At 37.7% G+C, this 288,358-nt stretch overlaps 1 protein-coding gene and 1 long non-coding RNA gene across 4 annotated transcripts; both read left to right on the plus strand.

The window, feature by feature from the left end:
- The first annotated feature begins 43,171 nt into the window (after positions 1-43,171).
- Positions 43,172-228,534, plus strand: pcdh11 (protocadherin 11). Of its 2 annotated transcripts, XM_026918539.3 has the most exons (6): positions 43,172-43,310; positions 51,274-51,855; positions 59,488-61,974; positions 123,224-123,283; positions 158,561-158,771; positions 224,863-228,534. In XM_026918539.3, exons 2-6 carry the CDS (start codon positions 51,316-51,318, stop codon positions 225,261-225,263), a joined length of 3,699 nt encoding a protein of 1,232 aa, XP_026774340.3. In that variant the 5' UTR covers positions 43,172-43,310; positions 51,274-51,315; the 3' UTR covers positions 225,264-228,534. The 2 variants fall into 2 exon arrangements, with proteins under 2 accessions (XP_026774340.3, XP_026774341.3); XM_026918540.3 differs by lacking the exons at positions 123,224-123,283; positions 158,561-158,771; positions 224,863-228,534 and adding an exon at positions 71,429-80,567.
- Positions 228,535-248,894: 20,360 nt separating this feature from the next.
- On the plus strand, positions 248,895-253,852 carry LOC113529263 (uncharacterized). Of its 2 annotated transcripts, none has more exons than XR_003403031.3 (3): positions 248,895-249,085; positions 249,459-249,571; positions 252,733-253,852. It is a non-coding gene; the product is annotated as an uncharacterized LOC113529263 (long non-coding RNA). The 2 variants fall into 2 exon arrangements; XR_003403032.3 differs by lacking the exon at positions 252,733-253,852 and adding an exon at positions 250,605-250,984.
- Positions 253,853-288,358: the final 34,506 nt, after the last annotated feature.

Below are 288,358 nucleotides of genomic sequence, written 5' to 3' on the forward strand. Positions count from 1 at the left end.
CTATACTTCCAAGCCTCTCTTTTTACTTGGAAGTACACCCTTCCAAAGCAATTAAGAAATAAAATAAATAACTTTCGTTATTTAAAACTCAAAACATGTCTCAAGCAGAAAATAAATACAAACATCTTATGCAATCAATTTACATAAACTATATGGCCAAAAGTATGCTGTCACCTGACGTTCACACTCATATGAAGGTCTTCCTGAAAGTGTTGCCACAAAGTTGTAAGCATGCAATTGTCTAGAATGTCTTTGTATGCTGTAGCATTAAGATTTCCCTTCACTGGAACTAAAGGGCCCAAACCTGTTTCAGCATGACAATGCTCCTGTGCACAAAGCAAGGTCCATAAAGACATGGTTTACCAAAGCTGGTGAGGAAGAACTCGAGTGGCCTGCACACAGCTCTGACCTCAACCCCACTGAACACCTTAATAATGAATTGGAAGTCTGACTGCACACCAAGGCTTCCCACCCAACATCAATGCCCAAGCTCTTGCACTCTTGTGGCTGAATGGGTAAAACCACACAGCCATGTTCCAAAATCAGGTGAAAAACCTTCCCAGGACAGTTATCCCTTACAGCAGCAAAGGGGGAACAACTCTGAATTAATACCCATGGTTTTGGAACGGGATGTTCAATACTCAGGTGTCCACATACTTTTAGCCATTTTGTGCAAGTACATTAGGAATTTAATTTAGTTTAAGAAACGCAGATATCCAAAAGCATCCTTCATCAAGGTCATTGGTAACATAGTCACAAACTTAATAAGGCTGGTTGGGAGATGCATAACACATAACACACAAAATCCCACACCATAAAACCAAATCAGATAACATTACAATATTTAGGGAACATTACAATGGAAATGTATTCTTACAAAGGAAATTATTTCAGGGCAATATGGTGGCACAGTGGGTAGCGTTGCTGCTTCACAGCTCTAGGGCTCCTGGTTTTATCCTGAGCTCAGGTTAATGTCTGTGGGTGGAGTTTCTGTGCATGTTCTCCCCGTGTCCGTGTGGATTTCCTGCAGGTCCTGCAAGTTTTCTTCCATCTCTGACAGACATACCAGTAAATGGATTGACTCTGATAAATTTTCCCTAAGTGTAAATGACTGTGTGAATGTTTGTGCATGGTGCGATGGCCCTGTGTTGGTGTCCCATCCAAGGCATATTCCCACCTCACACTCAGCGTTCCCTGTATAGCCTCTGTTTCCACGTCTCTAACCAGGACAAAGCAGCTACTGAAAGTAAATAAGAGTAAGTGAAATATTTACACATAAAATAAGATGGCAATGGTGTTTCTACAACTGTCGAGAAATAAAAAACTATGATTGCAAGTGATATATTTATTCTAAAAACATATTGAGAAAGTGTAGCACATTCATCTGTGAGGGCCATCAAAATATTTATAATGTGTTACTCCTGTATAGGATCAAATAAAGCTTGTTAAAGCTTAATGTGTGTGATCACTTTTTGCGTGGTTAGTTTAAAAGGCACCTGTAAGCAGCAGCAGCGCTGTTCAATGCACTTCAATGGGCTTTCAACTTTACAGCACGGTTTGCATTTAAACACATCGCAGTTTGTGATCGCACACACATAAAGCTTAAACAACTTAGTTTGATGTTATATAGAGGAGCTCATTACTGTAAATTAACGTAAACTTCTGGACCTTTCTAGACTATTTGTCATCCTCAATATTTACTAACTTTCTACATAAACTAAAAAAAATAAACAACAAATTTAAAGTAAAAAAAATTTGGTGACAGACTTCACTGAACACCTTAGATTTTTAAAAACTATTCTGTTTGTTTGTTTGTTTGTTTGTTTTGCTATTTTTGTTCAGGAAGATGGATTTATTTTACCTCGTTGCATCATGTGTATATTTTGTATGTTTAGAAATTATATTTTTATTTTATTTTTAAAACCGAATGTTAAAAAATTGGACTTCTGAAGATTTATTTGTTTGTATTATTATTTCAGACATTCTGTTTTTGCCTTGTTCAACTCATGGACAATCCATTTACATTTTATATTTCATACTTGATATTTGAGACAGAATCAAAATTCATATATCATGCCATTTTCAGTAAACAAAAAAAAAAAAAAAAGAATCTACATATGCGTATAAATTTCTACATGGTCAATTATGGTACAATACAGACAGTTTTGAATACTATTCAAGGTTATTCAATAAAGCACAGTATTTTGGCTCAGGGCTTCCAAACACTTCCTCAACCCTGCAGCTGTGCTGAAGTTTAGCACATCTTTAATAGAAATACAATTTGCCTTTTTTGTCTTCTATAGGTAGAAACATTGCCATCTTTTCTAGTAGTAGTGTAATGATCAAATGATTTGGATCGATGCATCAATCTAAAAGCCAAAAACTGCAGTGAATAAAGGCAACCTTCATAAATTTATTTTAAAATCAATTATCAATTATAACTGATTACTGTTGATTATAATTGATTGTAATTTTCAAAAAAGGACAACTGTAACTGTAACTCTGATACTTAAAATAGTCTTTCTCTATGTCATCAGTATTTGTGTCTTATCTCTAGACTTATACCAGATTCTGAACAAAGTTGGTCACATATCGATTGGAGGCTACGACATTGAATCACCTCATATTGCATCGTATCATAACAGATTCAGTGGTGATGTCAAATATCACGTTGTTGCCTTAAGAGTCAAAATCGTCTTCTATCATTTCGTAGCAGATTTAGTGGTTTTGTCAAATCTCGAATCATTGCCTTAAGAATTGAAAATCATATTGTACTGTATGGAAGCCTCAGGTTTCCACCCCAATTCCCTACTTGCCATCAGGAAACATTTCTGAGAAAATATTTGATTTCTTTCTTTCCTAAAGGTTAGAGTTTCACATTTCAGGTTTGAAAACATGCTCAAAACAATGCACTTACATCCAGTAGTTATTTACCTTTTACACATCAGCAACCATGAGTCGGTCTTTTTAGACCAGAAAACCCAATGGTGTGTGCTTTAATTTATTAATTTAGCACATGTTGGTGGGTGGTCAGGTGTGAAACCTATCTATCTGGATATTACACTCTGTAAGCCCATGTTTCCAGGTTGTATGGGTTCAAAGTGTTACTACTAAAACCTCTGCACTCAGAGAAGATATAAATAAAGACACCCTGCACAATTTCCTTGTATGGATAATATGCTCTAAGACCATAGCAGTAATGCAAATTAGCAATGACTAAAGAAAGCATGGTATATTTTCATATTTCATTACAAAAGGCACAAAAGAAAGGCTCATTGTGATTCATAGTGATTCACATCTTTTGTACGCATACAGTTGACTAACTGGCTTGTCACAGGGCAGTCGGATTTACATTTGAAAATCTTTGAAAATCCTTCCCTTGTGGAGTCTATATATGGATGTCCAGAGGTGAAGTTGCAGAGGTAAAATCTGTTCATGGTTGATATCTAAGCAGCTTTGCTTGTAGAAGCGACCATGGGAAATATATCCTTCTTTCCAAGTAGGATATTTATTAGGAGAGTGAGAGATGCCTCAAATCTCTTGGAGCTGGGCATTGATTTCAGCCACTTTTCAGCTCGTGTAAGAGAAGAGCAATGCTACTGAAATACTTCCGTGACTAAAATGCTAATTTGAGAAAATCAGAATAATAGAAGAAGCAGAAAACATAGAAGAAGCACTCTTTACCTTGCTTGTGGACTTATGGAAAGAAGATTCATAGAAGCGTTAAAACTGACAATAATATACGTTTTCATTATTAACTGAGGCTAAGGGTACCCACATCATTGACTTAGTTAATGAAACACTAAAATGGCTCAGGGGTTCCAAAGGTCCCAAATGAATAAGGCATGCACTAATGCCTCAAAACTTAGATATGTCGATACAATTAACAAGACCATACTGCTCTTTTTGTATTCAGAATCTAACCACAAAATACTGCCTGGTGGAACAATTTGGGATTGAAATATTATTATGCATCAAGGCTATTTGGAAACACTCAGCCCATAGCCAATTGGTTCTTATTCACAGCAGCGCCTCTCTTCTCTGTTAGTTAGATGTCGCAAGAGAATCATTATCAGTGCTGACTCTTCATTTGGCTCTGGATGGTTTCAGGGATCAGTGCTTATAAAACTGGTCATGGGACCTTTTTGCAGAAGAGAAAAGGGCTGCATGTCACAGTGCAATCAAGCAAGCAAAGGTGTGCTGACTAGCACAAGACAAAAACATGAAAATCTTATTACATCTTAATCTCTTTGCGCTTATATAAATTCAGCCTTCACTGTAGACACCATGAGTGTTAATGGTTGATCAAAAACATTTTAGGCATCAATAGCTATAACGATATTTTTTACATACATACAAATACAGTGGCAGTGAGGATAAAGAGTACTCTCACACAGACTTATTAAGTAGAGTCTTCAACTCTGCACTTCACTGATTTTGAGCTTGGTCTTCAAAAATTTTGACAACACTTAAATAAAGCCTGTCTTTAAAAGTTCAGTCCTTCTGGGTTTTTAAAAGAGGCCAAGCCTAATTAGCAACAATCTGATTATTAAATGTTATTGCATAACTTTTAACTATGTTATTAGGTTGTGCATTAAATGGAAAGCACATAGCAAAAACAAATAGCCAGCTAAGCCTCATATAGCTCCACTCTGGTAAGAAACTTCTCCCAACTCATTGCCCACTCTGGAATTACTGGCACTCTTCAAATGAATGTAGGAATGAAGGAACGACTGTATAAACCAATAATTAAAATTTTCTACACAAGTAATTTTCTTCTAGCATGAAATTAATTAATGAGGGCAGTCCATATATGGATATAAAGGATATAAAGGAATTTGAAATGTTCTGAATGGAGACATGACCCAGGATCCCGTTAGAGCTTTTCAACCTTATTGAATATTGTAGGGAACGTTTCAGTGTTGTGGTTCTCTCCAGATGAGGTTTCATCAAATATTAATTGTAAGGGTGATGATCATTTCAAAATAGTGTTTTGGAGGAAAAAGTTGCAGTATGTCAGAACTTAACTTTACTTCCCTACTTATTTTTTTTATAGTTTATGGTTGATATCTAAGTAGAAAATGTTTTACACTTAAAAAAATATATATATGTTGCAATACAATTCCTTCATTGCGCCTCACAACTTCAGTTTCCCCAGACATTGGTGTAGTGTCTGTGTAGAACTTTGAAAGTTCTTCCTGTGTTCCTCTGATTCTCTTCTACCTTGGTTTTGTAAAAAACATGCTGGTACGTGAATTGGCTATTCTAAATTGCCCACTAGGTGTGAATGAGGGTGTGTGTGTGTGTGTGTGTGTGTGTGTATGTGTGTATGATGCCTTGAGAGGGACTGACGTCCCATCCAGGGTGTACTGTATTCCTGCCTTGTGCCCAGTGTTCCCAAATCCATCACGACCCTGACAGGATAAAGTGGCAGTGAAGATGAATGAATGAATAAAGGATGAATAAAACATCACAATATTGTCACACGGTTAAGCAAAGAAAATCAATGCGTGTGGTATCGATAATGTATATATTATTACACCGTATATAATTATTGCCATTAATGCCTATAATTATGAAGGTGACATAAAATGCCACCTGTGACAGGAATGTTTGATACTATGGTCTTTGTCTTCAGAAAGAATGACATCATTCCTCTTCAAGCTTTGAATGTAAGCCAAGACATTCCGGGATTATTGTAAATCATAATAGTATAATTCTAAATCTTAGAATTTCTAAATATTCCATTGCATTTCGGTGCTCTAAAATCTGATGAAGAATAATTATTTATTGAAGAATAATTGTTTTCATTTTGTTTTTCCTAACAAGGAAAAGTCTATGGTTTTGGGCAGACCCTAGTACTCAGGAAGAAGGATGCTGGGTTCACCACCTCTGTACTTTTGCATGGAGTACTGCTGGCATACTCATGGGAGTATGCTCACCCAGGCCTGTGATTGTGTGCCTTGATATTTGTTGTGGAAGCTTCTGCATGAGTACAGTGTACAGGTTGCTTCTTCATGTAATCTGGGCTTGTCTCTACACCTGTTCATGATTTTCATGGACAGGATGTTGAGGCACAGCCAAAGTTGTCAAGATGACCAGTATGAAAGAATAACATCCCTGTTATTTGCAATTTATGTTCTCTTGGCACCATTTGAATTGGATCTCCTACATTCACCTGCAAGTCTCAGTGCTGAGTGTGGAGCAGCTGGAATGAGGGTCCGCAACTACAAGTCTGACACCATGGTTCTCTTCCCGGAAAAGTAGGATGCTCCTTTCAGTTGAAGGGAGAAATCCTGCCACTGGTAAAGGAGATTAAATACTTGTGATCTTATTGACAAAAGTGGAAAAAAGTGTGAGGTTGACAAACACATCAGGTCAGAGCCAGTTGTACTGCAGTCACGCCACTGATATGTGGTGGTAAATCAGGAACTTAGTTTTCAGTCAAAGCCCTCTATATACTGGTCAACCTACATCCCTATCCTCACCTATGTTCTTGATCTATGGGTAATGAGCAAGAAAAATAATGCAATATGAACAGGCAGCAGAAATGGCATTCCTCTGTACAGTTGCTGAGCTTACTCTTGGTGGAGGAGCTTGGAAATCCAGGAGATCCACCTCTGTATCAAGAGGAACCAGTTGAGGTGGTTCAGGTACCTAATAAGGATGCCCTCTGATCCATCCCTGCTAGAGCTGCATCAGGAACATCCCACTGACCAAGCAGACCATGAACACGCTGGAGGGAGTATATCTGGCAGTTGGCTGGGAACTGTATGAAGATCCCCCAGGAGTAGCTGGATAGGGATGCAGAAGTCTAGACTAACCTTTTCATTCTGTTGCCACCACAACACCCACCAGGATAAGTGAAAAGAAAGTCCAAAGTTTCTTTTCCACAGTAAAAAAAAAAACTTTCTTGCACTAACACCAATTCATAATCAACCCAATCTCATGCAAAATCTATAGAAAGTCTAACACAAAAGATTGGTTTTGAAGAGATTTAATAGAAATGAAGTTAAGAGAAAAGCTACAAGTGCTAAACCTCTCCCTTGCTCACATGGCTGTAATCAATCATAATGCCATGCTGGCAAAACAACTTTTATCACTGTTGTTAGTACATGCCCTCAGATTTTACATTAAATGTGTTAAATGAGGTATTTCCATCATTCTAGTATGTGGCTCCCAAACTTTTAGCTGATTTACCAAACTGAGATTTCTCATAGCAACGGGAAGATTGAGTCAACACAATAGGGAAAAGCAACTAGGGTGCATATGATAGCATTAGACTTCAGATCATACAATAGATAAAACGAGATGATATGAGAAAAAGGAAATGGCCTCTGGGCAAAATGTGTGTGTTACACAAGCAGAGCCTCTGGGTCGCTGCAGGCAACTTCTGTGGCAAATGACAGGTCTTGCTTGCTTCCCCAGCATGTCACTTTAAGCTCCAGAGATCTAACATAAGGTCACTCACCAGCACTCAGAATCCCGTCTGAGCTCTACAGCACAGGGAATCAGGAAGCTCTTCAGTTCCACTGATCATTATCGATACACCACCTTGTTTGTGCTAAATTCTGCTCAGAAGATGTTTCACCTTGAGTTGCTATCTATCTGAACCTGTCTCTGTTTAGTATGTAGTATGATATCAAATGTAAGTGGAGGAACAAAAATCAGATGTCTCACAGTTTCTATGCTAAATGGTCCATTATGAAAACAAGAGGGAGTGAGAGTGTGGGATATGAAGCCATCTGTTTTAAATCCAGTGATTTCTTTCATGATTTTAAGGACAGAAATTGATGTGCACCCTTGAGAGATTCACCATGTACAGCATTTTTGATTTCAACAGATGCTTGAAGCATCCTATGTATCTTCGGTACTTATTTTAATCATAAAATTGTCAGTTTCAACACAAATAAAATAAATGAGTAAGTAAATAAACAACCCACAAGAGACAGTGGAGCATTGATCTGCACTAGAGTTTACTTATTTAATATAAAGTTATACCAATTTATAACAGGCATTTTTAAATTTCTAGTAATATTTAACTTTGTCCCAATAATTCAGTGGTAGCAAAGGTATATTCCATGAATACATATCTGTGGTAACATCATCTATGTTTGGGGTCCTGATGATGATTCTTGTCCTCATTTAGGAATGAAAGGCAAACGGGTCTTATTTCACTGAGTGATGTTCCAAGATAGTCGCCTGGCAAAGTAGAGTTTTCCTCCAAACCCTATCTTTGATGCTGAATAGTGGATGGAAAATGAAGAGGTTGATTTTCTACACATTTGAGAAGGAATATGTTGGGCTTTGCTTTCTCTTAGTGTTATTACTGCTGGGCATTGAGATGAGACCTAGTATATGAAGATTTCAGAGTTCAAACTGAGAAACGAAACGAAAAAAGAGAAACATTTGGAAAATTAAAGAAAAGGGCTTTAAGGGTACTGCATTCTTGATGTTGAAAAATGATCTTTACTCTCATTAACAATCAAGAGATCTATGAATATGCAAGAAAATGCAAATTACAAGCACCCCTACTGGCCATCAGTTGTTATTCCGACCCCAACCCTTCCGCCCACTACCCAGGGTATACAATGTTATTATGTATGGTGTACTTTATTATGCTATTATGAAAATGGTGAGAGGCAAAGAGGAAATGTCTGAAATGTCAGAAGAGGACGAAACTCAGACATCAGGAATCTGTTGATGTGTCTGAATTCTGATGGAATTACTATTATAGACCTGCTAATATACCAGTTAGCATTTATCACAGGGAATTTTCTGAGTCTCAGTTTCCATTATTCCTCTTCTCATTGTACTTTTATGAAGATAGAAAAACAGAACCAAACCCTGTCTAAATATCTGTCACAAGGTAACACGTGTCCAAACCAGGCATTCACTTCCTGGGCACATCCTGGATTTTGATATACACTGTATACCCTGTTCACAGACACTGTCTCAGTGCGAAGTCTTGCCATTCCCTGCATTTGAATAAGTACCAAGCCTTGTTAATGCTGTGTGTATTATGTTTAGAATCTTTAAATTTTGAATTGTTTTGTATTTGTCTCTGGATTACCCTTTGGATTTGTTGTATATGACTAATTGTACTTTGACTTTGTACTGTTTTAATGTTTTAGGTGTTTGGATTGTGTTATCACTCTGTTTGCTGCAATTTGCAAATGGGTCCACACTCTGCTTCTCCACTGTTATAATATCATAACAATAACCATTTTTTAAATCAATAACATTAGCTTTGCTAAGTCTTCTACCCTGTGATAGAGTGGCATCCCTTCCAGGGTGTATTCCCACCTCACACCCTGCCCAGGATAAAGCAGGTACTGAAAGTGAGTGCTAAATCTTCTGATAAATGACTGCAGTTACCATACCGTTATCCTCCAATAATAGGAATATTTTATCTTATTGGACTATAATGGATTCAGTAGAGGGTTGAGCGTATTTTGTGAAATCACAAACTAAGCTTATAAATATAAGCTGAATCATGTTTCTACACAAGTTCTGTTTTGCAAACAAGATTTATATTGTGGTTAATTAATAAAAATCCTACTTTTAGTTGAGGATGTCTTGAATGAATTCTTCTTCTACCTTAATTGTTTCATGTGTTATCAATATCTATGGCATGTATTTATATGGATTTTAAGAAGAAACAGAAAGAACATAAGGACTTAATACAATATTGGGGCCACAGTAGAATCTCATGGACTCTCAGTGGCAGCTTACTCTAAGGCAGAGCATTTACCATTGAATTATAATGAAAATCACCTCTCTTTTGAGTAACTTGCTTCACATATATATTTGCACTTCCCCTGCCTTCCCTCAGGACATTACAGCAGAAGTGTGCAGTCTCCAGTGGAATGTGCCCGACGCATGGCAGCAGCTCTTCTACCCCTCTTTCGGCAGTAATGGCGAAGGCCTGTGGGAGTTTTGCACAGAGCAGAGACCTGAAAAAACATGAGGGAGCACATCTGGGGCCCAGCAGGTGTGGGAAGTCCCATGAGAGGTTGTTGCCAGGTAGTAAACTTCCCTGGCTAGCCTCCCCAGACACCCGCAGACATCCAGATGAATGTGATAATCAGAAGCAGACCCCAAAAAAAGACCTGTTTGCCAGAGGGGTGTGCGTGCCTGCATTTTCATACACTTCATTTGCAGTATATTATAGAACCAGCTCAACTCATATTTATTTATGCCTCGCCTTTTCTTAAAATGGCCGTGTATTTATCTAAGGTCATGTTTGTTTTTGGTCGTGCTCTTGATTACAGCGAACTTGGCAGGTTTCGTTGAACTCATGCAGCGGTAGTTCATGCAAATCAAAGGCGCATTACTTAAAATTGATTAGATGGTCATGAGAAGTATTTGAACTCTTGAATGACCAGGAAGTCATTAACTCTGCATTTGGGTCAATCAGCAGACAGGAAGAATGTGTTTATCATTTAACCAATAGCTCATGCATGAATTTTCATAGGCACTTCCTGAAAAATCTCCAACACATGCATACAAACAGCAGTCTTCCACCCCCCACACGCACACACACAAAATGTCTTTTATGTGTTTGCCAAATACTAAAAGGAATAGCCAAGAGCACCCTGAAATAATCTCCATGTATCACCACCATTATGCAGAGTCAGTCATCTAATGAACAATGATTGATTTTAGAATAATTGCTAAAGATTAGATTTTATTTAAGTTGTCATTATGTGTGCTTGAGTATTATTTGTGTCCATTTCTCCCTAAAATATCACTGAATTTCATATTAGCCATCAGGATTCAGCAGCACAATCTGAATAATATTAGAATATGTGACAAGGGGCAGAGATGAGAAAAGCCTTGGGATCAAGAAAATTAATAGTGAATTGGAAGTGTTGTGCAGTGAGTCTGCGTTCGTAATAATTGTTATTATCACTTTGTTAGAACCTAATATGATTTCTATTGTCTTTATCATGGAGAAAAAAAGGCTAATTAATTACATGTCTACTAAAGAACATACTTATAACATATGATCAGTTTCACTAAATAAACGAGAGGTATAATTTGTTCTAACTTGTGATGCTAGGCTCTTGGTCAATGTAAGAATGAAATTTATCAAGGTAATTTTAAATCATGCTAGTCACCTTCACCCTCAGTTCTTCTGAAATATTCACATCACACATGAAGGACAGCAGAATGGAGAGGTGGTAAATCAATGCACAATCACTTTTGGGGCTCTCCTGGAAATGTGGTTCGGAAAGTAAATAACCTAGCAAACTTTTTATTATTTTATTTGTAGGTATGCACAGTCCCCTCAGAAAGTATTGGAACAGCAAGGCCAATTCTTTTTTTTTTTCTTTTTGTTTTTTATTTATTTATTTATTTTTTTTCATTTTCATTTCCTGATCTTTACATCTAAATGTGTTAATCAACTTCAAACATGTCACCTTTGGTGGCAGACCACCCAATATTTAGGTGAGCAAAAATATAGGAACAGACAGCCTTAAAGTAAGTTAAATTAAATAACACTTAATATTTGGTTGCATATCCCTTAATAACTGCATCAAGCTGGTGACTCAGCGACAACCAAACTGTTGCATTTTTCTTTTCTGATGCTTTTCCAGGCTTGAACCACAGCTTGTTTCATTTGTTTTTGTTTTGGCAGGTTTCTCTCTGCAGTCTTCTCTTTAGGAGGTGAAATGCATGCTCAATTGGGTTTAGGTCTGGTGATTGACTTGGCCAGTCTGAAACCTTCCACTTTTTTCCCCCTGATGAAGTCCTTTGTTGTGTTGGCAGTGTGTTTTGGGTCATTGTCTTGCTGCATGATAAAGTTCCTCCTGTTTAGATTGGCTCATCTCTGTATTTCTTTGCAAATTCCAATCTGGTCTTCCGATTCTTACTGCTGATGAGTTGTTTGCATCTTGTGGTATGGCCTCTATACTTCTGCTCTCAAAGTCTTTGAATGATGTATTGTGATACCTTCACCCCTGCCCTGTGGAGGTTCTTGGTGATGTTACTGACTGTTGCTTTTGGATTCTTCTTCACAACTCTCGCAATGTTTCTGTCATCAACTGCTGTTGTTTTCCTTGACTGACCTGTTCATTGTCTAGTTCTTAGTACACCCATGGTTTCTTTCTTTTTCAGGACATTCCAAATTGTTGTTTTGGCTCTGCCCAGTGCTTGTGCAACGGTGCTGATCAATTTTGCTGCTTTTCTCAGCTTCAAAATGGCTGGCTTTTCTCCCATAGACAGCTCTCTGGTCTTCATGTTGGTTTACCCTTTTTCAAACAACAAATGCAGTCTTCACAGGAAAAACCCAGGGCTCAAACCAAGAGTAGACATTCAGAGCTATTAACTGTTTGAACAATCAGTCTAACAGGGTACACCTGGGCAACAAGAAACACCTGTCAGTCACATGTTCCAATATTTTTGATCACTTTAAAAATGGGTGGGGCAAGGTCATGGCTCTGTGCAGTCCACTCAAGTTTGTCCACTCCAACCTTGGCAAACCATCTCTACATAGAGCTCGCTTTGTGCACAGGGCCACTGTCATGCTGGAACAGGTTTGGGCCTCTTAGTAACAGTGAAGGGAACTTGTAATGCTACAGCATACAAATAGATAGGTAGATAGATAGATAGATAGATAGATAGATAGATAGATAGATAGATTGATAGATAGTACAAAGACATTCTACACAATTATGTGCTTCCAACTTTGTGGCAACAGTTTGGTGAAGCCCCAAATACGGGTGTGATTGTCAGGTGTCCACACTCTTTTGGCCACATAGTGTATTATGCACTCATTCTAACACATTATCCTTTCTATAGTACACAGGGATATGCAGGTGTTTATTTAGCACTTTCACAGGTAAAGCTGTTTATTTAGGTTTTCCATAGGAAAGTCTTCAGGACAGAGGGCTTTCTGGACCGGAGGACTGGTAAGGAAACAACTGTGTATAGCTGCTATAATGTAATAAAGCATTTTAAAGCACTTCAAGCATTTTATTCAGTCAGTCATTTGTTTAATCATTTTAAGGCTTGATGAAACCCAAGTCTTGATTAATGAACACTGCGTTTATATAGTAAGCTGCTGTGGCCAAATATTACATACTCCATCTGACTTGCCAAGCTGTAGTGCAGAGTATCTGTCTCTGCAGCTATTCTTCCTGACAAGGTGAGGTGAAAAGAAACAGTAAACATCTAAGCTCCTAAAGAGCTCTTTCTGAAATAAACAGGATCTCACTCTAGCATGCTTTCTGCGTGGCAGATGATCCTGTTTGGAATATCAATCTCACACAGAATTTGTAAGAATTTTAGCACATGAGAGTGATTTTGATGGATTTCATACAAATTGAGATGTAAGAAAAGCTAAAGCTGCTAATGAGGCTTTACCTACATGCATCCTTTACTTCTGCCTGGGCAGGAGTTCAATAACTTCGCAGAAAGCACTAAGCTCAGCCTCTTCACCCCCAACCTTGGCAAGGGAAAAACCCCTGTTTGTGTTTTGTGCATTTGAATCATTCCCTTCAACTTGTCAAGACTTTGATTTCTCTGACAAGATCCCCCTGCTGCATTTTTTGCTTCAGTGCTCATCACACCCTGTTGTCTCCACACTTCTCATACGTGTTTTGCATCCCTTCCTGTGTGTTGTCTGAGGAAGAATCATGCTGTTTATTGGCTACTTTCCATACATAACATTCACTGACAGCCTGGATAAGCAACACATGAGGCTTTTTAAAGATTTAATCAATTCTGGTGCAAAAATATAATTATAAAATTGTATATGTGACACATATCGCAAGTTGATTCCGGCTCTGCTTTTTTGCTGTACTAACCTGGTTCACTGGTTCTTTGGATATTTGGTAGATTGGAGTCAGAGCAGTTCTGATTCCTTGACAGTTTGGAGGATATATTTTGTTCTCTGCAAACCTGAACGTTCACTTGCCAGCTTTTCATGTCTTTACTTCAAATAAGCTTTTGAACAGGAATATGCAGTCTGTTATTTCCCTAAACAAAGCCACTCCTGCCACAGTATATTATTTGAAAAGGCTTGGCATCTAGAGAGCCAGTAAAAATAACTAATAATCCTCCACTTATTTCTCTGACACATCCAAATCTAGGGCAGTGTATTGCCTTCTGAGATTGGCCTTCCCATAGGTAGAATATCTCTATTCTTTTTGCTGTTTTGAATAACAAAAACAGAACGTAGCAACTATTCTAGTACTTTTGTGCCACTTCTGACAATATGACTGATGTAGGCATCATAAATGACACATTTTACTGCAGCTTTATATGAACATTGAATCCTTACAAAGACATTTATGGTTTCTTCCCATTTTTTTAAAACTGTGAGTAAAATAAAAGGTAACACTTATATAAGCATTTCATGACACCTGACAAACATATATAAGCATTTTAAAGACTTTCCAACAGTCATCAGTGTAACATATCACTTTTCAGTGTAACAAATCAGTGTAACAATTTACCTTTTTGTTTATATTATGTTGTGTTATGACATTGAGGGTTTCTTTTATGTTAGAACTTTATGAGAAATGACTCTGTAGCTCAATATACTTCTGGTATATCAGAGCTACATAACACTGATGATGTGACATAGCTTGCTGAGTAAGATTAACTCTCCTGTGCATTAATAAACTAAGAGTTTTTTTTTTACTGATGTTTTGTGGTGTCTCATGAAGGTAACACTTAATTACCATTAACTTAAAAATGACTGTATAACACTAATGGTTCCTAAAAGTGACAGCCATCATGTTGCAACAAGCTATGTATGTTTTCTCTGGCCTTAAAGTTCCCATGAAATGGTTTGAGAGCTGTGATTTGATTCCGTATGTTGACGTTGACTGATTTATACAACAGTGAGTAGCGTGTGAGATATGCCACACTCCCACCGAATATAACCAAACTTGACAGTAGTTTAGCAAACTAGCTAAATACGGAGAACAGCGAAGAGTTTTTTCAACTCTGGAGAATTTCTCACCGCCTCCTTCACCCACGCCTGTCAACTTTAACAAGATATTGTAGACGATAAGATGCCATCTGTTTTTGGAGTTATGCTGTACATGTTTGAGCTGAGGTCGTCTGTCGGCTGTGTCTATGCTGATGGAGAGCTGCAGGGTCATCACCAGGAGGCATCTGATGTGTCTATATGCTAGATAAAATGATATTACTTGCTCTTACAGATGGAGAAGCCCCAACGGTATATAAAGAAATAATCACATTCTCGATTAGTCTCAGGTAGCAAGACATGCTGGCATTCAATAGAAAACAAGTCCCTGTCACATAACTGCTAACTTGAACAAATTCCACCCTCCAAATGAATTCCAAATGAATAAACTCCAACCTTTTTTTTGTTGTTGTTTTAAACAAAATTGGATTTGCCTGTGTATACCATACTTTTACACCTCAAACATAAATAAAATTATTGAAAACAACAGGCAAATGTTTTTCATTAACATTCTATATTTGTCCAGGCTTCTCCACCCTTAATTTAGTCTTGGCTAATTCCCACCCACCAGTCAGCTCTCCCCTATCATATGACAACTACCAACCAGGGAGGGTGAAGGCTATCACATGCTTCCTCCTTTTTTCAAACATCTGCTGAAGCAGTGTCACGGGTAGGCATAACACACTCAGAGGAAAGCGCTATCTGCCCCTCTTCTGCATGCGTGAGCTCGCAAATGCCCATGATTGGCTCCTGTAGCTGTGATTTACAGAGAAGGGAGAGTATGCCACCCCTCACACCCAGAGAGCATGGCCAATTTTGCTGTCTTGTACTCCCGGCCACAGATGGCTGTGGCTTTTCAAATGTGTCGGGATTCAAAATCTCAGTCTCTGGATGCCATTCGGGAGGAACCAGTTTAACAAATGGGGAAGTAATAAACAGTCTGCTTAGTGATGTTTTAATTTTTTACTGTTTGCCAATATTCAGCTACAGTGTCATCCAGCAGGTTTTCTCAGGCCATCATGCATATAATAGAAAATGTCAAAATTTCATCATGTGATAGTTTTGAAATGGGTTTTTTTCCGGGCTACCACACATGTACTTGTCTCTGATCTTAGACTGTATTTCTTTTAGGTTAGCCAAGATCCAGTAAAAATCTGCCATCTTCAATTCATATACATGTAATTATCAAATGGCTTCTTATTCACTATACATACTAACTACATAGGGTGTAATATAATGACAATACAATGCCTACATACTCCACAAGATAGCCAAAGGAATTCCATTTATATGCACACAAAGTATACATAAGCTCAAGGTTTGTAAGTACCACAAGTATCATATGTACCTAAGTAATTTAATAAGTTAATCAGTGTTTACAAAAACATAAGGGAACAAGGAGATGTAGAAAGGTGATCAGCAAGAGGTCCAGATATAGATCAGATCTATCTGATAATTAATTTATGAATTCATCCACAAAATTTTATTACAGTGGAGTACTGTGGCAGATATTGCAATGGTCCATTTTCCTAGCAGCTCTTTATATACAAGAGAGCAGTAGTGCAGGGAAAATAAACTCCAGTATTCATTTATTCATTCCTTCATCCTGGTGAGTGTTGCAATGGCTCTGGAGTTATTCCCGGGAACACTGGGCACTCGGCATGAATACACTCCGAATGGGATGCCAGTCCATTGCAGGGCATCACACAAACACACTCAGCCACTCATTTACTGTGTTTACTACTGATATATGAATGTATAGTATAAACCATAAGTAATTGGATTGTGACACAATTGTTGTTTTGGCTCTGCACTCCAGAAGATTGAATATGAAATGAAACAATTGCTATGAAGATAAAGTGCAGAATGACAGCTTTAATTTTGGGAGTACTTTGGGAGTATGAAAAGAATCACAGCCCTTTCATATAGAGTCCCCCCACTTCAGGGCACCATAAGTAATTGCAGAAACTGGCATAATTTTGAAGGAAAGTCTCGTTTTTTATGCCTGGATATTAAAATTGGGTGACATCCGCCAGACACGTGTTATCAGGTTTCAAGCCTGGCAAAGTAAGTCTGCTTTGGCAGGCTTGTAATGGCACCCATTTTCAGTTCTTGCTTGTTCAGTTCAGTCTTGTCATCAGTAAATTGATTCCATGCTCTATAGTTGCTGAAGCACAATTCACAGAGTTTTTAGGCATTTGCTTGGATCTCAGCTCTTCTGTTTACTTTAGATTTCAATTTGGACAAACCATCGGATTCATTTTGTAGCCAGCGTTGGACAATGCAGTCACACATTGGCAGACACACATACACATTTCACTTAGTTTCACAGATGAGGATGTATGCATTGGATCAATTACTTAATTTTTTCTCTCCATGCGTCTCATCACCCTTTAGTATAGGCTAATGAACATCTCATCTCTCACCTTTTTGTTCCAGAACTCTGTAAATATTTTTTATATACTTTTCAGTAAACAGAAGCCCTGCCTTCCTGTTCCTCAGGCCATTGAGGACATATAGCCATGCTGTATTCTTCTCTTTATGAAAACCTGTCGACATTCCAGATACTTACTTAGATAATAGCAAACTGCACAAAAGTGGAGACCATTTTATCTTTCTGAACTAATATGCATGACATAGTTTGTCAAGAAACAAAATAAACCAAAGGTCTACAATCTGTGAAATGGACGAGTGGGACTATATATAAACAGGACTGTGATTTCTATATGATTCAGCCAACATGCATAGATGTAAATATTGTAATGCAGCCTGCTCCAGGGACATAAAGTGTACACGAAAACTTAAGCATACATTATAAAGAGGTTTGTGGCCTGGAGTGGTTTTTATTTACAAAAATTAGTGGTGAAGAGACATGCAGAAGAGGTTATGAAAGGCTTGTGGGCGGTGAGAATGGGAGGGCAGTAAGTCTTTGTACAGGGCATTTTCTTTTCTTAGTGGTAGGCTGGAGAGAGGGTCCCTGGAGGACTAGTGGTTAGGCCTCAACACGCTTACTGACGTGGCCTGAGTTTGATTCCTAGCCAGGGAACCAACCCCACCCACTGGGGTTGCACAAGACAGTGCACCATTCCTGGTCCCAAGCTCAGATAAAATTGGGGGGGGATTGCGTCAGCAAGGGCATGCCAAATCAGATATGTGAACCAATGATCCACTGTGGTGACCCCTAACGGGAACAGCCAAAAGAAGAACAACAGTGGTAGACTGGAGAGCTTTCCTCTAGTGAATCTACAGGATGCATAAGAGAGAGAGTGGTGCATGGTTTCCCATCACAGCTTTCCATCCATTGACTTTGTTTGTCTCTGCAGTGTGCAGTTCTCTTGTGTTTCCCTTCATAATCTGCTTCTGGTGCACGTGGGTTTGTTTTTGTTTGGGTTGCGTTCTGTGATGCTGGTCTCTTATCAATCCTGGCTTAGGCTGCTGCGGCAAAATCATTTCTGTTTTTTGTCAAGAAAGAGGAATCAAATCAATATTTGGGTTGAGTGTATTCACCTAAAGGTGTAAGTGAATACAAATGCATTTTTTCAGAATTAACAGAAAATGTGTTCTAAACAGATATAAATAGGATGCACACTACTTTTTTGTTGTGTTTTGTTTTGTTTTGTTTAGAAAGCTTGCCAAAAAGGTTCACATGAAATCTGGCTGAGTCTAGACAAAAAAAGTCATATGAGCAGGAGGTTTTTTTATTTTCATGTGGGAGAGCAGTCACATATGAAGCTTGTGCTAAAAAAGAAAGACCACATCCATTAATGTGAACACGAACAATGCATTTACACTGATGTATTTACAGCAATGCATTTACAGCATTCATTCATTCATTCTTAATAACCGCCTGATCAGGAATGCTGTGTTTTAAGTTAGGCTACTAGTTTGTTAAGGTCTATATATATGGAAATAGGACAAACTACATATGTTACAAAATATTATGGCCACGTGGCCCAACACCTTAATAAAACACTTTATGTTATTTTTTCTTAGACTTTATCACTTATCTGTGTATATACTACATATATTGTATATACCGTACATCTACATTTACATATACATATACATACAATACATGTGATTAAAACATGTGATTTGCTGGTACTTTTCTGGGATATTTACTGGGAGCAATACTGTAAGAAATGGTTGATCAATACTAGATTTAGATGTCTAGAAAAAAAAACAGCCTTTTGGCACTCCATGATGAGAATCAGCCCATATTCATCCTGGGTGTTTCCTTAGCATCTATCAGAGTGTTGTTGCGATTGGTTGGGTTTGCTTGCAGTAAATATTATATTTTGACACCCCAGATGAATAGAGCACAGTCTGACTAAAATGGCTTCCCACCTTTTATTCACATGTGGCATTCAGATCTACTGATGCTATGCTGGTATCTTTATTTCAAGGGAAATCTGTACAAATTGAACAGGCAAAGGCAATGTGGTTGGATTTGATTCAATTTCATATGGAGAAAAAAAAAAAAAGTGCATTCTAACCCCATGCCTTTCCTAACTGAAACCTTTATTTGCCAGTATGAGACCCGTATGAAGCTGGGAAACGCCACAGATCTGAAGACTGCGTATTTTAAAACTGAAATACTGCTAAACGTAATCCATCTAATTCACCTAAAACAAATGAAAAGCATGGATTTTTGTAATGGGCATACTGAGATTTTTATATTATATTCATGAACAATGATTGAGTTAAACTGTTTTCTGAAATGTTCAACAAAGCATTATTGCATCTCCTCACAGCCCCATTGCATCAGTGACACCATAGTGAATCTGGCAACATGTTCAGCCTCACAGCAAAATCCATGATGGTGACTTCAAAATGCATGTCTTCTTACATGTGCTTGTCAAACAAATATTTGTTAAATGATTAAAGTCCACACTTAATGCTGCATGAAGCATGATCTGAATCTTGACTTTCATCATGACAGAATAGTTATATTGAAACAGGTGAGCTTCTTTTGCCGTGCTTTCATTCATTTCCTTCCTTCCATAATTATGAATGCTTGTAAAGTCAAATCTCTTCAGTTTACTGGTACGTTGTTAACACCTATTGCACTTTCAAAATAAACAGCCATCTTACCCTCTGCAAATAAGCGGTACACAGTATATACAGATCTTATTGCAGTAAGTGCAGTAATATAGGAGTGGAATGTCACATCATGACAAGGTGTAAAATTCTCAATATTGTATTTCTAAATATGGCTTTCTATTCTACAATAATAAGGAAAATACTGCTCCAATATCAGTGGCATAGCCAGAAATTAATTTCAGGGGGTAGCTGAGTAAATATGCTTAATAAAATCACTGTGTGATCTGTACAAATAAATTGATTAGCATGGAGTGTGGAATGCTAGACAGTAATAGAAGTGGTGGTATTATTCATTTAATTATTTAAGGCATGATCTACCATCAACCAATCTTGCCATAACATTCAAGAATCCTGTGCACTTAGCTAGGAATAATGATGTATAATTGTTTTATAGGTTTTTAAAATATATTGACTTGGCTTAATGGAGGATTTTGCGATGCAATCATGGCAAATCAATACAATACAAATGCATGATGGTCGTGTCATCTTCAATATTCTAGTAAATTTCTAGTAAACAATTTGATTCAAGTTTAATATGTGGCACATATAGAACTAAATGGACATTTTCAGAGGATTTGGCCATGCCATTATTCTAATTTCCTAATGTACAAAACTATGAAATTCAAATTATTACCATCTGTCCTCTTCAAGAATCTTGTGGAGTTTGTTGAAAACAATTTAATGTGACATAAAAAAAATAACAATAACAATAAGGACATTTTGGACTTTTATGTATAATGAGCAAAATATATAAGCACTTTCTGAAGGACAGATACATTCTTTTTTGGTATGTTAGACCTCTGCATGTTTCATTAATAATGCTTTCTGTGTAATGAACAAAAATGTGTCTTAACTCTTTCTGAGGGTCAGGATGATCTTGGTAGGGTGTGTTTAATGAAACTGAAAGAACATGAGGCAGTTTTCTACAATCCCCCAAAGAGTCAACCACCGTAATGAACACATGCACCAGAATTATACACTCACTGGCCACATCAAGTTCCACACCTGTCAGGCAATAACAGGAGGCTACAGCGGGCACAGGTTCACCTAAACTGGGAAGCCGAAGATTGGAACAAGACCAGGGGATGTTTTTTCAAATCTTCAAGTGTCCAGGTTCGGTGAGCCTGTGCCCACTGTAGCCTCAGATTCCTGTTCATAGCTGTTCTTCACACAAAATAACCCAGTGTGGTTTTCTCCTGTTGTAGCCCATTGTTTGACACGGTCTTGCCTCAAGGTTTAACACGTTATGTGTTGCGAGATGCTTTTCTGCTCACCACAGTTGTAAAGTGGTTATTTGAGTTACTGTAGACTTCCTGTCGGTTTGAACTAGTCTGGCCATTCTCCTCTGACCTCTCTCATCAGCAAGCGTTTGCTCCTGCAGAACTGCCGCTTACTGGATATTGGTTGTTTGGATGCTGTTGTTTTTCACACCATTTTGTATAAACTTTAGAGACAGTTCTATGTGAAAATCCCAGGAGATCAGCAGTTTCTGAAATACTCACACTCTCCTGTCTGGCACAAACAACTTTGCCATGGTCAGAGTCACTGAGATCAAAGTTTTTCCCATTATGATGTTTGATGTAACGTTACCTACAGCTCTTGACCTGTATCTGAATTATTTAATGCATTGAGCTGTTGCCACTTGATTGGATGATTGGGTAACAGCATGAATGAGCAGGCAGTCTGCCTAGTAAAGTAGTTGGTGAGTGTAGGCTGACAAAGTGCAAACTGCAGATGGTGTTAGCGCAGTTGTTAATAGGTGTAGGAAATAAAATGACAGTTCCACAGAAAATGATAAAAAAATGCTAATTAGCTGTCGAGTAGTTTTCAAACAGAAATGGAAATTACCTGATCCTGATTGGGTAATCCTGTTTCTCAGCATAACAGCTGATAGTCAATAACAGGGAACAGGGAAGTGTCAATTTGATGTCTGGAGTGGTTAAATGTGGAATTGTAGTAATGACTTCTTGACTGTTTAAGCACATCATTACATCACAAATAAACATGTTATTTAACACATACAGTATATTATCATCTGTATCATATGTATGTTATGTTAACCACCCATGAAAAAGCATTTGGAACCATCATAAAATATTCCAGGGGGGCTCATACCCAAAATCCACCCCCTAGCTATACCTCTATCTATGTTATGCTTTATATCCCTCAGAAAGTGGTTCTTTAACTAAAAGTGAAAGAGTAGCATGAAGGTTTATAGGTTTAATCATAGTTTCAGGATCTAGTTTGTATAAAATAGCCAATATAGCTTACTTAATGGCATTTTCATGCAACCTGACTCACATAATGAGTCCATGTTAATGTTCTCTGTGTATTTTGGCATTCTGAATGACCACGGCTTAGTACTTTGATGTGAGTTTTGAAATGTAATTTGAACATTATTAGTCGACCTGGAAACACTAATGCTTCTTCATTGTACTTAATTTCTCTACCACTGAAATATGACAGAGGTTTCAGAGGAAAAAAAGAAGACAGTCTTGCAGAAACTAAGCCTCATATAGCACTATGTGAATGAGTGAAGGGTCACACAGAGCAACAGCTGGAGGATACTTCAGAGACAGTTATAAAAATTGGATCTGCCATTCCTGAAAATTGTGCCATTGGCAAGATGCACCTCAGCCCACTCTTTGGGTTTTGGGGGATGTCCATGTAGATTGATGAAGATGAATTGCAGGTACTTTACTCTGGTGAATTAAGGACGAAAGGAAAGCTGATCATGAAAAAACTTTTGCCAAAAGTGTGTTTCGACTAGCATTCTTCAATTGGCAATTTTTTTTCTCCGTGCATTGCAAATCATGTCAATGACTCTGGAGATGTGTCATGTAGATAAAACAGTAAATCTTCCAAAGCTAATCATGATCAGCTGTGTAGCGACAGAGCAGACAATGACTGCACTCAGTATGATATGGGAAAACGTTGCTCATTTCAAACCCAAATTGTTCACGTTATGACTGGCTAGAAGGGGATTTCAGCCGGTAAGGGTGTAGATTCTAAGCCTTTGTGTTGCAGAAGCTTTGCTTCAGGGCAGTCAGCATTGTGGATTTCAGCCTCGAGCTGTTCCTGACAAAACAAAACCTTGCTATCATGCAGGAAAAATAATTACTTCATATTGTTGTTCATATTGTTTTAAATACTGAAGTCGAGCTTAAAAGCCATACCATTTCTCTATAATGGTTTAAAGGAAAAAGAGAGAAAAATGGCGACCATTTGATAAACGGTAGTCAATTGTATTCTCCCTGTTTATGCAGCAAGTATAAACTGTCTCCAAAAATATGAAAAGCATGATTTGATGGGACTGCAGTGGAGAAATGTGTGACAAGCAAAAATGTGCCAGTAGGACATGTTCTAAGGACATGGCATTTCCTATGCAGGCTTTGCTCGTGTCTAGAGATGCGCTTTTCTCTTCGCCACCATTAGCATTGTGTATGCCGATTTCAGTGAGCTTACACTATTTGAATCGCAGAGGGACAACTGCTGCTCCCAAGTACTGTGCAAACAGAAGGAAAGAAGTGCCTGGGGGCACTGTTTACCAACCAAGACAGATTTCCTTCTTTCATACTGAGACAAGCCGAGGTTCACCTTCCCCCTTTCACACTGTCTCATATCCTAATTTCTCTCCAGTCACAACCCGTTCAGAACTTGCCGGACCAGGGGGATTTTATGCAAATGTTTGGACGAAAATCATGGCTATGTTATCATTCCCCTTTCGCAGAAATACACACTTCAAACAGAACACATTAATTTGACAAAAATTGAGAACAGTCACCGTTATGGCCCTGACAAGCTGGAGGGCACAACTTGTAAGGGCAATAAAAGAGGCTGTCTGTAAACAGAATGAAAATAAGCCCATTTCATGCAAAGTTTTATCACATTGGGGATCATTTATATTCTTTTAAACAAACGTTCTGGATGGTGGGGGGGAAAGACAGACCAACTCAGATCTGCAGGACCAGTTTTTTTATTATTATTTTAGACATAAAACAACATTATACCAATAATTGAGGGCAATTGTTGTTCAAAGTCTGGCTCTGTATTATTTTAAATGATCAACATGGCACTGGTCAGGTGAGGGTGAATGCTAACTGCCCAGTTATGTATGTGACCAACTAGAATTAGAGGAAAAGACTGATGTTTCCCACCAAATCAGCTGCATTAGCATGCTGATCCTATACTGGCTCTTTGCAAACATAGTTAGATGTGTCTTAAAATAATCACATAGTCACAATACACACAAACACAAACACACACATAGTGTATTTAAACTTAAATGGTGCCACTTGACCTCATTCAGTAGTACACATTTTCCCAAAGCCAGTTCTGGAGAGCCACTGTCTTGCACATTTTAGTGTTTTCTCATCTCTATAACACGCCTATTTCAACTCAGAAAGTAGTTTGAGTCCAACTTTTGCTGCCTCCACTATTTCTACATTGGAATTCTCATGAATATGACATTGAACATCTCTGGAAAATGGTGATTGAGAATTGTACTTGATAATAGTGAAACTGTCTTATAGTTATGTAATAATTGAGATCGTTGAAGTTTATCTCCTGTTAAATGCCATTGTAACTGCACTAGAAATGCCGCACCATGACATCAACGTGGCACACGACTTACAGGAATAACAAAAATACAGCACTAACCTAAAAAATTAGCAGCCCAACAGCTAACAACATCAAGTATTTTCCTTTAATTTTCCATAGATAATTACATTTGTAATGTATCTATAGAATGTATGGATGTATGTATGTATGTACAGTGAACATTCACCACCAATGGAACTCTATGCAGAAAGGGCTTTTCTATCAAAGCGTGGCCATGTGCAAATTGAATGGTAGGCCAACCCCTCTGGAATTAACTAAACCCTACAACCAGGAAGCAAAACACCCCAATGCAAATGCCGAATCATTATTTCTACATGACAGAAGTGGCTGATGATGTTTAGCTCACAGGAGTGCTGCAGGAGTGGATTTGAATCATGAATTTGGATTTGATGTATTTTCCAATAGAGCTGATGCAATTAAAAAATAAAAATTAAGCTGTTGTGCAATGTCTGAAACTACTTGAAAGTAACGAATAATGAATAAGAATCCAAAATAGTTCCAAATACAATAGACTATACTATATACAGTATATACAGTATATACAGTAAATATATATATATATATATATATATATATATATATATATATATATATATATATATATATATATATATATACAGTAAAAAAATATATATATATATATATATATATATATATACTGAACCTGACATTACACCACCAGGCCGTAATGGTTAAAATGATATACAGCCAAAATCTGCAATTGTATGTAATGTATGTAATATATATAGAACAGTATATATATATATATATATATATATATATATATATATATATATACAATGTTTGAGGTCAAATGTTTTGGTGCCTTACATCTTATATAAAGCTAAAACTAAATGGTAAAAATAATAAAAGGTTCAGTGTATCTGAAAGTGTCTTTGGAGTAAAAATAAAAAGAATATCATTTATTGCTGTTATTGTCTAGCACCTTTCAGAGCCACCATCAACTTTCTGAGATGTTTGCTGTTCTCGACATTCTCACAGTGGTGTACAGGCTCTTGTAATTTGCACAGACAGTTTGCTCAGCTTTGCACAATTATGCTCTGTAGTTTACTCAGATGCTTTTCCTGTATGGTAAAGATGCAGTGTAGTTACCTGTAATGCCCTGATTCGTTACTGGATCATGCTATACTTGTTTCCACTAACCCAGGAACCTGGGACGAGCAGATTACATATGTGGGCTGTAATCTTTACATATGTGGGCTGTTTGTTTTGTTTTGTTTTTTTCTAGTTTATTTATCTTTCTAATTTATCTAGTATTTCCTGTTATAAGATTAGTCTGATTCTATTCTATTCTTTCTAGAAATAAGTACTAAAAAATTATCTGCCAATAGAACAAGATTCAAGCTTGAAATGAGTGAAATGTCTAGAAATAGGCTTAATAATTGTATTAATCTTATTAATCAATTTTTTTATTAAGAAATACTAGCTTAATTTGACTAAATTTAAGGTATTTCATTTCCACTAAGATATAACCTTTTGTGGGAACCTAGTGTAGGTTCAGCAACCAAAGGAAAAAAATACAAGCAAAAAACAAACAAACAAAAAAAACACCCCTCCATACTGATTTTTAATATCTTATATTAAAATCTTATATCCATATATATATAGAAACAGGCTTAATAATCTTAGATTTGCTTAGAAAAAATATAATAATAAAAAAATTGTTAAATCTGCCTATATTCAGGATATTGATGGCTAAGATGACATTTTTTGCAGTGTGTGGTAAGTATAGAATGCCACCACCTGCTGCACTACACACATCGCTCGAGACGTGATCTGGCTGATGGTGGAGTGCTTTTTACTAGTTGGGTTAATTGGAGTGCATGGATGACAGTAGATCTTTTCAAAATCAGGAACATGCAGGTATGTGGACAAAAAAAATAATGCAAAGCTTGAAATTAGTAAAATAAATAAATAAATAAATAAATAAATATTTGCTTTATTGCAATCGTATAAATGAAACACTGGATAACTCTGACTACATTTTCACTCGCTAAAATGTCATTCTTTGTAGCATATAAATAACAGTCACCTCACAGTGTATAATAGAGATAATAATGTCTCTAGCAATAAATTGCTGATCTTTTGACAAAGGATCATCATTAGAAACAATAGGCATTAGAAACTCATTCCCCTTACTCTGCATTAATGCACTTAACTAGCTAGCTGGTCATATGTTATTACATTACATTATAATAGCTGCATTTAAATCAGAGCTCTAGGCAACCATTCACAGTCATTTTACTTTATTCATTTGAAGTCTGCCAACCCAAGATACAATGTCGTGTCAGAGGAAGGCAGAGTCCCGGCCTATGACTCCCAGCCGTCCTGTGCATGGCCCCGAGACATGAAATCAGTGAAGAGCATTCTGCAGCAGCAAGAGAGATACAAATAATTGCACTAAAACTGTACTTTGTTCATGCTTTTTCAGGATAACAGGATAGCTGACAGTTAGACAGCACATACAGTCTGTGATGCAGTGCATGAAGCTATGTCTATTCATCCAAATACAGAATCCCTGTTAATCCAGTTAGTCAAGTATTAATGGTCATGCTCATGCTTTTGTTTGTCACTCACTATATAAAACTGCACACGTCTGTTCTGAATTTAAATTGATGTTTATACCTTATAAATTTATTTAGTGATTGTCAGGTGTGTTTAGCTTAACTGGATTGCTCAAACCGCTAATGATACTTAAAGCCTGACGTGTAAGAAAATGATGCATTGTGCATGTTTTGCAAAACAATGAATTGCACCTAGATGTGAATTGCAAGAATGGCTGTGATGGTGATGAATTAGATATTTATTTAGGCACATCTGTTCTGTGATTCATTTACAAATACATGTGTGGCGCTTTTGAGAGGTTATCATGATGATTGTTCCTCTGAGATGTAAATTAATATGTTCATGGAAGGCAAAATATTCAAAAGAGTGGCTAAGGTGGTGTCAAAAATAAGATATATGGTCCCTGCAGACCATGATAAGTAGGTCTTCTAATTGCAAAACCAGCAGAGGAGCCAAAAAAACTATATCTACAGCTGTATTATTATACAGTAACAAGATCCTGGGGAGGTATGTGCTGTATTTCAGTGTTTTGTTAGACTTAAGCACATGATTTAAAATAAAGTGAATGTATTTATCAATGCGGTGCTTAATTATCGAATCTGATTGTTCAGAAGGTGCTGATGAACAGCAGCTTGAACAGTTGTGCTGGGTTTATATTAACATGCTCATTTTAATACGCTATCGTTTACGTAGTAACAACTTGCACAGGAACTTGTATAGTGGACAGCCGACATAAACACATGAACAACTATTGATATATTGTGAAGTTTTCTGTGAGGTTATGCATTTTCGGAAGGAGTCTCCAGTGTGAGCACATCATAACCATTGAGCTAAAGCCTTAAGAACAGGAAAGCCTTCAGGACGGAGGGGTTTTTTGCATTTTTTTTTTGTCTTATTATTTTCAAAAGAGAGAAAAAACTGAGGCTGGTGAGAGAACTACTGTTTATAGTCATTATAATGTAAATGAGAACAGGGACTAGCTTGTCTCAAGGGCAATCCAGAACATTAAACATAACTATAAATGGTTAAAAAGTATGGCAAGTTGTTAATTAATGAAATAAAAATGGTATTTTTTTGGTAAATTGCTGTCATGTAAGAGGAAAGTTGGAAAATAATCAACTTTGGGGTCATAACACTAACTCCACCACCACATTACTGATTATTTTCCTAAAACAGCACACCCCATCATATTTTGTTCCTTATTTATTTTGTATTCATGTACAGTCATATTAAAAGAGTCAGTGCTCCTAATTTAACTGATAAAATATGGTAATTTCCTGTTAAAACATCTAGTGCAACACCACTGCAAGAGGAAAGTTGTTTTTTTTTTAAATACAAGTGAATATATACATACATATATATATATATATATATATATATATATATATATATATATATATATATATATGTATATATATATATATATATATATATATATATATATATATATATATATGTGTGTGTGTGTGTGTATGTGTGTGTTTGTGTACACATCATGTGGAGAGCACAAGTCTATAGTAAATGTATGTATGTACACACACACACACACTCATACACATTTTTTATTCTTGGCAATATCATTCATTTCTCAAGTCACACTCAGTCAAGGAATACCAGATGAAATTAAATTACAATAAATAAATAAATAAATAAATAAATAAATAAATAAAACCCTTGAGTTTTAAAAGTACTTATTGATGGTGTCCTGTGAAAGGGAGTTCTGTAACTTTCTGCTATTTTCTAGTTCTTGGTACATTAGGCAGTCCATCACTATGTATTATATTCAGTCAGGCTGAGATGCACAAATGTAGCAGTAATGTTTTAGAAATAAGTAAAATAATTTTAAATGCATCAGAAAAGAAACATCTAGAACAGTGAAAACGTTTTTTGTAAACACTCTACCTGCTGGATTCTACCAGCTGTGTGTGAACTGTTGGTAGCCATGTTAAAGAGGACATTAATGTAGTTCAGAGGAAAGAAACATTCACATTCTGCAGTGAAACGTTGGATCCAACATTGGCAAGAAAGCCAATTTACTGCTATTATCAATATAGAAATCAACCTAGAATAACACGTAGGTTCAGAGATTCACACTTAATTTGAAGAAACAAATTTTCTAATTTTTTATTTATTAGTCTCTTGAAAAACAGGTTTAGTAACTGATCAAAGAAACTTAACATCTGTCATGACATACAGTATATATATATATATAGCTATGTAACTATGGAAGTTATTTCCATGGCCACAACTGATAGCTCTACGTTTAACATTTACCTCATTTGACTGACGGTTGAGACAGGATAAAGCTGAGCAGATGAATCCTGCTCTCAGGAGCGAGAAGCAGCAACAGTAGAAGCTTGGTGGTGCTGGGATTAGAACTCACGACCTTCCGATCAGCTCTAGTACCGGTCTGTTGAGCAATAACAAGAATGGACCAAGTATACATCCTCAGGGTACACCATAGAAAAAAAGGCAATAGTTCATGAGCAGATATAAAGTCTTGTTTGGTTAATACACCTCTGTATAATTATTTATTAAATAGATTTGGATCATCAATGTGATATTTGAGCTGTTACAAAGGAAATGGTAAAATAATGTGCATCAGCCAGTTTAAAGGCTAGTAAATTCTAACACCAAATTGTGTTGCTTTCCAAAAGCAAATATCTATTGCTCATTTTGAAGGAACTCTTTGATCAACTACCCCTGCAACGTGCTGCTGCAAAGGTGTCAATGATCTCAGAGATGATAAAAGAGAAGAAAAAGCATTGCACTAGTCTGGATGACTATTCATGTGTGTTTAATCAATCTGATGTCCAGTGCCAGTGTCAGGGTTATTAATGCTGTGGTGCATTACAAAGTCTTTTTGTGTTATGCCAGCAGTTCTTAGCCTTTGTTCCTGATTTCCATTTTCTTATTTGCCTTGTGTGTTTTGTATTGCCTTTGGCTAGTTTAGGATCAGTGTTTTTGTTTTTCTATGATATCTCTATCTGCCAAGGTTTTAACCAATGTTGATCAACAGTTCTAAAAATTTCCTTATGACATTTAAACCACCGTGCTGTTGAATTCTACAATCTGATTGGTCAGAAGGTCTGCATTATTTTCGTATAACAGCATGGCTGAGACAGTAGTTCCAGCTGTAACGTGAACAACAGATATATTGATGTTCTCATTCTAATACATTACTGTTATTATACTAACTAAAGTAAATAGTTTCTATAGTTTTAAAAAAACTGTGTTGTTTAACAAAGTAAAATGTATAATCATTTATGTGATGTTTTATTAGGAGACATTTTTCTAACATTTATGGGAAGAGTCTCATTGTAGGCGCTTTTTAACAGTCAAAGTTTCCCAGCGTGGGAAAGTATTCAGTACAGTTTTCTGTTTTCTTTCTGGTTTCTTGCTAAAATGATAGGCTACATTTTGAGAGAGAGAGTGAACAGATCAAGTGAGAGAGAGAGAGACAAAGAGAGCGAGAGAGAGAGAGAGGCTGATGAGGGAATGACTGTTTATCGCAGCTATAACATAAGCAAGAACAGGAAATAACTTGATGTTCCACAACGTTAAATCTAACTATAAACCATTAAAAAGCAAGATGTGTCATTGATTAATAAAGTATATATTGTAAATGTTGTCAAATCACTGTGGTATAAGCAGAATAACACACTCCTGACGTGTGTGCCGCATCACACCCCAGGCGTGCGTTATTTTCACATAACAGCACAATCTGTCATATGTTATTCCCTACGTAACAGCAGACCTGGCAGTAGTGCCAACTCAAATTCAAATCACAGGTTCATATTAATGACATTATCATTTCTATTGCAACAGCTCAGTCACAGGCACTTGTATGGAGGACGCTTCACATAATCTAAGATTAATAAAAAATAGTTAAAAAATGTGTGTTTTTTAATGTTTACTTGCTGATATGGTGACACTTTCTATACGGAAGGTGTGTCCAATTTCAGCGCTTCAGGACAGAGTTTGTACTTTCTGGTTTCTCTACAGCTTTAATTGAAAAAAAAAAAAAAAGACTGATGGTAGCTGTTATCATGCAAGTAATAACAGGAACTAACCTTTCTTGTGGATGTTCCACAACATGCAAATGTATCTATAAATGGATAAAAAGTATGACATGTTCTTTACTAAATCAAACATTGTAGTGTTTGTGAAACTGTTGTAGTGTAAGAGGAGTAAAACACTTCAAGGCATGCTATTCTTCTTCATGTTTTCCTAAAGTTCATAATTTTTTTAATCCTTAATTATTCCACTTATATGCAGTTGCTTACGCCTCTGAAGTGTTAACAGTCAGTTAAAAAAAATCTAATGAAATACTTAAATATTTTTATAACTGACTGACCTTAATATATGTAGCTCCACTCTACAGCTGTACATCCAATATGTCTATATTATGTTTTGGTTTGTATTTTTTCTCTCATGCCTCAGAGGAAACTGTTAAATTCTGTCACCACAAAATATTTTGCATCCACCTACTCACTATGAAACAAAAATAGTGCATACAATGTACACTTATTGCTGTTGGAGAGTAAATTTCCATATTATGCAGGTTGTGGGTTTCTGAAATTATATAGTCAAAAATATACCCAAAACATGTCTGAGTACAAAGAGAGAGAGAGACTGTTTTTGTGGTAGATTACATCGTTGAAATCAAAAAATCTATCCATGATGCTTTTAATAATAATCTCAACTACAAATGATTGCTAGAACACCTTTGTAATGTATTCTTTATCATTTTTGTTACTGCCTAACGTATACATGCATATCTTTAATGAGCTGTAAAAATATAGCTCATCACCATCCTCAAATTACTGTAGATTTTTTTTACCATCTTCAAATTACTGTAGATACATTTGGGGTCATATCTTTTAATGCAATATATTTGGTAAAGTGCTACATAATAATTGTTTCAACAGAATAATAATTATATAAAATTACAGGAAGTCTCTGTGGTGGGATGTTATCCAGCCTTGAAAAGGTTGACCCGATAAGAGGATTGTGCCTAATTTTGATTTCATTAAATTGTTTATTCAAAGGAACAATGGGGGAAAGTATGAAATTGAAATGTTAGAAAAGATGATGACAGTATTACGCCGAAGCACAGGGTTGAGTTAGGGTGTCATCCTATTTCTAGGTTAATTACATAGAGCCTTCATTTCAATTGTCAGAGGAGGAACATTGCTCAACCTAAATTACATAGAAAACCCTGAAGAGAAATTGTCTCATCCATGTAAACCAAAGTCTATTCCCCCGCGCCATTTCGCTGCTTGCCCATAAGCTGCACTGCAGCCACCATTCCACCTCATAACACAGTCGTTATGCACCCTCCATCTGCACACAGCTCAGCTCAAACCTAGTCTTGGTGACAGGATTTAAAAAAAAAAAGTGTCCTGCTCAAACCGCCTCAGTCAAGCTCTGTCTTTGGCATCAGGCGCCGACAGTTTACAAGGCATGCCTTCAATTTTCCTCATCAAACAATGGCTGTGTACACAGCTCATTCAAGGCTGTGAAAATGCAACAAAACGTGATTTGAACATCAAGCACTGGACCATCTGTGCAAGATTACCAGTGTGACTGGTTCTTTATTGTCCTAGTAATACTTGTTTTGTCTCACCTATAACAATACATTCCACAGGAATATATTTCTGTATTATTATTTTCATCTCACTGTCTGTCGGCGTAGCCCTGTCATCTACTCTATGCCAGAACAACACAGGAAAGGCCTCTATTAAAATTGCACACACATACGAGACACAACCTGGACTTTGCTTGATGGAGTCTTCACTTATATATGCAATTTATTTCACCTGCCTTTGTTAGCACCCGGGCCAGTTTAATCCCTGACCTTACAAGGGCTAGTCATTAAGATCGGTATCTTCAGCACATAAAAATTTATTTGAAATCAATTCTGTGACCTTCCTATGCAAAGACAGGTGATGTCAACTCCATCTAGATGAGACAGAGCATCATGGCAGACACTGCCACATCCCAACTATAACCTTAAGCCTGTCCTCTTTAAAAGAGCACCTTAAAACATGGCACTTAATCGTTATTTAAAATTTGCGTTGTTTACCAAATATTGGGCATCACATTACATATGCAAGTTTTATTATCTATCTTTAAGTTGCAAAGGGTTTCTGCTCTTATGACTCACATCATGTTGCTGTGTATGGTCCCACATAGATACCCCATACATTGTGCTTCCCAAAAACAATATATGTCCATCCTTGTCCTTGCTGAAGTGGCTAATGTCACCTGAATACTCTAGAACTGCCGCTGTAATCATAAATATTGTCTTGTGCTCATCCTCATGCTCCCTCAAATTTTTTTAATGTGAGCAAGACCTGTTTCTATTGGTCAAACCTTTCTGCCATTTGAACAGAAATAACCCCATTAGCCACACAAACTTTGGGTGCTCTGCCCCTGCCTGGTTAGCATTAGCCGGCTAGCCTTGGAAGACAACTCTTGGTAGCACTGCTATGCTAACAAACTTCAATGGCTGATTGTCAGAAGTTGAGCAATTAACATGGCTTGCTAAGGACACAGCTAAGGTAAATAGTTATGCAAGTAGTTTTGGAGTAGTGAGATTCATTGAAATGCTGGCTACAGGTGTACAAGCTGCCACTCAAGATCTTGAAATGCTCACCCTCATCCCAGCAAATAGCAGAAAGCTATTTCTTTAACAGAGGAAAATTATTCTGGCCATTTTAAAAAACACATTTCTCCAATCCTAGACAGTATTTATAGCTTTCATGTGGGTTTAACTCAATATAAGTCCATCATCTGATGATCAAAAGAAACTGGTGGTACAGTATGAGTCCCATTCCCTATGTTTTTTTTGCATGCAAATAAAACACATTTTACAATATTGATCAGCATATGAAGAAAAACCTACTGTGAAACGATATTTAGTTACACAATCAATCATCCCTCCTTTTGACGAATGGTCATACCCATGTGTCAATTTGTCAAGGAATGAAAGGTGGTTTTTGGCAAGGCTGGCCTACCATCAGTCATGACCCCTGTTTTGGGATCCAACAAACAATGGAATTTCCATGCACATACTTCTTTGGGACCATTATATAATATTCTCCCCCTATCAGTGGGAAATGAGTGAAAGCTCAAATACAGATGTATGTATGAATTATCTGTACATTTAGAGATGCTGCAGTGATTGAAAGCTGTATTTGGTGCATTCATACACTGTCTCACACATTGAAAAAGGTCCATTAACTAACTGTTTGTACACATTTTTGCATCAGTTTTCTGCATGGGAGCATCATCAGAAGTGCACAACCATGCATGCAGCCAGCATAAAGGGGAAGAGTGGCTCATCCCAGGGCTATTTTTCACAATATGAAATGCTGCACAATATTAACGTGGTCATAAACTCTTCATCTCGCTCAGTAATTACACTTGGATGAGATTTTGTTGTCACTCTCTGTCTGGCATCATGTGCTTCTTGTTGTTATGGTAATGTTGACACTAAATCCCACTTCCCACATGCTCATAACTTTGGATCGGATTACATATAGTGTGCATATAGAGGATACATATAAGCAATTGGTTTGGAATCTGCAATCAGAATTAATGCATTTGGATTGAAAATTGTTGCATGTAAATACAGCCACTGTCTCTTCTGGCTTGCTCATTAAGGATCTAAATCTACATCTGGATGTCTGTAAAGTTGCTTGTGACTGTTTAATGTTAAAAGCACCAAACAAATAAAATTGAGTTGAAATTAATTGTCCTGCCATGCAACTAAAACATCTTTTAGATGTTGGTCAGTATTGTTTGAAATATATATACAAAGTAGACATTACATAGTATTTGTAAGAAGGGTGTTTTAGTGTTTTAGTGTTTTGTAAGAAGTGTGTTTTTAGTGTGTTTTCAGATCTACAGGAGAACAATGTTATGAATTAGTTATGCATACACACAACAAATTGTTCCTGCACTGTTCTGTCTCAGAACACAGATGTTACATGCAGTGATGTACACGGGCAAGCAGCATGACTGTGACAGATTAATATTATTTCTCATTCAAATGCAATTCAAAGGACAATCATTGTTTCTTATTCATAGCAAGATGTGCAGATAACGGTAATAAGCTGTACATTTTGCACTGCCTGGCTGTATAAATCAGCTAATAAAACATTAAACATTAGGGACATTTTTTTGATATGCACGTCTGGTCTTTTTAAAAGATATTTTATATAATACTTGCCTACAGAAACTGATCCACAAGCTTTCTAAAATTATTAGTTTACTCGTTTTTAATGTTCCTCTATGATAAAATTGAAATGCTTGCAACACATATTATGCACAGTGGCTTAGTGGTTAGCACGTTTGCCTCGCACCTCTGGGGTTGGGGGTTTTATTCCTGTCTGCGCCCTGGGTGTGTGGAGTTTGCATGTTCTCCCCGTGCTTCGAGGGTTTCCTCCTCCACTCCAAAGAGATGTGTTGTAGTCTGATTGGCATTTCCAAATTGTCTGTAGTGTGTAAGAGCATTTGTGCCCTGTGATGGGTTTGGCACGCCGTCCAGGGTGTCCCCTGCCTCTGCGTGACCATGTGTAGGATGACCGGTACAGAAAATGGATGGATTAATGTATCAGAAACTTATTTACATTAAAGTACAATTGTTATATACTGTATGGCATATGTGAATATAAAGGTCAAGGTTTTATACCAGCTGTGTAGCAGTCATTTAAAAGGCCAATGTACTCAGCATCCAGAATTGTGCTCTTTGGTTTATATTTTACTTCCCAGTGTAACATCATGTAGGTGATGGCAACTAAAGTGTAGAAGACTTACAAAGCATCCAAGCATCATTCGTTCCACAATTGCTGAGGAAAGCTGATGTGAATTTGACACTGGTTAAAATGGAAGCGTATCTCTTCCATGAAACGTGCTTGATACAGCTTCGGAAATGCATTTTTGTGCAAATTGAACATGCAAGGTTGCCTTTTTTTTCTACAAATAGCCTTTAATTGCTTCCCCAGAGGAAGAAACTAAGGAACCCTCAAACCTTTTTTGAAAAAGTGCAAAATGGAAGCAATGTTTGATGGTTTTATAATAATCTTGCATCTTCAACTCTCAAATCTTACACTGCATGAAAAGTGATTCATTGTAACATAATTACAGCAAGATCACATATATTTCACACTCTCCAAAAAAATAAACATGCCAGTAGTTGGATTGGTTACATTCAATTGTTCCTAGGTGTGAATGAGTGTATAAGCACCCATTTATGGTGTGTTCCTGCCATGCACTTCTGCTGTGAGTGTTCCCAGGATAGACTCCTGATCCACCATGACCCTGAGCAGGATAAAGTGGTTACTGAAGATAAATGAAACAAAAATCACATCTGTTTGAAAAAAAGAAACATATTTGAAAAAATCACATGTGGAAAGTATGAAAAATTACACATGAAAAATTGAATCATGTGATTATTTACATGTAAAGTTGTGTGTAAGGGGAGAAATCAGGGTCCATGTGTTCTGAGCCTAACGCTGTGGGTCTCACATAAATACTCATCAATTAATCAATGCAAAACTCATTAGTACAACAAATTTATTTTTCTTTCTCCAATGAATAAGCTGCCAAATCCAGAGAAACTAATACAAAATACAATAATCCCATTTAATTTGTTGAGGACATGCAGTATTTTCAGCTAGTATTTTAGCTCAGGTCAAATGGATCGTCTCTATCGGACTGACCCTGTGACCTCATAGACATAACATAGATCCTCTGGATGTAAACCCTGACCACCTGACAAACAAACAACTATCCCTCACCTGGGCCATTACCGAGGTGACCTATCTCTGGTAATTCATTGCGGGCCCACGTTCATACAATCCTTTCTCATCTCATCTGAGTGAGACACCACATTGTGGACAGAGCGCCAACACAGTCTGACAATGCATCAAACGCTGATCCCCCCACCCCCTCAACGATCTGCTATTACCCATCACACTCCCACACTACTCACCTGATGGCAGCACTCATTGACATTTGAAAATACAGATGGGAGTACATGGAGTTCTCTCCATCTCTCTGTCATTATTTCTCTCCGACGCTTAAGTGTAGACTATATTACACACGCACATACACCTACATGTACAGCACATTGAGATAAAGCCTTAACCAGTGAAGGTGACTTAAATTGCTGCATTTTTTTATTAAAATCCAAGCATACCTTCCATAAATGCATGGCCCCGAACATATTGAATCTGACTTTTTGTTTACATTCTGCAGCTTCCTCTCAACAGACGATCATCGTGCCTGAAGGGCAGTTGCTTTTGAATGCCAGTCTGCTGCTGCACCATGAACCAAGGTCATGAATGTTGCATGTTTTGAAAGCAAAGGTCAAGATTTATAACTCCTTCGCCCCCTCAGACTCCTCCACATCTTTGTTCATCTTGTTCAATAAGTGATAGCACAAAGGCAGCACATAGACGGCAACTTTTCAATCCTCCCTAAGTTCCACTCTATATTGTTTCCATAGAGATTTATCCTGGCAAGAGATAAAAGGAGACGCAGGTCGACTGAGGTTTATTTTATCATGAAGAAAAAATAAATGTGTTACACTGGTGAATTCACCCACCTTGACTAAAGCAGATTTGCTTTTATTTGGAACTTAAATTGATGAAAAGTAGTTAAACAAACATGAATATGTGTCAGACCTGGAAGCCGCATTAGGTGTGGTTGCAGCTAAATTCTGGAAAACGGCCTAAAATTCTGAAAAAGTTTTTTCCGCCAATAACATACTTGTCACACGTCTGCTTTAAGAAAACAAATATTTTATGAACGTGACGTGGAGATGTTTTCATTTAGGCTACTTTTTAGCCTTGCCTTGGCTGTCTGCCTGCAAAGATCATGTTGAGTAAGGAGTCAGTTTAACAAATGCAGCAGTCAGTCTGCCTTGCTAGCTAAGTGTGACTTTCTCACAAAGTGAATGTCAGGCTTTGATCAAGTTGTTGGTCAGATACCAGCTGTCAAATGCCATGAGTGACTTTTCCCTCAAGTGATGAGACAGAGACTGATTTGGATGATACTGATAATCAAAGTGACAATTTTCAAAGTTTCCCAATTTCAAATTCTTTAAAATTTGACAGTAATATTTCTCCATAAATAGTTTAGATTATAAAATGGAGAGATGGGCGGGGCATATCAGTGGAATTGGAATGGTATTCCAGAATTAAATTTTCTACATTTTCACTTTGGAGGGACTTTATAATGCTAGAACTTTATTTTTTGGTTGAGATACATGCAAAACAGAAACATTTCACTTTAGGAAATCTTGTATTTTGCCAAAAAATAAATTGAACATGGGAAGGTTTTTCAACACAAATATCAAATCATTTCAAATATCAATCGTTAATTGACCTGTCCTAAAGTTTCTACTTTGGAAGTCAAGAGAAAAGTAAAAAATGCTGCAGATCCTTGGTGTAGCAGGACAGGTTTTGAGTGGCTATTGAGCACTGTAAAGAGAGAAAGAAGCTAGTCTTTTTTTGGAGACAGATGGGATAATACACAGGCATGTATTATAGCAGGCAGAGATCAATCCTCTCTGAAAGAACCTGAATGTTAATACACTGAGGCACACCTTGCAATTTACCTCTGCAGCCCTCAGCGGCGATCCCTGCCCAGCTGTGCCAGACTGATAAGGTATATTAGTGTGTTCTTTTCTTCAATGATTTTTTTTTCTTCTTGCTGTTCATAATGACTCATGGATCAGGGAGTGGTGCCAACAGCATGCAGATTAAGGCATACAGAAAAGCCCATTTGATCATATCTGTAGGGAGAGGAAAAGAAAGATTTGCACCAAGCTTACCTCATGGGTCTCATACAATGTTGATACAGAGATTTCAGAAGTGCTGATCTACTGTAAACTGCTTTTAATTATGTTAAAGAAATTATTTAAGCGCTACAAGCATTGGTTTTGGTTTTAGTGCAAGAGGTGCAATTAGCTCACCATGTATTCACCTTGACTACACATGTTGTTTCGATCTGATTGCCAATGAGAAGTCACAGTCTACTGCTTCCTATGCCAAGAGGAACCTCCATTCACTGCTGAATCTAATCTAAAGAATAGCACAGCAGGGTTTGTCTAAATGAGTTTATTGACACGGATCAATCAAGTAGGACATGGAGAGAAAGAAACAAAAGAAACGAATAAGGAGGGAAAACACATTGAACACAATTTTACTTTGTATGCTTAAAACACACACACACACACACACACACACAGAGCACACTGTACTTGCTTTATATGATACAGTGGAGAAATAACAGGGAAACCATGTCATTCTTTTAGTTCATTAGGTAACAAAGAACTAGTAAATGAAGTCTTGTTTCCTGGAAAGGACTGGAGGGATTTTAGCAAATGAACACTAGGGACATTGTCTTCCTTGTTAGATGTCAATTTATACCAACACTGTCCTTCATACAATGCTGAGAATTCTAGACATTCAACTGAGGTATTGAGTGTCACAAAACACCAGTACCTTGGCTAAGATAGCAGAGGATAGCTGTCAAAGTGCCTATTGAAAGACAATCTGTGTAGTCGAAGCACCAAGGACAACAGCACTGATAGAAAAATATCAATCACATAAATGTATAGAAACGGTCCATGTTTGCTGAAGGCCATTTTATAGCAGTTAGCATACACTCTTCCTGTCCATTTCAGCACGACCCAAAACAATGTCCAAAATGAAAGAAGCAGCCATGCCATTTAAGCTGTCTTGTGTGTGTGTGTGTGTGTGCGTGCGTGTGTGCGTGTGGATTCTGTAACCCTATCACAAATGCATAACCAGTTACTATGAAAGTTCATTTTGAGTAGCAAAATAACCCTCTGCATTATTCATGAGCTGTTTTGTGCCTTTTACATTGCTTTAAGCCTTTCAGATTTGCATTTCTTTAACATGCCTCAGAGAAGTCCTTCAGTGTCATAAAGCATGAATCTTAAAAAATACGAAGTGATCAAACCCTTTAAGCTGTGGGAATGGGAGAACCACATGACCTTAAAATGAAACAGAGCTCACTACTTTAAAATCCGCAAAAATGTCGGTTTTCCCACATAAGAAATTTAGGCATTGCCTTCACAGTGTAATTTTGTAGGAAACATTTTGTCAGTGAACATTATCATCAGCCCCCCACTGGGCCTATTGCTATAAATGGTTGATCATTTCTCCACATTAAATAGATTATGAGGTCAGTATTCAATTAATTCTCATCTTAAATTCAAAACAGTGACAGTTGGCAGTGATGGTAAATTCTCAGGGATTACAGTGATAAACTGGTTGCAGGTCATTCTCCTGATGCTGAGTCACTATAACTGTGTGTTATATCTAACCGGTTTGCCCAACATCTTCCACTGATACTGTACACATCTCTGTAGGCATACATAACCTTTATTGAGCTTTTAATTTATCATTTAAGAGCTATAATATCGCACATATTGAACAGGGCACACTATACGAACCTGCAGTATAACAGGTGAATAACAGGCAGCTAGTGTTACTGAGGTTATAGCCATTGCTTACAAAAGACGCTTGAGGCGACTTGTAATTGCTTGTGATTTGTACCATATTAGTGATGTCAAAATTTATGGTGTGATCAATGTCTACATGGCGAGGGAATGACCTTTATTGAATGTGAAACCAGAAGAGCTATGGTGCAGGGTGCATGCTGACTTTGTGCATTAAAAAATGGTTAGCTAAAACATATAAAGTGTACACTATGTAGTAGACACATTATTAGCCAGGTCTATACTTCCATTTTAGATGAATCACATATTGTGGGCACACACCAGCCCTCAGAGGTTACATAACCTCAATTTACAAATGGGTAGGATTGCTGCCTTGCAGCCCCAGGATCCTGTGTTCGATCTCGATCTCGTGTTACTGTCTGTACAGAGTTTTATATTTTCTCTCTATGTCTCTGTGGGGGTTCTCTGGTTTCCTCCCACTGTCCAAAAACATTCTGGTTGGTCGATTGTCTTCACAATATTTTTTTCCCTAGGTGTGACTGAGTCTGTGAATATGTCTGTGGACTAGTGTCCCATCCTGGGTGTATTCCTTCTTTGCACACATTGTTAGGATCCGGATGACCAGGATAAAACAGTTCCTCAAGATAAACGAAAGAATCAACGAATGAAGGAATGAATTAAGATTTATAGTGTGATCCAGTGTGTTATGGTCCAGCCTTCGATCGTGAGCTCGGGTTAATGTCTGTGTGGAGTTTTGTATGAATTAAGATTTATGTTTCCCTGTGTTTTCTCTGGGTTCTCTGGTTTCCTCCCATCTCTCAAAAATATGCCATGAACTGGTGTCGTTCAGGGTGTTCCCGTGTTCCCTTATTCCCTTGCTCCCAGTGTTCCCTTGATAATTCTTGATTCATTATGGCCCTTACCAGAATAAAGCAGTTACTCAAGATTAATTAATTCATTAATTAACGAGCATGTATGGTGTGATTAATGTTTACATGCTGAGCGAATGACCTTTATTGAATGTGAGACCATGAGAGCTATGGTGCAGGGTGCAGGTGGACCTTCTGCACATTATATAACCTCCGTTTACAAACTGGTGGCATGTCGCCACCTTCACAGCTCCGCTGTTCGATCCTGATCATGGGTTACGGTCTATGTGGAGTTTTCTATGTTTTCCCCATGTCCATGAGGCTTTCCTGTGGCTTCCTTCCACCTCCCAAAAATATGCTATGGACTGGCATTACATTCCGGGTGTATTCCTGATTTGCTCTCAGTGTTCCTTGGATAGGTTCTGGATTCACCATGAGCCTGACTAATAAAGCGGCGACTGAAAATGAATGAATTTTCAAATGTCAGTGGCTTCAATCATCAGGTGTGCGACTCTCCAAAGAAAAAAAGAGAGAGAGAGAGAGGAAAAAAACCAGAAGATGAATTCTGAATTAATATCCATACTCTTGCATGCTCATCCAAGTGGTTTTAAAGGTTGCTAATAAGAAATGATAACTTAAAAGAGTTTGGAATTTAGAAATAATTTCGACACATTCTGCTGGCAGAACCAAGTGACCATTTATTTGCCAAACCAACACTGCCCCCTCTTCCACGAAGTGAGCCACAGTCTCCATCAGCAGTGCGGCTTTTACATGATGGAGGCGGAGACTTTGAGGCGTGACCCCGCCCTGGTGCGCTGACGTCATTTGGAACCTGAAGGAGTCGGCGGCGCTAGGGGCGTGTCCACAAAAAAAGCCGACTGAGTCGCGCAACATCGCGGTGAGTGTCAGATTGTGTGTGTGAGTGAGTGTGTGAGTGAGTGAGCGAGCGAGTGAGTGAGTGATGCTGCACCAAGGCGCACTTTCATCCTCCTCCGTTGGGAAGAGCGCGCGCTGACAGCAGTCCATGTTCCCATCCACTGTGCGTTTAACTATGACTCCAAACAGTGCGCGTGACAGGCTCGCGCTTGGCGGTGTTCTCAGCGCGCTGCACTAGTGCGCACTTGTGCATCAGACACACCAAAATTCACTAAAAACAATCCCCGGAGAGACTCCCCTGTTTCTGTTTCCAATGATGACTTGTTTTCTCCCTCCTTTTTCTTGCTTCCCCAGTTTTTTTTTTTCCTCTCTTCTCCTCTTCATTCAGAAGTGCTGCATGTTGAGTAAGCGACTCGGAGCATCAGTGTGAGTGAGAGTGCAACTGAAAGCAGTCGAGTCCATCCATCCATCCATCCATCCATCTGAGGAGGAGGAGGAGGAGGAGGAATTACAGGGGAAAAGTAAAGCGCGAAGGCTCCACCGCCGTTCCTGTGGACCGTAGACTTTTCTTCTTCCTCCTTCTTCTTGTTGTTTTTAAAGGACTCGCATCGCACGCGCCGCTTTTACCCGGATACCGACTCAAGCTGCCTGCTTTTCTCCTGCGAAGAGATTGTTTTTCCTCCTTTTCTCTTTCCCTGCACTTGAGTCTCGGCTTCAGGGCACTTCATCTCCTAAAGCAGTGATGCTGCTGCGTGACGAGAATTAAGAAGAGTTGTTGTTTTTCACATATTTGTCAAAACAAGCAAAGGTAAGCAACATCTTTGATATATTTATTCGCCATGAATTATAGCTTGAATAATCAGGTTTTTTTGGCGCGCGCTTCATCCTAACTAACAGCAAACCCCAGCTCCTATCAGAGCGACCTATAGCTGGGACACATACACTGTACTTTTTTTTTTTTTTTTTTTTTTTTGTATCTTCTCTATCTACTTTGGTTAACATATCTATGTGCAATGCATGCGCATGAAGACGATCTCTCTAACCTTATCTTTGATTCCTTGCTTTGATCAAATCCTAATCTGGGATGCCCAGGATTAAAAATAAGAGCCGGCATCAGGCTATTCTGTCATGCATACCATCGTTGTTGTTTTTTCTTTCTTTCTTTCTGCTGAACTATAATCGACTAGAATGGAACAGAGAACACCCGCATATCCAGTGCTTACCATCTGTATAACACATGAACCCTATTCCAAGAAAGACACCTCGCGCGAGAGCCACCGACATCGTTACTGTGTGTTATGATGATGTGATGATGTTATGATGTTGTTGGCAGCAGAATAATCGAAATGCAAAATAAAAGAAAGTTAAAGTGGCCTTGTGCGCGTGAACGGCCAAGCAAGCGTTCGAACCCTGTGCATGTAAGATATATGCATGGAGATGGGTTTCAGTTTAGCAACTTAAAAAAAAAAAAAAAAAAAAAAACAGCTGCATGTCATCAGTTGCATATTACACAGCCTACTTTGGAGAAAGAAATAAATAAGAAAGAAAGAAAAAAGTTGCTACAGTATATGCCAAGAGTCTAGCACTAACCTGGGGCTTGTAGAGGAATTAAGGAGGAAAAAAAAACAATCAGAATTTTTATTGCTACTTGATGTAGTGTGGTTTAGGCTGGCTCTGTGTTTATCCCTAAAACCAATAATTAAGCTGTAGAGTTGAGGTAGGAAAAGTGTAGAATGAAGCTGTGGAATTGCGGTGGGAAAAGTGTACAATGACGCTGTAGAATTTTGGTAGGAAACGTGTACAATGGAAGCTGTAGAATTTTGGTAGGAAACGTGTACAATGACGCTGTAGAATTTTGGTAGGAAAAGTCTAGAATGAAGCTGTAGAACTGCGATCCGGGAGAAAGTCTGTGGTTAAACATAGACTACTCAGGTGCCGAAGATGCGTCACTCTGTAACCGGACAGCTGAGGGGATTTTCCTGAGAGGATCCGGCTCTATTCACCATGAACAACATCCCTTACAGTCTTCCAGCTTAAACATGATCTCGAAATATATTTAAAAAAAATCATAAGTGCATGGACAATTTAATATCTTTCTCATTTTATTCTAGACTACTGGACCAGTGCTGCAAGACTCCAGAGCACACTGGGATACAATACTGTTTACATACAGAATGCATATCTCCAGTCATTCAAGTTCTGTTGGTTTAGTAGAACTCTGAATCCATTGCAGTCCCTGTTAGTTGGTGTGTTGTGTCAAGTTTTACTTTTAGACATTTTGTCTTTAGACCCAGATTTATGGGGATATAGGGATGTTCATGTAAACACAAATCTCACGGACAGACGCTTTCTCACTTGTGTGTCTGTATGTCATTTCTTTCCAAGAATTAGCTGATTTGAGCTGAATGTAAAAAAAATGATCAGTATGAGCTTCTTTTCCAAATCTGGGAAGTATAACCCAAGTTTTAGCACAGGAAACCTGTTGTTGTTACCATCATCCTACTATCCTTCTGGCTACAGGAGCTGGAGATGTAGCCTCAAGGGTATGTCTTTTGTACCAGAGAAAGTGAATGTAATGCACCTTTAAAAGTCATTTAAGATACATATTTGTACCTTCAGGGAACACAACTGGAAAACCTCTGTGCTTGTGAGGCTATGCTGTTTCTAAGTCAGGGAACAAATATGTATCTGTACAATATCTTTTTTTCTGACAGCATCAATTCCCTGATGTGACTGTATAAAGGAAGCAGCCAATTATATCACATGATATATGATATTTTATCTTCCACAGTGCAAAAATTGTTGTTAAAGAAGCGCAAACTACTCTTTTTTTTGACATTTTAATTCATTTTGAAATTTCACCTAGCTAAAGACATGTTACACATCAGTACAGGGGTATATCAAAACCTTTTTAAGTGTTGCGTATAGTGTCGCTTGCAGGGTTAATTATCAGATATGATGTTTTTTTTTTAAACATCATTTTAAGACTGGAGCCGATAGCCATAGTGCTGTTCCAGTTTCCGGTGGTGGTACGATACTTTGCAATGCTTAGCATGTTTTATGATTCATCTGCTCGCTTTCATCTTCAAAGTTCTAAAATATAACTATGCTAATCCTGATCTCATCTCTACCACTTGAGTGCCCTCTACTGACTGATCAATTTTTGTCCCATTGTGGTCGTAAGTAGATAAACAGATAACAAGGGACAATACAGATGTGATGTTTTTCATTTTTTTCTAGCAAAAAATGGATTACATTTACAATTAATTAGGATCGATGTGAAATGTGATAAATCAACTAGGCATGTTATATAAGTGTGGGAAAATATATTATATTTAGGGGATTTCACAGGCCTGGAACAGCTCATTTCAGCCTACCTAGGTCTTCATGGTAAAATGAAAAAGAAAATTTTAGACTATAACACCCTGACCTTTATGATTTCTTTTGTGCATTTTCTTCCTGGCCATACAGACATAAAAAAAAGTCTGCTTGTGTCATTTTATGTCAGCTTTTATTAAAGGTGAAATAAGTCCTGTTTTAGAAATAACCCTTTTTTTGTGATAATGAACTAAAGAGAGGGTGATGGTTACGATTCTAAGGAATATTGGACTGAAAGCGAAACAGCCTTTAGCCGTCCCGTACGCTTTCGCTCTTGGGGTAATTTTAGCCTTTTTGCAGTCTCTGTCCAAATAAATTTAATCCGATAAAATGACATGTCAGCCCGCTGACACGTTCTCCTATTGAAGCTGCCTACAGTGAATTGATGAATGCTGGACTCAGACATTAAATTCAAAGTTTTATTAAGATTATTTACAGGTGAAATTAACACAGTAAAAAATCCTTACTGTGATTAATGCCTTGCCATAATGGGCAAACAAACGTCCGCTTGCTTTTCTGTTGGCAAGTTATTTTGTTAGTCCACTGCATGAAAACTTTTGCCCAAACGGCTGACATGGCTCTTCGGCTGCATAATCATTGCTGACAGCCATAAGTTGAGTGTGTTGAATTAACCACATCTGTTTATCCTTTTCGATTGACACCCTATTTAGTATGTTAATACCTCAGTATTGATCAAGCACAAGCCTTCTGATCAGTGTGGCAGACCAACTTCGTGGCTGCTCTTGACAATACTGAAACAGACTTGACCTTTAAACTTCACTCTATCTCTCTATTAGAGGTTTTCAATGCTATTTTGCATACGTCTTTATAGCTTTGATTTGAAATGTAGTGAAATATGTCAGCCGTGCTTGTAAAAGTGCAACTTTCCTTGCACAATATAGCCATCCACTTGAATGTACTAGAAATTCATAGCTGGCTCTACTATATTCATGGAGTGTTAAAGCAGAATAATGAATAAAAAGAGTCACGCATGGATGTGAAGCTTGACATCCCGAGTAGAGAGGAGGGAGAACAGGTAGGGGAGGCAGCTGGCAGGACAGAGAATGGCCTCGTGTTGCTGATGGCAGGAGGTTGAGGGTGAATTCAAATAAGACGCTGAAATGTCAGAGAAATGAGGTACATTCAAACCGATTGGGAGCACGAAGCTCGACTGATAAAATGAACAAGTTGAAGTGAGTGACACGCTTTAGGCACTTGTCCCAGATTAACTTCCATAAGCACCTTTAATAATTCTGTGCAACGCCTCCTTGGTTTAATTACAATTCTGACTTCGCTCAGAGGTTATAATCTCTGAATATCATGCAGAATTCACCACCCCAGCTGCCGAGGCAGGAGACACCATACAGACAATTATTCAAAACAGCCATCCCATTGCAATGTAAGCTGAAATGCTCTGGGGCTGCGGAGATATTTTCTTCCTTGACAGCTTGGCTCATAATAAAAACAGGCAGCTCAGTCCATCACATTGTCATGTAAAGCGATCCGGAGTTGGTGTGTTCCTCGGCTCAGGCTCCAGAGGGATGGGTGGCTTTTGCCTACCCTGTGGATTCCATGGTCCAGCGCTCAAAATAGATCATCGGAACCCATTGCAAGCAGAAAAAGCATCCTCAGTGACACATGTGATTTCTCTTGACACGAGCTCCCAATGCGCTGGCAAGCTGGAAGTTTCTCAAAGATTGAGAAAGTTGAACCTTCAAAGCTCTGCAAATCTATCTGGGGTGGAGTTTTGAGAGTTATTCCCAAGAGGAAATCTGAGAGTAAAATGGCTATACATGCTTTGGAACAAGATAAACTGTCCTAAATATGGGGAGGAATGGCATGTTTGCTCCCTTGTGGAATTGACTAATCCCAGCTCCATGTCCCCGGACTGAAAAGCTTCTTACAAAATGCTAAACAGTGCTTGCTTTTGAGCGTATGCTGTGTTATGGTGCATATTCTGTCTGCAATGTTGTGTTCTATTTTGGGTTTATATTGTCAGCAGGACTGTATATGTTATTATTTCTGGATGTTGTTGGAAATACTGTTGAGGAAACAAGCGATCTTGAATTGTATCGAATCCTATAGCCCACAACAGAAAGTGTAAAAGTGGTTTCAGTTATGTTCAGTACATTTTAAAGGCTTTTCAGTGCCACCCTTAGTGTAAGGCAGAGCAATGTTCAAGAATCTAGATCATCTTTTCATCTTTTATTCACCACACTGTAATGCGTTCCTTCACCAGCAAGTTCTCTTCATTATACATTTGTTGGGCACAGCCTCGGACTGACTGTTTCAGGCTTATCATAGTACAGTAGGTGTATAATAATTGCTCTCTCTTGCTGGCCAAAAAGGTCCGAACTTCAAAGCCAAGCAAATTATGAGCTCTGGTTTTTTTTTTTTTTTTTGCAGAGGACTGCACTGAGCTACCAATTTGTGAATCAGTGTAAAGAATAAGCTGCTCATTGATCACTGCCATGTAAATACTGTGTAGAGAGCTCTTCTGTCCAGCGAACCTTTAATGAGTCTCTCCAGAGGTCTGCTATACAGTGCATGCTCAGAGTAACACAACATGCCCTGACAGCACAGACCTGAACTCACCGCTGTTTGCAGTTCTCACACATCAAAACAGACTCTGTGACCCTATATATGTAAAGAAGTCTTCCTTTTTGCAGCAAGCTGATGGAATTCCAGTGAGAAATGTCATGCTCATTTCATCAACTTATCATGCATATTTGATGGAGGGAAGTCAATCTTCATGGCTGGACTGTCTGCTACCAAGGCCAGGAATATGTGATTCAGAGATGGACATAACAGTAATCTGGGTGCCCAGGACAAGCACGTTGCTTGTTCAGTCTATTAGTTTTTAATTCATAGAAGCCCAGCAGACATGTAGGTTTAACAACCCGGAAAAAAATCCCTTATTGATTTTTTTGCAAAACAAATATGGTACTTTATATGGTATGTAGCTATGTTTAAATATAATTCATGCATCCTATTCGCCAGTCGAAATCCCACGACGTGCTGCATTACACATATCAGCTGAGGTGTGACCTGGTGTTGGTAGTAAGGTTTTTACTAGGTGGAATAATTATGGATGACACAAATGGATGACAGATGATCTTTTCCGAATCAGGGATGTTGGAAAAAAGATGAAATCCAGAAAATGAAAGTCCAAAGCTGTCAACTCTACTGCTATAAGTAACAAAATATCTCAGATAAAATCAAGATGTGAAAGAAAGAGACAAAACCACATCCCGTAGCCGAAATGTGCACTAATGGATTTCTGACTAATCGTTCATGCACGCGTTCATTTCTCTTAGTTGGTATTAATGTACCTAAATAGCTAACTAGCTCACCCTACATTATGACGTTAGGTTAGCTATGAATACATAGGACTGGGAAGCACACCGGACCTTCAACGTGCTGAAAGGGCTTACTAATGAATTTATGATTTGTCCATCCCAGTGTTCATTAGAGCTCTTTAGATCTGCAAATAGCTAATCACATTAGTGTTATGAATCACAAAGATTTTATTTGTGTCCCTCCATTTTAAATATTCATTGAATATCCTTTAATGAAACTTTCAGAAAAGAGCGTTTTATTCTTGCTGCGTTTGTTCTACCATCACATATTAGATCCATTAATATTCGGAAGTTATATTTAATGCGGTCTTCTTTCAAAAAAGGCCGCGCAAGAATCCGTCAACTCTTGGGGCAAAGCTTTTTGGAGTCAGGCGAATTAAAGATGCATAGATTGCACTTTTTAAACTTTCATATTGTTGCCATTGCTTTGATTAGAAGAAAGAAAACTCGACTAAAATGGCTTTTCAGTGCATCTGGGGAAATTACACAAATCACATTTTCTTACAGAAATAGCACGGCATATGAAACTGTGTAAAAGTAACAATACCCAGACAGGAGTGTTAGGCATCTTCCCTACCGGTTTTCAATTACTTTTCCCACACATAGGAAAGGCCTGGACACTCTGGCAACATTTATTTATGTAACATTTATTTATATACTCACTCGATAGGATTGGTGTAGCTAATTTTCAGGAAGCACAGAAATACAAATTGAGTAATTAAGCCATGGGACTTCTGGAACATGTCTTTGTATTCTTCCAGGGGATAATTATGCTTACTTGGAGCAGGGGTCATCAATTAGATTTGATATGGTCAAATTCTCACAGAGAAAATACTGTTTGAGACTGTAATGGTCATCTAGAGACTAGAGGCTCCACTTCATGCTATCAATTGTTTCTCCTCACTGTTTTTGTGAAACTCAGCCTAACAACACATGTACACATGAGTGTATTTTTGACTCTGTGATACTGATGGTCACCTGCCCACACACACACACACACACACTCAATCACTCTCTCTCTCCCTCTCTCCATCTCTAGCATGGGAGAGTATGGGCTGTATGTAGTTGTATATTCAATACTTCAATACAGTATTCAATACTTTCCTAATGTATATCCAATACTATCTTTTTTTTTTTAATTGATCCTAAATAATTATAACTTTAAATACATACTGTATTTGTTGTAGGATGGGTTGGGACCAGGGAAAAATCGCTCGTGGAGTGGACCTGGCTCCTAGTCAAGTGATCAAATAAATGCATTATGGGTAATTGTAGCTCATTTTCTAAGCTATACCAGGAGTGGGAGATTATGTATAATAAGATAATTCTATCAAAGATAACATCAAATATCAGCAGATTTTTGACTAAACACTTTTTTGCACGTATCATGGATATCGTCAGTAGAGCTACACCAGTGTTACTCAAAGTAACATATAGTTGAATCAACACTAAGATTTCCCCTTTATTTCTTTTTTTAAATAACTTACTTTTGTAATCATATTTACTAAAAAACAACACTGGGCTTTTTTATACTTTTTTAAATATTGTTTTTATATTGTTGCTGCACTTTTGCGATTGTATTGTGTGTTCCAGGTTTAACTTGTGCAGAACTAAATATCTAATTGGTGTATTTTAGATGCCTATTTGTTAAAGGCGTTTAATTTGAAAATAGCCACAAAAAAAAAAAAGACAGCACTGGGCTATACATTTGCTTTTATTCTCAAAGTGGTTAACAACATTAATTAGGGTGGTTGTCAAAGTTAAATGAACCTACACCAGTTCCTTGTCCATACAGTCATCATTTGATGTGGAGCACCAAAGGTTAATTGTGTTGAACACCATGAAATGTTGATATGTCCAAAGAGTTGATATGCAGCCATTCTTCTCATTTGTTAAGATGTGAAAGGTCATTTACAAAAAAAAAGAGTAGTGAAAAGAACGCTAATTATAGCCAAATGTGTAATTGTGTGTTACATGGTTTCGTAATACAACAATTATCTTTTCCCCTTCTCTCGTCTTCCCTTATTACCATAGAAATTACAGACTTCCCAAGACAAATCCCCACCCACTCTGAGCATGGACTTGTTGAGTGAATCCCATGTGCTGGTGCTTTTCCTCACCTGCCTGGTGTCGCTGTGCTGGGCCCAGGAGAAGGATTACACGGTGAAGGAGGAACAGCCGGAGAACGTGCGCATCGGGAACCTGCGCAAAGACTTGGACCTAAACCTGGACCCCAGTGTTAAGCTGTCCTCAGCCCTGGAGTTCAAACCCGTCTATAAGTCGGGAGAGATTCCTTTGGTGAGGGTAGAAGCCAGCACGGGCGAGATCTTCACAACATCAAATCGCATCGACCGCGAGAAGCTGTGCTCTGGAGTCTTCAACGAGAAACGCTGCTTCTATGAGATCGAGGTGGCTGTGCTGCCCGATGAGATCTTTCGCCTGGTCAAGATTCGCTTCCTCATTGAAGACATCAATGACAACGCCCCTCTGTTCCAGTCTACCGTCATTAACATCTCCATTCCCGAGAATACAGCCATCAATAACCGCTATCCGGTACCCTCAGCCTTCGACCCTGACGTGGGGCTTAATGGCATCCAGCACTATGAGCTTGTCAAGGTGGGTGTACTGGTCTCCTGTGAGTCATATAATTGCTAATGCCATTTAATAGATCATTAAGGAATGTGAAAAATAGTAGTATTGGCTTTAGGCTTAGGGTTCAACAAGTATAAAAATATTCATTTTTCCACAGCTGACTAATATGAATCAGAAGGTTCTCAGTGTCTTAATATACTCTTCCTAACCTATATAGTAAGAATGGAATGCTTTCCATTAAAGTATACACAACACATAATATGACAAAAATTTAATTCAGTTCACAGATTTATTTTTTTCAATTCTGTGTATGCAGGGCAATTGCGATTGCAATTGGACATCTTGTTCCTCTCTGACTGTAGAAATTTATTTCATAAAGCATATTACCTATTCTTGCTCAGCTAGTCACAATATAATATATAATTTACCATGAAGTATATACAATGAATAAGCAAATATCCCAGGCAAGTGTGCACTCAAGTTTATCTTGGGGTTTGATTAAGACCATAATACACTTTGAAACAAAAAAGGCACAACTGCCATTAATATGTGAAAGAGTAATTTGTATCTTCTTGTGAGAATTAGCAAAATCCATGCCTTCCATGTCTGATTAAGTCACCAATTTGCATTTTTAAAGAGCTGTAGCTGCCAAGGCATCTCTAGTGCAACACTCCATTGCTCGAGCTTGGAAAATGACCAAAGTAATGTTACAACATAGCTGCATATAAGAATAAATATGTGCAATGTCTGCTTTTGGCTTGATAATTCAGTTTATTCTTTTTTGAACTTGAGAGCAGTCTCTTAGTTCCAAATTGGATACGCAAACGTGAATCAAAGGCAAGTTCATTCACGGTGGGCCAAAGTGAATGCCAAATACAGGCGGGAGGATGTATTTTTGTCCTCTGAGCTTGCTGCAAACATCACTTGAGTAGCATCTGACCGCGAATCCACTTCTTGGACTGTGTATGGTCCTCTGACAGATAGCAAGTGCGAGCCTGTGATCTCTCGCACAGTCCTACTTTACCCGGAGAGACGAGCTGATCTACAGCGTGGCAAAGCTTGATTAGCATCATGGTAGTTTCTGCACGTACAGCGAGTGGTTCTGCTCTGAAAGAGCTATGCCAGAGATCCCATTTTTGCTTGTTGCTTGCTCACGGCATATTCTGAAAAAGAGGAAGCCTTGACTCATGACATGGGTGTGAATTCTTGCCTAAGCCAGTTGTATACCAGTGCTGTAGAATTCTCAAATACGATTGTCAGTAGGTTCATTTATATCATTGGTTTATTATATTATGAGCTTGTTTTAATACTTTATCTTTTCTGTAGTAGCAGCTCATTCGCAGAGATTGGTATGGCAGATACCAAACATGCTTGATATGGTGAAGTTTTTTGTTTTTTTAACCTTTATGGAAGGAGTACCCAGTGTCAGTGAGAGTCTTCAGGATAGAGGACTTTGCAAGGTTTTTTTTTTTAGGAACATAAGAAGCTGCATTTTTTGTCTTATTAACTTCAAGAGACAGGAAATAAAGAGAAGCTGCTATAACATAAGTGATAACAGGAACTAATTTGACTTAGGGAAGTTTCACAACATTAAATATAACTGTAAATGAATAAAAAATATGTGTTACTCATTTATTAAATAAAAAATGTATTCATTGTCATATTTCTAGGTGCTGTTGTAGGAAAATCATCAACTTTAAGGTCTTAATGCCTCACATTACCCCATCATCGATTATTTTCATATAACAGCATGCCCCATCATGTTTCATTCCTTATTTAACTGATGTGCCATATTTATTGTTCCATCAGCATTAGTGTTGCTATGTCACCTGGAATGGTGGACAGATCAAGGTCAGTCTGGTGAAAGTAATACTATGCATTACTGGGGGGAGAGCTTTCCATTAGATGAGATTTTATCACTTAAAGAGAGCCTTTTTTTTACAAGTTCTGTCTAGAGGCGTGTGGATCAGATCAGGCTCATGGGATAAAAATATTGACTTTTCTGTTGTGGGTTCTACCCCACTCATTGTTATTTTCACTCTACCATTTAAGCACTCTAACCCCACATTAAGATACCTATCCCTCCCTTTCCACCACTTATATGGCTCATGGGGGAACTTTCACTATATAGTGGTTCTGTGCTTAAATAAAACACTACAAAAGGCTTTTCTTATTATACAAGCCAGGATCTCATTACATCTGATGCCGTGTTAACATTGGTGGTGTGTTTAGGCTTGTTCAGTTAAGCTAATTTGTATGCATATTCAGCACTTTAATTCAGCACTTACATTGTTGTAGCTGCATCAGCGGCAGCCAAGGAGGTGATGCACTCATTAAAACATTAATGATCAAGAAGTGACAAGTGAAGAAGTGACTGGCATGCCATGAGACCATTTTTTTTTAACATTTCCATACCAACCAAGCTGTAATGAGCTGTCCTGTTTTTGAACAAACTAATTATCACGAGGCTTAAAGCTGATCAATCCAGAAGTTTGTTACCTTGGGGACAAATAGGTTGTGAGAAAGAGTACTCAAGGCCTGTGGATAGTCATTAGCACAGTGTGTTTAGAGCCTTTTTGGGGCGTAAGTCTCTATGAGTAAACGTATAAAATGGATCAAGTGCAAGCTGTTCTGTTAGTGCTCTAGACAGAACATAGGAGGCGTCTGGCCATACTGTGCACTTTCATTTAGTTCCAGAAATCAGTTGTGGCTGAATTTTGGCTGGGGACTGGTGCAGTGAGACAACTCTTGTGTTTTGGTCTTTGCCAAATGGTTTAAATTGGACCAAAGTTTGTAACAAAAGGGAAGGAGGAAGCGCATGGTCAGAGGATTGGGAAAGAAAGTCTTTAAGTCTTGATAGTCTCATTGGTTGGACTGCACTTGAGGTCTAGCAATATGTTTGTACATACAATGCCCTACATACTTACATGCATGCTATATATAGATTTTTACTTTCTCTGTTAAGTCACCGATTTAACTGTCTAAACAGACTTTGTTTTGTCCCTGATGCTTTTGGTATACACTATGACTACTGCATATATCTTTTGATATATGTATTATAGCTGATACCAATTTCAGCATCTTCAGGGTGTTATCCTCCTAAGAAACAGATTCACCTAATGTATTTCTCTTAATAAGCTGCAGGTCAGTGGGTATAAATATGTAGAGAATCCCAAACAGCATGCATATTACTTTCAGATGATTGTCACTTCCCTTGGGCTGGTGATTCATGCTCTTTTGACTCTTCCTTAGCCCGCCTGAAGGTAATCACAATCCCCCAGCCTCATTCTGTATGGGCTAAACTGGAACAAAAGTGTTGCTTGATAACTCATGCAGCCCTTGGCCACAGAAAAAAAAGCTAGTTCTATTAGATCCATTGGGTATTGTCTGCAGCTGCACATGTAAACACAACCAGATATAGACTACTCAAAGTTCGACGAAAAGATATTGTCTTCACATGCCAAATAACCCATGGCAATGCCATGGAAATTGTGTGAATAAATAAAGGAATATACAATGTAGGAAAACAGCACATAATATTTGCAATATGAAATTATATGCACAATAATAATAATAATAATAATAATAATAACAATAATAATAATAATAATGATAATAATAAAACACCTTTACCTCATTATATGTACAGCCTCAGTTTCCTCTGTCTATTCCAGAATGTTCCAGTGGTTTGGACATCATTTTCACTCTTTTTGGTCCACCTTCTCCTAGAAAATCTTGATTGTTTTATGTTCAGATGATAAGTTCAGATAGTACTGCCTCTTCCTCAAAAAAAAAAAAAGCAAAAAGCTCAAAAGACTCAAACATTATTTGTTAAAATAAGTAAATAGTCCACATACCTTTGATTGGCAGTGTATCTGAACCACACTAAAATCCCATAGTAAATATTATCCATATTAATTAGTGAGCATGAGAGTAGTTTTCCCTGATGTGCATTGCCAATTATTTTTATGGTTCTGTGATTAGATTTCTCCACTCATTTTATGTTTATAGACCTGAGCCATGTATACATGGCCATGTAGCCATGTACATATTGTAAAACCACAGCCTGTGCCAAGAACCACCAAAAGTGGTTACATTTTTCACATTTTTTCACATGCCTCTTGCCATGGCTGACTACAACCAATAAATTCTAACGGGTTTACATCATACGAAATTTCTCAAGTGAAGCTTTCAAATGGAAATGTGCAAAAAAAAAAAAAGAAAGAAATGTCGCTACTAATGTACTGACTTATTATTCAGCAAAGAATTAATCTTCAGCCAAGATGACAGAAAAAAAATTGCATGGTCCACTAGATTTAAATATAAGCACAAGAAAAGGCAAAAGAATCAACAAAGGTTTACTCTGATCTCACACCAGGAGTGAAACAAATAAGAATTGTGGAAAGACTGCATAGCAACTAAAACTCCAGCAACACTGGCACAGTAGCAGCAATCACAATAACACACAGGATAATGAAAAAAGGAACACACCTCACCATGCCTAGTCACTACACTACCCTACATGCACTATGCTCTAAGCAGGGAAAATATGCTGGTGGCAACACTTTCAGCTGGGAAGTCGGCGCTACAGAAACAACAATGTGCTTTATAAAAATGTGGACACAACCAGCTGACCTCAGGCCACGACTGTTTAAAAGACGAGTGCCACACATCTCTGTTCTCACTCTTCCTCCTTTTTTCAAGGTCTCCCTTACAGACTTGATGCCTCCAGCTCTAGACTTTTCTCTGTCATGCTTGCCTCTTTCACTACATTCTTCACCTTTTCCCTAGCGTGCTTTCTGTCTTTGTAGCCTCTCTGTCCTGTACCTTAAATAGATCACAATCAAAAACCAACAACCCCCTCCTCCAATCTTAGGTTCCTTCTGATGGGCCTTTTTCACATTTCCAGAAGTAGCCTTCAGAGGGTAATGCTGCCTCAGCTGCAACAACAACAATGCCAGATGGACTCAACCACCGTTTATAAGACGTATTACAGAAAAACTGTGACCTGTCATGGAATCAAAGAAACGGCTTGAAATATCAGCACATGTACGGTTCAGGGGGCAAATAAACTGCAACCGCAGTCAACTAAGCTAAGCTGACAGACTCTCAAGCCAACCTGCAGAGTTTGCCTCAAGTTTGTGTGGCTCTTCATCCTCTTCAGTGATTAGTACCTTCTGGCTTGTTGTCGACTACATTAAGACACTAAGCAAATGAAAACACTCATCATTCTCACTATGAGTGTTATCTCAGCACTCAGTTAACTAGAAATGCAGCTAGCTAACATTAGCAAAAGAATACTATCTGTGATAAAAGTGTAAAAGTGTTTTTTAATGACTGATATCATTCTGTTGCGAACTCTTTCACCTATCTGACAATTTACTAGAACTGAAATGTGGTAAATATGAAATAATGCATACACAATATCAATTAACCACACATGTAGCGACTCATTAGTAATGCTAACTTTAGCTAATGTTACCTTTCCCTGAGCTGTGAATGAATTCTACCTTAAAGAATTTATATCAATTATACGGCAACTGGCTGTAGTAGTTACTTAGTTTTCATCTATGTACTTCTGGTTATTGTGAAAAAGGACCCATTTATCTAATAATCTCCGGGTGCTTCCGAAATCAGGTACTGTGACAGTACGTACTGCATTTGATTCAGTACCTACTGCTCGGCTGTTGATACAGTACGTACTGATCAGTATATGTGTGTAGTGTGAATACAATCCGGACATATTACACCCGCAATGATGGCATTGTCATGTGACCTACGACGTCATAATAACTGCAACAACCTAAAGAGCCCGTCGGATTAAAGCATCTGCACCGCCCTCATGGTAAAATGATTTATATGATATGGTTTTCGTTGGCATTCTGATGACGATTGGAAGTACAGCACAGCGGCAAGTACGGTTTAACCACAAGGAACAATGTTAAATACCTATAACACTTACACTTAATAAGAGCCGATGCACTGCCTTCTGCCATTTTTGATTCTGACAGCTCTTTTGCGCCAGTCCTGTTGCCTTATGGGATAACGCAATGTCCACTGGTTCCATACTGCAGAATCTCGGTGGAAGCAGTAGGTCATCTAGGTATTTCTTGCCTACTCTTTTATGAATACTGAGAAGTCAGACTACTACTACTCCTTTAGCATACAGCTTTTAGCCTACAGTATAATAGGATAGTAGGGATATTCGGACGCAGCCTCTGTCAAATAATTCTAGTTATGTCCCACAGTTAAATATTTCCCCCTCTTTTTTTTCAGCCGTTATTTCTTCCCATGTGACCCATGACAAAATATGTGCTAAACAGAATAATCTCTTCTGGCATTAAGCGTGATGTGAAGCTTATCTCAAAATGTAAATGCTTTTTCTTAGTTTAGCATGAATGTGTTTCTGACTGAAAATGCTTCAAAGAGACTTATTGTTTCTCAGATATATTAACACTCAGTACAGGCACTGAGTCCTTTTTTGCCTGTGTCATCCTCGTTTGCTTTACCTTTAGAAAGGAGGGAATGTGTTGACAGCTTTTAGCTGTACGTAGCCTGATCTGTAATCATAAATATTAGTGCTGGTTTTAAAGGCAAGGCAATTACTTTGAACACTCAAAGCTGGCTTCTCATGGGGATTACATGTGCATTTCTTTTTTTATTTTCCTTAGGCTTTAACCCTCCTTTTGAGAAAAGCTCTCTTTTTAAAAGCTCTGTCTTTTTTCACTCTGTAATTTATGGTGGTCCTGCAGCATATTTAAAATAGAAGCTTATCTATTTGGCTTCCTTCTTCAACTGTCTTTTTATGTAAAGCGGAAGAACTGTCTTCAGTATACTTCATCAGCCTCTTTGTAGAAAACTAAAAAGGTTGAAAAATTGAAAGGTAAAGCTTCATTTTAGGTGTAGCACAAGGCAGTGCACTGAGGAGGGATTCAGCCTACATTTACAGTTTCAATAATGGGCTGGACGGTTTGGCTTTGTCTTGTTTGCTTTATACTGCTACACTAATATTGTATTTGAGCATCAGCTTTGTCTCCTAAATCTGCCAAATAAGTATAACCATCATTAAGAGGAGGGAAGAAATGCAAATTATGCCAAATGATATTCAATAAAAGGATGTGTTGTAATGACTTCAAAAGCAATTTCTGCATTAGTTTCTATTTAGGCAAGCAAATATGAAATGAAAATTGAATTCTGTCTAGTTTTCCTTTTTCCATCATAACTGTCTTGGTTGCTTGCCATATTTTGGACTTGATTAACTTGGATAGAAAAAAGAGCACAACACACAACACATAAAGCGCACACTTTATATAAGCTACCAGGTTTACATAAGCCTTTATAAGTGGATCATATCCCCTGGTTGTGTGTTTTAAGTAAATATTTTTAAGACCTTGTGCACTTTCTAATAGGATTAAAGAACTTTATACTTCGGGTTTGTTGCTGCTGCTGCCTGAATAACCATCTATTTAAAGCAAAAATATATGACAGTTTTTCATATTTATGGAGGCAAGGGGTTGTGCATTATGTTTGTATAAAATTATGTAATACTAACCACATTATTTAAGAAAATAGGCTTTTAGACAGACAATTTAATATGTGTTTTCTTATGTCAATAAGCAATGTATTCACAAGCATATTGTTTTACCCCTCTTTTAGAGTGTGAGCGAGTTTGGCCTGGACATCATTGAAACTCCAGAGGGAGACAAGTGGCCCCAACTCATAGTCCAACAAAATTTGGATCGAGAAACCAAGGACACTTTTGTGATGAAAATAAAAGTGGAAGATGGTGGCACACCTCCAAAGTCCAGCACAGCCATCCTCCAGGTCACTGTCTCAGATGTAAATGACAATCGCCCAGTGTTCAAGGACAGTGAGGTGGAGGTGAACGTGCCTGAGAATGCCCCTATGGGGACATCAGTCACGCAACTCCATGCCACTGATGCTGATCTTGGCTCCAATGCTCAGATCCACTTTTCCTTTAGCAATCAAATCTCTTCGGTATCCAGACGGCACTTTGCTATCGACAGTTCTACTGGATTGATTACGATCAAGCAGCCATTGGACAGAGAATCCATCCCAGTCCACAAGCTCATAGTCCTGGCAAGTGATGGTAGCACCACACCTTCAAGGGCTACTGTCATAGTAAATGTAACAGACATTAATGACAATGTTCCGTCCATAGACACTCGGTATATAATAAACCTTGTTAATGGCACGGTATTGTTGTCTGAAAATGCCCCTCTAAACACAAAAATAGCTCTAATTACAGTGACTGACAGGGATGCTGACCTTAATGGTAAAGTGACATGTTACACGGATCATGACGTACCCTTTCGGTTGAAGCCTGTTTTTAATGACCAATTCTTGTTGGAAACTGCGGCCCCCTTAGATTATGAGACTACTCGAGAGTATGCAATTAAGATAGTAGCTTCAGATTCAGGGAAACCTCCTTTGAACACTTCTGCAATGGTCCTCATTAAAATCAAGGATGAGAATGACAACACCCCAGTTTTCCCTCAGCCAGAGATTCAGCTGTCCATCCCAGAGAACAATGACCCTGGCACACAGCTGATAAAGATCAGTGCCACGGATGCAGACAGTGGTTCTAATGCCCTTATTATTTATTCCCTTGGCCCAGACGCACCTGATGGGTTTAACATAGATCCGCGGTCTGGTATACTCTCTGTTAGCAAGAGACTGGATAGAGAAAAACAGGAAACCTATTCATTTACAGTCATTGCCAAGGATAATGGTTCTAATCCTCTGCAAAGCAATGTCACAGTGAAGCTAATTGTCCAAGACCAAAACGACAACAGTCCAGCCTTCACCCATCCTGAATATAACTTCTATGTGCCTGAGAACTTGCCTTTGTATGGCACAGTTGGACTGATTACAGTTACAGACGCAGATGCTGGTGATAATTCAGTGGTAACTCTCTCAATTATAAATGGGAAGGACAATTTTATTATTGACCCCAAAACTGGTGTAATTAAACCAAACATTACATTTGACAGGGAGCAGCAAAGTTCCTATACCTTCATAGTCAAAGCTGTGGATGGAGGATTAATTCAGACAACTTCATATGCCAAGGTCACCATAAATGTCGTTGATGTTAATGACAATCGGCCTGTGTTTGTCATCCCACCTTCCAACTACTCCTATGACCTAGTCCCTTTCACAACCAGCCCTGGCTCTGTAGTGACGCGAGTGTATGCCATTGACAATGACACTGGCATGAATGCAGAGCTGCAGTACAGCATTATTGGAGGGTCACCAAGAGGACTGTTTGCTATTGACAAAACTACAGGCAACATTACTTTGCAGGAGAAGATTGTTAATGCTGATCAAGGTCTTCACAGGTTGGTGGTAATGGTCAAAGACTTAGGACAGCCAGACCCCTTGCATGCAATTGCACTTGTCCACTTGTTTGTAAATGATACTGTCTCCAATGCCACATTCATTCAGGAGCAAGTCCGCAAAAGTATGGAGACACCCTTGGACAGAAATGTTGGGGACAATGATGTAATTCCTCAGACCAATGGCTATGTAATTGTTGTCATAGCCATAATTGCTGGGACTATGACTGTTATATTGGTGATATTTGTGACTGCTTTGGTACGATGTCGACAAACACCCAGGCACAAAGTTGTTCAGAAGGGCAAGCAAAGTGGTGAGTGGGTATCACCAAACCAGGAAGGCCGGCAGATCAAAAAGAAGAAGAAGAAGAAGAAGAGGTCCCCTAAGAGCTTGCTGTTGAACTTCGTCACTATTGAAGAATCCAAGTCTGAAGACCCTACTCATGAGCACATCAATGGCACCTTAGACCTTCCAGTTGAGCTTGAGGAGCAGACAATGGGAAAGTATAATTGGGCCACCACACCAACCACATTTAAACCTGACAGCCCTGATTTAGCCAAGCATTACAAGTCAGCTTCTCCCCAGCCTACCTTTCAGATCAAACCTGAAACCCCAGTGGCTCCCAAGAAGCACCATGTTATTCAGGAACTCCCCCTGGACAACACATTCGTAGTTGGCTGTGATTCTCTCTCCAAATGCTCCTCCAGCAGCTCCGACCCCTACAGTGTCTCAGAGTGCAGCTGTCAAGGGAGCTTCAAGGCACCTGGACAAATTCACACCCGGCAGGTAATTCACAACTTTCTTTTTAACTCACTTCACTACTCCTGCTTGTTCTTCTCATCTAACTGCCCTTCTGTTGGAAAGATTCTGGGTGGAGGTTGGCAGGGGCATGGGCAGGGATTCAACCACACAAAAGCTCAAACATGCATGAACGCCCATCAGCACTGAGTATTGAGAAAGCTGTTGGGAAAAAAGCTTACACCTAAGGAGAAGGCATCTGTTGTACTTTTGGCTGTTAGCTTTTATCAATCAAAAAAAGCATTTCAGTTATACTGAAAAATAAAAAGAAAAGATGCTGAGCTATTCATGACTAGACAGAATTAGGAAAACTGTCAAAGTTTAGGTTAAACACCAGCTGTAAGACTTTAGGAATGATACATTTGATCACATTATTCAGTGAAAGTATCAAAGTAAAATAGTATTTTTTCTTTCAGAGAAGGGTTACAATTTTAAAGAGTAATCATTAGCTGTACAGAAATGAGAGCAACCATCCTTTCAGCACTGAAACGACTGAACGTTTGATAATGATTGACATATCAAAACCAAGTGTGCTTGACAGCAAATCAAATCAAAGATTGAGATGCATTCCACAGGCACAGCTGAACAGATGCACATGGTTGAAGCAGTAGTTCTCACAATTAAAGCTGAAAGTTGTAAAGACATAGAAAGCAGTGTATTTTTTCCACCACAATTCAAAACAGTTTATTACACGTTGTCTCAGTGGAGAGGCACCAGCATTAGTGACAGACATGTTCATTTGAATACTGGTATATTCTAGCTTATGAGACCTGATATGTGCCAAATGCAAAGTGGCTTATAAATAAACGCAGACAAGGAAAATAAATGGAAATCTAGGATGGATGGAGAGGTGGCCTTGCAGCGACAGGTCTTGCTTTAGAGAAATACTGAGCTGTGCAATTGTGGGTCAGAAAGATCAAGGTGAATGCAAAGCTTTCAAACTCAGACACTTAAACAGAAGAAGCAGATTCACTAATAGGTTTCAGTGCAGTCCATTTTTCTTTTGTCAGCCACTTGTTTTTTTTTTAATGAGTCTTTGTAGTATTGACTAATTTCGAAGCATTGTCAGTTCTCTATGATTCTTATTGCAGGAACCCAGGTATGTGAAAGACAAATGTCATTGAAAATATCTGTTTTTATGTTTCTCTCACATTTCCTCAGTCTCTCAGAATAGTTTGTTATTTTTAAGGATTTTTGTCCTTCAGAACTATATTTGTCACCATGTTTGTTTTTGTCTTCCTTAATGGCTGTCCATAATGCAGAAAATCCCTCTCTGCATATTCCTTGCAAATTTACTCAGATATACAGTATTACGTGCATGATGATTTAAGGTGACACCCACACACAGCTAATAGTCCTTTCTCGCCATCAGCATTTCTTTCAGAATGTGACTAAAACCAATGCTCTGTCACGGTGCATTATATATAAGCCTACTTACATGGTCAGAATACTAAATTACACATTATTTCTCTTCATAATTCACTTTAAGTTTGCCAGGACATTGTGAAACATGTAGAAACATGCAGAGAGATTTTAACTATCGTGTCATAATTTAATGAATTAGTAAAACATCTTTTGTGATAAATAGACAGAAATATATAGATCATATTCCATTTCCTCTGTAATATAACTGCACATTCAAAGCTTCTGGTAAGCTTCCACACTGAGTTTAATGGTGTATTTCAAGAGGAACAATATGCAAGGTAGGATAGCACAATTATTCCAATACATGATATTGACTTAACTGATTAAATTCGACTTGAAATGGTACACCAAAATTCCCTTATTGTGCTAACCTGTTGCGACTCTACGTATTAGACAATGCTCTTTTCGTAAGTGTCAGTGTTCGGGAGTAGTATGGTGGAGTAATCTATAAACTTACTTCAATACTGATGCAAATGGACCTAAAGCAGAGTTTGATGGCAATTATTTTTTTACCCACATTCTTGCCATGAACTGTATCAATCCATATACATAGGCTAGGTTGTACATCTGTGTTTTTAACATCTGTCATGAGATCACATAGGATGAAAATACAGGTTTATGAAATGATCAAGCGAATGATCCAGAGAGTGAAGCAAACTCAGAGTGAAAAGCAGGTAGGCTTGTCGGTAATTGATAAACAGAGTACATTAAGCTAGCGCAAACTCATAAACTATGCAGAACCAGAAAAGCCAATCACTGGCAATCAGAAGAGCCATCGCTGGCAGAAAGCAGGAGCAAGACTTTGTGTACTTATCAGGAGAAGGTCTGGGATTTTAACGGGATTTGTGTGATTAAGGAAGATCTACAGGATTAGTGACCATGGGTTATGTAACAAATAAGTTGACACTGTCCGTAGTTTAACATCTGATTGAGGATCTTGGAAAATGGAGTTTGTGTCATTGACTGATGAGTCAAGGCTGGCAGTGGCATGGCATTCTTCTTTTGTTGTTTGCTTGTTTTTTTTTTTTCTTTTTTTTTTGAACACTTGTGTGTTCAAGCTATTTTAAAGTAGCCTACATAAAAATGATGATTTGGCCTACAAGAGACACATGAATTCCTTAGCATGGAAATTAGCATGCACGATATTTGATGTTATGGTATATTTTGATCTAGTTTACTAGCAGTTAGCTAGGAGATAGCTAGGATAGCCAGATGTGTTTATCATGGAGATCATGGAGAACAGAGAATCATTCATAAATAAATGATTTTATTTCAAGAAAAAATATTAACAGATATAGGTCAAGTGAATATTTAACCAGTTTTAAGTGTGTGATAACTAAAGAGAGCTGCTTGTCAAACTCAAAGGAACCATATGGCTCATAGTACTGTAAAAGGTCCATTTGCTAGATACAGTGCAGCATGAGCTTCACTTTCCATTACTCTCGTCCTCATACTCATCTCACTCTCATCTCTTTTATATCCTGCTCTCCTGGTTCAGAGCCGATGAGTTTGAGGCCAATACCCCTGGTGATAGAGGAGCTTCAGTCAGAACACACACTTTTGGTTGTGGAAGATCAAATAAATACCAAGCTACTTGACTGTTCTCAGACAGAGCTATGAATATGCAGTAGAATAAAATCCAATAAGATCTTTGTTTGACCTATATATTCAGACTGGGGCTGTTACAGAGGTCAGTTTATTTCCCATACTAACCTCTTGTGACTTGTCTTAGTAGAGAAAGCTTCACATATTGTATCTATTTTTGAAAACAGTGTGATTCGTGGATTTATTGCAGTTCACACAACACTGAGAATTTACTGTTTTTTTTATCAAGATGCATGGTTCATCCAGCATGCTATAAAATATAAGAGAAACAGAATTTGTGCTTTGGCCTACCTGATTATAAATAATTCAGTATTTCACTTAAATTTGGAATCTCAGTGGGATTGAGATGTGCCTTGATTTTCAAATATGCAAACTTTTTTTTTTTGTAACATCATTCAATTTTTTTTTTTACCCGAATCATCATCATTGTACAGACTGAAATTTCAGCCATCCATAATACAATAGGGTGCATCAATCTTTTGAAAAGCAAATATTTTATGCTCTTCTTTCTCTTCAGACTTGTAGTGTCATTAAATATAGCTCACATACCTTTTATGAGGAAGTTTTTCCTTTGGACTTTGACATATAAAGGGTTCGAACAGAACTGAATTAAGACTAAATGCTACAGCAGTGAGCAATATTGCACCAGGTGGCAAAGTAATATGAATTCAGAAAATGAATGGAATTTCACACTGAGGTAATGCAGTGTCACATAAGTTACTTTAAAAAAAAACCATAAAATAATCATAGCATCAAAGAACAAATTGCGAATAGACCTTAGATTTTGTATCCTTGATATTGCTCATAAACACTAGTGAATTATATATTTAAAGTCCAACTCCTTCTCTAGGTTGTAATCATTGGTGTCCAATTATTATTTATTTATTTTTGTATTTTTTTGAATATCAGCACCTTAGGTGAATGGTGGTTTGTCTATTCCATTTAATACACAAACCATTCATCTATGGTGTTGGAAATAAAAAAAAAAAAAGTACTCTGCATTTCTGTACTCTATCACTGTCGGTATCAGACAGCAACCTATCAACTATGTCATTGTAGGTTTCCACCTTAGATTCTGGACTCCATGCTCAATAGTAGAGTGTTCACCATATCCTTGGGAAATCATGAGTTCATGTACTGATGATGCCACCTGTGGATTCCAAGACAGCATAATTGGTCCTGGTCTCTCAGTGGGAGGAGGGATGACCCTCTTCTCTTCCATGTCTGTGCTCTTCATGGAAGAGAAAAGGGTCATCCCTCCTGCTGAGAGACCAGGGCATTATATATATATATACATATATATATATATATATATATATATATATATATATATATATATATATATATATATATATATATGAACGCTTGGAGGAGTTCATCCATGCTGTTTCCTATATTTGATGTCTAAATGAGGTGTAAACTTAATAGGAATCCTTTCAGATCACACACTCATACATTTTGTACACTGGACACTATACTTTAAATTATAATCTACAACAAGTATGGTACATAATAATACATTATACAAAAAAACATTCAACAGTCTGCACCACTCATGTTCCATTTATACTGGTTTGCACAAGGTCATAAAAACTACACACAAAAAAATCCTACTCCTCTACTCTTTGTGGTAACACCTACAGAGTCAGAGGCAAGGTGGACTGGATGGGAGGTCATTACCACTATGGACGTGTTCCATATGTCTTGAGAATGGTGTGTATCCTAGGTTAGTGTTGCATAATTTACTGTAGACTACAATTTTTTTGTTTTCTACCTTGCTGAGCATCAGGGTCATTGGACTGTTTCTATCTTTCACACCCGAGCGGCTTTTTCAAACTGAGAAAATGTTTCTCTGCACATTTGCCATTAATGAAAGCAGTGAACAGTTGCTGTGCAGCCTCCAGGTCCATATAACCCTTTTTCAATGAGTAACTTGTGGATTTTTATTCCTACATAGCACAGTTTCCCAAAGATGGTCATTACTGCCTTACCAACTTTGAGTTTAATGCCCCATGCTTGGCATCAGCCTTTTGTCCTCATCTGCTGAAAAACTTCGTATGGCCTTTTGAGTTCTCATTATCTGGATGTCCTTGTTGATTAAAAAAAAAAAATCACTAACGTCTTCACGTCTACTTTCACTGCTGCTTACACCTACAAAATTTTGTGAATCCTTTCCTCACTCACGAATAAAAAAGTCATGTTGCCTTGTCAGTGTTACATCTCAGGAATTTAATCTTCTGTGACTGAAATATATTTGGTATTCTGTAGTTCTGAGATAAACATTTGCTTCTTTACTTTTTCATCCATTAAGTCAACGAATTCCCAATAGACACTAGATGACAACTAAGATCTTACGCTTGACTCTTGGCCATACGTCTATGTGTGGTTTTTTAATAAGAGATCAAACTGTGCAACCTTTTCTAGCAATAAAATTGCTCTTTGAAGACCAAAAGCTCATCACCATCCTTAAATCAGAACCTCTCCTCTCTTTTTTTTTTTTTTTTAGGAAACTAGACACCTCGAGGCTTCCTCTAATATTACCCCTAAGCATCCCATGTACCCACAGCTCTAATTTATTGCAAGGAAGCAGGCATGCAGTGTCTGTGGTTCTCACTTACAGAAGCTTGTGATCTGAATAAGCTCTGGATGTCTCCAGTTAGAGAACCCAGAAAAAACTATGTTTGTGTTGACAGAAGCAGGATATCAAACCTCCCACTGACATAATGGTGATAATGAATGTCATTAGTAAATGAACGTTATTCACCTCCAGTACCACTGTCACACACAGAAACTGGGTATTTGGATACTCTTGTCACATTACTGTTAAAGGCTGCAGGACTGCTTCTTTTACCTCTTCTTCAATGGTTCTCAAGAGTCCAGGGTCAGCTGAAATGGAAATGTTCTGTATATCTAGCTCAGGCTTATCAGGAATAAGTCCTGGAATATTCTGAGAATGTTAATTACTATCATTTTCACTGTCGTCTCTGCTTCCACGGTGGCTCTTTGATTCCAGATGACCACATTCTTTCTGTTATTTCTGCTTTCTGTTTCCAATCACATTTTTCTCTGCTAGACCAGGCTCTCACTCGCACTTTGCTCATATTCGCTGCTGTGCCTGAATCAGGCGCGCCAGTTGAGCAAGCATTAATGTTAGACTTGCAGCTTCTAGTACCTGCTGCTATCAGTGGATCTCTGACAATGCATCCTTGTTCATTCCTAGTACATTTTTTGTTAGAAAAGTTGTGTGGCTCAGGTATGAAATGACACAGACATGTTCTGGAAATGCTGTAAAAGTAAATGCAACTGCAACCATGTGATGTGTGCAATTAGTTGGCACACATATAAAAACTGAATGTGTCAATAACCAAACCATATAAGCCTACATTTTTTTAATTCTTGACCTGTTCCATGCTACAGCTTAAATTTAGCTATCATTTGACGCCAGCAGTGGTTTTCAACTAAAGGACAATGTCCACTCTAAATACCAATTAGTTGCTAGATGGATTCGTTCTCCACATATTGGCTGACGTCACTGCTTTCTCACCCTACACGATATGTGAATAATCCTGCCTTGACCCCACTGAGAAATAATTGCATCTGTATCTGTCTCAGAAGATTATTCATCCAAATCTATTGGAAGTCCTCTCTATTAAGTGCCTAATTATTTATCTGATACTGGTTGCATTTAGAGAGGATTGGAGAAGGTGGTTGCTCTGTGTCTTCATCTCAGAGTATTTTTCATTTGTTCTCTTAGTGTGCTAGCCTGCCAAAACATGGCTATGCAGTGTTTGTTTTGTTGGGTTTTTCTTTGTAGTTTCTATCCAGCAAATTTCCACACAATGCCACTTTTCTTTGTGTGTTTCTGACCAATAGATGTAATTGTGTGCTTTCAGAATCTATTTGGCTTCTGTAGTGTATTTTCTTGACATGATTGTGGTTCTTGCTTGGTCAGCTAATAAGCTTTCTTTGCATTTTTGGCCATCATTATCCGATTCAGGATGGAGAGATACCACTGGGTTAACTGTCTAGCAATACAAGACAGTTAGTTTTAAATCCCAAGTTTGGAATATTTTAACACTGAATTGCTCAACTAGAAAGACCGCTTGGATTTTGGCTAATAAACCAACACTGGACTCAAAAGCTGCAAATAAACTTGTAGAAAATATGAATAATTATTAATTCCTGTTTCCTCATTAGTCAGTTATGTAGATGCACCTGATATTTAATCCACTACTGAAGCTTCATAAATTATCCACACAGTGCTGTTGGTTTTAAAAATGTCATACATTCTTCATCTTAGGTAATCACTCTATCTTGGAGAGGGTTGCAGTGGATCCAGCACATGAGGCAGGGATACATCCTGGATGGTTTGGCAGTCCATCACAGGACACCACACACACACACACTTAGCAGCACTTTAGAGCAGCCACTCTACCAACTGACATGTATATGGAAGGTGGGAGACAATTAGAGAACCCAGAAGAAGCCAACATGAACACAGGGAGAACATGTGAAACTTTGCACAGACAGTAACATGAGCTCAGGATTGACCCAGGGATCCTGGAGGTGTGAAGTTTATGTTAAAACCAGCTAATTTTTATTTAATTTTTGTAACCTTATTGAGTTTAAACATTCTACGTCTGCAATTTGCAAGTCATTTATGTTGCCTTAAATTTCCTAAGTTAAATATAACACAAAAAACTAGAACATATATATATGCAATCCTGCAGTCCTGAATGTGTTGGTCTATATTCATCTTAGGAAGCTGACTAAGGCCTGTCTTATTTTGGGATGGCCTTTCCATTCTGCTTTTTTTTTCCTAATTATTTTGGCACAACTTGGCATGCAGGTCAGTCCATCTCAAGTGACCCAATAATTGTAAAGTTTGTTGCCTGAACAATGGTCAGGCAACCTGTATTGGACCACTTGAGATGGAATGACCCATACAGGTGAATGAGGATGCATGGATAAAGAACAGTACCTTCACTAGCTACCTGCTGCTATCTGTTGTCTATGGCATTGGGCCGCTTAAGCAACTTTTTATCCAGTTTCTTGACTCCTAGAGCCCAGAATATAGCCCAAGATACTATGCTACTGGCCATTGAATGTAGCAGTTCTACACCAGAACATAGTTTTATAAGATGTGAGGCTTGCTTTTGTGGTTCGGCCCCACAATAATGATTTGTACTCGACACTCAGCTCAGAGAGATGCATTTGAGACAAAGGAAAGTCAAGGAAATCATTTGGGGTCTGTGCCCACGCATATTCCTTTTCACACTGCATGAAATCCATCTTGGGTCTGTTCTGCCTACACCATTCTGTACTGGTCTGTAGACTAAAAATCCCCTTGTCACCAGTGGGAGCGTCACAATTTCCACTAATGAGAGTAAGAGGCTGGATAGTTTGGATATGGGTCTTTGTATAGCAGTTTATGTGCTTCACCAGTCCATCTCAAGGCTGTCTTCTTTCTCAGAAGCAATTTTTCTGCTGTAAATATTGCAAGACACAGCTCAGGCAGAACCATTTTTTTCACACTGAAAGCAAATTATATGAGTGTAGCAAGCATTTTGATGGAGATCCACTTTCTGCTGAAAGAAGGAGAAAATATTCACCAAATTATTTGGAATGAGTGACATTCCCTAAGTGAACTGTTTCTTGTTCTCTCAGAAAACCATGGTTTCATATGAAACCAGGCCTGCTCTCCATTAGGGAGATCTTGCCTGAAGGGAAGAGTTGATTTTTTTGACATGAGCAGTGGAAAAAACATGACACCCTTAAACCACAATATGTGTCGTTTTGAGATTGCAATATCCTACACTTGAAGAGTTACTTCCAACCATGAACTAGCATAATGTCAAACAAAACCGGCTATCACCTCATCAGACTTAGCATGGTTAGAAATAAATTAATGAGCCAAGCTTTATGTCATAAAAGTATATATATATATATAAAAAAAAAACCTGTAGCCACATTCTAAGAACCTCATTAACTAGCCGTATGCGACTTTAGCGGTAGCTTACTTGTGGAAGGGGAAAAATAAAAACAAATTTACGGTGTTCCTGATGTCATCAAAGAATGAGTGATGCTGTAGTGTGGTGGATGTAAAAATAAATCTGGATTAATTGGATATATAATACCTGCATGCACCGATTAGTCTAGCTGATTGCACTGTGCAGCATTCTTCAAGGTAAATCTACAAAACTGACAGCAACGTGAAAAAAAGAACAGTAGTATCTTCATTACGTGCACCTTGAAGAATGCTTTCTCTCTCTTTCTGTATGCATAAGAATGTATATGTCCAGAGAGAGAGAGATTTTTATATCGTCTTACACAGTACATGCTGCAGATCAGCTACCCAGATGCTATTGTAACTACAATTCTCCCTATATCTGTCTGTCTCTCTATATTACAGGAGACGGCACTGAAACCACCACTCTATGGCACACTCTGTGGCACAGGTACAACTCGCTCCCACAGGATAAAAATCAATCTCTAGCTGCCATATCCTAAAGAGAGGGAGAGAGAGAGGGAGGGAGAGGAAGGCACTGACTGAAGAGGGGGAAAACAATCGCATAATGTACACGTTCTGCAGCCTGAAACAGGACCTAGAGAGGAGAGGAGAGGAGAGGACGGCCAGGCTATTTTCACTGAGACACATCTTGTTGCCTGCTTGAAGCTTGTCTGAATAGTGATTTTGTAGGAGATTTGAGATGCTTTGATAAATCACTTTGTGCTCACTTACTAGCCTCCCTAACGAAGGCACAAGGCTACTCTTTGGAATAGTTTTCCCAGCCTGTTCACTCAAATGGCATGTACACTTTAAAACAATGTATAACCTTTAATGGTTCTTCAATTGCCCCAAACCCCCACCTTAAAAATGTCTATGTCTCTACCCTACAGCAAAGGGTTTTCCTATCAGGATTACAAGTAGAACCCTGTTTTGCAAGCTAAGAACCCTTAATAATCAAATGAACCTTTAAACCTGTTTTCCTACAAGTGTATGTATTAACTGTGTAGGTCTGTGGTACACAATATTTTATTCTTAGTACCTAGAACTTGTCAGGAATTTCAAATTTAGCCTGTACTAAGTACCTGTCTTGGTATGTAGTACACTCTTGTGTTCTTAAAAGGTTCTTTGGATCATGAAGGCTTAATTGTCTACTTAAAAGGTTCTGGCTTCTGCAAGATATTTAGTTTTAAATACAGAGTGTGTAATATTTTACCAGTTAACATAGACATTGGCTCATGAACACACTAAACTTCATTTATGAAATCCTTTAGCTGCCAGTAAATGTATATAAAATTGCATAAAACATCACTGCTGTATTACGGTCACTTCTGTAGATACACGTTATGTTTCAATTTACCATAATCCACTACTGAAGCTTCATAGATTATTATCCAAACTGTGCAGCTGAAGGTGAAAATGAACGACATTGTTCATTGTTATTTGATCATCTTTCAAAAATGAAATTGAATTATTTTAAGTCTGTTTAATTATTATTTCATTCACGTTGTCCTATAACGGTTCTACATGGAAACCTTTCTAATAGGGACAAACTCTGTTGTAGGGTTTCAGCTTTAAGGGTTCCCCAGAGGGGCAACCGAAGAACCCTTAAGGGCTCTAAATTTTTTAAGAGTGTAAAATAGTTATGTACAGGATGTCTATTTCGATATGTGTTAATGTAATATAAATTCAGCACAGTCTTTGTTGTCTGGATATTTATTGATTTGTTTGCCACAGTTTTATAAATTAGACAGTTCAGCGACACTTTGATGTTCTGGATGCTGAGGGTTTTTTTTTTATTATTGTTTTATTTATTTATTTTTTTGTTAGGCTCCCATTCAGGGGTTTTTCTCACAAAAGCGCTGACTGATAATTTCTAACACTGCAGTCAGTCCATTTTCCACATGACCTCTATGATTATTCTGCACCACTTCACTTTACTTCACCTGCCCCAGTGTTCTTCACCTATTGACGCCATCCCAATGCAAGTCAATAGTAAATGGATGACTATCACTGCAGTATCACTGAGGTATCATTGAGGTATCACTGTGACACAGGGTTCGACAGCTGTGTCGTTCATTCCACATTTGGCACATTTTGAAAAAAAAATCACTTTTTTTATATGAGAGTAGAAGAACACAGTCAGTATTATATCTGTTGTCTGTCATAGTCAGAAATCCTATGACAGAGTCAATATAACCTGTGGTATGTATTTATTTGCTATCATATAGAAAAACCTCAGGCAGTCTATAATATGACTTGCTAGGCTTTAGGTTGAGTATGTACTCTGAAATGTGTCATGCTATTCTGAATCTGACGTGATATTTATAATGCATAAGAAACAAGACAGAAAACTGTTGTTCCTTTATGACATACAAAAAAAACATAATAATAAAATAATGAACTATTCAAGCTTTATATAAAAAAGCAATAAAGTAAAACCAGGATCATCTGTGAGCTGTGATTAGAATTACTTTTTTTGTAACACTTAAAGTCTGTACTAGATTAGTACAACTTTTTAATATGCCACAGCTAAGTTGATGTAATGGCACCTTTATGCAGTATAGTGAATCATTTCCCAGGGCCTATAGATTACCTTGATATTAAGTAGAGAAGCTTTTGGGCACAAAGTCTTGACCTTTTTCCATGGCAGAGGTGTCAGATGTCAATGATGTCTTAAAGATATTGAATATGTAGAAAACAGATGTCTTAAAGATATTCAGTATGTAGAAAACAGTATGCCTCATACATAAAACTGTAGCACTGTGTAACAAATTGGTAGATTTACCTGAATTTTTAAGGGGAAAAAAAAATATCAAGAGCTATCATTTGTGTGAGGGAGATGGACATTACTTGTCACTTGTCAAATGTAAAGTACAATATGCACCTTACATTTTTCTTTGTATTCTAATTTGCCAATGTGTAAACTGTATATAAATGTTTTGTTAATGTATGTTTGGGCTTCTGAACTTTATTAAAGTCTTTTGCATCGTACTGCTTTTGCATTTCCACTAATCATTTGTCTTTCAGCTTCTCATTCAAGTGCTATGTGATACTCAGGTGTAAATTGCCCCACTTTATTTATATTTTTATACCAGCACAGTATTGGAATAGCAACTTGATTCATATTAAATCCATCAAAATAGCTTTCCTTATTACAATTCCTGGAAATTGTTAATAATCCTTGACAGCATTTTGATCACAGAGCTAAGGTCATTTTCTCAATTTATAAATTAGCATCAATATAAGGTAAGATGTACCGTTATTGACCCCCCCAGACGAAATTCAAGAATTAAATTCTAATTGAATTAAATTCAAATTGTAATTTGCTCAGTGTTGCCACATTTATGGGGAAATTCGTCATTGTTGCAAACTGAGTGTGTTTAACTTGTGGGTGTGTTTTCTTTGTGCTTATATATTCCCTTTCCCTTGCAACTAGTTCTATATTAAAGGTCGTATTTTGAGTACAATTATAATATTATTTATATGGTCAGATTATTTTCCTATAACATCATGGCTTTGACTGCGCTTCTGGCTTTATAACAGCATAACAACAGTAATAAGAGTCTTTAGTGTTAGCACTTTGTATCAGTCAGGGCTAAAGCTGGAACTTTGTTTTCCAACAAAATGTCAATAACAGGAAATGAGAGAAAAAAAGAGAGACTGGTGAGGGATGACTGTTCATAGCTGATATAACATAAGTGATAACAGGTACTACCTTGTTTCATGGACATTCCACAACATTAAATGTAGCTCTAAATGGATAAAAGTATGATGCTGATTATGTTATTCTTTTATAAATAAAAATTGTAGCATTGGAAAATTGCTGTGGTATAAAAGGTATAAACCACTTTGGGATATGCTGTTATAGGAAAAGAATCAAGTTAGTGGTGGCAACGTATCACACCATTGATTATTTTCCTATAACAGCACACCGGTCATGTTTTATTCTTTACATATTAGTTTTGGCAACACAAATTTGTACTGTATTTTACTTTTATGCAGCATCCAATTTTTTTTTCATTCAATTTTATGCAGTTTTTTTTTTATTTCTTGCATTATTTTCCTCCACTCCTTAGAAACTGACATGCAAGATATCAGACATGTTAAACCTAACCTACTTTATTCCACGAAATGATATTTATAATATGAATTACCGCTAACATATAGAAAACTGTTCTGCAATTGTTAGCTGATACAGTGTTGAGGTTATTAGACAGTGTATAATTCAGTAATTTTAGAACCACATACTTTACCTCTGCTCTACTATTCTGCATTTCTGCTATTGTGTAGCTGAATTTGATTGATGCAGCAACTTTACAACAGTGGCTTGTAAGCTACAATTTAGTGACATCTGTGTCCTGCATTTATCAGTAATTCTCAGAACAAGTGCATTGTCCTGATATAGCTACTCTTCAATGGTCGGTGTGGGGAGCATAAGGAGCAATGGGAAACAATTTAATTGCTTATCAAAGTTACTCTATAATGCAGGACTGGAGAGCTAATCATTTCCCTTGAGGGAAATGTGTCCTTGGTGATTAGAGAAAATAGTGCACATGGTTGACGTTGTGTACGCTCATCTTTTTTTGCAAAAGGGTGTGCAAATGTCAGCTTGCTTTTAATAGCTGAACGTAAACCTGAAATTGTCTCTCTCATATCAACTTGCTCATGGCTATTTTCGTGTTATGTGAACTATAAAATAACACTTTATAAATAACTCTTTATCATACTTTATCATATGAGCTCACACTTTATCATATGAGATGATTTTTTACAAAAATAAAAAAGGCCACACTGAAATAATGCACTACTTATAATATTTATTATTATTATTATTATTATTATTATTATTATTATTATTATGTACAAGTATAAGTAACCATATAAATATGTTATAGGCCTCATTATTGATTCATATTTTGAAAATGATTAGATTTTTTAATAAAAATAAAGCTTTTAAATCCAAATTGTCCATAGTGTGTGAATGAATGTGTGAGGGTTTGTGCGATTTGTGCGATGGGTTGGCACCCCGTCCAGGGCCTTGTGCGCCGAGACTCCTGGGATAGGTTTCAGTCTCCCTGTGACCCTGTGTAGGATTAGCAGTACAGAAAATGGATGGAATAATAATAATAATAATAATAATAATAATAATAATAATAATACACTGTCTTATTCCAGATTGGATTCCATCTGGGGTTCTGGCAAATGTCTGTCTGTCTCTCTTTCTAAGTCTCTGTCTCTTCTTTTTGGAAGTTTCCTGAAGATATGTAATTTCACAATTATTCTTTGTCCTCATTTTGAATATAGTATTACAAGAGAACAGAGCAAATGATCAGAGGTTTATCTGCCGTAAGGTGACTTTCAGAGGCGATCCAACAGTGGCTTAAAGCTATGCTCCATCGCTGACTTGCCAGTGCATTATTTATAAGGTCCATGTATAAGCTTTCATCATCAGATGGTGTGCATGTAATATGCAGAGCCCAGATCTGCTGAATCTTTGTACATGCACTCATAATAAGCAAGTGCTGATAAGGAGACTGATTAATGAAGCCTATAATGTAATGGTTCAGATAATGGAGGAGGCTGCTTAGCCATGACCGCTTAGCCACACTGTGCAACCTTGAAAATGTTAATGTGTGCACTCAAATGATTGCAGCAGTAGTCAATTGAAATCCACTTTTAAGATAACTGTAGCTTTGTGCATAAAAAGATACACACTAGTTTAATGTCAGAATAAATCCCAAGACTCAACATAGAACTTAACATACCTAGTCAAATCACCCCTGGTTTTTATTTATACTTTATTGTAAAGTAGGTTTAACAATTCAGGTTAGCTTGAAATAAACATGCACCAATAAATGCAGAGAAAAATGTAAGTGTAATAATGGTGAAATCTAGCAAGGGATTGCATTAATGACATAGTGTTTATTCCAAGTGTTTAGACAGCTTCCTCTCAAGCAGGTGGGCATTGCAGTATAAATTGAGAGAGCTCATGAATTAATAAATTGGTTGGGCCTCAGAATGACAAAATGTGGGTTGAAGCAGGCCGTCCACTATCCAACTGCTGAAAAAGTGCAACAAAACACATGTCCTGCGATCATATTCATAATTCATATTGATCCGATCCTGTATCCTCTATGTTACACAACACAAATGTGGCGGAACAGGGCCAGGGGTTTTGTAGACCGGGCAAAGCTGTTCATTGTTATAAATGATCGGATGCATTGGGGAATTAGCAGAGCAGTTACTGCGGACTGAGAGTAATGGGCTCAAGCCTCAAAGCTTTGCTGATGGTTGGGGTAGCGCTATTTATGCATGCTGTGTGTAGCAGTGCAGGAAGCAGGAAGAATCTCACTCCCTTTTTTTTTCTGGCACTCAGGGCAATGCTGCAACCTACTGCTGCCAAATCTCTGCCAAACTGAATAATTCAATCATTCCTCTGCCGCTGTAGTGCACCTTTGTCTGCACAACAATCAGCAAGTGCTTCTCAAAACCGGGTTGAAATGGTGCATATTGGTTAATTAATGCAACAATATAAAAATTCATTTGCAACACAATGTGAAAACTATTTTAGGTTGCATTGATTTCCATACAATTGCTGTGTGACAGGTTATACAAATATACAAATGGTACCCAAGGATATAATAAATCAGCAGTTCTTCATAAATGTGGATATTTGTTACAGTCACTTGACATATGTGCTCTACCGTTGTGCTATTACAAGACACTGACTGTAGATATAGGAAAAAACAAACAAACAAAAAAACATTCAATAGCCAAAAACTCTGCTTTTACCTCAGGGTTGACATTAAAGAGCACAAAATCCTCCCTTTAGCTGTTGGTGAACTCCAGAGATTACAGATTGCTTTTGAACACGATTGTCACTCATGTAGATTAAGGATCAAGAGGTTGCAGATGTATTCTGTTCTCTGAAAGATAGACCTCTTTAGGATGACAAACTCTTAAATGAAACTGGGAGAGAGTGTTATTTGTGCGGAAGCCATTGAAGAAATACATTCCACTCAAACAAGGGATCAAAATTCAATTCAGAGAGCTTGTTTTGCTTTTTTCGTCAGTCTTGTTCTCTTGTATAGTTCCCAACTGGAGTGCCAGATTTCTGCCATAGATCATACAGCATTAGCAATTTAATCAAATGCTGTAAGATGATGATCTTGCGCTTGTTTATGAGAAAATGACATGTTATTGAACTCTCTGCTGTAGTATACTTTCTTTAACAGAAGTCAAAATACATCCATCATGAAGTATAGTATCCTGATGTATCTCAGTGTCACTGGTGTTGAATATTTCTTACTTTATAACACTATATCTCTACAGAGTGAGTAGAGCTGAAGTCCTTTTTAGCAGCAACAGCTCATGCCCATAGATTTCGACTGACCTTGATTTATGCTATAGGCTACTATCTAGTGAATTTTTAAAGTAACCCCACAATAGTTTAACTGAGTTTGATACAGCAGGTGCGTTTCTGTCACCATTAACCAAGGTTGCCACGTTTCAGCAAAATTTCAAACCCGACTACATCTCAAAAACCACACAAAAGACCTGAAATTAGACCAAAAGATTTTGGGCATTGGAAAGGAGAGACAGATTTTTCTTCTTTTTTCTCAGCCTTTGCGTGGGAAACAAGGTCACTGGTGCACACACATTTCTGATGAACAGACAATATCCACTCCATAATCCCCTGTCCATCTCCCAATCTTTGCAGTATATTGTAAAATAAAATAGTCCTTTGCATCATATACACACTGTATGCACTTACACTTTGCCTTGTAAATGTTATTTGCAGAAATGCATTAGATTTAATTTGGATTATTTGCTATAGATCAACATCTTGGCACCAGCAGAGTATTTTTATTCTAGCCCAATTTGGCAACCCTGTCAGCCTGTGTACTTCTCCTCCCCCGAGCATGGGGCAGTGTGATTCCTTCCCCAATGGGCCTCTATTATCTCTTGTTGGTGCTCTAATTTCTGAGCACTAGGTGCAATAATAACTCTATGAGACCTAAATTGGCAGTGAGTACACTGCTCCACAACTGTGTAACATTTAGAAAGATGAGCAAATCAGTAGAACATATATCTTATATCTATCCAATGGCAACCTTTTTTCAATTCACTCTAAAAAAGGAATTTAAAATGTATGGAATTGTGCATGAGGATTTTATGAAGATTAATATTTGTCGAATAGATGATACGGCTGGCTCATATGCCCCTATGGATGAGTCGGCACCATTTGTCATTCATGTCACATTTAGTCACTGGTATGGTATATTAACAGATAAAATATAAAACTAAGTTTAGATGCTTTGCTTTTATAAATTCAAGTGTTTTCTCTCAGCTCTCTTCCAAAGCAGGCACGCAATGTCTCTGTGCTTTTCCAGGATGTGATAGCCAGCTGGGTGTTTGAGAACATTCACACAAAAGCTTGGGCAAATGTCTGAGCATGGGCTTGGATAAAGGCAGGTTACAAGATGCAGATGAAAGCCATGTCTTTGGCCACTGTAATCTGGGTAATCCAGTGCAGTGCTCTTGATTTGCATTTGCTCAAGAAATGGGTGACAATAAGAGTGCAGGCAAATCTTAGAATAGTTGGTAATCTGGTTTGGATACAGGACTCAAGAGGGTTTATCCAGCCTTAACATTTGCCGAGGCAGATGGTAGCAAGGGGGGTCAGAGCTACTGAATTTCCTCAACTAGCTGTTGGGGGAAGGAAAACCAAAGGACAGTGAATGATAATCAGAGTTGTTTATTTTACCACTTGACTCCTTAAGTACTTACAGCCAGATTATAGGCTTTCCCGGGGATAATCGGCAGCACCGGACAATTGCCTTTTACGCATCCTGAACACATCAACCCCACAAATGTGTAAGGGTGCATACAGACTCTTAATTCCTGATTAGTCCTGATCCTAACCCTGCTAAAATTAACCGGTAGGGTGCTAATCACCACACCTCAGATATAGTCTGCCTTGCTCTGTTGGCTTCTGGATGCTACACGTGAGACCCAATTACAAGTTTGTTTTGAGCTCTGATCAGAATAATGTTTGAGCACACAAATGATGAGCGATTTGTTGGCCTCACAAACACTGCTTATGGTCCAAGCCATGTTTGAGCTGAACATTTTATTCATTCATCTTCAGTAACCACTTTATCCTGGTCAGGGTTGTGGTGAATCCAGAATCTACACTGGGATTACTGGGAGTGAAGCAGAAACACACCCTTGGTTGGATGCCAGTCCATCCCAGGGCACTATGCCTACACACACACACACACACACACATTCATACACTCTTTCACATTTAGGGGCACTACAGCATAGCCTATCCATCTACTGTCTTGGTTGTGGGAGGTGGGAGGAATCCAGAAAACCTGGAAAAACAAACTCACACAGGCAGTAACGCAATCTCAGGAACAAACCAGGGACCCTGGGGCTGTGAGGTGGCAACACTACCCACTGCACCACCTTGTTTCCCTGAACATTTTAGTGATAATATATGTAAAACACTAATCTTGGAGTTTTATGAAAGCCTTTCTTTCTGTTTTTTTGTCTCTTTTTTGGTCTATTTCACTGAAAGACTTATGTTGCATTTGATATGCATACAAGGGAAAAAATGGTTAAATCTAACATTTTAAAGTCTTCTTCAGTTTGTACCTTTGTGGGAACACTAAACAGAGGGTTTCCCATTCACAAGCAGTTCCCAGTAGAACTCCTTAAGAATTTCTAGAGCCATTAACCATCCAAAGAACCCCCAAGGAACCCCTTTTGTGTGTAACGAAACCAACCACCTATAGAGGTTTACCATTTAGAATTCAATGGTATACACGTTTAAACCTCCAGATCCCTATTTCAAACCCTTTTATCCTAACCTCTATCCTTCAGCGGTCTCATCTCTCAGGGAGCAGACATCTGCAGCAAAGGCATTTTTGCCTAATTAGCTCAATGCATTGACTAATTGGGGCTTAGAGAAGCAAAAAACGGGTCTGTGTGAAGGATGTTTGCTCGTCATATAGCCAGAAGGCCATAATGATACACATCTAGGAAGGTGAAGCTCACTATAATAAAGCTACATTGTGTGTAAAATCTAATTTAATTCAATTAGCTCATTCTTTAATAGTGGAAGGATGTGTGATTTGGGACTGAATGACCAGAGTGAATGTCTCAGTCAGTCTCAGTCAAGTAAAAGAGAGTGTATCTCTGCAAGATACTCTGAAAAAAAATCTGACTTTTGTACTAACGCCTTGAAATTCTTTATGTGTCTCACCACAGAGTATGTCTTTCTTTTTACCTCAGGGTTCATCTTAAAGAGCACAAAAAACAAGCTTTTGTAACAGATCAACTCCAGAGGTTACAAATTGTATTTGAACCACATTGTGGTGATCAGGATGATCAAGAAACACGTATTAGCCCTATGTGATTATTAAATGCTTAACTTTATGGCACTATCTGTGTATATACCTATACCAGTTTAGTGCTCCAAATATCCGTATCTGTATCTGAGTTAGGGTGTGGCCTAAACTGGAAGGGTTTTAATTCATTCATTCATTCTTTCTCGTTTTTTTTTTTTTTTTTTTTGTCTCACAAGCTTCATATCAGATTGCTTGCTCACGCCTGCATGAAAGTAAAAGCCTCCAGCTCATGCAACTTTTTTATGTGAATAAGGCACCTCCTGTTCATCTCTGTATTTATATCTGTTTGGAACACATTATCTGTTCATTCTGAAAAATACCCCCACAGTCAGTGAGCCATCAAGCAATTAATATCTAAGGACTTACAGTGGATGGAGATTTTTCAACTAACTGCACTCTTCGCTGCTTAGTTCATTAAGTTATCAAAATGTACCTGGCCTTATTAGCCATATACGTTTTCTTTGAAGATACTTGAGAGACAGATTCTTTCCAGCAGCAACTTTAATCTGCTCTCAGAACTTTCAGAACTTCAGAACTTCTTGGAAATGAACAGTATTTTTAAAAATATGTATATGTACTAATTTACTTCCTACAGCTTCAGAAGCATTTTGCTTGCACAATTGATGAAAAACTTACATCCAAATGTCCTCTTTTTTCAGGAAACGTTATGTATAAAACCAGCCTTTTTCTGGTTAAACTGCAGTTAAACTCTTAATCAGGTATAACAGTAAGTTACTCATACAGTTATACAGTTACTGTATATCTATATATGGGCATCACTGTGTTCCAATATAGCAATAGGTACAGGTGTAATGTTAAAAAAAAAAGCATCAGAGTGGTATTAGGTCTTATATTGCAAAACCAAGTGCAGAAGATGTCATTGTAGGATGGTTTTAGTAGCATTACATGTTCATAATATTAGATTTACACTAGGCATGTGGTTGTTGAAAAAGCAGGCTTGATGTTTGGGTAAGAGTGAAGAACAGCAGGCGTGGGCATACTGTTCTCCAGATTGTCAACCCCAGAGAGCTGCTCTGCAAGACCCCAAATGCCTTTGCGTGCCTTCGTCTTGCCTAGTAATCACTTTCTAAAGCTAGTATTTAAGTGGCCTGCCACCAATCTCCTTTATTCTACAGTAGTGTCTCTTGTCACACTTGATGGGTGTGAAAAATCAGATCTATTTCTAAAATCAATAGCACAAAAAGCTCTATAAACTCAATGCACAATGCTCAGTGTGGCTCTGACTCTAAAATAATGACTGTTTAGTTCCAGTGGTATGGGAGAACGCCAACCAATAATAATTTATTAAAAAGTAACTTGCCAAAATGTACTGTATACATTGTGGGCAAATGGTACAAAATGATGGAGGGAGTGCAGTATTTGAAGGTGACAGCTTGGATCACGTTACAGTAACACACAAATAACAAACATGAACAGAGGTGTGTGCTTTTAAATCATAAAAAAATGTTGTTTTTTTTCAACAGTGAATCTACCAAAACTTGTGTTTAACTTGTGATAACCCATCTCAGGCAACAATTTCATTTTTTACAAGGTTACTTTTACTTTAGTAACAGGGTTGAAAGTGATAGGGTTAAAGTTTTTTTTTTTTAAGAACATATGTATAAATTGGTTAACTAGCATCCATGTTAATGGCATGAGGACATTCATGACTTTCTGACGATTTACTTAAAGTATTTTTAATGAATAATTTTCTTTCAGTCTAGAATGTTGGTAACATGATTATATTCTCAAAGTGACCTTGTCAGTCAATATTACAATATACATGATAATAATAATAATGCTCATTCTAACATGAGTAAGAGAAGTTACCTTTCTTCTTCCCATGATCTTCAGGAAATTCAGATTCTGGTACAGATTCCTGCTGAACATGTGACTTTTGTTTGGAATATTTCAAATATTTTATAGGAGTGTATGTATCCAGGTAACAGGTTTAAGTCATCCATTGTAGGAAGGATGTTTCATGCAAGATGTTAAATGGATTTGCACTTTAATGCAAAAATATGATTTTTTAAAAATATTTTTAAGCTTAGATTTCAAGATAAAGAGTAGTTATTATGGGTCTCCAGTACTGCTTGATGTTTTTGAAATCATAAAAAGCATACAAACATCATATGATCTTTGTGCATTCTGGTGTTGTATTAATTTTATGTGTTTGTGTTGCAAGAAATACATTTCTGTGCTTTTAAGCATACTTTGCATTGCTCACTCCCCTTCTCTTTCTCTCTCTCCCCCTCTCTGTCTTTTTTGCTTTTAATCCCGCCATGTTTTTAAGAGGCTTAGATGCAAATGGGCTTTGGCTGTTCAGCAATCTGTCTGCATGGGCCCAAGCCTTTGGAGTGCCATAGGTGGTGGCTATGGTGCATCTCTGTGAGCAGATGCCAAGCACATTCACAGCTAATTTCATTTCTCCCTCCGAACAATTACTTACTGTCTTAAGACTGAGCGAGCTGAACAAGTCTGGCAATTAAATTGTTTGAGACTGTTGTGAGCGCTGTCAAACAATTGTTAGGGACGAGTCACTCACGATCATGAATGATTAATGCACAAAGGCGGTGAAATCTGTCTCGGGAGGCGCACACATTCTTCAGATCATTCTCATAGATTTTGACGTGCCACTTTTGAGGCAGTTGAAGACAGTGCTACTGCTTGGCTGCTTAGATGTTCATTATAAGGTGATATGCATTCATCTCAGGTTTCACTGTCCTGTTTGTCACTTTGCTTCAGTCGCAATTTGATGTGTGACTGTGGTGCTGTCTAGTTTTCTCTGTACAGGATTCTCGGTGTGTATTTTTCATCACTCAGCAATGAAAAGGAGGGTATACAAGAGTGGATGACAAAAATAAATGCATGCAAAAAATCTAGCTCATTGGGATGCATGTGCATTCAGTGGAAGATACATTCAATGTGGCTACATATATGGTCCTTTTGTAGCGAAGCATGCTGTGCTGATGAGTGAGTTTAGAGCCAATCTGTGCTAATTAAAAAGGATGGGCCACAGAGCTGGCGGACTGTCAGCTTTGTCTAACTTGATTTAGAGCCTGCTAATTCCAAATCAACACTCTAAGGGCCAATCAGATGTACAATGTAAGTGGTCACAAATGGGAAGCTCTACTCAAATTTAATTGTTTTGCACACAAGCACCTGGACAAAATGGAAATAAATCCCAAGAAGTTGTTGTATGGATAATCTTGGAGGGCTTATCTTGTATTAATGTTATGTGTGCGTACAAGACAGACCTGAAGGCGTAGTGATTAGCTACAATCATTTCATAGATCTTTTTTTCAAGGCCATTGGTAATCACCCACTTTAAAACAGGATGATCCCTGACATAATTAAAGCTTATTTTGTGAGCATTTTTTTGAGCTGTGCCACCAGCGTGCCTGACTGATCTCGTTTTCAATAGGGGTTTGATTCTATATTGTGCCAAAATAGTCTCCAGCAGCAACTGCCACATTTCTCTTGGCTTATTCACGCCACAGATTAGCACATTACAGGACTGAGAGAGAGAGAGAGAAAGAGCGAAAGAGAGAGAGAGCGCGCGCAAGAGAGAGCGAGAGAGGAAGAGAGAGAGATAGAGGGAGAGAGAGTGCATGCGTTCAGTCCGAGGAGACGGGCAACACTGGAGTGTGTTGTGAGAGCAAAGCTCATTTTATTGTGCGGATGATTGGGTTCTCCTGCCAGAGATAATGACTGTGCCCTCCTTTGACTTTGAGTCAGTGACCTGGAATAATGCCCCACAAGTGAAACTGGAGCCGACCTGCACCCGCAAGTGATTAAGGTCACGCCGACACTGCGCATTTGCTTGACCTCGTGCCCACATCGACCACAGACTCAATTCATCGAGGAGTCTTTTGTGGTCCTTATCACAATGCAAACACCAAACGCCAGCATTACACCATGTACTTCAGAAGCGCAGGCTTTCTTGTGCTACTTCTTTGTGATAACGGTCATGGGGGTTTTAAACATATAGGTAACGTTACTATAAGGGCCACAAATAAGTCATATATTAATACTTAACTGATGCTTTTATCATGACTCATTAATACAGGCCGTAATCTTTAGCACATCACGAAATAATGAAGCATATACATTAACAGCTTCAGAGTCATATATAAATGCCATTAATAATGGTAATTATTAAGTATCAAAACCATCAGAACCAGTAAATATCATGACCTTACCTTAGTTTTGGTGTTGATTCAGAAAAAAAAAGTGATCAACATAAGCAGTTGATAATATTCTCATGCTGTGAGAGATTGTCCGATAAAAGCCATTGATATTGTATTGTAATCTGTGACATGTTATTTAATTGAGCTACAAGTTACGAGTTAGGGGTATTAGTTAAATTAAATGCTGAGAATAAATACTTTTAAATAGATAGTTTATGTTATTTAGGATTAAAGTTAATAAAATCATAAAAATAATATTTGAGTAATTGTTGAAGCACAGACTCACTGTCCACTTTAATAGGAACACTGGTACACCTGCACATTCGTGCAATTATAGAATCAGCTAATTATGTGGCAGCAGCACGATGGATAAAATCGTGCACATACAGGTCATGAGGTTCAGTTAATGTTTACATGAAACATCAGAATGAGGACAAAATGTGATCTCAGTGACGCTGACCTTGGCATGGTTGTTGGTGCCAGATGGGCTGGTTTGCGTATTTCAGAAAGTGCTTGTGATCCAGCTTGAAAGTCATGCGTTTTCATGCATAACTGTCTCTAGAGTATGAAGAATGGTGCTACAAACATCCAGTGAGCAGCAGTTCTGCAGGTGGAAACACCTTGCTGATGAGAGAGGTATGAAGAGAATGGCCAGACTGGTTCAAGCTGACAGGAAGTCATTCATGCAATTATAGAATCAGCTAATTACAGCAACTCAAATATCCACTCTTTACAGCGGTGGTCAGCAGAAGAGCATCTCAGAACACACATCATGCCAAACCTTGAGGTGGATGAGCCACAACAACAGAAGACCACACTGGGTTCCATTCCTGTCATCCAAGAACGGAAATCTGAGACTACAGTGGGCACAGGCTCATTGAAACTGAACATTTGAAGTTTGGAAAATCGTCTTCTGGTTTGACCCAGTTATGGTCAAAGTCAGTGAACACACATTTTTTTTCCTGATGTTTGATGTGAACTTTAACTGAAGCTCTTGATCTGTATCTGCATGATTTTATGTATTGCACTGCTGCCATGTGACTGGCTGGCTGGTGTTCATAATAAAGTGTGTATGTGTATATATATATATATATATATATATATATATATATATATATATATATGATGTGTGTATGAGATTTTATATATATACGCAAAGGACAGGCACTCAGTCTTGACCACAGTACTAAAACTGGCACATAGAGTAATTAGTAAGATGGCCACTGATGAAAAAATGTATGGCGTTTGCAGCATGTGCTGAGCTTTCCCAGCTGAATACGGTGTCTAGTGGGAGATTTATGAGTCCTGAGCGCAGAGTTCACTTTCAGTGCTTGTGATCTAGCTTGAAAGTCATGCGTTTGTAACTTTCAGGTGTCCTGTCTGCATTGGTAGGCTGGAGTGGTGTAATATAACTGATGACTGTAGCACAATATCTCCGAGCTTTGCGTCCAGCGGCATTGTTCTCTCAGTGCTGACACCACAGGGCAATGTACTGCTGTCTAGATTACATGATGTAAGCCACACACCCTTGACACCTCAGCCCTTCTGACGTAACCAGAAATGTCAAGGTGGAAATGTGTTGTTTGTAATTAATGGTGATTCAGGCTTTCCTTTAATTACCTTCCTGATGATTAAGACAAAACTATGCTCTCCTATAGCACTCGCATGCAAAACTGTTTTAGAAATGCATCCCTGGCAAAGTTATTCTGTTCACTCTGTACTTCTGTTTGTAATTAATAATTTAACAGACAAGTCAAAAGAAGATTTTCCCCCCTTGCTGTCTGGAGCTCATTGGCATGCCACAGAATACTTTTATGCTTGAGGGAAACATGGATAACATGAGATCATGACCAACCCTTGAGATTGTAGCATGCAATCTTGCTCTTTCTAATCTTTAGCTCCCTTACTTTTATTTCAGCAGAGTCTTGAATGAATTGGAGAGACTGCAACTTTCTTTACAAGGGGAAATATGGTTTTATCCCAGTTTCTCCAAAAACCTAATATTTTGCTTCATTTATGTATAAGTACATGCTCTGGGGGTAAATTCAGGTGAATTTGGTATACTTGTGTTGGAGACGTCTAAAATGTCCTTCTTGCCTGCTGGTGAATTTCCAGCACCGTGGTAGGTTGCTAGATCATTTTTTACATGAAATAACAGTCATGACTGATCTGTGCTAAAGTATACCTTATCGCAAGTCGGCATGGCCAATTTTTGCCCAGCATGATACATTCGTATTGCTTTTTCCTTTTCGCCACAGTAAAGACAAACTAGGGGGAGAGTGAATGTAGATCAGAACAAAAGTTTGGAGTTACAGAAAATGTCACAGGCATATTCTTAACAAATTTAAACCCCATGGTGTATGCTTTAAAATAGGCATAACAGTGCAATGTTTTCTGAAAACAGCCCAGCACCCAATTCTATTTGTACATTTACTATTGAATTGTTTTTTCTCAAAAGTACATGTGTGTGGTATGTGTGATGTGTGCTTGTGTGTGTATGTGTGGGTGTGTTTGTAGGTGTGATATGATGTCATTTACATTGACCACCAGTGCTAGTGGTTCATCGTGAAGCCACACAGGTCTCTCCTGACCTAATAAACAGAGCGTGTGTGTGTGTGCATGTTTCTGTGTGTGTGTGTGTGTGTGTGTGTGTGTTTGTGTGTGTGTGTGCACATCTGTCAAAAAACTAACACCCAAATATTGGAGATTCAAAACCATCTGCCGTTGACCGCTTATCTTTAAAGAGTAGACATAAAAAGACCAAGCACATCAGGACGCATTGAACACCAAGGACTCCTGCCTTTTATCTATTTGATTTTGCACTCTGGTAATTTTTCTTTATTTCGCACTTCAGACATCAAGGGACAACTGTGTTTTCATGAGCTTGAGGCAACAAGACCGAAACAAAATCATTTAACCAGGCACAGTTCAGTGGCGGGAGTAAGACATGCAGTAGGAGGGTATATGGATGAGCAGTGGTTAGGAAGACACAGTTCATTCTAACCAAGTCTTTCCAGCACTTTAGATAATAACCAGGGTTAGCCAAGTCTTCATAAATAAATTAAAAAGCATAATAATTAAGCATTGTGAGGTAGAGAACAAAGAGTTTTCATAGCCAACAGTTTTGTTTGGCAAAGCAGATCGACAGCAGTTTTATCTTAAGTCAAAATTGGACATGCCAGATTGTGCAATTAATAGCCACTGCTATGAGAAATTCATTAAACTATGAATCTTATCTTGTTGCTACCAATTGGTATAATTTATAAGCTTCTTTCTACAATTTTGTGATATTAAGATATTGAGCCATGAAGTTCACCCACAACAAGGTCATTAGATACATTTTTTAATGTATTGTTATTTTCTTTAAAATACCTTTAAGCACTTTTGTCAACCTCTCACAGCTGTTTGACACGATTCAGTCACAACAACATATGATGGGTGTTCCCAGACCGCCACAATCTCAATATACAACGTTTAGAAAATATTCAAACTCCTTCAATTATTCTTTATTGTGTTACATTACTCACTCATTTTCAGTAACCACTGTATATTGGTCAGGATTGTGGTGGACCCGGAGCCTATACTGGAAACACACTGGGCGTGAGTTGGGAATACACCCTGAATGAGACGCCAGTCCATCACTGGGCACCATTCACACACGCATTCACACCTAGAGGTGATTTAACTTCACCAGTCTGCCTACCAGCATGTTTTTGGGAGGTGGAAGGAAACCTGAGAACCTGGAGGAAACCCAAACCGATCTGGTTAGAACATGAACAGAAACTTCACGCAGACAGCAACCTGAGCTCAGGATCAAACCAGGGATCCTGGAGCTGTGAGGTGTGATATACACCATAATAAAAAAAAAAAGAATAAACATGTTTTTATAAATGTATTAAAAATAAAACCCTGAAATACACAAGTACTATGACCTTTTGATATGACAATCAAAATCAGGCTCAGGTGCATCCTGTTTCCATGCTTGAGATTAAAGCTTGATTAAAGCTCACCTGTGTTAAATTGAGTTGATTGGACATGATTTGGAAAGGCACGCCTCTGTTTAAATATAAAGCCACACAGCTAACAGTGCATATCAGAAAGAAAAAGAAAAGCTATGAGGGCAAAGGGATTGTCTAAACCTCAAAAACATTCTTGTGTCATGCAAATCTAGATATGATGCAGTCTTATCCTTAGATAATGAGGATAAACAGAGATATGACCATGACACTTATCTTAGTGTGTGCTTTAGTCTTCCAGTGAAACCATTTCACCCCTGCATTTACTCACTGATAGCATTAAATACGCTAATTATTGCTCGTAAGACCCTCTTCCAAGCTCAGTGTCCTGATAATAGAATGTGTGACATAAAAAAACAAAAAACACATGTTTGCAAACAGCTGAAAAAATGCAAGAAGCTTAAGTCATTTTTCACACAAAAGTAGCAAGCTTGCCCACAGACACATTTCACGCTTCTGCCTTCGTGACGCCTCAGAGCCATTTTGTTTAGGTGAGCAATCACGTTGCCCTTGCAATGACACTCCACATAATTGCAGGCAGTTTGATTTTGCCGGCCAAAATCGGTGTTTTAAAAACAATGTCATAGAAGAGATTAGAGGTGCTACATCACCTCTCATCTTCAGTGTTCAAAGCTATGATGGCTCTCGCTCTTCATTTCTCGCAGTCGGGTATCATATAATCTGTATCTGCACTGCTGGTGGAACACTGGGCGATTTACTGCTAATGGGTTACTAAAATTGAACCTTTAGAACCCTAGTTCTGATTTTTTAATGCTAGTATTTGGGCTAAACAACATGCGTTTTAGTGCAGGACTAGTTTAGTCTGTGCAAACTAGAAAAAACAAACTTTGTCTTTTATCCCCCAAGGCTGTGATTACAGCAGTCTTTTAAGATTATTACTTGTCACACTGTATGAGATGATCCCAATAAAATCTTGGCCAAATTCGATGACAGACTACAAGATAACATGTGTTCTTCATGTCAGATTATATGATGATCCTCTAATAATAGACCTACAATTAGAGAAAATTACTACATTCTGCTTACGTCAAAATCAGCGAGATCCAGGCTTGTGCAGAAAATGGGGTCGCATAAACAGATACATTCTTCAAAGTGATCTTGAGGTAATAAGGATATTTTTCTGTCCATTAACATGTTTTGCATTTGCCTCTACCATATTTATAATTGTACTGTGAGTTTTGTGTCATCCTATGCCATCCTCATTTGCAACAAGGAAGTGTGAATAAGGTCTATTAGATGAATTAAAAGCAGATAATCATAGAAATTTCTCCTCACTAAGCTTCATGTTGCAACAACAGTGCACATCAGTGACATTTTTTGTGATATGGTTTCACCCCGTTAATCCTCTATTGCAGAGAGAAACCTGGAAATTTGCTTAACTCCGCTGGTCACAATGGCACAAAATCAGCTACTGAGGACTATGTCACCTTATGCATTGTAAGACTGCCAAACAGTTTTTTTTTTTTTTTTTTGTGCAAGTACAACTTTTGCTGTGACAAAAAAAAAATCAGGATGATAAACATACATTATAAAGCTGGCTTAACCCAGAAGTACAATAATTAAATCCACCCTCTCAGTGTTAGAAATGCACAGTATAATGCAGCCTAATTGGGTGACAAAAAAACCCACTTGCATCGTACTGAGCAATGGGATCTGAGCTGTTATACAAAACTGACTAATGCACAGCTGTTGTGTGCCAGATGAGTCAAATTCAATCAACTCCCTGATCGTTAGTTTGCCTTAAAGATTCACAGGCCTGAGTGATTCTGAGACTGAATAAAGCCAATTATTTGTCATTAAACTATGAAAATTGGTGCAGAGTGACCATTATAAATGCAAAGATTGGTGTAGAAGTCTGTAGTCAGATGTGTGCTGAGTGAAGGATAATTACAGTATATGGTGTGGAAAAGGCTTCTGAGTCATTTATCTGTGAAACATAATTTAGCTGGTGAGTTTCAAACTACAGACACCTCTCCTATTTCTGGAACAAAGTTGCCATATGTAGCTAATAACACGCAGCACAGTGCAAACTGTACAATATTGGATGGAAATGCAGCACAAACCATTTTCACTTTCCTTAAACCTAACAGACAGGAAGCCATGTAGACCATCTGAGCCAAGCCAGGCCATATAGCAGCACTCTGCATGGAGCAGAGGCACAAATATTTCTTATGAATATTGTTTATTTGATATTGCTTATCAGATTGAAAGAGGAAGCGAGGCACATGGAATGTTTTCCTGTCTCAGATTTTCATCCATCCGTGAATATCTAATATATCAGTGCTGCTTAAACAGGCACGCTGTGTTCATTGGAGGGAGAAAAAAAAACGAAAACAGAGCATTATGCGACGAGTGTAATTCTTTGCACAACTTACTCTTCACTAGCCTAGGGGAAGAATAGAACAAGGAGGTTGATTCTGCCTTTTGGCTGGCTTCACAACAGTTATCTGGCTCACCCATCCTCTTGTTTAGTACTTTTGCATTCTGCTCTTTGATATTCTTGTTAATCCTTCAAGTGAAAAGATTCAAGCCGAGATTATGCGCCATTTGTACAAATGCAGGGTGATGATTCACAAACTCTTGAGAGCATGTGCTGGGGCTCCTAAGGCAATGCCATCAGTTTGAGTTGTGCAGTCAGAAGAGGAAGTTCAGGATTTCCCATTAGTGCAGTACATGCCTATGAACCTTAACGAGCACAACAAATAAATAAGATTTCTTGGATTTTAATGAATCGCTCAGTAGTAAGGCAGCACTGTGAAGCAGTCCAAAGCTAGTTTACTGTTGCTCTGTAATTAATCTTTTATAAACCTTCCTGAAAATAGGCCAGAGTGATTGGCTGGGGATAAATACGAAGATTGATGTCCACCATCAGCACTTACTGTCTCAATGCTAGATTATCCACTTAAGAGACCAACTACCTTGTAAAGCTCTGGCACTTCCAATCCCAATCCTTCCAGTCCAGCTAAAGTCAACACGAATGCTCAATTCCAACAAATTAGCTATGCATATATGTGTATAGCCTTTATCTTATAATATTTAATTACTCTGCTGGATATTTTCCCCTCATCGCATTATATGCATGTCATGGACTTGAGTGTGCTTTTTGGCCTAAGGCTCTCTCATTCACTTCTTGAGTGTGTGTGCGTGCTGAGGTCTCTTCCCACCAGCTTCCTTCAGCATGCCCTGCAGATGAACTGCGGCAATCCTCATTGTGATTCTAAGCTCACGGTTTGTTTTTAGCACCTTCACTGAATCCGCACCTCCCTCCCCCCCAAAAAAAAAGGTGGATGAAAAGTAATTCTGAGTCTTTAACTCAGTCACAGTGGTTCTGAAAAGGACGATTAATCAATTGGCTGTTAATTGAAATCTCAAGGTGTGCAATTCACGCTTTTATTCGCCTTTTTAAGAGGAACCTGGGCAGTCTGAGAAATCACATACACACTGTTATTGCCCACAAGGCAGCTCGAGAATGTGTTTATACACACTATATGGTCATGGTGGTTGCCTAGTAACATCAGCTGTCTCCTTGTAAGGCCTTTGTAATATCTTGCGGAATTTTATATTATTTATTTTTTTTGTAAGACCAGTGAACTGAAACAATCCGAAGCAGCCACATCAAAAAGTCAGATTTTTATTTCAAGGGCTGTCATTGGTTATTATGGTTTGCTGGTTAGCAAAATACATTAGCAATTTGAAGAGCATCTCGAGATATTAGTGGCACCTAATTGCATTACCTGGAGGAGAGACGGATGGCGCCAGCTAAAATGGCTGGCTGCAGCTCAAGCTGTGCTGAAGACAAGTGCATCTTTACAGCTTTCACTCCAGGTTCCAGCTGGGATCTTTTATTGTTGACTAAGTGTTTTTCCAACAGATTTTAGGCGCTAGTTCCTATGTGTCATCTGAGCATGCCGCCAGTCTCTATCCTTTCAAGCATGTTAGCTGTCATATTGCTATAATTGATGGCTTTTAACCTGGTTTTGTTTATAGCACGGTGTGGAAAATTAAGGTTTGATTCATTCGTTCATCCATTATTTCTCACAGATTGCAAAGCAGCTCTATTTTTCTCCCATGAGGCATTGTTCCTGATGTGTAACTAACCTTATATCTGCAGCTTAGAATTCAGTGAATTTTTTTTGAATGTGTTCTGTATTCTGTGACTGCTGTTCAAAGTAGATCCAAGCAGTCTACATTGCCAGGGGTGAGGAATCAAGGTTGCAATCATTTCAATTCTTCTTGCAAAGCAGGGTTTACATGAGACTCTAAGAGAGCTTCCAGCAAACAGCAAATTACCTTTCTACATTTTATTGTAATTGGTGACCTGTCAGATGGATTTACAAAATGGCAGCACTGTTAAATGCTTCATTAGTTTTTAGTGTACATATTTTGAAAATGTCTCCGAGTTGAAGCACGTTTACATATACTACACCGGAATAAGATCTTGAGCTACTGTCTATATTTTGCATGTTATGCGTGTTTCTGTGTGGGTTTCCTTCAGGTTCACTGGTATCCTCTTACCTCCCAAAAACCTGCCAGTAGGTGGATTGGATGCACTAAATTGCCCCTAGGTGTGAATATGTATGTACATCTTTAGCGTCCAATCCAGGGTGTATTCCTGCCCCGTAGCTGCTGTTCCTGGGATATGCTCCGGATCCGCTGCAACCCTGACCAGGATAAAGCAGATACCGGAGCTGAATGAATGAATTAATGAATGTCCCAGAATATATACCATCTGAATCTGTCTTCCTCCTAAAGAGAAGCTGTTTTCCTATTATAAATAATAGGTTACTTTCACACAGAGACACCAGTCTGCTTCACTTTTCATGAAAGTTGAACGCCAAATGCAATAACAAATTGAACTCAGTAGATGTGCCTCTCCATATGACCTTCTGATAGTGTAGCTCTTTACCATGTGGGTTTACTAAGCACTGAATACATTCTTAGAGATTTGCTAGTAATAAACTGGGCACATGTTTTATGGAATGGAGGTTTATGTATAACATGAAGGCAATACACTGCATCTGAAATACAGAAAGATGTTTGTTTTTGATGCCAAATCTGCTGTTCTTTTGCTGCTGTCAGATATTTGAATATGGAAAATGAAAACTCTTTTTCCCTTCTCTTTGTTCTTTCCTTGTGAAATTCAGCCGTATTCAGAATTGGTCACTTTAGTTGACGACATAAGGCCAACAGTTACATCAATATTTATGCAGGGAAAGTTGCTCGTATTCAAACATGGACTACATACCTGCTTAAGTCGATTGTCTGGACTCTCCGTTCAGACTTTGCAAATAATCTCCATGCAGTTTACAATCTCTGAGATTGCCAGATTTTTCTTTTGCAGAAACGTCTGAGGCTAGGTTTTTCAATATAGCCCAGACCACCACCTTTAAACACATACATTTGCCTTTAAACCTGAAGAAAAAAAAATCAGGGATAGAAAATGCTGACTTTTGAAGGAAACAGCATTTTAATGAGTAATAAAGATGTAAAGATGTAATATGATGTAACATAAAAGCAAGAGATGATTTAAAAATGAAAACTAAAAAATCAGTCTAATATGATGATACTTCTTATATGAATAATAAGAAGGCAAGCATTAAAGCAAAAATCTAATAAGAGTCTGGTATATTGCCAACATACGGTAGTCTTGCTGCATGAATAGTCCTAATTGAAATCATCACATAAATCACTGCGAATTTGGTTTAATTTAACAAATTCTTGTCTTCCACCCTCATGCCTCAGCAACATATAACATAGCACTTGATCCAGTACATCCTGTAAGTTTGCATTTTATTTTTTTATATATATTGTTCACTAACAGTTACATGTGCACAAATTAATGAAGGCGTAAGATATTAAACTGAGGTCTTAAAATTGTAAAGTGTGGGATGCAAGCAATTTTTTTCCACCTTTATTCTGATATTATATTACATGCTATTTTTATTTATTGACTTAATATAATAATGCCAATTTTTTTGTTAGTTCGATGTGCTCTCTTGTAAAGACAAATGTTCATGAGTGAAAAAGAAGATTCCATGAAGGAAAAGCAATAAATAAGCTACATTGGCAGCACTTTTCAGCTGTTACCATATTTCAGACTGATATTGATTGATTGATTGATTGATTGATTGATTGATTGATTGATTCACCTATCAGGAACATTATTTTTATGCCCAGCAGCTGAAAAGCATGTCCCTTTAAAATATATAATGTATGAGGCACAATGATTGCATGCCATTGATTTGCACTTAAATAAAATGAGGTGAAATTCTATTAACCATTCAGGCATGAAGTGAGCTTAATAAAAATAAAAATAGTGCCACATTCCGAATATAACACCCTTGGCCTACTTGTGTAGTATTCAGAACTATTAGAAGTGGCCAGGTTTTGAACAACATTCACAATTACTGCATGATTAAAGGCAAAACAATGTTTCATGTGTGGAGGATTATTTTACTGAAATAACATGTTTTTTTTTCTTTCTTTTTGTGAGTTCATTAATTCAGGCCTGATTAAAGATTTCTTCTTCGTTTGGAAGTGCACAGCTGGCTGTTTTCTCTTGTTGCTGAATGAAACACATTTGTCCATCACGGTGAGGTTTCTTGGCTCCTGCTTTGTGGCGCCGGTCTCTCTTACTCATCGGTCTGTGGGTTTTTCTGCCTGTTTGACTTCCCCTGTGGCCCAACTCGCCTTCATTTCCTCATGCTTTTACATGTCCTTGCATTTTAAAGCAATTAGGGCTTCACGTCATCATGACAGTTGGTCTCCATCTCCCTAAATGTACTTGTAAAGTGTGTATGTCTTCTCAGTTCTGAGTTGACAAGGCCCTTCTGTACCAAGAATAATTAGGCCAATTAACTTGAGTGGAATAGTGATCCGACATATGCGTTTTTTTTTTCTTTGCGATTTGATCCGGCAGAGTTGTGCCACCCCATCCCACACAGGTCTAGGGCTGACCCGAATTAAGGCGTAAATGTGTCTCTTTGCTCCATTCCACCCTCTCCACAATGCAGAGAGAGGCTGCCAGCACAGAGCTCTAATAAAATGCTAATGATAATGACAATTGGTGCAGCAGCAGTATTATTTAGTTCCACTACAGAGAGAGAATAGGGTTTTTTTTTTTTTTTTTGGAGAGAGAGCTGAGTTTTGAGTCAGAGTGTGATCATCCCAGAGCTATTTACAACCTCAAAATGTCAGCTTGCACTTTTCTCTCTCTCTATATCTCTTTATTTTGTTTATTGTTTTCTCTCGCAGATGAGTGAGAATGTGTTTTTGAGTGTACAAATGCTCTAGTCATTGTAATTATCATTGGTTACTGAGAATCTGCCAGATTTGGTTGAATCATTACATTGCTAAAGTCCTAGTCGACATGGTTATGAGACTACTGAATGGAATATTATTAAGAAATTTATTCTGTGTACAATTTATTACTTCTTAAGGCAATGCTGTCACTGTTTATTTAAAATACCGATTGTTTATTTCTAGCTACTGTGTGTCCAGTACAAATCAAACCCGTGAAACTGATTTACGACGAATGTCCAAGGTCAAGTATCTTCTTGGAGGGATGCTGCCAGATTATTTTTGGCCACACAAGCAAACCTTGTCATGAGGTCTTGCTGGGGGATAGTAGTGTTTTGGTGAAAACGTAGCATTAAAGCTGTTGCTTATTATTCAGTTATTCATTCTGAAGAATATCTTTTTGTAACTCCTCTAAATTATTCAGTAACTACAGTGAAATTAATAGCAATGGCTTGTAAGCCAGTTTATGATGTACTAACTATAATAGTTAAGGCATTAAACACCCAGGACGCATTGGTAGGTTCAGAATTACATTCTTCACTCTAATAACTATGTACGCTTCCTATTATTTTCACTGCAGTTATTGAATGATTTAGTGTAGTTACTGAACAGTATTGAATATCTAGATTACAAAATGTGTGTTTAAAGGGTTAATCATAATCACTGTTGAGGTTGTCTGTCTAGAAATGTCCACCAAATGACCTTGATTTAACTATGAAGTTATTTTAATACTTCCCCATATTTACAAGTCCAGTATACATGCAATGCAAAATCATGCTTTAAGGCACCAGACTTACAATAACAGCAGTGTTAGCTAGTTCATCTATGCAAAATATTGTCATGGCAGCAGTTTTGACAGTTTGTTTTGCCTCTAACTAAATTTGCATTTACAGGTGTTAACCCACGTGAATCCATCTAGATGTGAAGATTATGACATTCTGAAATTTGGGGAGCTATTCCAATTGTTTGTTGTTTTCAAATATTTTGCACCCAGGGAGCCATTTAACTATAAAATAAATTTCACACGCTGACTTGGTTTATGAACGTGATCAATCTACTCAAATATTAAGCTCACGATTTAAATGCGTACAATAATATTTTGGATATGTATTGGAGTCAGAGAGCTTTTTATTCTTGAACTTTCCACTCACAGTACACATTTTTATTAAAATTCAATCAACCGACAGTACTTATAGGCTGATTTACTGTATATGAGAGTTATTGAATTTTTGATGAAACTCAATCAATTCAGGAGAATAGCAAAATAGGCCAATAACTAGTAAAAAAAATATAATAATTAACATAATGATAATGGTTGGTTGTGATTTTCACCACTGTGAAAAGACAAAATAAATATAATCACAGTCCCCCCTGGCTATGCTTCATGGACCCCTATTTTGAGAACCCCTGGTCTAAAGACTTCCATGCAGAGCTGCTAATACCTCCTCACCCAGCCTCAGTGTGACTATAGGTAACAAGCGAATGTGGTCTCCAGAGCATCACATCCCTTGATTCATGATCATAAATATAAGTTGCCTGTATGATTTTTTTTTTTTTTTGCAAAGCAAAAAGCATCTGTGTTTTTTTTTTTTTTTTTTTACCTCTTCACTTCATGTCACCTTTTGCCTTCTCACTGCAGGCAAAACAATACACAGTGCACTCAGCAGAACACGGTGCAGAGAGAATAGAGAGATGAAGCAGGAGTAACATTCGTGGTTTGTGCATCTTGATCTCTGTGTTTTCTGGTTGGAGAAGGAGTACTAAAAAAGATGAGGTCTCTTTTGAACCTACTTTTTTCCTAGCACGTATACAACAAGCCACAACATCAGTCTACAATGACACAGAGAAAGTGAGTTTCTCTTAAGACGTCTTCGGCTAGAAATCTACGTGGGCGACCTGAATTCAGCCTCGTTTACTGGAAGGCCTGATTAAATGAAGTGGAATGATTAACATGTATAGTAGATTATAATAATTAAGATGTATATTACAAACAGACGTTGGTCAACAAAGAAATTGTTTTCAACCTATGAGTGATATTTAAAGTGGATTTATTGGCCACATTGTAATAATAGTTCTATATATAGGTCTATGAAATATCTCCTGTTCTTTTTCTTATATTGTGTGCACCAGAAATGCATTTTACTTCAGAGCTTGGGCTGCTTTGAGATACCTTGTACAACAGAAATATGATTTGCTGTGAAGTGTAAAGCTATAAATATTATATATAATTAGTAATGCAGTAGTAAAAATAAGGTCTGCAATCCCTCTGTATCATCTCTGCTCCCAACAGCTTGGGCAGTCCTGGTCGTTCGGCTCAGGCCTGGGAAGTTCAGCCGCAAGACTGACTTTAGATGAACATAGTGCCTGGGGCAGGTGTAGGGTGTTCTCAAAGAGGACATAATGAGGACATGTTAAACAATGCTTGAGGAGGAATACATTTACATATACTTGAATATTTTCTCATCACCACTTTCAATGTTGTATTAAATGCCATGCTGAAATCCCATGCATGGAATGTTTCGAAGGCAGGCAAATCATGCACGATGGAGGCTGACACATTGATCGTTTCTATATACAGTCCACGAGCATAATATGTGCATAATAAACTCGCATTTATTATCATTCATTTATGGTTTTTTGAAAAGCAGATATCGTGTCCAGGCTTTTCATTTTTTTTTATTTGTAGTTGCCAAACAGACAAAGATAAACAACCTACTCATTTTTGACTTTTGCGAAACAAAGGTTTCCATTCGAAATGATAGTAGGACTCGCGTCCAGTCTTCTGTATTGACTTGGGACTTGTCTCGGACATTTATTAGCATTTAGACTTTTCTCTGTCTTAACTAAATAACTAAATAATAACTAAAAACTAAATATGATCTCACTAAATATGATCTTGATCTCAGTTAAGAGTTTGTGAAAAAAAAAAAAAAAAAAGTTGTCTTTTCTTTTCGTTTGACAAGAAATATTTCCTTATCCTAGAAAACAGCCTAATCATTGGTGCAGTGCATGACTGAAGCCAACTAATTTGAGTAAAGGCTTGGATTGGTTTGTTTTCATTTGGCCTCGATCTTGATTTGGCCTCAACCCCTTAAGACTCAATCTTGACTCAATCTCGGCTAGTCTTGATCTTGGACTTGGCAATGGCAGTCTTGTCTGCAGCCCTATTAGTTATATTTAAACATTAACCTGCTTCACCGTGGTGCAACAAACCTCAATGTTGTAACTATAGCGTGCACCTCGTTCTGTTTCCCACCACCTGCTGCAATAGTCACATCAACCGAGGCAATCTGGTTGATAGTGGAACAATTCTTACTAAGTGGTTTAATTAGTATACACACATGATAGACAATCTTTTCCATACTTGGAACACACTTGGATGTGGAAACACTGACAAAACTGAGCTGAAAAACTGAGCTGACAAAACTGAAAAATAAAATACATTGCAAAGTCATCATATAACTCTTTTTCTTGTGGTGTGACAAGAATAATAACTCTTTTCTTGTGGTACCACATCTCATAGCTGAAATACTGGCCAAAGACTTGCTGGCTTTTCTTCAAGGTTGTGAACACAACGTGCTTGGAATCTTTGTTAGAAGATGGTACTGTTCATGTACCTGTTCATTTATATTAGTTTTTCATGTATCAATTCACTTAACAAGCTAACTATCTCACCATACCTCATTACATTACGTTAGCTACCATTAGCGTAGTCAGATAGGATTCCGGGCAACAAAACAAGGGACTGGGCAGCACACTGGAGCCTCCACTTGCCTGGTGGGCTAGCTAATGGATTTGTTCTCCCCTGTACCATATAAACATAGTCATATTGATTTGGTGCATCATGTGAAAGTTACTTCCCCCTTTTAAATACTGCTACAGCTACTGGCGCTCTGGTTGTATCACTGAAAGCTTGTTGTCTCCTTTGGGTTTAATGCAATCTGAATGAATATGAAGAGAATTGCAGTTAATGCAGTTTGGAAGCTGTGGTAACAGTTGTGAAAGTAGCACGGAATAAATTGCCTCAAATGGCCATTAGATGTTAAAAAAGTTGTGATCAATCCGAAGTAAATGCGGGAACTTAAAAGACCCTTCAGTACAAGCTTTTCTTACTGAACTTGAAAGACTTCTTTCTCTCTCTAAAATGAAATCCTATAAGGAAACAAGCTGATGAATCGATGGTGGTGAAATTAGAACATCTTCTGACAACTTCAGGTGCTCAGATACTATTAAATAAACTTTTCCAAATGTATTTTTTCCTTATTTCAAAACAAATACTTTGTGTGGACTGCATTAAACACACATTTACATATGGTAATTCTGCATTAGGTTGATTTCATTTTAAGCTTACAGGCAGAGAGCGTATTCTGAGGTAGAGAAGCGTATCCTGCGTTTAGTGTGTGTCAGGCTGCAGCGTAGTGAGCTCTTTGTATTCCTGGTAAGAAGACAGCCGCTTGACAGTTTGTTTCAAAGAATGTTTCAGAATGTTTCAATACCTAAGGGGAGGTGTGCAAGGAAGGCAATTCAGTTATGCAAATCACATCACACGCTTTTCATTAATCCCTTCTGAGCAGTACAAACTGCCTGCACAGGACCAGTAAAGAACAAAAGCTGCTCAAAAGTTTCGCTTGCTATCACTGCGCAGTTATTGTAACATGCCAAAATGATGACAGCCTTCTAAGAAGCAGCGTTGTCATATTTTGATGAACTGTGTGATACACAGGCTTTATTCATCTGCTTAAATACAAACACAGGAAGCGTTCACTTCATATGTTGATTGATTCAAAGAAATCAGACTTTTGAATATTTTATATTTCAACTGTAATTATGTAAGACTTCTGAAGATATTTTTCCCCTGCAGTCTGTCCATTAAGGTAGTGCTGTATGATTTATTTATTCACCACTCTCTTTGAAGTGAAAATATTCTGAAAATGGTCTGACCAAAACAAATATAGGGCCTTAGAGTTGATAGGATTTAATACAGAAATTGCGCACATCGGTATTCAGTCTTCAGATGTAACTACAGACTTAAGGGATATTCAGAATTGCTCACATGGGGTAGAGTTTGTCTCAGTTACATGAGATTCTGAGCTTAGGACTTAAGGCCATTTTTCTTGCGTGATATCAGCTCAAGTAAAGAGCAGTATTCATTCTACTGCCGCTGTCTTTTTCAACAAATTTGCAGGGAGTAATATGATGATCACTACTAGGACTATACATACAGCAATAATAATACTGAATTGGCAATACACTAATAGACTCCTATTAGATATTTATTTATGTTTGCCATCTCCTCATTTATATAATCATCATATTAGGGTTTTTTGTTTTTAATTTTTAATTTTTTCTTGTTTTTGAGTTAAGTGGTATCAAGGAGAAAAATGTTCTTTATGCCATATTTTCTTTCCTCAAGTTTATTCATGTGTACAGGTGAGGTTTGTTTTTAAAGGCGGTGGTCTAGATACCACTGAAAAATCCTGCATAAATGTTGATCCAACTTTTGGACTTACGCGGCCAACGGCTCACAGAGCTGAGGAAATAACGGCATAATTGAAATCATGCATTCTGTTGTGAATGTATAGCATAACTGATATGTTCTTATAGTTCAGGATGCAGAAACGAAAGCCATGATTTACACCAGCGAGGATGGGGCGAGATGAGTTGGGGAAATGTGCTCTCGCCGCTCCACGTGGCTCTGATTAAGTTTAATCTGGCAGCCCTCCTTTCTACTATCTCCTCCGCAGGCTCTGCCTCTCTGGCTCCACTGACTCAAAGGCAGTTATAATGAGCTGCTGAGCCACACACTGGATGCCCTGGACTCCAGTCCCTACTGAGCCATAATGAGCACTCCAGCGGCCCCGACGCCGCAGCCAAGGGTGCCAATCTTCCCTCCCCGCAGACAGTGGAGTGTAGGTGGGCATCGCTTGTTCTCTGTTCCCCTCTTGGGGTGTCCCCAGGGCTAGGAGTTGCTGGGGAGGCATGGCCCAAAGCCGGCAGCTGGCAGCGAGTACCTGGCAGTCAGAGCTGTGTCTCTTTAGCCGCCAACGGCTTTCGGCCATATCCAGCAGTCGAGGCTTGGCGGGGTTCAGTGTGGCCGTGCAGTGGAATAAAAGAGCCACGATATAAAGAGACACAGGAGGGAAGAAGAAAGAAAGAGACAGTGTAATAGAGAGGAAGGTAAAGCAGCAGGCAGTAGAGAATAAGAAAGGAAAGAAAGATTAAAAAAAGAAAACAGAGAAGCTCATCACTCATGCCCACTTCTTTGTCTTTACCCTCCTGAAGCATATAGGAGAGTTGCTAAAGTCTCGGTGTGTGCAAGATGGACCTAGGAGCACTGCTTTGGCGGAGAGGAAGAAAACTTATTTACTTCTCAGATGGATCTTTAATAGACTCTGCCTCCAGATCATCGGTCAAAGGGCTGTGCAGTCCTTTTATTTTCTTTCACTCAGCGATGCCTTCTCTTGCATTGTTTTGATTATCTTCATTATTTAAATGGATTTGCATAACAATTGGCACGATTTTATTAGCTGCGTAGATGCGGATAACAATCAGCACGATGTTGTCGCAGGGCTCTTAATTACAACACTGAGTAATGTCAAGCAAATGAATCAAGCCAAGCACCTCTCACATCAGGACAGAGGGAAGCAGGGAGCACACTCATTAACGCTGAAGAGTGTGTGGGTCGCTGCACAGGGTCTGAGGTGATATTCGAGTATGCTGTAGGTTAGCACCTCTCTTCCACACATTTATAAATATAGATGCAAAATGCAGAAGTGTATTTCTGATATATGGTCTGAAATCTGCACTATTTCTCTTTCCAATTATTAGTGTTTTAGCTCATCTCTATTTATGTTGAGAAGAACCTCCACTGGCTTGCTCTATCCTTCCTGAAACAGCTCCGTCTGGGAATGAGGATTGAATAGTTATTATCTTTGGGGAGGATTAAGGATTTGTGTCCTCTACTGAGTGCCGCAGTAAAACACAAATAAATGTCTCTATGTTGTTATTACACAGGCTTTATTGTTCCTTTTGGAATAATCTTTGAAAATGAATTGTTATGTCCTATAGTAGGAGGTTGAATTTATTACAAAATGTCCTCCTTTTGTATGCAGAAATTGTTTATTAAAATGGAGGTCCATTTTAAGACATAATACATATTCGGACTTGGATAAAGTGCATGTTTTTTGTAGCTTAAATTGCAACTCGGGTAGGTTTTAGCAAATTCTGGCTGATGGAAAGGTAGCACATACGGATGACTGTCTACTGTGACAAAAGGGTTGCAATTTTCCCTGAAAGAAGAAAAAATCCATGATAAAAGTTATCACTGGGGCGCTGTTGAACAATTAAACTTCTCCTCCTTTGACACCATTTGACATTTTCAGTTGTTAACATAACTGAATATAATTGCCCCCCCCCCCCCCCCAAAAAAAAAAAAGAAAGAAAGAAAGAAAAAAAAAAAAAGTTTTGCGTGCAGTGGGTCTCAGTGCTGGAATGCCGCTGGCCACACATGACCTTTGGCAGTGTGGAAACTTGATTTGATGTGTTGCGCTGCATTGAGGCCCACAAAGCCCATCCTCATCCCTGCCAAAAGCCATTAGCTTACCGCCGTACAATAGCAGTGGGGAACAAAGGTAACCACCTAACGGGTTATTTGTGTGTGTGTGTGTGTGTGTGTATCCCCACATGTTGAAAGCCCTCTGTTTTCATCTGAACCCGAGCTGTAATGTGATTGCTCTGTTCACTTGAATGGAACGGCAACATTAAGAGAACTATGCAGTTGGAATCGGGCTAATCATCCTGAAGGACAGTGGCGTGAATTTACAAATGAGCTCTTTCTTAGCAGGAGGTGTAGTCATCTGAGGAGCCAGACACTGAGTCACTCCTCTTTTCATAGCAAACTATCGCTTGAATCTCTATACCATACACCTACTGATAGAAGGATGGTCATTAACAACAGCTGTGATTGCGTCTTGCGTTTCCAAATAAGGCACAAGATTGGAATTTTATAACACATTTAAAAGCTTTGTGTGCATCTTTTAGAAACCAATGCATGAGGATTTGCTGTATATATCGTATGTAGTAAATGATTTTGCATAAAAGAGAATGTCCTTTTCTTCTTCTCAGTAATGCTCATGGTCCAACTGCATGATAATTAAATTTCAGTTTTTTTTTTTTTTTGTGCCAGCATACACTAATCCCCCACCCCCTCCCTCTCCCTACCTTGCTTGCTCCTCCCTACCTTGCAAGTCCCTCCCCTATGCCAGTGAGCTCAACTCAAGTGGTGGGAGGGCATTTCTTCGACCTTAAGACAACTTCTCTACAAATGCATACACACACACACACACACACACACACCCACACATACCTAAGTAACCTGTCTCAGAGTCTCGGCAACAAGCAACACATAATCAATTAGTGCTTTATTCAAGCAAAATTCATTTTTTAAAATGTACATTTCTCTGTCCTTACTAAGCCTTAATGAAGATAGACAATTTATACTGGTCCAAGACACTGCAGACAAAATTGTTCATTTTGCTGACTACTCCAAATATAGATTTTTAAAAAAATCTCTTTGACAAAGTGGATGAAAGATCAGACTTGACCCCATTTATTCTATGCACATATGGAGAAGCCGTCATTTCAGAATTTGTCGTGGTTTGATGTTTCTCCAGAGAATATGCTGTTACTGAAATCAAATAAATAACATGTAAGATGATGATAAAAAATAACAAACAAATCTACAGCAACAACCTTAAACTGTCTACTCTTAGTGATAATTGAGGGTTTTTCTCTATTCTTTGTCTCATGTAAAGAAAACATCTAGCATAAAGCATCTAGAGTCACTTAACAGGTTTTGACATAAGCCTTTCACAAATCCTCTAGCAGAGTTTTCTGAAAGTTTTATGAAGTGCTTATGAATGTGTTGAGGGCTCAGTGTAGGTCTCCTTTAAATAAAATCTCCCTGAGAAAAAAAAGTGTATTGTTTAAGTGCTACAATAATACTGATGTGTCATATGAACTCTGAAGAGATATCCAGCCAGACCCTTTTCTGTACCGTTTCTGTGGAGAAACAGAACAGAATGCATATACAGTATATGTCTAACCTTTAAATGGTTCTCTTACGTCTCACCAATATTTTTGTCACAATATGGAGGTGTTAGAACCCACATGACATTGAGGTTTTTTTTAGTGTGCCATTATATAAGACGCATGATAAAGCAATGCTTCCATAATTGTATGAGTAATCTTGTGCTCATTGCTGGGTGAAGATCATATGGATAAAAAAAAAAAGAAGGATATTTGCACCCTGAACCATCCAAATCCATGACAAAGGCTTTTAAAAGTGGCAAAGAGTACTCAGCGTACACTTCTTACTGTTCTGACAAGATAAAAAGCAGCTCTCAAGACACTATTTGTTCAGATGATTTAAAACATCCTTTTAACAACACTTCATAATCTTTTACAGCATAGCTAAAGAAAGTTTGAAAAGAATGAATCATACGACTATATTTGTTATCCAATCAAGAAAGGATTCAATAATATAGTGTATAAGAAGACATTGGGCTAATGTGCACAATCCTTGCTGTATTTCAGTCCAGTCTTAATAGCTTATAAAATACTAAGGTCTAAAGGCTTTGAATTCCTGTCTTCCTTTTTAAAGATCACAATTTCACATGCATTTGCAGAGAGACTGGGTATGTAATTTAGGCAACAGGCAGCAATTTGCATATGCAGTTATTAATTTCTTTTCCCTTTCCTTTGTGTTTTGATTGATTCTTTTCACATTTCGCATTCCAATAAGGTCAGCTCGGATCTGGTCTGAGCTACTGGTCTGAACTACACAACTGAGTGGGTTATGACTGAACATGAAAAATTCAAAACCGTAAGAAGCAACAAGGAATAAAAATGAAGTGAGAGCATAAGATGTACTACACTTTTGGTTAGAGAGAAAATATGAGAATAACAGTACCGGCGAGGATGACACAATTCATAAAACCCTCTGAAATGTGTCTATTAGAACGTACGTGACATAAAAATGCCATTTATTTTCATCTAAGACCAGCCACAGGTGAAACAATGTGAAGCTCTAGCATCGTGTGAATATAACAAAACATTATGGGCTGTTTCTGTGCCAGAGCTAGCATAATTAGCTAATGTTGCTAATTTGGTTGGGTGTATGTCAGTTTCGGGGAGTCTCACTATCCCATCACGACATATTTGGGCAACTTCAGCTCACTACTAACTAAATGCAACTAAATATGATAAACTAATTTTATCTGTAACAAATGTGAATTCACTTGATGTGGCCTTACAAATGAACATCATAATCCTAACGGAAGAATCTGACAGAAATTTTGGTAGCAGTATATTTTACAGAATAGTAGGTCACTAGTAATTAATAAGTAAGTACATGGTAAGTATCTAGTATGTAATAGGTAAGTATATGGAAATTAGCTTGTATTTAATATGGAAATTTGTGGTAAATATTTGGTATTGAGTAGGTAAGTATGTGGTCATTCAAAATTCAATTACATTCTAAATAGCTTTATTGGATATTCAAGTACTTATTGATACTTCGGTAGTGCTTGGTGCCATAAGGCAATAATTGCCCAAGAAAGACAAGATAATAGTTAGTGCACTTTATTACCTCATACAAAATGTACTTAATTTTACAATCCCTTTTCCTTTGCATTATAAAAGAGCTACTAGCAAATGTACCTGTTAGTATTGTCTGATTATGTGCTTCTAATGGCAAAGACAAGCAAATAGTTACTGTTTACTTATGATGTAAAAATTCCCTTTATTTTACAGTTCTATTTCCACTGTACTACAAATGAGATATTTGTATAAGTACCTAGAAATATTGTTTATCTGTGGCTGTGCTTTAAATACCACAAAGATCATAATAGTTCAGAATTAAGTACCATACACCAAATGCACTTTATTTTACAGTCCAGTTAGCACATTGTCCTATCACCACAGAGGACTTACCAGTAACTTCTGCTTAATTATTGTCTTATTGTACCAAGTGGAACTACAAAACGTACAACTATAGATTACTATAGATACTTTACTAGTGGTACTATAGTTACTATCTACTTGAATATCCAGCAAAGTGCGATTTGGTATTTACCGGAGAATATGTGTAATTAGCACTTACTTACCTAATACATACCGGTTACTTACCATAAATTTCCCTATTAAATAACAGCTACTTACCACAGTCTTACCTATTAATTAGTAGTTAATTACCAGCCAAGAAAATAAAGTGCAACTGAAATGATTTTTTTTTTATCAAACTCTTATGATTTCATTACAGTTCACAAAAATGTTATATAGGTTTATCCATTAATACAAATTAAAAGCAAATTAAGTAATAATAATAACTGATTAAATAAAATTGAATGAATATTAATAAAACATGAGTGTACCAGTATATCAAATTACTGTTAGAAATGATAAAAATGAAACTGTTAAAATGAACAATAAGGACAAATGACCAATGGAAAAAAATAAAACAGTGAGGTTAATGATACTGCATGTTTTACTGTATTATTAAAATAATATCACAGCTGTTTAATAATAACAGTTGTTACACTAAAGGTCCTTTGATACAATATATATAAACTGCCAGGATTCCAGGTGGACTACAGTATCAATTGTATAAAATGGTTCAAAAGCAGCAGAAGAATTTCTCAAATTCTTAAAAGTACATAAGAAGTCAAAAAAAACACATTTGGCACTGTCACTATTAGTGTGTTAAATCATCACGTGCACATGTTAGGGAGACTTTAGTGAAGCATTTTCAACATAACTAACATTTAAATCCACATCAATTCTGTGGGATCCGTGACTTATTCAAAATCTTGATCCCATTTTACTTGCACATATAAGTAATATGATTAACTCAATAGATATCCCATTAAAAACATGTGCTAACACTTTGTAAATGATGATAAATAAATTAAAATCATAATATCTAACAATATTATGACTGTATAGTGTTTAGTGTACAGTAAAGACACTCCAGCCCCATTCTTTCTTATTCTGTCTAAATTTATCCTTGACCTTTATGTCGGCTTTTTTTTTTTTTTCTTTTTTTTTTTTTTTTTTATGCCTTTGGATCTATGTGTAAGCCTGATATCAATATCTTTGGCCACTTGCCTATTTGTAGATTTTTGGATTTTGGACTGTTGGCATTCAAAAATAAATGTTTGTACTTGCATCCAACCCTAAGCGATTGTCGAAAATGAACTTTAACCAATGTTTATGAAAAGTTTTGTCTTTGGGAAGCAAACGAAAGAATTTATTAACCATTTTGCAGCAGGAACATTGTCTGGGTCTTTAGTTACCTTTTACATTTTGAGATATTGTTGAGTTTGCTAGCTAGGGTTAGGTCAATACAAACCTGAGGGTATGTCCCAAATCACATACTTGCCTACTAAAAAGAATGTAAAAATAGTATGCATAGATGTTACACTATATAATGGAGTATGCCCTTAGAGAAAAAGCTCCATTTAGCACCATAAAAAGTTCTTGCCTTGTCCATCTGGAGGAAGCCTTTCACAAAAGGTTTAATTTCCACAAAACTTCTAAAAAAGATAGAACCCTTAAACATCCAAAGAACCCTTGAGGAACCTTTTTGTAAGAGTATATTATTTAGAATTGTGGTATTCAGTTTGTATCCTCCTTGTGCTATATGTTAAGTGCTTGAAATGGGGAAAAATGTGCCAGTAGACCTCTTTTTGGCATGTTAGTGCATGTGTTACGCTTTTAAAAAAATCATTAAATAATTCTGAAGCTCTGGAGTGAAAAAGACTCAAAACTGACAATGTTTGAAACATGATTTGAAACATTATCTTGTATTATTGAAATAAAGAAGACAGAATTAAAGCTACAGGATGTAAGATTTTGTAATTTTGCTGAACGTGTTATTACACATTGAGAGAGATTATACTTCCCAAACACCATAATGTGTAGTAAGTAGTACGTCCAAATACTAATGACACTAATTGTGTACTGACAAAACATTTATTTTTTATTTAAAAAAAAACACTGGTATATGCCCATGTCTCTGTTGATCCATTCATCTCTGAGGATGATCGAGCTAGCCCACAAACTCTAGCTAGCTAGCTAATCTACAGCATAGAGGCCAAAGGTATCACCTCTAGTCGCTACCAGTGTGTGTATTTTTACTACCTGTTATGTGTTCTCTATGCATTTTAGTATCTAATCTCTGCCTGTCAAATGCATTTTCCATGAGTAAGATAGCTAAAACGCAAAAAACTTCATGTAACTCCATGTAACTTCGCTAGACACTGGATGGCTATCATGAGTTCTCTAGCTCAACAACTTCTCACCTGAGTAATAATACAAATTCCACAACAAGGATACAGTGAATGAAAATAATTCACTGGCTTCACACCAAATTAGAGAACAAATAAGTGTCTTGCTTTTTCAGTAAGGAAAAACTCCATCGATCTTGAATCCTTTTTCCTCTTACGGTATTATATTGTCACTCTGACTCTGATTTGTTTTGTTTACCCTCTCACTCTGTCCTCTGCTTGGCTGCCTGCTCCTGTCTGTCACTCTGTAGTTGACCTTCTTTCGTGCTTAACGTTTGTGTCTAACCTGGTTTATGATGTATATGTACAAATTTCAAGCCAATTCCAACAAGACACTGCTGACTGTGAAGTTCTATTACAGACTTGTCAGGGTGACTCACAGCAGCTGAAGAACATCTTATTATAGAGTATTTTTGTCCCCTGATTCAATATTCATGTTTTTTTTATTATTATTATTATTATTATTCAAAATGTCCTACGCAATGTAACTTTAAGAAGGCACAAACTTTTCAATAATTCAAAAATTTTAAACTGCAAAAATATGAAAATATCCATCATTTAAAGTGCTTTCAGTGCAGGTGATCGCTCCCTGCTTTTCTGTGGGTTGTCACTGTATGTTTGAGTACTTGACTTTTACTCTGAAACAGTGTTATGTCATCTTCTAGCTCCATTTAGGCCAATTCAAACCAGACATGTTTCTGAAGCATTTTTTAGTGCCCGTGACATGCGTTTCGAACACGCCAGTAATGTTTCCATTTTGACAAGCATATCAATCCACACCAGCTGTGTCAGAGGCGTGTAAAACACGAGCTTTGCCTGTGCTGCGCTTGTTGCCATTTCTATTTTGTTTTTTTTCATTTGTGCATGTAAGTGAAGCATAAATTCCATAGAAGTCAAGCATTTTATATGTTATGAACGTCCTTGTATGTAGAGTATGTAACCAAAAAATACTCTCCTTTAATACAAATGAAAGAACAAAACAGATAAAGTGTATTAGTAAGGTGTTGGACCACCACAGTTCTCAGGAATAGTTTCAATGCACCTTGGTGAAGATTCTACAAGTCTCTGGAACTGTACTGAATGGATGTGCACAGTTCTTCCAAAAGATATTCTTTCAACTGGTGTTTCGATGATGGTGGTGGAGAGCACTGTCAATCCAAAATCTCCCTTAGGTGTATAATTGGGTTGAGATCTGGTGACTGGGAAGGTCATAGTATATGATTTACATCATTTTCACACTCGTGAAACCGCTCAGTGAGTGGGGGATCATGCTGGAAGCTACTACTCCCATCAGGATAGAGATTTTTCAACATAGGATAAAGGTGATCAATTAGAATAACTTTGTATTTGTTTGCAGTGGCTCTTCTATCTAAGGAAATAAGTGGACGCAAAACATGCCAGTGAAACCTCTGGACATGGGCTACTCACAGTAGAGTATTCAGATGCCTCTCTAGTTTATCACGGATAAAGAGACACTGCTAATGGCACTGCTAAATTGGAGAAACTGCACTAGAAACAGATTTTTTTTCTTATGGTCTAGAAATCAAAATACAGGAAAAAGCCAATTTTCACAATATTTTGAGACAACATAAAGCACTTTCAAATACAACATAAAAAGCATTGAGTAAAACATTACAAAGAACTTACTCTAAGCTGTGTGGTATATATTATCACATAACTAAATATGCAGTAAATATAGTTTCTTCATGCATCTCCTTAAAACTGTCAATTATTCAATGCATCCAAAAAGCAGTTAACATTTTCGAACTGAGGCTCAAACCACATTGGAGTCTGAGCTCCATTCAGAGGGAGCTGTATCTTGTCACACATATTCTAGTGACTGAGCTCTTTACTTGTATAGAGGAGAAGTTCTGCAAAGCCTGTTCTTCTGTTCCTCTCCCTCGGAGACAGGGATCAGCAGGCACAAGCTCTTTTGTCCCTGTGTGGTGTGTGTGAAACACTTGGCCTTGTCCCAGGGTGCCACCAGGATCAGAGCATGGCCATCATCTCAGTGCTGGCAGCACACAAAGCGGGCTTGGAATGACAAATTGGTCTGAGCCCCCGACAGGCACATGCCAGGAAAGACCCTCCGCACCAAATGGGCAATCTAAACTAAGTTTATGCAAGCTTAACACACAAGTGCCGTTCCAGTTGGCACACACATTATTATTTTAAAGGACTGATATACATAATCACGCCGAAGTCGTTTGAAGCAAAATTGAACACACTTGGAGATGAAATGTATTGTGTAGCAATGAAATTGCTGATAAAACTTGGTAGGTTTGTAGGGATGATGGGCTTCAGTAATCTCAGCTCACAAATAGAAAATCATTTTCAAAATGTAATCAAACACTGAGTGTTTTTTTTTTTTTTTTGAGACACAAAATGTGAACGTGGTAAATGTATTATTTACCAAGATTAGAGAGGGTGTTGGATAAATAAAAAAAAACTCAGCAACTTCTGTTTATGGTACTCCTGTTTTCATTGGTTCCCACCAGCACAAACAACAAACTCCAAAAACAGATATCAAGTAAAGCTCATTATTAGACCAGGTCCCAATACCAGGAAATGTAGCGGACTGAAATATTGGACTTTTCTTAGACTTTTCAATGTGGTCATATATTAAATGTAGTCAGATTTCCACTGTTAGTCTCCAGCCACTGCAAACATGTAATCCTCAATAAAACAGCTTGATACCTTTAGTTAACATTACTGTTAGGGGTATTAACTAGCTCAGGAGCTGTCAATTTTGCTGCAGCTACAATGTATTGTATTAATATTTATATTTGTACCTTCTACATCCAGGACACTTTTTTAAAACACTGTCTAGTATGGAGGATTAAATGACTGACAGGAGCACTTCATTTGAATTTCGAAGCATATTTAGCTGTAGTAAGGGATTAGGAGAGAAACAATGCTGCTGATGTTTTTAAGGTTGTGAGTATTTGTTTATTGTTCTACCCATTTTTGTTCATACCATGGTACTGACACCATAATTTTTACTTACATATGTGAATTCTGGGTCTGTCAGTTACTGTAACCTCAGCGACATTGCTCAAGACTGTACTTGGTCTCAACTGGAGGACAATTTTTTTTTTTTTTTTCAAATCCTGCTAGTGCATTTCTTTTTTTATTTGGTTGAACCTGCCTGTAATATTTTTGAACAGATTTAGTTGGTTCTATTTCCCAAAATATAAACAAAGTAGTAACCTGATTTAAACCACTGCAACCCTGACCAGGCAGTTACTAAGGATGAATGAATGAATGAATGAATGAACGCTGTATGTTCATATTAATGAAAAAAGGTCTTTGTTTTCCTACAAGCTTCATATCTGACAGCTCACTCACACTTACTTGAAAGAAATAAATATCCCGTTCTTGCATCTTTGTTCTTGCACCCTGCAGGATCCCAGCCCTAATGCACACCTTTAGTCTCAACCAGATGCCCTGTGAACCTCTCTGGCAAGCTTTAAAAGAAAAACCACAGTAAAAACCTCATATGTGTAATCTGTATTTTTCTGTATTTCTGTCAGAACACGTTTCTTTTCATTCTGAATAACTGAATAATGTATTTACGTTTGGTTAGATCTCTATATGCAAGGTGATTAAAGCATAATGAAAAAATGTAAACAGTTATATAACACTACAGCACTGTAGTGGAAACATTGCAGCATTATAATGCAAGGAGGTTAGGTTACTAATTACAGACTGCCAAATGTAACTTCACTGCTTCAAAAGATCTCCACTTGTGCACAAAAACAACAAAAGTACTGTAAGAAATGTTGGATGGAAGTGTTAATATTTTTAAATCAAGCTGTGTATCAAAAGCCACTTATGACTTTTATGTATTGTATATTGCACTGTATGTATAAATTACATACATTGTAGAGAAGTTGGAATTTGGTTCAAGATGTGAATTGGGTTGTCGCTGGCCTGAAGTTGGGATTTTCTATATCCACACACTTCAATCTTCAAGCATGGTATATTTGTAAGGCAATGGCAAGACCCAGAGAGTATATATAGAACTTACCTGCCAGGCTACATCAGGCTGAATCTATGAGCTTAGACTGAATATGACTGACAGGACCCATTTCACCATGTGACAGATGGCTGCTCTGACTCTTTTTTTCTTTTGCTATTAAAGAGATATTCAATCAACCATTGATGACTTGAGCCTGAAACCGCATCTTCAGGTGGACTGCTCAAAAATGTGATTCTTCCGCTTCTTTAAGTCACATAGGAGCTTGTTTTGATTTGTCCTGGATTTTATGTGACAGTGGAATTCATTGAAGTAATTGGAAGTGATTCTGCAGAATATGCACAAAAATGTGCCATAGTTTATTGTATTGTAAGTTAACTTTATTAGTCAAATGCCAACTGTTCTCTTTCCCCTAATCCTTTTTTTTTTTGTCTGGAAATGCTAAATGTACAGTATGGCCTCTTGATTGTATGGCCAAGACAGACGCTAAATTATACCACGCAGTCTGGGGTCCCAGAGTTGCCTAAGGCTCCGAAATTGCTAATGATCAGCTGCGGAGAAGCTCTTTGATAGCAGTGCCTGGGGACTCTGGAGCGGATCTGCTGTTGCGTGCTGAAAAGCTGAAAACCTTGTTTCTTTTCTCTTGCTAAAAATGGTGGTGGTGGAGGAGTGGAGTTGGCAAATAAACAAATGTAAAATAAATATAATAATAATAATAATAATAATAATAATAATTATTATTATTATTATTATTATAAACTTTATCACCTAGCTGCATACTTACTACATCAAACAAAGCTTACAGCTCCACTGACTTTTTTTTTAGTACTGATTAATTTTCAGTATTAATTTTTTTAACTATCATCTCTCTCATTTTCTCTCATCTCTCTTTTTCATGTCTGACACAAAATCCAAAACAGTGGGATCACATGATCATAAGGATCTTTTAATCCTTCTAATACAGCTTTAATCCCACAGAGTGAAATACTCCTGTCTTTTTCTTGCATCTTTATTTCGAAAAAAATTAAACTAGGTGACAAAATATTGAGCAAGTAGTGGGAATGAAACTAATTTTTTCTTCAGTGCTCTTGAGCGTCAGCCAGGAAGTGAAACGCACAAAGCCTCTCAGTGTGTGGTGAGAATATTACTGGGCCAGGCGGCCTTGCAGTGCCATCCTGCCAGAAAAGTGCCGCGTTCCCTCCACCCCTGACTGAATAGGCTACTTGTTTGTCAGTTGTAAAAGGGGGTCATCTAAGAGAGTGCTTAATCTGGTCCACCTGGTGTATATTGAAGAAGACAAGTTAATGTAACCGTGTTCAGACCTCCTCCCACGAACTGCTTTTAAGGCCAAAAGCTACTGTAGTGCTCATTTGTGTCAATTCTTTGCCTGAAGCTTTTGTTTCAGCTCATCTTAGCCCTCTTTTATTCCCCTGTAGCCACAGCTGGTAATAATTGAAACACAACCACATGTGTTTTCTCTTTCAAGTTTCCAAGACATGTTGTGAACATTGTCATTGGCAGCATGCTCTTTTTTTGCAAAAATAAAAAATACAGAGCATCACCGTTGCATAACAAATTGATTAGCTCATTTGTCATTTCCATAGCTGCATAGATGGTGTGTGCTGTGTGTCTTTGTCATTTTCCTCTGATTTCATAATGAATGCATATCTTATACACAGCTAGGTTGCATTAGTTGTGATAAAATATTCATGCATTAAATTTAAGCTCCTCTAAAGCAGTAATAAATGAACAGGTTTTTTCTCTCTTTTTTCATGAACAGCTTTGTTTTGTTCTGCTAAAAGAATGAAATGTGATTTTTAATGCTGTTAATCCCTTTAAAACACATAGCAAACTCATTACCGCCTGGGGATAGGCTTTTGTGTGTGTGTGTGTGTGTGTGTGTGTGTGCATGTATAGACATAAAAGCATGTTTGTGTGTTTAGTTGTAAGTATGAGCAGGGCGAGATTATCTTTGTTAACAAAGAAGTACATTATCCATTTGATCTCAAGTATGAAGTATCCAGCAGAACAGTGTACATCTGAATATCCAGTTTAAAAGGCTAAGTTTAAAATCTCCTGCACTTCCCTGAGTTGTCTTAACGCTGTCGTAAAGATTTCTTATAGGCTATTTTTTTGATAATGAGGAAGTTTAATAATGTTCGTGCATCTTAAAACTGGTAAAGCAACTTACTAAGAACATCCCCTTATTAAGAGCACACACCTGGCAGTCTGTTTTGCAGAAAAATATGTCTATTAAATTGGTGGAAATGACATGTAAAAATTTGTAACCAGACACCTAGCACAATAAACACTTTAAGAGCTCAGTGGTGGCCCATAAATTAGCACAGAACTAGTGTACAGACTTTGATTGCACAGTTTAAAGTGCTAGTCAGAGCATATAATTTTAGTTCTCTTTCTATATGTCCTTCTGAACCCCACTGCAATTCTGTTAATGAGTTAAAATTTGTGATTTGATTTTGTTTCTTCAAACTATTAAATGCATGACTCACAGCAGGGAGACTTCTGCAGGCTGTGGCCCTTTTAAAAAAAAACGAATATGCACTAATGGCAAGCAGCACAGGCAGAGAGCATCAGGTGTAATATGAAACCCCTAACTTATTCCTGCAAAGCTCCTGTAAAGATGTTTTTCTCTCTAAAATGGTTGCATTTGCAATTCAGAATTGTTACAAAGCCTTAATTGAGACTTTTCTCGGCACTGGAGCGCTGTCTCAAAGAAGGGGCTTCACACTGCTTAGGAAATGAGCACACCAGGAGCAGGGGGCTTTCGATGTTTTAATGCACTTTTGGGAAGCTGTCATTTCAAAGAGCACCCCCATTTGTAGCAGCGGCACACTGCGTATCAGCCGGCTATAACACGGCTGGCAGAGACATTATGATTTTGTTCAGTCCAGTTTTCAGACCTACTCCTGCCACTGCTGAGCCATTGTAAAGCTACAGAACACAAATGTTAATGTGTAGCTTTGCATTTCAGCTCATAATATAATAATTTTTTTTAATGTTTCTTTCTTGGAAATATTGAAGCATTAGTCTTTTTTTATTTGCAGACAACCATTTAAGCCCAACAGAGTGTTCCTAGTGTGCAGCTAGCTTGTTAAATGGTTGAGTGTAGCAAATAAATCGTTTTGCTTAATGATTTGATGAGGAAAAATGCGGAGTCAATAAGCTTTTATGTCTGGAACCATCTAGAGGGAATATATTGGTGTATATTGATGACATCAGATGACTGTGATTGGTTAAAAGGAATGTTTTTCCTAGGAACATGCCCTACTTGAGGAAATCACTTTCACTAATTGGAAAAATGTAGTTATAAGAGTGAAGAATTTAATCCTGGACCCATCAGTGTTTACCATTTTACATTTAGAATAGAATAGAATAGAATAGGATAGATTTTTATTGTCATTGTTTTGAACAACGAAAGACTGTTTAGCAGCTCACAAGGTTTTGGCATAATAGACAAATACAAATTTACAATATTTACATTTACAGAGTTAAAAAAAAACAGAGTCAAAAAACAGAGTCCAGTTAATGCTTAGAACCTGAACCTGGTCATTTTTGTGCTCTGTTCTTTGGAAGCTCTTTATTGCTTAGAACTAATTTCCATTCATGGAAACAAAAGGCTTCATCAAGGCTTCATTGTGTAATAACATTTCAGTGAGCAATCTGGTTTAGCAGTTCCGTTCTGTATTCTCAGTAGAAGGAATAAAGTTTTTGTCACAGTATTTTCATGTTTTGGGAGTGCCTGAGTAAGGGTATTGATTTTACCAGTGACACAAACCGATCAAACTATCTGAAAAAGGGGGTTGTTGATTTACTTGTACAAACGAAACTAAACAGTAGGAGCTCGTCTCATCCCGCTTTACCATTTGAGAAGCAGTGTCAAGAAATGTAAGCGCAATCTTCCCAGTAGACTCGCAAGTCAGTGCAAGTAATATTCTTCCTTTTTAGTCACATCTATTGATTTGCTTGTTGGTTTACCTCTAAAAATACTGTTACGGCTCATGAATAAGAGAGTGGATTGCCCTCCCGCCCAAAGACCACCGCTAGACCGAACCACTAAACACTTATTAATATAATCGATCAAGTTTTATTGATAATTATTTATTGATGCAAAAAATCTAACAACTAACTAAACTAAAATAAAAGAAACAGCCCCGAAACAGTAGGCACTCGTCCCTGGCCTCCTGACTCTTTAAAAAGCCGTGTCAAGAAATAGACTTTAGTCTTTGGAAAGACTTCCCACTAGACTGGTAAGTCAGTGCTGCTAAGGAATATTGGTATTTAATCACTTATTTTACACATACTGACATACTGTATGATAAAATGTTCAAATGCCGCAGCAGTCCTGAATTATAAATCTGGAATTTAACCCTCTGGGGTCTGAGGGTGTTTTGGGGCCCTGGACAAATTTTGACATGCCCTGACATTTGTGCTTTTTTCAGTTGCTTTTAAATATATTAATGGCTAAAGTCTGATAATACTGTAATCAGCACAAACTGGGCTGAGAAAACAGCGTTTATGCGTGGTTAGTGAAAAACTAAAATTTTTAAGTCACTGAAATAAGGCCATAAAACACATACAGAACATTGGTTCACAAGACTTTCGAGAACTGGATCTTGTAGCCTAGATTTTTTGCATCAAAATGATGTGATAATCATCTTGTTCACTCATTCACAGTAAACAATATACTTATTTAAATTTTCTAAGACACTTTTTGTTTTGAAAAAAAAGTAGGGTGATAAAGGCTTGGGATGACAGAAAATGCATAACCTCCAATTGGGGTCTTTTCTCAGTGGGAACCCGTGACTTGCATACCCAGGATACAACAGTTTATTATTAACCTTATTAACCACCAAATAGCTACTTCTTCAAAAATACTGCAAGAAACTAAAAGCTACCGAAACAGGTGTCATCTCCGGTTCCACTTCAGAAGGGAAGGAGAGTCTTTTACTTCTGTCCTCTCTAGTGCTTTTCTCTGACTTTTATAGGCACAGTGTCCCCATTTAACCAATGACACAGCACTCCACATACTGTTGCGAAAAAAACACACACACACACACACACACACACACAAAACCAACCATATGCTCACATGGAGCATTGCACATATGGACAATAACTTGGTATCTTGCACTACTTTTTTTTTCCACTCTTATGCTGATATTCCTGTCCTTCAATATACATCATCCTGCTGTTACTCATTGTATTTTTGCACATGGACAATCATTTGATATACTGCACCAGTACTTCTGCATTTTTACACATTCTTCATATTTATACCTACAGTATTTACTGCCCTGCACATCACACTGCATATGCACATCATACATTTTGTATACTTGTCATATTAACACTGCTACTATCATATTTCTATTTGTACTTATATATTTCTAGCTTAATATTCTATTCTTCTTATTATCCTGCTCCTTTAACATTTTAGTTTCCCCATGTGGAATTAATAAAGGTTTACCTTTATTATCTTATCTTATTACAACAGACAGTCTTAATAATACACCTAACGTTATATTCACATTCCTTATTTATTTTAAGCATTTCTGAAAATACTTTATTTGGTTATTTTATGAAAAGTGCATATCTGCAGTCACTCAACATGCAGTCAGATGATGATGATGATGATGATGATGATGATGTGCTTTATAGTGTACAAAATGTATTGTGTGTAGTGCACTAGCATTAGTCCACATGCAGAAAAGACTCACATTTCACAATCTTTCAGTTTCTGTTGATTTCATAAACAGCGTCATAAACAGATGATTGTAAATTCCCATGTCATTCAGGATATAAGATAAAAAAAATCCATCGTAAACTAATCATATATTCTTTCACAGCACTAAACCACAGAATGTAACATCATCCAAGTTCGTGTACTTCCAGATCACAGACAGTCTACTCTTAACATTTCTTAATTGGAAATCTCCTCTCAAATCACATTCTGTTATATATTCAAAAAAGTTCAAGACATGCAGTGTCAATTTTATTGAGAAAAAAAATCAAATGGTGAATCTGTGTAGCCTAAGGGGGAAAAAAAACATGTATGAATTCCTGTAGTGGTTGCAGTATTAGAAACCTAGTAATAAAGGATGTGACAAAGACTTTTCTAAGGGTTAATTCAATATTAAATTGCTAGATATTAAATGTAAGTACTATCAGCATGCTGTTGTGTTCTTGTCTCTGGTTTCCATGTTGAACTCTCGGAAGTGTTGCCAGTTTTCAGTAGTTCACAGGCACTGCATGAATAATGGAGTGAGTTGACAAGATGGAAAATATTCCCCTCACCCCTCAAAATTTGTGGCGTTCTAACACGATTCTTCCATTCTCCGTTAACAGAGTTAACAGCTCTCCAAAATAACAGCCGACCATTGAGATGTCAGCTTTGACCCACCTAGTTAGAATTTGCATCGCCCAAACTTTTCACTGCAGCGTATAATTCCACTGCATATCAGATTGAGGGCACGGCACACAACACACCGGGTCAGCGCAGGCTCGGATAATCGCATCTGCAGCTCAGTGAAGCCTCGGTGGGGAGGATGTGTGTGTGTGTGTGTGCATGTGAGTGTGTGTGTGTGTGTGTGTGTGTGAGTGTGTGTTAGCTGTGTCATATTCTAATAGGCCCATGTATTATTTAAAAATATAGAACAAGTTAATACAGTGCACATGTCATACCTGTCATGTGGAGTAATTACCCATGGGTGCTCGATATATGTGCAATGAAAAGCAAAGCATTACCATGAATTCTTTCACCACCGAGATTTCAGTGTCAGCGAGGAGAATCATAATCCTAATCAGGAACCTATTTTATTAATGAATCATAAAAAGACATGCACAGTGCATAAATATTACAGAGCAAACGTTCAATCTTGCTCACACGAATGGAATAATTGAACTAGGGATGCATCGATGCCATTTTTCAGACCGAGTATGTGTAAATGTTTTTATTTTGGTACTCATTGACACTGAAACTAATACTGAAAAGAGTAAGTAATACTTAGTATTAATCAATCATGGAGCATTTTATTTAGCTCTGTTTATGTTTTCATGTTTTCAATAGTGCCCATGAAAAGCATTGTTTTGAATTTTTTTAATTTTTAATGAATTGCATTAGCTAGCTCCATTAGTTATCTAGGATCCACTGGGTTGCAGTGGAGAGCAGGTTTTGTTTCACTTGCGCTTCTTGTGCTCACAAGTGCTTCTGTACAGCTCTGTGTGCTTTTGTTTTCATTGGGTCAGAATTGATTCAATAGCAGCTGATCATTAAGAAAAACATACTGGGTAAGAGCTGTTATTTTCATTCACCTAGCGTCATCTGAAGATATTTTTTTCTTACCGAGCCAGCACGTGCTCCTAGCAACGAACTCCTCATGCTCGAGTTTTATGCTTAAGATGTTTCATCAGGTTACGTGTATTGTAGGAAAACGCTGTAATTCCTATTCTTGATATTTCCGTACTCTGCTTTGCTTTGATTGCCGTGATTAATCAGGGAATCATGAAGTCCAAATCGCTGTCATTTCATGTCGTCTGTTCATTAATGCGACAGCGTACACCAGGCTTACATCTCACAGTAACATGTGGTATGGGATGTTGATGTCGGATCATTTTTTCAAATATGAGTAAATGAGCACAGGATCAGATAAGCGCCATATCACACACATCCCTACTTTGAGCTGGACAAGACGTCTTGGTTTGCAGTAGAGAAGCAGGTCAGTATGAACGATGCTGACAGTGGCACTCCGAAATAAACATGTCCTCTGAGCTGCCCTTGTGGCCACGAGAAGGTGTACGTCATTAGCCTCCCCTTCTCCGCTACCTATGTTGGCGCTGCTCAGGTTACAATGACACATATTGCTTGAAACACACTCATTAAAGGGGAAGCTGTTGCCACGGGTAAACATACGGAGACGTAGAGGTGCCAGGCGGTAATTGGTATTTGGTCACAGAAATTAATAAGCTCGATTATTGTTCCTGAGCTTTCTTGGAGTCGAGGAGTTGCAGGTGTGGGGCTAAAAAAAAGAAAAAAGCTCTCTGTTCTGTGTTCAAGTGAGGCTATTGAGTGCTGCTGCACGGAGCTTTTTGCTTTTATGAATCTGTGGGTGTGAAGCTAGGTTACCCCATGCTTCACGCTGACTCCACTAAGTGGTAATGAAATATAGATGTCGAATCCTGGACAGTTCAATGTTTCATCTCTCTTGGTGATACCATAAGGAAGCCATTAATAGTGTCAAGGTGCATTAGCTGTGCCACAGGAAGATAATTGGATATGAGGAAATGACTGGCGGCACCTGCTTGGAATCAACTGGGCCTCCCTGAAGTAGTTGAGGGAGAAGTTTGTGAGGCCACTGCCGCCTGTTGTGTGAGTGCCACGGTGCCTCAGGACTACTTTTTCTCTTTCTGATTTTTTTTTTCCACCTGTGAGGTCACCTGAAAGAAGGTGTTTTTTGTGTGTCGCCTTCAGTGTGTAGAGGCCTTGCATCCTGCATAATCACAAACAGCAGGACCATCTGTTGTTGCCTTGTTGGCTTAGCTAAGCGTAACCTTTTTAGTGTCGCATTTCATGTATCTGTCTGATGTAGAGGCATATTTACAAAATGGTAATTGCCTAATGAAATCCTGTTTTGGAGTTACTGCATATGTTGTATGGAAATGGTGCAATTATTAGTAGAGTCATTAATGTGGGAGGAAAAAACAGCGCCATGGATTTCTGTATTTCACCTCCAGAGATTAATGATCTTAACCTTTACTCACTTACTACCTTTTTTTCTTTTTTTCAGTATTTCTGTGCAGGCAATAGGTCAGCTTGTTTCTTCTAAATACAAGATGTTATAAGATTTTTTTTCTTATATGTTATTAGATTGAGAAATTAATGAACATGTTTTTTTTTTTTCTCCCTTTCAGAACCAGAACCAGACCCCAGACAAGACAATGACTGCAGTTCCTGCCACTTGTCCCCATAAGGTGAGTCATTATCTGTCTCTATTTGGATTCGTGATTCAGGGATCTGTTGTGTAGTAGCCAATGATCATATCATGCCTTAGTAATCAACAAGAGAGTAATTAGCATTCTTGTTTCATCGCTAGACATTCCAACTGCTTGATTGAACTTTGTACTCAGAATGTCGGTTATTACTTTTCAGCAATTCCTCACACACCTGCATATCTTACATTCTGTTTGCCATTCAAGAGTGGCATAGATTTTTTATCTATTACCTCAGATGTCTTCCTCAGCAGTGTCTTATCTAATTCTGAAAATAAGATTTGTACCACTCGATTTAAGTGACAAGATTATCATTCATGAAGGCTTGGGATTCAGCCGAACATAAATAACAATCTACAGTCTCATTACTAGGAACAGAATAATCAGGCAATCAGCTTTTTCCAATTTTTTTTTTTTTTTCTAATTTTTATGGCTTCCTTTGCTTCTTTTCACAACTACATATTGCAAAAATTTCCTTAGCACTTTGGCATGTCTGCATGAAAATGTGTTAATGTGCTATACTGCAAAAACTCACACTATTTTCAGTCCACTAACCCCAAATGTGTCAAAATGCTCATGTCCTTTTCTGGTTGACTAGTGGGGTCAGGAGTAAAGACTCTGCTGGAGTTACCGAAAACCAGCAGACATGTCTGACAGCCTGTCAGCGAGTGGTCAAACTCAACTCCATCTTAAGTGTACCGCCTTAATACACTGACCGCTATCTTTAGAGAATCTGGAGTCGCAGAGGTGAGCTGAAAATAATTTAGATCTTCTAGCATTATATGAAATGGCACCGGCACTTCATGTGAGGCAATATAGAAAAGGCAATCAGCTTTGTCCTGAGCCTGTTGACATACAGTAGATGCAGGCTTTAATTGCTGGCCTGTCCTTCACACAGACGTGCACCATTTCTGTTGAGATCACCTCTAATGGCACTTTGCCGACATCGCTATTGCTCTATGAGTCAACAGTGGGCTGTCCAGGTTCGTATACATTGTCCTTGAAATATGGGAAGTCCCGTATTGCTGTCAAATCCCCTTGAAACTACGATGCTGGACTGAGGTAATGAAGGTATGCAACAGATTTGTGATGGCTTTAACGGTTTCCTCTCATCTACCGGAACATAATCTTTGTCTCGTCTCTTTCCATTAGCGTCTGTGATCTGCGCAAACCAATATGCAAAGAAAGCAATGGAGCGATGGAGTAATTTGGTGTGTCACTCAGCCCAGAATGAAAGTATAATGGCTAAATGCTCGGATATGATTTATATAATAGGAATGTCTTATTATGTGGCACTAAGACCGTTTCTATTTTCTTCCTCAATATTGTATGCATCCTCGATGAAAGGGAGCTAATGAACAGCTTTTAAAGGCTTAGTGATTATATAAAACAGGACTAGAGGAGAGGGAGAGAGAGGCAGAGAAAGATAGAAGAGAGACAGAGAGTGAAGCTGACTGGCAAGAAAGAGACAGAATCAGCAAGAGGAACGCAGAGGAGAGGGCGGAGACAACACTAAGTATACATAATTGCTGCTTGACACATTGGCTAAATTCTGCTACGCCAGTATTGCAGTGAAGATGATTAACGGCTGTCTGTGTGGGAAGGCTACTTGGTCACCCGGGGACTTCGGTTTCCATAGCAATTCTAGTCTAAAGGCTATACATTAGGTGATGAAAAGTCCCAATGGCCTGAACATTGTTAAATTACGCAATAATATCTTACATTATGTGCTTTGTCCCCTCTTCAGTAATTCATTTCTGGTGGCTTTATTCACAGCAGGTCAGTAGTGGAAATAAAAAGACTCCCAATTACAGGCCTCCTATTCGGGCGTGAAACATTGAACACCTAAACGCTTAGTGTTGATGAAGTGGTCCTGACTTGAGGACACTGATCATTTGTCTGACATAAAAACATGCCTCTCTGGGAAATTCACCCGATGACCCTGACCTATATTCCAGCTCTGGCTTAACTCTCTGTCCGTTACAGCACAGGGTTAACGTCACCATCACCACTGAGCTTGGCAGAAACGCCTACCGCTAGCCGTCATGTTGTTGCCAAAAATCAGATAGCAGATGGAGCAGGATTTGACCCCTCCCTCCTTGGGTATGGTCATGCTGAACCTTGGCATTGGCGGCAATCCGAGCTTGGTGGGACCACCATACAATCTTTCCACCACCAACTGAAAGTGAGATAGTGTGGCGCTCTCCATTCCATAACACCAGAACCAGTTTTCTCTCCCTTTGAAATCTGCACTGCACACATGACTGTGCATTTGTGCACTCGTCTGCACTCTGACTGAGCACGCAACGATCTGGGAGAAGGCAGCAGTGAATAAGTACATCTTAATAATGATTTATACTGGATGATAAGTGGAACTCCCTCCAGCGCCTATCAACAGACTAGTCATGCAGAGATTAAGTATTGTAACATGTAAAACTCAAAGCAGCAGGTTTTAGGTTCAGCGCTCTGCATGCGTTCACCATTCAGAGCTAGTAGGCATGATTTTGGAAGACAAGCAGAGAAATGTTGCACACACACACACAAACACACACACACACACAATGGCACTGTTGGGGTGCCTGGGGAAGCTTCGGCCGACATCTTCAGACAAACATGTAACGAACCTGGAAAAAGAAAAAAACGCAATCAGAAAGGTCAGTGGTGAGCTTTGGGTGCAAGGCCTGTCACTAGTGCTCACAGCATGTCCATGTCAAACAGAGAAAAAGCACAACACACAGAAAGGCTCGGCTATACCGCAGGTTGTCTTGTGTCCGTGGACTTGTTTGAACGTGTCCAGGTAGATTCATGAATATATTTTGAATTTGTTGGCTCAATAGGTGGTTTGTTTATTCAGCTTGAACTCATACGCATACGAAACAAGCAGGTCTATTTCATACTGACTCATCTAGAAGATATGTCTTGAATTGAAATGTGTGACTTATCACAAGTATTAATGGAACAGACCACCCTAATAACATCATTACTGTCAAATAAGGTGGTTATAGGCATGTTAAATGTATCATTTGCAATGATTTTGTTAGCTAGTTGACAGCAAATAACATTTTACATCACAGGTTGCATGAACAAACTAGCTAGCCTTGTGAATCAACGGGGTTTTTTCTTTGATTTGGATGGACGCAAGCAATTCCTGGAGCAGATCTATGCCTAATTTGGGTATGCTTTACAGAGAATTAGTCTTATTTACACAAGCAGCTTGCTGAATGCCTTCCAGCCTCGGTCCATGTCACCATGGAGATATTCCTGGTATCTCAGTAATATTCTCTGGCAGCCATATTTGAAGCGCCTGCCAAAATTGCAACAGCACGATGTAAACTGCAGATGTTCTACATATTCTGTGGCAACATTAGAAAATTAAAGAAGAAAAAGCTCTTAAATTATACGTTGAAAGTGTGCCAGTGTAATGTAAACTGTGCATAGCATAAATGTTCAGCAAAGTAGACTTATCGCATAGTAGGGTCACGAATTTATGCGTATGCTAATGGTACATTTATGTCTAAGCCAGAAAACACCATATGTCTTTTTTCACCTAAACATTTGGCACTTTCCTCTTTTATACATGCTTTTTTTTAGCATGTGATTACAGACTCCCTACCACCTTTTTAGGAATGTATTTGGCTTCTCTCACCTCTATTAATTACATGTAAAGTGTTAATGTGGTGTCTGTTCCTTTCGCTTTAACACAGCACACTGAGTGCATTTATAGAGTTGCCCCGCAGAAGGTCTTGGTTCAGGTCGACCCTGCTAATGAACAGATGAAAGGAATGTTAACCTGTAGAATTACGGCTGCAAATCTGCCCCTATTGTGTGATTCATTGCATTCGAACTCGATTCATTTATCTTACTTTTTTATGTTCTGATATTAATCAGTTGGATTTAGAGCCATAAGCCTTATTTCACCTCAGTGACTGTACCGAGCTCTCTCTGAAGCCATGGCATGTTTCAGCCTCTTTTTAGTTAAACCAATCAGGGATTTCGATGTCTCCTATCCAATCAATTAAGCGCAAATAAGTGTGCGGCCCTTTGATATGGAATCATTTGTCAAAGGAGCAGCTTAGACAGAGTGCAAGTAGTCCAGAGACAGAGGCTTGCCATCCTATCCACCTGGAAATCTGTTTGTTCATTTGGGCATTCCCGCTGTCCTACATCCTGTTAATGGGGTGTCATTGTGCTCACTGGATTTGCCTCAGCTATGCTCCATAAGCTTTTTCCATGCATTAGCCTCTTGATTGCACAGCTTAACCTCTTAATTTTTTGAAAGCTGTACTCCGAGAAAGCATGGTGTTATTTCACAGAACATCGGCTATTAGAATTTAAATCCTTCACTCTGTGCCATTGCATGCTTATTGCATTTGATGCCACCTGATACCGCAAACTACCTTTAGCATAACATAAATGCATTAAGCGTAATCTCATTCCGAGCCATTATTGGGTAATTTGTGGTGGGAGGTGAGAGAATCCTGGTTTACCTTGGTAATCAGTAATTGTTGATGGTGTTGTATGAGAAAGCGGAAGCTCTGAAGGGTTATTAAGATGAATTTATGTGCTGCCTAATGATTCACTCATCTTCCTTTGTTCTCATTGCTCTCAGAAGAACTTGGGAAGGAAACTTCACGCAATTTCCTTCTGAAGTTCAGAGTTTAATTTAGAGTGGCCTAGAGTGGGGCTTTTTTTTTTTTTTTGGATTAAATAACACCCTTCAGAGGCCTGAATTCCTTTTGAGCAAAGAAATACGATTCCTTTAATTACGACACCCGTGAGCACAGCATTATTCGGATCCTTTACTATGTAGTTCTTTTTTATCGCCCTTCAATATGCATAAATGCAATGCGATGAGCTGACACCAGTGTCAACTTACTATTGTTTGTACCGAGACAAACGCCTTGATGTATCTTCTGTGCGACGCACTCTATAGATGAGGTACAATACACAAACAGAATAAAGAGTAGCTCAATAAAAAGAAACATGTACGTAGAATAGATGAAAAAAAGACATGTGGTGCACTGATTCAAAGTGTAATTGAAGTAGGAGACAACTAGATAATGCCTGAGTGATCACATTTTCCCATATTACATACCTGATCCTCTGTATTGACCAGAGACGCCGTACTGTCGTGTCTCTCTGCATTGACTTTGAGTGTTTATGTTTTCAGTTACACCAGGAAACAATAGCTGCACTAAGTCAGACATTCTTAAACAGTTTACAGTGAAGAAAAAAAAATGTGTATATATATATATATATATATATATATATATATATATATATGTGGGGGGTGTGTGTGTGTGTGTATAATTACAGGGACACCCTCAGCACAGATTTATTGGTTAGAGTTTTCATGTATTTGAAATTAATTTCCACAAAATGACATTAATCATGTATGCAGATTTATTTTAATTTTAAATATTAATGTCTATGAAATATTGTAAAAAAAAATTATGCACGTTATTTAAATGTGTGCTGTAACATTTTGGCTATTTATTGGAGTCAGAGGTTTTTATTACTTTTATTATTTTTTTTTTCTAGATTTCCCACCAAAACTGCGAATTTTTTTACTAAAATTGTCATTAGATTCCAGACATTTTGTGAGCTTAATAGCATTGATAATGGTAAGTTGTAATTTTCACCGCTGCAAGAAAATTAGAAAATCATGGACCGCCTGGCTGTGCTTCATGCACCACTGGGTGTCCCTGGTCCCCACTTTAAGAACCATGGCTCTAGCTGATACATTTTTGGCATCCTACACTTGCTTTGTCTCCATCATAAGCAGCTGATCATTATAACAATTTAGCACATGCAATTTGTGCAGCTTGATATTCTGTTATGCCTCCTGTTACTGTGTTATGACTCACGAGGTAATTTCCATGTCAGGAAACAAATGACCAAAAGGATTCATCCATGGATATGCTTTGTGTTTGCGTTTACAGTAATAAAGCATTCCCTATAACATGGTGTAATGATCCATTTTTGGAAATTATTTTTCTGCTGGTAAATTGGTAAATTGCTAATGAAACTGAGTCACTGACACCCAGAATGGCGCTTTGTCTCTTGCAGCAGGTGGTGGAGTGTACCTAGTGTGCAGGAATCTCCCATAAACTTAAAAGCAAATTAATGCCGCTCACCTTCACGCAACCTTTCATTCCCTCACCTCTTTATGCTATTATTCATGGGCCTCGCGCTGCCAGGTTTGGAAATAATTTGTGTACTATTCTTAAATATGTCCCCAACCCCTTTTTCCAAGAGGTGCTGGATGGAATAGATGAGAAACTGGTTTGCACTAATATTTAATGGCAATTTTTGGACTTGCATAATTGCTTTGGTTCAGTTTATTACGAAGAATTTATGACATTCGAAGGTCTCTCTCCATCCCTCCTAAGGGAAATTTCCTCAAGAAAGTTGAGAGGAAATTGCATCCGTATGATCATTAAGTGGATGTAAGTGTTCAATGCAAAAGCTGATAATGGCATGTCATTGGCCTGAAATATTCCGTCTGCTCTAAATATTTCAGTATGTCTCTTCCTTTTGGGGCTTGTACTAGCTGTGAGGGGATTGAAGTTTCAGCATTCAAAAACAAAAGGAATAGAACATTATAACTGCCCAGTGACCTCATTAGACTCCACGCCTCCAATCGGGAACACATATAAGGAGTAGAACACAACGGGGTGTGCTGTTATAGGAGAATAATCAGCGACAGGGTGGCGTGATGAGACCTGACACAAAGCGGGGTTACTCTTACCAACCTGAAGGTGATTATTTTCCGATAACAACACATCTCGAAGTGCTTTAATCCTTTTGTACTACAGCAGTGTGCCAAAACTAACAGGTTTCCCTTATTAAAGAACAATGTCATGCTTTTTTATTAATTTACAGTTTCATATAATGTTGTGGAATGTCTGTGAAACAAGCTGCTTTTCCTGTTAGCACTTGTGATATAGTAGCTATATACACTCGTTCTCTCACAAGTCCCTCTCTCTCTCTCTCTCTCTCTCTCTCTTTTAAATCTTAAAGTTAATAATAGAAAAAAATGTAGCTTATTGCCAAAAAAACCACAAACGCAAAGCTTAAAAGGAACAGCTTTACCTCTGACTGTTACCGCTGACACTTGAGTCTCAAAAATGCTAAATAAGAAAACTTTACCATATCAGCAATTACACACATTTTTAATCCTTTTATGTGTGTGTCTGCCGTACAAGTCCCTGTGAATTAGCTGTTACTATAGAAATGATAACATAGCACGAATGCATTAAGAGAAACCTGTTATGTACCTAACAGCCAGGACTGTGCTGTTATAGAAAATTAATCAACACCTTCTAACCAAGTGGAATCGAGAATTCAGTGGTGCAGTAATCTCTGTTTTTTTCTTTTAATCGTTAGTGCTATGGCTGTTTTCACTGCCATTTTTTCCTTTTTTTTTTTTTTTTTAGATATTTCATACAGTTATTCTTATAATTGCCCACACTTTTCATACACATGATCTTACAAACACACAGTACATGCCCAATCATTAAATACATACTATACATTAAATACATTAAATACGACTACACATTACACAATTACAACTACACACCTGCAATCATAATGAAATTTTTGTCACAAATTTTTGTCTTTTTGTCTTTCCTATACTCAGTCACTTGCTGGTTTCCTATCTCCCAAGTATTAAGTATTTGCCGCATGTAAATGTTAGCATCTTCCAATAAAGAGAAAAAAGAGAAGGTTGTGGCTGATAATAAGGAGTTAAGGAGATGTTCGCCCACAGCTCTAAGGGTCCATGTGGGATCATGCTTTACTGCTTCTTGAAGAAACAGCACTGATTATGACCACGACCGAACACAGGAACATGTTCCATTTACTGAACTCCAATGGATTTTAACACTGTGCACTGCAACAGCATATGTCGATGAGGATAGTGGCCGCCAGAAAACAGCCTGAGGTCTGGACTAGAAAGCACGGAGTAGTGCCTTTACCGCATATGTTTAAGCTATGGGCCACATTTAGCAGCACTGATGTCTTTTAATAAAGAGCTTTCATACACTTCCCTTTTTTTTTTGCCTAGTCATAATACATTGTATTATTGGCTAAGATATTTCAATCAATATATAAACATAGAATGACTTAGATAAAAAAAAAAAAATAAAAAAAAATAAATCACCTTGTCCTTAATGCACTGCAGAGCACATTAGAATACATGCACAGACATCTTTGCTTCTTTTTTTAGTCCTCATATAGTGTAATGCTCAATGCTTTTTTCTTTTCTTTTTTTTTTTAACTGGACACATTTTGTCCTCTGTAGGATGCTTGTTCCACTTGGATCATGGATATAGAAAGATATCCTGCATAGCCGTGGCTACATCACACAGCAATAGCAAAAGTGCCAAGAAAACAGAATACGACTGAATCCATTCTAGTGCATTTTCCAAATATCAGATGCCATTTCTAATATTTTAGCCCGTAAGCCCAGTGTTCTCAGGGTGCAAAATCCATATTGAAATGCCAGTTTGACTCTTTTTGAAGTGCTTTAACTGAAAACGTTAGTTTCAGGAGGGCCTTTCGACAAGCTATTTTGCTGGCAGGATTGTATTCTTCACAAAAGGCTACACGCATAGGCAGCTTGGGACAGCGCAGGGCTTGCCAAAAATCACAGGCATTTACACACTCTCTCATTTCTTACCCTTACTTGCCCTTCTTGCACAATCAAGCCGGTTGTCTTGATATTTGTTATTAGCATTTTCTGTTTTCAGCTTTATTGGTCGTAATGATTTCTTTCCTTTCTTTCTTTTATCTAAAGCTACTCTTACAAATAAATAAGGTTACAATCTGAGGAAGCCATGTCCTCATTTGTACTACTCAATCGCCTCTTGACGGCCATCCATCGTATGCCAACTGCAGTTACAACCCTGAAAAAGAGGCTGACATAATAAGAAAAAAGAAAACTTGTGTTGCCTAAGAAAGGCTTAAGAATACTTGCAGTGCTGCACATGGATGGCTGTTATTGTTTTAATTAGTCCAGGTTTATAAAGATCTTCCCTCCATGCTTTCACTCGGTGTGTAAATTACTCATGTCCGCCGTGACTAAGCATCTTTTTCCATCAGCTCAAAATCAATTTTAACAATCAATAACTCTTGCTATAAATGTTGGAGGTCTTAGAGCCTAGTCAATACCTCTAAGTGTATCAGAAGTGTAAATAAACACTTGAGAGGTTTATATCAGCCTGACATGGTCAAAACAAGCTGATCTAACGAAGCACTCTATGTCATTGTATAACCAAAGATTTACTTACATTTGGTCGAGGCTTGCTCTAAATATGTCGATTTAATATTATTTGAAAATATATTGACTATAGGCTTTTTTTTTTTGGAATTTGAATAGAAAGTTCATTAAGGGACTGTCTTGGGCATTTTTTAAGTCTCTGATGTGTAATCAGTCTTTAAGACTAATTTTATTACACATTACTTAAGTACAGTGTTTGCTTGAACGTGACTAGCCAGCCTGAAATATTGCAGCACTCGATTTGTTTGTTTCTTTGTTTCTTTGTTTGTTGCTATTGTGCCAAAATGAATGGACATGATACTATATATTTTTTTTTCATATGCAATATTTGGACACCATTTAGCACCTACTTACATCAAGGACCGACTAGTATTACAAGAACAACCAATCATAACAAAACATGATCCCCAAAGCAATACCTCATGTCAGTACACCACTACATACAGTACATCCTAATATATATAGTATATATACACATTTACACACACTCACACTCACACACAGAGACACACACTACATAAACATGTAACTATGCTGCCAAATATTGATGTTTAATACTTCTATTTTTTTTCCTCCTCATTTCTGTTCCTATCTTGGTGCTGTTAGGGATTAGCATGATTTCAGTGGTGCGGTGGTGCAGTGGGTAGCATCATGTCTCTGGTTTAATCCTGAGCTTGGATTTTGAGTTTTGCATGTCCATGTGGGTTAGCTCTGGGTTCTTCAGTTTCCTCCCACTTCCAAAAACCATGCAAGTCTAACTTCCCCCTAGATGTGAATGATTATATAAATGTGTGTGCATGGCGCGCTGTAATGGACTGGCATCCCAGCCACGGTGTATTCCCACCTCAATCCCAGAGTTCCTGTTATAGACTCCGGATTCACTGCAACCCTGAGTAAGACGAAGCAGTTAATGAAGATGAATGTATTAGTATGTTTACACATGAGAGGCAGTCTTGTGTACCTTGTCTCAGTGATCTTCCAAAGAGGGTAATGATGACAAGAAAAAAAATAAAAGCTTTTCTAGATTCAAATAATATCTATAAATAATATTTGCAACTATTACTTATAAATGGAGCATCAGTAGGTCATTGGGATAGTTATATTTTAATCTGAATTTAAAATTAATTTTAAATTAAATAAAGTCTTAACATGAAGCATCAAAACAACGTTATCTCTGCTTGGAAAAATGTTCGACTCTTTTTTTTTTTAATTTGTTCCAAACACAATGACATAACTGACCACCTTTATTAAACCTTGTCTATTTATACAAGTCCTGAGAATAAATAAATAAATAAATAAATATGACACCTAGAGATTTGCTGTTGTTGGCCACCATATTTCATCAAGCATCTGAATCCATATGGTGCCCATATGCTTAAGTATAAATCAGACAGAACCTGTGTGGTGCTCTTGCTGCGCTCACAAAGTTATCCAGCTCCATTAATCAGTGTCCCCATCAGGTGGCTTGTTTGCCAGACGAGGCCTAAGTGACAGTGATAAGTGATCCTCCTCTTGTTCCAACATGAGCCCTAATACAGTGGGCTTTTCACATTATCAAGTGAAGACAATGCCAGTGCCACTCGCAATGAACAAAACTGTCAGGTCACTCGATAGGAGGAAGATCAAACCCATTTACAATTTAAATGTCATGCGGAAGAAACAAGCGCTGAAGGTTGAGGCAGGAGTGAGCTCCTCTCCTACCTCATCATCCTTCCCTGCTTGTCAAAGCACTGTGGTTCATGACCTCTACGCTCTCTCCTTCACTATTGTGCTGAAATGACATCAACCAGGTGTTTGGTTGGATAAATCAGTGCCACATGTAAAACAAGGTCTGACTTTAGCTTTGATGAGGCGATCCAGTAGCATAGAGGGCAAGGGACGAAGAGTTCAAGTGGATCCAGCCTCTCATCTCAAGCATAGCAATAACTTTTTTTTTTTTTTTTTTTTGCCCTTAGCAACCCGATAACTTCATGAAAGCTTTACTTTGCGCTCCATCACCCCATCAGTGAGCGTTCCACTTCAAGGACTACTCAGTCTTTCTGCTGAAAATGCTGTTTGATAATGCCTTCGTCCAGTAGAGTACTAATATTTAAACATCAAAATCTGAGATGTTTTTTAGCGAGACCTCAATGTGAAAAGCTTTTTTTTTTTCCATTTAATCCTCATGTCACTGATTTCAATATGAGAGCCTGATTAAGTTAGATGCCAAATTATTATTGTTGGAGGTGTCCTTCAAGTATGCCTGCTTCCAGGGGAGTTCTTGACAAAACTCACTTTTGAATTTAGTGGAAAGCATATCTAATTGAATTTTAATACTTAATTAAATCAAGCAATAATTCCGTTCATTTCCCTCTGCAACTGACTTTTCAACACTCCTGAGCCCATCGCGATGAAATTATTATCACCAAATGGCTGGATATCCATGGAAGATGTCATAAGACCACTTGGAGGACACCAATCATGCGAGGACAGCAGTAGTGTGAGGACAAAAACACCAATAAACCATGTAGCAAATTTCACTATATGTTTATTCCCTTCCATTAGACAAAAAGCAGAGGGGGAGGTTTATCCACCGAAAACTCCCAGGGAGCACTGGACCGTTGTCTTGATGAAGAAGCAGATCAAACTGGTCTAATTTCCTAAATGAATTCTCCAGAACTATTACAGGCGAGCCCAACCTCTGCATAATGTGATGAGCAAAGGGAACATTGATGAACTTTTTTAATTATTATGCCGCCTGGGAATTTGATGCTGCCAGTACAGGGATCTACACCGTCAGGCTTTTTGCTGGATTTTTTTTTTTTATCAACTTTTTTTTTTTTAATTCACCTAATTTGTCGGTCCAAATGAAACACCACAAGGTTAGAGTGTGGAGTAATTAACAGCACCAGGCCTAATGAAATGAGAGGATGGTGTGTACCATGAGGATCAATACAGGTCTTTAAGTGTGGTCTGGCTAGGAATTGTACAGGGAAATACAAGCCACTTAATAGTAATAAGCTGATGAACCAGGTCCACGTGTGCTAAATGAGATGTCACTTCAGTGTGCTAACATATTGAGGCAAACTCGCAGACTATCTGCTCAGATGGATGTAATTAAATGAGCCTTCCAGTCAAAGTCTGTAATTCTTTAATCCAAATTTCTTACACATGTCCTAGGCTTGAATGCATTAGAAAATGAATTACCAGTAAAGTGAATTAGTCATTTTGTGATACAGAAATAAAATCAGTCACTAAATATAATAGTATGTACTGCAAAATGTGTTCAATCAGGTGTTAGTTTCAACTTCAGCTGCTTCAATGGCTGTGAGCAGAATATTGAAGATTGCAGACGAATTAGCGTTTCATACTTCCATACTACAAGCACCTTGGTGTCAGGTTTTCACATGAGGAAAAAAAATGGTTATAGTTACTGCACTGGAAAAGAAAAAAAAATCATGGCATCCCACTGTTTAAAAAAAAAAAATTAATAAAAAAAAAAAAAAAATGAAAAGGTCTGTGGTTGGTCATCAGGAATGTCAATCAAAGTAGGCGGGTCTTAGCCATTTTTTTTGACAAAATATACCAGACTTTCTAGCAGCAGGGAAATTTATCAGGTGTAAAACCATTGATAAGATTTCATTTTCCCATACATCATACAAGTAGTTTTCTTATGTCCCAATAGTATCATTAATCCTAGTACCAAAACTTTCACAGTAATGCATAATAATAATAATAATAAGAAGAAGAAGAAGAAGAAGAAAAAGAAGAAGAAGAAAAGATGATACTTATATTACAATGAATACATAGTTATATTGCATTCATTAGCACGTCATACACATTATTATATTTATTTATAAAAAAACATTTAACTTTATTAACTATCTACTCATATTATGCATTATGAATTGTTAATATGACTATTATAAGTAGTGTTCATAACACATTATATTACCAATGCCAAAGAGATCCATCTTTGCATATTGCATTATGGGACCTGTTTTTATTTTCTTTCCTTAATTAAAGAATTATTATTATATTAAATGAACTATAAGGAGATAGAGAAATCATGCTACAAATCTTTACAGCTTTACAATGTACTACAAACATTTATGATGACTTTTTTGTCTGATTTGTCATTTAACATTTATTGCAGTTTTAAAAATCTAAGCATTTATCTCTGACTAAACATAATGCACTAATCAAAGTGAGAATGAATTTCTTTGGTATTTAAGTCTAAGTGTTATAAACACTACTTTATTATGCATTCTAGAAATGCATTATAAACAAGGCTATAAACTCTAATGCCTTTACATGAATAATTGTAACAATGTGTATAATTTTTTATGAATTGTTTTTAGTTGTAATTATTCCATAATGCTAGTTTTGGTCTGACTTGGAACTTGTTATATGCAATGTTCTAATAACACTGTGAAGCAAAATATTATCATAGTGATGTTTTTAGAATACTTACTTATTGTCATAAATTCCTTCTCTCGAATGAGTGCTGTGTTTCTAGTGTATGTCATGTGCTTTCGTGTATGGCCATTTGCTTTATGCATTTGTTTTGGTTTCTGTCCTGTCTCCACCCTGTCAAGTCATTGGTGTTTTCCGATTGTTTCTCGCGAAGTCTTATCATACATGCATCATTAAGTCATTTAGTCTAAGCCTTGTTTTCTACTTTCTGTGTTACATGTTTCTGGCTTTACCTCCTCATTTCTGTTTTCATGTATTGCTTATGGATTATCCGTGTCTGAAATATTGGAATATTTATGATTATCGCATCAACATCATGCTGAGTATACACGCTTGCGTCCTGTCTCTATTTAACACACGTTACACTTAGGATACCCGAATACCTCAAACATTCAATTAATGTTCTCTGTTAGCTGCGATGGCTCTGCTATACGAAATTCATAAGAATTTGCAGAAGTCAACTCTATGTAAAGCTCTGAATGGATACTGGAAGTACAGGGTAATTAGTGTTATACCATTTTTATGACTTCATTCATATGAAACCACGCTCCCTCATTAGATTTGATGAAATTGTGTGCGAACTTGGGTAGGACTGGTGTACTGGGAAGAAGAGTGCTGCAGAGTGTGTCATATAAGTCACTCTAAACCAGAGGTGACAGACCTTGGAATAAGAACATGTTCCTTTCAGCTTATATGATTACTTAAGCTATTGTGTATTGCAGAAATACCCCTGGTGATAGGAAGTGTGAGATGCCAGTACTAAGTGAAAAGATTAAATACATGAGAAACTGCTAGATGTTCTCTCACACCTTCGTTCTCTCTCTTATTATTGCAGAGCAGAGGAAGGGTATTTCTGTACCTGCGTAGATTGAGAGAAAATATGAAGTGGCTACATGCCAAAACATACTTAGCAAAGTAGCAAAAGAGTGTTGACCTTTAAAAGTGCTTAAACACAATGTGCACGAGAAATGATACTTGAAAGAAAGTGAGAGACAAAGTAAAACACCTCATTTAGCATGGATCCAATGCAAGGTGTGTGGCAGCAGAATATTCTGCATGAACCAATTATGAAGCCTGGCCTCTCAACGTTGACCTTTACCCCTCCAGTCTACTATCAGAGAGAAACTAGCAACATATTTGGCTGAAAAGGCATAACAATTACAAAGTAATAAGATTACATGGCACTAAACCTTGTGGTGCCATGGCTCTCTATATTAGTTTTAATTTTCTAAATGACTATTTATGATATTAGAATGAGAAGAGCATGTGTGTGTGCATATGCTCCATCTCTCCGTGCCTGTGTGTGTGGGTGGTTGTGCGTGCCTCCTTGGCACAAGGTGCAGGGAGTTATTGCGCTCTGAAAGCTGTGCCCGTATTTCACATCAGGAAAATACAGGCACATAAACAAGGCTCGGTGGGTAACTGTCTGATAGCAGGCCGCATGATTCTCTCACCTCCACTTAACAGCTGAGGTGGAAGTCCAGGGCCTGCCAGGCCGTTCTGCAAGGATGAGCTGCTACGACAGCTTGCTCTCGACCGTCATTTCACTGCTTTAACACACCGAGCCCCTGCTGCTCTCGCTGCCAAAGAGCTCCCAGTCGTAAGTAGAGTTAGCTGAACCTGTGCGTGTAGCAGGGATAATAAGAGATTTTTTCTGGTTTCACTTCTGTTTGCACTAATGAACTGGAGGTAGAATTTAGGGTGAGACAAGTGAATCATATCCTGGCACAGAAAGGATTGGGGGGATGTGGATGAGGAGGTTTTTTTCTACTCAAAAAAAGAATAATTGGTTGTAAATTGATTTTGAGCTGTATTAATTGCAATTTAATTGCATTTTCTGATTCATTTGGCCACTTTCAATTTCCTTTCTACTGTTGTATTGATCTATTTTTGCCAGGTCTCTTTTATCTGACGTGATCAATATGTACGTACTAGGGCAAAGAAGAAATATTTTCTGTGAGAGTTTGGCTGTACAAACACATTGTTTAAGCTTTTTTTTTCTTTTTTTTTTTTTTTAGAAAGGTTGAACACTGAGGAACATCATTCATCAGGGAGAGGCAGTCCACCGCGACTGTTATTGAGGAAGGTTAGGCTCATTATAGGTTTTGTCCTACATTCACGACCACTCTGAGATGAATAAGAATTGCATTTGACCATAGCACTTGGCTTTATGGGTGTGTAAGCTGCAAATCACAGCTGGGATTTGGGGGTCCCTGTGGTTTGAACTTAGCCCAGCCATCAACGGTGCTGATCCAGGCTCACAGTAAGAACTAAGTAGGGTATTGGAATTGGTCCATGGATTTTTTTTAAGGTCCAGAGAGACAGCTTTGGTGGAGAGTGAGTTGAAGTTGAAGGACAACACTACAGAAGTAGTCCCGTGAGGACATAAAGTGAATGTTTCCTTTGCATGGCAGACGTCACAAGAGGGCCTTGACACCTGCAAGGACATCTTACACAACAGCATTACACAGGAATGCATAAGTACTGCAAACACCCCAACCATATGGCTACCTAACGAGCACACTGCCTATGTTTATTCATGTGTGCCGAAGAAACAGAGCAGGAAATTGTAATCTGTAATAAATGTACAGTGAGCTGACGGGAATAAACTATGGGAAAAGAGAACACCAGGTGTCTCTGGTTGTAAACATTCTCAGATGGCAAAGCATTGTGAAGGTGCTTAGACACCTCACTATGCACTATTCATCAAAATAATGCACTGAGCTATAAATGTACCTGAGGACCTGGAGATAGATTAGCATGCCTACACATTTCAGTGGTCACCTCCTCCCAGCTGAAGATCTGTGCCGAAATGCTAGAAGATCCTTGTTTTGAAGCCAGCATGTTCAGGCCAAAAGAAACTTCCATCTGCAGTGCATGATTTGCATGTGTGTAATTTTCTTTCAAACAATTTACCAAGAGACAAAGATGGTTGGTACAAAACTTTTGTGATCAATGAGAAACACTTTTATAACAGCAGCCATGTTTCTTTCTTATGCAGTAGATTACAAGCATAATACAGTACAAAAACTTTCTAAGTTTGAAGCAGCACTGAGAGATCCTGCTACATGATTAATTCATGACTGTTAATTGTTTCACGACTACAGTTTCCTACATCACTTACCATTCCTTATTTTAGCCATATGCTTAAACACTTCGCATACCTTTCAGTTGCTGTAGGCAGACTGGTGGACTGAGTGATTTGCAATCATATTAAGATGATGCAGGCTGTACAGCAGACTGTAAAGGCAGTGCATTTGATTATGGTATGTTTATTCACTTCAGAAATAGATTGAGGACTTAGTGCTTAGTGCTGGATTATGAGTTGTTATCAAATGGCTTTTGTGTAACTGAATGGTTATTAGGCTAAAAAAATCAATTAAATATCATATATCATATACACAGTATTCCTCAAATGTCCTATTGCTGGGAGACGTTGCATATTTTTTCCAAAATAGAGGGTATTACATAACTACATAAAATTCATTTCAGGAAGTCGCTGCTTCATGGAAGAAGTCAACTATAATTTGAGGCAGCAACTCACGAATCCATATAAACATTAACAACTACTATACAGCAAAACATTAAAATCAAGAGCTACTAATATTGGCTAATGTATGTATGGTTATGTGCCATATGTGTATATGTTATGTGTATGGCTGTCACACACGAGTCATAACATTAGTGTTGAGGAGAAGCTAGCTACAATTAGCACAATACTAGCTTTTCCAATAACCATCTACTGTTTCACCAAGTACCTGTGTAGAGCAACAAACATTCTCCCTTTTCACTTCAATATTATTTTTTAAAAAATGGAATCAGGAATCAAGCTCAATACTACTTAATTAGTGTAGAATGCGAGTAGCTACACACATCAGCTTGCACAGACCTGTCTGGAGAATAACAGCATCACGCTACACATCATCACGCTACACCTACAAAGAACACATTCTTCTAGTGATGAAACCACGACTATCGAACATCCATGGTCATATTTATCAGTGTTTATGAATATGAAAGTTTACCATGGCAAATCACTTTGTTATAGCATACCCTTTCCAAAGCATGTAAATATTAAGAAAATGTCACAGTTGATTTTCCTCAGTTTGACAAAGTAGCTTCTGTGTACTTCACTCCTTTTTCTTAGAAACTTGTATTGTAGCTAGCTACTTTGTAAATCTTGAATAGCTTGTAGATTGAGATGCTGAAATTTCAAAGTAGCTTCTCCAATACCTCTACAGCACCTCTAAGCATTACTATTAAAAAATGTACTCCTTTAGAAAGCCCCATGACACAAACCGCATGCCCTTTCAAAAACCGTAAAACTTTTATAGAAAAAAAAAGAAAAGAAAAATTTTACAATAACCTAGTTACATAAGTGTGCACACCCCTAAACTAATACTTTGGTGAAGCAGTTTTTGATTTTATTACACCACTCAGTCATTTTGGGTAAGAGTCTATCAGCATGACACATCTTGACTTGGCAATTTTTTCCCACTCTTTCTTGCAAAAACAGGCTTCAGGTCACAGCACAGATTTTTAGTTGGATTCAGGTCTGGGCTCTGGCTAGGCTATTCAGAAACATTGATCTTCTTTTGGTTAAGCCATTCCTGTGTAGATTTGGATGTATGCTTTGGGTCACCATCACGCTGAAAGGTGAAATTCCTTTTCATCTTCAGCTTACTAGCAGACAAATGAATGTTTTGCACTAAAATCGACTGATATTTGTAGATAAAACTGAAGAAAATCAGGCTTAAAGCATGATGCTGCCACCACCATGCTTCACTGTGGGTATGGTGTTCTTTTGGTGATGTGCCTTTTTTTTTTTTTTTTTTTGCACGCAACATACCTTTGGAAGTATGGAATTATTATACCTTTTGGAATTGGGCCCATCAGACACATAACACATTTTGCCACATGGTTTGGGGTGATTTAGTTGGACTTGGATGATTTTTGTGAGAAAGGGCTTCTGTCTACCCACCCTACCCCATAGCCCAGACATGTGAAGAATACGAGAGATTGTTGTCACATGCAGAGAGTAATCAGTACTTGTCAGATATTCCTGCAGATCCTTTAATGTTGCCGTAGGTCTCTTGGCAGCCTCCCTGGTAAGTTTTTGTCTTGTCCTTTTGTAAATTTTGTTCTTGGTACTGTCACTGTGGTGCTCAATGTTCATTAACTTGTTGATGATGGCATTCATGGTGTTACATTTAATGTTTTAGAAATTGTTGTACCCCTCTTCTGACCGATTCCTTTTGACAGTGAGACCCTGTATAGACTTTGTCAGCTCTTTGCAGACCATGGCTTCAAAATCCTACAGAAACAGCTGATCTTTATTTGGAATTAATCAGAATAATTTCATTGATGACAGCTGTATGATAATTACTTTTGAACATGAGATTGAATGTGATTGGTTCATTGTGAACACAGCCACATCCCCAATAATAAAATGGTGTGCACGCTTATGCAACCAGATTATTGTAACCTTTTTATTTTTCCTATTTTTCCCTAAAATGTTTCTGATTGCTTTTTGCTTATTTTTTTATACATTGTAATTTCACATTGAAGGTGGGAAAAGTTCTGACATGATTGAACTTGGTTTAATTTTTTCATCACAAAAGCTTGCCATTTTAACAGGGGTGTTACAGTTAAAGTAACAGTATTTAAAAATAAATACCACTATATGGTATTACTGTGGAGCTGAAGAGGTCATGACTTATATTCAACCAGTAGTGACTATTATATAAAAAAGAATGAAACCTTGGTTAATTGATTAATTCCTTTGATTTGTAGTATATGTGACACCTGTCAGCCAAGAACAGGAATCTGAAACTGGACAGTCGGAGATTACAAAAACATTGTCTGGCCTTTTTCCAGTCCTTAGCTGTCCAGTCTCATCGATCCTGTGCTCACTGTAGACTCAGACTCCTGTTCCTAGCTGACAGGAATGGACCCTGATGTGGTCTTTTGTTGTCTTAGCCCATCTGCCTCAAGATTTGTTGTGTGTTCTGAGATGCTTTTCTGTTCAGCACGACTGTAAAGAGTGGGTATTTGCCTCCCTGTCACCTCGAAACACTCTGGCCCTTTTCCTCCGACCTATCTTATCAACAAGGCATTTCTGCCTTCTGCCATCTACTGCTCATTAGACGTCTTTTTATTTAGGTATTTTGTTTTTTGCATAATTCTGGGTAAACTCTATAGACTGTTGTGCATGAAAATACAGTTTCTAACTCTTCTTTCTAGCAACAGTTTCTAAAAATAACAGTTTCTCAGACCAATCCATCTTCCACCAACTTTCATGCCACAGTCACTGGCATGAAAGATTTCCCATTCTGATGTTTGATCTGAACATTGCCTGAAGCTTTGACCTGTATTTGCATGATAAGTCAGGCATTGCACTGCTGTCACATGATTGGCTGATTGGATACTTGCATGTATGAGCAGGTATACAGGTGTTCCTAATAAAGTGTCCATGAATGAGTGAGTGAGTGAGTGAGTGTAGCGTTAACCTTCTAACCCTAGTAAACCTAGTATAGTGTAACCTACTATAGTGCTTCCTTTTCCACATTGCATTAGTGATATTTTTTGTTTGCATAAATTTTGTCCAAAGGCTATTATGGTTACTAAAGATGAATGAATGAATTTCATTTTCTAAAAGCCTTGTCTCCAACATAAATTATGTCTGCAATGATTTTTTTTGTTGTAGCAGCCTTGATGTTACTGATCATGACAGAGGCAAGTGATTGTTGATTGCTCCAAGTATGTAATCAGCACAACCTATAATAACAGTTTTTATGTGCTGTTGCGTGTGAAATGTGTGGTGTTCAATAAACATCAGAGACTCAGAATGTACTAGGAAATTGTCACAACTCTCAGCACCCAACATGCCGCTGTGTTTACTGGTGTTTTCATGTCAGTCATGTCACATGGAGCATAATGCTAGTTGAAATGCACTGAACAAAATATACAGTGCATCCAGAAAGTATTCATACCCCTTCATTTTTTTTCACATTTTGTTATGTTACAGCCTTATGCTACAATCCTTTAAATTATTTTTTTTTTCATATCATTCTACACTCCATACCCCATAATGACAAAGCTAAAACCAGATTTGTGATAACTTTGCAAATGGACACATGGAAAAAAAAACCTGAAATATCACATTGACGTAAGTATTCAGACCCCGACCTCAGTACTTATTTGAATCACGATTGGCAGGAATTACAGCCTCAAGTCATTTTGGGTATGATGCGACAAGCTTTTCACACCTGGATTTGGGGATTTTCTGCCATTCTTCTCTGCAGATCCTCTCAAGCTCCATCAGGTTGGATGGGGACCATCGGTGGTCAGCCATTTTTAGGTCTCTCCAGAGGTGTTCGATTGGGTTCAAGTCTGGGCTCTGGCTGGGCCACTCAAGGACATTCACAGAGTTGTCCCTAATCCCCTCTTGCATTGGCTTGGCTTTGTGCTTAGGGTCATTGTCCTGTTGGAAGATGAACCTTCGGCCCAGTCTAAGGTCCTGAGATCTCATTAAGGATATCTCTGTATTTTGCTGCATTCAGCTTTCCTTCTACCATGACTACTGCCCCAGTCCACCACCATGCTTCACCATTGGGATCATATTGCACAGCAGGCCCAACACTTCAATCTTCATTTCTTCAGACCTGAGAATCTTGTTTCTCATGCTTTTTTTGCAAGTTCCAAATGGGCTTTCATGTGTCTTGCACTGAGGAGAGGCTTCCTTCAGGCCATCCTGCCATAACGCCCAAAATGGTGGAGTGTTGCAGTGATGGTTCACCTTCTGCACGTTTCTCCCATCTCCACACATGATCTCTGGAGCTCAACCAGAGTGACCAGTCACCTCTCTTACCAAGGCCCTTCTCCCTCGATTGCTCAGTTTGGAAGGGGGCCAACTCTAGGTAGAGTCCATTTAAGAATTATGGACGCCATTGTGCTCTTGGGAACCTTCAATGCAGCAGAAATATTTTTTGTAGCCTTTCCCAGCCTGGATACAATCCTGTCTCTGAGCTCTGCAGGCAGTTCCTTTGACCTCATGGCTTGGTTTTTCCTCTGATATGCATTTACAGCTGTGTGCCTTTCCAAATCATGTCCAATCAATTGAATTTGCCACAAGTGGACTCCAGTCAATGTGTAGAAACATCTCAAACATGATCCAGAGAAATGGGATGCACCTGAGCTAAATTTCAAATGTCATAGCAAAGAGCCTGATTACTTATGTGAATGTGATATTTCAGTTTCTTTCTTTTTAATAAATTTGCAAAGTTATCACAAATCTGTTTTTTGCTTTGTCATTATATGGTATGGAATATAGATTGATGTGAAAAAAATGATTTAAAGCATTTTAGCAAGGCTGCAACGTAACAAAATGTGAAAAAATTAAGGGATCTGAATACTTTCCGAATGCACTGTAGTAAAATAACAGTCAAACAGAGATTATATTATATACAGTATGAAGTTTTACAGATTTTAAACCAAATCTAGCCGAGCCAGTTTAGCCTAGCCAAATAGAATAAGCAATGTAACATTAGTTCTTCATCTCTGGGCTTCGGCACAGTCGAAGTCTGTATGTGAACCATGCACAAGATGTCTTTATGTAAGTAATAAAGCACAAGCTGCCCCAGAAGAATGGGTTGTGCCCATTTTATGTCATTGTAATTCAGTGTAAAATCACATAATGTAGCTGGAATAATGTACTTCTTCTCAATGGCTCCTATTTGGTATCATATATTTGCTTTTATTTTCAAGCAATATGGCAAGAAATCTCAGGAGCATGTATTGACCCTTAGAGGCTAACCCCAACCTCCAGGAATAATAAAACGTAGCATATATTTGTATATTTGTGTGTACAAAACTTTCTCTGCATGAGACCCCTTGGTGAGGAATGACCCTGGTAGACTCTTCCTATCTGCTCTTTGTGATTACTAAAAAAGAGAGAAAAAAAATCATTATCATTTTAAAATGCAAATGAATCCATCCTCCCTCACACTTTTAATAGGCTCTAAATGCTTAAGGTTAATGTGATGTCATGCAAAACACTAATATTGTTATACAATGCACGATTACATCAACAGCACCATTCAAGATAAATCTTTATATCTTTGTATCTTTCTTCTGCATTTATTCATTTGAAGGAGAAAAAATCCTTCTCAAGGTTGAAATAAATTGGGATCTAGAGACACAACACAATAAGCCCTGCTGTTTTTAATCAATTATTCATCCGATATTTTAATGATCAGAAAGCTGGAGATGATCAAAGGTCTGGTTCGTGCCTCTGTGCTGTGGCTCACTGAGACATGCAGCGGCGCTTTGATGTGCTTCGCCAACAAATGCACTTGTCTCCACATTTCTCTTGCAGGGCTTTGACAGCTCTGGTCTGAGGAACCACTGCGGATAGGCCAGGGTCACTGACCCATTCTTTAAACATCTAATATACAACATTGAATCTGCGCAACTTGGCCCAATACAGAGAGCTCTGATTAATTTTCCGTTTTCTTCCCTCTGGCCTGATCGTCTCACAGATCTTCACACTACCTTAATCATTTTAAGGGAAAATGGTCAGAAAACGAATCTTTTTTAATCACTGACAGGCCTTACATTTTGTATGGCTTTTATTCTACAATATAACCATAACCTCTATCTATTTTTTTCCACTTCTAAGGTTATGGCAAGCCAATGGTTTGTGATTTTGAACTTTTTTCAGTTCATTCATCTTCAGTAATCGTTTTATCCTGGTCAGCACTACGGTGGAGCCAGATCCTATTGCGGGAACACTGGGCATGACGCATACAATACAACCTTGCAATCACTCACACGCTTGTGCATACCTAGGGATAATTTAACATAGCCAATTCACCTACTGAAATGTTTTTCAGAGGTGGGAGGAAACCTGAGAGCCTGGAGGAAACCCACGCAGACAAGGGAAGAATGTGCAAAACTCCAAACAAACAGTAACCTGAGCTCAGGATCGAAATGGGGGGCCCTAGCACCTCCCACAGTTACACCCGTGTAGTGAAATCTGGTCAGCATGTTAAAGTGACGTGAATCTTTCGTTAACGTGCGAAAAGACTTTCGTTCTGTGAGAACAGACTCGTGCATCGAGAGCACAGTTCCATTCATGAGTTTTGCCTAATGAGCTAATTAATTTGTTCATTTTTATTTTCTGCCTCGAGATGCTTTGTCAAGCAGAAGTGTTTGTCTCCTCGAGAAACCACATCATTCAAGAGCAATAAATCCACAAGCAGAGATGGCTTAGTGGCGGCTGATGAGCCAATCCAATCTGTGTCACGATGAAGAGGTGTCAGAGAGAGCTATTCTGCCCCACCGACAGCTTATTGATGCTCAGCATTTACAGAGGCTTACATTTTCCCTCTGGACACACAAAGCCAAGCCTCTGAACAGGTCAAATGAATTGTATAGCAAATAGGTTGTATTTTTGTTTTCAGAAGATAAATGTGTTTGGTAGAGCAGGTTGCTGAATCTCACGTAATTCTTCAACAAAAAATGGTTATTGGGAAATCTGTTCATCATCTGTTGTTTATTGGTGCTACTCTATTTTTTTCGTTCTTTAAAAAGTTCATCCTGTAGTATTTTAAAGTCTTGAGGCACATATTAAACCTTAGTGTTTCATAATTCACTGAATATGAAAGTTTTGTGGAAACATTTACCATCCACTGGGCTTTGCCAGAGGCACTACCATCACTACTCAAATGTATGTCTCTTATAAATGGCCGGACCAGAGGTCTCTGCTTAAATATTTGATCAGCCTGATGAATCTCCATTGTTTTCCATGACAGATGTAATTATGCTGGTGGAATGTGAAGGACCGCATTTTAGCCACCACTGTCGGACATGATGTGGAGCCTCGCTGTAGCCGTGCCATCTGTATCCTTGTAGACCTGACAGGCCACATCAGTCAGTGCATCCTGTGCACTTTGTTAGCGCCTTGCTCTCCTACATGCTCATGGCTGGCCTCTGAGCTCCTCGAGTGATTTGTTGATTTGTTGACATGAATATTTCGCCTCCTATGCACTCCCAGCTCAAAAGCCATAAGAGTCACGCACGTCTCCCTGCAGTAACTGCCACTCCTGCTCCATCACATTCCTTTTGGTGAGAGCTGTTAGAGAATTATATAGAGAATGCAGGCGCAAAATCAACGATTAATAATTAAACAACTCCCTCTCTCTATCTCTCTCTCTTTTAGAGTAATTATACAGTCCCTCAAGAGACAAAGCTATTTGTTCCAAATACAAATAGTCGCTCTGTGTTCCCCATTTAGAGCCATGTCACGCTTTTTCGGAGATTTTTTTTTGATCATCCACTGGATATGCACTGACGGCTTCATCAGTGTGTCAGGGGCTGCCTATCAAACCCCAATGTCGTTGTGTATTCCACTACATAATATGTCAGAGTACTAATGCTATAATCACAGCTAGGTGACACGTTATCTCGAAAATCAATACGCAATAGCACACATCATATCAAAGCCGGTGCAAACATCTTTTCATGCATCCACCTATGGTTCTCCATCAATTTCTCTTACTGTCAAGAGAGTGTATATGAGCATTGAATGCAACCTAGGTCATCTTATAGTACATGTAAAAGAATTCTTCTGTACAAGAGGTTAATTGAAGCATGACCTTCTTCCTTTTACTTAACTCACTATCCGGGTTGTCAAGAAACTAGCAATAGTGTAGCCTTAACCTCTTGCAATGGCTTTTGCTTTTACCATGTATTTTAGTTCAGCTCTCCAGGTCAATGGCCTTTCTTGTAAAAAAAAAAAATCCCGTTCTCACCTGTCACTATCAGTTTGTAATGTGAATGTGGCACTAGCCAGAGTAGCTAATGACTTCTATGCTTTAGCCCTCTGATGCTTAATGAAGTGACAGTTCTTTTCCATATCCTTTCCCCTGTAAGGCCACGAAGGCTTATCCTAGCTTTAATGAGCAATTTTCTGATTTCTGTTCCATCAAAAGGCATTTACTTTAAGCAAATGTCACTTGCAAATGCATTGTGACTCAGTGTGCTCCATCAGGGGGAAGAGGCCTTAAGCACTGTTGAGATTGTCTTTTCAGTCTCTGAAGTGCCTGTTCCAGCACAGACCGGCTCATCTTTTCATTACCACGAACCACTAACGTGGTGTCAGACGTTCATCTAAGTTATGATTAGAGTGATCTCTAATCTCAGGCATTTAGTTAATTATGTTGCTCTCAAGGTTCAGCTTGCGTTGGCTTTAAATCTGTAAAACATTGTGTATTTTAACCCTTGTGATCTGAACACACGTTCCACATTTAAAGTGATGGTTTCATCTTGTTTTGCTAAGGTTAAGATGATTAAAATGCAACCTTTGTAGCTTTGAATATGATTTTCATTCTCATTCGAGAAGCAGAGCCAGGCAAGTAGTTTCATGTTGGAAAAAAATAATAATTTTTCGTATTGTTTTGATGTTAATAAAAAATTAAAAAGCATCTTTCTGACCAAAAAAAAAAAAAAAACTTAAAGGTTACAAATGAATGGAGACCCCATCTGTAACCTGTTACTCTTGCCCTGGTATGAAACCATTTTCAGCATTCACATTTGTTCTCAACATTTGATTTCTCACTGAGCCCTGTGGCACAACAAGCAAAAAAAAACTATTTTACATTTGCAGATATGAGCCTAGTGCTTACAAGTCCTTTGCTGCCATCTGATCTTTGTTCCCGCAGGTTATTTACCTCCATGTAACACTATTTCAAGCCATATATACTGTAGGACACATATTTTTTCATATTGCCAGTGGGTCTAGAACAGTATTGAGCTTTGTTCCCCCCTGTCTGCTGAGTCAGGAGCTTGAATTCAGGCTAGGAAAGATAAACTTCAGTATCTGCAAGTGCCTAAAATAACAGCTGCTTCAAACCAACTCGGATTTGTATGTTGCCGAGGACATTTAGGTCTTGGTTGTTCAGTTTCATCAAAGGAAGGCAAGGGAAAAAAAATGAACAGGCCACATATGTTTTTTCAGCTGAGTAGCTCCACGCACGGATCTGGAGAGACGCCTGTTTGGTGTCTTGCTGGCTTTCGAAAAGCGCCAAACGAGAAAATTAACCGTAATGCTATTTCACGGTGCTCCACAGTTGGAGATCAGCCCTGCCTGCTTTCCGTGGAGGCGAAAGGCAGAGCAGTAGTCAGGGTCACTCTGCATGAGCACACTCGTATTAGTTATCCTCTTATTTCCTATTCATGGGAACAAATTAAAGTGGCACAACAAATTCAAACTGATGGTGACCTCATACTCAACGAAAAAAATGAAACAAGAAGAGTTGAGAAAGTCGACTAAATTTGGGAAGCTGAGAAATACTTCATGCGTCCTCTCGGAGCAGTGTTTATGCTGTATTAACAGTTTACTTCCACAGCTTCTTTGGACCTAAGGCTGCAGAACACTGAGTAAGTGAATTACTTTTTTTTTTTCCCCTGACACATTTAAATAGAGAAAAGCTGAGATGAGGTACAAAACCGTATCCCTGCTTCTTCTATGAGGTTAAAGGGCTTAAAAACAGTTGTAAGTTAGCTATGAATAATTCAAATATTTTAAGCTCAACCAGGTTTCAACTTAAAGCAGTTCCTTTTTTTCGAGGAAGCTTGTCAATTTTACAATGCAGAAGAATAGATGACTATGGCAAAGAATGGGAAATTACATTTTTGTATTATTGTAATACCGCAGCACAGTATTAGAATGAATAAAACATAACTTATAAACATAGGATTACAAGATCAAAACTGAGGCCGTAGTGAAGCCGTGTTTGTTATTTGGCAGAAAATAATTTCTGTCTCTAGAAACATGATGGGCAGAAATGTATAATTCCTGTTATCAGATGCACTCGCATGCAGATAACGCCGATGAGGTATTCATGATGGTATGGTAAATCTCTTCCTCTCTTTTTTTCTGCTTTCCAGTCTTATTTTAAACAATTGACTGTGAATTAGCCTTTCCAGTTAAATAGATTTTTCACAGCTCAATTCAGCCCCAAGGATGGGTCTTCAGCCAGCCAGCCAGTCTCTGGTGATCTACTCCTAAGCCGCTGCTGTTTGTCACTCAGAATGAGGCTGGACAGGCTGCGCTTGCCATCTCCTTTGGAAAATTGGTATTCTTTTTTTTTTTTTTTTTTTTGAATAACACTGACGTTCTGACTTTGCTAGGAATAGAGGACATGGCGAAGCACTGATCCGTGACTTCCCTCTGGTGCAGGTCGCTGATGTTCTTCCTCTCTCGTCTCTCTCTCTCTACATTAATATAAGGAGCACATAATCCGCTCACCGGCCAATCTGGCTCCATCTGCACAGCGCCTGGGTCGCCACTAGCAAGGAGCATTTGGCAGTAGCTGACTCAGTATAAAACTTGGCTTGCTCCTCCCCTTTATCTCTATGCACATACTTTTGATGGCAGTGTTTTATCTGGTTAGACAGGCTTTGTTTGGTCTGGATATCTCCTTGAGCAGCTTGTGTTTGCACTATGGATTTCTGGCATAAGATAATGCCCTACATATTCACCTTAACCCTGCTAATGAGATGGTATATGTTTGTTCAAACTCTAGGCCACAAGAGGATTTCGCTTAAAGATATTCAGATTTAATAAATGGTGGCAGAAAAAGTGGTGTATTGGTTCATATGGGAAGTGGACAAAGAATTTCTACAACTTTCTAGACTTCATCTTGGAAAGTATATTGACATTTAAAACTGGTGACAGATTCGTGAGATGTGATCAGAAACATCTTTGCGGATTAAGTAGCTTGGTGAATTCACACAGTTGTTACTCCTTATGAAACAGTATATTGCTCGAGTTATATAAAAACTATTTTTATATTCTTAAGATTTTGTTTTGCTGTTAATAGGAGTTACAGGTAATCAGAAATAACTCGTAGTACAAAAGCAAAAAAACAAATACACTGACAGTGCATGATTATTCTAAATGTATGAGTGTTCAAGTGTAATGATCCTCGATATCTAATGAGCAGATAGAAAATCATTTTTTCTTCCATTCATCTTCAGTAACTGCGTAATCCTGGTCAGGGTCAGGGTGGACCTGGGGTCTATCCTGGGAACACTCAACGTGACTATATATACCCTATGTGAATATACCCTGGATGTGAACCATGCACACACATTTACATACCCATTCATACCTAGGAGTAATTTACAGTAGCCAGTACACCTACAGCATGTTTTGGAGAAGTGGGAGGAAACTGGAGAACCCATAGGAACCCACACATTCACAGAGAGAACATCCACACATTCAGTAACTCAAGCTCTGGATCAAACTCTACACACTGTGCCACCGTGCAACCCATTCAAAGTTACTTTATGTAAACACATTTTCAGTAATTCAATGAAATACTCAATTGTTCATTGTTTGTGATAATACTGACACCAGCAGACCATATTTGAACCGTTCCCCGGTTCTTTGTTTATCTCTGAATATATTTCCAGTCAGACCCCTTAATAAATGACAACACATCTGGTGGAGCATAGCTGCGCAGGCTCTAAATTATAGACCGCATAATTCCACGTCAGCATCCTGTTGTTCTGTCAGCACAGATCAAAGATAAGCCAGTCAGAACATCACCGAGCTCTGAGGTCTCAGGTCACGAGAATGGCACTGTGTACTCTGACAGCACAACTTCGATCTGGTCTTTTAAGGAAAGGTTCCAGGCTACAGGGGGTAGAATTGCACATTGCTCTTTCGAATTTTAATTCCAATCTCATTACATCTTTCCCCCCCACTACCGTGGCGGTTTCTAAATGCTTAATTAGATTAGTGTTTATGATATTGTCAGAACGAGAGAGTATCATTATAGCTTGAATGAAATGAATTGAATTGATTGCGCAGAGTAGAGGCAATCTTAGCCGATAAGTCTATCTAAGATCCCTTTAAAGCATAATCCATTAGTACAGTGGGAGATTTCTCTCTCTTGGCTTCTGAATGAATTTCGGAAGTGGCGATATCAGTGTCTATAGCACACCCAATAGCACAACTCAGCATTCAGCTTGCCAATTGTAAGGATTTACTTTAGTCAATACACCGATAGTTCGTAAATGAACCGGTAAGCTGTTTGGAGATCTGTGGTTTTGGCAGCAGGCAGCCTGCTTTTATGCCAAGATGTTTTTTTGTTTTTTGTTTTTTACCCCACAAAATAATACTAACTTAAATCTGTATATCACCATGACATAAGAATAATATTTTAATAAAGCTTGATTTATCTTCTTGTTATACTCCCTTAGGTTCTTATAAGACCTATGAATAGTAATGCTTTTCTAATTCACCTGAAAAAAGAAAGAAAAAAACACCCAGCCTGTGGGTTTTTTTTTTTTTAGTTTTCTTTCAACCAATTCAATATATATATATTTTTAAGTTTTACTGTTTAACAATCTATTTATTAATGTTTTTTTTTTTTTTTTTGGAAAAAAGTACTACACAAGCAAAATACCATAATCTTCAAATACAGACCTTGTTTTCCTTCCTCGTACAGAACCGGTTCATAAGATTAAACACAAACACATTTCTCAGCATCATTGCATTTTCATCGGCACAAATTTAAGGTAGCAAATATGAGGTTGTACTTTGTCACTTTTATTCTCACCATAACAATGTTACAGGAACTCGTCCAAGAGCTGCAAATGAAAAGGGAAACAAATGGGTCTTTTCGGTTTTCAGCCTAATGCAAACGCAATGTAAAAAAAGAGAGAGAGAGAGACAGAGAGAGAAAATATCCAGTTAGTTCTGTTTCATAAAGAATCAAGCAAAGCTGTGCTTGCCTTTGGCTGTTTTCTTACTTCCAACAAATTGACTGTCTGTAAAAAGGTCATCCATTCAAACCTCTGCAGCTAAGTCCCCAGAGAGACAGGAGTGCTCCTTCTTTGAACGAGAAAATCCTTATAACGCTCCTGGACCCGTCTGGTTAAGGCCACTTGATCCACATCCTTCTCCTTCCTCTAAATTGGGCCACTGGGTCGAAAGCGGTGGAGCCTAGTGAAAAAGATTCAACATTTTGCATGGCGGTGGACAATCTCTATCAATTAAACACTCAACATCCAAGAGGGAAGGTGAAAACACAACGTTTAACTGCTTTTTCTCTGAATCCATTCTATAGAGCATGCTCATGAACAAGTATGATCTTTCTTTTAGATGTTCATACCAATCCCAGTCTTCAAACATTATGAATCACACACACATTTAAAAGCTGGGGAATTTCCCAGAATTCAGTAGTACTGATGAAGACCAAGATTATAAATCAGATCACATTGATTTTCTACTATAAGATATTTTAAAATGACCTGGATGACTGAATATCTTTAGATATAATTCTTAGTTTAGTATTGATACCAAACACTTTTCAGAACATATCCTTAACACTGGATGTCCACTACAGTGTTTGCTGATATTGCTTATTAAAGCAATAATAATAATAATATTTCAAATATGAAATATATCATTAATTTATTTCAATTATTAAAATAACCTATGGATGCATATACATTTTTGCCATCATTTTTTTTTTTCATCCAGAAAAAAATCACATGTATGTTTTACTAAAAGAGTTTTGTAGTTTTTAGTACTGCTTCTCTTCTTATTGTAATCATAAAATTTCAGACACACACACACACACACACACACACACAAAACACAAAAACATGAAAACATTCAAAAACTGATTTACTAACAGGGTCTGTGAAGGATTGCATCTTTCAATCGAAGCAAAGAGAATGTCTGATTTGCATTTTTGTCTTAATTAATGTGTAATTTGGAGATTTTCAACCTAAAATTTGTAATTATTATAATTATTTATACAACAAAAGGGCAGATGTTAAATTTGTGGAAGCCCATTTTCAACGTTTAAAGACAAAATAAAAACAACAACAACAACAACAACAATAATAATAATAATAATAATAATAATAATAATAATAATAATAATAATAATTATTATTATTATTATTATTATTATTATTATTATTATTATTATTATTGCATTTTTTTCTTGAAATTATATCTCGGTTTTGAGGCAAAATATCTAGGCATTTTTTTAGATAAAACAGATATTACCACCATACATACTACTACTGCATTATTTTTTTTGTGTGCTTACCTCAGCAATAGGTAGGGCAGGGGCAGTCGGGGCCTAATGGATAGAGAGTCGGACTTGTAACCCGAAGGTGAGCCTGAAGGTTGTGGGTTCGAGTCTCGGGTCCGGCAGGGATTGTAGGTGGGGGGAGTGAATGACCAGCGCTCTCTCCCACCCTCAATACCACGACTGAGGTGAGACCCTTGAGCAAGGCACCGAACCCCCAACTGCTCCCCGGGCACCGCAGCAAAAAAGGCTGCCCACTGCTCCGTGTGTGTGTTCACTACTGTGTGTGTGTTCACTACTGTGTGTGTGCACTTGGATGGGTTAAATGCAGAGCACAAATTCTGAGTATGGGTCACCATACTTGGCCACAAGTCACTTCACTTCACTTCAATACCCAAAGCATTCAATATAGTCACAAAAGCTACAGCTTATTGGTATAGAGTACTCAGCTTTGGTATACTGTTACTGCTTTGGTTTCATGCCTTAGCTATCAGTCTTGAGTCTTCATGAGTTGTAATGTTCTCTACGCAAAGGGCCAGATTGGACTGAGAAACTTCCCTAATAGTGGCTGCCAGGCTGATTATCCTGGCCAACAACTGCCTTGCCAGAGATTGTGTTCTACACTATGCTGGCCACTATGCTGGTCTTCACTACTACAGTGGTAACAACATTGAGCTTGGCACAGTTTGTGCTTAATCTCTGACCCTAGCAATTCTGACTTTATCAGAAGCATGCCGGAGCAACTGTAGTGCAAAAAATAGAAACATTTTTTCCCTAAAAGTTGCTTTCAGGCAGCACTAGGCTCAAGATTAAAAACTGAACCATTAAAATGAAATACAAACACATTAAAATATAATACTTTAGGGATTTCAATTGTGAGGAGAGTTAGAAGTTAGAAGAATTACACCACGTTTCTTTTTCTCTCCTGCTTCTTTAAGCATGGTCCACAAATGATTGTAGACAGTACCGTAGCTACACTATTCTACAAAATCTTCTCCTTAGTATTCAGTTGTAAAGTATGACAGTCTAATAAGACCACATGTTTATGTCATGGGAAAAGCTCTACTCCACAGTCACAGTGCAAAACAAATGTATGTTTTATTAGCATTTACAACTAACTACTGTAAAGTAAAGAATAATTTTCAGTGGAGAATGGGTTACTTATTGTTAACCAGCTAACCAGCTAACCCGTATGTCACCTACGGTAATTACCTTTTTAAAATATCACACACAGGCAGAATATCTAGATGTACCAATCTTTATACATGTACCTCTTCTTCTTTCCCAGCGGCTCTCCCTCCTTGGGGCAGGGTCCGCATGCTTGCACACCACTCGACACTTCTTTCAGTCCAGGGCATCATCAGAAGCAATGTTCACCGCTTTCATATCTTCTTTGATTCAGTCCGTTCAGCACTTTTTTGGGTCTCCGACATGGTTGGTGTCCTCCAGAGTCGAATCAGAAAGCGGTCTTGGCAATGGAGTGTTTGTCGTTACATATAACATGACCGAACCACTGCAGTCATGCTTCAAGTTTCTTCTTTTTCCTTATTGTCCTCCTTACATCTTCATTCATGACCTGATCAAGCCACGAGATTCTAAGCGACCATCGCAGCATCTTCATTTCCATGACTTGGAGCGTCTGCGAACGTTTCGTCAACGCCGGCCAGCATTCTGCTCCATACAGCGGCACGGGGCGAACGACTGTTTTGTAAACCTTGGCCTTGAGGTGGATAGGCATCTTCTTATCCTAGAGGACTCCAGTGACCTGATGCCAATTCATCCATGCGGCATTGCAATCTTTGTACATATACTGTATATGTATATTTGTACATTAGATTATGGAGCGTGGCTGTGGGGATTTGTGCTCATTCAGCCACAATGGCATTAGTGAGGTCAGGCAACGATGTCGGTTGAGAAGGCCTGGGGCACAGCCAACATTCCAGTTCTTCTCAAAGGTGTTCAGTAGTGTTGAGGTAAGGGCTCTGTGCAGGCCACTTGAGTTCTTCCACACCAACCTTGGCAAACCGTGTCTACATGGAGCTCCCTTTGTGCACAGGGGCATTATCGTGGGCCTCTTAGTTCTAGTGAAGAGAAATCTTACACAGACATTCTATACAATTGTGTGCTTCCAACTTTATGGCAACAGTTTGGGGAAGAACTACATATGGGTGTGATGGTCGGGTGTCTGCATACTTTTGGAGATATAACCCAGCATCTACAGCTGGGAAATGCATACAGTGGCTGATCATTCTTGATAATTGTATACCTACAAAGTACTAATAGTAATGTAGTTACATATATTATATTATAGTAATAATATATAGTTACATTATGTTACATATAATAGTAATATAGTTACACATAGTTACATATAGTACAGATATTTTTTAGTGGTATCGCTCAATGGATTCCTCCATTCACACTGCACATGTCCACCATTTTCACTTACGCATCCAGTACATCATGTTTTCTGGCACTGGCATCTGTACTATTCATGAATAAACAAAATAAAAAAATTTTCACAGAATGGCAGATGACACTTCCATATTCATGTGTCAGATTTGCAGTCCTGGTTTAACATTTTAAAGTTTGTTTTATGAAAATGATTATTTTTCATTACCTAGCAGAAATAAAATAAATATACACTGAATAAATGAATGAATATAATTTATGCAACAGAGTGGCACAGTGGCGCAGCAGGTAGTGTTAGTGCCATGTCCATAGGGTCCTCCATTTTTTTACCACCTTCCAAAATGCTGCTTTGTGTGTCCGTGTCCGTGTGTGCTCATACAGCCAAAACAAGCAAACAAACAAACAAACTAAATAAATAAATAAATAAATAAATAAAGCAAATTAATAGATATATAAATAAATAAACTGTTTATTTTCCTTTGCTGGCACAGTGCCCCGTTTTTCATTTGGCATTTTTGCCAAGAAATTTCATTTTAATTTATCCCTCAAAATAGAAGTAAAGCGAACCGGTTCAGATGCTTGGGGATCCTCAGCTGGTAGTTTTGTGTGCACAGGTGTTAAGGAATGTGACAGGAACCAAAGATCACCTTTTTGTTTCAGATTTGCACCACTTTAATTGCACGTTTTTACTATTAGGTCTAAGTGAGCTGAACATGATGTCTGTAATATAATTATAGAGCTGTGTTCCTTTTGAGAAATTGGGTCAAACACAAAGTTTCATGTTTTAAAATTTTTTTTTTTACCAAACATGGCTATATTTTCATCTGAATATAAGGGTTAAACAAGCTGTGTTTCGTTCAGTGTGTGCAGCTGCGGATTGTAATACTCATTATCAACATTATTCCTGTCTCCAGATATCTGCCTCAGAGCACAGAGCCATCGTTTGCTTATGCTGAACAATGTTTGTGTATGTGTTTGTGTGTTTAGCAGAGTCAGCGGCGTGTGACCTTTCACCTTCCGGATGGTTCTCAGGAGAGCTGTAATGCCACTGGGCCAGTGGAACAGGAGGTGGGCAGCAGTGCCAGTGCCACCAGCACCACTCAGTCGCTGCCACTGGGATTCCCACAGGACGAGTACTATGAGCAGACATCGCCCAACAGCCGCACCGAGGGTGATGGCAACTCTGACCCCGAGTCTAGTGAGTGCCTGCTACCATCATTTTCCACCACACACTAGGAGTTGCATAGACTAGTCTACTGAAATACGTTCAATATTCACCGCTGTGGGGATGTCGACTAGCTTTGGAGGGGGCACGGAGTGGAAAAATACAGTGTGGCAAGTAGTAAAGACATTTGAATATTATTCATGTACTTGTACTACATGTATTTTGTTAGTTTGGAAATATTTCAGACTAGATGAAGTCAATTCTACAGTCAGCTTCCTTTGGTGTAAGATTACACTATGAAAAGTCATTTTCATATTCTCTTTTGGTTTAATGGAACATTATTATATCACTATCATGTAATACCACTCTTATGGATACGTGTATAGATATATAGTGCACAGGACTGTTTTTTAAATCCACTCCCAACTGACTTTTGAAGAAATTCAAGAAACTGAAGAAACAGGTTGTACCTGGCCGTGATATTTTCAAATTAACTTACTATTTCCAAAAACGTGTGGTGGCTTGGGAAAACTCTTCACATGATGAAATTTTGATATTTTCTATCATGTGAAATTCTGATAACTGCAGGATTTACTGAACTGAAATATTTCTTTCTCTTTAGCACATATCCCAATCAGAAGTTATAAAAGTTAGAGCGTTTTAGAAACTGGTTACTCCCAAAGGTGATAAAGGAGAAAATCTCATTTAAAAATTCTGTTCCAATTTCACTAAACCAATAAATAAATGTAACATCTATCTTTTGTCTATCTTTACACAAACATCTATTCATAGACATTCCACACATCCAGCAGTCATTCCATGTTAAATAATAACACCTAATAACATTTATTTTATTTTTATTTCAAAAAAGGGTTAAATAACCTTCATAGATTATTGGAATTTATTGTCTTTACATTATAAAGTAGATTTGGAGTCCTCATTTACTCTGTTGTCATCGCTATATTATCTCAGGAATTATCTTTAAGCTGATTTAATATTATCCTGAGATGAGAGTCTATATCAAACAAACGCCCACCTACCTCTACATTCACATTTACATTTATGGCATTTGGTAGACGCCTTATCTAGAGCGACTAGTTCACTGGATCAGGGACTAAGAGTACCATCAGTGTAAAAACCCTGTTGTGAAGGTTAGTACAGTATGGAAAAACACAAGACAAGGATTTTTTTTTTTAAATAAATAACATAGTGCTAATTTAAGTGCTTGTTGAAGAGGTAGTTCTTTAGTCTTTTGTTTTGAAGACAGCCGGGTCAGACAGCCAGGGCAAGTTCTTTCCACCACCTTCGTGCCAGGATAAAGAAGAGTCTTGATGCATGTCTGAGAGATGATGGGCCCAATTGTTACGTTTGTAAGTTAATGTACACTATATGGCCAAAAGTATGTGCATGTCTGACCATTACATTTACTGTGTATGTGCTTCATAATCATCTCATTCCAGATTTAGTCCCCCATTTGCTGTTATAATAACCTCTATTATAACTTCTGGGAAGGCTTTCCATTAGATTTTGGAGCGTGGCTGTAGGGATTTTCTGCCAAGAGAGCATTAGTGAGGTCAGGTAGTGATGTCGGTTGAGAAGGCCTGCGGCACAGTCAACATGCCAGTTCATCTCAAAGGTGTTCACTGAGGTTGAGGTCAGGGCTCTGTGCAGGCCACTCGAGTTCTTCCACACCAGCCTTGGCAATCCATGTCATGGACCTCGCTTTGTGCACAGAGGCATTGTCATGCTGGAACTCCAGTGAAGGGAAATTGTAACACTACAGCATACAAAGACATTCTATACAATTGTGTGCTTCCAACTTTGTGCCAACAGTTTGGAGAAGACCAACATATGAGTGGGATGGTCAGGTATCCACATGCTTTTGGCCATATTGTGTACTTGCTGAAAAAATATTAGTGACACTTCATCATCATCCACATAAGCATCATCTGCACATCAGTCACCTGAGGTTGACCTGAGGTTGATATCAGTCATTTGACGAACAGGAGACTCATTGTGGCTGTACACTTAACTGACTAATCTCTGATTAATTCATAAATTGTTCTGTTCACAAAATTTCTCATTAATTTTTATTATATTACAGCTTTGGTTGCAACACTCTCTACAGTGTAAGTGATGGCGCATGTGCATCACTGATAATTTGACAGCTCGTTTTTATACAAACATTTCTGCCTTACTCAAACTGGCCTCTTAATTAATGTCATCTCTGTAAACAGCCAGCATAGGCAAAGTAAACAATTAAAAGGTTAACCTTAACCAAAAAAAAAATAATCTACACAGTTTTGAATAAGTAAATTTATTTTTTTTTTAAAGTATTTTTAAAGTACAGGTGTTAAAGTATGTTATAGGGCCAACTTTGGTTAAAGGCCATTTTTTGTCATTTTTGTTAGTTTACCAGAATTTAGCCACCTGCCTGAAATGTTTTCCCAGAACTACACATACAATGATTTAAACCACAGCAACCCTGACCAGGATAAATCAGTTACTAAAAATGAAAGAATATATGAATGAGTAAATGAGAGTTTACACCAGATGCGGTAAACACACCACTTCAATATGTTCACATGTTAAACGATGTGGTCTTTGTATATGACCGCGCTCTCCTGCCCGCATGTCACAAGAGAGAAAAAACACCCTTCCCTCTGACTTTTCAGTTGGGACCCACAGGATCCCAGTGCTGATACACACCTCTAGTTATTATTATTAGTTTTGCACATTTATTGTACTGAGTTATTTGTTTTCATCTTTAATAGTGTGGCCTAAAGAAGCACTGAAGCTGGAAATGAAATTTGTACCCTGTGTATGGCTGTAAATGAGAGTGCAGTTTGACGTGTTCTTTGCTGTTGTTTATTAGCATCTACGTGCGCTACTATTAAAGTCTAAAAATAGCTGTGTCCCGAATCAGTTTTGGCAGACGGCTACTTTTTAAATTACTGGTGGTCTAGTAAAAATTAATATTCATGCAAACCCTACCAGACACACACGTGCAAACACATGCACACACTTATAGACATGATGAGATTTAGAGCGCTGCCACTGGCTAGATGATGATAGGCAAGCCGTGCCTGGTGGACGCTGCATGGCTCGCCATAATAGTGCTGAACAAATAGTGCTTGATCAGGGGGAGGGTGTTTATTTGCTCAAGTCGTTATGGTTTAATGAGGCGCACAAAAACTGGTTAGCATTTGTGTGCCACTGAGATGCTGTATATATTGGACGACCATTAATGTGACTGACTGGCGAAGTCACAGTGCTAGCACGCTAGATCTCCTCCCCCTTGTAGTTATCTGGTGGGCTTTACAAAATCTGGTGTTGTAAAGCCACTGGAATCAGACGGTGGAACTGTCAAAAGCCACTGTCGGAGGCTTTGATTTCCGCCGCCGCTTCCGTGTCATAATCAGGAAGCCAGTGGGCCGACTGTGATCAGCGTAGATCTCTTCATCCCGCTCCAGCCTACGCATCAATGATATGGGTGAATTACCATAGCATTGCTCCGGTTGTCAGAAGCGACACAAGCTCTTTTTTTAAACACAGGACAGGGGAGGAATAAATTGCCTGGCATACACCTGCAGATATCCTTTCAGTCTGGGCCGTAAATGAGACAACAGCGTCTCTGGCCGTGGATGTGAGCTCGTCTTCCCCCTCTGCATTGCAGCACAGCTCTGACAGAACCTGCGGTGTCTGTGTGTGGATGAATGGATTCGTGCAGTTCCCCCTGCCTGCCTATTTCCATACCCATGATCACCAATCTATTCCCTTAGATTAGCTGTTGTCCCACCAGCCCGCATTCTATGATAATGACCTTTTGCTGCATATTGCTGGCTGCCGGCGCATAATCAGGTCTTTTAGATGCACTGTAAAAGGAAAAACAAAGTGTACAGCCTCGACACTGCTTTATATGCTGTAAATATTTCCTGGATTAATAATATTCAACAGTGGACATTTATATCAGCCTTTCAGCTGTGAAAACTAGGCTAATTATAAAAAAATTGATTTTTTTCATACAATCATATTTCCTCATTTTTTTTTCTTCAGGTAATTCAAATAATGCTAAACAGTATTAAGAAAAAACACTGTGGCAAATGCTAGCGGTAGATCTTTTGTCAGCATAACCACCCCTTTAATTCTTAATTCATACATTTAAGCAAACTGATCCTTTGTACATAAAATGTATCATTGATTCTATTGTCAAAGCAATGGTTAAGAACCCACTGTGCGTGTTAGAAACCGAAAGCCTCCCAACTGACAGAGCCATGAATAAACATGAGCAATCCAGTGCTGCTTGAAAATGAAAAACACATCATGCACTCTTTTTATCCCGCAAATTATTTGCAGTTGTGCAGTAGTTGGATAGAATTTTTTTTGTCATGTATATATAATAAGGTTTGGGGGTTAAGCACTGGGGCTTTGAAACAGAGAATCTGACAACTCAGGATGTGTGATGTTGAAGTCAACCGGCTTGTTCATCCTCCTCGTTTTCTCACTAAAAAAGTTCACCGATAAAACCTGACACTGTGGTTGAGAGTTCAAAAGGAGAGATAGATCCGCGCTCTGTTGACAGACTGGGAGACGAGTGCATCGGTGGTGTCACGAGCCCGAGACGGATTAGATATGGTTTTATCAATGAGCAGCAGGCTGCCGGAGCTGTGGCAATCGCTTATCTTGTCGTCTCAATTTGAAAAGAGTGAGAACAAGAGACCGAGGGTGATATGGATGGTAGGAGAGAGGGAGAGGAAGAAAAGAGAGAGCTGAGGAAAAAAAAAAAGGTGATGGCAAACAAAGCGTCCAACCTCCCAGGCTTTATGTCTACGTGGTGGTGTGGCAAGGTCTGGCGTGTCAACCCTCTACTGAGTAACGGCCAACGCAGAGAAGCAAGGAGATATGGCCTTCTTATGACAATGAATTTCTCCACTCCTCTTTAAAACGGCGTCTTTATTACACCAACCTGCTCTTGAAATAAAGTTCATATGACGTTTATGTTGCTGTTATTTACGAGAGAGGAGGCTGTTCAGTTTACGGCCACTTTATTTATTTATTTATTTTGCTTCCTCTCCTCCAGCATTGCTTTATCAGACAGTGAGCAGTGCTTTTTTCCTCATCTTTACCACACACACATACACCGGTCGAATGTGCCATGGCCTCTGGCCGATTGTCTAAAAGGCTCGATTTGCTGTGGCAGAATTAGCATGGGTGCTCCTTCTTCTCCACCTCCTCTCTCGTTCCCCAAACAGCTGGCGGAGGGGGAGATGCACGTCTCAAACAATTAGCACTTTTAATTCTGAACCGTCCCTCCAGGCTGTAGCCAAACCTTTGTACTTAACATCAAACAGTATAATGCATAAAATTGCATCTCGCCTATAGCTGTCGCCATGGTGACTGTGGCTGATGTGTGTTCTGTAGTCTTCCTCCTGCTCCCATGTTATTTAAACTGAATAAACAAATGAAGTAAAAGGAGAATTGGCTTGGATACTGATACCGACCATTTTAAAGAGATAAAAATTCAAATAACTGTGTATAATATAATATGATATAATATAATATAATATAATATAATATAATATAATATAATATAATATAATATAATATAATAAATATAATAAAATTGTGTGTATCTAAAGATTTAACAGATGCCGCTACTTTTACATTATTATTATTATTATTATTATTATTATTATTATTATTATCATTATTCAAAACCAGAGTAAGTTTCTTGCTTTCATAGAATTGTGTGTCAAATATACAAATATAATTTTTTCCTTCCTTTTTCAATGCTATGGGTCTGTGTAAAATTTATTACATGAAGAGCATCTTTTTATTCACCATCCACTGCGCTTTTACAGTTGTAACAGCACACAATGTTGGCTGCCTGAATAAGTCATTTGGCAGATTCAGACTCAAGAACTAAACATTTGTTAAGCAACTAAAGTCATGAATTATGAGAAATGAGACAAGAATTGTAGTGAATTGTGGGTGAATTCAAATGGCAGACTTGTTTTAAAAAGATACTATTATTAAACACATTCTTAGATTTTGATTCATACACTCTGGCATACATCACACACATGTACAAACACTCTATATACACTTTATTAGGAACAGGACACTAATACTGGGTAGGACCTCCCTTTGCTCTCAGAACAGGTTGAAGTACACTGACCTCATTTCCATGTTCATAGAACCAGTTTGAAGTGAATTTTGCTTTGTTCCATGGTGCACCATCATGCTTTAAGCAGCCATTATAAGATGGGTAAATTATGGGCATAAAAGGATACACACAGTCAGCAACAATATCCAGATCAGATTCAGTCTTGGCATTGAAACAGTGCACAATTACTATTAAGTGGTTCAATGTGTGCCGAGAAAACATTCCCCACACCATTACACCACCACCACCAGCCTGAACTGTTGACTCAAGACCATGGATTCATGCTGTTGATGTCAAATTATAACCTTATGATCTACTACATGCCACAACAGAAATTTAGATTAATCTTCAACCTGTTCTTAGATGACAGGAGTGGAACCCAACATGGTCTTCTATTGTTGTGGCCCATACACCTCACAACTGTACAATCTGAGATGCTTTTCTGCTCAGCGCTGTTGTAAGGAGTGGTTATTTGAGCTACTGTAGCCTTCCTATCAGCTCAAACCAGTCTGAGCATTTCCCTATGACCTCTCTCATCAGCAAGGCGTTTCTGCAGAACTACTGCCACGTGATTGGTTGATTAGATAATTCAATTAATGACAAGGTGTTCAGGTGTTCATAATAAAGTGGCTAGTCAGTAGATTGTACACAAATATAAGTATTAGGTACACTTTCCTAGCAGCTACACTTATTGGCACTTTAACAGGTAAACTTGTTAAAAGGCACGACCATAGGAGCACACTGAGCACATATAGTTTGGATGGTGCAACACTGACAGCACAGCAGTGATATTGATGTGATAATGGCATTTTAGCAGGTGTTGCAATGCTGTAAGTATATCAGACATGGCAGTGTTGCTGGGAGTTTGCTGGATGTCACTGCTGGGTTGAGAAACAGTCCACCAGCTATTAACATCCAGCCAACAGTGGTAAGCTGTGCACAGAAACTGATACTGATCAAGGGCTAGCAGAGAATTAACATGAATTGTGTTAATATTTGTGTGAATTGTGTTAAAAACACCAGCAGAACTGCTGAGCCTCCTACACTGGTACAAGTGCATCACACAATAGTGCCACTGCTAATGATCCAGAGATCTTAACCCTCTACTGCACACATTATGATGTGTGCAAAAATAGTGTAACACCATACAACAATGGAAATCGTGCTGTCGGATTTTTTTTTTTCTTAAATTGCTGAAACGCATTGCATTTGGATCATTTAACTCCTTGTAACTGGGATTTTTTTTTTTTTTTTGCATTTTTCTTTTATTAAATGGAATTTTGTACTATCAATCTGTTCTATGCCTACTTTCTATCAAAATGAATTCCCCCCTCTCACTGAAATATGAGAGAGTTATCATTTAATTAGAGGTAGGAATTTACACGTCATCTGAACATTCCTCAAAGCACACACCTGTCTCTTGTGCCTGTCTGTCTAGTAAAACTAGAAGTCTAGTAGTTTTTTTCTCACTTTCTGAAATTATTGCAACTATGGTCTAAGTCATCCTTGCTGTTATCTGTAGGAATAGCCAAAGCAGTCTTCCCTGGAAATATAACATTTTCATTTCCATGTTCTGGGAAAAAAAAAGCTTCATTATATTATGAAAGGTGTTTAAAATAAAAGTGGATTAGTAAGGAATGATTATTAATCTGTTTATCTGGCGCATCCACCCTGCAACTCCCTGTGTAAGTTATTATAGTTACTATAGAATCAATAATGCATTTGAATGAATGCATTAATATAAACCTATGAACGAATTTGAGAATTTGAACTGCCACTACTGTCAGAGCTGCAGTTATAGAAAACACAGCTATGGTATGGTATGATTAGTATGGTATAAAATAGAAGAAAATAAAAGAATAATAGAAAATTAGTTTTTTTTTTTTTTTTTTTTTTTAGAAAGAATGACCTTCATGTAAAGTAAGATGTTTTAAGGTCTTTACTTGCAGTAGTAATATGGTATAGTAATATGTAGTAATATGGATCCTTTATCATGCTAGGTTGCCATATTTTATCAAACAAAATACTATTTTTTACAAACAAGATTTAAACATTACCAAAAGGTTCTTTAAATGCCGAAGATTTATGATGTATTTTTGTGTCAGCAAATATATGCAGGTAATTAACAAACAGCAGAAATTTCCAGAATTCTTATGAGAGTGTATCATAATGATGATCAGTATGAAAAAGAGAATGACTGTGGGAGATTTATGTGTCATGTGTCATCATCCATGTACATAATTGGGACACCTAAAGCACACCTACTTAAAAAAAAAAAAAAAGCCAGTTAGTGAAAAGGTTTCACTTTAATGCTCAAAAAGTCCAGATGAACGGTGTGTTGCTGTACGGCAGCAGAATGCAGTAGAGGATTAAGCTGCAGTATACTGGCTTCAAGCACCATCTCATGTTTCTTATCTCAAAGATTTCAATCAGACTGCAAATAAAATAATAATAATAATAATTCAGGCAACCCTTTAACCAACAAAATAACCATTTTAAAAAATTCTTTTTAAGAGTAATAAGGTTACAGAGTGAGTCTTATTATACATTTCCCTAAGCGTATTTGTTCTTATTATAGGTTTTTGTAGTGAATAAAGTACACAAGTGTGGTTTGACCTAAATGAACCCCCTCTCTCTCTCTCTCTCTCTCTCTCTCTCAGTTTCACACCCCCAGAAACACACATCTTGTGTTGTTTTTTCTGTGATTGAGGCAGTTACTGGACTAGTACTGATAACAAAGCAGGACATATACGATGCTGTGCCCACACAGAAGAAACATGATGACATGCTGAATACTCAGTGAAACACATTTTCATTATTTCCAGACTAGTTTTTTTTATGCAATTAGCATTAATGAATGTAGTGCTTAATTACACTGAGCTGTGTAAATCTCTATTACTCACCAAATTTCTCTCTGGAAACATTTTGACACCAAATGATGGCATTTCATGAGTTGAAATCCGTCCAAAACAAAGACAATACTAATTAGCGATGGAGTGCTGTGAATATCATGGGAGCAGTCGCTCTTTACAAGGACAGAATTGGCAGTTGCAGTAATGTTGCATTACATTTGCTTGGTCAATTATACCGGTCATTGTCTTGTCTTATTTCACGATCACTAGCAGCAGTTCTATTCTTAAAACTTCAATCTTTCATTTTGCTGTCATTCTGGTAACCCAGATGTTCACAATTAAAGTCTTTATAGCCCTAATATGTCACCCACCAACCTGTGGCATAGTTTAAATATTCTGTGGAGCCATCTCAAAGCATAAATTTATGCCAGGATAAAAATATATTATGGGCAATACAGCCATGCAAATATATATATATATATATTTATTTCTCTCGGGTGCCATGATTATTTCACAGAGATTTACACCTCATCTCATTTGGTAATTTGCTTTTCTTTCTTTACAGAATCTCCCAAAATGTCTTTGTGCCACAGGCAAGCAGAATTTTTCCCCAGCTGCTGCACTGGTCCTAAATGATGCACCAACAGTATTAACCCACATACTGTGTCAGTCTCTTCCTTTTGCTGATTTCAAGTCTTTTATTCCTTCATCTTTTGACTCTTTCAGGTCTCTGGCTGTGCCAGATGGGATTTAAATGGATTCATCTGTATATCCATCGTAGCAGCTGCGGTTTTAGGGAAGCGCTCGTGCTTCCGAGGTGATCTGGAGGGGCACCTGTGTTTCGTCTGGATCAAATGCCATTGATAGTCATCTTGAGGAGACAGGCTATTGATTTGGCTAGGCGAGTCAAAGCTCTGAAATTTCCTCAGAAGAGACTGGGGAGTGTCATGTAAGACAGCTCATGCATGGTGCATTAAGTGTCCCTGGGGAACAGAGTACATAATGAACATGATGAACAAAGGAAATGAGAAAAGAAATGTGTAGATAGTGGAGATAATTCAGTATGAGATCTACACGTACACCTGTTAATATGAAGTCAATCTCGAGACGGTCCTTAAAAGGTCTTGCATTCATTACGCAGCCGTTGCTATAAGAGAATGATGTGGAATGAGAGAACACTCACTCTCAGTAGCATCATTAAAGATAAATACATGTAGTCTTTTAAATATGTTGCAAGTGCTTGTTTCTTTTATGAGGTGTATTTTGGTGTTAATGCAGGAGAGAAGGTTCTTAAGTATGTTATTTACTGACTCGAGTAGGAAGATGCACATTTCACCAGTGCAGAGTCTCCTGGGTATAGAGCTCAGAAGCTGCCAAAAGTATTTGAATATGAATTTCATTTTTTTTTCCCCGTAGTGTATTTAATAAATTTACATTTACGCCAATGTTTTTTTCTTTGTTTTTAACTTGCTAGGGGTAAGATTTTACTTTTAAAACATGGAATCCGCAATTACAGGTTACAATGTTGAAAAACTCAGAGCCTTAAATACAAATCTCAAAAATTTAAATCTCAGAAATATAGATTTTATGTAAATTAGGTCAAAGGTGAGGCATCCAGGGTTTCCAGGGAAAAGTAGATGCTTTCAGAATCACCAAATTCAGAATTTAGCCAATCACAGTTATCTGCCATGCTCACATCCATGAAGTGAAGTGAAGAGACGTGGATTAGAGTTAAGCAGATTTAAAATGCAAGATATGAACCCTAATAAGCTAAGTGCATGCATTTTTTTCTACTTTCTTGGCAGTTAGCTGCTAATGATTGCTAGCAAGGAAATATTAGCATAGCCTAACTAAATAAAATGTTACCTAAATAGTTACACTGGGCATATACAGAGTGTTTAACATAGATATATAAAAAATAAAATAAAGACATTCAATATAAACGCACCTTTGCAAGCGCAAAATTTCTTTTAGACAACAGTTGAAGACCGGAAAAACATAGTCTGGTCTGATGAATCTCGATTTCTGCTGAGGCAAACAGATGGTAGGTCAGAATTTAGCGCCAACAGCATGAATCCATGGACCCAACCTGCCTTGTGTCAACAGTTCAGGCTGGTGGAGGTGGTGTAATGGTGGGGGGAATGTTTTCTTGGCACACTTTGGGCCTGTTAATACCAATCAATCATTGCTTGAATTCCACAGCCTGTTTGTGTAATGTTCATGTTCATCCCTTCATCACCACAATTTATCCATCTCCTAATGGCTGCATGCACCATATCACAAAGCAAAAATTGTCTCAGACTGGTTTCATGAACATGACAGTGAGTTCAGTGTTCTTCAGTGGCCTTCCCAGTCACCGGATCTGAATCCAGTAGAACACCTTTGGGATGTGATAGAACAGGAGATTCTCAGCATGAAAATGCACCTGAAAAATCTGCAGGCATTGTGTGATGCAGTCATGTCAATCTGGACCACAATCTCAAAGGAATCTTTCCAACATCTTGTGGAATCCATGCCATGAAGAATTGAGAGTTGTTTTAAGAGCAAAGGGAAGCCCTACCTAGTATTAGTATAGTGTTCCTAATAAAGTGTTCAGTGAGTGTATAAATAAACTTAATATTCAGATACTTTTGTCAGCTTCCATGCTCTGTACTAGGCTGTCTTTACTTTACACTATCCTGAGTAAAACCTTTTATACTCTAAAACATGTAAACTAAGGAAGACTAAATTAAAACAGCCATTTTCAATATGTTAACATGTGCACTAAGTCATCCGTCTGAGTAAGAAGGCGATCGATAGCTGCAATATTTGATTGCCTCTCTGGACAAAGTGTTGTGAACTCTGTGAGGGAACGTCAAACGCCCAGCATGCGAGCACTCGCTAACTGCCTATCAAATTGGTATGCCTTATTTTTCTGACAAGAACTGAAATTCAGAAAATCGAAATCACCTAGCTCCACATGCCTTGAAATTGTGAGGAGACTGGCCCCAACCAGTCTACATCTGAATTATGATAAAAGTAGACTAATAGACAGCCATATATTCTCCTAGGAGTTTTTCACTTACAGCCATTTCTATTTAAAGCATGTGGGGGGGAAAAGAATGTTCAGCTTTAAAAACAACCCACTGTCATATGCATCATATCAACTATGTTTTTTTTCCCCTTTATTTAAAGTACAAGCCCTAATGTGGACATATTCCAGACGTGCTGCCAAAGCCTCTTCTGTTTACAAGGCTTCATTAACAAAGGGCCAATTTGATATACCTCCTTCCAACTGGCATGGTTTCAGTGACTGCATTCATGCATCATTGCCAAAGGAATGTGTACAGCTCATTACAAGAGCATTTAAATGCAGGGTTTATGTCTCGGATAAACAGTGATTTTTCACGCCCTTGATTTGCCTGATGAACAGAATCATATTGCAGGTGTGTCTATCAGCTTCACGTTTGTTCAAAGTCTATCATCTTTTAGGAACAGGAAACTTTGTTCAAAGAATTCCCCTTCCCAGCAGATGTCTGAGGAGTCTAAGCAGCTGGATTGGGCATGGTGAGAGGTGTAACAATGTGTTGCCAGGCCCTCATTCGAATCTAAACGCAGAAAGAAAGCATAGAGGGGTAATAAAATTCATTGGGCCAATGTTTCATACAGTACATTTTGTTAAAAATAGGATCCATAAAAAATAGTTTCGTTTACATATAATCTAATTCCAGAGGAAGCAAGTGGTCTCAAAACTCCTGTGAACTAAAGCTTATGTATAAATATTCATAGCCATGCTTTGTTAGCTATCGTAGCTCTCACATTTCTCGTGTCTTATTGCTGTACCCAATTCTTTTTCCCATTTGGAATGAAAGATGCTTTCTTTGCGATTTGCAAATGGCAGGTCAGGACGGGTCAGATTTCATACTCAGTTTCGGTACATTACTGATCAAAGTTTGACTAGAAGAGTTACATGTGTGGAGAGACAAAAAAGGTTCGAAGTGGTTATGGATAAAATTAAAAATGTAATCCACATTATTATTATTCACATATGTCATTTATGGCAGTTCTAGAATAATGTGAATGCATAAGAATTACACTTGTTATGATTTTATTAAATATTATACCATAATCAGTGGTAGATTCTCAAACCTGATTGGCCAGAAGGTGTTGATTAATTTTCTTCAACAGCAGCTCTGATAATAGTGCCAGCTGTAATTCAGATGGTTTATATTAATGCACTCTTTCTAATTGTTGTTAGTTGTTTCTATATTAACAACTCATTCACAGGGACTTGTATAGCAGATGCTCTAGATGCTCTGTCTACTAGTAAATGGATTAAAAACATGCCAGCATTATTTATAAAAACATTATTTAACAAGTGTATATATAATCATTTCTGTAAGGAGATGTTTATTTAATAGGAATTCATGGAAGGAGTCTCCAGTGTAAGTGCGTTGTAACAGTCAGTAAGTTTTCCACCATGTGAAAGTCTTCAGGACAAGCTAGTGTGGGAACAACTGTTTGTCTCTTTGATTAAAAATACAACATGTCATTTAACACTCATTTTTCAATAAAAATTGTAATCATTAAAAAAAATTGATGTGGTATAAGAGGAATATAATTAACAGTAAATTATAATCGACTTTGAGATGGTAGCATCATCACACCACCAGTGTTGATACTTTTCCAAGCACACCCTTATTATGTTTTATTCCTTACATATATCCTGGCACTGATCATACAGTTCAGACATTTTACTTAGCAAACAGCCAAATTGGTATGTAGTGTACAGGTATCTGTGTGTCTGTGTGGTTATCAGTGAGTGTACTTGGATAGGTGGTGGAAAACGAAGTCATGTCACGCGGTTATGTCAACTGTTTGACTGCCTAAATCTTATGACTGCACCTGCTATCCCATATCCTGACATAGTGCTTTGGTCAGCTTAAAAAAGTTAATGACTGACTGTGCCATAATGTCAATCACAAAACAGAGATATGCCCGTGGTACGATGTCATGAACTGACAATACCTGTCATGTGTTATGGCAAACATAATATCGTCATGTCACTCTTTATGGTGGTGTTCTTACCTAAAAGGTTGCCATGGACTCTGGGTTGTTTTTTTTTCCCTGTAATAGATTCAGCACAAAGATTTTCATTGTGTTTGGGAATTAGGTCAACTGTTGGTTTCAGAGTAATTTGGTTTAGACAGCTTAAAACCATGGCTCTGCCAGATGAGAGTAAAATCGTTTTCCCAATTGCAGGCAGAAAAGCACCCATTTCAGATCCACTGTTATTTTGGACAGCAGTAGCTTTTTAAAGCACCCCTACACAGCAAACAGCCAGACCATCTGCACTTAACGCGTGTGTGATTACCCACAAATTATGCCCAGAAAATTTTGTGATCTGACATCAAGCGAAAATGGTGGCTTTCTTCCTCCTCTGTTTTTTTTTTTTTTTTCCCCAGCACCAGTGAGTCTAAAAGGTCAGTGGCATCCAGGGCACATTCGCTGCCCACATGGTGTGGGGGGCATGCCACGATTGAGGTTCTCATGTGGGAGTATTATCTAATCAAATTCTCATAAGATTTGCACTGCATCTGTAAATAGCTGCTTATAACATAAGCATCAATAGTGTTGCACCACTTTTTTGGCACGGCAGAGCTCTAGGGCGTGGCTTTCCCATAGAGATTTACTGAATGTTAGAAATCTGTTGAATTATTGAAATCCTACAAACTGACTATTTTGCTCAGTGTTTACATTGAGAAATGGAAAAGTGCTAATGTGCACTTGTGAGAGGAAACATTTGCTGTCACTTTCAGTCTGCTGATTTGCTTTATGCCTGAAAGAACTTTTTGAATCATGCTGTTTCAATATTAAAGTACTATTTGGATGGCATAAGATTTATGAACAGATGTCTGTTAAATAATATTGCTGGAAAATGTCTGTAGTAATTATGATCGAATTGCACGGGATGATCGGTTTTTGTATAAATCAAAGAAATGGGAGTGTCTTCATGATGTATGCATGGTTGTTAAAAAAAATTACTTGTCAAAAAAAACAAAAAATTCCATGTGTACTATGTGACTATACATGCTTGTTGTAGGGTTTGTGGCCACGCAAGTTGTGCTTGAGCATTAGTAGGTCACATGACCATGCATGTAGACCTGTGCTAGAAACTCAATAACTTACGCAAAACCCAGAGAAGTGTTGCTTCTCTGACACATTCTTTTAAACACTGTCTAAATTTTATTACTCTGTTCTATTAGAAACTTGGCCAGTACTTTGTTTATTTTGGTTTTGGCGGGAGACGATAGACAAGTGCGCTTCCTGGAGTGTCTCCATATTGGAGAAAAAGTGTGAAACCTCTTTTCCCACAGGATATAATGCAATCTTTACCAACATGTCAATTTGGATTGGATATATATTACCTGGGGTTATTTCTAGTGGTCATTTTATAGAAGTTAAAATACAGTGTAGTCTTTCCAGGCACATGGACACACAGTCCATAAAAAATGACTGATATAACAGATTCGCACAGGGCTAAAATCCCAGAGATACTCTGGTAATAATTACAACATCCCACCTCCCTATGTAAAAGTAGTCCAGTCTGAATACAGCTTGAGTATATGAATGGTGAGTGATTATGAATTTGTCTCTATGAATTTATTTTCCATATATTTAAAAACTCTGGATGCTTTTAGTACTCACTAAACTATTATAAAGTTTTCAGACAAGCATGTATGAGTTTGCGCACGTAGGCTTACCAGTGTGTAGTCCATAGACACTCATTCTTGTGTGGTACCTCGTGTTTACCATCCTTCATTCCGATACTGCCGTAATCAAGCCCTTGTTTCACAGCTTGCAGGTTGGGGGCCCACAGATTTGTAAAAAGGTCAATCATCTCTAAGGAATTATATCTAATTATGATCACCATCTGATTGGAGCACAGCTGAAGCTGACACGAGGTGCGTGCCTTCTGCGCTACCACATTCCATGGTGAACTGATTAAAATGCATCCTTGTCCAGATTCCATTTTTCACATGCAGTCAGCATCAAGGATAAAGATGGGTCTGGTCAGAGGGACCTATTGACCAAAATAACTGAGCAGTAATATGTTCCCCGAAGGCTGAAAAGAGAACATTTGAGGGATTTTTTGGGGATGACAGAATATAACGCTGTTGACCTCTGTAGTGCTTACATCCTGTTAACAGCAATCGCTCCAAACATACACTGCCACCATTTTAGGGAGGTTTGCTGCCAAGAGAAATGCTGTTATGAGAATATTATTGCAAATTCAAAGACATGGTGGATAGCCACAAGTCCAAACAACATAATGGTGTACGGAATATCTGTAGGTTTCATATGTTTTTCTCAGTCTGCTAAAGAAAGCAGCATGAAAATCCCATAAAGGCTAATATGAGAACAGTCAAAAGTGATTTTTTTCAGGCCTTTGTGTTCTTGGACAGGTCAGTGGGATTTAATCTTAGCATGTGCGTACGCATTCAAGAGCTGGATTACTTGGTGGCACCCCGTAGTCCAGTTGATCGATGTGCGCTGTGATTCGTTGATAAATTTGCATTCTCAGACAAATGGATGAGTTCAGAAAGAGCTCAAGGGGCTGGCTAACACAGACGGATGGAGTGTGTGGGGAACGGGGGAGGTTTGCTGAGTGAAGGAAAAAAGGATTCCAGTTATTCCAGTTGGGACATGGTGAGGATGGATTATGCTCGCCCTTGCAGGAAATGTTTGCTGTAACTGAGTATGACAGGGAGCTTTTGAGGGCTTGACAGTGAACACAGAGACCTGGCAAGCGGTGCGGGTGCAGCATAGATGAACCAGCGCATTCATCACATTTGCCATGGTCAAGTTGGCCACCGCTGAACATCTGCAAGACCTCCAGGCTGAAGTGGATCAGGCCACCAGCGCGAAATGCCATCAGCCACCCGGCCTGGCCATTTGGTCCCTTTTGCCCCACTAACTCAACCCACCTGCTTGGCTGCATTGATTTTCCCTCATTCTAGTCGAGCATAACTCCCTAGGCTCTCAGCTGTCTCACATCTGTCAAACACTCTGCTTTAAAACACTGCTGCATATACATCTTTATTGGCAATAATGATACTGAGCAAATGTTTTAATTAGGCAGGATCTGACATTATGCTTAACATAGTACTTTATTAAGTTCCACATATAAAATTGTGAGTTGCTAATCATGCTCTATTTAGTTGGAGTTTGCTGGTTAGCTGTCAGCATGTCCTTACGTGTGCAGTTGGCTTAACTCATGGGAGGCAGATGTTGTCTTGTGGCAAGGTTACAGGTGCATCATGCCCCAGAGCTTGCTCTTTCTCGCCACCAGCCTGAAAGGCAAGTCTGACAGCAGGGGGGAAATGCCTATTAGACCCAGTGAGCTATAATAATTGATGATCAGGCTTGCTGTCAGTATAAGAAATCACTGGTCCGTACAGGCGAAAGCATGCTAGTAAGACACCTGACACAGGACTGCTTCTTTTGCTGCATGGCACAGGTATTACACCGCAACTGTGTAAACATCAGGAGGCCTATTGTAGTGCTGGATGAGCATTTTGTCCTTCAAATGGCAGATTTGCATCCTAATGATGTGCTCGAGGCGCCTTGATGTGCTTCAGCCCATAGATCTCTCCTCCACCTCCTCTTTCTGAAGTTCCAGTTAATTATGCGTTTCTCTGAAGTGACACTGTCTCCAATAGCAACGTACGGGAGCATTGCTATGAACACTTTATTCACCGTGGCCCTTCTCTTCCAGGAATGTTCTCCCTCTGCATCGCCGACGCTTCTTTAAACATTGCTGTGAGATGGTCTCATAAGTACTGAGTGGACTTGAAAGAACGTAAACCCAGCACAACTGAGACTAATTTTTTTTCTCTTTTCTTCCAGAAAGACATTATAGCTGTGTTTATTTCTTCTTTTGCAATGAATCAAAGCACAGGTTTGTTTATTTTGATTAGCCTGTCCCATGGCTAATTATTCCATTAGGTTTAGGATTAGCCATTTCATTATGCCCAAGGTATTGTACGTACTTAATTCTCAGCAAATATGTTGTACAAGGTGTATCTAATTAGGCATTTTACACTCCATTTCTTCACAGTAAGAGTAAACGCTCCTGTGCGCTGTTACTGGATTACATATCGTGATGTGCTAGTGATCCCACGCACCTGTTTTCCCCCTCTGTCAGAAAAGTAAAGTGTAGTGGAGCAGAGAACCCAAACATGTCGGTCCACTCAGCATCACAGAAGACAGAGATAATCGTTCTCGGCACCAGGCCCCAATCTTTTACATCCCTTGTCACTTCACGAGCCATGTGGGACTTAGAGTGTGTGATGTCCCTACTGTTTTTGCTTTGCAGAATGATTATCCCCATTATTTCCCTGCTTAAATGCCTATAGCTGCACCGGCCCAAAGTCAGGCCCATCTGTTTTACCTTTGAGAGCATCTGTCATGGCTCGCAGGGACATCCACCTCACCAGTCAGAGAGACATGCGGACATCTGTCCCTACAGACAGCAAATCAGGATGCGTCGCCCGCTCTGTGCATGCTCCGCCAGGCCCAGCGATGCGCTTGCGAGCATTTGCTACGCTAGATCTAAGCAAATTGCATTCCTCAGTGGACTTGGTGTTTCCAATTCCTCGCCTGCAGCCACTCCGCTCCCTGATAATTTGATAAGGCTCGTCATAACGGTGCTACTGGATCCTGATGAATGTGTCTAGTGCATAACGCAGCCGTGGGAAGCACAGGCATTAAGGTAACTTAAGGGCTTGACAATTTCCTTTACTTTCTTATTTTAATAAGAACAGTGCAACTTTGTAATCCTTTTGTGGGCCTCAAATGCCAGTGTGCTTTCCAGCATGTTAGCATGCTTTATTACAAATATCAGTCACATGAATAGCTATCAAAACAATTCATTCTCACCATTCTCCAGTATAGTGTCATTTCATTTTCTTCCCACTTTTTTGCATGCAATATATAAGAGATCAGAGGACACCTTGCACAGAGGAATTTATTATATTTGCTTTGACACCTACCCATTACAATGGCGCATACATTATCATATATAAATGTCCCAAAATGCTCATTGCTAGTATATCATTGCACAGCGGTTAGGATTCCTGCCTGATTTAAAGGCATTGCAGCTACAACAGCTTCGTTTTCTTTCACTCTGGAGATATATATACATTTTTTTTTTACTCTGAAACTGTCCAAGTATCGACCTATGAAGGCACAAAGTCATAGGCAGCCTCTTCTCTTCCATCTACTTTGAGTTTAATCTGCATCATATTTTCCCTGTCTGGTAAAATATGCTGTCTGTGGCTGCCACTCTCCATGAGAGTAGCTGCTTAATCCTCATGAATACATGACTTTGTGTGCATGAATAAATAAAAAGCTGCTTGGCGGGTAATTGAGGTGCCGTGCCACTAACAAACGAGGACACAATTTGTAAATGAGATATTTCCCCATCTAGCCCTAAGATGATTTATATCAAATTAAAACATTTACTGAAATCACATGATCTGGCTTGCAGCAGTCTCTTTTTAACTGGATTCTCTTTTTTTTCTCTCAGTTATGTAAAAGCTGGAATAACTTTCAGTAGCTGCTGCTTATCAGTATCACTCTTATTTTATGTTAGTGTTTTCTATCAGGAGGTGTTATCACTTCTTGAGCTTGTGCGAATACAGCTACACAGGGAATCATTAAAGAAAAGTCATTTTATTTATTTTATTTCTTCATCCTGTCTCTTATGTGTCACTGTTTGTTGGACAGCACTTCATTATTGCTCTATATATGATCATTATAATTAGTGTAATACCATAAATAAAATGCGTGTCAGACCTGGCAGTTTCCCATATAATTGATATTTCAGTTTAATTTTATTTGCATTGAAACCTGCAGGACATTCCAACATCAGTGATGTTTACTACACATAGTATAAAATCAGCTGATTGTTCTGTTTTTTTTTCTTCTTAAACCACTATGGCTGGTACCATCATCCCTGACAGTACACAAACATCTACCCAACAATTTAGCCTGAAATAAATTGTGTACATCATCCCAATCCAATGTTATATCCTAATCTACGCTGTCCACTTTAATAGGAACACCTGTACCCCGTACCCCTGCCCATTTTTTTATTTTTTTTTTTGCAGTTATCTAATCAGGCAATCATGTCACAGCAGCACAATGCATAAAATCATGCAGATACATGTCAAGCTTACGTTAGTGTTCACATCAAATATCAGAATGGGGAAAAATGTGATCTTAGTGATTTTGATCATGGCGTATTTGGTGCCAGCAGGCTGGTTTGAGTATTTTAGAAATTGCTGATCTCCTGGGATTTCCACTCACAACAGTTTCTAGAATTGACATAGAATGGTGTGAAAAAAGGAAATGCTTTCTTTATAAGAGAGGTCAGAGGAGAATTGCCAGACTAAGCTGACAGAAAGTCTATTTTAACTGCACTCTTTACAACCATGGTGAGCAGAAAAGCATCTCAGAATGCACAGCACATTGAACTTTGAGGTGGATGGGCTACAACAGCAGAAGACCACGTTGGGGTGCACTCCTGTCAGCCAACAACAGGAATATCTGGCTTCAGTGGGCACAGGTTCACTGAAAGTAAACAGTTGGAGATCAAAATGTTGCCTGATCTTTTTCCAGTCTTAAACTGTGAGTGAAGGATTTAACAACTACAACATGATTATTATATAATTCTCATTGTTTCCTTTTTCCATTTGATCTTGCTCATCGAACATTGCTTAACATAGTATTAGTGTCTTTGGGTGATGTTTGTATTAACATTTTTACACATTTCCTCCTTTATAAAACTCTTACATCCAGATTGCAAATATATTAACTTAAAAATTCATGAGTGAAGTGTTCCAGAATTATTTTTCCTACAAACACAGACGCTTGCATCACACATGTTCATATACTGTTTTGTATGTGATAGGGGATTGAATATAGTGAATATTTTTTCATCATTTACAATTGATTCAATCATTAATTTTTCATTTATCTTCAGTAAGCACTTTATCCTGGTCAGGGCTGCAGTGGATCTGGAGACTATGCAAACACCAAACATGAGGCAGGAATATACCTTAGATGGGACCCTGGATAGTTGTATTGAAATATATATTTAATTAAAATATATTTTACTTATCTGGAAGTAGGTAACAAACTAACATTGTATATATATTTGTTTATTTTTTTGAAAGTTGATATTGTGGCATATTTGGATGTGTCTTTATTTTAGCCTGTTCAATCAGCTTGTTGGATCACTTTCTTCTGATTTCACAATTTGAGAAGTGTTTTATATACGAATACACAAGTGACTAATCTAGGATGTAATGATTATTTTATACTTGTCAATGTTTCTTGTTTACTCTTGATATTGATTGAAATAATTGTAGCCGGTTTGCTAATCTAGCACTGATTAACATGGCCTGGGAAGTACCACTTTTAACACAGTGCTTCAGACAGAGCAAATACTGTGCTCTATCTGAAAAGCAGTGTAATGAGTAAACAGCTGATGAGCCCGGAATGTCTTTTTCCTGCCAGTAGGATGCCTCAAGGCAACGACGGGAATGCTAAGTCAAGATAAACCTAATTCTGCTCTGTATGGCAGATAACAAGGTTAACCTAGAGCAAAATGGCTTATCTGTACACACCTGTAGTGAGCAGATAGATGTTTCAAGTAGTGCTATGGCTCTGTTTAGGGTTGAGAGCACTGGTGGCTATATGTGCTTATCCAGGATGTAATAAATAAATAATTTTGAGCTGTTGGAGAGCCAGGCTGTGAGCCTGATGCTTGTATTTGCAACAGTGACAGCTTGTCAGGAAGGTGATATATATGAACTCTAGTGAAGGTGTTATAAGCATCACAAAGCAATAGTTCCTTTAAACAGTGGAGCTTGTCTTGTGGGTTATTTCTAATACTCATGGTATCTTTGCACATTAACCATTCAAAAGGCTAATAATAGCAAATAAAGGCACTCGGACGCATGATTCATCTTTTACATTCATTAAACTTCATTAAGAATTCATCTATAACTCTACCAGTGTACTCACTCACACATCTGGCCATCTCTTTTTCGGAAAGCAGCCCCAGCTATAAAATTCCCCAACACACTTTCCTTTTTTTTTTTTTTTAACCATTTTTTTCAAACCCCTGTTACACAGCAAAAAAATGCCATCTTAGGAAATGAAAGTATCTTGTATATAGTTATATTTATCTAGTATTTCCTATTTTAAGATTAAAATATAAGATTCCTAAACCTATTTCTAGACATATTTACTAATTTCAAGCTTTAAATTTTCTTCTATTGGCAGATAACTTTGCTTCTTTTTAGAAATAAATGCATAAAATGAGCAAAACTATCTACCAAAACATCTTGAAATGAGCAAAATGTCTAGAAATAGGTTACCTAATCTTATATTTGGTTCACTGTAATCTTTATTACTGGAAAACTTCTAGATACATTTGACTGTATTCAATATATTTTCACTTGCTCAGATGTCATTTGCACTGTACTCCCTGTATTAGTTTATGTGTATGTTTATATGTGTATTGTCTTATATGTTTGTAGCCTGTAGGTCTTCAGACTCAGTCAGAGTTTAAAGGGAAGGTGAAATTGTGATAATAATGATTCAGTATTTTAATCAAAGGTATGGAATCCCTGTTTAGATAGGATTAATGGGTCTGGGTGACATCTGTAATAATATGTCTCCTCTGTTATAAATCTCTTGCGTCCAGACGGCAATTAAATTTACACAAGATGAGAACATTTCAACAGGGTTGTTTTTCCTGCATCACACACAGTCTTTTTTTTATGTGCACTAGCAGTATAAAAAACATTATTGGATCAGTTCGTTCATTTATTATTCATTCATCCTAAGGAAGTGTGTTATTCTGGTCAGGGTTGCTGTGGATCCAGAGCTTATCCTGGGAACAGGAATACAACCTGGATGGGACGCCACACCATCTCATTTTTAATATAAAATGGCTTTATTCCTGTCATAGCAACTTTAGTCCACTTTCCGGACTGCACTCTTTTTTGGGAAGTGTTTAATATGGTGGTTTTCCAGCACGGGCAGCAGCCTCTGCCTGTAATATAACAGAGGGGTCTATCTGGAAGGGACTAAAATGATGAGATGACGACATAGTTTGTCAAAAACAGTAATTTGGTCTGTGATTTTTCCGGGGAAGAATCAACACAAACATGGCCAAGAGGGAAATAAAATCACTGAGTAGCACATGCAAATGATGTCAGTGTAAAGGTAAATCTAATCCCTTCCGTAGTTTATACTTAACATCCCATGTTTATATAAATTTACATGAGTGTATTTTTTGTCAGAATAACACTCCACATTATGATGAATTGAACTCTGGTCTCTTGTTTTGATGACAATTTTGCAATTTGGACCTTTATTTCTCCTCCCAAAATGTATTTTCCCTGTACATGTGCTTATGTAACAGTGAAATTGCATATTAGTATTTTTTTTTCTATAAAGCAAGCAGCCTTTGAGCACAATAGTGTCACATGAAACAGAAGATTTGGGGTAAGGAACATTTATTTTATTACATCTTCACTCATATAGCATCCAACAAAATGGTTCTATTCTGAAATTTTAACAAATTTCACATGAGCTTGGATTGAATAGCTCATGTGTTGTTACAGTGCAAGGCTGGCTTGCATTATTGTGTCCAGTGTACGCTTACACACAGCAGGCCTCTATGATTAGCCTGTACATGGCAGGCCTGAAGAATAGCACGGCAGGGAAACAATATGATCCTTGACGCCTGTTCTGTGTTTAAATGACTCACCAGCACAAGAAGAGAGACTAATCAAAGCCAGATATAAAAGTTATTGCCTCTTTCCTTGTCACTCACCAATGTGCTACACATTTTACAGTGTTCAATATCCCACAAAAGTAAGTCTTGAAGAAGGAGACATTGATTTCAGGGGTCCTCGTCTCTAGCTCGTGCCCTTGCGCCTGCTGCTTGACCCACTTATTTTCTCATCTTTCCTGCTTTCCTCAAGAGGGTTTTGCTTACCGACTACTTTTCTCAGTACACAATGGACGGCCGCCAAGCAACCTGCACTGCCTCTCTGTGAATTAGTTAGATGATACCAACTCAGTTAGTCAACATCATAAATCACTAGACAAATTGACAGATTTGCTAGAAGAGAAGCGATCCTTGAAAGAGCTTGGCGACCGCACGCACCAGCAAAACCCCACAGTCATCATGACGCCGAATAAATATCGGCAAAGCAGTAAGTTTAGACAGAACGAGAACTATGGCACTTACCCCATCTGAAGTTTATCACCTCTTAATGGCAATAGGTGAATTAAAGGGATCACAAGCACTGCCATTTGTTATACGTTTCCCAAAGCTCCAGTTGTTATGAGTGGTTTTTTTTTTGTTTTGTTTTGTTTTTTGCTGTAGGGATCCACCTATGAGTGCACCTTATGAACCACTGCTGCTTTTCTTTCTTAGCTGTTTTTCTTTTTTTTTTCCCTTGGCCTAATTTGGATAAGGGGTAATTTAATATTTTTGATTTACTCTCAGAAATTATTCACAGCGGGTTTAGAAGAGCATCATCACCAGGTCATATCCCCATGTTTTTCATTGCTAATTAAAGCAACCTCTCTTGTCCTATAAAAACACAAATGCTAATGATTATCTCTGTTAATGTGATTAGAATTTATGAGGGCTGAAAAACCAAATAGTTTTTTGGATGAACTCCCGAAAGATAATTTTCCCTGCATGGGATTCAGATATCTTTGTTCATGTTTTTCCAGAAATTAAGTGCTCTGGAGTTTTTGAGGTAAGATCCGGAGCACTTTAAAAAAATGCCTATTAAATGGTTGAGAAAGTTCCATCATGGGCATAACAAACAAATAAAAAAAGAAACAGTACTTGATACTAAAAATACTAAAAAAAAAGATTTTTATTGAACAGAAAGATTTGTAAGCAGAAAGTACATGTGCTGGGTTTTCAAAATGAAATGCCCAAGTGGTGTGTTAAAGGGAAGCAAATAGCTGCATTAATACCTACTGTGTAGAAATACATATATGTAATAAAGTTGGATTCTGCATAAATTCTGTTCAGTGTACAAACATGCATTCCTCTATGAGATTAAAGTGTACTTTACACTAGACAGAAATACCCTAAAAAGGCATGACTGCTGCTTTATCTAAAAATGGACCAATGATGCATACAACAGAGCAGCCATAACATCTTCAATGTGCATAAAGTTTTTTTTTCCTTTTTTGCTTTTTGTAATTATCCTTATCTCTTTACATAAAACCTTTTAAAGCAAGGCTAATGCTAACCCAAATGCCATAATATATGCACACACATACATACTTACAGTTTTTTTTCCATATATGAAATGCTAAAAACAAAAAAAGAGAGGACTGTAAGTTTGGAAGTTAGTCTGAACATTTTCTGGAAAACTGCATTCTAATCTGAAAGTACATTCAGGTCAGATGGTGAGTGATTCGTTCATCTTCATCCTTCCTGTGATTCTCAGCTGTAAGTTGATTCCTTTCATGGAAATCGAGTGATTATTTGAAACAGGAAGGCAGGCTAAGGCCACACATTTTCACAACCTTTCCATTTTTTAAGACTAAGGACTTTTTTGAGTACCAGTTCAACTTAAAATGGTGAAACCCAAGCAGCTCAGCAAGTTCCAGCACTTCAGACAACTACTCTCCTATCTTAGTGCAAAATATATAGGATCCAGGAAGTAGACACAGTTAAACCTTGTCAGACCCTTTTTTACTTTTATTGTGAAATATGTGTTTTATATGTGTTAGTTGACACATATAAAAATCAAGTGACAAACACTCCAATGTTTTATGAGGGAAAAAAAAGAAAGACAAAAAAATTCCAAAACCCAGCTTGCATAATAATTGGGAATGTGGCAGTGTTCAGAATCAACCAATCACATTTAAAGTAATGTAAAATGCAAATTAGAATACATCTGCCATCAATTAATGTGACTGATTAACCCCAAATAAAGTACAGCTGTTCCTATAGGATTTTCCTGACATCTTGATAACATCCAGCTGGAAAAGCCATGGGCTGCAAAGAGCTTACAAAGCAGGTACAGGATCTCATAGTTGAAAAATATCAATCAGGAGAGAGCTACAAAAAAATGTTTCAAGGCAGTTGGATATACCGTGTAACACTGTAAATACAACAATCAACAAGTGGCGAAAATATGGCACAACAGTGACATTACTAAGTACAGGATGTCCCTCTAATATTGATAAGAAGACCAGGAGAAAACTGGTCAGGGAGGCTGCCAAAGAAGCCTGCAGCAACAATAAAAGAATTGCAGCAATTTCTGGCAAGTACTGGTTGCTCCCTACATGTAACAACAATCTCGCAAATTCTCCATATATCTGGGCTATGGAGTAAGGTGAAAAACAAAACAACCAAAATAAAACCATCTGGAATAATGTGTTATGGTCTGATGAGACCAAATTTGAACTTTGTGGTCATAATACCAAAAGCTGTGTTTGGCACAAAAAAATAAATAAATAAAATAAAAAACATGGAGGAAGCACGGAGGTGGCAGCATCATGCTTTGGAGCTGCTTTTCTTCAGTTGGAACTGGGGTTTAATCAGTGTGGAGGGAATAATGAATAACTCCAAATACCAGTCAGTTTGTCAGTTTTGGCACAAAACCTTAAGTCTTCTCCTAGTCTTCTTCATCTTAAGTCTTCTCCACTTAAGATGAAGAGGAATTTGACCTTTCAGCATGACAGCTACCCAAAACAAACCTCCAAATCAACAAAGGAATGGCTTCACCAAAACAAGATCAAGGATTTGGAATGGCCCAACCAGAGTCCAGATCTAAATCCAATCCAAAATCTGTGGGGTGACCTGAAGAGGGCTGTGCACAGGAGAGGCCCAGCCAATTCGACAGAGTTAAAATGCTTTTGCAAGGAAGAATGCCAAAATATTTCTAAGTCAAGATGTGCCAAACTGATTGACTCTTACCCAAAAAGATTGAATGCTGTGATAAAGTCTAAAGGTGCTTCAACTAAGTATTAGTTTAGGGGTGTGCACACTAATACAAGGTTATTTTACATTTTTTATTTTTCATTTTTTCACTAAAGTGATTCTTATTGTTTTTCACTTTAATTTACAGGGTAAAATTTTACAATAAAGTTACAAGAAAAGGTTCTGACATGATTTATTTTGTTTTCACCTTTTTACATCACAAAATCTTTTTATATCCATTATATATATATATATATATATATATATATGTAATGGATATAAAAAGATTTTCCTTATATATATATATATCTATATATATATATATATATATATCCATTATTTATATGTATATATATATATATATATATATATATATATATATATATATATATATATATATCCATTATATATATATATATATATATATATATATATATATATATATATACAGATGGATGGTACACCAGTCACAGGGCAACATGCACAGACATACAGTACACCCCTAGGGGTAATTCACAGAAGCCAATCCACTTACCTGCATGTTTTCGGAAGGTGGGAGGAAACATAAGAACTCAGAGGAAATCCGGACATGTAAAGCTACATACAGACAGTAATCCGAGCTCAGGACAGAACTGTGGTCCCTTGAGCAGCAGTATCCTCTGCACCATCCATATTTCCCATATTTGGCACCCGTATTTCAATGCAATTATAGGGAAAATGGATTTTATGTAAAGGAAAACTATGGGTTCAGAGAATGCTGCAAATGTCAGTTCTTACTCTGAGAATATTTACCAGGATGTTACATGTGAAAAACAGAAGTAATATATGTCCATGTCAGCTGTGAAATACAATTAATGGTACAGTATTTTCATAATAATAATAATAATAATAATAATAATAATAATAATAATAGTAATAACAATAATAATAGTAATTAGTTAATCTGGGTGTAAAACACTAATATATTTATTTTTGATTTCAAATTGTCTGAGTTTTGCAAACTTGGACAAGAATTCAGTCAACACAATAGATCATTTTTGAACTGCACTATAAGTATTCCTTAGGTTTTGTATTCATTGTGACCCCTCTCTTCTCTGGTTAAATGTTTAAAGAAGAAAAGCAATTGGAGTTGCTGCTTTGCTCATCAATATGAAATTGGTGCAGAGCCGAGAGGGAAAAAATAGCACTAGACAAGCTGACGCACCTCCCATCTAAATCCATACTCAATCCATTTTCTGGAGGCTCCACCTGTCAAGCTTAGAAATGGTAGGGAAACAAAACTTCCTACATGCAGTCGGAAGAGGAAAGGAAAGGAAATATTGGACTGATTTCATATGTTATATGGATGTAGAAAATATAGGTCAACATGTATGGGCTTTTAAAACTAACATCATGACACTGCAGTGTAGAGGTGTCCATGGGAGTGGTTCTTTTTAACTTCAGTAATTTCTACAATAAAATACTGTGTTCAAAGGAGTGTAACAAACACGATAAATGTGATTAATACATTCCTAATGTTTATTCCTAATATTTAACTAGTGGTAACCGGAGACATGCTAGCCTCTAGCTACCTAACGACCTTAAATAAATCATTTTTCTATCTATCTATCTATCTATCTATCTATCTATCTATCTATCTATCTATCTATCCATCTCTCTCTCTTTCTATGTACATATATATATATATATATATACACAAATTAACAGTGTACTTCCACTGGGTTGCGTCAGGAAGGGCATCCAGCATAAAAACTGTGCCAAATCAATTATGCGGACCAATGATCCACTGTGGCGACCCCTAACGGGAGCAGCCGAAAGAGGAGCAACATATATATATACATATATATATATATATATATATATATATATATATATATATATATATATATATATATATATATACAAATTAAAACAGGATGCTCTGACTGATAATGAGCTAGATTGCAGTCAAGGACAACAGCTAACACAGGCTAGTGAACACTGAGCTAGCACGGTTAGCTACAGAAATTAAATGATTGCTTTAGTAAACACATTTTAGTTTAATCTTAAGTTTATGCTAATATACTGTTAATGTAGGAAACTGTCAGTAGATATTATATAAATACCTAATTTCAATTTGTAATGAATTTTTTGGGCTATGTTAAATCTACCTAGCAAATAAAATGCATTTTTATTAGTAGAACTTGGACTGATAGATTTAAAGAAAGCGGGAAAAAAAGGTCTCATTAGTACGTTGGTATGTTGCATCAGTATTCCATACACAACATCTCCTTGTGCAAATGGGACAGCTTTAAGGTTTTTTTCTTTTCATATCTAGTATTAAAGATGTAAAACAAATCATTCTATTTAATACATTCCCTCACATTTGAAGTTATGGGAGGATTGAACTTTTATGCTATCCTGAATGTTTAATCATTCAAGGCAAAATGTTTTCCCACCCAATGATATTCGCTTCTCTAACACTTTCCTGCCCACAACTTTTGTATCCTGTAGGGACTGTGTCACTATCTACTGAGATTTTGAGACTCATCATAGTGTTTTTGTCTCATAAACAGTTTTGATGGGACAAAGAAATGAAAAACAATAACACCAATTTATATTTAATACATAGCCGGCTAGTGCAGTTTATTATTTTATTATTTTTCCATTTTATTAGTTTTGTACTGTATTTAAAAATACAATGCAATGTTCCATTATGGCCAACAAATGTTATGAATGCTATAAATATCAATTACAGCAACTACCTTCAACTCTTCAGTCAGTCACTACCTTCTAACTTTTCAGTCACTAACTAACTAACACTTCCAACTCTTCTGTAATGCTGAAAATTACCAGGGTGATTTTTTTTAGAATGTGAAATGGTTACTGTTGATGTTATTGCATTGATGCAGACCTGTTTCAATCGTTTTTTTGGCTGTCTCTCAGGCGTCCAGCAAAATCAGTATTCAACGATAGAGGCTAGACAGGCTATCTCTATATTTTGTTTAAAAAAGTCAATTTATCTGGAATTGTAACTTTAAGCCATGCAGATAGATGGCATTACTTGCTGGCATGTAGGAAAATCTATGTTCATGTTCCAATCCGAAATCATAAAGTAGTTACACTCACTATGCATTTTCTCACAAATCCTGCATATATATTACCTTGGCTCCTCATTCCTCTCGACATTCTGTGTTACCGTGAACATCGTATGGCTTTTTGCTTCATAGGATGTCCAGTCTGCTGAGAAAAAAAAAAAGTGCCCCTTCTTAAAATCACACGTCAGTCATCCAGTGATATCAGCTCAAGAAGCCCTTTCTTTTGTGCCATGTGGTGGCACATTGCAGAAAAGTAGTGTCCCTTAAACCCAAGGGTATCAGCTCTCAGCACATCACACATATCTCCTGCCAAATGCTAATGACCTGCTCATAGTTAAGGCAGCTGATAAAATGAATAGCACAGCTTACAGTAAAAGAGCCATGCAGTTAGCTGTGACTTTGTATTGCTCATATGCATCATAGTGATATTGATAACATCAATCACATTGATTGGGTTGAGGTTATGAGGATGAGGGCATTGCATATCAAGTGGCAACTATTTGCTGGTCATTTTTGAGAACTAGTGGAGACGAACAGTCTCTGTTGTGTCTCACGGGACACCAAGTCTGGAAGGCAGTTGTCTTGAGTTAACATATTCCATTGGGAGTGACTTTAATATACCTGCGAGGAGCTTGTCTCGGGCTAGCCGTGCCCTCTGTGAACAACGCAGGTGATGAATCAGCCTTTATGAGCCTTCACGATGCCACTGAGACCAATCTAGAGGAACAGCCGTTAAAATAACACATCACATGACTGAGCCCCTTTAACAAGCTCTGAGTTCAGCGAGGGGTTGTGCCAAACTGGGGACTCAGGTGCACATTTGTGTGTTGTAAGCCTTACATTCTGCTGTTCCCCAGTGACTTCCAACACTTAATCCATTTCAGGATGTTGTTCCGGTAAAGGTTTGCTCTACTTTTACCTGTTTCTCTCCTACTGAGACATGCACTAATGACTTAATAACAATTATGAAGACATAAAGGCTATATATATATCATATATATATATATATATATATATTCTCCAAACAGTGCAATTGTGTCATCACTTGAGCATTCATCTTCTCATATTTTAATGCCGCTGATCTCACTAGTACAATATTACAGGAAGTCTTGCTTTCAGATATATAAACCTGTTGTTATTCTATTGGCACCTATTAGCTGATGAGCTAATCTCTTTGAAGTCATGTTTCTTTTATCACTGAAGCTCCCATGCTGGGCGGCAGCCAAAATAAAAACAAAATCATTCCACACTCACAATAGCTGGTGGTTTAAGAATTCAGTAAATTAAGAATGGCTTAAATAATGTGGCTTAAAAGCGACACAATGTCATTATGTGGCTAATTAACCTCAATTATGTTTACCTTAAAGTAAATGCTTTTTTGCAAGATTGCTGACATTTTTACATTTATTATTATTAATATTATTATGTCACATATGGGGTGGCACGGTGGCTCAGTGGTTAGCACGCTTGCCTCGCACCTCCAGGTTGGGGGTTCGACTCCCGCCCCATCCTGTGCACGGAGCCTGCATGTTCTCCCTGTGCTTTGGAGGTTTCCTCCGTGTACTCCAGTTTCCTCCCCCAGTCTAAAGGCATACGTTGGCTTCTCTAAATTCTCTGTAACGTGTGTGTGATTGTGGCCTGCATTGGGTTGGCTCCCTGTCCAGGGTGTACCTTGCCTTGTGCCCCAAGTGCCCTGGGATAGGCTCCAGGCTCTCCAGGCTCTCCAGGCTCTTTGTACAGAAAATGGATAGATGAATCACATATGTTCTCTTGAGAAGAGTCTGAAGTTAACTTTCACATGTAATCAGATATTGCTCATATAGTCATGTAAAATGTATGCTATTTTTCCATAAGCAAAGTTTTTTATTGTTCTTTTGTAAATTGAACATTTTTAAGTGACTATGCCAATTATTTCTGATAATAAAAGGGCACTGCATTTTTATATATGTAGCAAACACACACACACACACAGCATTTTGGTAGACTTTCCATGCAAACACCACTACACCATTATCAAAATCTCTGTGCTCTTGTTCTGTGACCTTAGTACTTACACGCAGCAGTCAAGGCAGCTGACTGTTACTTGGCTTGTGCGCGCTCTGATCCTCGCCTTCAGTAATGTTCTCGCACACACTTGCACTCTGCGGAGGGCTTTCCAGAGAGGCTCTGACATGATTGATTGGAGCATAACTTGCCAAATGTATAGCTTTGATAGCTATGATGTCAGTGATGTATTGCTGCATTATCTGATTGCATCATGCAGCTGAACAAAAGCAGTGTGTTCAACCCTGGAGGTGCTGCTATGCATTATCAACTAATGTATTCCTGGGATATATCTGACACCCTGTTGCCAGAACTGTGTTTGGCAGCGAGGAGTAGGATGATTATAGCTGTATTTTTTTATGAACATGCATTGCTTATATAGGATCTTTGGTTTTAAGTTTATCTAGGCAGAATCTGTTTGGTGTCGCATACATGGTTCTTATGTAGTAGCTTGACTAGTGTATGGCAGTAGGGGTGAAATATTATATCACCCTTGAAATATTAAGCACAGTCGACTGGCTGATCTTATTTGGTAGTGTTTATTTAGCGATTGAGCTCCGCTTTGGTACTAGTTGATCTTGTTCCAGCTGCCAAAGGCATGTCCACTGAAGCCATATGGTTCCTCTACAAATCACACCATGAGGTGCACAAAAACACAAAAAAACAGCTCTCAGTATGATATTAGCTTTTTTCACACGCACACAAATGCACAAAGCATTCTCTGTTGTCTTGTTTTCCCAATAAGCAACTGCTTTTACACTTAGCCACTGGTATTGCCATTAATGCTTAATTGCCTTAACAGAGCTGGTAAACTAATCAAAACTCTAAAGGGTCTCAGTGGAATTATTCATATTCCATACAAGTAATAACTTGTAATGAAAAGATTATTTTTATAACAGTTTTGTGTCTGAAAAGATCAAGTGTTGTGTTGCTTTTACAGCTCAGTGATTGCATTAGAGCTCTGTGAATTGACTGTTGTCATTCTCCGACTAATTATAGCACTTAAGTGAATTCTTAATAACCAAGAATTACGCTGCATGCCTCACAGCGTCCATTGGGGGTTAGTGAGTCTCAACATCTTGATGTGTACATGCAAAATCTGTGTGTTTTCTTCCTGCCATCATGAATAGTGCCTAGCAAACCATTAAAAAAGGGGGGGTGCAGGGGGGTATTTGTAATCAGGTTCATGATCATTCTCTGGGGAAGGACTTGAACCAAGATTGCATTGGAACATTCTTCCAGAACAGTGTCACTTAGTCTCATCTCCAAGGAGTTTTAAGGACAAAAAAAAAAAAAAAAGCTTGGCCCCTTTTCTAAAAGCGTCTCCGGATATTCAGAGCTTACGCGTTGCTGTGGCAACCGCACGGCTTAATGGGCGGCTATTTACCCATTAAAACAGAAGCTGGGTTGATGGACGAATGAATGCAACCTCACATCTCTTCAGGTCATGTGTTCTTGTCTGTCAGATTTGATTGCTTGTACATGCTTTTTTATAGAAGTGTTTGCTTTTTTATAAATAGCATTTTCGGCTGCCACTCTCCAGACCAGTTTGGTTCATGAAGCAACAGACCATTTCTGGTGTAATCTGTGCTCAGAAATTTAGTACCAACTCCATTCAGCATGCAAACATCCAAAAAAGAGCTACACTCTAAATCATTCAACCTGAAGTCGCACGGGTACTGAAGTGTAAATAAAGTGCTTGTCATACAGCTAAGAGTTAGAAAGCTAATTAGATAGATGTACTTTATTGATCTCCAAAGGGGAAATGACACTTATATTTACTCTTTCTCACCTCTCACCTGTTTCATGAAGTTCTAGGTTACATTCACAAGGTTGAGTGTAAATGACAACAGCTGCCTTTACATTGTACTGATTTTTTTATCCTGAACACTTTGTGCTGTCTAGACTTTGTAGCACTTCCACAAAGTGTTATTGTACCTCATTTGCCTTTGACATATTAAAATATAAGAAGAAGACTAACAATAGCTTGTTTGCTTATTATTGTGCATGTGTCACAGAAGGTCATATCTTCATCCAAATATCAGCCAGTGTAGTCTTTTCCTAGGGCCCTTTTTTTAGAGCCAGAGTGCTTTTCTTCTTGCTAAATGTCACTCACTGTCAGTCTTTGACAGAAAAAAACAGGGTTAAACAGCATCTAACCTGTCAGCCCATATTTGTAAGCAATGTTTATGAGGACAGGAAATGGCTTTTGACTATAGATGGCTATATATGATTTAAAAAGGAAGCCATCTTAGCATATGACACAGATGCAGAAGGTTTATGTGCATTTAATTGTTCATTGAAATTCTACAATGTTTGATTTGTTTCAGTTGAAGATTTGGATTGTGATCTTTCTGAGTTACTTGACATTTATAGGGGTCCTAAAAGGCTTTTAAAAGAATACTTATACTTTTTTTTCCCCAATGTAGCTTCTTGAGACTGATACAAATATAAATATAAAGGAATAATAGGAGACTAATGTTACCAGGAATTATAGATTTCCTGGAAGCAGACTATCAGTCGTAACATTTAAATTCCCAGGAAGTCCCATCATGGACATAATCTAATAATAGTCAGATTGGCTTTTTATAATATAGATAGTAGGAGGAAACTGCATTACTGGTTTTACAATAAGCCCTAAAAAGGCTGAATTGTGCCTAGAAACGTTATCATGCTGCTTACCATCTCCAGGCTGACACTATAAATGATTCTTAGGAAGCAGTTTTCAGAAGTTCAAGCTTTTACAGTCCTGACAAATCCCTCTTGAAATCACAGATGAGAAGTAGGGGAGGACCAACAGACAGTGAATGATAGCTGAGATAAATCTTCCTGCCAATGAGGAAAGAGGACTTGTGTGAAAGAGTGATGCCCTTTTGTTTCTTTTTCTTCGGTGTCTGTCCTAGTTAGAGGTTTAGCACCAGTGAAGTACAGGCTTCCAGGCGGCTAAGTGAGATTTCCTTTCTCTGTCATTGCCCCCCCTCGCCCTCACCCCCCATCAGTCTGATCAGGACTTGGCAGGGTGTTGATTGTTGTTTCTGTTTTGCTCTAAGTGTTTCTTGTAGGGACTAATGGCTATTTAGTGTGCAGCTATTTCCTCAATTGGTGTAATTAATCTGGTCCAAACATAGCGGAACTCCTGTCATTTCACACTGATGCTGAGCTGTCTGCAGCAGGCATCAGCATTTTGCTAGAGCTCTTTGGGATTTATAGTGCATGCGTGTGTGTGTGTGTGTGTGTGTGTGTGTGTCTGTGTGTGTGTGCCTACACAATTTGGAACTTCCAGGTTGAGGTCTGGCTCTCTCACCTTAGGAAAAGGAAAAACATCAGCAGATGGCAGGCCTTTAGGGTCCATAGCACATTGTCGCCACCGAATTACAGTCCAAAGGGAAATGAGATGCCTAGATAACCTCCATCATCTGCTGAATCCTAAAAGCAAGGACAGTGTGCTCAGATGCACAGCCTATATTATGGTCCTAATAAAGTAATTATTTCTATTTTGCCACATCCAGCAAGACATTTGAGATTAGAAATGCAGTCCTTGGCATGTATTAGGAGTGTACTAATACACAATGCCACTATCTGTGTCTGTATTCATATTTAAATCTAAAAGGGGTGTGACTACACAGAAGAGTTTAATATACCTTTTTTTTTTTACATCTTTCTTTCTTTCTTTCTTTCTTTCTTTCTTTGTCAGCACTATCAGCAAGGTGTCTGAATTCTTGCTCTGACAGTTCCTCAACCTCAGCCACTTCACTCAAGGTCATAATTGCACTTAAGTAAAGATGCATGCAGGACTGTTTTTTGGTGATTTTTTTAAAAAAAATCCCATTCACACAGTTATTATATTGGTTTGTTCTTGCCCATGATACTTTCTAATGAATTTAGTTGGTTCTAAATATAAATAAATTAGTAGCCTAATTTGAACCACTGTGGCCCTGACCAGGCAGTTACTAAGGATGAATGAACAAGCACTGTAGATGAGTCATGTCGATATTAATGAACATGGTCTTTCTTTGCCCTACAAGCTTCGTATCTGACCACACACAGACACCTACATGAAAGTAAAAACCTCCCACTAGCATGTTTTTATATTGTGTCCCAAAAGATGATGCCTTGTGAGTCCCTGTGAAAAAATAATAATATCTCTATTTCTACCTTTTCATTTTGAATAATGTATTTACATCCAGTTACATCCTTAGCAAGTATGCATTTGCACATGTGCGGTTACATTTCATTACATTTTTATAGTCACTCTATCCATACAGTACATCTCTCCCTTGATCGAGCTGTGGAGTAGATTGCATTGTTGCACTTTATATTCTCAACTCAAGTGGACTGGAAAGAAAATGCTCATTCTTTTGAACACTTGAGAAGAACAAAAGGGACTTGAATGGAGAGAGATGAATTGTTCAACCTCCTTTAAAATAGGAATTGGTGGCTGCTTATATACATGCAAAATATCTCATTGTCCCATTTTGCACAAGAAGGTGGTTTGTTATAGTGTTTACAGTAACTATCAAACCAGCTTAGTGCCACAATAGACCATCTTCTTCTGATAATTTTCATCAATGCTAGTGTTGCATATGAATCGTAAGAAAAAAATGGCATATCTAATTACATCAGATAAAATCTTGCAGCAGTCATGTTTGTCCTTACTGACATAGAATAGGCACGCAATTCATTTTGTCACATACCAGCCCAAGAATTATATTTAGATAACTGCTACAAGCATACCATCCTCTCTTTCATTCTGTTAAAAAATGTAGAATATGCATCCAAATTCAGTCAACAGGAAGCGTCAGCAAAATGGACGTCCTGCAAAATGGATGGTTCTGTTTGTATCTGGGTCATGCTCCATCCTGTTTTTTTTTTTTTTTTTTTTTTTTGTGTGTGTGTGTGTGTGTGTATGTGTGTGTGTGTGTGTACTGGGAGGATGAATGAGACAGGACTCTTCCCTGTCTGCTGAGGACCTTAACCAGGCATAGCCTCTCCAGAAAAAAAAGAAAAAAAAACAGCTGTTTCCACTTACATAATGGCAGCGAGATGTCACTTCATATTGTGGCTGCAGAGACTGGAGCACAGAACATTCAGGACCGCAGTAACCACATGCACACACTCATGCACACACACTCACAGTAGCCTGTTTACTGTAGCCACTTTAAATCAAGTGGCTTGCAACTTCACAGCTTTACAGTGACTTTATCTCACCTGCTACTGTTACTGACACTGCATCCTTCACCACCTCGTCTTCTGTTTGCCAGGTTGTCGGTCTCTGTGACTGGACTAGTCTCGAGTGCAGGTTCCACAGCTGCCACATGTACACCGTGTCTCTAGTTAGAGGATTTCAGATGCATGATAACATCCTGAATGGAGAGTTTTTTTTTTTTTCTTTAATTTGTAACACATCACTATGGAGGCTCACATTTTAGACATTAATTCATGGTTAAGTTTGCATATAAGTAGTGAATGCAGCAATTATTTGCAACATTAATAGTTTATGATTGCTTCTTATTATTCTCATATTCCTACCTTATAAAAAAGATTATTCTCCTTGATAACTACTGCATAGGGAAATGTCAAGGTTAATTAATGTTTAGTATAATTATTATTACACTAAATGTGATCTCCAAAAAAAACATGTAAAGAGATAAAGATAAAGAAATACCTCATAAATGATTGCTGTAAATTGTATGTGTTCAGTTCATAACTCTATCCTACTGTGAAAATTGTATGTCAGGTAAAACAGCCAGTTAAACTCAATCAGATGAAAAATTCTATACTGGTATTTGGTATTAAATGAGACAAATGGTGTGTAAAAAAGATATTCAGACAGGTGCCAGTCTCATTACTTTTCAAACTATTACAAATCTTGATAAAACTTAAGTGCAGTCTTCGTATGGCTACAATATACAATATACCATTGATATACTACAAATTTAAAATAAATTATAATCCACCACATTTGCAAAGCAACTTATAATATTTGGTAGGATACAGCTGATTAAATAAAACAGACTTTATTAAAAGTTTTGACCAGCATATAAACTTATATGAAAGAGGATTTGTGTTTGCCTGAAATAGTCGCTAAAATAAAGGGCACAAAAACAATCCAAAAATTTTCAGATGTCGATACCTTACCATTCTTACTCCTGTCTAAAATGTTAGTTATCTCTCTATCCATTGCATTTTATGGATATTTCACTGTAAACCAATGCACTGCTCTAATTGCCCAATTGTTTACAGTACGCTCGTGTAAACAGTAAAACAATATTTTACTGCAAAATATATACTGTAAATTTACAGCTTTTTTTCTGTGTACATAACACCGACATAAGGCCATAATGACATATGACATACAGTGCATATAAAAAGTATTCACCCCCTTGGATGTTTTACCCTTTTATTGATTTTATATATCAATATAAAATATATCAGTGACGTGCAGTGTGTGGTGTCTTTCGGTCTCATCAGACCAAAGAACTTTCTTCCACTTGACCATGGAGTCTCCCACATGCCTTTTGGCGAACTCTAGTCGAGATTTAATATGAGTTTTCTTCAACAGCGGCTTTCTCTTTGCCACTCTCACATAAAGCTTTGACTGGTGAAGAACCTGGGCGACAGTTGTTGTATGCACAGTCTCTCCCCTCTCTGCTGCTGAAGCTTGTAGCTCCTTCAGAGTAGTCAAAGGAGTCTTGGTGGCCTCTCTCACTAGTCTCCTTCTTGCACGGTCACTCAGTTTGTCAGGATGGCCTGATCTAGGCAGATTTAGACATGTGCCATATTCCTTCCATTTCTTGATGATGGATTTAACTGAACTCTGGGGGATGTTCAGTGCATTGGAAATTTTTTTTGTATCCATCCCCTGACTTATACTTTTCAATAACCTTTTCTCTGAGTTGCTTGGAGTGTTCTTTTGTCTTCATGGTGTAATGGTAGCCAGGAATACTGAATAATCAGTGACTGGACCTTCCAGACACAGGTGTCTTTATACTTCAATCAATTGAGACACATTCACTGCACTCCGGTGATCCCCATTTCACTAATTGTGAGACTACTAGCACCAATTGGCTAGACTTCTGTTGAATTAGGTCAGTCATTTTAAAGGGGCTGAATATTTATGCAATCGCTTATTTCACATTACATATTTTTATTTAATTGACATTACTTTGTAGAAACCTGTTTTCACTTTGACATTAAAGGTTTTTTTTTTTTTTTTTTTTTTTTTTTTTTTGTCAAAAAAGCCAAATTATATTGACCATGATTGATTTATAAAATCAATAAAAAGGTAAAATATCCAAGGAGGTGAATACTTTTTATAGGCACTGTAAATGTACATAAACATTAATAACTTTAATAAGGAGTATTGAACATGTTATAAACATGTTGTTATAAACACTGTCCATTTTGATGTTATATACTGAACTACAAAGTTATTTATGAAGATTTGACTTGATAAATCTAACATAAGACAGACAGAAAAGTGTCAGAAAACAACTCTATGCCAGTGATGAAAGCAGTCTTTATGACAGATGAACAGACTGTTGAATAAAAAGTAATATTTATTTATTTATTTATTTGTTTGTTTGTTTGTTTATTTATTTTAATCAGCTGTCCCAGAGGTTTTACTTGGTATTGTGTGCATAAATACATTGTCAGAAACCGTGTGCACTAAATTAAGCACTAACAGGCTACAAATGACTGCTTTCTCTACTTCTGTGCACACATATTAGCTATGAATTAATGTTTAACAAGACACTCCTTATACTTTTTTTTCTGAGTTGGTAAATACAGTACTAATCATTTATGTTTGTCATAAGCACATGCATAGACCTATATTAAAAATATATATACTGCATCAATATCATAGGAGTATTATCTGCCCTCTACTGGCCATTAAAAGGTCAAGAAATCTGCTCAGAAAACTCATCCTCCCTCACTGCTGCGTCCAAACACTCAAGCTTTGAAATGCCACTGAAATGAGGCACTGCGCTGCGGCTGAGTAGTGGCCCAAGCAATCAGATTTGAAGGCCAGATGATAAAGAATGATTCGTGTTTACTGTACAATGAGACATCCTGCCATTGATCAAGGGAATAGGGTTTCATCTGTGTATAGTAGGGAGGCCATGCTGTGCGTGACTAGGTTTCATTCTTAAAGCAGCCCTCATGCATTGATGCCAGTACAATAAGCCTTCTGTTCCTGCACCATGCATGCTTTGTACAATTGGGACCTTATTACAGTCTAAACCACACCAGCTTCTTAAACCATCTAAACCTGTTAGAGATCCAGAGAATGCTGAAAGGTCATATGATGGGGTGATGCACTCGCAGATAACCCTGGCTGAGTCCTTTTAGACATTTGGAGCAGCATCAGCATGTTCACAGCTTGAGATTTATTTCTTAGATGGTGCAGAATGATGCGTAGCGCGGTGTGCCAGGTGTAACCTGTAGACGATGTAGAGGGTGTCTGACTGTGAAAGATGAGCATTGCATCAGATAGCAGGAAGAAGGGGGAGAAAATTCAGCATGACGTTCTGCCGTTGAGTAGCGTGCTGGATACAAAACTTATATTCTCCTCTGGTGGGGGAGAGTCGGCTTCCTTTTGTTCCCTCCATGTTGTAATATTTCTTTCATGTGGCATTCAAATATTAATGAAAGGAGAATCCAAAATGCCACAAAGTGCCTGAGCAGCACTTGCAGCCTGCCTATGGGTGTTAAATGGAGAAGATAGGTAAAATTTACAGACCATGTCTGAAAATTGCAGCACTTTTTTTATTATTCCGGTGAGATGCCAAGAAATGTAGAAACCTGAAATCTTTAAACATACAGTGCATTAAAGTGATATATGCACTTTAATGTGTCATTTAATTGCTTTTCTACTGCACTCCCTCACCCTACGTTCACGCTAGCAAGTGACACACGGACAGGTGGCCATTCTTTTCCTATGTTCGAACATGACACCGAGCCACAATTTCAGTGACAACAGCACACGACAAACCGACAGCATGACAAGCAACATTTGAATTGAGATTTTCTCAATCCTGTGCAAATTATTAAAGTAATAAATCCAAACAATTGGCTTGAATGATTCCTCAGACCAATCCTGTGGTGCATGTTTTTTCTGTTCCCCAATCACAATTTGACTTCCTACCTGCAATTAGATATCATTTCCATTTTGACGTGCAAAAAAAAAGGAAGAAAATGTAAAACCACATGGTTTGGTTTCCTTTCATCCTATCACATACGACCTCTTATTAAACGTATACAGAGATATTTTGAGTAAAAATAAAGCTTGGAAGCGAGTAGCAGAGATTGTTGGTGCTTCTGGTGAGTGTAGGTAGTGAATACAGTTCGCTTGCTGTACTTATCTGCCAACAAAGGTGGTACAAAGCCTGGCACGTAACATTACAAATCAAACAACCACTTTTCATACTGATTAGTGCATTATTTATTTTGTGCCTAAATAATTAGCTTTAAAAGCTATATTTATCTACTTTATCTAAAAACAGGACAGTGCACACCCAAAAGCGTTCAGTACACGCCCACAAGAGACATACTACAAGTGACACGAGTAAATTGTCAAGAGTGTGAATGTAGGGTGAAAATAAATATGGAGAGAAGTGAATAAAAATAATATTCTGATAAACGAGTCTATAATTTTCCTGCCCATCTCTCTACTGACTGAAGGAGCAAAACAGCTCTGCATTTCAAGAGCCTCACTAAATTTTGTCACAAGCATTAATGGCTTGATAAGCTCATGGGTCAAGCTAAATTAGGCTAGCGATTTTCTAACCTGGGCCGCTTTCAGGTTGTATTAGGTTATTGACCTAATTAAAACTGAAGGCATAACTTTTCACAGAGTGGCTCATGTCAAGCCTCGTGTGAAGTAATGTAAACTCATTAGGCTCGATGCAGTTTTTTTTCTCAGCAGGAGGAAAAACAGCTTCTTTACTGCCTGACCTTTCACGGTGGTCATTCACAAACCCATGATCCAGTGCAGATTTCATTAGGGAAAGAAACTCATCTTCATTGATCCAACTGTGAACAGGATGGAAGGGCTCAGCAGGAGGAGTAGCCTGATGCTGATCAAAAGAGCTTCAACCACAGAGTCCACATGCTCTTGCTTTCCCAGCCTGCATGGTGGAGTGTGTACTCCCATACTTGTTATACGAGTCTGTCCAACATTATGCACCAATCCACAGGCCCTTTCTTCCCTAACGTCTTCAGTAGTACCTTATTTAAAAAAAAAAGACAGAGAGAGAGAGAGACTGTGGTTTATATAAACTATGAATTATTTAAACTATTGGACTTTACTTTTTCGGTTTTGCCTTTTTTTCTTTGTACAGAACACATTTCCATTCATCTCTAAGGGACACTTCTTATTTATTTGCTTCACTTCATTAATTGATGCTTTGTCCATGAATGTACAGGCAGCACCCCTTTCTATTGTTCACCCCATTTTGGATTCACTAAAATGGAGGAAAAAACATCAAAGCCACATTCAAGGGGACATGACTTAATTTACAATATGGAATAAATATGTGCATGCAAACTGAATGTAGTGAATTATTATTCTTTCTCAATACACTTATCACAGCTGTGCAGACATTGATGCACATCTCATGAGAAGTTGTATTGACATGAGCAGGCAGAGCATTTTCTCCCACTGAAAGGAGAATTATCCACTTCAGAGACTTCTTTAGCCCTCAAAGGGTGAGCTAAAGACATGCTACTAAAATATTCAGGAAAAAATGCTGGGGAAAAATTAATAATGCTGTAAGCATTCTTGGCTCCTGCATTTATAAATCTTGGCATGTTGTGTTTCCTGAGTGTTGAGTAGAAAAGACAATATAAAAGATGGTGTGTTTATATGTCACAATGTTCCTTTGAGCTTCTGTCCAGATGTTATCTCTTTCACTGACCTTATTTTTGTTCCTAAGGTCCACCGTTTAGTGTGCAGTCATGTTTCTTTAATAAAAATGCTCATTTTCTTTGCATCATTACATCAGCTTTTGCTTTCATTAAGTGCCATGACTGATGTCATAAATCATAGAGGAATATAAGAACATGATGTACCTATAGTATTTGAACCACTGGCTAAAGGAACAGTAGCAGCTTCTGATATAAATGAAGATGAAGCTCTTGTTGGAGTAGTTTTTAATGACTCCATTTTACAGCCTTTCTTTTTATGAGGCATTGACAGTTGAGGCATTGGAGCAATCTGTGCCCATTTACCAAGTTCAATAACCCACGCCATATTCTACCAGTGTGACCTCACTCAATATGTTAGGTAATAGCAAAATGTATAGTACTTTTCATATAAAAAGGCAAGTTGGTGGCGGGGGGATGCTGCAAAGGCCGTGCAACCACTATAAATGGTAATTGTCCTATACTATGTGTGTTGTATAAAAAGTTCTGTTTATAAACCTTAGAGATTTCCTTTCCCTACACACTTCTGTCAGACAGGATGGGGAAAAAAATTATGCATCTCTGCTTTTTAAAGTATGCCCACTATCATGACTTCCTCCTTCAAACAGTTGGGTGGAGTGTGAGCTTGCTCTGTTGCTCAGGCTACATAATTCTCCATCATTCTCTTAACGCGGGGGTTTGATGCCTGAATATATTTCACTAATGGATCATAAATAAAAATGACCCAGGTCACCCACAAGCAAATTAGTAAATTACTTTTCAGCTTGCCAGAGAGATGGATAGGCCTTCACCAACCTACACAAGTCATTCAGAATAGTGTCAAGAAGAATGCCTGCACTGAAGTAAATAAATAACTTCAAGAAACAAAGAAAAGATAAAAGAAATCTGTTGCCAAAAACAGAAAGGCCAGTGAAAGACAGATGAACATACTTGATTCTATTCTCTGTTTTCATATATATATATATATATATATATATATATATATATATATATATATATATATAAAGAGAGAGAGAGAGAGAGAGAGAGAGATTTCAGTTTAGAACTAAATCATAATCTTTATTAATGTACATTTCCATATTTAAAATGGATTGTACAAAGTAAGCATCACTATATACAGTTTTCTAATGATGGATTCCAATGATTCAGTTCACTCACAAGTCTCTCTTTATATTCATTCATTCATTCATTCATTCATTTATTCATCTTCAGTAACCTCTTTATTCTGGTCAAGGACAGGGATCCAGAGCCAACACTGGGCCCTAGTAGGACTCCAGTTCCTTGCAGGGCACCATACACACATTCACAGAATCATCTACACCTAAAGGCAATTTAGCATAGACAGGCCGCCTACCTGCAGATTGTTTTTATAAACAGTGGGAGGAAACCAGAGAACCTGAAGGAAACCAGGCCTCCACTTTAAACTAGATTTGCCAGCATGTCAGCCTGCCTAGATGTTATTTTTGCAGCATCTCTTGGATTAAGCTGTGGCTATTGCCTGGTCCTCCTGTGCATCAATTTTTCAGTAACATAGGTACTGTATCATCAATATTGTGCCAAGTCCGGTGGGAACATGTTTGCCAGGTATATTTGTTTATTTCATAAAGCACTTAATTTGCCTTTACAGAGAGAAAGTACACCGTGAACAAAGAACTTACTGGCACTCCACATTAGTGATTAACATCTCAGATAACCTGAGATGCAGTCATGCAAACAAACCTGAGCTGTATAAGGAGACTGTGCAGGACCATTAATTGACAAATGGAGGTTTTTTTGTGTAAGGGAAGGAGTTTAGCATAACACAATGCTTCCCCAGGAGTAGCAATGTAGCATTAGGGGAACAAATAGCTAAATTACAAGCAAAACAGCATCTAAGAATACAAATGATTTTCAAATGTAGACTTCCATTCTTACCATTACAAATCATGTTAGCAGTCAGTCCACAAATAAAGTTGTCATTTTAATAAACCCTTTAAATAGTTTATGCAAAAATAATGTAGAAATCCATCCGGTTGACAGTTTATTAGGAATAGTTCCACTTTTTCCTCATAGAAACTACACAGAGTGTTTATTTCTGAATAAAGCTATGACAGAATCATAGCCAAATGGACAGACAGAATAGGCAAATGTGTCAGTCTGTAAATAATCCAGAAGTATCAGAAACCAGAAAAAAAGAAACATAGTGTAAAGTCCTAAAGTCTCAGACATAATGTCTCAGAATTGTAATCCTGATAGAAGCCAAGACTTTGCAATGAGGTAATGAAAACTGGGAAGGGGGGGGGGGGGGGTAAATTAATGAGTAAATGAGGAAGTAATGAGGATAAGGTGAGAATTGAGATGATTCGGAGTTGATTGAGATGAAGTGGAGTGGTATTCTGGTGATCCTCTGGCAGTGTGGCCTGGAATTGTCAGGGAAACCATGACAAAAAAAAAAACTCCTCTATGACTGGCTCCTGATGCCCTCAGGGCATGGCAATTAGGGTGTTTCCAGTGGATGTCCTGTATTACCAAAGTGTAAAGAATGCCACTCAGTCCTACACACCTCAGACAATGTAAGCTGGTTGCCCATCCACTTCAAGTGGAGGAGGGGGTCATCATGGGTCTCCTTGGCCTGTGTATGAGAATGAACAGGCTTAAGGACAGATACATGGAAACAGGCTGGGAGATGATAAGATACAGGAGTTACCTGCCAAACTATATTGAATGAACCAATAAAGAGTTGAACTTTGGAGTCTCAGTCTCAGGCTACGTTTACACGACAACGATGTAGTCAAAAACGGAAAGGTTTTTCTCTTGCGTTTTCAAAAAGTTTCATGTATAAACGACAACGTTTTCTAAACAATTCGTGTTTACACATATCCACGGCCAAAAACACTATTACGTATGTCAGGCCAGTAGTTGGCGCTGTCACCTTGTTAGTTGGTTGTAATATTACATATACTTAATATATATATATATATATATATATATATATATATATATATATATATATATATATGTAATATGTAATATACTTTGCTGAAAAAGCGTTAGCAAACTCTTGAGCAGCAACAACACTACCATGTACTCTGCCATTGTTATGTATGTTTGTTCGCGCTTGCCTTTACAATAGACACATACTGTGCATGTCTACATACCTAACACGTACTACGCACGCGCATGACGTCACCGTTTTCAAAGATTCCCGTATTGGGTGTTTACATGGAGACGATAACAGCGGCGTTTTCAAAAACTTGAAACCCGTTTTCAAAAATATGTGTTTTCAGTCCCCAAAACGCCATTGTCGTGTAAACGAACAGGCAAAATGCATAAAAAGTTTCCCGTTTTTGGCTGAAAATGTTGTCGTGTAAACGGCCCCTCAGGTTGCATGTAGACAACAACACCATTTGGACGATATTGACGATCAGCCTTGGCCTGCTGATGTCTGTCATCCTTTGCTGAACATTCACATGTGCAACTGCCCATGTCTTCTCACTGTGCCTCATCCACAGCTGGTACATCTGAGGGTTACACTGGCAATAAAAACAGGGGAGATTGTTACCTTAGGACACAGTGGAATGGTGTCATACCTGTGGAAATACTGATTACAGAGTTCTGCGCACATACTGTGCAACCAAGATATCAAATCCATTCATTCTGGAAGGTACTTCAGTAGAATTGGGAGGAGCCTCCCGATCTCCTGATTTTAGCATTCCACTTGTTAGAATATAGCAAGTGGACTATATTCAGAGGTTGAAAATTAATTTGCAATGACTTATACAATGCCTGCCATACATGAGAGGTAAATTGGCGCCAATGATCTGAGACTCGGGTTAATCCTCCTAGTGTTAGAAACACTTGCTTGAAGCCCACTTTTTCTGTATCAAGTGGGAAGGTAGTTTGGATAAAAGGATAAGCATGCAAGCTTTAGAAAATTGGATTAGGAGTACCAAGATCAATGTGGTTTGAAGTCCATGTACCCATTGCAGTACTTGTGAACAGATTTGTTGCAGGTATGTACACCCGTATGTGCTCAGACTCAGGGTCTGTTGCACTGGCCTGTTGTATATCTTCAATGATTTACCAGTGGACTGGTGCACCAATGCATGTGATTGAGACTCAGGAGTCTCTGGCTGGACTGAGGCTTTGTGGAATCTAAAAGAGGCATCTGCTTTGGTGTACATGGATCCGGGTCTGTAGGTTAAAATCAAGTTGAAATGCATGAATAATAGAGCCTATTGTACTTGTTGGAATTTGACTCATTTCACTATCTGAATATATTTAAGGTTATGGAGATCAATGAGGACTCGAAAGGGGCATTGGTCCATTTCTCAAAAATCTATTTGAGAGCGAGCAATTCTCTGACACATCCAACATCTCATCTGAATGTGATATATATAGTTTTGATAGACAGCCAAATGGAAAACTAGTTAAAATGTCATGTATCAGCTTGGTCATTTAGATGTTGGTCATTTAGATGGGTAAATTGAGGAGTATGGCCACATTCCATATATAGAAAAAAAGTGAAAACCTCAAAAAGCTGAGATGCATGGTTTTCGTCAGACAGCAACAATGTAATTATATATTGCTTGCTTGTTTGTTTGTCATGTCATATAAAATATTATGATGCCAATACTATTCATGATGAGTCACATTAAAATACCAAAGTACGATTACTAATTAACAAATATTAATAATAAATTAACTAAACAATTCAAAACTTCATCAGTTCAGAACAGAACAGGCATCCAGAGAAGCTTGAAAAAGACTGGCATAAAAAAATCTTACTTTCCTTGGAGCCTATTATGCCAGATCCTATTCTAACTAGCTGAAGCTTATTTAAAGAGGCAGCAGGGCAGCCATCCAGCAACACTTCACAACAGTCCCATCTAGAAGTTATGAAAGCATGCACTAGTTTCTCAGTGTCATGTAGGGTTAGCATATTTTTTTATTTTAGTTATGTTTTTCAGATGTTAACATGTAATATTTGAGATGTTACCTCCATGGAAAACAAAGGATGAACCAGATTTTGGATCAAGCTCTAGGTTAAAATCAGCAGTGGACAATGTTGTTTCATCAGAATTAAGGAGGTGAACAATTCTTTTCATTGTGTTAAGTTTCTGTTAATTGTATATCATCAGCATAGAAATTAAAGCCAAAATTACATGCCCAAGGGACAGATATAAATGGAGGATAATTGGGGGCCAAAATGTAGTCTTTTGGGACACCATATTGCATTTTTTTAAGGCTCTGAATAATCTCCATTTATGCTAACAAACTGGTAATGTTCTGTCGAGTAAGATCTAAAGCAGGAAAGAATGCGTCTGTCTAAACCTACAATGTTTTCAATCCTGCCCATTAAAATGTAATAGTCATATAGTCAATAGTGTCAAATGCTGCACTCAAGTCCAACAGAATGAAAACAGAAACATATTCACAGTCTAAGACAAGCAGAAAAGTTCTGTGCAATGATGTCTCTGGAAACCAGACTGAAATACATACGTTTTTTTATTATTATTTTTACAATTATTTTCATTCACATTAATCAGCCAGTTGTTAAGAGGACTTCTATCTGATGCCATTTCCATTACTAAAATAAGGCAGTTCGCACTGGAACTACATCACACATCTTCGGGAAATCTGTTGTCACAGCTGTCTTCTTTGTGACTGACCGTTCAGTGAGTTGTGGATACTTAGTGTGTGATGCCGCAGCCACACCTCACATGAATTTGCATTAACACGTTTCTGCTGAAATGATCTTTTCTACTTTCAGCAAGTGATCACACTCCATTATTCTGGTCATGAACCAGCCATTGCAGGTTTTAAGGCGCTGATGAAGTCATAGTAGAAGGGGAAATAAGAAGGAAGGCATTAAAATGTCAAGCCCAATAAATTCATCTTGTGGTTGATATAAACAGAGAATAACTCAGAAACAACCACCCAGAGCAGATTCAGACTTTTAATGGCCAGTGTATTTGATTATGTGATTGGGCTATACAGTAAAAGAAATCATATTATTCTAGTAAAGGCAAAAAAAGACTAGAAAATGCAATGCGCATTTAGGTGAATGCAGTGACCACTGAGAAAGGCTTGGAGAAATTAATGTCACAATCAGTTTGCAAGTGCATCATTTCACATTATTGCTGAACTGAGGGACTGAAATGAACACTCTTATCTACACGGGCCATATCGATTGAAGGTGGTAATGTAAGGATTTTCAGATAGCCAATTACTGCATTTAGATAATACTGCCTTTGCCATTTGTTCTATGTGGCTGGTCTAATCACTGCAGAAAATAACATTTTTATGATGTTGTCATACTGCTGTTAGTGAGACCATTTTCATATCTCTTCTCTTACCAGTTCAAACAAACAGATCTAAATCAAATTTTGTGCAATTTAAGGTTTCAGGCTTGAAACAAATGTATCTATCTTAATCCATTTCAATCTCTTAGTCTTTTAGTGCATTGTCAATGTATAAAGAAAAAACGCTGCAGTGGGCAAAACTGGACAGTTGAAGATAGGAAAAATGTTGCCTGGACTTTTCCAGTCATCAGCTATCTGGGTTCTGTGATCCTGTGCCTCAGATTCCTGTTCTTGGCTGACAGGAGTGGAGTCTGATGTGGTCTTCTGCTGTTGTAGCCCATTCACGTGAGGGTTCAACATTGTTCAATACAAGGTTGTGATTTTTGAGATGCCTTTCTGCTCACCACAGTTGTTCAGAGTGGTTATTTGAGGTGTCATAGCCTTTCTGTCAGCTCAAACCAGTCTGGCCATTCTCTTCTGATCCTCCCTGAGATTACCCTTTTTTTAAAACCCTATTCGGATGTTTGATTAACCACATGACTTGCTGATAGGATAATTGCATGAATGAGCAGGTTTACAGATGTTCCTTTTAAAGTGGCCAGTGATTACTTGTATGCATATACAGTATGTGTGTGTATATATATAGACCTAATGCAGGTTTATAAATACTTGTTTGTGAATATTTTTAAATTTTGCATGTAGTTCAAGCAGTGCCTTACAACGCATTCCATACTGAGAAGCTGAAGAGAATAATCACAAATCAAGTTTTTTCCCTCCATCATCTCCAAGCTACTGCACCATCTCTGCTGATTTCCAAAATGAAAAGCAGCAGCAAGGCTGAATAAACATTCATCTGATTGGCAGCACTGTCGGAGGCCAGTTTGATTGCACAGCATTTCTATATTAGCAATTTGCAGCATTACCACAAACTTTATATTTATCTGAAGAAATATTAGAACTGTGCTAGATATAGTATTGATATGAAATGAAACATTGCTTTGGTGTAATTGCATCGCATTTTATATTATATACTTTATAGGAGACAAAGATCCTTTGCCTGTTTTTTGGGATGCATTTGTCAGGAACAGAAGCCGTTTGAGATTTAGGGACATTAGTGGCGATGTTGAGATGTTTCTTTTGGCTCAGAAGCTGTTATTTGCTGATCTATTTATCTCAAACACTTGTCATATTTAATGTTCTACCAGCTGTGTACCTATTAAAAAAAGAGCAAGAAAGAAAACAACATGTGTTTGTTTGTTTTTTTCCTCCATGGCATATGCAGCCTGACACTGTACCTTTCCAAACCAGCAACCACACAACTATATCAGCCTGTGATGTGTGTTTGGGGAATGGTAATCAACTGACCAAGTAGACACCTGATTGGTTGGTTTGTTATGTTAATGATAGCAGGGACCCTGCTGTCCTTCCTCCCTAATGAGAACACGGCCAATTGGATGCCCGTGGCTACAGATGGCACAGCTGCAGTAGAAACTCAAGTCCCAGTGGTGGTACGTTTCTGTGTTCTGAATGCACTAGAAACCTAAGTCCCAGTGGTAGTGCACTTGTCTGCACAGAATGCAATAGAAATTCCAGTCCCAACGGTAGGACACATCTTTGAGCTACAAATTGGTCTCATGATTGTAATTTATATAAGCGAACTGCTGTGAAAAGTTGAATAGTTAACTTTAGTATGAGGGGCAGGGTTTGCAACTGACTTTCTGACGAATTCATTTCTATAAAGTAATTTTTTACTCCTTAGATAGGGTTGCTACCTTTTTAACATGGCAAAACCAGACTCTACCACAACATACATTTAAGTTCAAAATACCTGTAGACTTATTCCTAATGTTTCCTCCAACTCTAATTTTGTACGTGACCTTGTCCCTATCAGCAGTAGTTTCTTCTTAAAGCCAAGCTCATAAAGGTTGGTACATTACATTCCACAATTAAAAATTCAGATTTCTGCCTTGACAACAAAGGTGTGGCCAGACCTTGTACACTGAGGTGGCCAGGTTAGACCGGATGACTTTGCTGGGGTGGCAAGCTAGGGTGGGGCAAAATACTAATCCACATCCATAGAAAATGACATAATGTGACTGTATATTTATGCCCTGAGTAAGATCCCCACTGACATAAAAGGCACACATGCAGTATTTGTTTATTTTTAGTTAAGTATGCTACCAATGCAAATGCAACCAAATTGTACAGATGTCATTAACTAACAGTAGCTAAAAACAAACTTGAACAAAATGTTATTGTTTATTGTGGTCAGTGGGGCCAGGTAATAGTTTGCTTCTCTGTTAGAGAGCTAAACACGCTTATTTCCAGAGTTGTAGTGGGCATTCCACTATTATTCAAATGACCTATCACTGCAAGATTTACCGATTTGTTACACTCATATAACATCAATGGTAGCCACACTGAATAACAACAACAACAACAACAACAATAATAATAATAATGATAATGTTAATAATAATAATAATAACCAGGCCATGGTTTACGAGACTTTGTGACATTTTGTTTTGTTTTTGTTTCAAGACATTGTGGTCTTTTTAAATTATTTTCATTTCTTCCTTGCCCATTTTTGCACTTATTCTTTATTTTAGCAAATTCCTATGACTTGTGGTAGCTCTCTTTGCAATTGGCTGTTGCCAGTTCCAGCTATGCTAAATGACACAATTTCTGCCTAAAAATGTGAGATGGGTGAAATGAGGAGTGACAAATGAACTGACATGATTTTATTGCTTTTATTCCTTTTTTTCCCCCCAAATTCGGAAGAACATTCCAAAATCTGCACATGTGACAGTTAAAACCAGATTCCTAGACACAGCCTGAAAACTGGATGGGTGGCAGTGCGTACCTTAGGATGCGTAGAAATGTTTGCATGAGATTTTATGAAATGTTTTATATCCAAAACATTGGATTTTAGACACATTAAAAATCAGAATCCTTGTAATATGTAGGCCAGTACTTTTAATCAAACTTTTTATTGTCCTTGCCATTTTCTTGATGTTTTATTACAGCATTTATTATAGATTAAAAATCTGTGCAATACATTTACATCAAGTGATGACAGTTTACATTTAGTAAAAGTTCATCTCTTGATTTGCATGCAGCGTTAACCTTATGATCTTACTTACCACCAAACACTAGTATGTACTTTCACAGTACTATATGGTGTACAAGGGTTAAAACATTGACTCAAAGTGTTTCATGACTGACAGGAGAAATTTGGAAGAATGATTCTGTGATGAAATTTTTGGTTTATGTGAATGCCAAGTAATTAACTTTTGATGGAAAAGTCAATTTTAGCATGGCATAATGCTGATAATAATAATAATAATCATGATGTGATGCAGATGCCAAAAGTGTCAAACAAACAGAAATTTTAAGCTTTGGCCACCCAATTGTGGTTATTTAAATTAAGCCCTTGGGACAGAAACAGATATATGGAAAGCTTGCTTTAATCTCGTTTCTATTATATAAAAATAATAACCATAAAATAACACATAAATTGATCATTACAATCTCCATAAATCCTAATTTACCCCATCACTGTGAGTAGTAAATAGATTCACACATCAGTGGGTGGGTTGTGCTGCTTTATCATTTTTTAAACATATTAAGTTTCTGATATATTGATATAAAGTCTAATCACACTATTATGCATTATTAGAAGGTCTGCACACTGCTAGCTCATCAGCATGCCTTATGCTCTCATGAGAGTCGCACGAATTTACAACCTGTTTTTGTAAGAGTGCCACACAATATATGGTCATAAATATGTCATTCAGATGGCGTCCAGTCATATCCCCCAAGTTAATTGGGTCAGCTTCAGTAATTACATTAACATTTATCCCAGTCTACCTCATGGTACGCCTTCAGTCTCTATGAAGGTGAATGTGCATTAAGATTAGATGCTGAGGGGGTTCAGCTTTAAATTAAAATGTATTTTTAAATGGCACCTGAAATGTCCATGCTGAACACTGATCTATATAGAGCATTCCCTTGTTATTCTCAAGGTCACAAGGGGAGAAGGAGTTTTAATTGAAAATGAAATTGTCTACCTGATGGCTTTACCTAATTATCAAATATTAGAGTGGAGAGCAGTGGGTCTGGAAAGTGAGAAATTATGAAGGGATCACCTTGAATATTATGGGCCATAGCATGCTCTGAGCCCTCACGCTGACCAATAGCAGCTAATCTTAGCTCCAAATTAAAGCCTGGGCCTCTTGTCCTCAGACTGGAACAGCAAACCCCATGGACTAATGAATGTAATCTAAAAGCAGCTGTCTCTCCAGAATTGCCTCCCAACCTGTTTGCAATGTCCGTGGAGATATATTGCATGAGGCACACTGTCTTGGGTTTCCGATACGGGAATAACAGCATTATCATACATATTGTATCAATATCAGTGTGTGTTCATGTGGAGACTTGGAGCAGACTGTGTACAGAGGAAGCAGAATTGTCTTTGACAACAAACAGTGATGCCGAGCATGCGATACGATGACAAAAGTCCCTGACATTTGGTCTGCAGAGCTTCTGTCTTTCGTGCCATCAGCACGCCGCACTAATGGGTCCTGACATTACAGCTGTAAGAGATGCCAACCATGAAATGTGACAGACACAGGGTTATGAGAGGGAGAAAAAAATACGCCCAGAATGGATGACACGTCCAGTCTATCCTATTTCTGGAGTCCATTGGTCAGGCATATCGTATATGCCTGATCCAGACCTGGACACATATATAAATCCGTTGCACTTGTGGTTAATGTTTGATAGTGGTCGCCTCAGGCAAGACACCAAAAAAAAAAAAAAAAAAAAAAAAATCAAGGCAATGAGGTCAATAGGTTTCAGGCAGTCTATTGAGCACAGGCCCTCTGGCTATTTTCAATTCTTCTCACTCCCTGCATGTCCTGGCCTTTGGTGCTCTCTGCAATGTGGCCGTGTGCCTTTTCCTGGAACCCAGTGTGTCTACTCCTTTAGAGATCGCTCATCTATTGATTTTCCATGCCATGTTTGAATTTGTGTAAAAGTTTCCGCTTCTCAGAGCGCAAAGAAAGGCCACTATGCTGCTAATAAGCAATACTTTCAGAATCACATGAAAAGTTAGATAATACTGTATATATTTTTGATTACTATTCACCACTTGGCCTAAGAAGCTGTATTGGACATTAGATCTTGAAGTTACACTCCTACTGCTCTGTTTTTTTTCCTTTTTCTTGGAGAAGCTATGGGCTACTAATTCAATGCATGATGATGCTGCATCTGGAATACTAAGAGAAGGGAAAATATGCTTTATTTATCAGGGCAGTTGCCTGCTTTTTCCATCTCAGCTCTCCCTGTTGTCCTCGGTGTAGAAATCAAACATCAAACAGCAGCTTTCCCATTACTACAACTGACCATGGCTTTTATGATGCAGCCTTCACATATCATCCATTATCTGTATTGGTTTTATTTGTCTGTTTTCTGGTAACATATATAATAATTACATGAGCCTTACCCTGACATGATGTTAAGCCTAAAAATATAATCCAAGCTGGATTTATGTTTTTGCTTTTTATACAAACTGTCAGAGTTTTTGTTGTTTAGTTGTTGTTGTTGTTGTTGTTGTTGTTGTTGCCTATTGCTTCCTGTTGTTACTGAGGTCTAAAAATCCATTTCACCTTCTACTGCTATAATTCTTCAGCATCTCACAGTAAGTGCCCCTGGCACAGCTCTTGCATTGATTGCTCATATGTGGAAAAAAATAGCCCTAAAAAAATTTTCCTCTACTCACTTGGTGCGTTTGTCGCCTTGCGCCTGGAGTGTGTGTGTCTGTGTGTCTGTGAGTAAGATGGAGACATACTTATGTATGTGTGTACAACATGTATATGCATTTCTGATGGCATCTTAAAAAAGCACAATCATCTTATGTACAATTATCATCATCATCATCATCATCATCATCACCATCATCCTGAAGAAATATATATATATATATTCTTTTTTTTTTTTTTTTTTTAATCTACATATACTGTATGTATTTTAAGCCAAGCATTTTTGAGATGCAGCAGTACACTAACAGATGAGGAAAGACCACAGGAAAAACACATCGGTTGGTAAAGAGGGATTTGAAGCTGTATAGACACATCAGGATCATTTGGAGGAAGAATATGTTTAGGAATGATTTTAGTCATCATTGGTGACTCAGTGCAATGTCTGTAGTGGAATGTCAGTGTACTTGAACTATGCTTTTGGTGTATTCTTGTAGATTCTAACACTAGTTCAGCAGTGACGGCTGGGGATGAGCTAAAATCTAATATTTATCATTTGCTCAACAGTGACACTATTAGGGTTGAGCAATGCGCAATATCATGAGGTCTCACTGATGGCATAATAAGAATGATGTGGGGCAAACTATTATACACACAATTAAAGACAAATAGACAACAGCATCATGATTTCTGTTTGTTTGAATACCAAACATGATAAGCTGAAAATTTTACAAAAAAAAACCCCTTGCTCTCAGTGGTACAGAAAAGCATTCGCCCTAACGTCAGGAGACTGTGAGTTTGAATCCCAGCAATGCCAACAGCCATCTGTGGCCCTTGATCTGCGGATTCAAGGAAGCAAACTTGGCTGTGCTATCTGGGTGGGAGGGATGGCATACTCTCTCCCCTGTCAATCACAGTGACACTAGCCAATTCTGGGCATCTGTAAGCTCATATATGTGGAAGAGGGCAAATAGTGCTTTCCTCTGAGGGTGCATGAGCAGCAGTTCAAAAAGATGCAGTTGGCCGGAATCATGTGTCACGGAGGAAGCACATGTTAGTCTTCACCCTCCACAGTTGGTATCCGTTGTATGATAGAGGAGAGCTGGCTGGTTGGTGAGAATTGGCAGGTGACCAAACTGGGTAGAAAAATGAGAAAAAACACTAAACTTATGCTTCTGTCATCTGTCCTTTTGTTTGCTTAGACAGAGTGTGCTTAGCCAATTATTTTTGGTTTTACTCCAAACGCATTTTGAGGAGAAAGTTATGATAAAGTGAATAATCCACATTTCTCATGTTCATTACACCTGTGACTGTGTCTGTAATTGATGTATTACAGATGTGTCACTGTCACTGATAGGCTGCATGAATCTACAGTCTGGGCTAGAAAGAAATCAGCCTCTGCCTCGGTCCGTAATACCATACTGCGTATTTTTCTTATGACCATTGGTGGTGCTGTTCAACAGTCCAGAAATCTGCTTTAAAATATTCATTAACATCAATTAATCTGATGTGGATGCCAGAAATGAAATTGTATATTGATGTCATTTTATCTTGGTAAGACTGGGGGCTTAGTCCTGTAATCCATGTAAAGTAGTTCCAGTTCGATTGACTGCTACTAGACAACCAAAGAGAAGCAAACAGCATTGCATTTGTAAATAACACCTTTTTCTAAAGTGCTAAAACAGAACTGAAAAAAAGGTTTATGTATAAAGGAAGAAGGAATAAAGTCCCTCTTTTATAAGAAGGTGAATGGGAAAGGATGAGCACAGCAGAAATGTAAATGTTTTATGATAACATTTTAGAACTTCAATAAAAATATATAAATACATACATTTTCTTCCCTTGGGATTTGATTTTCATGTTTCCATTTCCTTTGAGATATGCTGGACCACCTTTAATAACTTAGTGCACATTTAGTGCTTGACTGTGACTGTTACATTGCATGTTAACCCATCATATAAAATCTGCTTTTCAATCGTGTTTGAAAGAAAAAACACAGTCAAATTATTCACGCTTCGAGCCGTGTCTAATCCTCATGAAACAAGTGTGTTAACATTGCAAAAACTTCATCAAGGCTCTGATTTGAAAAAAAGAGAAGCTTTTCAGTAAGAAGCCTCGGAGGAATGCGAGTTATTCTTAGCTCATTTTCAAAGAACTGGTTTGTCTCTTGAAATAATCAGAGGCCATGTAGCAAGTACACTGGCCTCAAGGATATATCACTGACACAAAGAAACTGAGTTTTTATCACTTTTTTTCCTGTTAACAGTTAATTAGCAGATTTCTTCTCGCCCAATTCACAATGTAACAGATTCTGTCCTTTTCAGAGACATTTATTTTCGAAGACAAAGGAGCAACTGTGGCAAGCGGCTTTCTGTCCTGCCAGTAAAGGGTTGAAGGATGGTCTCTTTTGATGCCATGTACTCACTATCTCCCTGACCATAGCAGCAGTTACAGAAATATATGGCTAAAGGAACAAGAACAAATCACAAGTGACTAACAGATATATTGTGGAGCCAGAGGCACAGTTTATTTCCTCACACCTCGAGGGAGCTCACTATAGACTTCACCAAGAGTTAAAGGCTCTTTTTCAGACCAATTCTATTCCATTATTGGATGAGTAGAATATTAAAGTGGTTTGAACTGATAAATGTGTGCATAGCTTGTATTAGGAAAGCAAAAGTCTATCTAATATAGGCTAATTATACTAATATACAGTATATTATATCATATACATCAAGGATATTCAACTTAAAATTTAGATCATAGAATTCCCTGCTTACAATGTCTGGATAAGCACCTAACATGACTGAATGGTGACAAGAGTTACCTTTTTGTGCTGAACCATTAGTGATTATTTCAAGGTTAAAATAAAATAATTTGATGTAGTTTAATAAAGGCAGACTACTACCACAGACTCTGAACAGATACCTGTTTTGAGTTTGATATAGATAGAATAAATCTATACTTCTCTGTCCAGTCATTTTTAAGCATTATATTTTAGTCATAAGTTTTTTGTTTGTTTGTTTGTTTGTTTTTCAGACCAGAGATGGTAAATAAAATGAAAAAACTATGAAGGTCTGTGAAAACTCCTCCCTTTCTGAACTAATGTTTCTAGCGCACTAGCTAGTCTCTGGTTCGATGAGCTGCCTTCAGCTAAGCAATCTGCATCAATGCATGGGATAAGCTGCAACAGAGAATATGCTACAGACCAGTGCTGGTTTAGGTTTAGAAAACTAGAAATGCTGAACTACGGCCATGCTACAGTACTTTTTTAAGTACTCTGGTACAGCTGCTAACGTGTAGATTGTTATTAGAATATTTAATTTTTTTTTGGATCTTTCCGGCCATCATAGAGAACATTCCTGGCTTTGAAACAGCTGATATGAATGGTGACTGGGTTTAAGAGCAGGCAGTGCATGGCTCTGTCAGTGCCCTTGTCTTCACAGTTCCCCTTAATCTCTTGCACATATTGCTCCATCCATCTATGTTATCTCTTCATAAAAGCACCCTCTCAGTATACGAGGTAGCGTCCCCCCAACATCCAAGAAATTGTTTCCTTCCTTTCAGATTTCAAAAAGCATTATCCTAAGAAAAGGTCGCTTCTGCTGCCAAATTTCCACCTGCATATTGAAATACATGCTTTCAATTTTTTTTTTTTTAAAATGCGTCGCATTTTCTTTTCTTACCTCTCAAATTACGGATGAATTTATTTCTTCTCTTCACACGCCGACCTATCAACACAATAACCACACTTGGCAAGCTGGGAGAGCGCAGCATGGATCTTGTAGCGCTCTCCGTGTGATTATCATGATCAGTGCTGATTGCTGATTGTTATGGTGTTTGTGCCTCTCGTCTATTCGGCGCACGCTGTGTGTTTGGGCAGTGCTGATTGTGTTGACGCTGTGCCCCCCCAACTCCTCTCCTCCTCCGCACTCTTAATGGAGGAGAGGCCTAAGCGGAGGAGAGGAGACAAGAGGCAGGGGCCATCAGACATAATGAACACCACGCAATCAGGCCCATCAGCCAACAGGAGCTGGCTAGGAAAAAAAAAGTCAAGTAGTCAGAAGACAGAGTGCAGAGACATAGACATTTTTTTTTAATCCATTCACAAAGGGAATAGAAATAAGGTTATGTTTCATTTACGTCTCATTCAAATTCAGTATGTTTGCAGAGGTGTATGTCTGTGCAAGACAATATATATCAACACCTTATTCACCTTATTATATGAATGACATGAGTAAAAAAGGATAGATTTATTTGTATCCAAGTGAAAAATCAAATCTGTTAGCCACTGCATGTTTTTAATCAACACTAACAAAAGGGAAGACAGAGGAGAGCAGCTGACCTGTCATGTTCTAGGCCACTTTTTTCATCCTGCACCCTGTCCTTGATGCTGTTCCATTATTTGTTTTGGTGTTTTAATCTTGGCTGAGTCAATAATATTCTTTGTCGTTTGAAAAAGGAGCGATGGAGAAAAAACTCTGTCTTTTGTTGGGAGTGCCTACCTGTGACTTCCGTCTGTTCGGGCTCAGTAAACGTCGTATCATTAAATGTTGTTTTTCGGTTCTCAATTACTTATAGTTTCGTCAGGTCAAAGACAACATGGACACAGCGGGGAAAGAAGAGGGCGAGATGAAGGAGGAGGGAGTGAAAGAGAGAGAAAGTGACAAGGAACTAGAAAGGTGTGAAGCTGGGGATCTCAGGCATTAAACGTGCTGCAGCTGATATATTCCTAACACTGAATGACTCAATTTCCAGTGTTAAAGTATCATTGTAACTGCAGCACATTAAAACATGTTCTCAACTGTGGACTAAATCAAGGCTCCGCAGTACAAAAATGTCTTTTTATTTCTGCTGTATTGAGAAACCTTACGAGAAGATACAAATTTACCAACCACCACAGATGTCACTGGGACTTCATTCTGGAAAACAGCCAAAAATGATGTTTTTGACTAAAGCAGTTGAAGTTTCTGCTAATACTATACTTCTCTCTACTTTAATACCACAGAAATATATTTTACTAAAAAGAAATGGAAATGTTTTATTTAGACTACTTTTTGACCATGCCCTGACTGTCTGCCTGCAAAGATCATGTTTTGTAGGGATCCAGTAAATGCTGTCAGTCTGCATAAAGATGTCTAAAACCCTGCTAGGTGTGATTTCCTCACAATTCATTCAAGTTGTTCGATAGCTCTATGTCATACTGAAACTGACATTAGCCTAATTCATTTAGATTGTATAGAAGCTCTTAACCGCAAGTTAAAGAAGAAATATGTTGAACTGCTATGTTGTTATTTTGACTTAATATCTCATTATTTTGAGTTATTATCTCTTTATTTCAACATAGATTATTACTTTGACTTATTATTTAACACCCCACAATCTATCAGTAAGACTAATTTATTGAATATTAGCTAATAATTCTTATTCTGTATGCTGTTTCTCAAATAGCAAGTAAGCGAAGTGTTGCTATAGTGGAATTCAGCTGACAACATACTCCTCATCCACTTTATTAGGAACACCTGTATACCTGCACATTCATACAGTAATCTAATCAGCCAATCATGTGGCAGCAGCGCAAGGCAAAATGAAGATACAGGTCAAGAGCTTCAGTTAATGTTCACATCAAACATCAGAATGGTGAAAAAGTGTGATCTCTGCGACTTTAGCCATGGCATGGTTGTTGGTGCCAGATGGGCTGGTTTGAGTATTTCAGAAACTGCTGATCTCCTGGGAATTTCACATACAGCAGTGTCTAGATTTTTAACAGAATGGTGCAAAAAAAAAAAGAAAAAGAAAAACATCCTGTGAGCGGAGGGTCTGCAGGCTGAAACACCTTGTTGATGAGAGGGAACAAAGGAGAATGACCAGCCTGGTCTGAGCTGACAGGAAGTCTATAGTAACTCAAATAAGCACTCTTTATAACTGCTGTGAGCAGAAAAGCATCTCAGAATGAACCTTGAGGTGGATGGGCTACAAGAGCAGTAACACTAAGAAACTCAGAAATTCGTATATATATATATATATATATATAGTAGAAAATGTTCATTTAACTCAAATGAATATTCCTCATTCTTACCTTTTATAACACATAGCATGCTTGACAGTTATCATCAACACCAAATGCTTTTAGGATTTCTCAGCAACGAGAATATCATGAGGTGCTTTAAAGTATGGCAACATTTTCTGAAAACTGAGAGTTCACAAGTTGTGTTGCTGTAAGCAATTTTCTTTTTTTTTCATTCAGGTGTAACTGATGCTAAATAACTGAGAGTTTCACCCGCTGAGCACTTCTGTTTGTACATTAAGAATTTGGAAGACGTTCTGTAGACAGATTTGCTGATATTCATTCAAGTACAGAAGCCACACATGGATGGCCCCTACTGCTTTTGACTTAGTTCTTCTTCACCATCAGTAAGAGTTAACAGTAACAGATGGCGAGATGTGTATGCGTGTGGAGGAACATTATCAAAAACTGCAAGAAAGATACAGAGATTCTGCAAGACTGCAAAGTATAAGTTTAACTCCGCCAAATTGCACATGGGTAACAAGTCTAAATCACCACAATTTTGGTCAATCAGCTAATGACAGCAAGTCAGTTCCTGCTCGTGTCTTAAAAAGCACTGCAATCTAAATTTATTCTTAGCCCTGTAAGAGTTTTGGAGGGAAAAAAAAAGATTACCATTGTCATTAATCCTCAGAGTTATAACCAAGATCCCATTTGATGGCTCTTGGCAAAATAGCCTTGCAGCATTGATTTTGTCAGAGAAAGTTACTCAGAAAGCCACAACTGAGAAAACCCCAGACCACTCCAAAAGACAACTGCTACTTTTTCAACTGTCACGCACAAACGGCTGCTGAAATTTTCCCATAACTGTGTGAAATATGTTGTCAACACCTATATGTCTATAATATCTTTTTCCACTTTTGGTACATTATTTGCCCTCGGTCGTAAATTTCGTTTGCGGCACATGTTGTGCTTTAATTTCCAACATGTACTATACATTTGTACATTTGAAAATCCATGAATAACTTAATGGGCAAAAATGGCACAAATTCATATCAGTCATTCTTCAAAAATAAAAGTATAAATCACACATTATCAATGATGAAGTAGTAGTGGAGGACTTGGAGTGGAATCATGATAAAATGCATCAGTCCTGCAGTAAGTGGCCCTTTTCTGCTCTGTGAGAATGAAAAGTAGGCCTCTTCTTTCACCTTATGGTCATGTCCAACATTTGAAAAATGGCATCGCTCCCCTTGTAAAAGGCCCATGGGGTTAAATGGCTTCATTATTATTAATGATCACCCATTTGCCAATCCAGATGTAGAGGCAGAGTGGCGCTGTAATAAAATGACAGTCTGTGCAATTACAAACTCAATTATTTCTTTCAAATTTCATTTTGGCTGACAACATGGGATCTTTTACGAGCACATGTTCTTTTTAAATAGACAGTTTATTGAACATGTCGAACATTGTGTTTAACCCTGACTGGATTCCTATATATTTTTTAGGATTTACCTCTTTTCATATGTTCTTTTTTTGTATCTTTCACCAAGCTGATTTAGACACACATTGTCCAACTGCCATAGGATTACAATTTAGATCATAAAACTGTTATTCTCTTCAAGGAATTCCTGAATTTCTATTTGCAGTTTGACTTCTACAGTATACACACCGACCAACTTCTACTGACTATAATTATCTAAACAACATAACCACTGTTTAAATACTGCAACATTTGAACCTACAGTAGAATTGGCCAATTTGGTCAGTTCTGTGAAATTTAAACCATTAGGTATTTTTGATGAGGGAAATGTAGCAGAGTGTGCACAGACCACTGACATCATTTTAGCTTCATAAATTTTATGAAGAGTCATTTCTACTTCATTTGCATAAGAAAAGTGGTGTCCTTGAAAATGTCACTCATGCAACAACCTATTAAAAAGCTTGAATAAGGCGAGTTATATTGGATAGGAAACAAGCTGCAATGACTATATGTTCAGATAGAATGTTGGAAAAATATGTGATTAAAGTGTTTTTTTTTTAAATCTATAATATTGATATTACCTATAAAGAAAACTAATATTAGATATATAATAAACAGTGTGATAAATCAAAATAACGCATAACAGAAGCTCATTAAAAGTCACTTGTGTGATATTATTATTACAATTTTACACCCGAATTTACCACAGTGTTACTCCAGTTATGGTGCACAAGCTTTCTGTCCCACCAGAGACTGTTTGGAAGGAGGGGAAATAATGTTCTATATTTATGCAATTAGCCCTCTAATTGGTAGTAATAGGTATGCACATGCTACCGTAATGAGATGAGTAATCATCCCTCGTCTATCCATGTAAATCCCATCAGGTCGTGCTGTTTTCCTGAGCAGCCCCATTGCTGTGTGTCATCTGTGTTTATTGTCATTTTCTCTGACATGAAAGCTTCTGGATGCTTTTTTTTTTTTTTTAAATATCTTTTTCCATTGGATTTATTTTCTTTCCACTTGTCTACTATGCAGTTCAAGCCAGTTTTAGATGCAAGATATGATAAAGTTTGGTATCTGATTAAATAACTTCGAGTTGTGTATTTGTGCATTGCGTTTGTTGACACAAAAGTCAAATGAAGACAGAATCTTGCTTTTTTTCTCCATCAAGTCCTTATAAAAGCAAGCTCACAGTTTGCACCAGCTGAGTCAAAAGGCAAGACCATCTGATTAAGAGTCAAGGAACTGAAAAACATTTGCAGAGAAAAGGAGATGAAAAACATCTCCGCGCATTTGTACTACTGTAATTACCAGCCTGAATCAGCCAAGGCCTCAATCAATAGCAACTGGTCATTTTACAAAACGTTTGCAAGCCGCAAGACTCCAATCCACATAGCTGAGAAGCCAATTACCCTTTAAACATGGGTTTTTCTAACATCTCAGAGTGTATGACGCCTGACAGACTGTACTATAGACTACACATATTTTAAACAATATTCAGATTTTCAAATCAGCAGGATGTCTTTGCTTTGCAGAGAAAAATATGGGATATTAGGGGATAACTTTCAAATGCATGGGGTTGGATTGTGCATGTCCGAAAAAAAAAAAAAAAAAAACACGGCAGGAGAGTGGCAATTCCTTCTGAATGCCAAAGACACTTAAACAGCATCAGAGTGAGCTGCTTGTCTCTGGCTGACGAAAGCATTCAACACTGTCACAAACATCAGTCAGGCAATAGTAGTCCCTGTGGAGGTGGAGACTGATACCGACTACATATTTGGAGCTGTTTAATGTGAAATATCAGATGCAAAAAAAAAAAAAAAAAACATAGTAGCACTTCTAGCTGTTGACACAGCATCACTGACAGCTCACGCTGCGCCGCTGTAGAAAGCACTGAGGCACCGAAATCACCTTTCACGCATTATATAATTACACATGAGCTTGTGCACTTTGGGCTGATCTCTGCTGTCTCTGTACAAAAGGCGAAGTTCGGAGCACAGGTGAGCACACTGCGAGCGTGTATGTTTGCCAGCATGGACGAATGTGTCCATTGTGGCGTGAAGTGTTTGCTCCTGTGAAGAACAATGGCTTGGAAAGACACCTCCAATTTCCAAAGCAGCTTGGAAGTGATTTACAGCGAAGGCTGTGCAAGCGCTCTGGCCCCCCGTTTATTCTGCTTGCGCAGAGAGTGAGTGAGCAGCATCATTTTTCCTTAATGAAGTTAGTGACCCTCTGAAAGGTGACACATTTACCGCTCGGCTGATTTATGCACCGATTCTCTCAGGCAGGCTGGAACAGTGCAAGACCAGAGGGATCCAGCCACATGTCTGTATCTTTCTCTCTCTCTTTTTTTTCTTTTCACCTCTCTTTCTGTGTGTGTGTGTGTGTGTGTGTGTGTGTGCCTGTCTCTCTCGCTTTTGTTTTTTTCCCATCTGTAAAGCCACTGTCAAGAGAAATTTTTTATTTATTTATTTTTTTTTTTTGGAGATCACAGTTATCATCAACACCAGTTTTTTTTTTTTTTTGTTTTTTTTTTGGAGATCACGTGAGGATTATTCTGACTGACAATAAACCTGAATGCTTATGGATTTAGTGTATCGTAATGTCATTTTCTTCCTTCCTGGATGGTCATAAACATGATTAAATCTTTAAGTAAGCTGGCTGGTGGTTAGCAAATAAAAATCACCAGAGCATGCAAAACAGAAAATGCGGGGAAATCAGAGATAGAGTCCTGCTCAATTATTGATAGCATACTTACTCATGCAAATATGATAAATTATTTCTACATGACAGCTCAAAGTGAAGGCCTAACAAGACTTATGTGTGTTTCATTTTCTTAGTAGGTAAAGAAACATAAGACCGCAGGCTCTGGAAATACTGTTTTACATTCTAATTATCTGAGCTGACAGGCTTCAGTGTTGAGACTAAGGCATGTTCCTAGATCCATCAGAGTTACAATGTCAGAGCAGGCTTAATGAGATAGGATGTTGGAGAACCTTCCAGTTCTCTTCTTTTGTTGAAATCAAATGTGGTTCTTCAAAGCTATGTTCATTGTGCCTAACATTGTCAAATATGCTAACAAGTAAGCAAAGTTAAGACTGTAGGTTATTTTCAGAGCTCAGAGAGGTTTCACTTGACCAAATTTATCAAATGCGGAAAAAGATCTGAAGATGTGAAGTGTGCCACAGTGACAGTTGTTAAAATAAATAATGGCTTGTATGAGCTGTTCATTAATTCTTTAATGTGGCAGAGCCACTCACACACAAATGAGACTTTCTTTTTTTTTTTTAGTACCTTAATTAAGCTACAGGGAATTCAGTGCATATTGCAGGTAAACACTGAAGACCATGGGAATATGGTGCAAATTAAACGTACTGATTGTGCTGTGCTTGTTATGAGATGAATTAAACATTTATAACTGCTGCACTTCAGTTAGTTCATGTTTTCTTCTCTAATATCAAGAACCCCTGAGAGTTTTCATCCTGCTTCTTTTCTTCAACAGCTATTGAAGTGAACCTGCAGAAGGCCATGACTGAGGCCTCGGAGACCTGCACCCAGGAATGTCTGATCCTCGGCCATTCTGACAGCTGCTGGATGCCCCCGGCGGTGACCCAGTTCCAGACGACTGCTGCTGCCACGTTGCCCTCATTCAGCCTTCAGCAGAGCTGGGCACGCAGCGGCGCCATGCCAGACGGGCGTCACACCCTCGGCAGATCTGTGCCCAGAGATGATCTGGACAAAGGGAGCAATCGGCCCCAGTTCTACAGCACACTGGACAGACACTGTAGCAAGAAAGAGGACGCTGTGAAGGTCATCCCTCTGGCCAGCTTCTCTGCCACATCGAGCCCGCAGAACTCGGGTACCGGAGCCTCCTCAGCATTCTTGCATGAGCATCAGCTGTAAAGCAAGAAGCAAGAATTTCCAGTTAGTTACAGCAACACAAAAAAGTGAGTGATGAGAAAGTCATAACTAAGTTGACAACTGACAAAAGAAAATCTTAACAAAGTCTATCATCAGTCTGTATTTGCAATGCTTATAAAAGGATTTCTTTTTTTGTCTTTGTCAGGATAGAAATCAATTAAGTGAACGGACAGTCATAATGTTCTCGAAACACCAGACTCTATAGTCACCAGACTATATAATCAGTAGATCTAAACCAAAGTAGCATCTCAAATAAAAAAGAGAGTTTAAAAAAAAATAAAATTAAAAAAAAAAAAAAAAAAAAAAAGCTGTGTCTCTTTGGTAGGTAGCGGCTAACGAATCAAGCTTCAGAGATGATGTCAATGTTTTTTGAGCCTTTTAAATATGATGTAATTATGAAACACACATATATGCTGTTGAATGAAGTTAGTGAGGTGTTATTTGTGTGAGTGATTGCAATGTTAGCTTCAGTGAGATTCAGTGAGCATATAGCGTGAATTGTTTCTAGCTAAATTTTCTCCTCATCAGAGGGCTGCAAAGACTCTGTCCAGACAACAGACATGTTATTATGCCTCACTGTAAACATTTCTCTTCCTCTCTAATAACATGTAGAAAGTTTTCTCATGAAATCAGCCTCTATTTTTCATCATGAACTGAAAAGTGAGGCTTCCTCTGATGTCTGTAGTTTCCATGCATCTGACACCCTTTTTTTCCCATTATTAGGAACCTACTCATTTTCTTATTAACCAAGCCTGGGAAGGCACAGACAGATGTGCTAAAGAGCCGTCCTTTGTTTTTCTTCTCTCCTACATCAAGTTTCGGTCTTGAAATATACAATTTATGCACCATAACAAGTGCTATGGAACCAATTATGAGAATCTCCTGATAGTATAATTACTTTGATCTGTAATCACTGTAGCAGCCCGAGCTGTGGAAGACTGCTCTGTAATAGTGTAATTGGCTTACTTTTTCTTTGTGTGCGTGTCTGTATTTGTTACCTTTGTGGCACACTACTCTTTTAAAAATCTATAAAAAAAAACATAACGCTAGGTCCGTAAGTTCTTGATGTGGATTGTTCTTTGGTTTTTACTTCAGTCAAGGACCTCAAACTTATTTGTGCCCTGTATGCTTTTTGACTGCTAAATAGAAATAGAAGCTCTTTTTTTCTCACATCCACATTGTAGCTTTCCATAGTTAGTTATGAGCTATAACTGGTAAAATGAAGCTGTGTTCATCATGCAGACCTAAAGACTTATAGCAGACAGTGTCAATCATAAGGCCACCAAACAATAACAAGGACCGAAACTGTAATTACGAACTTCACAGTGCAGTTAATTAGAAATTTCTCTTTCTTCTGTGCTTCTTTGAATAAAACAAAGTCCCATGCACTCTTTTATTTTCCATATTAATTTGGAATTAGGCAGACCCCAAAGATCCAGCTCCAGCAAGCGTACTTTCTTTAATTCAGCAATTCTGCTTAGTACATACTGATGAAACCCAAGCATTTGAGTTAGTGATCCAAAAAATTACTTTCTTATAAATTAGGTGGAATAGCAGTGGAGGAATGTATGCCAGGAGAGTGGTATGATGAGCCTGGGTCTGCCGTATTGCTCATTGATCTGAGAGAATGCACAGTTGCATTGGCAGCAACTCCCTGGACTACAGCAAAACAATCCCTTTAATGCTGTTAATCAATGAGAAGAACTATAGGGTGGTACTGCGTCAGGGGATTCTGCCATGGACTGGCTGTACAGTAGAGCACTTCCTTTTCTGCTTACTAAGACAGTATCATTTGAATAGAGATTTTAATGCTTGTTGGACGAACGCTAGCTCTATTCATCGACGGGATAGATCAGTAAACTGAGAGAGCCAAGGTTTAAAATTTGACCAGTCACCAGTCATTATTTTATTGGTAATTATGAGATGGTAATTAGAATAAGCAAATTTAAGTATATTATTTTTTTTTTGTTGTTGTTGTTTTTTTTTGAAATGCTGTTCTACTTCCCAGTTCAGTCTGGGAAAAATATATTCAAATTTGAATATTTTTTTCCAACTGCATGCATCCACAATATTTTAACAACATTTAAACAGAAAACAAAATGCTCCTCCAATGCCATGCAAATTCAATTCACCACTATCTGAAGAAAATGAGCTCTTAATAATGAAAACTTCATAAAGGTATATTTAATAAATATCCGTATATATAGTGTGTAACTAGTTTAGTAGAGTTATATTTGGTGCCAAAGGTCTCGCAAAAGAAAAATCTGTAAAATCACTAATAGAAAAATGCATAAATGTATACTATGTTCATGACCATTCTCCCTTTTAAACACTTTTTCTACATTTTATACCTTACTATCCAGTGCATTGTGAATCAGCAACATTAGACAAAAGCGTTTATTTTTAATACTCTGGAATATTGTGCGGGAAAATTCCTATTGACTATCTCTCATCTTTTGCATTTGCATGACCTTGAGAGCAGGTTGTGACCTTTGACCCTCGGCCCATGTCTGATGGTGATGAGGTGTATTGTGTAGCCATGTGACCACTCTTGGATTGTGCTATAGAGCTGAACTTGTCATGGCAGTAATAAATACTGATAATGCAAGCTTTCCTTAATATCAACACATGTCAATACACTGGTGCATATTATTTATGCAGAAATCAAATCAAATTTCATCATCATGTGGCAAAAAAAAGAAAAAAGGAAAAAGGGAGTGAAGGAAAAAAAACATGTACATATATATTTAAAAGTAACCTGAGATGACATTATCTGACAAAATGTTGGCAAAGAGAGGTGTGGTTGGTGTGTTTTGAACTTATCGATAAAGTATATAAAAAAGCCGAAATTTATAACATTATGAGACAATCTTCATCATAATGTAGGAATTCATTATGCATATATCAGTGTATGTGCGCGCGGGTGTCTTAGTGTGTGTGCATGTATGTATACTGGCACAGAGATGGTCAGAATAATGTACACACCATGCATCTTGTATAAAGCAGGAAAACAATATGAACCTATTGCTATACTAGATCTGCTTGTAATTTAATCATTTGTTGTGTTTCATAATTGCTTTGAAAGATGACAGCTTTGATATGTGCCAGCAGTACACTATTAAACAATAAAATATACTGTGTATTGTCTTGCCCCTGTAAAATATCCCTTTAGAATCTATGAAAAAAAAAATACATTCATATACATTTGGTGTAATGATTTTTCTTGTCTTGGAATTTTACTTGAATCATTAAATATTGTGTACCTTTAAACCTTTTTTGAGTGCTCATTTCTTTGTTTGTTTTGAAACATGTTTGTTATGAAACATGAAACTTGGATAAAAATTGCATAAATGATAAAGAATAAGATAATCACAGAGGTGTTAAAACTATGATGGCCCATTGTTGCAAAAAATAAATAAATAAAGTAATAAACCAAAAACACCGCAAATCAAAAACAAGACAGCAAAACCAAAAACACCCAACAGCAAAATCAAAAACACAACATCAAATAAGAAAAACACCAGCAAAACCAAAAACACAACAGCAAATTAAAAGCACATCAGCAAAACCAAAAACACAACAGCAAATTAAAAACACATCAGCAAAACCAAAAACACAACAGAATAACCAAAAACTCAACAGGAAACCCCCAAAAAAACAATAGAAACAACAAAAATACAACAGAACAACCAAAAACACAACAGCAAAACCAGAAACATAACAACAAACCCAAACACACAACATCAAATAACAAAAACACCAGCGAAACAAAAAATCACAACAGCAAATCAAACATATAACAGCAAATCCAAAAACACAACAGCAAATCAAAAACACATCAGCAAAACCAAAAACATAACAGCAACACTCAAAACACAATAGCAAATCCAAAACCCAACAGCAAAACCAAACACATAACATCAAATAACAAAAACACCAGCAAAACCAAAAACACAACAGCAAATTAAAAACACATCAGCAAAACCAAAAACACAACAGCAAATCAAAAACACATCAGCAAAACCAAAAACACAACAGCAAATCAAAAACACAACAGCAAATCAAAAACACAACAGCAAATCAAAAGCAATACTAAAAACACAACAGAAATTCAGAAACACAACAGCAAAACCAAAAACATAACAGCAATACTACAAACACAACAGAAATTCAAAAACACCACTGAAACAAAAATCACAACAGCAAAACCAAAAACACAACAGCAAAACCAGAAGCATACCAGCAATACTAAAAACATAATAAAAACACATAAACACATAAAAAAACCAACAGAAAAAGAAATCCACATAACTGCAAAACCAAAAACACAACAGCTGAATCAAAAACAGTTTTATTAGTGCGTAATCTTATCAAGGGCATTCATATGATGTGATTTTAGATATGCTGTCAACTTCGCAGAGGAGTTAATATGAGTATGTGAACACTGAAATCACACCTAAAGGAACTTTTTATTCTGAAGAGAGAATTACTCCTCACTATAATAACAACACAAGTAAATTTACTGCACTACACCATATTAACTACATTACAGAGTAAAAAATTACTTGTGATAGTCATACGTCGTGTCCAATTACATAATAAGCATGTAAATTTTAATAAGGACCTATCCTTTCCTTGTTGACTTTTCTTGTTTCCTTGCTGTTAGAGGCATTGATTTAAGAAGAGGTGGATCCCTATAACTCATCTCATGAAAGTTGGCAGAAAGAAGAAACGTCGCCTGGGCATGTTCCAGAATGATTTGTAAATATTTATATCACCACCATATAATGCCTTCCTTGTCACACAGCCCTGGAAATCAACTAAGATAAAAAGGGGCATTGAAAAGCCAATGAATAAACATAACCCAAGTAAACACCTCAGTATAATGCAAGTAAGACAATTATATTTCCTGTGCTGGTTGTAAAGTCACTTTATGAAGGTTTGAATACCACACGTGTGCCAATGCATATATGAATATATGAACACAAGGTGATGTATGAGTCTCATAGGCACAGGCCCATGCTGTGCATCACCCTGTTCCTTTTTAACTGATTCTCAGAGCCTGAAATGGAGTACATAATATCCAATAGTCAACAAACAATTAAAACTGAAACAGAAGATTTCACCTGTTTTTTTCCTGCATTATGACTTATACATGTTAAGGATTAAAGATATTCTGGATAGAGGCACTTTGATTGACAATGTCAATAGATTAATATGCATGAAGGCAAAACCAGAAAGTTAACAGGAAAAAGGCTTTGGACAGTGCTTTTCCGAATACTCCCTCATAGGTATTGTGCTGGATGAATAAAACGTGACTTCTCGCCTTTACCAGATGTAGAGCTAATCAACCCAGTTTCACAAGATCATTTCCACAGAGGGATCAGAATGGCTCAAGAATGGCTCTCGGCCCTCATCGCTGTTTCCAGGAAGCAATGAACACTCCAGGTTTGTCAGTAGTGCACTGGAGCACTCTCTGTAGGCACAGTGATCTAAGGAGAGAAGCTAAACGCACTGTGTGAGGTTAGTACACAGTGACATCACGTCTGCTGGTGTTGGAAGAGCTCTCGATAGACAGGGTCTTCACATCGCCAGCAAGGAGCTTTTTCCATCAGTGCTCATGTGGACTGACCTAAACATGAGAGAATTATGTTTCTGGCACTTTTGTGACCTTACTTTCATATCTGCTTGTGCATTTTATCACATATTTATCACATGTTACGGAATAAAAAAAAGATTCAGATGGTAGCAATGCATTCAGATGGGTTTACATTGACGACATGATAAATGTTTGAATCATAACTCAGACTATTCAATCTTTTCGTATGGAAATACAATATTGGATGTCACACCAAGCATATCAGTGACATAACCAAGGCAAGCCACTATGAATAGCTGAACATCATGCCAGCCTGTTCTGAATAACCAATTGATTGAAGTCTTCATTTGCAAGCACAAAGTGTACTTTTTTTAGTTTCCACCCCTGGTGGGCCACAAGCACAGTTGTTAACTTTGCAAATATGGTTCTTTAGTGGTGACTGAAAGTGAAATCAGTGATACGCAACAGTTCAACATATAGAGAGTGTCACACAGCATGCTCATTTTAAATTGTAATTAAACTGGCCATCAGGTACCTTGAGGCTGTTTGGTCAATAGCAGGATACTAATTACTATAAGATGACCTTTGGAATAATATCTGGTGAATAATTCATAATTGAGGAAATTGCTTCTGAGACACTCATTCTATATCCAGGGGAACTTTATATGCTCAGAACAATCTGGTCAATCCAACAATGAATTTCAAGATTCCACTTTACTTGGCTAAGTAATGAAATATGTAACATGAGTAGGACTATGTCGAGGTTGTTGGTCTGAATATAGGGCCTGAACTGATTGTGTTTACACTTGTTCTGAAATTGTCCTCACTATAATCTATACCCATAACACAAATTCATAGAGTGTCTAAACCAACCTTGTATGAAGCTTAGAAGCTGGCAAAAATATACATTTTTAATCTCACAATTCAAATTATAATAATACAGATTTGATATAAATTAGGCCAAAGATAAGTCATCTGGGATTCCTAGGAAAAAGTAGATACGTTTGGAATGTTCAAACACAGCATTTAGCTAATCACAGAGGCATCTGCCACATGGAATTGGAATAAAGTTGAGTGGAGTTTTACAGAGCCATTTATTGTCATGGGTATATAATTAAAATAGACAAAATTCATATTCAAATGCTTTTCTTAGCTTCCACGCTCCATAAACCTTTAGCTAAATTTATTTCAAATCTGTAGTTTTGAGATTTGAATTTGTGAAATTTGTTTTTAGGGTTCCAATCTCAAAACTGTAACCTGTAATTTTGAATTAAATGTTTTGATTAGAAGTGCTAAGTTTTAAAATTCATTTCATTTCAATCAACATTCAAATACTTCCAATTTCCACAACGTTATAACCACATGTGGCTCCACTGCATAACCACTTGTGGCTCAAAAAATGTACAATTTGTTGTTCTCTGTCTAGGCATTTGGGCACTCACAATCATAGTGCCACAATTCAATATTCGTCTTAGCCTTACTTGGTAAACACATGGTGCTCCCATCAGTCTAATTGGGTTTTCTTCTCTTCCTTTGCTGACAGCAGTTTTAAAATGTGCTTAAAGCAGGTTGAGCTAATTCAATTATTAGCTTCAATCCACCCACATTGGCTCATGCCCTGATACTGTAATAGTGTTATGTTGTCCACTTCGCCTTACTTCACACACCATATTCAATTTTGCCAGTCTAGCCATAGGCCAATTCATTTTCCAATGGAACAAGAGGTGGAGGAAAAAAAAAATACAGACATCTAGACTCAGAAAACATTTGTCATAATTTGCGATGGTAATACTGGAGGTTAGAACATGTGACTCGAGATGTGCATGATTCATGTGTTCATTGTTGATGCTATTCTAAACAAGTGACATATCTATAATCTATAACTCTGCCACAGTCACCTCAGAGCTTAATTATTACAAATTACTGACCAGTCAATCACACTGTTACAAATTAAGCCATGATTGCTCGCATAATGACACACAAAGTATAAGCTGAAACACCCACACACAGTAATTCTCCACGCTGCATGAAACCCCAAACAGAGAGCAATGAAAGTCTGGAGAGAGTTTTATGAGAGGGGGATAATCAATTGCAATTATGCGCTTTGATAATGGACATGAAGGTGTTATTTTGGAACCCAGTTAACATACAACAATTGCTAGGGGCACAAACATTTGCATGCCTATAATCTGGCACTTTTGGTCATACATCGCAAGACAAAGAAAAAAAAATACAGATATCATTGTTTAAATTTCCCATCACATGTTGTATATTGGAAAAAAAATGAGATCCATTAGCAACAGTTGGACTGGTTGAAACAAAAGACATTTCTCACAAAACGAACAACAAAATGGATTAGCAAAAAAGAGAGAGACGGCTTCACCAACCATTCAGATTGGTAAACCTCTGGCCCAGGTCAGATGAGTGTGTGATCTGAATGATGAGACGCCAAATCAGTCCATAATGAGCTGGCAGGCTTGTCAGCTCTCCGACAGCCTTCAGTGAGCACTGATTAATGACTGACAACTGCAATGGCTGATTTAAATAATGCAAATCAAGCCACGGGATAATGATCCTTACATTTCCGCTAATTGGAGGCGGAATGGAGTAGGGGGAAAAATGGGAGCTTTGTACTATCAAACACGCATTTGTCACTCGGCAGATGCTGAGTCTTCTATTGCGATGCTGTTTATAACACTTTCTGTGTCATAGGTAATCCTACAACAATCCCACTGGATCAGCACTATTATGTACTATATCTGCAAAGTAAAGTACTTATGTTTGAAAGTTAGAATAGCAGCAACATCCACGTTTTATTCCAAAAGAACAAGGAATACCATAGCCACCATTTCTTCCTTCCTACCAGTATATATATATATATATATATATATATATATATATATATATATATATATATATATATAAGGGGTGTAACCAAATACTGAATCATTATTCATAATTAACAGATAATGTGTTCAATGGATATTCAATGGATTTTTTATTTGATTATTGTTATTATAATTAAATATAAACCCTACCACTATGGACTGGAAACTCTGGGTTTGGCTCTTGTCCTGAGGGTTAAAATGTTGTTACAGCCATGACCATTTCAAAAGGTATGCTTGAGCTACTGGGAGATGAAGAATACACACATTTATACACGTTCCTCAACCTCAACTACATCACTCAAGTTTGTTCGTAATTGGTCTCAACTAGAGATTAACAGAGGACGGTTATCTTTAATCCAACTTATTTCGGTTTGTTCCTGCCTGCAATGTTTTCTAAGGGATTTAGTTGGGTCCCTAAATATAAACAAACTAGTAGCCTAATTTAAACCACTGTGAGCCTGATCAGGCAGTTACTAAGGATGATGTAAATGCATTGTGCAGCTCTGCACTTCCAAGTTACAGAACGTGAAAGTAAAAACTTGCTCAACTTTTTGGTTGCGATGTCCCGATGCACACATCCAGTCTCAACCACATTCCCTGTGAACCTTTCTGGCGTTCTTTGTTAAAAATGTATTTGTTTAAAAATGTATTTATTTATTTTTTATTTCTAAATGTGTTCGTAATCAGTTACCTCAGAACATATAAATGAAAGAATAGTGGCTAGACTGCTTGCATGTAAATGTCCAGGATGCACTCCATTTTCTTTCTTTTTTTTAAAAAAATCCAAGGACACATTGTGTATTAAAGTGTGTAAATGTGTGTATTCTTCATCTCCCGGCAGCTCAACCAAACCTTTTGAAATGGTCATGGCTGCAGCAACATTTTAACCTTCAGCACAAGCGCTAAACCCAGTACATATGAAATCATCACAGTCCTATTTTCATGCAGGCAAGCGCATCAGAATACACGTCGGTCTTAAGCACATAATCTCATTATGTCATCCTTACACTCTTTTTCATACAAGGTAGGACAGCCACAATACACTCTCTGACCTCCAAAAGTGTTACCATTGTCATACTCAACCTTATATCAGTTATTTAGTAGATAGTTGGAAAAAAACAACATGAGGAGAGAGAAGGCAGACAGCTACGATATTGCAGTACTGTCTCCATGGCCCTAAAGGTGGATGAACCTCTTGACTAACCTTTGAGGAGCACATAACTTGCCGCTCAAGCATGTGGTTTGTTGCCATGGCAGTATGCTATGCTCCCTCTGAAAGACAGGCTCATTGTATTCTGCTGAGAAAATAGCATCAGCCCTGAAATATAATTCATCTTCTTCGACCAAGGAAAGGTATGGACAGAAAAACAAGTCAACAGTCAACAGCAACAAAGCTTTGCCCTCTTCATCGAACAATGAAACAAAGAAAATGGCTCATGAGCAATTACTGAGTAAAAATTATGGTCTTTTCTCTGTCAGGCCACCACTGGGTTTGCCCCACCCTGCCTCACTCCACCTCGGCAGAAATCACCATCCTTTCTGCCCAGATGCACCATAAATTGCTGAGAATATTCTAGAAGTCCGAGATAGGCTCATGCTGAGCCTTTTGCTTTGTCATTGGAGTACAATTCACTTTCTTTCTATCGGTAGCAGTTGTTTCATTGTGTGTGCATTGAGTTTCTCCTTTAGCTGTTCAGAAAGCTCAGAGTGTATTTGCCTTTACTTTCCTAATGGAAAAAAAAACATCACCTTTTCCAATCTTCAGCTGTCCAGTTTCAGTTATACCTGTACCCAGTGAAGCATCAGATTCCTGTTCTTGGCTGACAGGAGTGAAACTCAATGTGGTCTTCTGCTGTTGTAGTCAATCTGCCTCAAGGTTCTGCATGTTGTGTATTCCGAGATGCTTTTCTGCTCCCCACAGTTGTAAAGAGTGGTTATTTTAAGTTACTGTAGACCTCCTGTCAGCTCGAACCATGCTGACCATTATCTTTTGACATCTCTCATCAGAAAGGTGCTTCTAGAGTAGAACTGCTGCTTGCTTTTTTTTTTTTCACCGTTCTTTGTAAACGTTGAAACTGTATGTGAATCACCCACTTTCTGAAAACTGCCTGTCAACCATGCTATGGGCAAAGATCAAATTTTTTCAACATTCTGATTTTTGTTTTGTGAAAATCAAACATCACTTGTATCTGCATGATTTTATGTGTATCACTGCTGCCACGTGATTGACTGATTGGATAATTGCATGAAAGAGCAGAGGTACAAGTGATCCTACTGTAGTGGCCAGCGAATGTATATATCACACCACCAGCCTGAACTGTTGACACAAGGCAGGTTAGGTCCATGGATTCACGGATGCCAAATTCACGCCCTACAGTCTGCATCAATATTCATCAGACCAGGAGACATTTTTTTCAAATCTTGAACTATGCAGGTTTGGTTTCCTCTGCCCACTGTAGCCTCAATGTGTTTCTGACCATCACACCCACATGTGGGCCTTCCCCAAACTGCTGCCACAAAGTTAGAAGCACAATTGTACAGGACGTCTTTGTGTGGCTGAATGAGCACAAAACCCAATAGCCATGTTACAACATCTAATGGAAAGCCTTCCCAGAAGAGTGGAGGCTTTTATAACAGGAGAGGAGGACCAACTCCACATTAATACCCATGGCTTTGGGATGGGAACATACAGGTACGATGGTCAGGTGTCCACATACTTCTAGCCATATAGTGTATACAGATGTGGTTATTTAATTTACATACTTTATGAATAAAAGCAGTAAATAGGGAGTCCAATGCAATAAAGTGAACATCAGCATAGTCTAGAGACTGCATCTTAATTACAATGAATTGAAAATTAGTTTTCAATTGTTCATCTAAAATGAGTATTAATTGCATGATATTTTTGCACAATAGGAGCTAATTCATGGGGCATGAGGAACTCATTACCTGTGACACTAATCACACAAATTATTATTCTCAGAAGCTCATGTACATGACACGTTAGACAGATATGTCTTAACTCTTTCTCAGCATTCTCAAAACTGGTCTGAGAAATGTACACAGAGTATGAAGTATTGCTCTTTACAGAAAACTATCCTGCTCAAAGGAAACAATAATCAGTCTTAGCCACTCAGTGAGCTGCACTGCTTCCTACTACATTACTACTGTAATACAGTGTTTGTTGACATGATGCCTTATTTTTTTTATTTTTTTCATCTGATCAACCTACTTATAATCTTGCTAAAGCTAAATATACTTTTTTCAGCATGAACCTTATATTTCTCTAAAAATAATTTCACAGTTGTACTACTGTTTATTTTAAACATAAGTAATTAATGGTGAAAATCAAGCACAACGTGCTCTACAAATATTTTGATATCCTCCTGACTACAGGGGTATGTGCAGGCAGATTTTTTTTTCCCTTTCAGGTCAAACCTGAGCATAATACCATATTCTGTGTAACATGAATGCAATTAAAAAAAAAAAAAAAAGTATCATTTATGTTAATTTAAGAAACTAATCCAAGCACATCAAGGGTTAGACTGAAAATATAAGAATGCAATGGTCCAATTTTAGTAAAATTATTAAATGGGATTCCTCGTCCCAAATACCACATAATGGTTAGATTTACAAAGAATTCAGGTATTCAGCCTAATTTGAAAACAGGAATAAAATCTAAAATTAGTGACAGTCAACTAGATTTCAATGACATGATTTCCACAATGACCATTTTAATTAGAGAAGTGAAATCTGAATGGATGCAGTTAAAAGGAATCCATGCTGGGCTAAATAAATAAAAAATGACAATATTGATTGATAGAACCCCTTACCCCCAACCCCACCCATGAAAAGAAAAAGTTACAAATAGAGTCCAGAACTTCTGATTACTAAAGTCAAGCCCAATGCCGTAGGCACAGTCAGTCCATGAAATGACTATTTGGATCAGTATGGAGGGGCAGCAATTCCTAAAAGGCCAAAAATAGCAGATCCCAACTGCGTTCAGTTCTGATGCTTTCAGATGTGTTGTTGAAGTGAGTTGTAGTTAGAAAAAAAAAAGCCTTTGAAATGTCAAAGAAATCTTCAGAGACAGAGAAAAGGATTTAATGTTGCTGCACATATAAAGCCACATTTCAAGCCCTTCATTTTCAATCTGTACATTTTTATTGAGAATCCCGTGCAATTCTAGTGTTTAATTATCACTTGATCACATCATATAGGATTGCTCATATAAATGACTTTTATTTGTTAAATGACTCATTCACAAATAACAAATACAGTGGTGATATTAAGAACATTATTCAATGAAAACATATGTAAACGTAATCAATTGAAGTGATTGACATTTTTTATCTGTAGTTCATATAAATCTAAATAATATACCTCAAGGTGTGATAATCAAAAAACATGATGAAGGTGTAATTTTTATGTTCGGCTTGCATTAAAAAGCAAATGCAATTATTACTTTTTATAGTCTGAAACAAGGTCTTTTTAACAGTCTACTTGTTCCAAGTATGGCAATAACCAGCTATGAGTACTCCAAGGTCCGGACCACAGTAGTTTCAGAAGATTGTGTTTTTACACCTCACGTAGCCTATCTCCAGCTGTCAAATTCAATATGGAAACAGTGCCATCCTGATGATGTAGTAGCAGAATGTAGTCTACTATGTGGGAAAAAAAAACTTGCTTTCCCATACCTAATCAGCAGTGATTATTAGTTCTCAACTGGCCTCAGAGCAGCTGAAGAGGACACTAGATTTGTCTGACTTAATCACCCATTATATTTAACTCTCACAGTGCCGCATTTTAACTTATTAGCTTATAGCTATCATATAAATGTGTAAGTAAATGCAAAAACTTTCATTAACCACTTCTTAGTGGTCAGGTCACAGTGGATCTGGACACTATCCTGGTAACACTGGGCACAATGTGGGAGAATTCACTTTGGATGGGATGCCATGCAGACACACATTGAATGTGTGTGCAGTTTAGCATAGCCAGTTCACCTACCAGAATGCTTAGGGACAGTGGTAGCAAACCAGAGAACCTGGAGGAAACCCATGCAAACATGGGGCAGACAATCTCCACACAGCCAGTAACTCACGGTCAGGATCAAACCCTGGACCCTGGAGCTCTAAGGAGGCGACGCTACCCTCAATGCTACCATGCCGCCCATGTAAGAGCATATGATTTAAATTCGAGTGTTTATGAAAGCAATTGCCAGTTTGTAAAACGCAAACCTCTATTAGTTTTGCCGCTGAGACCTTAACCAGGAAAAGTGGAAGAAAAATGAATGAAATGGAGTGAATGAATTTGTTTTGCTATTACTTTTTTTTCGTAACTCCAAACAATCCAAGCCATATCAGCATGCTAGTTGCAATAACATTACCTGATTGTGTTAGACTACAAGATCCTTAGTTCTCTATGAATAAACACTTTTGTTTCTTTCAATTTTAAGTTGTTGTATTGTATTGTGCAATGTTACTTATTAATAACATGTTACAAGCATGATAACATTCATTATTACCCATTGTATTAACGACATAGTATCCCGTAATGTAATTCAGAAATCAACACAATTTAGGCTGTCAATTAGTCAGTACCTGGAGTCAGAGCAGTTTATAATATAACTAACATAATAATAACAGAGCAGGGATAACATAATGGAGATTAAATATTTGCCTCACACCTCCAGGGTTGGAGGTTTGAATCCCGCCTCCACCCTGTGTGCGCTGAGTTTGCATGTCCTCCCCGTGCTTCTGGAGTTTCTTCCAGGTACTCCAGTTTCCTCCCCCAGTCCAAAGACATGCATTGTAGGATGATTGACATCTCCAAATTGTCCGTGGTGTGTAAATGTGTGTGCGTAAATTGTGCCGTGTGAGGGGGTGGCACCCTGTCCAGGGTGTCCCCCGCCTCGTGCCCCGAGCTCCCCGGGATAGGCTCCAGGCTCCCCTGCGACCCTGTGTAGCATAAGCAGTACAGAAAATAGGTAGATGGACGGATAGCATACATTTGACATTGTGGTATACTCTCTATGAGACATTTCTGCAACGTGTAACTCACTAAAAGCTTGATCCTTGTTGGACCTAGGTTCCAAGCGAAAGTGATAAATGAGTGAAAAGTGAGAGGTTAGGAATCTATGCATTGATTTACATATTCATTTACAGGGTTGCCTATTTTTCTACTTAAAAAGAAGCAAAGCAAGAACTGAGCTTGATCTTTTATTCCTTATAAAATACCTGTTTCTATTTCTTTATTAAAGAATAATAAATTGCCTGATTCGGGCTGAGTGCAGCAATAATTCCGCCCTCTGTTCAGCGGATTGTTTGAAGGCTCTTCTTAAAATTAATAACACTGAAGTCGGTTGATGTCATTCATCATGCATGTCCGCTCTGCACATCTCTGCTCACCGATGCATAATCATATAAGCCTGAGTACAGCCGCATTCGGTGGTCCCTGGGCCTCCAAGAGGGAGCAGATTGGTTCCAGCTCGATGGATCCTCCCCATTATTTAATGTATTCCACTCTATTACTACTCCTTGCTGTGACACCTCATTCTTTTCCATCAGTATATGAGAGGTCATTCAATAACTGACACCACTCTTCCATTCCATAGTCACATTTCTGTAACTGTTTTGGCATGTGTCACAGCTGTGAATGCACAAATTCAAAGATATATCAGCTGACAGAGATTTCCCTCACAAGGACCACGGCAAATGTAATTTTCAGCGATGCCAGACAGATTCTGTCGAACATCATTGATCACAGCTGGAACAAGCCACAGAGGTCAGTTAGGGAACAACAAAAAAACATGTGTGGAATTAATGACCTAATATACCCTTTTTTTAGCTGTAGTGTGGAAATGTAATTGAGATCTGTTTTCTTATTCACCAACCAAGCTTCATGCAAAATTCATAGGAATTTTAACAAGAGCAATTTCATTGGATTCCATATGAATGAAGTCATAAGAAAAGCTACAAGCACTAAACCACCTCTATCCATTTGTAAATTTTATAGCAGTTGTACATCATTGTGAATTTGTCATGCTACTCAATTTTACTTTTTTACACCGAAAGTAACACAGAAAAAGCCTGTGGATTAATCAGCCTCATTATATACAGCATTAAAGCGACTAAGACAGCAGCGTGACAGCATGTTTTGTGTATTATTTCATACAGTTTCTTACAATTCAGCTAATTACAAACCCCTTGCTAGTGCTATAATCTGCATTCACGGTTTTGTAGCGCTTGAATAATTTTCCTTGTTATTCCTGTGCTTGGTGTCATTGCCTTATTTTAAGATGCAGAGCAACCTGCTTGCTGCAAGCCTGGCAACACACTTGACAGCTTCCTCCAGTTGGATGGGAGGAGCGGAACTGTCATGAAGCAGGTGTTTAGGGAGTTCAGCTCTATTCCTCTGACTGCAAACAACTGTACACTGGGACCTTACATATGCCACTTAGCATTCACAAGTTCAAAATTCATTAGGGGCCCACTGGTCTGGGCTCTGGCTACAGCATCTGCTGCTCACTTCTAATCTTTATGTCACCGATGTCTCTGATCAAACACTGCATGTGTTTGTCCTTCTTCACAATTAATAGGGGAGTGCAGTTCTTTTTTTTCTTCTTCTTAAAGGTTAAGGTCTGTCTGCGGGTCTAAAGATAGAGGTGGTCCAAAATAAACCTGTCTGTATGGAGATGATTGAAAATTGATGGCTGAGGATAAAGTGAGATGTGATTGCAGAGCTGATATCTGCTCTGCTGGAGTGCTGTGTGCTCAGGCTTTTTCTTTTTCTTTTTTTTTTCCTTGAAGAAGTGCACATCTCCCGCATCTTCTCTCTCTCGGGATGTGAGGTGGCAGGCTGGCAGGCAGCGGGCACACAGCGGGCATCATGGGAGCAAGAGAGACAGAGAGACAGACATGTGCCATATATTTACAATTTATTTTTTAAATCTGAGATAGCAGTTACAGGTGATATCAGCTTTCCCCTAATAACACCTGCTTTTAAATGGACCTCCATGTCTCTTATTCAGTAGCTGAGTTTTCTTCATACAGTACTTTGAGTCACACAAGGGCTGCTTGTCAGTTCATGGCACACAAAACACGCAATTTACAGGCTGAACATAAACATGTGGCAGAGTGAGTGTGCGGACAATTTTATTGGCACACAACATGTTAGAAACATCACAGGTGAAATGTGTGGGAGAGACTTTGCAGATGGAACCTCTCCTCCATCATCTCTGCAGATGCAGTCTGTGACAGATGGATAAATTGACAATGAGGAAGCAGAGTTAACACAGACTTGTGCAAAAATCTGACAATCATTACATATTGAAACATACTGTAACATGTTAGGACTGGGGTGAAAAAAAACCTCCAACAAACATATTCACCATGACCAGGGCCTTTATTCTAAGCTGTCGCATTGAAACCACTGTGCAAAATTGAATTCTGCTTACCAGTGTTTGTCTAGCGAGTGGCAATTTTCAGTGTTTGTTCATCTTAAGAGGATACTCCATTTTCAGTCTTGTCAACGTTTTGTCTCTGCAAACATAAAAATCCCTATACAAAAAAAGGCACAAAATGAGCTATTGATTTCCCGCTTTCTTCTTTCTTCTACCCACCACCACCACCCCCGACCACCCCCGACAGCACTGTCATTCTAGAGTCTAATTGAAGGTCAGCATAGGCTTCCTTGTCAGAGTCTTCTTCCTGCCATTCTATTCAGCGTTCCACACAATAAATTACCTTAGTTTAAACCATTCTGCAATTTGCAAAAAAAAAACCCACTTAATTTTGTGAGTGATGAAGCTTTTTTTTTCTGAAGAAGAGCAATCAGCAATAATTCCTGTTCTCACTTTGCAGGTGTAAGTGCAAAGTCATTATTCCCAACCTTGATTTTTGTTTATTTTTTATCTATTAAATACAGACCATAACTGTCACTGAAAAATTTCAGAACTTGCCAAGAAGCGTCATTGCGAAACAAGAACATGTCACATGTTGGTACGAGCCGCTAATAATGTGGTGTCTGAATGGAAACCTGTAGCTTCTCTGCTGTAATAAAATAACATTATGTGGAAGTCTGGATTGTGCGACTATTATTCGAGTTTCTTTTTGTAACTGTAATAGATATTAAAGTGGCTGCATTTAAAAACAAATGCAGGCTTTTGTATTTAGATGCGCCATAATAAATAACCAGAGAATAAAGTTATGTGTTTATTGCATGCAACTGTACATGATTCATAAAGGAAAAAAAACAGTATGCTTTAGGTCTGCTCTTGAAAAATGCTCTTCTCCCATTACTTATAGATTAGTCTTATCATTACATTCCTTTTTACGAACTTGAAGCCTTTGATGGGAGTATGTGTTCAACTCGATTCTGACACATCAGTCACTGCCAAGAAAATAGTGTTTAAGGATATTATGTGGCATAATGCAGCTTCTGGCACCCACGCTGTGAGGCGATGCCAAACACCCCCTAGTAAAGTAGAGCTGTATTTTTCATTACAAAGTACTCTAGCGTGGACGGGCAGATGTGTTGCATGCCCTGTGAGACTGTAGCTAATACCAAGAAGTGGGCAATCAACGGAGGAAAGTAGCCACATCAAGACAGTGCCAAGCAGGCTGATACAAACAGGAGCGAGTGTGAATGTACTTTCCACAGGGGAGAAATCTGGTTAAGCAGACTAGGCAAACGCCAAAGCAGTTGGTGTAGAGCTCAGAGAGGGAAGGAAAAACATGTCCAGACGTCCAAGCTTCAAACAGAACTGTCAGATGCTGCTCTAAGCCACTGCAGCTTAAAATTCATAGCTGGACCTCTAGGGCACTACCTGAGGTATAAGAAAATAGCCAAAAAGGGGGATTTTTTTTTTTTCTGCCATGCTGCCAATGTGTGTTTAAATACATATGGACATATGAAGCTAACCAGTATCCCTAAGCTATTATATTTGTTTTCTAGCTAAATATACATAAAATTTACAGTCATGTTTCTATAGTATATGAAATAAAATAGGAACACGACTGATTATTTGGGTGGTGGAACATTCCATGGTGTGTGATAGGTGTTCCTAATAGGTGCGTATGTGTGTGCGTGACAAATTTTGACACTGTCAACTTTTATAGTTCTTCAGGTGTTCCTGAACTGAATTTATGTGTGTGTGCGTGAGAAGCATTTGCACAGACAATGTCCTGTTTCTTTAGTAGAGAAACCCTACCCATGCAAACATGGAGAATGTGTGAAACTCGATACAGACATTAACCTGAGCTCAGGACCCTGGAGCCGTGAGGCAATGCTACCCGCTGTGCCACCATGCTGCCCACAGCTACTTATATTGTATATATAGTATATATAAGATATGTATAGAGTTTCAATAGTGTTATATATTGTAAAATATATAGAAATACTGGAGATATACTGTAGATATAGATATAAGTAGATGTATAGTTAAGAGAGCCTGAATGAGTTTTTATTTCCTTGTGATTTCTCACATCATTGCTTCCATAACAACAACTAGCAAAGCAAACAGAGACATCATCAATGTTATTTTCATCACTGTTAAAGAGTCTCATCAGTGGAAAGGAGAAATCCTTCATTCTGATGGTATGAAGGTGCTCAACAATACCATCTCTTTCTTGGTTTCTCCAATGTGCAACTGTTTATATCTCTTACAGGAGACACCACAAAACAAAACAAAAATCCTGTCAATTTAGTATTTTAATAAATTTAGAAGTGGAAGTTGCTCTTAAGCTGATCATTTAATTCACTTCACATTTTGTCCTGTCTGCAGGAAATGATTGAATGGTCCTTAAAAAAGAAAGCAGTCTCTGGATAGTCCTGCAGGATTTGTTTTTATAATTTGAGCCACTGATTTATTAGTAGGATGATGTCTGAGCTCCAAAATAATTTGGATTGTGTCAGTAGTGCTAATACGGACCATGGCACGTTCAACGACTTTCTTAGGAAATCCACAGTTATGAAAATAATCACACATTCTGTCACTTTTTTTTTTCCGAGAAAGTCTTCATTCTCACTGCAAATGTGTTAAAGTCTCATTAGCTGTGAATAAGGACTGGAATGTTTGCAGTGTTTGTGATGGGAAGTGTTGCACTGCAAGTAGGAATGAGAGTCTGTAGGTTTATAATGGATAGTAGTTTTCAAAGAAGAATCTTCTGATTTAACTAACATGTCCAGAAAGGTTATGCTCAAGCCTAGGAGTGCTTCACATATATTCCAGGCCTGGGGGAAATGTGGAGAAGGAAGAACTGGTAGGTAGCAATTTCAGAAATGAACCTAAGGACCAGTGCTGATACATGTCCAGTGAATTGTTTGAAATCCAACAGAGGTTTGCATAGGAACGTCCCATTTTTGTGTCCATACCATATACGTAGATATATTTACTTAAGTAATGAATCTGAATCTATGCCATCCAACCAGTGACAGCTGAAACCTCTCTAACACCCATCCCCACTCAAGGTGAATATAAACAACATGCTACCCCACAAGAGTCTTTGCATATTCCGTTAACTTATTTATGGTTTAGTGAGCAGGTCACTTCCCCGCTTGCTTGAACAGCTGCTGCAAATCTGACCCTTTCCAAAAACACGGTTTTGAGGACAAGTCTTGCACCACTTGCTGTCAGTTCTCTCATTGCTTATGAAGCTTTATGTTGACCCACTCAGAAACCTTTGCCTGGGTCACATGAATAATTTATCCTGGTTTTAGCCTGAGTGTAACATGTAAATGCTTGATGCCCAAGGGCCCCTGCTTAGTACTGCTCATCTCCACCCCCCCACCCAAGTGCATCCACAGTCCATGACAAAAGCCAGAGTCATTGTGTCTATGAAATTAACTGAAGCACTTTTTCTCTGCTTTATATTTTCAGATTGTTTCGCTTGAAAAATACAAAGCACAGGATAACTCTTTCGGCTTTATAGATCTTTCACAAAATGCAGAGAATTGTCTGCATTGCAGCTTTTTGTCTTTTCCCCTCATAATAAGTTTCTAAGTGCCAAATGAAAAAGCTGGACTAAAATATTGCAGAGTAGCAAAGAAAGGTAGAAATCCATGATCTTGCATGCATATTACAAATCATTCAAATTATTATTTCAGCAAGCTTTAGCATTTAACACTTACATAGCATTTAAATACATTCACCCAGTGAAAACCCACTAGGACACAGGAGAACATGCACAGAAATTCCAAGCAGAATTTCAAGGTCAGAAGTAAACCAAGTTCAGGACTTTGGACCTGTGAAGTGGCAATTCTATGCGCTGCACTGCAATGCCACCATAACTATTATACCGCATTTCACTATTATGTTTAACTCTTATATTTAGCATATAAGACTAACAGTAAATTGATACCCTTGGTACATGAAGCACACACATCTTAAACCCATCATTACTCAGGCTTAGTTAAAAGGGGAGAACCTCGTTATCAGCGCATCTAATTGAAATGGAGTGATTAAATAAGTTGAGCCTAAATGACAGTGTCAGGGTGCAGCAGCTTCCTGTCTGCTCACAGGTGGCATCCTTGTGGGAAAACTGGGAAAGTGTTTTAACATACCAGCTTTCCGATCTGACTTTTTTCTACTTCTTCAAGGACATTCCACCTGCTGCCAAGAACTGTCAAACAGAAGCATCTCAGTATAAAGAGGTGAGAGGACACCAATTAGAAAGCAATCTCTGGCCAGAAGAGCCAGCGACACAGCTTGCCACAGGAAGTGGGATGCCTGACTTCCTGCGTGGGGTCACAGCTGTTTATAGAGGCACCGATATTACAGACAACTAAGGGGGCCGTTTAGCATTGAAGGATGCAAAGCTAATTTGAATAGCAAAGTGCCACTTCAATGTCACTAAGATATTAACATTGTCTTAAACATCTGCTGCAGGAACAAGGACTTTGGTGAAATGAGATGAGCATGTGGGTGTCAAAAGAGTTTATGCAGAACAAGAGAGGAATGCTGTGAACAGGGTGTTATAGCTTCCTGGGAGAGGATTCTTGGTATCCTTCATAATAACTGTATTTTATTGATGTTTTTATTGATATTTATCATCAGTGGTTAGTGGTTTGCTTCTGTAGATAGATATATATATATATATATATATATATATATATATATATATATATATATATATGTATTAGACACATACTGTTGTCAACTATAAACTAGCCCCTTAATTTGGGAAAAACATCATGTTTTGAAAGTCAGTTTCCTAACTTACTCAGTCACTTGAGTGGCTTAAGTTTAGTAAGCTTGCCAGAAAGGTCCACAGGGTTAGATGAAGAGACCAATTATAAACTCATGTGAAGTAGCTGAGGTTCAGGAGTTGAAAAAGTTGAATAAAGTTATGTTTCACAAATAGCTTTTTGTTGTTATAATTTGTGAATGAAAAATGGCTTCTTTTTTCAAGAGCACCACTTGTGGGTTTTTTTTAATGTTTTCCAGAGTCTCCAGGGCCACAGTGGTAGGGTTCATCCAATAATAATAATAATAATAATAATAATAACAATAATAATATAATCTGTCTTCTAAAATCTACTCAACTTTCTGGTGAAACAGCAAGCATTTCAGCCTTGACAAACATCACCTCAAAAACTAGTGTCAGCATACCAATTTTCCTACAATACCTTGACATATGTGTAAGCCTCAAAAGAATTTCCACTGGTATTTTTTTTTAGAGAAGTTAAACCACTTCAATGGTTTAAAGTGCATACATTGGCAACCCATCATCACTTGGATGGTGCTCCACTTACCTATCGTGAACTACTACAGGGATGACAGAGTGTGATTGGCTCCTGCTATGAGCAGCTGTCCATGACCATACTTGGCCCAGGCCAATTATACTTTGCGATTCCCGGTCGTTCCGCTGCCATGTAGTCAGAGCCATTAATCTCCCTGGTTGAGTGTCATGCCATGTGTTAACAGGGAGGTCCCTTCCCACTCTGCACCTGGCCAGTGCAGTCAGGGCCTTGCCAGTCATCCTGACTTCTGCTTATCCTTGGGCCAGATGTGATGTGCCCTCTCATTACCATTAACAGTTGAGCTTTAATAACACTAGATTGCAACCCTGAGTCACTCTTAAATGTAAGCCTTGCAAATTATCGCAGTAGATTAATGACAAATCTCTAGAAATTTACAGAAAAGGTTTTATCATTTAATCTATGATTGTAAGTTACAATTGAGCATGTTCTACAAATGCAAAAATGAAAAGCTGTAAAACTTTTAGACAGCATTAACATCCTATAATAAAATAACTGTAATTGTAAAGCAATTTGTAAAAATAGGCAAAAGGTTGAGTCCGTGATTTTCATTTCAGTGTGAATGTTTTTATAATCACGTTGTACCCACTGAGTCTGGCCAGCAGTTTTCCAGGTGGATCCAAATAGCCCTTCATGCAAACCATAACAGCCTGGACAGTTCAACTACCCATGATTTATCATCCTTTCTGTCCATCCCGTACTTCCGCCTATTTCCACCTCCCACAGTGAGGATGAGGGGTTCGGAGGAAACTTACGTGGAAACAGGGAGAACATGCAAAACTCTGCACAGATAGCAACCCAAGTTTACGATCCCAGTGCTACCCACTGCACTACCATGATGCCCCGGGAAGACTTATTAGAAGAAAAACACCACTAGGAGCATTTACATGGTTCACATTATCTAATGATCCACAGAGGAGAGTTCTATGCTTATAAAGTATTGTTTATTAATTTATTTATGCAATAAAAGAATTATATTAAACTAATCAATCTTTTAGCAAAACTGCAGCCATAGATTCAAGTTCAATACATTCTATTTTAAATAAAAATCAGGCGATACATAAAACTATTGCTTCTTTCAAGCAAAATGGTTTCACTCTTAATGCTGTTTTTAATCAATTTGCATATAAATGCTACTATTTGAATACTGTTGAGGATGCTTTTGATTTTTTTGGGTTTTTTGGTTTTTTTTTTTTTCTTTATGGATGCCATAACAGTGTCATGGTAGCGCCGAATACAGCTCAGAACTACGCTACCCATCAGCCCCAGCACATCACATGACCAAGTCACATGCTTCACTGATCACCTGCACATGTTTCCTGTTTCACTTAATTAGTGTCATTATTTAAGCTCTGGATTGTGTGCGTTTTATTGTCTAGTTTTTGTTGTTTGTAGTTGTGTTGTGTCGTTTTTTGGTTCATGTTGTGGTCTTGGGCTTGCCATGTGTGTTTTTGTTTGTTAAATTTTATGCTCCTAGTCTTTGTTTTTGTGTGTTTCACTAAGATAAATAGATTTCTGCACTTGCATCTGCCTCTGCTACCAATTCCCAGACACAGGTAATGTGGTACATTTTTTTTTCAAATTTAATTTATTGAACTTGTTGATGCTAATACAAACACTTACTGACTTGGGAGGCTATTTAGATTTTTCTCTTTCTCTCAGTTAAATTACTTCTACTTTCCCTTGCCTTACTCGCAGGATAATACAATGTTAAGATACAGATGCAGAACTGTTTTAGCCTATAGTGAAGTCCAAAAGTCTGAGGCCACTAAAGATAATGCTTCTGTTTTGTGAGCTTTACCAATTTAATACAGAATGTTTGTTTAATTGTGAGCTTATCAGCTATAACGTGAGTGAAAATTGAAATTTTAGAGTATTTATATGAAGTTGAAAATTTATTTTGTATGTCTCCCTTTTCTTTACTGGCAGGTTATACTTGAGCTGGCATGGACTTCATGAGTTTGTGTAAAACCTGATTCATGTTGGATCAAAACCATAGGGGGGTTGTCTGACCACCTTCAACAGAAGCGGTAACCTTCAATGTATGTGTGTGTACAAAGAAGTAACAAATGTCAAATGCTTACATATAAATGGTGGCCAACAAATTGTGCAGAATCTTGAATATTTATTTGAATCTTTCCTTGTTTTATTTCTAAAGCTTTATTTTCAGTTACAAATGAGGGGAAAACAGAATTTCAATGTGGTCATAGACATTTGGGCCCCACTGTATATCTACATAGTATGTAGTAATACTTTAATTGTACACATCATAAGTATTCAAGCTTTCTAGTTTGAATTGAAAAGTAGTACACGTGTTGCAGCCTAGTTCTCCATGATTAAATGGAAAGATTGTAGCTGTTTCATTCAGTGAAATGTAGCTGCAATTTTCTTTTTTTTTTTTTTTTTGGTGGAAAAAAAAAAATGGACAATAACTAAACTTTGCTAAGCTATTAAAGTAAACAAAGGTTGACCTCAAACTGAATCTAGTGAAAAGGCATAAACCTGTAATGGTGGATATGAACTTTATTCATAGAAATAACAAGAAGCATATGTAGATAGCCATGTAGGTTAGTATGTAAATGGCAAGTACAATGATTGAAAATTACTGTAAAAATGGAAGTAACTAGTCTACAAAATGACACATTTATAGACGAAGAGCAGACAGGAGCCCAAAGATGGACAATAGGGCAGATCAGATACTTCCTACCTTTTTTTTTTTTTAAAATATTGCAGCATGTGACCCAGCCATATGATGAGATTCCCACACAAAAAATCCCAAAAAAAAAGTGCAAATACAAAATGAATAATATTAAACATTACCATTAATCCTTAGATAAGTCAGTGAACTTTATATATGGATTTAAGATAGCAGTATGAGAATTCAGGTGATAACTAGAATCTTAAGCGTCAGTGTTTACATGTGATGTACCGGTGCAACAATGACATGTCCTCCATAATCACTTGAGTCACTTTAGCGTGATGCTTCAGTGAACAAGGACGTTTCTTGGTAAATGTTTGTCCTCAATTCCTCCTGTCCTAATTTCTATTCCTTGCATTCTTTCCTCCCTTTCTCAGAAGAGGGAGCTAAAATGCATTGAAGGGAACCAAGGAATGGAAACAAGGTGTGCTGTAAGAAATGAAAGGCATATTTGGTGTCTGGAGGCTGTTGATTGGTCACAGGTTTGTCTGGAGGAGGTGGAGTGTTTGGTGCATATGTGACTGTATTCGTCTGGTTGGCTGGACTTTCCAGCATCTCAGAGGTTTACAATGATGTTCTTCTGCAAGTTTTTATTTAAACATGTTTTTTCTCATTTACATGTGCTGCTGTTAATGGTGACTAGTGAATTAGTTTGTTTCGTATGTGCGGATTTACAATTTGCTCAAGCACTTTTTAAAAACATACATGCACAGATTTCATGCAAGTGTTAACTTGTTTCACAAATTAAAACATTTTGTACTTTTAGTGTTTTTTTTTTTTTTTAACCCACTCACATGCATTCTGAATATTGTATTTCATAATACACTATATGGCCTATTGTTTAACATCTGTGTTTCATATAATGCATTGTTGGTTGTAGGCTTATAGGCTTATGCTATTTCTTCTGCAGTTAGTTGTGCACAGGAAATGAGGGAGGGTGTTTATGCTTGTCACTTCGTGCTTAGAAATGCTTGCGCTGATATACCTGTGCATCCTTCACTGGCATGCCATTTATAACATTTTACTTATCCTGTGCCTAAACCACTTCAGCAGTCAAGAACATCAACTAAACGTGTATTCCTTCCTATAAAAATTGTATTCTTTCCAATCTCAATCATCTTCCCCTGTTTTCAATTATTAAAACCGTGATTAGCTGGGGTAATTTGAGATGGTTAATAATACTGAGAATTAGAGATCCAGTGGCATGTTAATTTAGGGGCACTGGTTTAATCACAATTCGGAATAGCAGGGTCCCAATGTTATGGTGTAGCATAGCTTTCGGGTTCAGTCAGATTAAAAGAGGGTCAAACAATGCTTCCCCTGCAACTCATTTGGTAAACTGAAGCACCTTGTGCTAGAATACATGTTTCCTAATCCATTTGTTAATGCCTCTTTAATACCTCATAATACAAACTGGCTCCTGCTCAGAAACCATGAAAGACAAGTGGCTTGATGAGTGGTATGTTCTCTGAGTAAAGAGTGGTGTACATGCATGCAGAGAAAACAGCAAGATAATGTATAAGGATACATAAAGCATATCTAAAACTTAACACAAAGGTTTATACAGTCTAAATGTTTTTGTAGAACTCTACTGAAACTATGCTTGTAATAAAGAATTGCTAATTACTATACTTAACGCTATAAGGGTATTTAAATATACAGGATGTGCTTAACTTCAATTTAATTACAGTTAATCTCTATTAAAACTCCACCTGTGCAAATGTGTGTGGGCATGTCGGATCACATAATGATTGGCAGATGGTGATGGTAGGGAGAGCAAGTAGGAAAGACAAAGTGGAACATTTCCTCAACACTCCTATTTTTACACAACTCTTGAGTCAAAAACATTGTGGGTATAGTTTGTACATATCTAGGGATATAGTGCTTGGGGCAAGCAGCAGAAATGGGGTAGAATCGTGTTTTGTTCATGTGACTATTGCCTACCTTTCCAACATTTAAGATTTGGAGAATTCAATTACTTCTCACAGGCCAGGCTAATTCCCTTTCCTTCAGTGGCTTTAAAGACAAAATACTAGGTAGGTCTATTTGTCATGACCATGTGTGTGCTTAAAAACGGAGTATACAAAATGGAAAATGCATGATCCTGGTTGCTCAGGCCCGATGGGTCCGAGAAAGTTCTTTAAATTTTGAGGCTGAGGAGTTAACCCTTTAAACTTAGCCAGGTCAACATCTACTTCCAATAATGTTACCAAACTTACACCAGAAGAAAATAGCAGGAAAAATTAATTCTGGCCAACTTTTTTTTTCTCCCCTTTTCCTCAGTGTGTAGTAAGTTCCCTGCAGAAACACTAATAGCACAAAGCTAACATTAAATGGGGCATTAAAAACTAGATTCATATATGTTCTTCCATCATTCATACATTCTGCATTCTTACTAACTGCTGTCTGCACATACTACCTAATGTCTGTAACTGCTGAAGACTGAATTATTTTATTTATTTATTTTTTTCTCTTCTTTCTCCCCCCTCTCCCCCTAATCTTCAGCTGTGCCCATGATATTCTTGTTCTTGGCTGGCAGGAGTGGAATCCAATGTGGTCATCTGCTTTTGTAGTCCATCCACCTCAAGGCTCAATGTTTTGTGCATGCTGAGATGCTTTTCTGCTCACCATGGTTGTAAGGAGTGATTTGAGTTACTATATCCTTCCTGGCAGCTTGAACCAATCTGGCTCTTCTCCTCTGATCTCTCTTATCAACAAGGTGTTTCCACCCACGCAACTGTTGCTCACTCGCTATTTTGTTTTGTTTTGTTTTTCCACACCATTCTGTGTAAATTCTAGAGACCATTGTGTGTGAAATGCCCAGGAGATCAGCTGTTTCTGAAATACTCAAACCAAACAATATGGCACCAACAACCATGCCATGGTTAAATTTACTAAGATCACACTTTTTCCCAATTCTGATATTTGATGTGAACATTAACTGAAGTTCTTGACCTATATGATTCTATGCATTGCACTGCTGCCACATTGGCTGACTTAAATAACTGCATGAGTGTACAGGTGGTCCTAATAAAGTGAACAGTGAGTGTATGTACAGTATATTACTTTCAGACCCAGCCAGGGTTTTAGAGGGGAAAAATAAATAAATTACACTATTCCATTTTTCCAAGTTTCACTACAGTATCTAAATATGAAAACATTGTTTCTTGTAGTTGCAAGAGGAAGAGTACAGTGCTTCAAAACATATAGCTCATTAGCTAAAAATACTATATAAATTACATCTATCATCTGAAGTTTAAGTGAGTCTGTAAACAAGTATAAGTATGCACATTTAGAGTTTTACTCCTACACTTATGGATGCGCATCTATCACCTGGCACTCGCACTTAAACAGTATACAGTACTCTCTACAAGTAATTGGATAGTGGAACAACTGTTTTGGCACAGTAGTCGAGCATATTAAACGTGTGTGTACAATGCAGGTTTTTTTTTTTTTTTTGTTTTGTTTTTTGTTTACTATTTCTTGGTCTAGAGAATTTAAAAAAAAAAGTTTGGACTAGATTCCAGTTTCCAGGTAAAGTGGTGTTTGCAACTATAACCTGTTGTCCCTCAAAAGGAGGACCAAATTAATGTGAGTCTCAATAAAAAAAAATAGTTCATCAGGATGAAGATTCAGAATAAATCATTCAAAAACAAGTCATTGAATTTATATATTTGGGGTTTGGGGGGGGCAGCTATTTATTTTATTTGTTTTTTCTTGGCACACTAAATTTTTTTTTAAAGGAAAGACTCCTTTATTTGCTTCTACATGTTTCACCACGCAAAATCTACAAATATTCCTGAAGCCATACATTTAAAAATGCCCACAGTACATTTTAATGCGCAAACTCCGACCTGGAATTACAAAAAAAAGGTATTCTGCATGCTCTGTTCTCTGGTACCAGAGATTTTGTTTTCATAAAATGAAAACTGGGTGCAGAAATGGGTAATATTCCTAAGTTGCAGTCATAATTTTAGCCATAAAATGAACATGAAATAATGGGGAAAAAAAAAAGGAAAATATGAGAACTTTCTGTAATAATTATTGTTTCAAGGACAAGATGTCTGGATATCTTTTTCGGAACATGAACATATGCGGGCCCTAAAAATGTTCAAATCAACTTTTTGATACACTGTTAAGGATCAAGAGTACACTGGTGAGGTTTGAAATAGTACACAGTGTGGTAAATCATAAGAGACCACAGTAGTGGAGGACCAAAGAATATTTTCAGTCATGAAACAACCTGCAGGATGTAGGCACAGATATGTCAAAGATTACTTGAAAAGAAAAGAATACACCAACATGACCTCAGAGGGTTTCACACAAGGTGTAAGACACAGATAAGCTTCAAGAACAGAACGGCCAGGTTTGGGTTTGCTGCAAAGTACATAAAGAGCCTGTAGAGTTCTATAACAAAGTTTATGAAGAGATAAGATGAAGGCTCGCCTGTACCAGTGTGATGGAAAGAGAAATATGTAGAGAAAATAGAACATAATCATGCTCGTAATCCAAAGCGTACCATCTCATCTGTGAAACAGGGTGGCATGTATGGCTGAGAGTGGTAGCGGCTCACTTGTTTTTACTGTCTTTTTGCTTCATCTGTCTTAACTGCTCAGATCCAATCAAATGTCTCACACTGCAGCAAGATAATGACCTCAAACATAAAGGAGTGAAGACCATTTTTAGAGCCAAAAAGTGGAATGTTCATGACTGTTAGTCACCTAACTTGAACTTTATGGAGGTTTTATTTACTGAAGGCAAAAAAAGGAATGTACAGAAAGTGAAGATGACTGCATTACAGGCCTGGCAGAACTCTGCATTAGCAGTCTGTGCAGACTTTCAAGAAGTGATTGCAAAGGAGTTGCAGGCAAGTACAAAATGTGTCAACTTTATTCAAAAATAAGTGTCTAATTACGTATAGTCCTTAAAATTGAAGGTTATACTTGTTTAAAGAGCTGTGATTTGTGATATGGTGTTAAATACTGTAGTTTAGATCCAAACACTGACAAATTAAAGCTGAATTTATCATTTTGTTTCATTTCAGTATATCATGCAAAATTACAAGGGTGAAACAACACTTTTGCTGTATAATTACAGCACTGTCTGGTGTTAGTTTGACGCTGGTGGTAATAGTCAGCACTCGGGACTAAATCAGGATTTCTGAGTTCGGGATATTTCTCTAGGACCTATATTGTTACCCATTTGCTATGTGTTGCATCATGGGAATGATATGTAGGGTAATAGTTTTGCATACAATTATTTGCAAATTACAGTGATCACAGTGGTTTATTTAAAGTAATACAGTATTAAAATACTACTGTATTTTAGCCTAACAAATGGAAATTCGTCTCAAATCTTCCAGTCACTGTCTGCAAGAGAGAGAAAACAGACTGCACCTTACTGAAAAGTAGAGATACTTTACTAGCATGATCACTATTTACTCCAGAAGTTTACTCTTGATATACTAAATTACTATTATAATTCCTTAGAGGACCGTGCACTCATTGAAGTATGTAGCTTATCACTAGCTAGTAACTGTTACTGCTAGTTACCTTCTAACATGCTTTTGCTATGACATATCAACATATGTTTAAAAAAATGAGTCTTCAATAATTGTAAATTAGCAAGCAGATGATGCCTATTTATTATCTGATGCACTAAATGATAGACTGTTGTAATTATTAGAAGATATTGTACTCACTGAAGTATGTGACTTGTAGTTAGCTAGCAAGTAATTGTTAATTGCTAGTTATCACTAGCTGTCGTCTAACCTGCTTTTGCTAGAATATCAACACAGATAAGTAGAACTTTATCATAGAAAACATAGGTATGCAATAATTGTAAATCAGTAATTAAACGATAGCTAGTTGGCTGTTTATTTATCCTTGAAATACTTTCTTACTTATACTAAGTTATATATTATTATCAGTACTTTAGAGGATAGTGTACTTACTGAAAGACGTAGCTTGTTATTGCCAGCTACAGTAGTAAGCAATTGCTATCGTCAGTTACTCTGTAATGTAATATTTTATGCAGAAGCTACCTGTTTGCTTATCCTTGATAGTAATTGGTTTCTTTTACGATATTAATGCTGTTTTCATTATTTGGATAGCATATTCACTAAAGTATGGAGCTTGTTATCACTAGCTAGTAATTGCTAATAATGACTAGTTAGCACTAGTTATCTGTTAATGTTCTTTACCTAGGCGTGTCGACATGTTTTTGGAAAAATTGGTATCAAGTTATTGCTATTATCATAATGTTATTGTACATTATCACTAGCTAGCTCTAGGTGTTTACTGCTAAAATAATGGTAGCATTCTTATTAAAAATAGCTATGAATCAGGTTTAGATAATGGGATTAAATGGGATTAGAGTGAACACTGATAATAGTTTGTTTGAAATACAAATTGTACAAATATATAAATATAAAGACAAACCTCTCCGGTAAAATAAAAGGTAAGCAAATTACAGCACAAAATATTGTTAAAGATAATTAAAGCTTGAATAAATATGCATATCTAATAATGTATCCCACAAGGGCTAATCAGGAAATTATTTGTAGCATTATTTGATTTTCCTTTACATTCTCTGATGTTTCAAATCTGTTTCATTCTCTTTATGCTGAGGCTTGTTACTGGTGGGTGTATTCTGTACCAGGGTGTTCTGACCTGAAGTGTCATGCCACAACATAAGTGGATAGAATGTACATAAGGAGATAGATAAGTGGTACATGTCATGTGAAGACTCTTTTATCATACAATGAGCTAAGCCTTTCTGAATATGGTATCACACAAATGAAAATCTTGCAATATAGTGGGTAAGATTTCACACATTTAGTTAGACAGGAAGGGAGACAAGATGCATGACAGGCTGAAACAGAACACCGAATACACTCCCGTATTTCTCCATCTGAAGGACTTGTGAAGATCCTGTCTCCAGACTTATAATTCCACCCTTTACATTTTAATGAAGCATTATTCTGGTGTAAAATGCAACATACTGTACCCACAATTAAAGTACTGTAATGGACTAGTAACAGTATTGTGCTGGGAAAGATAATGCTTCCCACTGTGCATGTGAATATGAATAGATGACATGAAAAGCTGACTCTCATTTCTCTTGTCATGTTCTGCCAAATGTCTAGTTCATATGTCAAATGTGTAATGATGAGGATGGCATGAGATGGATATTACATTAGTAGGTTAATTATCTTGTGTGAATGAGTGTGTATGTGCAATAGCATGCTTGTTGTCATATGAAGTCAGGTGTAGCGGCTTGGTGCAGTCGGCAGTCATATACGCAGGGCCAAGTATCCTGCTAGGCCTCGAATTCAGCTATTTTAAAATCATTTCTGCATCTTTTTTGCCTTTAGGATTTTATTCACTGAGTGATTTACATATAAATGCCTTCTTTTTGTTTTCAAAAAAAGAACTCATAACATGTTGATGAATGCTCAAGAGCATGATTCTTTTCAGTGCAGAAACATTGTGTGTAACCATTGGAGATATGTTCATTTAATGCACACAGGTTTTATTTGTGACTAAATGTCTTTTTAATTAGCCAATTTAACAAATGAGGTGAGGACTGTCAAGGGGCTCATTACACTGAGTTAGCTCTCAAAATCCCAGTTGTGTATATAGGCCTATGCATACTGTTGTGATGTCATGCTGGGTCTCAGATATATTTCTTCATGACTGGTAGTTGGTATTCAGTGTATTTATCTATGTCTATGTGCTTTTCAGCCTCAGGTTTAAGTGTGTGCTGAATATTAGATAATAATCTAATTTTATCTGCTATTTCATGTGTTTTTATGCCTGATTTCCTTGCTCTGTAAGGGTTGCTTGTTTAAAAAAAAAAACACTTGTTTTAAATCTTAATCTTTAAGTGTTTTGAGATACACACACATACATATGTGTGTGTGTGTATATTATGTGAGGGCTAAAATTAAATGGTTAACAATAACTTAACAATGAAACTATTAGTGTTGAGCGGTGCATTATATCATGTGTTCTAGATGGAGGAATGATGTGGTGCAAACTTACACAAATACTTAAAAGACAGATAGGAGCTGTATTCTTGATATCAAATTTTCTTTACATTTTTCAAATCTATAATGCTCTGCTGGCATCATAAATACCAAACATGGTGAACAGAAAAGTTGTAACCCTTTTTTTTCATACTGAAAAACACTTAAATGTACATTTTTGTCAGCTGTCCCTTTGTAATTTGTTCTTTGATTGGACAGTTTGGGTTCAGTCTATACACATTTAGTTTCTCCTCCAATGGTATTTTAGGGCAAAGAACAATAATAGAGAAAATAATCCACATTGTTCTCATTCATTACACCCATGATGTGCACATTCATATTACAGATGTGTTAGCACAGCGGTCTGAACAATGTCAGCTAAAATGAAGATCAAATCTAGGGGTTATTTCACTCTGCACAATTACCTGAGAGACTGTCACTGATAGACTGCAGGACACTACAGTCTGGGCTAGAAAGAAACCAGCCCCAGCCCCAGCCCCAGCCCCACTTGATACCATTTGGTGGGTTTTTTTTGTTTGTTTGTTTTCCTTTTCTCTTTTCATCTCTATGACCATTGGTAGTTCTGTTGTTCTTCAACAAAAATCCAAAATAATACTCCTTAAGACATTTGCTAACAGCAAATAATCTGATGTGGCTGCCCCAAATAAAACCTTATACCCATCCTCTAATGTATGTCAATAACTATGTAAGATTAGCAGGCCCACAGCATGCTATTTAAACTCTACAAAAAAAATGGAAATGCTATAATAGCAAATTAGAAATCAGAAGACAAGGATGGGATTTATTATTCTGTCTTTGTTGATAAAACTGTAAACTGCTGAGCTGAATATTTTACCCTGTTGCTCTACAGATTAATAAAACAATGGCATCAAGGTCAGTCAGCCAGGACACATTCACATGCCTGTTCACGTGTAGCACTGGACAAACAAGCCAAATATAAATAAAACTGCACTGAGCACATTTACTCTTAGGCCACTCATCAACACTTTGCACCTTGGAGAGCATTTCCCTGCAGAGGGGAAATTAAGTCCAGCTTTAGCCATCCTAGGTGAACATCCACAGGTGTTTGTGTTTGCAACCTAATTATTTTTGGTGGCTATGGAGAATTAAGGCTCCCCACCATAATTCTCCATCACCCGGCCTGCTTATTTTCCTCGTCACCTCTTATGTTTTTTGTCATCTGTGGTTTTCACTTAAGGGCCTTTGCTCATCCACAGTTAGTTGTTGTGTGTACACTGCAGAGCCAAACAACAGGAGAAGCCCCTGATGAAAATCTGCTTTGTGTTTGCTTTGGTTGGTCCTGGAGGATCACGCTGCACCAGAAGACCCTGTCGCTTTCGGCAACAACATCTGCCTTGTGAGTTTGGGGCAAGTCTCTGTGGAGCTGCAATGCCATTTAACAAGGCATGAGGGATTTGAGTCAATGAGTTCTCGATGTGGTGAACTTCATCACAGCAATGAATCTTTCAAGCTACAGTGAAAGCTTTTTCAGTCTAACCCTCTATACTTTCAGAAGTGTCCTACATTCTTGTCATAGTATTTTTTGTGGTTTAAGTGGGACACCCTGCAGAAATAAAAACAAGATTGCTTTTATTTTCTCCACTCCATTCCTTACCATCCAGTGTTACATTGACATTTCAAAGCACTTGATCAGGGATCACAGAAACTTGCTAAATACAATTTATATGTTAAATACAACTGTTTCACATTTTACAAGTTATTTGCAAAAGTAAGTTTCCTCAAAGCAAAATTGGTAGTGTGCCATGTTGTCGCTTATTATAAATGCTTTGTGAGGATGAACAAGCATAAAACACAGCACCATTTAACCAAAGCCTAAAGTGCATGAAATAAGACTTTTACTTCATTTCTCATTTAATATGGCTCGGACATGTAAAACACCCATGATGCAACCAGTGTTCATGTAAGAATGCACCAACAAGACTGGCTTATGTGAACGATGTCTTTTAGAAATTACTCTAACGAACATTTTTGTGTCCAGGGAGACATAAATGTGTATGTTTAATGGGCAACCAATAAACTTTGATGTTATAGATAAAAGAGGCCGTTTCCTTCGTGCTAATGGAACTATTCCTTATAATCCTTTATGCAGAAGCTTGCCGAGGATCAAAGTAACTGAGTGTTGCCCAAGGCGATAAAATATATATTAGAAACTGAGATTGATATTAACAGGGTAAAATCATCAAATTTATTCATTGACAGGCAATATACTGGTTTGCAGAACATATTCATCATTTGCAAGCAATAACCATTAAAGTGACTACTGTGAAAAAGATGCTGGACATGGAAATTCACATAAAGGTGAGTTTTAGAATTTTATTACGTTAGTAATTTTATTTAGCAGAGTTCACAATGTACAATCCAGGCCAAACTAGATTAATATAGCAATAAATCACTGTGGATAAAAATCAGACAGTGTCAAAAAAAGGAGCTGGTTTGTTATTGTGATCAATATGGATTTACTTGATATTGACAACATAATTAACTTTTTTCTCCTTTATAAATATTCCTGCAGTTAAAGATCAGGCCAAGTTCAGGATTAGTGGGACCAGATGCAATAGTTTTCTATACATACTAATGTTTAGAATGTACTTCAGGGGAAAGATGCTGCTTTAGCAACCAATATGCTCTGTTATATAGACATTACTTGAGGCACTATAAAACTTTTTTCTGCCATAAAGGATTTTGTGTAGCTTTACATTCTCAGTAGGTTAACACACAGCTCTTAGGTTCCACCAAGAGACAAGATCTATAAAACTGCTAATGAAGGAGAATTTATTAGAAAATTTAATTTAAATAATAAAAAAAAGTTTTTAAAGGATTTTTTTATGAAGTTCATGATTTAGCTGAATCTGTTAAATAATGTCTACATTACTCTCAAATGAAAACATTTGTTTTAGTGATTGGTTGTATAAGTTTAGCCTCCTCCATGCTGATGTACCAATAATCAGCCTCATATACCAATATTTTATTAAAGTTTTGTGAACATTTAAAAAAAATGTTTTCAGGGACCAAATTAAACAAAAAATAGAAAAAAATAAAAATTCCTGCCAGATTTACAAAACTTTCCATAATGCTAATTTCTTCATATTCACATTCCTCAGTTGACAAATCACTCATAAATTACCAAGTACATTCACAGCACAACTGACTTACATTTGGTGATTTCCACAAAACTCCATAAAATGGCAAATCACACAGAAAGCTTTAAAAAAATCTGGTAATGGAGGCATGTACTAAATCTTAGAGCTAGTAATACCAGCTCGCCCATTGCAGCACATAGCCTACCACAGGCGTTAGGAGTATAACGCAATGCCACTATCTGTGTCTGTATCTGTTTAGTGCACCAAATAGTAATGTAATACATGCACAGAATGGTTGCTGATGTACATAAAAGAATATGGCCAAAGTGGCAAGGGCTAACAAGTGGCTACATTTGGAAAAATGTACAAAACCTGTCATTCAGTACAGAAACTGTACTCTTCTCCGGCATGTTGAAAGTTTAGGACTCCTCCCATCTTGGAAACTCAAGTATCAAAATTATCTCTGAGTTTCCCAGTCGTAATTACGACTTCAGGGGTCATTCATGTGCAGCTTTCCCTAGTGGGAAACGCTTATTTATGATAATTCCGATAGCACTTGAAGGCAGCATTAGAGTTAATGCCAGAAGTAGTGGTGGTGGTGGTGGTGTTTTTAACAAGCCCTACCACTATGCCCCCAGAAACTCTGGAAAACAGAAACCCAAGCAGTAGAAGTGCTAGAAATGTATGAATTCTGGCTCTTCATCAATCCAGTTCATAACTGGTCTTAACATAATTGTGTCCAAGGTCTAATATCCAAATTTAAAGCACCATGACCCTGACCAGGCAGTTACTATGTAAATGCATTGTGGATCATCACTAGCTAGTATTAATAAACATTCTTTTTTTTGTCCCCCAAGCTTTATATATGACTGCTTGTGCCAACTTGAAAGTAACAAGTTGTAATTGAAATAAGTAAGTGATTTAAACTTGACAACAGAATCTGTATATACTGTAAAGTGCAATAACTTGAGTCAATTATACAATTTGCAGCCTATCAATCAAGTTTCACATTCAGGAGACTCTTTATATGTAAATTACACAAACTCTGGTAAGATACAAGCTTTTTTTCTGAACTACTTGGATTAATAAATGCTCCTGCAACTGATTAAATTCCTTTGTATCCAGCTTGCAATTTTTGCACATCTCTGTATTTACTACCTGCATTTTTTGCTGCTACAGTATTTCTAAAATATTGTATATAATTTTTTGTCACTATTTAGGCTGTTACCCCAATAACTGCTATGTCCATATATAGTATAAACTTGTCTGCTGAATACTGTCATAGTATGTTATGTTTACATTTACAGCAACTTATTATATTGTTACTCTTTTGCACTACTGTTGTATCTGATTCACTTTCTTACTAGAACTGTGTACTAGTCGGCGCTGCACTGTCTCTTACTGTGCCTATTGTCCTGTTTTGGTAGTCATTGTACTGTCTTGAGCCATTTGCATGTTTTCATGTGCACTCTACGTAGAAATGTGTAGTCTCTTGTAGTTCTGAGTTGTTTTGTGGAGCACCATGGTCCTGGAGGAACATTGTTTCATTTCATTGTGTAATAACTAGCTGTATATGGTTAAAATGACAATAAAGCCACTTGACTTGATAAATGCCCAATAGAGAAATAATGTTAATTTGTGCTGCCTGTGGTAAGGACCGGTGCTACTATAACATAATGCAGCCATGTGTGTGATTATTGCACAAAAACAAACATTAGAATTATAAGCATAAAAATTGCAGATTGTGTTGCTTAGGTTGCTTATTGAGCAGATGTGGTTCACATGTTTCTCTGCTGACTCTATTGTTATTCGTCCCTTAGTAACCACTGCAGTGTCAGATTTCAGATTCCAGTGCTGTAGTTACCATGCTGAAAGCTTCCATTTAACATTATTGTCAATGTGATAGCTTTCTGACACTGCTGTTTGGTATATAATTTCAGTTATTGAAGACTAATTAGCTGTTCAGAACTATGCATGAGTAATTATGTGTTGTGTGTGTGTGTGTGTGTGTGTGTTATTCTGTGTTTTTTGTATGCTGTAAATCAGTATTCATTTGTTTTTGAGGTTTGGTGAATATCTTATTTTGATGAAATTATCAAAATGATAACAAACATTAAACAAGGCTTCCTGCAAATCATGCTTGGTATTCTGGAGATGTAGAAAGAAGGCTTTCTTAATATTGCATGTCTTCACAACTGGTTGTCCATTACAGGGAGGTAGGTGCTTATGTCATCATACATACATCATACATGGTTAAAAATTTAAGGGAAGTAAATCTTGGGATTCAGCTACAGTTATAAAATAAAAAGATACTGTTTTCAGCACTGTATTTACATTTTATTTTGTATTCTGTGGGCTAGATCGGTATAGGTGGGTTTTTTTTGGTCTTCCTGTAGAATCTATAAGTTTTCTTCACATTTTCATATAAAATAGTTTTAAAAAAAAAAAGGCTGTATATTAAAACTTGTGGGCACTTTATTGCAGGGTAGTAAATGAGAATATCGCCAGAGAGGCACAATACACGTGCAATAAAACAAAATGAGATCATAAAGGGTAAGCAATGATGCATCACTGAGGCAGATTAAATGAAAATCAAGGCACCAATAAGGCATGTAATAATACGCTCTATCATATTATGATATCATATTATGATGACTCTAGGGAACTCAGTTTTGGATTATGTAGATTATGTGACTACTGATCATGTCAAAAGAACATTTTACTTTTGTGATTGATTAAATGTTGCTTTTCAGTGTTATAGAGATAAACAGGATTACAATCATTTCTCCCTGAATCAAAGAACAGAAGGGACTGTATTAGACAAGGTCAGCTTTTTTTTTTAAAGGGGGTTGTTTATCCATTACAAGGGTCTAGTCTGTCTAAGACTGTCCATCTACAGACACCATCCCCTACGCTTGGTTCAAAGCATGGGTCCTGGTAACCCTAATCCAGGCAGGGTACAAATAGGGGTCGTGGGGTCATTAGGATGATTTGTCTGACCTCTACCTTCGGAAATGCAGAAGATGAATGAATGAATGTTTTGAGGGTTTTTTTTTTTTCTTTTTTTGGTCATTATGTTGAACAGCTTGGCAGGGAGGACCATTAAATTTTTCCACTAGATTGACAATTGTAAATTTTAATTTTGAGTAAAATATCATTGTCAGTTGTTTGCTACAATGCCAATGTTTCTGCCCAAATAGACCAGATAAAACTTTTGTTTCTGCTCGATATGTTATGGTCATGTCCAATTCCTCAGGTTCTACAGTGGTTCTACATGGAATTTTAACTGACTACATGGACTCTTAATTGAATCTTACCTGGAAACAGTATGTCAGCTGTATGATTTGTTATATCTAAAAGATTTACTGCTTCTTTTTGACCTAAACCTATGTGCTGTGCAGATTTCAAACAGTAAATAAGTTAACATTAGCAGAAATTACTCAATGTTTCATGACTATAGTGAAGAAATGTCACATTGGACAAAACAAATCAGTAATTTGCTCAGTCACTGATGTGTGGGCTTCATTCAAGTAATAAATTTTTTCACACCTTTTTTTTTTTTTTTTTTTAAATGTGTGAAACTTCTTAACTTCTTTCTGGAAGTTAAGGCCAGGTTAAACACAGCTTGGGTTGTGTAAATAGGGTTGTTGTGGAGTAGGAATTATGAAAGGCAAAGTGTCCTAAAGCGTGTTTAACATGTTCTTAATTGAATATTTAACTCTGGATTCCCAGTAAAACGAGGTCATGTATTTAAATGAATAGGATCCCAGAACAAAGCTAAGTACTTCTAATTAAACAAAAAAAAAGACTCCAGTGAATTAAATCTTATGAAGATGTTGAATAACCTGTAAAATGAAAGTCCAGGTCAGTAGACACATGGCCTAGCCTACATATTTCATTTGCCTCACAAGCAATTACATCTGGTCTCATCACAATTTCTTTGTGAAAATATGAAGCTGGCCCTGGGCATTCAAGCCAATATACACCATAGTCTCGTCACAAGGCTATAGTATTATTCATCTATGGCAATCAATTTTCAGAACTAGATGATCCTGCTTTTTTTCCTTCTATACTGAAAGATAGAGCTCTGCTGTTGTTTGTTGCCATGGTGACCTGCTCCTCTGGCCAGAGCTTTATTGTCACGTACTTGCACTCATGCAAAAGCACCTTTTATAAGTTAGTCACAGCAAAGTACTCAGACCAAGGTTATTTTAAAAGGTGAACACAGGCTCATTTTACCTCCAGACTTGTCGGTCTTTAAAACTTTTCTAATCAAGAAAGATTGTGAAAGAATTTTGATGTAGACGATAACTGTTTAATGTTTCTCTAGAAGTCGTTTAACTCAGATTCCATGGATTTGCTTTTTTCCTTCAATCCTTTTTCTTTTCTATAATATTGGTACTTTCCAAAGACTTTCCAAAGAACCATGTGCTCACAATGTGCTGTTGCAATGTCATGTGTGTGCAGTATGTTTGATCAAAGCATAGAACAGGAAATAACCCCTTGATGCCAATCCATGATAATACTTACCACAGTCTTTATTTATTTAAAATAAAATTTAAAACAAATACATGAGTAGGAGGATATCATAGAAGGATACATACAGTCCCTTCCGAAAGTATTGGAACAGGAAAATTCTTTTGTTTTTGCTATACAGTGAAGACATTTAGGTTTGAGATCAAAAGATTAATATCAGGCAACAGATCAGAATTTCAGCTTTCATTTCCTGATACATACATCTAGATGTGTTAACCAACTTAAGAACATGGCACCTTTGGTGGCAGACCACCCAATTTTTAGGTGAGCAAAAGTATAGGGACAGAGTCATAAATAACACTTAATATTCGGTTGCATATCCCTTGCTTGCAATAACTGCATCAAGACAGCAACTCACTGACTTCACCAAACTTCTTTTGTGATGCTTTTCCAGGCTTGTACCAAAGCTTCTTTCAGTTGTTGTTTGTTTTGTGGGGTTTTTCCTCTTCAGTCTCTTCTTCTGGAGCTGAAATCCATGCTCAATTGGATTACGTTCTGGTGACTGACTTGGCCAGTCTAAAACCTTCCACTTTTTTCCCCCTGATGAAGTCCTTTGTTGTGTTGGCAGTGTGTTTTGGGTCATTGTTTTGCTGCATGATGAAGTTCCTCCCTCATAAGGAATGTTTCTGTAGACTTATTAATTTATTCTGCTGCTACCATCAAGGGTTACATCATCAATAAAGATTAGTAAACCTGTTCCAGAAGTAGCCATGCAAACCCAAGCCTGTATGTTTTGAATCGTGAGCATATCCTTTCTTTCTCCACACTTCGGCCTTTCCATCACTTTGGTAGAGGTTAGACTTTGTTCCAGAACTTGTGGCTCATCTCAGTATTTCTTCCTTAGTTTCTAAGCTTCAAAATGACTGGTGTTTCTCCCATAGACAGGTCTCTTGTCTTCATGTTGGTTTATCCTTTTTATCAACAAACACAGTCTTCATAAGCAAATCCCAGGGCTCAAACTAAGAGTAGACATTCAGGGCTATTAATTGTTTAAACGATCAATCTAACAGGGCACACCTGGGCAACAAAAAACACCTGTCAGTCACATGTTCCAATATTTTTGATAAGTTGAAAAAAAAAAAGTTGTTTAACGCATTTAGATGTAAATTTTAGGATATGAAAGCTGAAATTCTAATCTATCATGTCATATTCATCTTTTGATCTCAAACCCAAAAATATCTTCAGTGTATAGCAATTGGACTTGCTGTTCCAATACTTTTGGAGGGGCCTGTGAATCAGTCCAGTGTGTGAAGGCAAGCCAAAACAAAGGGTATCTGCAATAGGAGATCAGCACTATGGACAAAGATCACACCAACCACGTGGGGCAGTAACCAAAACATCAACAAGTAATCATGGCCCCAGTGAGGAGGCACAACCAAACGCTCATGGCTGGAAGGCAATGAGTGCCACAGTTCTCAGTGGATGGTGGCTCATCAGAAGAGGAATAAAAGAGCTGCTCGCTGGAGGAAAAGGGGGGAAACATGCCAGAAGCACAGCAATCTTGTGAAACCGTGCAGTAATCCTTTTTCTCTCATGTCCTCATGACAGATTCCCTGCAAGACAGCTGCCCTCCAGCTTAGTGCTACAGTCTCCCCAGCCAAAGAAACCACCATGCTACAGCATTTCAAGCTGCCAATCCAAGAGCATCCACCATCAGGTACCACTGCTGCACATTTCATTTTTCACAATTAAGGTAAACAAATTCCTCCCTGGGGATTCAACTGCCTACATCAATATGTGTGTGTTTTCTGTTCATGCACCAACATTCCACATCACAAGGGATATAATGAAGGCTATTGTAGTGGGACACACTAGAGTGTTACCATTATTCTTGCTTAGAAACCTGAAAAATTCATTTGGCAGTAGTTGCTGATTGTCTACATATTTCCTTATTATGTTATATTTGCCAAGAAGTAAGCCTACTTTCACACTGGCAGCAAACAAGTTGCTGATGTCATTTGTAGTTTGTCTCTTGTGGGTGAGTAGTGACCACAACTGTTGTCACTTATGAGCTTACACTCTCCTGCACTTTTAGCTCTGATGAGAAACTGTAGTACAGGGTTGCCAGGTCTCAACAAAAACACACAAAAGGACCTGAGCTTGAAAAGCTTGGAAAGAGAAAGAGGAGAGGAGATGCATTTTTCTTCTTTTTTTTCAGTCTTTGTGTGGGTTCACCAAGTACACCATGGTGTACATACATTTATTTGTAATATCTGGAATATGCGTTTTTACAATCAGAAATCCTTCATAACTCCTTTTTCCCCTTTCTTCAATCTCTGCTGAATATCTTGCAACAGAAATGTTTCTGAACTTTGCAGACAATGTATCTACACTTACCTTTTCTCTGTTTTTGTGGAAATTGTTTAGATTTAATTCTGATTATTTGCTTTAAAACAAGTTATTGGTGTCCGCAGACTATTTTTAAACTAGCCCACAATAACATTACCCACAAACTTGCTTTTTCCACCTGCAACCCTTTTCCAAACCTAGCCCACTTTGGCATGAAAACCATGACCCTGGCATGACCCTGTGGTATTAGCTATATATAGCTTCTAAGGCTAACCTTTTAAACATAAATTATATAATTATCAGTTTGAAAAATTGGTTGTTTGATTTACATGTTACATAATAGGCTTTAAACTAGCTTCACTAGCAGATTAGCAAAACAAGCTAACTGTACTAGATACATACGCTCACCAGAAGTACCAATGATGATATGATGTCACTGTTATATGTTTTTCTTCCATTTTTGCACATTAAACTGTAAATGGGGACTAACTTCAGGTAGGAGCTAAAGTTGTAAGTGGGCGATTGGTTCAATGACTCATTCAAGCCAATCAATTGGATTTGTTGCTTTACCATGTCATACCTAATAGGCATGGAATCGAGAACGTCTCAATTCAAATGTTGCCTTGTCTGCTGAATGTCTGCTCAAATGTCACTTTGTCGCTTGCTGCTGTTGCTGAAATCGCAGCTCTATGCTACACGTTTGCATATAAACTAAATGGACGCCTGTCACTTTGACACTTGCTAGTGTGAATGTAGGGTAAGAGGTAGAACACTTTCACAACTTTTTGGTGTGATTCAGTGGCATTGCATGCTCACCCAGACTGTTTGTTAATTCTAAATTTTAAAAGGTTCAGAGAGTGTTCTTGCATTGGAAACATTGCTTCAGAAACTAGATGAGCTATTATGATAAGTGTAGGTCAATGACTCTTATAGAATGATTCCATCAATCTCTCAGACCTCTTAATTCTGGTTGAACCATAAAGGTCCTGACTCTTGTGTGCATAGAAACATGGCAATGTTTGTGATCTGCATGTCCTTTTCCTCCCCAGTCTATAATTTGAAATGATTCATTTGGCAAACAGACTCATTGAAAGTAACCTAAAGTGTCATTTAGATTCCAACTAAGTTAGTAAATAGCAAAGCAGTTAAGGGTCAGCACATTGTTTAAAGTGAAATGGCTTGAGAACCGTGATTTGTTTCCATATGTTGACATTTTCTTTGGAAAAAGGAAGAAAAAGTAATTGTGTGTTGAAGTGCTTGACTGATTTACACAAAAGGCAACAGCGTTCAAGATATGCCACACCTCCAACAAGTCTAAACAAACATGGCAGCTGGTGAATGAAGTAGCTAAATCCAGAGAACAGTGAAGAGTTTAACAAAAGCTTAGTTTAACTGTGGAGGATTTGCTAGATTATCCTATATGTCATGTGTTTATTGGGTTTATGCCACACGTTTGAGTCAAGGTCAACTGTCAGTGGCAGCAATGATCATCTGACATGTCTCTCTGCTGGACAAAATTATATTACTTACTCTTACTGATGGAGAAGCCCCAGTGGTGTAAAAGTGATCTCAATCAATCAGACGTAGCAAGACATTCCAGCACTGAACAGCCCTAAGTTGTTAAAACACTCCTCCTAATAGAATGCCTGTTACATAACCGCTAACTTGCACAAATTTCACTCTCTTTCAAATGAATACGCACTAAATATTTTTTCCCCACCAAGAGGTGGTTGGAAAAAGGGAACAGAGTGCAGAAAGACACACAGCCAAAAACACACCAACAATCAAACTGCTACTGTAGAGGCCCGGGGGGTGGGACATATGCATTCTCGAGAGCATGTAATTGGGCGAATACAAAACTAGTACAGGATGACTCATCAAAAATATTTTAATAATTTTCCCAAAAGTGATGAACTTTAAAATTAAAACTATAATATAATAATAATATCTCCCAAAATATTTCATTTTTTCCCTCCAGATATTCTAACATCTTGGTGTCCATAACATGGGGAACAGGTACAGAAGATCTCAGAAACACCAATTTGATTTCACCGACACTTTAATGGTCTAGTAGCATCTTTTTGGCAGCCCTGAAATTTGAGCTGACGACCTCCAGTAGCACACATCACTAGCATACATCCTTACCTGCTGAGCTTCCACTGCCTCATCTTAGTGATTCCACACAATATTTTAATATGACATTCAGAATTATCCTGGTGAATTTTGACTCTGGTTACTGGCTGAGTGAGTGACTCCCAATCACAGAGGTTCTTGGCAGCAAAATGTATTATTTGTCCTCATTTGATGGCAGTCTTCACAATGATTGCTGAGTGACTCATTTTAAAGGAAACTGCTATCTTTTTTTTATTTTTTTTTCATCGAACAGTGTTGCCTCTAACTACAGGAGTTAGTCACAAAAGGTCATAAGAAAAACATGCAATGTTTAAACATTTGCTTTTAAAAGCAAGTGACTTCATGACGAAAATGATCACTGAGTGGATAAACTGTATTCAGGTGTAATAATGTATATGTGTCTGTAAAACAGCATGGCTAACAGCTGTACCAAAACAAGTCATGCAAAATGAGACACTGGAAAATAGAATGTGCAGCCTTTATTTAATAATATGACTAGAGACAGTTTTGCATTTATTTAGATTATTTGCAAGTCTCTTATATTTCATTGTTGACATGGCATTTTTATTTGTGCTACTCCAGTAAAGGTAAGATTTATTATTATTTTGGACTCTCTGGTAAGAATTTCAGCTGTAACAAAACAGCTTTTTTTTGTACAAAAGGCAAGTCATCCACATGTATTTGGTCTTTCATTAATCTGCAAGAATGCAATTTATTATAATAGGGCCATTTTTGTCTGTGTGGCTCCACTGAAAGGTGCTTTAATTAACATTCAATTGGAAAATGAGGCTTGATGTAATAGACCACGCAGTTTATAAGTCAAGATCCTTTAGTGTCAAAGCAAAATTAAATGAATATAAATGACATTTTAAGAGTTGCTGGAGCTGACCTTGCCTGAGCTTGTTTTATCCAGAAATCTTTTAGGAAATATCTTCAATATACATTCAATATGTTGTACAGTCTTACAGTAGGACTTTCTTTCTCTTTCTCTTGACTGGACTTTCTTTCTCTGTTTTGAAGCTTTGAATGCTTGTAATATTTGTCTCATGCTCAGAACTAAATGGGATTTGGAGAGGATGGGCAGAGTTGAGATTACTTTTGAACAGGTCCTTCATAGGACTGGAAAGGCAGAGCATCTCTCCTCAGTGTGAATGTACTAGCAGGAGGCTGTTCTTGCCTTTTTCTTAATCCTGACTCCCCTGAAGGGGAGACTTCACCAGTGAAATATCTGTCACTTGTTTGTTTCACTTGAAACACCAAATTCTTGTAAGGGATCTAAGTGAGTCTAAGTAAATAAACTGCACTAGACAAATGTAACTCTTGCAGTCGTTCACTTTTTGGAAACTTTTACTGACTTCTTGGAGGCTAAAAATCTAATTCCAGCTTCATAATATTAATTCTTACAAGAGTCTGGATAAGTAACTAAAATGACTGAACAGCTACTTTTTAATGCTTAACTATTATTAACTATTACCTATTAGATTACTGCAATAAAGAAGACACTATAAATAAGAAGTGGCTATGTGCTCACAGTGATGCTTTGCATTACCACTTATGACTAGCACCACAATCTCTGAATGAGATCTCTTTTGAATATAATGCTAGGAGACAAAACTCGTACATCTCTGTGCAGTCATCTTTAATCCTTCTGTTTACATTGTCAGCTTTTTGTCAGGGTAAATCAAAATTAAAATATAGAAATATAGAGTTTGATGACCCCTACAGTAGAAGTGTTTGAAATGAGAATTAAGGGCATTCTTTTGTACTGCAGTAATACACTTTGCTGAATCCGTTCACTATGTAAATCAGTATGAGCTGGCACATTCAGACTAGATGTTTGTTTCAACTAACCATCCAGCCATCGTACTTTATAGTTGCGGATATGTTATATGAATAATCCTTCCTCCATCTTAAATGTACACTAATCAGATTTGACAGCTGTGGGGTTATTATTGATTGCCCTGCAAAACATAATGCAAATGGAATTACTCTGGAACAAAAAGTTGACTTTTAAGTGGTAAAAATATGTGCTCAAATTGACAGGTTAACAAGCATCAAAAAAATTAGCTGCCACTTTTTGAGAGTTACCTTTAAACCACACTACCCCACTCATTGAAATGCCAGTACTTATATCATGGACAGAAGGTCGAGGAGATGGTATTGGCAGAGACACTGACAGGATCTATAGAGCAAAGGCATATATGTGTGTGTGTATATATATAATATACCTTTTTTAATGAAATTTTAATTTTAATCCATCTTCATGTTTTAGACAAATGATGTACATTGAAAGATTATGCATTTTTTTTTATTTTGACTGAATAACATCTCTTGAATCTTTTGTCCATCCGTTGTCCATACACTCATGTTCTGGGTGAACATCACAATTCTGCTCAGTTGTTCACTTTGGTCATCATTAATTAAGACTTCCTTGGCTTTTGACCTCATTGGCACTGGGGATTTTGATGGGTTGTGAAGAGCTCATAGAGTCTGGCTTGAAGCCCAGGTTTTTTTTTCCATTTGGTCATCTGCAGTGTTTGATGCATGACAATTTAAATCCCCTCTTCTAATTAAATGTGATCTGCACTTGAGCTAAATGACATTTTTACAGAAGGCTATCAGGTACCTTGAAGACAAGGTGACATTCTGCATTCCATTATACCGGATTAGAACAGGTGAGGGGACGCTGATATAGTGGGCCCTTCAGCAAAATCTCCTTTTTTTTAAACTTTTTAAAATCATCAGTGGAGATGTGCAGTCAGCTTGGAGGAATCAAAGGGATTTGGGGCTTAATTCACAGCTTAGTCACTACATCCCCGATGTCAGCACAATGCAAAGTTCAGCAGTAAATCATTAATAAAATAATGTCATCACTGCACCTTGCAGGGTTCGGTGAGTACAAAGAATTCTAATTTGTGGTCAGTGCCCAAGCTTTCCTTGATGTACGTTTTTGACCTTTTTAGTATTTGTGCATGCAGAATAAGGGGTTGGGCCAAAAATCCAATTAACTTTGTGATAGAGCTACAGTACCCGACAAAATTATTGGCACCCTTCATTAAAAGGAGCAAAAATGAATATCACATGCATAAAATCTTACAAATGATATTTTGTCCTCAGTCATATAGGGGTGCTGCATTGATCTGCAAACACATTTTTAAACACACTAAATGTCTAAATGTGTTGAGCAGAAATATCATGGTACTTCATGACACCACATTCCCAAGATTCCATGAGCATTATCACTATGTTTGGGGGGGAAAAAAGGGAGCTACATGCAAAAAAAAAAAAAAAAAAAAAAATACCCACCGTATTTTAAAAACATGCTGGAGCTTTTGGGATGTTTTGAGGCTGGAGATCCTGGGGATCTTGGGGAAGATGGTATCATAAATTCTGCTAAGTACCAAGTTCAGTTTTGGTATGCTTAAAACCCTAGTTCTTAGAAGGTTTCAAACATTTCCAGATTTGTTATAATGATTGCACCTAATGGTTACCTGCCTATGTAAATAGCTTCTCCTGTATAGTTTGAGAGGGAAAATTTGAATTAGTTTATAATTTATATAAAGGGTGCCAAAATTTCTGGTGGGCATGCTATTGTGCAGGTAAGCACATATTTTAGTGAGGCCTTAAACTATTTGTAAAACAAATAAAACATAAGGTAAGCAGTGCATGAATTTTGCCCACTCTTATTTGGGAAAATAGGCAATTTGCAGAATAAGAATTTGTGGTGAGTTCTCATGAGAGCTATTTTTGTGGTCCTTGTGATGTAGTTGGCTTGAGATGAAGACTTTAGTGGACATTAAGTGTTAGCCGGTTGATTGATTTTTCTTGAGTAGAAGAGTTCGAGGTGGGGATTTTCAGTAGTGTCTAGACCACCACCTTTAAACACAAGCACTTTTCTTGACTTTTCTTTAAAGAAAAGTCCTTTCGCCTGAAAGAAATCAGGGGATTGATGTGGACTGAAGATCACGTTACTTCTTTGTGGTCAATTGCAATACAGTGTAACGTAAAAGCAAGAGACAATTTTAAAATAAAAAATAAAAAATAATATGCAGATATCTATAAAATATCAAATAGAACAATATAACAAGATTGCAAGTATTCAAATAAACATCTTTGTCATGATTTGATAAGCCTCAGTATTTATTTTATTTAAAAATTCTTTCACATCAAAAGTTAATTGTGCGCACAATTTAATGTGACCACAAGATACTAAATGAAGAAGTATAAACCTTTTTTTTTTCTTACTTTTAATTTGCTATTTTCAGTTGTGTAATTAATAAAATGCCAATGTTTTGTTAATTCACTGTGTTCTGCCATTCCTCAGATGTCCTCCAAGCAATAAAAAAAGTTTTAATTTAGTAAGAGTGTTGTATGTTTAAGCAATTCTATAAACAAGAAATTCATATCAAGTAACTGACATTTGAGGCACAATGTGGCCAAATATTTTGTTTATTTTTTTCTCCTTCAATGAAAATAGTTCCCAAGGAAGCCACAGCTGGATAGAGCATTGCGTGTTGCCATGCAACACACAGACTGACTGACAGCCCATAGTAAGTGTAGTAATGGTTTCAATATAGTGAACTATTGCTACAATTGGAATTTTATGTAGCGAACACAGACAAGTGGAGTGATGCAAACAGTGAAATATTTCAGTGCTGTGATATTAAATATCATCATTCTTGGAATGGCATTTGTCCAATCAAATTAGAGGACCTGAACTTACTGTTGTATAAATGTATTTGTTATTGCCCTTAAATGGTATTCCATTGCCTTTTTTACAGCCCAAAACATAAATTTCAGTGTGACATATTGTCAGGACATCAAACAGTCAAACAGTGCTGCAGGATGTAATGCTGTCCTTACTCAAGCTAATATTGTGAAAGAAAATTCTGTTTAATTTCATGGTCTGAACTGTGCAGAAGTTAGACCAAAAACAAAGGCATGTATGTCTGAGTAGCACTGAAGTCCATAATTATGTCTGAGGTCCAAATACCATTGTGCACTAAACTCTTTATATGGCCCTAAGTGATTATGTATTACATAACATTTACATAATTTATAATTTACCACATAATCTTATATCTCTTAATGCTGAAGTTTGGCTAAAAAATGTGTTTGACAATATTTTGCGTGCTTGACGTGACATAAATGGTAGCTAGCTTTTTTTTTTATTATTATTTGTATTGGTAAAATAATGGTAAAATAAACTGTAATCTACTTTGGCTCTTGTTATGATAGCAGTTTATACACCACTGGTTTGAATTTGTTTGTTTTTTTAATTATTTCAGCCAATGTAACTGAGAATTTGAATGCTGTGAAAATATCTTTTTTCAGGTATCTTGCACCTTTTCACATTCTTGTAAAACCTTAGCGAGAGTTATTGCCTAACATGGTGCCACATTCACAGTCATTGCTGATTTAGGGGTGGCAATACCATTAGCACATTTGCCAGCCTTGGAACAGAGAAAAGCAGCAGTGCGCCGCCAGCACAGGCAGCAGGGAAGATCAATGAAGGACAAGGCCCTTCGGTGGCATTAGGCTGTGAAGCACATTCTAGCTTGCTGCACTTGTTATATGAGCTCTACTCTGTTAGCTTTGGGGATATAATGAAAACATTTAGCCATATAATGTATACCAACCATGGTTGATGGTGGTAGTTCATGGAGTGCTGAAGACCGTTTCTCCACCTGGTGATGTTTCTTTGGGGACCATCTTTCAGGGTCTAGAGTGTCTCAGGGTTGCAGTTGAGTCTAGAACAGCCTCAGACACTACTTTTTGATAAAAGCCCATTCTAAATATTCAGATTTTTGTCCAGGAAATTGGCAAAGGTTTTTCTATGCATTCCAGTGGGTTGAGGCAGCCCGTTAATAGCAAGCTATTCACACACAACGAGGATTTGCTATGAAAGAGAGAATTTTACTGGAGGGCATATTTCTGATCCTCAAAAAGCCAAAATACTCATAACCATCTCTGTCTATCCAACATGGTCTCAAGTTCATAACTGGTTACATGACCTAGTATCTTTTTGAATATGAAGATTAAGGTTAAGATTAGTTGTAGAGTTAATATTCATATTTTTCCAACAGCTTCTTTCATTTGAAATCAATTGAATCACCCTCGCTTGTATGAATTTCTAAAATTTTTATCATTTTTATAATTTTTTGCAGAAAGGGGACTGTGTATTTGCTGCCCCTCCTTGCCCCTACACTTGACATTAGGTTATCAGACTCCACAAATATTTTAATGAAATATTTTAAAACCCACTTTTGTAATCATGCTTTTAATAGCTCATAGTTGCAGCTTTGTTTATTATAACTGTACTCGTTTTATGCATACCTTTATTGCTTTTTGTGTCTTATTCATTTGTAAGTCATATGAAGCATCGTGGCGGATTCATCAGTGGTGGCTCATCCATAGGAGCAGGTGGAGCAGAGCCCTACCATATATATCAGCAGTTCGACAAATGTTAAGCGTCATAAACTCCTCAAATCATTTTGATTGACTGATTTGACCAGTGATTTAAAAAAAAAAAAATGTTGCTATTTGACAGATTTATTTGTTCACATTTCTAGATGTTCTGCAATCGTGGGGCAGCATGTTCACTGCCCCCTTTAACTCCACAGAGTTATTAATGCACCTAGTGCTCAAAAATGAGGCCCACTGGGGCAGGAATCATGCTGCCTGGTGCTTGAGGGAGGAGCAGGAGACAGGACAGTTATTGACATGGTTGCCACAACATGGCTGTGGATTTTACACCAAATTGGGATAATTAAAAAATACTCCTTTGCTTCCAAGATCATGTGTAAAGCAAATCCTGCTCAAGTCTAATAAAGGCAAAGTGTAAGTGTCTGATTTTTTTTGAGCTGATTTCAGTTCTTTTGCATGGCTTCTGACATGTAGTTGGGCTGGAACCTGCCAACCCCTGTTAATGATATTAGCTCTTCTGTGTGTCTTGCTGGCAACTGGAAACACACCTGCTGTATTGAGTCCAATTCAACAAAGGTACATCTAAATCTGTCTGAATGAGCTGCTAGACTGTATGCAGGATAACTATTTTATTGTTTCTCAACTGCTTATTATGGGGTTACTCTCAAAATGTACTATATAGTAGTCTATAGCATAAGTCAAGTGTGGTAGCTTCTCTTCTTAAATTCCTTTTAGGCTATGTTGTTATTAATGTCACTTTGCCCTCTAAAATCTATGGGTACAAGCTACTGCTTTGATTTATACGCTTTAACTAGAAGAAGAGCAATTAATTTTAAACATGCATGACCATAAGAGAACAATTCCAAGTGAAAACAAAGTGAGAGCGAATCATGTTTAAGATGCAATATTGTCAAGTTCATACTAACAGCTAAGAGAAAGAATTCTGCTTTACATACTAACCTTGGCTACTGGGCCTGTCCTTTTAATGACAGCATAATTCAGCGTTCACCTTGGGAGGCTGCCATAGATTTTAGTTTATGAGATCACTGGAGTAACCTCAATCATTCAAGTGCACACGCGTCTTTGCTTCAGTGCTTCCTATCTCCACTGTCGCTGAAATGCTGGTACCATTGATCTGCAATTTTATTTTGGATAGTTTCCCCTTTTCTCTCTGTGTTTGTATTTCTGGTTCACAGACATTTACTCACAGAGGCTTAAATATGATTCATTTTGTATTTGCACTTGGAATATCTTATTCCTACTTTTCTTTGATCTTTTCATTGTCATATTGTTACATTACAGTGGTATTGTTAAATAAGAAAAAGTGGTCATGAGTACCTTTTGAGATGTTATTGCTAAGGATTATTATAAACAAGGGCTCTGCTTATGAGGGAGTTTATTTCTAAAATCAAAATTCTTGTGCTAACAATTTCTATGAAGCCCATATTCATAAAACATAGTTATCCTTATAAATCCTTGTAAGTTGGTAATGATTCTTTGTAAGATTTTTTTTTAGAAGCTTTAATAATAAAAGCTCTCTTAGTAAATAATTAGTTATTAATTAGTAATTATAGTTATTATTAATTAGTTAGCTCTATTAGTAAATAACATTCTATTAGTAATTCTTTGATATTGTGATCATGTTGTAACGCAAGTATCATAAAATGGCATGTGATATACTTCACGAAATGTGCATAATTATCATATGCAACATACCAAAAGAAATCTGAACCATAGATTTTGAAGAGAAACATTACGGATTACTCACCTTTTGAGGACATAACAAAATTGCCAAAATATCAGACCAATACACAAACCAAAGTTATCCCCATTTTAGCTTGTTCCATGTGGGACAGTATGTCCTCAGAGATTTGACATATTAAAATAATTAGATGTGTTTTACTTTTAAGATTGAAGAATATATTATGTCTGGGTGTGAAAGGAGGTAACACAGCACAAGTGGGTTAAAGCTAGTGCCAGTTCCCATTTAGAGCTAGTGTCAGTTCCTTTTAAATAAATCAGAAGGAGTCATCAAAATGATTTCATTCATATATAATATTGACAACACTTACAGTCATCAGAAGGAAATAAGGAAATGGGAGATATTAAGAAATGGTTTCAGAAAAATTAAATACGTATGTGTGTGTGTGTGTGTGTGTGTGTGTGTATATATATATATACATAAATATAAAGCTACTGCTTTATATATAAGTATGTATATGTGTGTGTATATATATACTGTATATGAGAGAGAGAGTCTTACAGCTTAGAAATACAAAATTTTTTGGACATCCATTTCTTTTTATTTTTGACTAAAGGACTACTTTAATGCTAATGTACAAAATCTTTCTCCTAAATCACTGCAAGGGCTGACATCCATTGCTAGCTCAACTCCCTTCCTGGGACCTGTCACAGACAGGAGAGCAGCATTGCAAGATATTGGAAAGCTCAGTGTTTTAGAGTATCATGCAGGTCTCTGTCCAGTTTTCTTAGGAAGATACAGTGGAAAATCAAAAAGGAATGAAGCAACTTTATGTCTTAAAAGTGGGAGTATTTATTATGAGTGGACTTTTGCTACATATTGCAGAACAAGAAGAGAGGATGTGGCAAAGCATGAGGGACATTAATCTTGAGGGGCATATGCAGAAAATTATTTGCTAACTGCAAATGAACCATATGGCATTTGGATTATAGTATACATAAGAGGAATTTAGATTTCTTTTTTACCTTATTTATTTATTTATTTATTTTGAGAATATGACTTTGTATTAACACGACTAGATGAATGATTTTGAAAAGGCAAAGATTAAGTTAAGAAAAATAGCACAGAAACTGTTGATTGTGTGGAACACCGCACCAATGCCCTCGTACCCAATTTGAAACGCAGGGCACCTATGTGCCTGCTTATTTTCTGATGTTGCTACATTGCCACCTAGTGATAGCCATACACTCCTCTCCACTTTGTCATCCAGGAATTACGGGATCAAAACTATCTGTGAAACACGGCTTAAAGGATTTGCTATCTTCCAGTATGTGCAGTCCTTGGAAGAATCTTTCCAGTGCAGTAAGACAGAGAAAATGAAAATATGCAAATAGTTTAAATGGAATCAGAAATATTACTTGAACCAATTAAAATGCTTAATACCTAATTGGTTGAATTATTCACTCCTGTAACAGATCTGTATTGTGTAGTTTTTGTTTTTGTTTTGTTTGTTATTGTTGTTCAGTGATTGCTGTTGTAGCAGAGTATCAGATATAATTTAATTCACCTGTCTAAGTATTAATCTGCAGACAGTGTAGTACTTGACAAACAGGGTTATTACTAGACAAAAGGTATTTTTTTCATGAAAAATGTCTATTGATACAACAGCAGCAGCTGGTTAATAATGCATTAAGTGTGCGGCTCAGCAAGATATTAAATTGTTCATGGCATTTCCTTTTGACAATCTGAGGATTAGGAAACTTTTTTGGGCTCATGGTGGTTTCAGTTTAGTAACATGCGCAACATGAACGATGGAAATACTGTATAGTGTACATGACAATTCTGCCCTAATATTGCAGTTATTATACAATACATTATATAGTGTAATTCATACAGATAAGTGAGTCCATGCATTTTGAAAACATTACTATATTCCATGGTACCTATTATCATGTGTACACACTGGAATTCACCCTTCTGCCACTTGCCTCAAAACCTTAGACTCCCATGTTTCACAAACATTAACAGCTCTTTTTCTCTTAACAGTTCCCTCATTCCATCACTCTGAGCAGGTTAATATTAATATTCTCATCTGTCCATTACATTTTCCCAGAGATCCTGTTCCTATTCTCTTTCTTTTTTTATAGTGTAACCTTGCTGACCTTGGTGGTTTGTATCTTGCATGAAATCCTCTGAAATGATGCATGTGTGCCTACATAATAGGAACTGTTCAGTACAGAAGTTGAGAAAATGTATCTTCTTTTCCATTCACTTTGGTCAACCAGGTCAGTTGTTATCTCTAAGCTCATTATTGTGTTATAATTCTTAATCATGTAAAACAGTTTTACTCATAAAGGCTTAATATATGTATTGACCTGATCAGATTTTTTTAGCTTCAAGTTGGCTGGCTTTACTGACCTCGTCTTTGTTCTTTATACTGAGGGGGAAAAAAAATCCTTAGAATTTAAAATGTGAATGTACCATTCAAAACAAACCCTAGACCTTTTGCTGATATGGACTAATAATATTTTCAGTTATGATTATAATAGAGCAACTGAGTACTTATGGCTATGTAATAACATCAGTTTCTAGATTGTTCCACATAATTCCGAAAATCATTTCATTTACCAGGTTCAAATTGCTAAATACGGATGTAAATTTTTCACCCAACATAATGTAAATGACTTCTAATTAAAGCTGATGTTCTAAATAATGCTTTCATAATTATTGGTTAGTTTCTGCTGGATTACAGAGCCAAAACAACTAAATAACTAAATTTGTGTCGCTGCCCAAATAGATTTGGATTGTACTGTACTAATGATGTGAGTGTAGCTAAAAACATCTCTTCAACCATTTGTTCAGTTAGTTTGATGAACCATTTGTTCTTCCATGCTATGTCTCTAAGGAAGGTATGTGATAGGAATTGTGCCTCTAAAGCAGCATCCAAAAATGGCAGATGGTGTCACTGTAACATTGATATCTAATTACTGCAACATCTATTGCGCAACATATTTAAGCCCCAGTATTAACAGTTTTAATGAATAGTGTACTCATGTATGTATTGAATATATGAAGTAATGTAATGTAAAGCATTTTCTTATTTTAATAAAATCAAGCATTACAGATTTATACAGATTTATATTTTGCAAAGCAAAACACTTGATGGCTTAAAGAATTGATTTGTTTCTTTATATCTTAAGTTTTGTCAAAGTAGGACTACATTACCTTCCAACTTGGGGGATTTTTCTGTGCAGTCAATAATCCAATCACAAATTCAATCCTATTGTGCTTACTTGGTGCTGTACATGCACATGAGACCTTCAACCCAGGCAATGACTACACTGCAGTTCAGCTGCAACAAAACCAGTGCATAGCTACTAAAAAAAAATTTATCACATATACAGCAATCTCCTATTCTTATGGAAACCAATAAAATTCTGCTGGTGGGTGAAAGAGACTATTGTTAGGGCTTAACCTTAAGGCAGAGAAATTGAAATTACTCAGTGTGGCTTTTAGAAAAAGAATGAAGCTATGTGAGTCAGGCTCCCTGTGTGTTCAACACAGAATAATAGCACAGTTGCCAATGAGCACCAAGTCAGTGGTAGAAATGAGTTTGAGAGGCTGAGTCGAGTGTCCGACAGAAATAGAACACTTTCAAGTGCTGTTCTGCATGCGAGTGAATCAATAATGAAGCTTTAGTGCCACAGTGAAGCAACCCATACTATCTGGTCAGGGAACTTATCATATGGTAATAACTGCAGGAATGTAGGCATAGATTGGAGTGCTGCTTTCCCCTGTGAGAAGTCTAGATTGCAGAGTGTGAGTATACTTGTGGAGGTACTGGTCCACTGACAAATAAAGAATGTGGCTGAACCTTGAATGCAGCATTTCACTAGTCAAGAATGAATAATTGCATTTGTATTGTGGAGTCATAGATGAGCATAGGAATGGTAAATGCAAAAAGTGAAATGCACTAATGGAGAGCTAACTTTGTAGTATACCATGAACTATAAAATACAAAAAATGGAGATGCAATGTCCAAATGATAGATGACAAGCATATTCGGAGATCTTGTGTGTTTAACAAGAAATGATGAAGTGAAATATCTGCCAGCATTTCCAGGTTTGCATTACAAAATTGGCCTAAATAGCTATTCAAAACTAGACCAAAAAACAGGTCACTGTGCAATAAAAACTGGCCAACTACAAAAACCAAAATCTGACCCTCCCCAAAGCCCATAATTAATCACTAAAATCATGGCCCCGTTGCTAAATATACTGTAATATTAACCAAATAACATTGTACGTAGTGCAATGTTAAAGTTATAAGCATGAAGAGCCCCAAAAAGGTGTGTATTATTACATATATGGTATATTATTTTAATCAAGGGCAGACATCAGAATGTCTGTTAAAAGTAAGCTATGGGTGCTAAGCAACATAACTGACGAAGATTAGTGTATTCTACAGACAGAAACAGATTTATTGGTTTAAAGCATGGCTCATTAATATAGAATTATTATAATGCGGTCACAGGTGTGCATATTCTACAATGGCTTTGAACATGGCTCAGCCAATCAGATTTTAAATTTACTTTTATAAAATGCACTTATTGTTTGCATTAAAAAAACCCTCTAGCTTACCTATCTGGCTTGTAGAACATTCTTATAATTATCATATAATTAAATCTAATATACTGTATGCAAAACATTTATGAAAGTCAAAAAGTAGTCCAGTTTCACTGGAAAATTACAAATGCGGCAAACCTGATACCTGATGAGATGCCTGATATGCCCCGTATAAAGAATCTGTAAAAGAAACTAGATCGGTTCCCTGAAGTCTCACTGAAACTCCAGCAGGTAGTTACCTATAAACAAGCCCTTGAAGAAGTCCTTCCAGTTAAAAGCATCCTATAAACAATCACCTGTCACTGCTCAAAGGCTCAGTTATAAATTGATAGTGGTGTGGGGAGTATTCAGGGCACACTTATACATGAACACTGGTCATAAAAGTTTGTATCAGCAATCATCTCACCAAGTAATGGTCCACCTTGGTTCTCATCTGGTTCTCATCTGACTTACTAGAAATGGCCTGTGCATGCTGAATTATACACTGACACATGCAGAGGTTCATTTATTGGTCAAGGTTCATAACAGTCTAAAGGGTTTAAAGTAACATTATAAATTTAACAGCAGGTGCTAATTGAGGAAAGCAAAATACACCCCCAAGTATTAGCATCCTGCAGAGGCTCATATCTAATGGCAGACAATGTGGACACTGGGTCAGATGGAGATAGAAAACAGATTTGAACACACTGCTTTTAGTTGTGCCAGGTTGGTAATGAGTAATACATGTAAGATACTGTAACATAAATAAAAATATTTTAATTTAAATAAATCTGTGATATGATTACATGCATTTTTGTAATTGTTGTGGTGGCCTGGGAAAACCCTTCACATGGTGAAATTTTAATATTTTATAGTAGGCTTATATATATTTATGAAAATTAGAGTTTTTCCTCAACTGAAATTGGGGTCTTGTTTGCAAATTTGCCCATATCTGTCAGGCGGCAGAGATGACTGCATTTACAGGAAGTACTTTATTTTAAAAATGACAGGCAAACAATTCTAAATCGTAAACAATATCTTGGTCAGAACCAGGCAGAAGGTCAGGCAAACAGATCAACACTGAGCGATACTTTGTGCTGAGTGAGCGTTTTGTGTTTGCTTATATAGAGTTTGTGTGCGCCTGTGTACCCGTGTGTGAGCACGAGCGTGTCCTGGTGTGCCAAATCAGTAATCAGGTGAGCTAAATCGTGACGAGTGTGTGTAATGGGAGTTATAGTCCACGGTAGTCATGCTTGTAGGCTGCAGTGCATTCTGGAGTCTAAGGTCATTTCTGGCATTGACATGACAATATCATTAAACCATATAAATCAGTGGTTTTTATCAAATCATGAAAAAGTGGAAAATTGCGTTTAAAGATTTTATTCCAATTATACTGAAAGACTCCCTGCCTTCCTCTACATTTATAACCAAATCTACTTATGGAAAAACATCAATATAGCATTATTTTCAAATTTTAAACAATTATACAGAGGTTTACAATAAGAAATGAGTTCTCACTTTGATTATCAACATCTTCCTCATCAGTCTCTGTCAAATTAAATGAGGTAAAATTCACTTACAGAATCTAAACACAAGCTTTATCATTCACTTGACTGATCTTAATTCAGTCAGTTTTGTACTATTGGCTAAATTTCTTGTTATTACTGTCTTTTTATTACACCATTTAAACATTTTAAAACTTTGTCTGCTGTCATCTGTACAGAGTGTTTAACCGCTTTTCTCTCTTTTGATGATGATGTGACGGTGCAGGAGCATTGTGGACGATTTGACAGCTGGTATCTGATTACAGATTGAATCGAGTAGAATTATGTTCATTTCACTATGGCATCTAACTATCCAAAACCTTGATCGAAGTCTGATATTCACTGTTTGAAGCAATCACATTTAGCTAGCAGGGTTTTAGACATCTTGAGACTGACTGACTGTTTTCTAACACCGTGGTTGTTAAGGTGATAACTTGCACAACATGATCTATGCAGGCAGAAGCCAAGGCAAGGTTCGAAAGTAAATAAAAACATTTACACATTGTTTTGGTAAAATATGATTGTGCTTTCTCAAAGTAGAAAAAAAAAAAAAGTATACTGCTGTTCACTTAAGTTTGGTCGGAATCATATTTTCATAACTTTCAGATGTTTTCCAAAATTCAGCCGCAGTGACGTCTGATGGGTATTCCCAGGCCACCACACAGATTTTTAGTTGTCCCAGGTTGATAATATTATGAAATGAAACCAATTATATTAAATATAAAACAATACTTTAATGTCAGTAAATGCGTTTTGTTTGCATAACTGTTTAATTTATGTGCTACCACAGCAGAAGTTAGCAACTTTTGATGTCTTAAGTTTATTGCACAGAGTAGTCATCACACACACACACACACACACACACACACATATTCTGCTGTCCATATAAAGCAATTGAACAAACATAAGGTTTTCAAAGTATGCTTAATGATTTCACATTTATCTTACTTTAAATTTTAAGTGCATGTAATTACATTTTTAATTAACTGTGAATCTGTTCTTGTCAATTGCAGCAATTTGTCATTCCTCTGTGAAATATAAAGTGCCATGCCAGACAGGACACATTCATTCAAATTAGATACCATGCCTGTTTTCGTTGGCATTAATACGTGGGTTAAAATATTATTTTATGCATGAGAGAGAAAATACACAATATCTAATCTATGTCCTCTAACATTTCAGGTTGTAGAAATTGTTCCAGTTTGATTACTTCAAATTAATTTCTCTGCAAACATAAACCAAAATGCAAAATGAACTGGAATACACTAGGCATGGTATAGAGATGTGGTTGAAAAGTGACCTTTTTTATGTTGTATGCGATTTTTGCTTAAATGATTAGTGTTAATGGCTGCAGCTCTCCTAACTGCATTTCTGATAGTCCTATTAACACATGGATCCTTAACTCCTCATTAAGAATGATGAGCTTCTTCCTCACCTTGCTTTTGAAAAGGTTAGGCCTTGCCCCCTGAGGAGCTGCACCGAGTCCTCTAGCTGGACCTGATGGATTTCTCGCAGGTCTGCTTATATCGATCTGAGACTTCAGGTTGCCTTTTCTCAATTTGAACCCAATGCACAGTCTGCAGTGCGGTATACTAAACTGATGTATAATCAATGATTCATAGCACAATCCTACCCTGTATGAGCCATCAAAATTAAATGCCATTGCAACTGAATTTTCTGATTTTGTGTGGTTAAGAAACCTTTCCACAGCTGAATCATATTTGATATGTGTTTCAAACAGTTAACTTTAACAATTGTATTCAGCAATATTAAATGCTATAAAATGGTTTAGTTTTATGCTCTGAACTATAAAGATGGAACACTGAGGCAGAAAGTGCTTTAAGTGAATGTGTGTTCACTAAGATTTAATCCTTCAGTTATTTGAAATTGAATAATCAGTATAAATGAGATGCGTTTACTTTTTTGAGAGATATAGTACATTGTGTACAATGTAGGATTGTAAGAAGTTTCCTCATTTTCGTTTATACAAACTACACTTATGTGTGTGTGTGTGTATGTGTGTATGTATGTATGTGTATGTACATATGTATATATATGTATATATATATGTATATATATATATATATATATATATATATATATATATATATATATATATATATATATATATGTATGTATATATGTGTGTGTGTGTTTCTCAAGGTTTTTAAGGGATCTGAGTCATTGTATCCATCAGAGGTAACTTGAGTCAACTAAGCAAAGATTAATTATGTTTAGAATATAAATTAATAAATAAATAAATAAATAATTGGCTGATGGATCATAACAAAAACATTACAAATATCACATTAAAATAAACAAGTCCTTGAATATGATATATTAGGATTTGAGCTAGCTGTGTAGTATGCGTTAGAGCTAATATTTAGGCTGTTGAACAAATTTGAAAGTGCAAGATATAGAAAGCATTTTGTGTTATTTGAACCAGGTTGAGAATATTTCAGTCACATTAGACAAAGAAGCAGAAAAGCACTATGATTAAGAGAAGAAAAAGTGCAACATGTATACAAGCCTAAAGGTGTTGAACAAGACTTCAGACATGAGAAGAAATAGTGCAGTACAAACACATATAATTCCTCCTTTACCTCTTTAATCATTCTGTGTCATTTTTTTGCAAAGAATCCATTAATAATGTCATGAGTATTTAGCGTGCGCTTTGATAAATGAGATCCTGCCCCTTCTGTCTGCTGGGATTTCCCTCTTCCACACAAACTCTGAATTAATAGAACATTTCAGTCTGCTCTCGAAATGACTTTACATCCTCTTGTATTAATTACAAATGGGAAAAGACTTTGTTCATCAATCAAACAATTTTCTTGTGACTTGTCAGAAGCAATGCAGTCATGCAATGCCTGAGCTCCCATCTGCTTTGTTAACAGCCTTATTGTTATGACAGAGAGAGAACACGAAGCAGCTGCCTCTTCCTCACTATGTCCTCACGAGCTACCCTGCTCCGGCTACGTCTGCCAAAAAAATGACCTAATAGACTAGATGTGTCAAGGCAGATTAATAGTACATGTTACCAAGCAATCATTATTACCTTAAACACATAAGGCATTAGGGACAAATGCATGAACATCTGACAGTCTGTGGAAAAGGTGGTAAAAGGGAACATCTGTTAATGAAGCTAAAAATCATTCTCTTTATCAGAGGAATTCCTTTCGTACTGTAGGAATAAAGCATGATGCGGCATGCTGTTTTAGTTAAGATGTCATGCTATCATAAAACATCATAAAGATTCTCCTGTGGCAGAAAACTTCAAAGCAAATTTCAATGGCAAGGATGACCACACTTCCTGACTGTTACAAAGCCCTGACACTGGAGACTCCTTCCATAAATGTTCTATAAACACTCTGTGTTATATGTTAGAAAACTCCACCATATCAACGATTATTCAATTTTCTTAGTTAAATAACAACTGTTTTAATTTTAGATTATGTGGAGCATCGCCATACAACTACATGTTCCTGTGAATGATTTGATACTATAGAAATGATAACCTATGAATATAAACCTGTGAGTTGAATGACAGCTGTATACAAGTCAGGGTTGCCAAATGTGCATGACAAAACCAGCCTAATGACCAATCAAAGCCAGCCTAACACCAAAAATGAAAATATGTGTCTTAAAATATTGAAAAATCTTGACCGCGATTGCCGATTATATTATAATATATGAAGTTAGTTATAATATAACTAACATCATATAATTGATTTTTTTAAAGAAAG

This window comes from Pangasianodon hypophthalmus, chromosome 7 (genome assembly GCF_027358585.1).
Source record: "Pangasianodon hypophthalmus isolate fPanHyp1 chromosome 7, fPanHyp1.pri, whole genome shotgun sequence".
Classification (NCBI taxonomy): Eukaryota; Metazoa; Chordata; class Actinopteri; order Siluriformes; family Pangasiidae; genus Pangasianodon; species Pangasianodon hypophthalmus.

Bases quoted from the DNA above. Each gene is read 5' to 3' on its own strand.
- pcdh11 (XM_026918539.3), top strand. From the start codon at position 51,316: ATGGACTTGTTGAGTGAATCCCATGTGCTGGTGCTTTTCCTCACCTGC. The intron at 51,856-59,487 runs GTGGGTGTACTG...CCCCTCTTTTAG, and splicing joins AGCACTATGAGCTTGTCAAG to AGTGTGAGCGAGTTTGGCCT. The intron at 158,772-224,862 runs GTGAGTGCCTGC...TTTCTTCAACAG, and splicing joins CAACTCTGACCCCGAGTCTA to CTATTGAAGTGAACCTGCAG.